This window comes from Ovis canadensis, chromosome 1 (genome assembly GCF_042477335.2).
Source record: "Ovis canadensis isolate MfBH-ARS-UI-01 breed Bighorn chromosome 1, ARS-UI_OviCan_v2, whole genome shotgun sequence".
Classification (NCBI taxonomy): Eukaryota; Metazoa; Chordata; class Mammalia; order Artiodactyla; family Bovidae; genus Ovis; species Ovis canadensis.
In genome coordinates this window covers 280,799,351-281,086,296 of record NC_091245.1, presented here as the reverse complement: position 1 = coordinate 281,086,296, position 286,946 = coordinate 280,799,351, and the positions used below count along the sequence as shown (strand labels likewise).

Sequence of the window (286,946 nt, the reverse complement as noted above, 5' to 3'; positions counted from 1 at the left end):
AACCGTATGCATGCAATATGTGTGGTAAAGCCTTCAATAGGAGTTATAACTTTAGACTGCATAAGAGAATTCACACTGGAGAGAAACCATATAAATGTTACCTATGTGGAAAAGCCTTCAGTAAATATTTTAACCTCAGACAACACGAGAGAACTCATGCTGTAAAGGTAATAAATGAAGATTCACCACCCATACCTTCAAAGTATAAACACTCTTGAGGACTCACACAATGAAGAAATACTGTGTTTATTTTCAATGTATAAGAGTCATTATGCATCCTTATTAATTAACTAAAGTTAATTCACAGTAGACAGAATCCATGTGCATGTCACCTGTGTAACAAAGCCTTTAGCAGTGGACTCATGGGAGAACAAACTGTGAATGGAATGAATGTGGAGGGAGCTTCATCCTCAGCTGTGACTGTGAAACAGATGAATCACATTTCAGAGAAATTCCAATAGTATACCTGTAATTAGTGTAGAAATACCTTCGGTTATAAGTTATCCTTCAAATAAGTAAACCACAGAGGAGAGAAACTAGACCTGTAACCACTGTGCACTTGTTTACCGTAGCACCACTCTTGGCACGCATCTGAAGATTCAGTGTCAGGTAACTGCTAGTGGAAACAAACTAGGACATGAAAAAGATGGAAGGCATTTGGAGTGTCCCCTTCTGGAATGCCTGACACACACTAATTCATGTGGTGACAAAAGGGCTGCCCTCCTAGTGATGCATGAAACACCCAGAAAGCAGGGAGAGCAGAAGCAGCCGTGGTCCCCGATCTTGCCCATACTGCCCTGTCAACAGCCATGAATCCACAGAGCCCCAGCTGGGAGTGGGACCCAGGAGTCCCAGCCCCTCCCATACACAAACAGAAGGCTCAGAGAGGGGAAGGTGGAGCTTCCTTCTGCCAGGGTAACAAGAAGACCTGGGCCTTGGTGCCCATTTGAACATGTCTAGTACCTGTGTTTCACAGGTGGCAAAACAACACAGATGTTTGTAATTAATTTATCCCATTTTTTCTGGGACACAGATATGGACTCGAAGGGATGGAAAACATACTCCACATAAATGGAAATCATAAGAACAGAGGTAGCCATGTTTACATCAGACAGGGACTAATTCAAAACTGAGTTCATCAAGAGGATATGTAACATTTGTAAATATGTCATACAATATAACACCCAGACTAAAGTGCAGGAAATGCCTTGTAATGATCAAATAGAGGAAGCATTCCAAAATAAAAGTAGATAGGATGAAGGAAAGATTTTATTTTATTGTATAAAAAATATAAGATGAATCAGAGTACATGTGTTCATGTATGTATGTGTGTACACAATAAAACTACAGAATATAAAGCAGTATGTGAAGTTACATGAAAATTGGTCAAGTAGGAAAGTTAGTTTACATGTCAAATAAAATGCATTAATAACTTTTATTCAGTCAGCAGTGACATGGAAACAGGAAAACCATATTCATCTTTTCACATGCATAAAAGGGAATGTAAAGTCCTGTTTAAAGCTGAGTGAAAAGCCCACCTCCTGGTTGTGGATGAGAATAGCTTTAGGCAGGGGGTAGCTAACCGATTCAATGGACGTAAACTTGGGCCAACTCCAGGAGATGGTGAGGGGACAGGGAAACCTGGCATGCTGCAGTCCATGGGATCCCAAAGAGTCTTGACACAACTTGGCAACTAACAACAAAGCTTGCCAAACTATCAAAATATGAATACACCCTAGTTTGAATCAGCAAATGAACTCCAGCTTGCCCAAAGCAGAGGAAAACTTGGACATCTGCAGATAAATCATTCTGCTCGTTAATGGCCACTAAGAATTCCTTATGAAAAGAGTGTACCTTGAGATGGAAGAGGGCTCAGGGGAGGCCATGAGTGACTGAGCAGAGATGTGAGGCAAGATACAGGAGAGAGACCAGCAGGCCTTGGGGAAAAAGGACACTTTAGGGAGAGAACACACCAACCAAAAGAGAAGATGCTTCCTAAGAAGCCCTCCTTACTCCTGCTTTTCTCATCTGAGCTCTCTAAGGCAAGATCAGTCTTAACTGGTCACTTTTGGGAATTGAAAATACATCTTTCAACATACCTCCTTCCTGTGACACAACCGTATACATAAGGACAAATTCGCCATGTGGATGTGATGGTCACCTGCTGTCCAGTGAAACACTGGGAACCCAAGGTCTCTAAGCATGGAACCCATAGATTGGTTTTTCTGTCCTTCAGAGTTTTCCTTTGCTAATGAAACCCACATGTTGCTTGGCAGCAGTGGGTATAAGGGAGGAACTGACCTACCCATGAAGTGAGACACTGAAGATGCTTCTAGTCCCTGATGAACAGCATATCCAGGAAAGGATGGTCAAAATTTTTCATTTGCCCTAATTCTCCCACCCAGTCCTAGCTCCTTAATTCTCTACAGTGTTCTTTTCATTCTCCAAGCCCAGTTCACATAGCCATGTGGCCCCTCCAAATGGGAAAGGTAGTTTTGTTCTATGCTTAGTTTTAAAAGTCTAGGTCCAGATGACACCCACACTGAGCACGTGCCTTGAAGCAGCTGAGGCATATTCTAGATAAAAGCAATTCATCCTCAAGCAGCACCCTTTAATAACCAAACGGTGTCTCCCTTTGCAGGCACGCTGTAAGTGAGGGTGCTCATTCACAAGTGAGGAGGAGGATAAGGGAGAACCCAGACCCCGGGTTCAGAACCCAGATCCACACCCTGGGCATCTCTCTCACAGAGTGAAATTTTGCTAATTTGGACTCTTCCTCTGAGGTCACATTTGCAGGACAGAGAAACGTTGGTACTTCACAGGAGGTTGTCGTGGGGAATTAGAGTTACTGTGCCGCCAGGCAATTGTTTGTTTCGTAAATACAGACCTTCCCTTCTGGACAGGCCAAGCTCTGCCTTCACCTCTGCAGTGGTGATGTCACCAAGCCTCCGCTGGGAGTGAGCTCCTGCCATGGATGCTCTGCCCACTCTCACTCTGACTGTCCTGGCCTCACTCTCCTCGGGCACACCGACCTCCCAGCTCCTCATTAGCTGTCTCCCTGACTTACTGGGCTCCTATTGTTGCCCCATAATTAAACTATGATTTCCCTTTCCGCTTTCATCTCTTCAAACTTGCTCCCCCACATCGCTGAGCTGTGGGTCAGAGCGAGCTTGGACTGGGAAACAGGGCTACTGGTTTAGTTCAAAGAGAACTAAATTCTTCGCCTGATTAGGCTTCGGGCCAGCGTAGTGGAACCTGTCTGGGGATGTGTTACCTGGAGCGCGTCAGTGCCTGGTCAGAGCAGTGCTGTGTGGCGGGGGTGACCCGGGGGGTTGGGTGGGCTCAGAGGTCTGATCCAGGCTCCAAGCCTGGAAGTGGCTTCTGGCTGCCTCTTTGTGCTCAGGTACTGTGCTCTATCTCCTCTCATCACGCAGAGATGGGCACCTGGGGGTGTCCCAGCTCCACACATTCTGAGGTGCTGGGTGGGAGAGAAAGGGCCTTGGCCTTCAACCCCTGCCAAGCGGTTTCCTTGGACAGTAGGGGGCCCTACAGCCAGAGGAGGCTGTTAACTGAAGACTGAATGGATGCAGTGGAGAAGGGGCTGTATGCGTTCCTGTGGCTGGCGAGGTGAAGGGGGTGGTCCTGACACTGTTAAAGAGCAGGCACCCTGGTTCTGTTTACACTGTGTTTCCTGGGGATGGGACACAACCAGGCTGCAAGCCCCTCCCCATCCTCCTCGTGGGGTCAGTACAAGGCCCTCTGGCCACTTCTCTGAGGGGCAGGGAAGACCGAGGAAGACAGCGGGTGTGGGGATGCTTGAACTCTAAGCAGTCCCCGACCCCCAAACCCTAGAGAGCTAAAGGCAGATGGAACAGCTTCTAGAAGGATTGGCGGGAGTGGGGAGGACTGCGTCTGGGGGTGGGGGAGGAGGGAGATGGGGGAGGAGACTGAGGGCCGCAGTGAGGGTGGGAACTTGATGGGCCCTGTGTGTGATTGATCGCCTGAGTGGACACAGGCCACGAGATCAGCAAGAGGACCCGACCCCCTGGTCCTCCACCCAGTGGCCTCAGCAGTCACCAGGGTCAGGGCAGCAGCCCTGGTACAGAGGGAGGCTCCCCCACTCCCACCCCTCCGGGTCGCCCCCGCCATACAGCACTGCTCTGACCAGGCACTGACGCGCTCCAGGTAACACATCCCTAGACAGGCTTCGCTACGCTGGCCTGAAGCCTAACCAGGCGAAGAATTTAGTTCTCTTTGAAAATATACTTTAGGCTAACACACTAATGTAATTTGTAGTTTAATAGCAGTTTATTTAGATTTTAAATACATCAAAAGTTAAAAACTACAACTTTTCCACCACTTTATACCCAGCACCCACAGAATGCTTAGCACTGTCTCATTCATGGTCGGTAACATCAGGAAAAAAAATATCACTTTGTCGGTTCTACTTTCCTCTTTCTCATCCATCCATTGCCTCCCTAATATTGTCTGTCATATGTTTCTTAAAATACAACACTACTCTGTTGAATTAATTCACAATTAATTACACTCATCTCACAAACCAGCAAAGTAATGCTCAAAATTCTCCAAGCGAGGCTTCAACAATACGTGAACAAAGAACTTCCAGATTTAGCTGGATTTAGAATTGAAGCTGGATTTAGAAAAAGCAGAGGAACCAAACGTCAAATTGCCAACATCTGTTGGATCATCAAAAGAGCAAGAGAGTTCCAGAAAAAACATCTACTTCTGCTTTATTGACTACACCAAAGCCTTTGGTGTAATCAAAGGCTGTATGGATCACAACAAACTGTGGAAAGTTCTTCAAGAGACGGGAATACCAGGCCACCTGAGCTGCCTCCTGAGAAACCTGTATGCAGGTCAGGAAGCAACAGTTAGAACTGGACATGTAACAACAGACTGGTTCCAAATTGGGAAAGGAGTACATCAAGGCTGTATATTGTCACCCTGCTTACTTAACTTATATGCAGAGTACATCATGCAAAATGCTGGGCTGGATGAAGCACAAGCTGGAATCAAGATTGCTGGGAGAAATATCAATAATCTCAGATATGCAGATGACACCACCCTTATGGAAGAAAGTGAAGAACTGAAGAGCCTCTTGATGAAAGTGAAAAGGAGTGAAAAAGCTGGCTTAAAACTCAACATTCAGAAAATGAAGATCACGGCACCTGGTCCCATCACTTCATGGCAAATAGATGGGGAAACAGTGGCTGAGTTTATTTTTCTGGGCTCCAAAATCACTGCAGATGGTGACTGCAGCCATGAAATTAAAAGACGCTTACTCCTTTGAAGAAAAGCTATGACCAACCTAGACAGCATAGTAAAAAGCAGAGACATTACTCTTCCAACAAAGGTTATATAGTCAAAGCTATGGTTTTTCCAGTGGTCATGTATGGATGTGAGATTTGGACTATAAAGAAAGCTGAGCACCAAAGAATTGATGTTTTTGAACTGTGGTGTTGGAAAAAAAACTCTTAAGAGTCCCTTGGACTGCAAGGAGATCAATCCCAAAGGAAATCAGTCCTGAATATTCACTGGGAGAACCGATGCTGAAGCTGAAACTCCAGTATTTGGCCACCTGCTGTGAAGAGCTGACTCATTTGAAAAGACCCTGATGCTGGGAGAGATTGAAGGCGGGAGGAGAAGGGGGCGACAGAGGATGAGATGATGAGATGGTTGGCTGGCATCACCGACTCAATGGATATGAGTTTGAGTAAGCTCAGGGAGTTGGTGATGGAAAGGGAAGCCTGGTGTGCTGCAGTCCATAAGGTTGCAAAGAGTCGGACACGACTGAGTGACTGAACTGAACTGAACTAATTCACTCCATTCCAAAGGGACAATCTCATTCACAAAACCAAATGCAGTTATATCATTAATTCACCCAGTGGTTTCCACGTGCCTTTGACAGAGACCCTTTGGACCCGTCGTGACTCTGGGGCCCAGAATCCGGTCCTGCTGCCCTCCCTAGGCCAGCACCCCCACCTCTGCCCCGCAGCCCCGCTCCCAGCCTGCCCTCAGCTCCCAGGCACAGCGGTTCTGTTCACCGCTGCCACTTTACCCAAGTTCTGACACCATGGAGGGGCGGGGCACTGTAAAACTTTAGTCCTATTTCCAACTGCTGAAATAAAATTTTACTAATTTTACTACTATGTGTTTATTATGTTATTTCCCGAGCTCCACAAATGTTTTCCTTCAGAATCATGTCTAGAGGGTATTTTTGTTTCCTTAAATTTTCTCTTTTAAACTAGCCTTTAAACTACAAAGTAATTGAAAATCTGTCCTTCCTATATTTCAGGCTAATTCTCCTTAAATGGCACGGGCCTTGTTCAGAGTCTTCTGGCTTATATATTAATTTCTGGAAAAAAAACATCATTTGCCTCATGAATGCTACAGCTTAAGTCAGGCTGTAAAGACACAGGAACGTAAAAGCAAACCATGTTTGTTGACCACAGATGACATGAAATGGTTGCTATGAATACAATACACCCTACAGGGTTTTATAAAATGATCTGCCTGGAATCAAATATCTGTATCTAAAATGAAAAGCGCTAGCAAGCTAGCAAACGCGGGCGCCCGTGATGGCACACAAGCATGGCCGAGAAGAGGTACCCCACGTCCAAGGTAAGGAGCAGCGGCTGCACTTTGCTGGAGCAGCCGTGAAGAGATACCCCACATCCAAGGTAAGAGAAATCCAAGTAAGATGTTAGGTGTTGCACGAGGGCATCAGAGGGCAGACACACTGAAACCACAATCACAGACAACTAGCCAATCTGATCACATGGACCACAGCCTTGTCTAACTCTATGAAGCTAAGCCATGCCATGTAGGGCCACCCAAGATGGACAGGTCTTGGTGGAAAGGTCTGACAGAATGTGGTCCACTGGAGAAGGGAATGGCAAACCACTTCAGTATTCTTGCCTTGAGAAACCCATGAACAGTAGGAAAAGGCAAAAAGATAGGACACTGAAAGATGAACTCCCCAGGTCAGTAGGTGCCCAATATGCTACTGGAGATCAGCGGAGAAATAACTCCAGAAAAAATGAAGGGATGGAGCCAAAGCAAAAACAATACCCAGTTGTGGATGTGATTGGTGATAGAAGCAAGGTCTGATGCTGTAAACAGCAATATTGCATAGGAACCTGGAATGTCAGGTCCATGAATCAAGGCAAATTGGAAGTGGTCAAACAAGAGATGGCAAGGGTGAATGTTGACATTCTAGGAATCAGTGAACTAAAATGGACTGGAATGGGTGAATTTAACTCAGATGATCATTATATCTACTACTGCGGGCAGGAATCCCTCAGAAGAAATGGAGTAGCCATCATGGTCAATAAGAGAGTCCGAAATGCAGTACTTGGATGCAATCTCAAAAGCGACAGAATGATCTCTGTTTGTCTCCAAGGCAAACCATTCAATATCACAGTAATCCAAGTCTATGCCCCAACCAGTAATGCTGAAGAACCTGAAGTTGAACAGATCTATGAAGACCTACAAGACCTTCTAGAACTAACACCCAAAAAAGATGTCCTTTTCATTATAGGGGACTGGAATGCAAAAGTAGGAAGTCAAGAAACACCTGGAGTAACAGGCAAATTTGGCCTTGGAATGCGGAATGAAGCAGGGCAAAGACTAATAGAGTTTTGCCAAGAAAATGCACTGGTCATAGCAAACACCCTCTTCCAACAACACAAGAGAAGACTCTACACATGGACATCACCAGATGGTCAACGCCGAAATCAGACTGATTATATTCTTTGCAGCCAAAGATGGAGAAGCTCTAGTCAGCAAAAACAAGACCAGGAGCTGACTGGCACAGATCATGAACTCCTTATTGCCAAATTCAGACTTAAATTGAATAAAGTAGGGAAAATCACTAGCCCATTCAGGTATGACCTAAATCAAATCCCTTACGACTATACAGTGGAAGTGAGAAATAGATTTAAGGGCCGAGATCTGATAGATAGAGTGCCTGATGAACTATGGACAGAGGTTCATGACATTGTAGAGGAGGCAGGGATCAAGACCATCCCCATGGAAAAGAAATGCAAAAAAGCAAAATGGCTGTCTGAGGAGGCCTTACAAATAGCTGTGAAAAGAAGGGAAGCGAAAAGCAAAGGAGAAAAGGAAAGATATAAGCATCTGAATGCAGAGTTCCAAAGAATAGCAAGGAGAGATATAAGAAAGCCTTCTTCAGCGATCAATGCAAAGAAATAGAGGAAAATAACAGAATGGGAAAGACTAGAGATCTCTTCAAGAAAATTAGAGATACCAAGGGAACATTTCATGCAAAGATGGGCTCAATCAAGGACAGAAATGGTATGAACCTAACAGAAGCAGAAGATATTAAGAAGAGGTGGCAAGAATACACAGAAGAACTATACAATAAAAGAGCTTCATGACCCAGATAATCATGATGGTGTGATCACTCACCTAGAGCCAGACATCCTGGAATGTGAAGTCAAGTGGGTCTTAGGAAGCATCACTATGAACAACGCTAGTGGAGGTGATGGCATTCCAGTTGAGCTATTTCAAATCCTGAAAGATGATGCTATGAAAGTGCTGCACTCAAGCTAGTAAATTAATGCTTCAAATTCTCCAAGCCAGGCTTCAGCAATATGTGAACCATGAACTTCCAGATGTTCAAGCTGGTTTTAGAAAAGGCAGAAGAACCAGAGATCAAATTGCCAACATCTGCTGGATCATCAAAAAAGCGGGAGAATTCCAGAGAAAACATCTATTTCTGCTTTATTGACTATGCCAAAGCCTTTGACTATGTGGATCACAATAATTTGTGGAAAATTCTGAAAGAGATGGGAATACTAGACCACCTGACCTGCCTCTTGAGAAACCTCAGGAAGAAACAGTTAGAACTGGATATGGAACAACAGACTGGTCCCAAATAGGAAAAGGAGTACGTCAAGGCTGTATATTGTCATCCTGCTTATTTAACTTCTATGCAGAGTACATCATGAGAAACACTGGGCTGGAAGAAGCACAAGCTGGAATCAAGACTGCCGGGAGAAATATCAATAACTTCAGATATGCAGATGACACCACCCTTATGGCAGAAAGTGAAGAGGACCTAAAGAGCCTTTTGATGAAAGTGAAAGAGGAGAGTGAAAAAGTTGGCTTAAAGCTCAACATTCAGAAAACGAAGATCATGGCATCTGGTCCCATCACTTCATGGGAAATAGATGGGGAAACAGTGGAAATAGTGTCAGCCTTTCTTTTTCTGGGCTGCAGATGGTGACTGCAGCCATGAAATTAAAAGACGCTTACTCCTTGGAAAGAAAGTTATGACCAAACTAGACAGCATGTTAAAAAGCAGACACATTACTTTGCCAACAAAGGTCCATCTAGTTAAGGCTATGGTCATGTATGGATGTGAGAGCTGGACTGTGAAGAAGGCTGAGCACCGAAGAATTGATGCTTTTGAACTGTGGTGTTGGAGAAGACTCTTGAGAGTCCCTCGGACTGCAAGGAGATCCAATTGGAAGGACAGATGTTAAAGCTGAAACTCCAATACTTTGGCCACGTGATGCAAAGAGCTGACTCATTGGAAAAGACCCTGATGCTGGAAAAGATTGAGGGCAGCAGAAGAAGGGGACGACAGAGGATGAGATGGTTGGATGGCATCACCGACTCAATGGACATGGGTTTGGGTGGACTCCGGGAGTTGGTGATGGACAGGGAAACCTGGTGTGCTTCGGTTCATGGGGTCGCAAAGAGTGAGGTCGGACACGACTGAGCAACTGAACTGAACTGAACATGAAAAGATCTAGCTTGATTTTTCTTCAAAGGTAATTTGATTTATTATTTAACCTGTGTCCTATGATTGCCAAATTTTTTAATATTATTGGAAAGTAAATGAGTTGAAAAATGACATTACAGGAAGATCAGTTATACAACTAGATAATTTATTCCAGGATTCTGCAGCGTTTTGAAGCTTGGAAAATATTCTGGTCCTTAGGGACAGCAGCTAAGTGTGTCCTGAAGAGACCCACCCCGGATGGTTTTCTCAGACTCAGAGTATGACATGGGGGGGCTCCAGAGCCAGAGGATGCTGGTAGCTTAGCTGTTGTCTTGGGAATGAGGAGTCGGACGGTTCTGCTGCTAAGAACTAGTAACAGTCTCTAGCTGCATCAGGACAACGCAACCTCACTAAGCAGCTAGGCCACTCTGTCTGGCAGGCTGAAGGAGCAGAATTCCAGGAAACGCCAGTTTCTCGTAATTGTATCATTGCCATGTTCCGTGCCTGGGGGAAATACGTTATTAAAGAGGTGGGGTCGATTAGATTTGTTCTGACTGATATCCAGGTGGGTACTCAGGTGGCTGCCCTGGATTACCTGTGTGATGAGATTATGTGACCCAACAGGTTCCATACCTGATGAGGTTATATCAATGATGGGGTTAAACTGCATATAAGGAGAGCTCACCATGTGAAAGGGGCTTAGTTTCTAGAGAGATACTCCGTGGTGACCGTGACCCCCAGCAGAGAACTGGCTTTGTCGTCTTCTCTATAGATTTGGATCCTGGTGAGCATTCAAGACTCCCTGGTGGCTCAGACGGTAAAGAATCCGCCCGCAATGCGGGAGACCGCGGTTCAGTCCCTGGGTGGGAAGATCCCCTGGAGGAGGGACAGGCTACCCGCTCCAGTATTCGCGGGCTTTCCTGGTGGCTCAGATGGTAAAGAATCTGCCCGCAATGCGGGAAACCTGGTTTGATCCCTGGGTGGGAAAGATCCCCTGGAAGAGGGCATGGCAGCCCACTCCAGTATTCTTGCCGGGAGAATTCCAAGGACAGAGGAGCCTGGGGGTTAAAGTTCATGGGGTCGCAAGGAGTCGGAAGACAGCCACTAAAACAGCAACAGAATGGAGCTGATAGCTCGTCAGCCCAGCTAGAGCCCAGACGACAGTTCTCTCCCTGTCAGCTTAGAGGCAGCGGTAGGAGAGACCGAAGTAACCTGAGTCCTTCTTCTCCAGACCTGGGAACCAGGAGGTGTCCTGCAGAGCCGGCTGTCAGCAGCGGACAGGGACCTCACCCCCAGGCCTGAAAGATGGGGAACTGCATCACCTCCGGCGCCCGGGACGACCGCCCTAACCCTCGGTTTCCGGCCCTCTTCCGCGAGCGGAGAGGCGGAGACGGCCCGGGGGCGCGGGGACCGCGGGGTCCGGAGCGGCGCCGGGCGGGGGCGGCCCGGCCGGGAGCGCCGCTGACCTTCAGTCGGAGGACCCGCCTCATCCAGAGCCTGCCTCGAGACGTGTACAGAAGCGAAGGGTGCGAAGCGGGGGCCGCCGAGTGCGCGGTCTGTCTGACGGACTTGGTGCCCGGGGACCCCATCCGGCCTCTGCCCTGCAAGCACGTCTATCACCTGGACTGCATCAACGAGTGGCTGGGCCGGTCCCTCACCTGCCCGCTCTGCCGGGGGCCCGCGGAGGCCGCGAAGCCTTTGTTCCAGGACGCTCTTGAGCCCGGACCCCTGGTGTGATTGCAAGGGACCCATCATGTTTACTGATTTCCATGTTTTGTACTGTGCCCAGATAGCACAAAGGTTTATTAAAAGTCCCTGGAATGTTGCAGATGTCCGGGAACAGTTTCTAGCGTTTCAGAAAGATAGGGAGAAAGGGCAGGTAAACCCTGACCAAGTGCTGAGAGGTGTAATGATGTCTTAGCCTTGTTCTCTTGCTGCGCACCCTGTTTCAGCAGCTCTACGTGTTGTATTGCATCTGTTGAACAACAGGGAAAGATAATGGTTACTCTTCCTAAATGAAATCAGACTCTTCTCCCCCCATCCAACTTTAAAGTTGGTGGCATTTAGGTCACAGTTTTATGAAAAGTTACAATTTATACAACTGAACTAAAATAAAATCAAAGTATGAGTGAATCCATGAAGAATGTTTTTCTCAAATGAGCCTTCTAAATGGTTTTATCTGTTTGTTCTCCATCATTTTGAGACACTTAACCCTTTCCTCTTATAAATCCAATCCAGTTGAACAAAGTGTTCCAGTGAAGAACAGTCCTGAGCAGGTTTATTATCTGTGTAATCAGGGCGTGTCCAGGCACTTTAGCTGTGTTTGAAAGTGAAAGTGAAGTCGCTCAGTTGTGTCCGACTCTTTGCAACCCCATGGACTGTAGCCTATCAGGTTCCTCTGTCCATGGGATTTTCCAGGCAAGAGTGCTGGAGTGGATTGCCGTTTCCTTCTCCAGGGGATCTTCCCGACCCAGGAATCGAATCCGGGTCTCCCACATTGCAGGCAGACGCTTTACTGTCTGAGCCGCCAGGTGAGCCCAAGGGAAGATAGTTTCCTGGAAGTCAGCCAGCTTCACTCTGGTTCCTCTTTACAAGCCTTACCAACTTATGTTTTCCTACCAAAGCAAGTACTTACAATTTGAACTTTCGTCATTTTCTACTTTTATTTGTCTTTAACTTTATCTCCTATGGTTGTGAAGAGCTGATTCATTGGAGAAAACCCTGATGCTGGGAAAAATTGAGAGCAAGAGGAGAAGGGGGTGACAGAGGATGAGATGGTTGGATGGCATCACTGACTCAATGGACATGAATTTGAGCAAACTCCAGGAGTTGGTGAAGGAGAGGGAGGCCTGGTGTGCTGCAGTCCATGGGGTCGCAAAGAGTCAGATATGACTTAGGGACTAAACAACTCATGGTTGTAGCATCCTCACTCACACCCACGTTACATTTTTGTGCAGGGGATTTTTTCTTTTCTATTTCGCTGAGCTGGGTCTTTGTTGCTGCTGAAGGGCTCTCTCTAGCTGCGGCAGGCGGGGGCTGCTCTCTTGTTCTGCTGCACAGGCTTCTCGGTGTGGTGGCTTCTCTTGTTACTGCTGGCTCATGGACTTAGTTGCCCCGAGGAATGTGGGATCTTAGTTCCCGGACCAGGGATCAAACCCATGTTCCCTGCATTGGCAGGCGGGTTCTTAACCGCTGGATAACCAGGGAAATCTCTGACGCAGTGGATTTTAAGAGGTAAATTTGCAGGTGGGTGCTGTTGTTCCCACTTAAGTCACTGAACATTAAATAAGTCATTGAAATAATTATATGTAATAGATTCTGGTGACATTTGGTTGCTAAGAGAATCTACCAAAAAAAAAAAAAACAAGCTAAAAGAGATCAGAGAGTGATACCGCTGGAGACCCCAGAGTGCAGGAGGGAGTCAAAACTATTCAAAATGACCCCTGCAGAGGTTAGACTTGGATTTGCAGTGATCATTTGGAACCATGGAGGAAACTGGAGCTTCTGATCACCGTGAGCTAGCGAACACATATACCTCCATATTTTCCTCATTTTTATCTCACATGAAGGTGTTCCTAAATCATTCATCAGCAGTAATAGTCTTGTTGAACAGTTTGCCCCGGAAACGAACAGAGATCATTGTGTTGTTTTTGAGACTGACCCAAGTACTGCATTTCAGACTCTTGTTGACTGAGGGTTACTCCATTTTTCCTAAGGGAGTCTTGCCCACAGTAGTAGATATAATGGTCATCTGAGTTAAATTCACTCATTCCAGTCTGTCTTAGTTCACTGATTCCTAAAATGTCAGTGTTCACTCTTGCCATCTCCTGTTTAAGCACTTCCAACTTACTTTGATTCAGGGACGTATCATTCCAGGTTCCTGTGCAACACTGTTCTTTACAGCATTGGATTCTACTCCCACACCAGACACATCCACAGCTGTTATTTCTCCTCACTAGGGTCTAACTCCTCTAGTCCTCACTGGGCCCTGATATAGGTCCTCACTACAGCCTGACTGTTGTCTTCCTATGTCCTGACACTCCTCTCCTCACTAAGGCCTGATTCTCATCCTCACTAGGGCCAAACACTCATCTTCTCTACATCCTGACACTCGTCTTCTCTAGATGCTGACTCTGGTCCTGTCTGTGCCTTGAGCCCTCTCCTCACTGGGCCCTGGCTCTGGTCCTCACTGGGGCCAGACCCTCATCCTCACTAGGTCCAGACTCTCATCACTGCAGACTGACTCCGGTCCTCTCTGTGGCCTCACTGATTCTCACTACAGTCTCACCCTGGTTCTCAGTAAGCCTGTCCCTGGCACTCACTACAGCCTGGCCCTCGTCCTCTCTATGGTCTAACTTTGGTCTGCTCTTTGAACTGGCCTTTTCTGATCAATGGCCTGACTCTTTGCCTCACAATTGCCTGAATCTTTGCCTCACTTTGGTCTGACTATTTACCTCACTGGGTCCTGACTCTTTCTTCACTGGGGACTGATAGAGATCCTCACAGGGCCCTGATTCTGGTCCTCAAAGGCCTGACTTTGGTCCTCACTATGTTATGACTCCTCACAAGCACCTGACCCTTGTGCTCACTATGGATCACTCTGTGCTCACTACGGATCACCCTGTGCACACTACAGATCACTCTGTGCTCACTATGGATCACTCTGTCCTCACTGTGGATCACTCTGTGCTCACTATGGATCACTGTGTGCTCAATTTGGATCACACTGTTCTCACTGTGGATCACTCTGTGCTCACTGTGGATCACTCTGTGCTCACTGTGGATCACTCTGTGCTCACTACAGCCTCACTCTTTTGCTGTCTGTTTCCTGACCCTGCTTCTCGATGTGCTCTCAGGGGCTTCTCACTGCGCACTGTCTGGTCTTCCCTGGGCCCTGAGTCTGGTCTGCACTGAGCTCTCACACGGGCTCTCTCTACGGCAACAGCGGTCGCCTCCTAGCGACTCTGCTCGTCACTGGGCCTGACTGCCTCACTGGGTCCCGATTCCGGTCCTCACTGTGTCCTGACTCTAGTCCTCTCTATGACCTGACCATGGTCCTCTCTATGACGTGACTCTGGACCCACTACTGCTTAACTCTTTGCCTCACTATGGCTTGACTCTTTGCCTCACTGGGCCCTGACTCTGGCCCTCACTGGGTCTCAAGCCTGGTCCTAACTGGGTCCTGATTCTAATTCTTTCTATGGCTGACTCTGGTCCACACTGTGCCCTGACGCTGGTCCACACTGTGCCCTGACGCTGGTCCTCACTGTGCCCTGACACTGGTCCTCACTGTGTCTGACACTGGTCCTCACTGTCTGACTCTGGTCCTCACTGTGTCTGACAGTGGTCCTCACTGGGCCCTGATGCTGGTCCTCTGTGTCTGACACTGGTCCTCACTGTGCCCTGACTCTGGTCCTCACTGGGCCCTGACTCTGGTCCTCGCTGTGTTGACGCTGGTCCTGAATGTGCCCTGACGCTGGTCCTCACTGTGTCTGACTCTGGTCCTCACTGTGCCCTGACCCTTGTCCTCACTGTGTCTGACTCTGGTCCTCACTGGGCCCTGACTCTGGTCCCCCCGTGTCTGACACTGGTCCTCACTGGGCCCTGACTCTGGTCCTCACTGTGACTTAACTATGGTCCTCACTGTGTCTGAGGCTGGTCCTCACTGTGCCCTCACTCTGGTCCTCCCCTTGACCTGACGCTGGTCCTCACTGTGTCTGACTCTGGTCCTCACTCGACCCTGACTCTTGTCCTCACTGTGCCCTGACTCCGGTCCTCACTGGGCCTTGAATCTGGTCCTCACTGTTTCTGACACTGGTCCTCACTGAGCCCTACTCTGGTCCTCACAGTGCCCTGATTCTGGTCCTCAATGTGTCTGACACTGGTCCTCACTGTGTCTGATGCTGGTCCTCACTGTGCCCTGACGCTGGTCCTCACTGCATCTGACACTGGTCCTCACTGTACCCTGACGCCGGTCCTCACTGTGTCTGACACTGGTCCTTACTGTGTCTGACGGTGGTCCTCACTGGGCCCTGATGCTGGTCCTCACTGTGTCTGACTCTGGTCCTCAATGGGCCCTGACTCTGGTCCTCACTGTGCCAACTCTGGTCCTCACTGTGCCCTGACCCCGGTCCTCGCTGTGCCCTGACCCCAGTGCTCAATGGGCCCTGACTCTGGTTCTCACTGTGCCGACTCTGGTCCTCACTGTGCCCTGACCTCGGTCCTCACTGTGCCCTGACCCCGGTCCTCACTGTGCCCTGACCCCAGTCCTCAATGGGCCCTGATGCTGGTCCTCACTGTGCCCTGACCCCAGTCCTCGATGGGCCCTAATGCTGGTCCTCACTGTGGCCCTGATGCCAGTCCTTGCTGTGCCCTAAGACTGCCTCTAATGTTCCCTGATGCCTTTCCTTTATGTTCGGACACTGCCACTCACTGCATCAAGATGTCATTCCTTCTCTATGCCCTGACAATGCCTCTCACTCAGCCCTTACGCCTTACCTCTCTCTATGCTCAGACACTTCTCACTATTCACTGATGCTTTAACTCTCTTTGGTCCCCAACATTCAGGTTTCTGAATACAGCATTCAGAGAACTAAGATCATGGCATCCAGTCCCATCACTTCCTGAGAAAGAGGTGTACTTCAGACGCAGGGCAGATGGTGACTGCAGCCGTCAGGTCAAACGACATTTGCTCCTTTGCCAGTTGTTTCATTTGCTATTCTTTTCTCCCATCCTGAGGCTGTCTTTTCGCCTTGTTTATAGTTTCCTTTGCTGTGCAAAAGCTTTTAAGGTTAATTGGGTCCCACTTGTTTATTTTATTTTCGTTACTCTAGGAGGTGGACAGTAGAGGATCTTGTAATTTATGCCATAGAGTGTTCTGCCTATGTTTTTCTCTAAGAGTTTCATAGTTTCTGGTCTTACACTGAAGTCTTTAACCCATTTTGAGTTTATCTTTGTGTATGGTGTTATGAAGTGTTCTAATTTCATTCCTTACACATAGCTGTCCAGTTTTCCCATCCGCACTTGTTGAAGAGACTATCTTTGCCCCATTGTATACTCTTGCCTCCTTTGTCAAGAATAAGGTGCCCACGGGTGTGTGGGTTAATCTCTGGCCTTTCAAGCTTGTCCCATTGGTCTCTATTTCTATTTTTGTGCCAGTACCATACTATATTGATGACTGTGGCTTTGTAGTATATTCTGAAATCAGGAGAGTTGATTCCTCCAGTTCCATTCTTCTTTCTTAAGACTGCTTTGGCCATTTGGGGTTTTTTGGGTTTCCATACAAATTGTGAAAATTTTTGTTCTAGTTCTGTGAAAAATGCCTTTGGTAATTTGATAGGGATTGTCTTGAATCTCTAGATTGCATTTGATAGTATACTCATTTTCACAATATTGATTCTTCCAACCCTGGAACATGGAATATCTCTCCATCTGTTTATGTTGTCTTTGATTTCTTTCATTGATGTCTTCTAGTTTCTGTACACAGCTTTTGCATCTCCTCATTATTTAAAGATATAATGTGAATTGTAATATCTATATGATTTGAGGGCCACCCTGGTGGCTCAGTGGTAAAGAATCTGTTTGCAAAGCCAGGAGGTGTGGGTTTGAACCCAAGATAGGAAGACCCCATAAAGAAGGAAATGGGCACCCACTCCAGTATTCTTGCCTGGGAAATCCCATGGACAGAGGAACCTGGTGGGCTACATTCCATGGGGTCACAGAGTCAGACATTGCTTAGTGAGTAAACCACCACCACATGTTGTGGGGGTTTTCCCCTGCTATACAGCAACTATGGGGTTTCCCAGGCTGTGATAGTGGTAAAGAACCCACCTGCCAATGCAGGAAACATAAGAGATGCAGGTTCGATCCCTGGGTTGGGAAGATCCCCTGGAAAAGGGCATGGCAACCCCCTCCAGCATTCTTGCCTAGAGAATCCCATGGACAGAGGAGCCTAGTGGGCTATAGTCCGTGGGGTCATAGTCAGTCAGAAACAGTTGAAGCGACTTGGCCAGCTAGATATACAGCAGTTATACTCACTTATACATTGACGTTTATGTTTTGGGGGTTCTATTCCTGTATAGGTTACACAGAGTGTTGAGTAAGGTGTCTCGTACCACACAGCGGGTCCTTGTGGGTTGTTTTATAAATGGTGGGGTATGCATGCTAACCTGAGCCAGCTAATTTCTCCCTGCTCCCCAGCTTCTTTTCTTGGTAACCATACGTTTTTTCCCTAAATCTGTGAGGCTGTTTCTCCCTGGAAAAGAAGTTGGTCTGTATCCATTTTCAGGTCCTTCCTAGAGGTGATGTCATGTGACCTCAGTCTTTCCTTGTCCTTCTTCTTCACTCAGCACGATCACCTCTGCTGTGCTCTCTGTGGCTGCCAACGGCGTCGTTGCGTCCTTCTCGACGGCTGAGCAATGTCTCACTGTGCCTGTGAACCCCTTGCCTCCACCCATTCGTCCGCCCTCCTACATTTAGGCTGCTTCCGTGTCTTCGCTATTGTGTCTAGTGTGGCTGTGGCTGTAGGGGTGCACGTGTCTTTTAAAATGTTGGTATTCTTCAGATCTACACCCAGGCATGAGATTGCAGGGTTCCATGGTTCTTGTGCTTGTGGACTGTGGTGTTGGGGAAGATTTTGAGAGTCCCTTGGACTGCAAGGAGATCAAACCAATCAATCCTAAAGGAAATCAACCCTGAATATTCATCAGAAGCACTGAATCTGAAGCTGAAACTCCAATACTTTGGCCACCTGATATGAAGAACTGACTCATTGGAAAAGACCCTGATGCTGGGAAAGATTGAAGGCAGGAGAAGGGGATGACAGAGGATGAGATGGTTGGACAGAATCAACTCAATGGACATGAGTTTGTGCAAACTCTGGGAGACGGTGAAGATCAGCAAAGCCTGGTGTGCTGCGGTCCACGGGGCGGCAGAGAGCAGGACGCTGAGCAGCTGAGCAGCAGCATGGTGCTAGTTTGCTTAGTTCTGTAAGGGACCTTCATGCAGTTCCCAGCAGCAATGGAGGAGAGTCCCCTTCTCTGCACAGCTGCTCCAGCATTCACCACTGGAGACTTTTTGAATGGCCCTCCGACTGGTGTGAGGCGACATTTTGTTGGCGGTTTTGCTTGTCTTTCTCTAATAACTGGTGGTGTTGAGCCTCTTCTCACGTTTAACGGCCTTTCTTGTTGTTGTATGTGCTCAGTCATATCGGACTCTTTGCGACCCTGTGGACTTTAGCCTACCAGTTTCCTCTGTCCTTGGAATTCTCCAGGCAAGAATACTGGAGTGGCTTGCCATTCCCTACTCCAGGAGATCTTCCCAACCCAGGGATTGAACCTGTGTCCCTTGCATCTCCTGCATTGGCAGGCAGACTCTTTAACAACTGAGCCACCTGGGAATTAACCTTAACGGCCACGTGTATGCCTTATTTAGAAAAATGTCCATCTAGGTCTTTGGTTCATTTTTTTAATTGAGTTGTTTGTGTTGTTTTATTATTTTGATATTGAGCTATTCGAGCTCTTTGTATGTTTTGGAGATGAAATCTTGATCTCCAAATGAAGATCCTTGTATTGAAGAGGAATACTTAAAACGGATAGCTAGGGGTAGCTTCATACTCATTCTGCTTCTGTGAGATATGCTTGCTGTGCCGAGAAAGGAACAAGCTGACATGGCGATCAGTTAGAACTGTAAACTGTTCTGAGAAGTCTGGAATGTTCTCTTTCTGCTTCTATAAGTTTCTGTTTAGAACCCCCCTGCATGTGAGCCATAGCAGCTCCCATGCTCTGCGACTGCCCGCAGCCCACAGTAACCGGGTAAACACTCAATCTGTGTGGAGAGTAACTGTGTCCACTGACCCTATGAGAGTGAAGCTCACCCTGAGCTCGGGCCCCAGAACTTCGGAGTGTTAGCTCATCTGGGACAGCCAGCTTACTAACCCTGAGCTCTCCATCCCTCCAAGTGTGGTGCTTGATTTCTCGACAGTCCAACTTCTGCAACAGTATCTTCATTTGCAAATAATTTTTCGCATTCTGGGGGTTGCCTTTTTCTTTTATTTAGGTTTTCCTTTGCTGTGCAAATGCTGTTAAGGTTAATTAGGTCTAATTTCATTTCTTTTTTCATTACTGTAAATGGTGGATGAAAAACACCTTGCTACGATTTATGTCAAAGCATGTTCAGCCTTAGGAATTTTATAGTATCTGTCCTTTAGTTCACATGTTTAAATTGGAGTTTATTTTTGTGTATGGAGTTAGGGATTATTCTAATTTCATAGTCATTTTCATCATTTAAGGAAGCTCCACACTGTCCTTGTGAGGGAAATTAAAGAAATAGCCCTGCTTAGGCTTCAGAGACAAAGCAGAGCAGGCCTCTGGCCTTACTTCCAACTGCCAGGACTCTGCCCTGACTGTGTGTGCCCTGATCACCTGCTGTGCAGCACCACAGATCAGTTCAGTTCAGTTCAGTCGCTCAGTTGTGTTCGACTCTTTGCGACCCCACGGACTGCAGCACGCCAGGCCTCCCTGTCCATCACCAACTCCCGGAGCTTACTCAAACTCATGGCCACTGAGTCGGTGATGCCATCCAACCCTCTCAGCCTCTGTCACCCCTTTCTCTTCCTGCCCTCAATCTTTCCCAGCAACAGGGTCTTTTCCAATGAGTCAGTTCTTCGCATCAGGTGGCCAAAGGATTGGTGTTTCAGCTACAGCACCAGTCCTTTCAATGAACATTCAGGACTGATTTCCTTGAGGTTTGACTGGTTTGATCTTGCAGTCCAAGGGACTCTTAAGACTCTTCTAAAACACCACAGTTCAAAAGCATCAATTCTTCTGCACTCAGCTTTCTTTATAGTCCAACTCTCACATCCATACATGACTACTGGAAAAAACCATAGCTTTGACTAGATGGACCTTTGTCAGCAAAGTAATGTCTCTGCTTTTTAATATACTATCTAGGTTGATCATAGCTTTTCTTCCAAGGAGCAAGCATCTTTTAAAATAGATAAAATAGGGAACAAATCTTGAGATTGTTGAGTCCTTGGAGGAGGGCTGGCTGACTAAGCCCCAGGCTTAACAACATTCCAAGTTTTACAAGACAAAACAAACAGCATTAGCATGAAGCCAGAGCTGAAATTTGCTCACAGATTGATGAAGATGTCCCAGTTTGTATCCCAGGATTAATAGCAGGAACCCTGAACTTTGGCCTTTGAACTCCCAACCAGAGAGTGGCCCTCCTGCCTGAGATCTTCTCCCAGCTGGGACTCCAGGTGCGCTGTGACCTGGGGCTCCTCTGCACTGTGTGAGTCTGGATGTTGGTCAAAATCCAGTTTGGTGATGTGTCCTCTGCTGTTTTTATTTCTCTTTTCTTTTAGTGTTGGTTTATTGAAAGTCAGCTAGATAATTATCTAATAAATATTGGTATTGTTTATTTGTATAGAACAGGTGGCTTATTTAGTTAACAAATTCTTTGAACCTAAAACGAAGGTGAAAACTTTCAGCAGAACAATAGCTCTTCACCTTCCTGCACCCACCGCCCCCCTCACCCCCACCATGGGGAGGTTGTTTCTATTTTTGATGGAGCCAGGAGCTGTTTGTGTGTATTGCAGACCAATTCATTGTGGGCATCTCTGCCAATATTCTTACTCTGAGGATTGTCTTTGTTTTCCCTTTAGGGTTTCCTTTGCTGTGAAAATGCTGTTGAGATGAATTAGGTCCTGTTTTCTCATTTCTGGTTTATTTTCTATTATTCTAAGAAGTGCTTGCAAAAAGTACTTGATGCCATTGATGGCAAAGTGAGTCCATCTGAAATATTCCTCATAATTTCCTAGGATCTGTGCTTACACTGCTGCTGCTAAGTCGCTTCAGTCGTGTCCAACTCTGTGCGACCCCATAGACAACAGCCCACCAGGCTCCCCTGTCCCTGGGATTCTCCAGGCAAGAGTACTGGAGTGGGCTGCCATTTCCTTCTCCAATGCCTGAAAGTGAAAAGTGAAAGTGAAGTCGCTCAGTTGTATCTGACCCTCAGCAACCCCATGGACTGCAGCCCTCCAGGCTCCTCCCATGGACTGCAGCCCTCCAGGCTCCTCCCATGGATGCAGCCCTCCAGGCTCCTCCGTCTAGGAACTGTATATTCCTTGGAGTCTCTTTCGGTGAATGCTGTTAGCAAGTCTCGCGTCTCATCCCAGTTTCCACGCAGGAGGAACCTCCGCACTGTCGTCCGTCCTGGCTCTTCCCAAGTTCCATCCTCAGCCTCGGTGGGGCCGGCTCCCTTTTGTCCACACCTCCTCCACAATTCCCTGTCTGTGCGGGTTTTGACAATGGCCTTTCTGGCTGGTGTGAGGTGACACCTCGTGGTGCCTTGGATTTCCATTTCTCGGACACTGAGTGATGCTGACAGCTTTTCATGGGACTTGTTTAGAACGGCGTGATCGAAACTTGCCTGTTGAAACTGGCCTCTTGGAGGTCTGCCCACGTTGCCTTGCTTCCCGCTGACCAGCCCCGGGCCGCGCTGTGAGGGGAGGCGTTTCCCAGGGCTGTCCTGCCAGCCTTGTGAACGGGGCGCGCACATCTCGCACCTGTGCAAGCGGTTCCAGGGCAGGAAGCCAGAAGGCGCCCGCGCGGCCCCAGGCCTCACGCCGATGCTCTTCTGCCGCAGCGTCGCTGCTGCTGCGTTTTGGACTCGGTTCCACCTACGCGCTCACCTGGTCTCTTTTGGGTCCTCTTCTCCTGTGAGGCGGTCACAGTGTGCTCTCCAGCCTTTCCTGCAGCATTCAGTAGGTCCTTTTGGCTTCTCCATTTGATATCTATTAAAGTGAAGAGGTTCGTTCCAACCTCTTAATTGCTTCCTCTGCCCCAGCGTTTTCTTTTTGAGAATCGTAAGTTGGTTTCATAAGTTTGTGAGACTGTTCCTCTTGTGTACATGAATTTGTTCGTATGATTTTTTAGATTCCACCGGTCAGGGTCATCTTATTTTAGCATAAACCTGATGGCTTATGCTTTTTTTCTCTCTGACACGCTCCCCTTAGTATTCCAGTCTCTGGGTCCATCCGTGCTGTGGCCGCTGGCACCGTTCTGTGCAGCTTTGTGACTGGTGGAGAGGGGTGCCTCTTAGACTTCAGTTTCTGTTTGTAGACAATTGGTTTGATTCCGATGGCTTGGCTCTGGTAAGTCATGCTGCCCTGAAAACAAAACAGGAGTTGCCTGTCATCTCAACCGACTTTCTCTGGATCTAAGCCCAAGAGTGGGAGAGTAGGATAGCCTGATCAGAAGTGTCGACTAAAATTTACAGTCACAACCTGGAAGGAGAGATTATTTTATTTGGTGAGAATGTTTCGGACTCCAAGCCCAGGAGGCAGCATCAGGATCTCTGAGAAAACTGCTGCAAGGAGGCAGGAGGGAAAGTCAGGCTACTTGCAAATCCGCAACGAAGGCAGCAGGCAGTCCGAATATCAAAGATCAGGCATCAAATTAAGGAGCTCGGCATCCTGTGGATGGGAAGATGCAAGCCTCTGGGCTCACCTACTGCATATGCACCTCAGCTGTCTGGGGTGAATCCTGTTTCCTTGCTCACCTTGCTTCTTGCATTCCCCAGCTCCTCAGCAATCACCCTGAGGGGTGCAGCAGTTTGGGGAGCCCTCATTCACAGTTGAAGGCTGGAAATTGCTGATGGCTGTGACATTTCTTCTTTATTAATATGGCCAGAGGTATTTTCATTTCACAGGAGGTTCTCCTATGCTTAGGTTTTTTGTTTGATTTTAAAGAAATTCCTTTGCTGCTTTGCATATTCCCTGTACCCAATTACATCCCAGCAAAGAGGGAAGGAGGATTCCCTTTTTCTCTAAGCTCTCTATGGGACTTGGATTCAGTAGATCTTTTTGATACTGGTGTTTCTGAGTAGTATGAGGCGATCCCTCATGGTGGGTTTGATTGGCCTTGTTTTACGAGGCAGTCATGTGGGCACAATGTACCTCTAGAAACTGGGCCCTGCTTTGACTTCCTCTTTGATGGTTTTCCCAGGGACGCTACTTGGGAGGGCAGGTGCCATTTACAGCCTCTCAGGCCTTTGGATCAAAGTCAGCCTTCCCTGGTGGCTTCGTCAGTAAAGATTCCGTCTGCAGTGCAGGAGACCTGGGTTCTACCCCTGGGTCGGGAAGATCCCCTGGGGAAGGAGATGACAACCCCCTCTAGGACTCTTGCCTGGAGAATCCCAGGGACAGAGGAGCCTGGCGGGCTACAGTCCACGGGGTCACAGCGAGCCTGACAGGACTGAGCTGCAGAACCACCGCAGGCTTCCGAGTAGAGAGACTCCTTGAGACCTGGCTTCAAAGTGGTTTTACTGGATGTAGCCACACGGTGGCAGCAGCCCCTAATGCGCAACTCTGGTTCCTTGGACAAGCAGAGCCTCGGGCAGAACCCTGTGCCGATTGTCAGTTAGAGCTGAACATTTGGCCACCTGAAGTGAAGAGCTGACTCATTGGAAAAACCCTGATGCTGGAAAAGACTGAAGATGGGAGGAGAAGGGGACGACAGAGGATGAAATGGTTGGATGGCATCAGCGACTCGATGGACATGGATCTGGGTGGACTCCGGGAGTTGGTGATGAACAGGGAGGCCTGGCATGCTGCAATCCATGGGGTCGCAAAGAATCGGACACGACTGAGCAACTGAACTGAACTGGGCCAGGAGAAACACCAAACGCCCAAAGGTTTGTATTTCATTACTTCTTCCCCCTTACCCTTGATCCACAGAACACGTCCTAAGTCCTGTTCCCTGAGTTGGGAAGATCCCCTGGAAAAGGAAATGGCAACCCACCCCAGCATTCTTGCCTGGAAATCCCACTGACAGAGCAGCCTGTCGGACCACAGTCCATGGGGGTCACAGAGAGGCTAACGTGAGCACACACGCGCTATGGGGAACGCAAACCTGCTTCGGTAACACATATTACTCAGAATCAAAAGTCGCAAAATCTGTGAATTCCTAATACCCAGCCTGCTGTGTGTTAAATGCAGAGAAAATACTCCTATTTCTCACTTAACTCGGGGAGCTCACTGAAAGGGTTTGCTGCCCACACCTAGGGGCCGTTCAGATGCTCACCTTGGGGTGTAAATAAATAAAGCTCAGATGAATCCATGGTAAATGTCACAGTGTAGAGGGAATAAGTTTTATTACTTACTTTGTGGTTCCAGTAACTATTTGCTCCAGGAAAAACATAACCAATTCTGAGTAATGAACACTGGGTTTCTGAGCAGCTATATCTTCTGAAGTTCAGTTTCTCTGATGGCTCCACGTGGCTTCCGAAGGGAGTAAATTGTGAGCACACAAAGAACAACTCCAACCCGCATCCTAGTAAACAGGCGAAGCCAGTGAGAGTGTAAAGGAGAAAACGGACCACTGCAGCTCCTGGAGATGGGCCAGTCCTTCTCCTGTCCCCAGCAGCATGTTAAAGGGCACAATTCAAGGGTGAGGTTAAGGGTTCCATCTCCCGTCTGTCTTCTTGGAAGCAGGAAATCAATCTCTCCTGTGAAAGGTACACTCTTGGAGCAGAGGCCTGAGGGTGGAGAGCTGCAGGCCCAAACATCAAAGTGATTAATCTAACCAAGTTAATGATTTTCAGCACTTGAGTTGGGTATTTCAAGTATGTCGTCTGTCTCCTATGCGGTATAAAGCTGATTGTTCTCTGTTAACGTCTCTATTTGATCATGGTCAACTTTGACAGGTCTCCCTGAATGAAGAGCATCTTACAGCGAGAAATCCCCAGCCTAAAACTTCACAAACCACTTTGGACACATTGAAACAGTGTTGGCTCCTGGGATGCCTGGAGCCAAAAAAACTGGAAGACGCAGGAAGGACCCTTGGCTGGAGCCTCTGGAGAGAGCTCGGTGCTGGGACACCCTGACCTCAGATGTCTGGTCTCCAAGACTGAGAGAGGACAGGCTTCTGTTGTTCGGAGCGTCCGTGTGGTCGTTTGTCGCTGCTGCCCAGGAAGCTCATGCAGCTGGTGGGCAGCTCCCTGCCCTGATCTAAAGCCTCCCGCCCATTATGGGCAGCCCCCTGCACCTATGCCGTCTGCACCAACCATGAGGTTCATGCTGAGCGCTGGCTCTCCTGCTCGGCACAGGCAGTTTGGAGGGTGCGGGCAGACAGCACCACGAGACCACCCCCCAGCCAGGTGCCAAGTCTCTAGTGCGCTCCGTGGGGGGACGGGTAAGGGCTCTGCCCTTGGTTGCTGGGGGAAGAGACACCCCAGACACCCTCGAGGGAGGAGGGGCAGGAAGGTGGTGAGTGACCGGCTCAGGGCCCCGCCCACCCGGGCAGCCCCACTGCGCCCTGAGGCACGTCTCGGCAGTGAGCACCCAGCCTGAGCTGAGCCAGGAGCCTCCCAGCAGGTCCCGAGGTGGCCCCTTCCTCCAGGCCTACTAGGGGGCCACCCCTTCCGCCTGTCACTCCAGGAGCCCTGAGGCCCCGCCCCTTCCTCCAGGGCTGGTAGGCAGTTCCGGAGCCGGCCTGGGAGTGGGCTGGAGGCCACCGGCGGGGCTCTGTCGCTGTGCTCCTCTCCGCACGCAGAGCTACGGGCCCTGCTGCCTGAGTAACGCCCCCGCCCCCGCCCCCGCATTCTCAGGACACGATCAGAGCACCTGTAGCAATATCTGAAACCTCCTTCAGTAGGGATGTCCTTGTTCACAACTCTCCAATCCCCACCTGTAGCAGGAGTTACCAGAGATCAAACTGCCAACATCCGCTGGATCATGGCAAAAGCAAGAGAGTTCCAGAAAAACATCTATTTCTGCTTTATTGACTATGCCAAAGCGTTTGACTGTGTGGATCACAATCAACTGTGGAAATTTCTTCAAGAGATGGGAATACCAGACCACCTGACCTGCCTCTTGAGGAATCTGTATGCAGGTCAGGAAGCAACAGTTAGAACTGGACATGGAACAACAGACTGGTTCCAAATAGGAAAAGGAGTACATCAAGGCTGGATATTGTCACCCTGCTTATTTAACTTCTATGCAGAGTACATCATGAGAGACGCTGGACTGGAAGAAACACAAGCTGGAATCAAGATTGCCGGGAGAAATATCAATAACCTCAGATATGCAGATGATACCACCCTTATGGCAGAAAGTGAAGAGGAACTAAAAAGCCTCTTGATGAAAGTGAAAGAGGAGAGTGAAAAAGTTGGCTTCAAGCTCAACATTCAGACAACTAAGATCATGGCATCTGGTCCCATCACTTCATGGGAAATAGATGGGGAAACAGTGGAAACAGTGTCAGACTTTATTTTGGGGGGCTCCAAAATCACTGCAGATGGTGACTGCAGCCATGAAATTAAAAGACGCTTACTCCTTGGAAGAAAAGTTATGACCAACCTAGATAGCATATTCAAAAGCAGAGACATTACTTTGCTGACTAAGGTCCGTCTAGTCAAGGCTATGGCTTTTCCAGTGGTCATGTATGGATGTGAGAGTTGGACTGTGAAAAAGGCTGAGCACCGAAGAATTGATGCGTTTGAACTGTGGTGTTGGAGAAGACTCCTGAGAGTCCCTTGGACTGCAAGGAGATCCAAGCAGTCCATTCTGAAGGAGATCAACCCTGGGATTGCTTTGGAAGAAATGATGCTAAAGCTGAAGCTCCAGTACTTTGGCCACCTCATGCAAAGAGCTGACTCATTGGAAAAGACTCTGATGCTGGGAGGGATTGGGGGCAGGAGCAGAAGGAGAAGACAGAGGAGGAGATGGCTGGATGGCATCACGGACTCGATGGACGTGAGTCTGAGTGAACTCCGGGAGTTGGTGATGGACAGGGAGTCCTGGCGTGCTGCGATTCATGGGGTCGCAAAGAGTCGGACACGACTGAGCGACTGAACTGGAACTGGAACAGAAGTCTTTAAGTTACAGGGTCCAGAGAGAAGACAGGAAGCTACAAACAAAACCAGATGGAACCAATTAGTGAAACGAGAATCAGGGTTCAGGCTGCGATGTCAACAAATGGTCTTCCACGGACATGCAGAGACACACGGGGCAGAGTTTCATCTCATCTCATAGAAGTACAGGGTGCCCAGCAGACACTGGAGGGGAAAAGAGTTCCCTAAAATGGTGAGAATCAAAACAGTTTCTATCTTTGCCAATACTGATACTGACCCACCTAATTGTTTTTGGTTGGCTTAGGGTCCTGATGTACGCAATCCTTGGCCAATCAGGTTAAGACTCATCATGTCGGTCTGTCAACTTTACGGCCCGTTTTCCCAGTTCTTGAATTTTCTTATGATATTGAGTCTGTGTCCCCTGATCTAAATCTCTTGTGACCTCAGGCCATTATCTCAGGACCAGATGTTTGTTCTGAACTTAATGAACCACCTGGTGGTTTTCTCCTTGGTCAGTTTCCGCTTGTCTTGTCATGGGTTTGGGTGTTTGATGGCCTTCACACCAAGGGGACATGGAGGCATTCTCTTTGAATGTCAAGAAACTGGAACAGCCAGTATGGTTATAGATTACTGGAATGAAATGCTTATGTGAAACATAAGTGGATATTGGAAATAGATTTTTAGAAGAAATTGAGGCTTTTTTTTTTCTTTTGACCCTATACTACACTGACTACCTAATATTTTTCTACCTCACTAGGACCAAGATGAATCTGACCTCCAGCAGACACCGAGTCTCACTGTGTGTTCATTTTAGTGTATTATTGATGTAGGAGACAGATGGGCTCCAGGCTAGACATTTATAACTGGCCTCCTGTTTGCATTTCATGGCGCATGAAAAAGTGGGCTTCAGGCTGGATGCTTACAACTGTTAGCGTTTCTGAGAGAAGGGAGAGGTGGGCTTCAGTCTCGGTATTTACTGTCAGCCTCCTCTTTGCCCTCTGAAATGGAAATAACAACAGAGAGTGAATAGCCAGTGCTCGTCTCTTGTCAACACCTAAGCTAATGGTCACAGCAAGGACAAAGAGAAGGCAGGCGCCTGTGTCAGTAAAGGGCTCCGGGATCTCCGCCCCAGACTTTTGGGACAAGGGAGGCACTGCGCATGCACAGACCGGCTTCTCGGGTCGGAACTCGAGGGAGAACGCCAGGCCATGTGAGTCTTGCTCCTCCCAGAAGCTTCACTTCGAGACCCATGTTGTTCAGGGGCAAGTGTGCACCCAGGGGAGGCTCCCAGGGTAGGTCAGGTGTGGGAAAAGAAACCAGGTAACTGGCCTGAAGGAAGACAAACACCCAGAAGAACTGCCCTAAGTGACTGCGCCTCGTCACTGCACTCCCCCTCACTGGGGGGAGTGCCCACAGCCTTTCCCTGCCTTGCTTCTGTCTTGACACACTATTTCTCCATGTGCTCTCCCACCTGTTGCTGTCTTGTGTCTCTAATGATGGATCTCACACCTGCATTTACAGTTTCTGCCTCCATGGAAAACCACTTTTCACTGGGGGCAAAGACCCTGGGAAGAGCAGCTTCCAGCCTCTAGCCCTCGCTGGTCTGGTGGCTAGGATCCCTGGCTCCCAGGTTCAGCTCCTGGGCAGGGAACTAACATCTCACTTCACACCACCACTCACTGCTTACACAATCATTATATTAAAAGTGACACGCCTGCCTGTGGCCATGACCAACAAGAACCAAAAACAGGTAAAAAGGAAGTTCGGTGGAGTTCAGTCACTCAGTCATGTCTGACTCTTTGCATCCCCGTGGACTGCAGCACGCCAGGCCTCCCTGTCCATCACCAACTCCCGGAGCCAACTCAAACTCATGTCCATTGAGTCTGTGATGCCTTCCAGCCAACTCATCCTGTTGTCCCCTCTCCTGCCGCCTTCAATCTTTCCTAGCATCTGGGTCTTTTCCAATGAGGCAGTTCTTCGCATCAGGTGGCCAAAGGATTGGAGTTTCAGCTTCAGCACTATGCCTTCCAGTGAGTATTCAGGACTGATTTCTTTTAGGATGGACTGGTTGGATCTCCTTGCAGTCCAAGGGACTCTCCAGAGTCTTCTCCAACAGCACAGTTCAAAAGCATCAATTCTTCAGCACTCAGCTTTCTTCACAGTTCAACTCTCACATCCATACATGACCACTGGAAAAGCCATAGCCTTGACTAGAGGGACCTTTGTTGGCAAAGTAATGTCCCTGCTTTTTAATATGCTGTCTAGGTTGGTCATGACTTTTCTTCCAAGGAGTAAGCATCTTTTAATTTCATGGCTGCAGTCAACATCTGCAGTGATTTTGGAGCCCAAGAAAATAAAGTCTGACACTGTTTCCACTGCTTCCCCGTCTATTTGCCATGAAGTGATGGGACCAGATGTCATGATCTTTGTTTTCTGTATGTTGAGCTTGAAGCCAACTTTTTCACTCTCCTCTTTCACTTTCATCAAGAGGCTTTTTAGTTCCTCTTCACTTTCTGCCATAAGGGTGGTATCATCTGCATATCTGAGGTTATTGATATTTCTCTTGGCAATCTTGATTCCAGCTTGTGCTTCTTCCAGGCCAGCATTTCTCATGATGTACTCTGCATAGAAGTTAAATAAGCAGGGTGACAATATCCAGCCTTGACGTACCCCTTTTCCTGTTTGGAACCAGTCTATTGTTCCATCTCCAGTTCTAACTGTTGCTTCTTGACCTGAATACAGATCAAGGAGGTGGCACCCCACTAACTTGGAAAAACCCTGCCCTTCCCCTAAACGTACCTGCCTCCCCAGCATTAGCCTCAGGCCTCCTCCCTTTGTCTTTACTTTTAAAATCACGCCACTCTCTCCAGGTGGGTGAGAAGCAGAGCTGTGAGCTTTGTTCCCACTTCACCTCTCTCTGGCCTCTGAACAAAGCCTGTGCTGTGTTGGGCTCAGCTTTGGTTTCATAATCGCCTACTTGAGCCCGAATGGAAGAAGTAAACCTTCCCTGTTGAGGCAGAAAGGTCCGGCCAGGCTAGGGCCCGAGCAGGGTCCCCAGGACTGACCTGGAGACAGTCTGTAGGGGGCGGTGGTCTCCGCCTGGGGGGCGGGTGGAGGGCGCACCTACAGCCGCAGCACCAGCGCGGTCAGCGCAGCCCCCCGCCCCCGGGCCTGGACTGCGCTCCCGTCCCCGCCCCAACGCCACCCGACGGCCTGACTCAGTGATACGGCCGCCGGGCACACGGTCAGAAGCAGCACCTGGAGCCCTGCCGGCCGGGCCTCCTCACGGGCGGCGGGTGGACTGGGTGTCAGGGCTTGGCGTGTAGGAAACAGAGCCGCTAGAAGCTCGTGTCTGCTGTGGGCTTGAGACCCACATGCAGGGCAAGCGCTCCGCCAGACCCTGGCTTGGAAGCGTCTGCACAGGTGAGGGTGCTTCCTCACCAAGTCCTCCAGGCCTCCCTGGTGGGCACGACGGGACCCACACCCCACAGGCTCCCCAACCCGGAGCCTGAAGAGCCACTGCGGGCAGGGCCTGGGGACAGCAGTGGTCACTGCACCCATGCTGCTCCGTGCCTCTTCCCCAGGGGCCAGGAGACGCAACGCCAGGGGCACAGGCCAAGCTCGGCGCGCTTCTCCACGGGACCCCCAGGCCCTGCCTCGCTTACACAGGCCCACCACTGCCCCAGCTGGTGCCCGAGTCCCAGAGATACGCGTTCCTGGTGTGGATTCCATGTACACAGGCTGCCCCGTGTCCCCTTCCACCCCCACTTCTCCCTAATGACGGCCTGGACCACGCTTGCTGCGGTCAGTCCTGTCTGCCTCCTAGGGGCCAGACACTGGACTCAGCGGGGTGCTGGGCCGGGCCTGGAGTGAGCCAGTCACAATCCTCTGGAGCCTGTTCCCTCCGAGACTCAGGAAACTGGAGGAGCCACCACCCAGGCCCGGCCAGGGCGCTGCTGCAGGTCTGCTCGTGTTTGCTCTCTGCATCTCGGACTGAGACCTGCGGAAAACAGGGGCTGTGAGCACCCCCCCGATGGTGTTCCGTGGACTCTCCTCGAGACCCCTTTCTGCCCTGTTCTGAGCAAATGACTCATCAGTCCACACTGCCATCACCCCACCAGCAGACTGGGGGGCCAAAGGCCCGAGAAGCCAAGTGACCCCCCCCAGAGGGACAGCCTTGGCCACGGAGGGGGTCCATGCCCGCCGCCCCCGGGATGACAGCCCGCCCTCAGCAGGCCCCACATCAGCCCCTCCACAGAGCCTCCTCTCAGGGGATTCGCTCATCTTTCACCGGGGCTCATCCCACATCCCGTCTCTGAGGGCATCTGTAAGGCTGGTCACCCTGAAGCAGGGTCAGTTCTGCCGAGTCCTGCCCCCGGTCCTGTGCAGGAGGCCTCACGCTGAGGCCACGGAACGGAGCCCAGAACCAATTGGCCCCTGACGCTGACTGAGCCCTCTCACAGCGCAGGACTGAGAGGAGATGGACTCCAGTCACTCTGCAGCGCCCTTGGGGGTGAACTGGTGACAGGCATGGTTCCCCCATTTTTCATAAAGAGGAAGTGAAGCCCAGAAAGTTTAAGGGGCAGACTTCCAGAAAGCTTTCCGAAGAATAAGCAGCAAACCTTCCAAAGCCAGACTCCTCTGTTTAGGTGAAAATTCCTGTATCAAGTGCGAGTCTTTCGTGTTGAAACTTCCTGAAAATTCTTTTGAGATTTGTTGATGAAACACTATTCAGGTCTCATGAGGGGAAAAACTACAATCTGTAACTGTGACGTTTTGCAAACGTTCCAACCTCTGCATAGCTGATTATGTCTAAAGCTACAATCTGTAACTGTGACCTTTTGTGAATGTTCCAGCCTCTGCATAGGTGATTACGTCTAAAGCTACAATCTATAACTAGGACGTTTTGCGAATGTTCCAGCCTCTGCATAGCTGATTATGTCTAAAGCTACAGTTTGTAACACTACAGTTTGTAACTGTGACGTTTTGCGAATGTTCCAGCCTCTGCATTTCAGCTGATTACGTCTCCTGGGACTTCCCCTAGATTTCTCTTGGCTCTTTGAATTAGTGATGAATTACTCAGAATATTTCTTCTGATTACATATAAAATTAAATCTTACTTCTACTGGATTCCCCCCCCGCCCACTTCTTTTTCTAATTATCTGGTCTACTCGGAAAGAATACTGATAATCTACTCTCATTTCACACAAATGTATTATATACTTTTCAATGCAAAAATGTCAGACTTACCAAATTCATCTTCCAACTCTAGAAAAGATAATCTCATAGTCTATTTCATGTTCAAGTTGTCTTTATATAGATGTGTGTGCTCAGCCGTGTCTGACTCTTTGCGACCCCATGACTGTAGCCCACCAGGCTCCTCTGACCATGGAATTTTCCAGACAAGAGTACTGGAGTGAGGGGCCATTTCCTACTCCAGGGGATCTTCCCAACCCTGGGATCGAAGCCACGTCTCTTGAGTCTCCTGCACTGGCAGGTGAATTACCACTAGCGCCACCTGGGAAGCCCTCACTGTTAGCACACATGCATCCTATCCATGATTTCTATTTCCCTGCCTCCCTGGGCTTTGTCTCTATTCTTTCCTCCTCATATGTATTTCTTAAAACAGAACTTCTCAGAAATTTAAGGCAGGCTGAAAGCTGTGATACAGTTTCCAAAGAATGATGACAAATACACAGCATAGAAAAGATAAAGGGGAAATGGGCGTGACAGGGACAACAGACGCCTCTCCAGTTACTTAAATCTGTAAGAAAGTCTCGCTACACTTTCATCTGGCCTCTCAACTGCAGTTCATTCAGCATGCAAGGCTTCTAGAAACTTATCCTCAATGTAGTAACCTGGATTAAGGAAAACGTACCTGCTGCTCTTTATGCTCTCAGTTCAGTTCAGTTCAGTCGCTCAGTCGTGTCTGACTCTCTGCGACCCCATGAATCTCAGCACGCCAGGCCTCCCTGTCCATCACCATCTCCCGGAGTTCACTCAGACTCGCGTCCATCGAGTCCGTGATGCCATCCAGCCATCTCATCCTCGGTCGTCCCCTTCTCCTCCTGCCCCCAATCCCTCCCAGCATCAGAGTCTTTTCCAATGAGTCAACTCTTCGTATGAGGTGGCCAAAGTACTGGAGTTTCAGCTTTAGCATCATTTCTTCCAAAGAAATCCCACGATTGATTTCCTTCAGAATGGACTGCTTGGATCTCCTTGCAGTCCAAGGAACTCTCAAGAGTCTTCAACACCACAGTTCAAACGCATCAATTCTTCGGCACTCAGCCTTTTTCACAGTCCAACTCTCACATCCATACATGACCACAGGAAAAACCATAGCCTTGACTAGACGGACTTTAGTCGGCAAAGTAATGTCTCTGCTTTTGAATATGCTATCTAGGTTGGTCATAACTTTTCTTCTAAGGAGTAAGCGTCTTTTAATGTCATGGCTGCAATCACCATCTACAGTGATTTTGGAGCCCAAAAAAATAAAGTCTGACACTATTTCCACTGTTTCCCCATCTATTTCCCATGAAGTAACGGGACCGGATGCCTTGATCTTCGTTTTCTGAATGTTGAGCTTTAAGCCATCTTTTTCACTCTCCTCTTTCACTTTCATCAAGAGGCTGTTTAGCTCCTCTTCACTTTCTGCCATAAGGGTGATGTCATCTGCATATCTGAGGTTATTGATATTTCTCCCGGCAATCTTGATTCCAGCTTGTGTTTCTTCAAGCCCAGCGTTTCTCATGATGTACTCTGCATAGAAGTTAAATAAGCAGGGTGACAATATACAGCCTTGATGTACTCCTTTTCCTATTTGGAACCAGTCTGTTGTTCCATGTCCAGTTCTAACTGTCGCTTCCTGACCTGCATACAGATTTCTCAAGAGGCAGGTTAGGTGTTCTGGTATTCCCATCTCCTTCAGAATTTTCCACAGTTGATTGTGATCCACACAGTCAAAGGCTTTGGCATAGTCAATAAAGCAGAAATAGATGTTTTTCTGGAACTCTCTTGCTTTCTCCATGATCCAGCGGATGTTGGCAATTTGATCTCTGGTTCCTCTGCCTTTTCTAACACCAGCTTGAACATCAGGAAGTTTACGGTTCACGTATTGCTAAAGCCTGGCTTGGAGAATTTTGAGTATTACTTTACTAGCATGTGAGATGAGTGCAATTGTGCGGTAGTTTGAGCATTCTTTGGCATTGCCTTTCTTTGAGATAGGAATGAAAACTGCCTTTTCCAGTCCTGTGGCCACTGCTGAGTATTCCAAATTTGCTGGCATACTGAGTGCAGCACTTTCACAGCATCATCTTTCAGGATTTGAAACAGCTCAACTGGAATACCATCACCTCCACTAGCTTTGTTCGTAGTGATGCTTTCTAAGGCCCACTTGACTTCACATTCCAGGATGTCTGGCTCTAGATTAGTGATCACATCATCATGATTATCTGGGTCATGAGTTATTCTGTGTATTCTTGCCACCTCTTCTTAATATCTTCTGCTTCTGTTAGGTCCATACCATTTCTGTCGTTGATCGAGCCCATCTTTGCATGAAATGTACCCTTGGTATCTCTAATTTTCTTGAAGATATCTCTAGTCTTTCCCATTCTGTTGTTTTCCTCTATTTCTTTGCATTGATCGCTGAAGAAGGCTTTCTTATCTCTTGTTGCTATTCTTTGGAACTCTGCATTCAGATGCTTATATCTTTCCTTTTTTCCTTTGCTTTTCACTTCTCTTCTTTTCACAGCTATTTGTAAGGCCTCCCCAGACAGCCATTTTGCTTCCTTGCATTTCTTTTCCATGGGGATGGTCTTGATCCCTGTCTCCTGTACAGTGTCACAAACCTCATTCCGTAGTTCATCAGGCACTCGTAAATAAATCCTCATTTTGCTTTCTTGAGCTTCCTGTCTCAGAATACTTTCTGCCTTGAGATGGGAACCTTCCATTGGGAACATCTTTGGTGGATCCAGCCAGGAGAATTCCGTGAGCCTGGCCTCCCTTGTGCAAGAGAGGAGCTCACCGCCTGACTCCCTACTTATGAAGGAGATGTTACAGCAGGATTTGAGCAGAGAAGGGGACAAGGGTCACATGGCAGGAAGCCACACATCTACCAACAGCGGGAGTCCTTGGGCAAAGAAAAGCGGGGACCTCCAGACTGACAGGAAACCACACGTTTTGGGGTTAAGTGTCCTGCTGCGGCTGCTAAGTCGCGTCAGTCGTGTCTGACTCTGTGCGACCCCATAGACAGCAGCCCACCAGGCTCCCCCGTCCCTGGGATTCTCCAGGCAAGAACACTGGAGTGGGTTGCCATTTCCTTCTCCAGTGCATGAAAATGAAGTCGCTCAGCCGTGTCCGACTCTTAGCGACCCCGTGGGCTGCAGCCTACCAGGCTCCTCCATCCGTGGGATTTTCCAGGCAAGAGTCCTGGAGCGGGGTGCCATTGCCTTCTCCTAAGTGTCCTAGAGGCAGACAAAGAAAAATGGAGAAAGGCAGGAATCTGCAATGTCTGAATATAACTTTTTGCTCATCCTGCCCTCATTAGAATAAAATCAGCCTTGCAGAAAAGTTCCCATCATGCACCACTGCTATGACACTTCAGAAATCTCTCTTGCCCTCAGAAGGTGGAGTGAGCCGAGGAGAAAATCAGGGAAGATAATCCCCAAACCGTTCTCTCCCCAGTGAATATTTCACACATTCATTTCTAACCCCACACAACCGGCTTGCGAAAGAAACTCAGCCAGCTACTCGCTCAACCCTTCCCCCTCCCCTTGAGAGCATCCTATCACTATCATCAATAAGAAGGCCCCATGGTGAGCTTTGGAAGCTTCCGACAATGTCACCGTTATAATAAGAAAGAGTGATTAAAAACAATGCAAATACCAAAGGACAATATGAAAGGCTAGCCATTTCCCCAATCTGAGTTACAGTTTCTTATGTCTCTGCTGGCATTTGGGGTGTGTGAACCACGCTGAAAAACAGATGAAAAGGCCATAGGGTGTCACACAATCACAACAGTCAGCAGCGTAGCAATGGAGAAGGGAGAAGCCCCAGCAGGGAACAAAGGGGGGCACCAGAAGCAACAGGGGCTCCTTCCACTGACCACAGGAGTCTTTGCTTCCTTCTTTCCTGTGACACACAATTTCCCCCCAAATCCGAAAATGATGCCGAAGACCAGAGGGTGCGTCCCAGTCTGCAGTCATGTGCCTGTCACCAGAGGCCCTCCACCCGTGGAGCCAGGGGCAGAGGCAGGAGGGGAGCTGCCGGTTCTGTGCAGAAGGCTCAGCGGGTGACAGGGACGCCTCCAGGGCCACTCTGAGGGCAGCGACCCCAACCAGAGCTAGAGAGGAGTCTCCACAGGGACGGGGAGAAAGAGTTAAGTCATATATGGCTTCTGCCTACAAGAATGTCATTTCAGTATACAACTTGAATTTTTATTCCCTCAGCCTCTCCACCACCATTTTTTCATAAGATATTACTAGCATATATATACATTTATATATATGTATATATACACACCACACACACGGGTAGGTATCAGAGGAGGCAATGGTTAGAAAGCATCACCAACTCAATGGGCATGAATCTGAGCAAACGCCAGGAGATAGTGAAGGACAGAAAAGCCTGGAATGCCGCAGTCCATGGAATCTCAAAGAGTCAGACACGACTTAGCGACTGAACAGCCACATAGGGACAAGGTGAGTGACATTTACTATAAACAATGTATCCGTTTTCTTACTGTTTTATAACTTCATTTTCAAAGAATTACATTAACATACAGTATGCCTCTCTCTTGTAATTGGAGAAACTGTATTATCAGCCCATCATAACAGGTAAGTGGTTTTTGTGGGCTTTTTTCAAATGTAACGATGTTTCAATATTATATTATGAATATGACTGTAGAACTGTGTGCCATAAAAGTTGTATAATGACTCTTTCACTAGTGTGCAGGTGAGGCCGCCATAAAAAGATGCGCAGATGACACCACCCTCATGGCGGAAAGCAAAGAAGAACCAAAGCCTCTTGATGAGAGTGAAAGAGGAGAGTGAAAAAGCTGGCTTAAAAGCTCAACATTCAAGAAACTAAGATCATGGCATCCGGTCCCATCACTTCATAGCAAGTAGATGGAGAAACAATGGAAACAGTGGCAGACTTTATTTTCTTGGGCTCCAAAATCTCTACAGATGGTGACTGCAGCCTTGAAATTAAAAGATGGTTGCCCCTTGGAAGAAAAGCTATGACCAACCTAAACAGCATATTAAAAAACAGAGACATTACTTTGCTGACAAAGGTCTATCTAGTCAAAGCTATGGTTTTTCCAGTAGTCATGTAGGGATGTGAGAGTTGGACCATAGAGAAAGCTGAGCACTGAAGAACTGATGCTTTTGAACTGTGGTGTTGGAGAAGACTCTTGAGAGTCCTTTGGACAACAAGGAGATATAACCAATAAATCCTAAAGGAAATCAGTCCTGAATATTCATTGGAAGGACTGATGCTGAAGCTGAAATTCCAATACTTTGGCCACCTGATGCAAAGAACTTACTCATTAGAAGAGATCCTGGTGGTGGGAAAGATTGAAGGCAGGAGGAGAAGGGGACAGCAGAGGATGAGATAGTTGGATGGCATCACCGACTCAATGGACATGAGTTTGAGCAAGCTCTGGGAATTGGTGATGGACAGGGAGGCCTGGTGTGCTGCAGTCCATGGGGTTGCAAAGAGTCAGATGTGACTGAGTGACGGAACTGAACTGATGATCTTCTTACTAACGTTTTCTTTTCTCTAGCTTTCCTTATTGTAAGAATACAGGATATAGTAAGCACAACATACAAAATATGTGCTTATCAACTGTTTATGTTATTGGTTCAGCTTCCGGTGAACAGTAGGCTACTAGTAAAATTTGTAAGGAGTCAAAGGTTACACTTGATTCTCCATGTGAGGAGGGTAGGTAGGCGCCCCTAGCCCTGCATTATTCAAAGGGTCAGCCATGCATCAGGCGGCACCGTCAAGCACAGTCGTCATGCTGCACGGGACTCCCCGGCGCTCACCTGCTTGTGACCGGAAGTGTGTGCTTTTTGACCCCCTTCCTCCAATTGTGCTTCTTTGTGTCCTGGCTTTACAGTTAGGAAAATAAACTCATCGTGGAAATAATTTTAATGAGATCATAGAAGAAACCCAAGCTATCCTCACTCCCCATTCTCTGCCATGTTACCAGGGAAGCCTACGAGGGAGACGCCTACAGAATTCAGATTCCTCCTCTAGCTTTGAGCACACACCTTGTGAGCCACAGTCTCCTTCGCCACAGCGAAGATAAAAGAAAATCAATAGCCTCATGCAGCCTGTGGTCAGAGCTCATCACATCAGGGGCTGCTGCTGTTAGAGCCAGAACCCTCAGGAGTCTGATCTCACAGACCTGGGCCCTCGCCATGTACACCTATGTGTCCCACCTGGCTGACATCCACCTTAGCCACTCAACTCAACAGGCACTGAGCAACTACTGTCAGCAATGTTGCCCCTCCCACTGTGGGTCCAAAATCAAGAAGACTGGGGGCTGAGCCAAAAATCACAGTAAGGGCATCCCTTGAAGACCAGCCTGAGTATGTAGGGGGAAGGATGAGGAAGGTTTCCAGGAGAGGGATACCTGAGGTCAATCAAGGAGGTGGGAATGAGCCAGCAGGATGGGGTGGGGGGGGTGCAGGCATGATGGAGAAGACAGCTTCGGCAGAGACAGACATGGTGCTGCCCAGACGTTACTGTGAGCATGAATCCCCGGAAGAGCTGGTTAAAACGTGGGATCTGATTCAAGAGGGCAAGGTGGCCGCCGAGATTTCCCTCTCCAACAAGCTCTCAGGTGACGCCAATGCTGCCGCTGGAAGGACCACGCTTGCCGGATGAGAGCTGCACTTAAAGCAGCCAGGCGCTTCAGCAGTCTGTTCCCAGATGTGCTGCACATTGGAGTCACATGGAGATTTAAAAAGTACTGAAGCCTGAAGGGACCAGACAACCTACAGAATCGGAAAAAATATTTGCAAACTCTATTATTTATGTGGTATGTATCAGATATACATCTGATGAGGGGTTGATATCCAAAATATATAAAGAAGACATACAGCTCACTAATAAAAAAGCAAATAACCGAATTAAAAGTGGGCAAAGGACCTAAATAAACAATCTTCCAAAGAATGTATATAAAAGGCCAATAGGTACATAAGAGAGATGTTCTACATCACTAGTCATTTGGGAAATGCAAATTAAGACCACAGTGAGATATCACCTCACTTCTATTAGAATAGCCATCACCAATAAGAGAGGAAATAACAAATGCTAGTATAGATGTGGAGAGCATGGAACACTTGTGCAGTGTTGGTGGGAATGTGAATTGGTACAGCAACTATGGAAAACAGTGTGGAGGAGCCCACGAGGTTCCTCAAAAACATAAAGTAGAACTGCAACAGATCTTGTAATTCCATTTCCAGGAATAAAGCCAAAGAAAATGAGAACACTAACTCAACAAGTTCTCTGCAACTCCATGCTCATAGCATAGCAGCATTCTTTAAAACAGGCAAAGCGTGGAAGCAAGCTTTGTGCCCATCAGTAGATGAATGGGTAAAGAAGTTGTGTGTGTATGTATATGCACATATCTATATGCAAAGATGCATATGAAATGGAGTATTGTTCAGCCGTTAAAAATAAGGAAATCCTACTATTTGTGACAACATGGATGAAACTTGAATGCATTACACAAAGGGAAATAAGTCAGACAGAGAAAGACAAACAGTGTACAATCTCACATGCAGACTCTGAAAATACACAACAAACCAAAAAAACTCACAGGAAAAAAGATCAGGCATGCGGTTACCTGAGGGAGAGGGCAAAACAAGAGAGAGTTGCAAGAAGGTGGCCGAAAGGGACAAATTACAAATTTCTAGGGACTTCCTGGTGGTCCAGTAGTTAAGAACCTGCCTGCCAATGCAGGGGATGAGTTCGATCCCCAGTCCAGGAAGGCCCCACGTGCCGAGCGCGGCCGGCGGTGCTCTGCACTCCAGAGCCCCGGCCCCGCCGCCGCCGCCAGTCCTGGGCACGCGGAGCCCGCGCGTCACCGCCGCTGCAACCGGGGCACTGGAGCCCGCGCTCTGCAGCCGCAGAAGCCCCGGGGAAGACGAGGCCCCACCCGCTTGTCGCAGCTAGAGGAAGCCCATGCCCAGCAACAAAGACCCAGGAGCAGCCGTGGAAATAAACCAATATGCACATTCCCCTGCCCGGTGGCTCAGAGGGTAAAGTGTCTGCCTGCAATGCCGGAGACCCGGGTTCGATCCCCCTGGCGGGAAGATCCCCCGGATAAGGAAATGGCAACCCACTCCAGTACTCTTACCTAGAAAAGTCCATGGATGGAGGAGCCTGGTAGGCTACAGTCCACGGGGTCGCAGAGTCGGACACGACTGAGCGACTTCACCTCACTTCACTTCACATATTTCTAGCTATATGCTAAGCAAGTACTGGAGCATGACGTACAACGTGATGTCCACGGCAAACATTGCTCTATGATAGGAAAGTCGTGAAGAGAGCACCTCCTAAGTGTTCTCCCCTCAGGGAGAAAATCACTTTCCTTTCTCTCCTTTCTTTTCACACTGTATCTGTGTGCGACGATGGACGTTAGCTGAGTGTGCTGTGATGAACACTTTACAAGAGCTGTAAATCAAACTATCATGTTCTAGGCCTTAAACTCATACAGCGTTGTGTGTCAATTATTTCTCAATAAAACTGGAGAAAAAAATGTTCAAGGTACTGATGCCTGGCTCCACCCCCAAACAGGCTGATATAACAGGATGCAACCCAGGCACCCAGGCATCAGTTCCGGAGGCAACAGTAGTCGAGAGTCCTTGGCATCCAAAGGGCCGGAAGGGGCCTTGTGCCTGCGCGGAGCTGGAGGGAACTGTAATGGGAGAAGTCAGCAGAGGCCCACCACAGGCCAAATGTCCATGCTCAGAAGTCTAGCTGTGTATACAGAGAGACACAGGAAAGAGAGATAGCTGATAGGTAATCGGACAGATGGATGGATGGATGGATGGATACATAGATAGACCCAGCTGCCTGTAAAGGTCTCATTTCTTAAATAGCTGGTAGATACTTCAAAATTATGATGTAAAAATCCAAACTCCTGCTTTCTGCCCCGCCCCCCCCCCCCCCCCCCCCCCCCCCGCAAAATGTTATTTTTCTGCTTTAGTCTTTCCCTTCTCAGTAAGTTTCAGCACCACCCTTCCGAAAGCTCTAGGGGTCACCCTTGAGTCTCACTGATTTTGACATCCATATTTAATTTTTACTCCTCAGTAGTTCTCTAATCTGAAGTTCTTGGGTGGATAACTGCAGCTCACTGAGGACACTGACTCAACCGGTGTTAAGTCTTTCCTCACGTGCTTTCTAACTCTGTACTGCCAGCTCTCCAGCACTCGCAGAACTCTAGGAGGGCACTCCTCCTGAGAGGCTTACATTTACTTCGCCAGAAGCCCAGGATTTTCAGAGGCTTGGATCTCTGTTAGTTTATTACCTTGGAGTTTTCTAGAACCATACTGACGGAAAGAGTTCAATCCCAACTCTGGGTGAAGATACTGACATAGTTATGGATTTTCAGGAATTTTTTTTTCTATCTAAAATCTAAATAAAGACATACAAATGTCCTTCAGACACTATTCTGCACCAGTGGGTAAGTTTTCTAGTGTGAATCTTCAAAGGCCCCAGGTTTCTGTGGGAGTCTCAAATGCAGCCCTTAAACTCATAGGAGTCCCAAGGCATTATCCCCTATTCTCGTGTAGGTCCTGAGGTCTAAACCTCTGTGCAACTGAGACAAAGACTTCCTGTAGCGCTCTTCTGATCCCACACCCCAGGCTGTCAAAGCACCTTCCAGTGTGGTTTTGGCTCTGGTTTTCAGTTCATACATTTTTAGTCCACTGGAAATGTTCTTACATGCTTTCTGCCTCAGTTACACATTTTTAAATGATACTTTTTTATATTTTCACTAATATGTGAGAGCATTTTATAACAGGAAGCTTTCTGGGTAATCTAGTTTACCATATTGCCAGAAACACACATAGCAAATGGTAGCATGATGCCACAAAGATGAATGGGATAGATTAAAATGAAGCATCTCAGACTTGAAGAAAAACCCTTACAGTTTTTCAGGGATTTCTACAGTGATGCGACACTACACATAGAATTCTACAGCGTCAGGAAATGTGGTGATATACGTATATATGTGTATATATATGTGTATATATGTGTATATATATGTGTATATATGTGTGTATATATATGTATATATATGTGTATATGTGTGTATATATGTGTATATGTGTGTATATATGTGTATATATGTGTATATATGTGTGTATATGTGTATATATATATGTATATGTGTGTATATATGTGTATATATGTGTGTATGTGTGTATATGTGTATATATGTGTATATGTGTGTATATATATGTATATATGTGTATATATGTGTATATGTGTATATATATGTGTATATGTGTGTATATATGTGTATATATGTGTATATATGTGTATATATATGTGTATATGTGTGTATATGTGTGTATATATGTGTATATATGTGTATATATATGTGTATATGTGTATATATGTGTATATGTGTGTGTATATGTGTATATATGTGTATATGTGTGTATATATGTGTATATGTGTGTATATATGTGTATATGTGTGTATATATGTGTATATATGTGTATATATATGTGTGTATATGTTTAGAAGCTTCTTTTGAGGTTTCTCATTTTACATCAAAGGTATTTTACAAAAGCACAGCCACATCCATTGAGGAAACACTTGTTCTGTCACAGTTGAAGTGGCTGAAATAATACCAAAAAAAGCATATGGTGAAACCCAAAATGTGTATCTTTGTTAGTCAAATATTGTTGCATGATATGTGGAAAGCATTATAGAAGAGTAAAGAAACAAATGTTGGAACAAATTACATAGTGTTGACCGTTTGCTATATATTTGGATGAAGCACTGATGTTTCTAACACTTTTCAGCTTATGGTATTTTCTGGATTCTGTTTCCAATAACAAAGTACATGAGGAACTATTTTTTATGAACCACACAAAAAGAGAACCAAATAATATTTTCCCTCAACTAAAGATAACATCTTTTAGAAAACCTATAATATATAGAAAAGTTCAGAAAACTACTTCAACTGAATTTTAGAAATTCCCAAGCAAAGGTACAAATGAAGTATTGATACCCCACATGGAATGTATTCCCTCCATCATCCGCAGGCAAGCTATTGGTAGCGAAGACAACGAATCCAAAAGACAGCAACGGATGCTGTAGGTGATGTCAGATTTATAGAAACAAGACATTCTGAAGCACAGGGGACTCTCTGCACTCTTTCCAGAGGGTAACTTTCTTAGACCAGGTTCCCTGGGAAGCAGATTCCGACAGGAACAGTCACATATAGAAATGCTACTGGGGAGCGCCCTTAAGGTCGACTGCAGGGACGTGACAGAGGCAAGAGGAGCGACTGATTGAGGCGCAGTTCCCACAAGGTCCCTGACCAACGCCCTGCACAGCTCAGGGCCTGCGGTGGCCACTCGGTGTGGTCTCAGCTCTCAGCAAGTCAGCCCGCCTTTAATCCAGTCGTTGACGGAGAGCTGCCCCCGGGAGGGGATGCACCTTGGGTGAGGTGTCCTTCTTCCACTGAGTGCTGTACCTAGAATGGCCTGCCAGCCACCAACATGGCGCAAAGGACTGGGAGACGTGTGCCAGCGTCCACAGAGGTAACCACGTAGAGGACTGCAGGAGAGACTGTGGAAAAGCGCCTGAAAGAACAGACTGACTGAAAAATGAAGTCTTCACTTTTCTCTTCCAAAGAAATTGAGTGATCCAAATGTGTTGACTTCGGCTATAGTAACAGTTGGTGGACAGTTCAGTCGCTCAGTCGTGTCCGACTCTTTGCGACCCCATGAATCGCAGCACGCCAGGCCTCCCTGTCCATCACCATCTCCCGGAGTTCACTCAGACTCATGTCCATCGAGTCCGTGATGCCATCCAGCCATCTCATCCTCGGTCGTCCCCTTCTCCTCCTGCCCCCAATCCCTCCCAGCATCAGAGTCTTTTCCAATGAGTCAACTCTTTGCATGAGGTGGCCAAAGTACTGGAGTTTCAGTTTTAGCATCATTCCTTCCAAAGAACACCCAGGGCTGATCTCCTTCAGAATGGACTGCTTGGATCTCCTTGCAGTCCAAGGGACTCTCAAGAGTCTTCTCCAACACCACAGTTCAAAAGCATCAATTCTTCGGTGCTCAGCTTTCTTCACAGTCCAACTCTCACATCCATACATGACCACAGGAAAAACCATAGCCTTGACTAGACGGACCTTTGTTGGCAAAGTAATGTCTCTGCTTTTCAGTATGCTATCTAGGTTGGTCATAACTTTTCTTCTAAGGAGTAAGCGTCTTTTAATTTCATGGCTGCAGTCACCATCTGCAGTGATTTTGCAGCCCTCAAAAAGAAAGTCTGATGCTATTTCCACTGTTTCCCCATCTGTTTCCCATGAAGTGATGGGACCAGATGCCATGACCTTCATTTTCTGAATGTTGAGCTTTTAAGCCAACTTTTTCACCCTCCTCTTTCACTCTCATCAAGAGGCTTTTTAGTTCCTCTTCACTTTGTGTCATGAGGGTGGTGTCATCTGCATATCTGAGGTTATTGATATTTCTCCCGGCAATCTTCATTCCAGTTTGTGCTTCTTTCAACCCAGCGTTTCTCATGATGTACTCTGCACATAAGTTAAATAAGCAGGGTGACGATATACAGCCTTGACGTACTCCTTTTCCTATTTGGAACCAGTCTGTTGTTCCATGTCCAGTTCTAACTGTTGCTTCCTGACCTGCATACACGTTTCTCAAGAGGCAGGTCAGGTGGGCTGGCATTCCCATCTCTTTCAGAATTTTCCACAGTTGATTCTGATCCACATAGTCAAAGGCTTTGGCATAGTCAATAAAGCAGAAATAGATGTTTTTCTGAAACTCTTTTGCTTTTTCGATGATCCAGCAGATGTTGGCAATTTGATCTCTGGCTCCTCCGCCTTTTCTAAAACCAGCTTGAACATCAGGGAGTTCATGGTTCACGTATTGCTGAAGCCTGGCTTGGAGAATTTTGAGCATCACTTTACTAGCGTGTGAGCTTACTTAACAAATGAAATTAACAAGGCTGCGCGTGGCCTTTCACTAGTCATGGTGCAGCGAGCGGGGGCCGCTCCTGGTGTGGTGCCCAGGCTTCAGAAGGTGGAGCTGAGGCTTCATGAGGCGCAGCGCGAGGGCTCAGCAGTTGCGGCTCCCAGGCTCTGAAGCACAGGCGCAACAGCCGTGGCGCATGGGCTTGGCTGTTCTGGGGCATGTGGGATCTTCCCAGACCAGGGACTGAGCCCATGCCCCCCGCACTGGCAGGCAGGTTCCTAACCACTGGGCAACCAGGCAAGTCCCTGAAATAAGGTTCTTGAATAGCACTGTGGCATGTCTCCCCACAGCAACAGCCCTCAGACACTGACAGCCATTCAATGAAATATCTATCAACAGTCAAACTGCCCCTAAACTCTGTCACAGATCTACTGTGTACAAGACCTTGCTGAGTAATCTGTTCTACACTTAGAATCTGAAGAAGAAGAAAGCCATGTGCAGGAAATTACACTTTGCCCACATACAGGGAATGAAGCACAAGCATCACCCGTGAATGCTGCTCTGCAGATGTGCAAGATCAAAGTTCCCAGACTCACAGACAAACTTATGGTGACCAAAGGGGGAGGGATAAGTTAAGAGTCTGGGACTGGTGAACAGAAGCACTTTGAGGTGCAAAGGGAGAAACCAAGCAATTGTGCTGCTGCAACTGAGAAAAACCTTTACCCAGAAGGATCTGAGAAATCTGATAGCCGCTCCCACACTCAAGGCAGATAAAGGGGAACAAGACAAACAGGTCTTGATCCAGGATGCTTGTGAACTGGCTGCAACTCTTCATACATGAGGATGGTGCCCTTCTCCTAACCGTGGATTCCAAGGCTGAAACAAGCCAGATCTGAGCACACTGGCAAATGAAGTAACCTCCTTTGTCAACTGAAGTGAATCCCTTATCAGTGGTGATGCTTCAGAAATACCCCAGGAGCATCAATAGGCAAGTGAGATTACTCTGGCATGTGATACTTTAGCTAAAACACTGAAAACCTCAGACAGCTCCTCACCTCCAAGCCTGGCAGGTGAGACAGATACCAGCAGAGGAGGGAACATCTATGTCATCATTAGAGACCAGTCCACACTCATCACTGGGTCCCAAGCCCTCCTTCTTTTCAGCATTCACATCCTGTGGCCAGCCCAATTCCAGAGCGCCTCGACATGCACTGCCTCTCAGGGCTACTTATGCCCATGTTTCCTCTCCATGCACTGAGCCAGGTTAAGCCTAGCCCTTCAGGCACTTGGGCAGGATTGCTGAACCAGCCTGGTGCAAGCCTGCTCAAATGAGCTCTCCAGCCTTGGCCTGGCCCAGAACATAAGTTTCCCACCACCCTGTGGCCATAGTCAATCAGCTGCAGAACAATATCCAGGAAGATAAACCTTCTGGCAAGTGGATAAAGTCAGTCATGGAGCACACCTGGAAGTTTCAGGAGTCGTGTAACAGAAGAGCAAAGCTGGGTATAGACAGCTATGAGTATGAGCATCCTAAAGCTATAGCTATCTTTAGTCCCCAGCATCCAGGCTTTTGAATCCAGCATTCAAAAATGAAGATCACGGCATCCGGTCCCATCACTTCATGGCAAACAGATGGGGAAACAATGGAAAGAGAGAGAGACTTTATTTTCTTGGGCTCCAAACACACTGCAGATGGTGACTTCAGCCATGAAATTAAAAGACGCTTGCTCCTTGGAAGAAAAGCTATAACCAAACCAGACAGCATATTAAAAATCAGAGACATTGCTTTATCAACAAAGGTCCGTCTAGTCAAAGCTATGGTTTTCCCAGTAGTCATGTACGGATGTGAGAGTCTGACTATAATTAAAGCTGAGCACTGAAGAGTTGATGCTTTCAAACTGTGGTGTTGGAGAAAACTCTTTTGAGTCCCTTGGACTGCAAGGAGATCAAACCAGTCAATCCTGAAGGAAATCACTCCTGAATATTCATTGAAAGAACTGATGCTGAAGCCTCAATACTTTGGCCACCTGATGCAAAGAACTGACTCACTGGAAAAGACCCTGATGCTGGGAAAGATTGAAGGTGGGAGAAGGGGACAACAGAGGATGAGATGGTTGGATGGCATCACTGACCCGATGGACATGCGTTTGAGTTGGCTCCGGGAGTTGGTGATGGACAGGGAGGCCCGGTGTGCTGCAGTCCAAGAGGTTGCAAAGAGTCAGATACAACTGAGTGACTGAACTAATCCAGATTTGGCCAGCACAAGCCAGATTTTAAGATTAGAAGAAAGGCGTAGATGGAGTTGGAGGATTGTGTTCAGAAAACCTACTTAGAAGACACCTACTGACTGGCCCAGATCCTCAAACCACCTGCAGGCACTCAGGCTGATGAACGCTAACATAACCAAAGAATGCTTTTTACTGCTGGTCACATGAGCAATGCTTCCATGGACAGCATAATCCCCCATATCCTTAAGCAGATGGCCGAGCATAACAGCCGGATCACTGATGCCAATGTACAGAGCACACCACACACCTGCTGAGGATGAGAAGCACAGGGGTCCTCCCGGGGCTGCTCAGATACAGAGAAAATAAAGTAGTGGTATTTTTGTACATGCAAATATTTCCAGTATGTTAGTCATTTTCCACCCGGTCTCTTCTTACCTGTTAGGGTTCATACGTTAGCAACTAAAAGACTACTAGGGTTCTTTCCTGCTGTAAGAAACGTTCCAATGCCTTCTGATGAAGCAGCAGATTTTTGTAACAATCTTTTAACTCAGTTTGTATTTAGAAATTGTCAAAGCACAAAACCCAAAAATTTTATAATGTCAGAGACTAGTATTAAAGAAAACTTTCAAGATAAGTCTCTTGAAAAACAAAGAAGCCTTCTTTGTTGTTATTGCTGTTTAGTTGCTAAGTTGTGTCTGACTCTTTTGGGACCCCAGGGACTGTAGCCCACCAGGCTCCTCTGTCCATGGGATTTCCCAGGCAAGAATACTGGAGTGGGTTGCCATTTCCTTCTCCAGGGAATCTTCCTGGCCCAGGGATAGAACCCGTGTCTTCTTTACCACTGAAGCACCAGTGAAGCCCAAAGAATCCTTATATTCCATGGTAAATTCCAATTCATTTTTTAAACACCTTAAGATGCTCAACTTGTCACCTAAGAAGTTTTATGAATAGTGTTAAGAACACAGTAAAGTACGTAGATGACAGAATTCAAGCCAGTATTCTCCTAACCTCTTCCAAAGAAGAATAAAGCCAAATGATTACAAGCCCTTTTTTGTCATACTTATTATAATAATTTGCATTAATAGTTTGTGATGGTTTTCTCATTATATTTAAGAAAGCAGTTATTGCTTATTAAGAATAGCTGTCTTTAGCAAAAATAAAATTTTTTAGACAAGATCTGATTTTAAAATGTCAAGCAGTTAGATAACCTATGCTCTTACTTACTATGTTAATTAGACTGTATTCAAACATGTAGATGCATTTTTTAAAGTACTGCCCCTAACATTATTCCTACTTTCCAAATTTCTTGCCATTATGATTGCGTATTTAGTGGAAATAAAAGTCAATACTACAAGTTGAAATAAGGAAAATACGTAAAATTACACTAAAACTCTGGCACGCTTCGGCTCACTCAGTCACGTCTGAATCTTTGTGACCCCATGGACTGCAGCACACAAGGCTTCCCTGTCCATCACCAACGTGCTCAAACTCGTGTCTATTGAGTCGGTGATGCCATCCAACCATCTCATCCTCTGTCATCCCCTTCTCCTCCTGCCTTTAATCTTTCCCACCATCAGGGTCTTTTCCAGTGAATCTGTTCTTCCCATCAGGTGGCCAAAGTATTGGAGTTTTAGCATCAGTCCTTCCAATGAATATTCAGGACTGAGTTCCTTTAGAATGGATCAGTTGAATCACCTTGCAGTCCAAAGGACTCTCAAGAGTCTTCTCCAACACCACAGCTCAAAAGCATCAATCCTTCGGTGCAGAGCTTTCTTTGTAGTCCAACACTCACATCCATACATGACCATAGGAAAAACCATCGCTTTGCCTAGATGGACCTTTGTTGGCAAAGTAATGTCTCTGCTTTTTAATATGCTATCTAGGTTGGTCATAGCTTTTCTTCCAAGGAGCAATCATCTTTTAATTTCATGGCTGCAGTCACCATCTGCAGTGCATTTGGAGCCCAAGAAAATAAAGTCTGACACTGTTTCCACATCTATTTCCCATGAAGTGATGGGACCGGAGGCCATGATCTTCATTTTCTGAATGTTGAGTTTTAAGCCAGGTTTTTCACTCTCCTCTTTCACTTTCATCAACAGGCTTTAGGTCCTCTTCACTTTCTGCCATAAGGGTGGTATCATCTTCATATCTGAGGTTATTGATATTTCTCCCGGCAATCTTGATTCTAGCTTGTGCTTCATCCAGCCCAGCGTTTCGCATGAGGTACTCTGCATATAAGCTAAATAAGCAAGGTGACAATATACAGTCTTAATATATTCCTTTCCCAATTTGGAACCAGTCTGTTGTTCCATGTCTGGTTCTGTTGTTTCTTGACCTGCATGCACATTTCTCAGGAGGCAGGTAAGATGGTCTGGCGTTCCCACCTCTTGAAGAATTTCCCAGTTTGTTGTGATCTACACAAAGGCTTTGGCATACTCAATAAAGCAGAAGTAGATACTCTTCTGGAATTCTGTGGCTTTTTAATGATTGAGCAGATATTGGCAATTTGATCTCTGGTTCTTCTGCCTTTTCTCAATCCAGCTTGAACATCTGGAAGTTCATGGTTCATGTACTGTTGAACCCTGGCTTGGAGAATTTTGAGTATTACTATGCTAGCATGTGAGATGAGTGCAATTGTGTGGTAGTTTGAGCATTCTTTGGCATTGCCCTTCTTTGTGAAATTGGAATGAAAACTGACCTTTTTGAGTCCTGTGGCCACTGCTGAGTTTTCCAAATTTGTTGGTATATTGAACGCAGCACTTTCACAGCATTAACTTTTACGATTTGAAACAGCTCAGCTGGAATCCTACCACTGCCGGGGGCCAGTGTGAGGAACTCCGCCCATGGCAACGGTCATGAGGAAGGAGGCTTGGCATACGCAAAGGCATGATCAAGCCTCGGAAAACCCCCTGTTCCTGAGCATCTACCCCCAAACCAGAGTCTATCTACTGTACTGTTCCGTGCTCTTGCCTACACCTCTGACTTTATGGGGGGCTGTTCCCCACCGGTTCTCTCAGAGAAGGAGTTAACGTGCAGCTCCAAGGCAATAACAATTCCTGGGCATGACAAGAGTGTTTCAGCTTACGGACTCCTCTGAAGGTTATCTAGCCCACCTGTATAGGTTCATCCGACCACATGTGATTGTTTACAGCCTCCCAACCTGAGAGGCACGAGATGTTTTAGACTTACTGAAGGCAAATTCTTCTGGGAAGTTAGAGATTATTAGTATAGTGGGTTGGTTAGAAATTATATTGGTGAAGGGTTTTTTCATTTGTTGTGCCAATAATTGCTGCTAATTCCCTGCCCTGAGTGTGACAAGGGTGTCTCAGGTCAAACCTCTCTGCTGGCAGACTAGCTTGTGTGACAGGATTATCCATACTCCTGCCACTACGCACATGATTGTTTACTACCTCTCAACCATAAACAGCACAGAGAATTTTGAGAGTCTTAATTAGCATAGGGCTTTTCTCATTGTTGAGTCAATGATTGCCACCAGGCCTCCATATCCTTAGGCACCTGGGAATATATTAATCAATGTATTTGGAATATAGAAAAGGAAATAGAGTAGTTTTTAAGGTTAGCAATACTAGACTTTTTGAGTTAATGAATTTTCCCTTTTGTAATAGATCACTGTACTTTGTTATAAATCACTGTCTTTGCTATGTAAAAATGTAACTACCTTAAGACTAAATAGATCTTAAGGGGAACATTGGTGAAAGGTTTTTCATTTGTTGGGCTGATGTTTGCTGGTAAATCTCCATGTTCCTGCCCTTATAATGAATATAACTAGCATATAGGAGAAATAAGTATTAACCTTTAAGATTAATCATGTTAACCTTGGGTTAAATAAATTCCTTTCTTGATTGTAACTCACTACACCCTCACCCTATAGGAATGCAACTTTATTTGGAGGGCGGTGCCTGGTTTAAGAAAAAACACCCTTGGAAAAAATAAGTTTTTTGATTATCAGAAAGAAAGGGTCGTAAAATGTCAGCAGGCCTCATGGCCAGAAGATGATGTAAAGCCCCTAAGATCTTTTTTTATGTAAGGCACCTGATTTTGATAAAGGTCAGGACTGCTGACCCCTGTGTGACTCTGTATTCATCCCTATGTGTTACAAAAGGTATATAAGCAAACTGAAAAATAAAGAAATCAGATCAGTTTCTGGAAAGACTGATTCCCCCATGTTGTTCCTTCTTGCTCCCCGTTTTTCTGGCTGAATTCCCATCTGGAGGGTGGGTACTCACCACGTCCACTGACTTGCCCTGGTTTTCAAGCCCACGCGAGAAGGAGCCCAAGGAGGGGCACCTTCCGATATTCAAGTGGCACCGGTGGCCCAACGTAGATGGTGCAAATTCCTTGTCTTGGAATTTTATTGGCATCCCACATAAACCAAGTTATTCAGCCTCTTTTTCTCTCCTACTATTTTCTGGCCGAATTCCGATCTGGTGCATGGGTACCCACCAAGCCTGCTAACTTTGCCTGGCCTTCTAAGATCGGACCAGGGGCGGGGGGTGCCTCAGTGCCTCCTCTCCTTCAGGAGAACAGGAAGACACCTGCGGCCTACGTAGGTGGTGATTGGTATTCCATGTAAACCAAGTCATTCAGCCTCTTTTTCTCTGCTAATTTTCTAATCCCTCTCTATCTGTAATTAAATAAGGTATTTCCAAGGACGCTGACTCTGTCCCCACCTTCGAATCACCCTGGATCCACCGGGGCTGGACCCCAGTATACCACCTCCACTAGCTTTGTTGGTAGAGAAGCTTCTTAAGGCCCCCCGACTCCACCTTCCAGGATGTCTGGCTCCAGGCGAGTGAGCACACGGTCGTGGTCACCTGGGTCGTGCAGCTCTTTTTGTGCAGCTCTCCTGTGTGTTCCTGCTGCCTTGCATGCTGACGGCTTGTTTTTCTTTATTTTGTCGTGTTGGGTCTTAGCTGTGGCACACAAGGTCTTCGCTGCATCACGTGTAATCTTTCACTGTTGCACACAGATTCTCTAGTGTGGCACACAGGCTGAGTAGTTGCAGCCCAGGCTCCAGAGCGCACAGGTTTAGCTGCCCTGCACCTGTGGGACCATAGTTTCCTAATATAGAGAGACAGAAAATCTATTAGTGTTTGCCTATGACCATGGGCAGGGTGGCTGGAAAGTAGGGAATGACTTTTAGTAGTTATCAGGGTTTATTTTTCAGAATGACAAAAATGTTCTAAAATTGATTGTGAGAATCATTGCAAATATTTGTGAATATCTTAAAAAACACTGATCTGTATACATTGTAAATGGGTGAATTTATGGTATGTGAATTATAACTTCATAAAGTTATTAATTTTTTAAGGAAAAAAAAAGGCAAATCAGAGGACCCTTCATGCTGTGCTTTTATAATCACACCTGCCTTCTTCCCACCCCTCCCAATCCTCTTTTCCATTTAGTGGCGATTGCTAGTTTGCCTTCTGTTTCAAAATTCTGCTATTTAAACAATGTTTCCTAAGTTAAAAATGACGCTAAAGCTGAAACTCCAGTACTTTGGCCACCTTATGTGAAGACCTGACTCATTGGAAAAGACTCTGATGCTGGGAGGGTTTGGGGGCAGGAGGAAAAGTGGACGACCGAGGATGAGATGGCTGGATGGCATCACGGACTCGATGGACGTGAGTCTGAGTGAACTCCGGGAGCTGGTGATGGACAGGGAGGCCTGGCGTGCTGCAATTCATGGGGTCGCAAAGAGCTGGACACGACTGAACGAGTGAACTGAACTGAACTGAAAGTTAAGGTCATACACGAGGTGACCTTTCGGGACTAACTCTTTTCGCGCACCATACTTTCTTGGTGATCCATCCAAGCGGTTTCCTGTGTCAGCAGTACGTGTAGCACGTGCAGGGCTACAGACGGCAGCGCGCTTCCGCCAGTCCCAGACTCCCAGTGCGTCCCTCCCCCTTTCCTCCTAGTAACCGCACATTTGTTGCCTTTATCTGTAACTCTATTTTGTAAATACATTTGTACCATTTTTTGCTTCAATTTGCATTTCCTTGATGGATAGTCTTGTTAAACACCCTTTTCTGTGCTTCTCTGCCATCTGTTTATCCTTGTCAGTGAAATGTCTGTATATGTTTTTGCTCATTCTTATCAGACTACATTTTACCGTTGCGTTTGTGATGCTCTTTCGTTGTTTAAAATACTAGTCCTTCTCCTGTACAACACAAGAACTCTACTCAATATTCTGCAATGACCTATATGGGAAAATAACGTGAAAAAGAGGGGATATACGTATAACTGATTCACTTTGTTATACACCTGAAACACAGCATTGTTAATCAACTAGAAGCCAATGAAAAATTTAAGAATTAAAAGATAAAACACTAGTCCTTTGTCAGATAGATGTTGTATCAGCTCCCCAAGGCTGCTGGAGCAAATCACCAGCCAAAGTGTGTCTTAAAACAATGGAAATGTACTCCCTGGCAGCTCTGGAGACGTGACGCTCAAAGGGGAAGCCGTCAGCAGGGCTGCTCACCCGCTGGAGAAAGGCCGTCTCCCGCGGCTGTGGGCCCGCCCGAGGTTGTGGCCCCTGCTCTCTCTGCCCGGCCCTCTCCTGCTCTTCTCCTCTGGGTGTTTCCCCGGTGGCTGCACCACTGCAGCCTCTGCCTCCATCTTCATGCCGGCGTCTCTTCTCTGTAAGCATCTGTCAAATTTCCCTCAGACTTTTTCTGACAAGGAAAATTGTGTTAGCATTTAGGGCCCACCTGGATAACCTAAATAATCTCATCTCAAAAGCCTTAGTTTAATTACATCAACAAAGACCCTTTTCCCAAATAAAATAACATTTACAAGTTCCAGGCATCAGGACTTGATATTTTTAAGTAACCATTATTCAGTCAATCATGAGTGGTTTGTAAACATATTTCTCCCAGTCAGTAGCTTTTAAAAATCCTTTTAGCAGGATCTTTCACAGGGCCAGAGTTTTCTATTTTGATGCAGTACAGTTTATCAGTATCTCCATTTATGGATCACGCTTTAGGCATCCAGCGCAACTGCTATTTGAGAAGCAAATAGGAGAGACCCACCCATTTTGGCGCCAACTGAAGAGTCCTGTATGCAAACTCAGTCATTACAGGAGGAAATGTTGGCTGGAACAGACGTGAAAGAAAATTTATTTGTGGCCTCTTTAATGTGTGAAGGCCTTGATAGCAAGTGGGCAAAATAACACAGATAAAGCTATATTTTCAAAGGCAAAAAACCCTACTAACTTTGTCTTTTGTCACTTTGGGAAGTGATGACAGCCATCTTGCTCTGGCTTTAAAATAGCAAAGGGATTAAAATCAAACTGAATCTTGAGGAACAAACTAACAGTACTTCTAGATGGATTATGAACTGGAGAAAATCTATATCTATAAAAAAATGTTAATGCAATAATTGATGAAATTTGCATACAGGTTGTAGATTAGGTAACAGTATTGTATCAGTGTAAAATTTTCTGATTTTGATCATTGTGCTAAAGCATGTAAGAGGTCATTTTTTTCCTAGAAAATACATAAGGTTTTTAAAAAATTTTGTTGACGTACAACTGTTTTCCAATGTTGTGTTAATTTCTGCTCTACCTGGTGGCTCAGATGGTAAAGAATCTGCCTGCAATGTGGGAGACCTGTGTTCGATCCCTGGGTTGGGAAGATCCTGTGGAGAAGAGAATGGCAACCCACTCCACTATTCTTGTCTGGAGAACACCATGCACAGAGGAGTCAGGTGGGCTACAGTTCATGGGTTTGCAAAGAGTTGGACACGACTGACCAACTTTCACTTTCAATTTACAATGTTGTGTTAATTTCTGCTGTACAGCAAAGTGACTCAGCTATACATTATATATATACACATCCTTTTTCATATCCTTTTCTATTAAGATTTATCACAGGATACTGAACATAGTTTCCTGTGCTATACAGTAGGACCTTGTTGTTGATCCATTTTCTATATAAAATAGTTGAGGGCTTCTCAGATGGTGTTAGGCCCACTCCAGTGTTCTTGCCTAGAGAACCCTAGAGACAGGGGAGCCTGGTGGGCTGCCGTCTATGGGGTCGCACAGAGTCAGACATGACTGAAGTGACTTAGCAGCAGCTGCAGCAGATGGTGCTAATGGTAAAGAACCTTCTTGCCAATGCAGGGACATAAGACACATGAGTTTGTTACCTGGGTTTGGAAGATCCCCTGGATGAGGGCAAGGCAACCCACTCCAGTACTCTTGCCTGGAGAATCCCATGGCCAGAGGAGCCTGGCAGCTACAGTCCATAGGGCTGCAAAGAGTCAGACATGACAGAGTGATTCAGCACAGCACACATATAATGGTTTGCATCTGCTAACCCCAAACTCCCACTCCAACCCTTCCCCACCACCCCTTCCCCTTCGAAAGCACAAGTCTGTTCTCCTCCTCTGTGGGCCTGCGTCTGCTTTGTGAATAAACTCCTTTGCACCCTATCTTGCTGGTCTGACCTGAGGCGACCCTGACCTGAGCCTACAGGCTCCACGGGAGGGCTGACGGCATCCGCCCGTGGAGTTCCCACGAGTGGGCAGCTCCCAGGTCTGCAGCTGCCAGCACCTACACTCGTGTGGCAAGCCACCGCCAACCCACGCCTCTTCAGGAGACTCTCCAACACCAGCAGGTATGTCGGGTTCAGTCTCCTGTGGGATTACTGCTCCTTTCCCCTTGGGTCCTGGAGAGCCCAAGCTTTTGTGTGTACCCTCCAAGGGTGGAGTCTCATTTCCTCCAGTCCTGTAATCCAACCCCACTGGCCTTCAACGTCAGATTTCTTGGGGGCTCCTAGGCCCTTTGCCTGTATGCCCAGGCTGGAAAACCTGACGTGGGTCCAGAACCTTCACAGCAGTGGACGGACATCTTTGCGGTCGTTGTTCTTCGGCTTGTGGGCTGCCACTTGTCGGGACAGGGGTTGGCCTTATGATGACTGTGCCCCTCCTACCGCCTGGAGGCAGCCTCTCCTTCGCCTCTGGACGGGCGGCATCCCAGCGTCCTCCTGTCCATGGTTGTTCAACAGCTAGTTGCAATTTGGGTGCTTTCTCAGGAAGAGATGAGCACGCGCCTTTCTACTCTGGCATTTTTAACCAATAAGCTCTCAGACACCTGTATTTGTATTTTAGATTCCACATATAAGGGATATCCTATGGTGTTTGCCTTTCTCTGCCTGACTTAGTACGATCATCTCTAGGTTCATCCATATTGCTGCAAAAATTTTCATTCTTTTTATGACTGAGTAATATTCCATTACTTTGCTGACTAAGGTCCATCTAGTCAAGGCTATGGTTTTTCCAGCAGTCATATATAGATGTGAAAGTTGGACTGTGAAGAAAGCTGGGTGCCAAAGAATTGATGCTTTTGAACTGTGGTGTTGGAGAAGACTCTTGAGAGTCCCTTGGACTGCAAGAAGATCCAACCAGTCCATTCTGAAGGAGATCAGCCCTGGGATTTCTATGGAAGGAATGATGCTAAAGCTGAAATTCCAGTACTTTGGCCACCTCATATGAAGAGTTGACTCATTGGAAAAGACTCTGATGCTGGGAGGGATTGGAGGCAGGAGGAGAAGGGGATGACAGAAGATGAGATGGCTGGATGGCATCACTGACTCAATGGATGTGAGTCTGAGTGAACCCCAGGAGTTGGTGATGGACAGGGAGGCCTGGCGTGCTGCAATTCATGGGGTCGCAAAGAATCAGACACGACTGAGCGACTGAACTGAATATTCCATTGTATGTATGTACCACATCTTGTTTAGCCAATCCTCTGTTGATGGACACTTTAGTCTCTTCCATGTCTTGGCTATTGTAAATAGGGTTGCTATGAACATTGAGGTACATGAGGTATCTTTTCTAATTATAGTTTTGTCTGGGTATATGCCCAGGAGTGGAATTTAAGTGGTAGGAGAACCATGCCTCTAATCTACTTTCAAATGGAGTAAACCTGTTTCCAGGTGGAGGTGGAAAGGTAGGTCACTCTCCAAAAAGGGTTTAGAACCCAAGTGGTCAAGAAGGTGAGCAGCCAAAGACACCAGGTGCCCTAGAATCGGTGGCTTATCTCAGTGGTTCTCAGATTTCGCTGAATCACTTGGAAGCTTTTAAAAATCCCTAGTGTCTCAGCATCACTGCGTCTCTCTACTCACCTAATCAAGATATGCGAGGATGGCCCTAGAAGGTAATTTTCACTCTCCCCAGGTGATCCCGATGCAGTGTTTGCCGATCAGTGTCTTAGACTTTTGCTCCTCAAAGTGTGCTGTGTAGATCAGCGACAAATAAGCAACACCTGAGAACTTGTTAAAAATACAGAATCTGGGGCCTCATCTCAAATATACTGAGCCAGAAGCTGCGTTTCAACAAGACCCGCGGGTGATTTACGTGCACTTGCTTCCCTGGTGGCTCAGCCATAAAAGAATTCGCCTGCAATTCAAGACGCCTGCAGAATTCCATCCCTGGGTGGGGAAGATCCCCTGAAAGACATGGCAACCCTCTCCAATATTCTTGCCTGGGCAATCTCACGGACAGAGGAACCTGGCAGGTCACTCCACGGGGTCACAAAGCGCTGGACTCAACTTAGCCACTAAACAACAAAGAATCTGATGAATATCAGAACTACCCAGAGAACTAATAAACACGAGAAAGAAGGCGAGTCGTGGGGGCACAGTAAGGTCCGTGCCTGTTTCTACCAAGTTCCCCGGTGAAAGAGTTTCAGTATCCGACAGTCTCAGTCAATATCCTAGGTTAGACAAAATTTACCTTCCCTCTGGGCACAGGTCCATTCTTCCAATCTGACAGGGTTTTCCAACCACTGTCAAAAGGCACACACGCGCAGTTATGATTATACGGCTGGAGGCCGGCGTCCTGCCCTGAGGCCGACTTCCGCTCTTTATGGGGCTGCTCTCGGGGTCACGTGACTATCACAGAGCGGAACCGGAAGGGCCTGCAGAGGTTGCCGGAGAAGAAGGCTGTTTTCGGTGAGCTGAAGAGATGAACAAATCTCCCAGACCCAGGGGTCCGTGCAAAGGCAGTTGTCTTGGCGTCATAACCTCAGCGTCCTCATCCACCTTCACACTCTTCCTAGGATTCCGACAAACGGACTTGCTGGGAGGGTTGGGATGTGAGGAAGAGCCAGAGGCTGGGGGAGGGTGCATAAGAAGCGCTTAGAGGAGATGGAGCCAATTTCAGGGCCTCTAATTACTGTGAAAAGTGAAAGTGTTGGTCGCTCAGTCTGTCCCACTCTGCAACCCGCCGGCTCGTCTGTCCCTGGAATTCTCTGGGCAAGAATACTGCAGTGGGCCATTCCCTTCTCAGGGGGCTTTTCCCAACCCACGTTCAAACCCAAGTTTCTAGAACATTACTATCCTCAAACTTTGGCGGTGGTTAACAGATTACGCTTGTGAAAGGACAAGGTGTGAGCATGAGGGATTAACACCTAGGGCCTTGAGAGTCAACTTTAGAATTTAAAAGAAGGCTGTAATACACCTCGGCGAAGAACTGAATTCCTAAATCTCTAGAGGGAAGAAAAAAATGGTTTTTACAGGTAACAGTTGTTACATAACTCAAATGGCATTGTAAGAAAAACTTGAGAGTTCAAAACGAGAATTGCTGTTAAATATTTAGCCCTCGAATCAATTTCTTAGATTTGGGGACACACTTACTTGCTTACTTCAGAGTTCCTCAGGTGAAGGTTGTGGACCAGGTACTACCTAACAACCCTTCCAGTTCACAGTTCCAGTTCTGTGACCCTTTATGGCTGGAATTCGATTTAGTATGCCCTAAGATGCCACCACGCTTCCCCAACGGCTCAGCGGTAAAGAATCTGCCTGCAGTGCAGGAAACATGGGTTCTATCTCTGGACCTAGAAGATCCCCTTGAAAAGGAAATGGCAACCCACTGCAGTATGTTTGCCTGGGAAACCCCATGGACAGAAAGTCTGGCGGGCTACAGTCCATAGGGTTGCAAATAGTTGGATACAACTGAACAAGTAAGCATGTGAGCACCTTAAAAGGAATAATATACTATTTAATGTCCTGCCACTGAGGCAATTTAATAGGATAATCTACAAGTGTCCTGAGTCAACTGTATTTTATTTTTATTTTATAACTTTATACTAAATCATGACCAAAGTCTGAAATTATTAAGAAACACTGCATTTCTCTTTGAGCAAAACAATATTTAAAACACAATGCTGGAAAATAATGTTAGCATTTTTTCCTGTTATTTCACATTGCACATGAGGCCAGTATACTTTATGGTATAGCTAGCCATGCTCATACAATAGCACTCCCATAGATAATCAAAAAAATTGTGTGGGGTTTCACAAGTGTGTGGGTATTGCTTGCCGATTCTAAACACCATGTTCTGGTTGTCATACCTGCTTTGCTGTTTGCCTCTTTCTCATTGTCAGTTCAGTTCAGTTCAGTCACTCAGTCATGTCCAACTCTTTGCGACCCCATGAATCACAGCACGCCAGGCCTCCCTGTCCATCACCAACTCCTGGAGTTCACTCAGACTCATGTCCATCGAGTCGGTGATGCCATCCAGCCATCTCATCCTCAGTCGTCCCCTTCTCCTCCTGCCCTCAATCCCTCCCAGCATCAGAGTCTTTTCCAATGAGTCAACTCTTCTCATGAGGTGGCCAAAGTACTGGAGTTTCAGCTTTAGCATCATTCCTTCCAAAGGAATCCCAGGGCGGATCTCCTTCAGAATGGACTGGTTGGATCCCCTTGCAGTCCAAGGGACTCTCAAGAGTCTTCTCCAACACCACAGTTCAAAAGTATCAATTCTTTGGCACTCAGCCTTTTTCACAGTCCAACTCTCACATCCATACATGACCACTGGAAAAACCATAGCCTTGACTAGACGGACCTTAGTCGGCAAAGTGATGTCTCTGCTTTTGAATGTGCTATCTAGGTTGGTCATAACTTTTCTTCCAAGGAGTAAGCATCTTTTAATTTCATGGCTGCAGTCACCATCTGCAGTGATTTTGGAGCCCAAAAAAATAAAGTCTGACACTATTTCCCCATCTATTTCCCATGAAGTGATGGGACCGGATGCCATGATCTTCGTTTTCTGAATGTTGAGCTTTAAGGCAACTTTTCACTCTTCTCTTTCACTTTCATCAAGAGGCTTTTTAGTTCCTCTTCACTTTCTGCCATAAGGGTGGTGTCATCTGCATATCTGAGGTTCTGACACATGGTACCATCTTAGTCAAAACTGACCTTTCCTTGGGGTGGGAATGGAGGGATAAATTAGCAGCTTGGGGTTAACATACACTCACTACTATACATATAATATAACCAACAGAACCTACTACTTTGTGATAACCTACAATGGAAAAGAATTTTTGAATATATATATGTATAACTGAATCAGTTTGCTGGACACCTGAAACGAACACATTGTCAATCAACTACACTTACTGCAATTTAAAGAAAGAACAAACTGACCTTTTCTCAGCCTGCATTTCTACAGTCTTTTAGTGGTGTGTAGGGCAAGAAAGACCATATTTATTGGATGAAACGTTTCCAAAAGAAATTATAAAGTAGCAACGTTAAATGAAATTAAAATTTCTAAGGATAAGCCAAAATGTAAACACTCTATAATATTTTGTGTAACAGAAACAAAAGTTGAATGACCATGCTTCTCATAAAAAATGGATAGAATTGAGTGTATGTGATTCAGAAAGTTTAAAAAGTGAAAAGGAAAACTTATCAATAGTGAGTTGTGCACTTACTATTAGTTTCGCTTTACAGAAATTGGAGTGAGTGGGTGTTGGAAAAGGAGAGGAACTGAAACTTCACAGTTTCAGAGTTTCAGGACTTCGCATGTAATTTCAAAATAATCTCTGACATTGTTTTCTCTCTCTCCCTTGTGCTGGAATAACTGCCATATGACTCTAACTGGTAGTTAAATTAGGGAGGTGATGGGATTAATAAGGTGAGGCAGCAACATGTTGGAGAAAAAAATACAAGCAATCACTTCAAGCAGCTCTGAGACTTTCAATAAAGCACTTAATTTCCCAGATCTACTATTTGAATGAGATTGAACGAAACAAACTAGTTTTATTCCAACTTTCATGTTTTTATTATTCCTTTAATGGTTATTACATTAACACATAACACAAAATCAAGCCTTGCAATAAAATAGCATAATGTTAGTGACTTGTGCTCACGACATAAACCCCTAATGAACTTGACACATGCCTCTGACAGTCCTGACAAATGGGTGACAACATTATTTCCCCTAAGTGAAAGAATAGCTCAGAATCCTTCTCAACACGAAATTCAGAGTCATCGCTTCATCCATTCGTTTGTTCATTAATTTGTTCATTCATTTATTCATGCAACAAATATTTGTCCTCTGCCTCTTCTGAGTTCCACTGTGAAACAAGACATAGTCAGCCCCTGGCCTCAGAGAGTGTACACATTTTAGAAAAGGCAGACATTGGTGCAAGTAATTACAGCAGGATGAAACGCGGCATGAGAGATGAAACCCTTTTTTCTCTACCTGGTTTAAAATTTAGACCCTCTTAAGACAGAAGTTTGGCCATTCCTGCACCATTGCGGCTGGATTTAGAAAAGGCAGAGGAACCAGAGATCAAACTGCCAACATCCACTGGATCATGGAAAAAGCAAGAGAGTTCCAGAAAAACATCTGTTTCTGCTTTATTGACTACGCCAAAGCCTTTGACTGTGTGGATCACAATAAACTGTGGAAAATTCTGAAAGAGATGGGAATAGCAGACCACCTGACCTGCCTCTTGAGAAACCTATACGCAGGTCAGGAAGCAACAGTTAGAACTGGACATGGAACAACAGACTGGTTCCAAATAGGAAAAGGAGTACATCAAGGCCGGATATTGTCACCCTGCTTATGTAACTTGTATACAGAGTACATCATGAAAAATGCTGGGCTGGAAGAAGCACAAGCTGGAATCAAGACTGCCGGGAGAAATATCAATAACTTCAGATATGCAGATGACACCACCCTCGTGGCAGAAAGTGAAGAGGAACTAAAAAGCCTCTTGATGAGAGTGAAAGAGGAGGGTGAAAAAGTTGGCTTAAAGCTCAACATTCAGAAAATGAAAATCATGGCATCTGGTCCCATCACTTCATGGGAAATAGATGGGGAAACAGTGTCAAATTTTATCTTTGGGGAGCTCCAAAATCACTGCAGATGGTGACTGCAGCCATGAAATTAAAAGACGCTTACTCCTTGGCAGGAAAGTTATGACCAACCTAGATAGCATATTGAAAAGCAGAGGCATTACTATGCCAACAAAGATCCATCTAGTCAAGGCTATGGTTTTTCCAGCAGTCATATATAGATGTGAAAGTTGGACTGTGAAGAAAGCTGGGTGCCAAAGAATTGATGCTTTTGAACTGTGGTGTTGGAGAAGACTCTTGAGAGTCCCTTGGACTGCAAGGGGATCCAACCAGTCCATTCTGAAGGAGATCCGCCCTGGGATTCCTTTGGAAGGAATGATGCTAAAGCTGAAACTCCAGTACTTTGGCCACCTCATGAGAAGAGTTGACTCATTGGAAAAGACTCTGATGCTGGGAGGGATTGGGGGCAGGAGGAGAAGGGGACGACAGAGGAGATGGCTGGATGGCATCACTGATTCAATGGATATGAGTTTGGGTGAACTCCGGGAGTTGGTGATGGACAGGGAGGCCTGCCGTGCTGTGATTCATGGGGTCTCAAAGAGTCGGCCACGACTGAGCGACTGAACTGAAGATAGAAGTTTAAGAAAATAGGTTACAGAATTTACATAGTTTCCCATATAAGGACTTCCACTCACATTAGGTATTTCTGTGACAGGGAGATTTTAAATGCTCCTTATAGCTGAGCACATTGTTATTTCAACAATGGAAAAGTTCAGTCGAGCTTCCCTGGTGGTTCAGATGGCAAAGAATCCGTCTGCAATGCAAGAGACCTGGGTTCAATCCTTGGGTTGGGAGCAGCGCATGGCAACCCACTCCACTATTCTTGCCTCGAAAATCCCCATGGACAGAGGAGCCTAGCAGGCTACAGTCCACGGGGTCGCAGAGTCTGACACAACTGAGCTACTAAGTATAGCACAGCACCAGGGTTCAGTCATTAAGAGAGAAGGAGTACCAGGTGGGCAAGAGCACGCTCTGCCTTTGTGTTTAACAGTTTCCTCGTGTTTACTAGTTTCCTCGACTAGTAACATTCATTTTCTAATTCTCACTTGGCAATATTCATTTCCATAGAATATAAATTTGTTAGATTTCTTAGTTATGAAATAACTGTTACCTAATTGTCTACAGCCCTATGTATACCTTTTTATCTTTATTTGTAGAATACTATCAGTGTACTATAAATTATTTCACTTAAATGTGTTAGTCCAATCAAACTGCTATAATGAAACAGTACATTCTTGGGGGGCTTATACACAACAGAAGCTTATTTTTCATAGTTCTGGAGGCTGGGAATCCAGGCTCATGGCAGAGACTACATTTAATGAGAGCTTCCAGGCTCATAGACAGGCTTCTTGCTATGTCCTCACATGGTGGCAAGGACCAGGGAGCCCTGGGGGTCTCTTTTGTGAGCACATTAATCCTACTCACAAGGGCTCTGTCTTCTCCCAGAGACCCCCGTTTCCCAATACCATCACATCAAGCATTAGGATTTCAGCTATGAATTGGGGAGAACACAAACATTCAAACCATAGCAATAAGTAATTCCTGATATTTGTAGGAATAACATACTTTACAAAAGAGATAAGGGGAATAACCACTTTCTATTATGATTAATTACTGCAGAACTCAAATTGTTTTGTGTATGTTCCTACTATGGATTTTTTAAAGTATCAGAACTGGAGAGGGTGTGGAGAAAAGGGAGCTTTCTTACACTGTTGGTGGCAATGTAAATTGATGCAGTCACTATGGAAAGCAGAATGGAGTTTCCTCAAAAAACTAAAAATAGAGTTGCCATATGATCCAGCAATCCCACTCCTGGGCATATACTCAGATAAAATTCTAATATGAAAAGACATAGGTGTCCCTATGTTCATAGCAGTACTATTTACAATAGTACTTCCATGCCAAGACATGGAAACAACCTAAATATCCATCAAGAGATGAATGGATAAAGAAAATGAGGTACATATATAAAATGGAATATTACTCAGCCATCAAAAAGAACGGAATAATGCCATTTGCAACCACATGGATGGGCCTAGAGGTTATAAAACTAAGTGAAGTAAATCGGACGGAGAAAAAAACAAATGTCATGATATTGCTTATATATGGAGTCTAAAATAGGGAACACATCAACCTATCTACAAAACAAAAACGAACTCACAGGCGTGGAGAGCAGACTTGTGGTTGCCAAGTGGGCAGGACGGCTTGGGAGTCTGGGATTAGCAGATACAAACCATTATTTATAGAATGGATGAACAAGGCCCTACTGTGCAGCACAGGGAGCTGGACTGGATGCCTTGCGACAGACCGTGATGGAGAAGAATGTGGAGAAGAAGATACGTACGTGTGTAACTGCGCTGCTTTGCTGAATAGGAGAAATGAATGCATTAGAAATCAACTATACTTCAATAAATTTTCTTAATTAGCATTTCATAGACATGTTAACCTAAAGGAAAGTGTATCAGCATTAGTGTAAAGAACCAGGAAGCTCTAGATAAGTCTAGCCAATCATAATTCCATTAAACATATTTTAAGAAGGTGAAATTTGAATACATGACAAATTAAAGGGGTGGAAAAAGATATTCCATGCAAATGAAAGCCACATGAAGGTTAGGATAGCTATACTTACATCAGACAAAATAAACTTTAAGCAAAAATTGCAAAAAGAGACAAAGAGGACTTTTTAATACCATATACAAAAATAAATGGAAACTGAATTGGAGACTTAAAATGTAAGATTTTGACACTCCTAGAAGAAAACATAGGCAGCACCCTGTTCGACATCAGTCTCGGTAAGGTTTCTTTAATGTATCTCCTTCAGGCAAGGAAAAGAAAAGCACAAATGAATAAATATGACTGCATCTGAAAACCTAAACTGAAAACTAAAAACTAAACTGAAAACCTCTGCACAGCAAAGGAAACTAAATGAAAATGCACTCTACTGAATGGGAGGACTGGTGCTGAAGCTCCAATACTTTGGCCACCTGCTGTGAAGAGCTGACTCATTGGAAAAGACCCTGATGCTGGGGAAAGAGTGAAGGCAGGAGGAGAAGGGGGCGACAGAGGATGAGATGGTTGGATGGCATCGTCAACTCAATGGACGTGAGTGTGAGCAAGCTCCAGGAGACACTGGAGGACGGGGAATCCTGGAGTGCTGCAGTCCATGAGGTAGCAAAGAGTCAGACACAACGTAGTGACTGAACAACAAATGAATGGGAGAAGATATTTGCAAAGGATTTATCTGATTAGGAGTAAATATCCAAAACATACAAAGAACCCAGACAACTCAATATTAAAAAAAATAATAACCCAATTAAAAAATGGGCAGAAGACCTGAATAGACACTTTCCCAAAGAAGACATACAGATGTCCAACAGACGTATTACAAGATGATCAACACTACTAATTATCAGGGAAATAATAGATCAAAACCACAGTGAGATGGCACCTTGCACCTGTCAGAACGGCTCTCATCAGAAAGAGAACAAATAACAAGTGCGAGCGAGAATGTGGAGGAAGTGGAACCCCTCCTACACCGTTGGTGGGAAAGTAAATTGGCGCAGACACTATGGGAAACAGTATGGAGATTGCTTAAAAAATTAAAAATAGAACTACCATATCATCATGCAACTCCACTTCTGGTACTTTCTTGAGGAAAAGACCACTAATTTAAAAAGATATATAAACCCCTATGTTCAGTGTGTGTGTGTGTGTGTGTGTGTGTGTGTGTGTGTGTACAGTCATGTCTGACTCTTTGCAACCCCGTGGACTGTAGCCTACCAGGCTTCTCCGTCCATGGGATTCTCCAGGCAAGAATACTGGAGTGGGTTACCATTTCTTTCTCCAGGGGATCTTCCCGACCCAGGGATCAAACCCCAGTCTCCTGCATTGGAGGCAGACGCTTTAACCTCTGTGCCACCAGGGAAGCCCATGTATATAAAGATTCTCCCTTTCTTCCACAGTATCTGCCCCGATTTGTCAATGCGTATTTTCATTTGACATGTAATATCATTTTAAGTAAAGGAAAATTTAAAATTTCAAGCATCAGCACGAATGTTACCATTCATCGTTGTACTGTACAATGCTGGTTTCAAATGCAGAGATAAGAGCATCTAACTTGCATCTGCAGAGTCACCAAAATCACACAATTCATACTGCACAGCTCTTACATGCATATGCATTCCACTCTTACCAGAAGAGTAGAGACGCCGCACGAGACTGACCAACTGTTTACATTTCTTTACATGTGCACATTCTAACCCACAGTTTCTTGCCTTCAGCTCGCTAATGAATAGAGAGGGGCTGAAAGAAAATTAGGAATTGTCCTGTCTTTCATTTTCCATCTAGGACATCATTTTTAGAGTGGCGAGAAAACAGTGAGAAAACAGTAAGGCTCCTCAGTTATTCGTATTTTATAGACCACCATTGCTCTTCTACGTCCACAGCAAGCTCTGTCCCAAAGGAACCAGAAAGGCCTCTCAGCACTGTAAGTACCCCTGGGGCCCCAGGCACAGAGGTACTGATATAGAATCTGCACACAGAAGTGTTCTCGAAGGAAAATTCAGACAGCATTACTTGATATGAATATTTCATTAAGAAACTAACTGGGAATTCACTTCAGTTCTGTCGCTCAGTCATGTCCAACTCTTTGCAACCCCGTGAACTGCCGCACACCAGGCCTCCCTGTCTATCACCAACTGCCAGAGTCTACTCAACCCCACATCCATTGAGTGGGTGATGCCATCCAACCATCTCATCCTCCATCATCCCCTTCTCCTCCTGCCCTCAATCTTTCCCAGCATCAGGGTCTCTTCAAATGAGTCAGTTCTTCACATCAGGTGGCCAAAGTACTGGAGCTTCAGCTTCAACATCAGTCCTTCCAATGAACACCCAGGACTGATCTCCTTTAGGATGGACTAGTTGGATTTTCTTGCAGTCCAAGGGACTCTCAAGAGTCGTCTCCAACACCACAGTCCAAAAGCATCAATTCTTCTGGTGAATTACGAGTCTTCAAACTAGAAGTAGTTAGAAACTTAGCTTTCAGTACTCAGCTCAGTTCATAAAGCACGAATGAATGAGTTCATTTTTGTGTGATTAGTTACTAACATTTCCACTTTTCTGGAGTAGTAGAATTATTAAACTTACTTGTTTGTAGCTGATTGGCTACAAAGCAGTCACTGACATTACCATGTGAGTAGTAAGGTCACACTAACATGAAGAAAGCTTAAATCTGTTAAAGGTCAGAGCCCGCCTTTTGGAGAAAACACCTTGACAACAGAATGGAGTTTGCAGTCAGAGCAGTTCGTAGAAAGAAATTAGGTAGTTGCTTGGATTAGGGGATGGAAAATAGGGTTTGGTTGCTAAAACCCTGGCTCCCTGTCCCCCGAAGCCAAACAGAAATACAATACAGAAAGACAGAGCTGCAAGGAAACAGGAAAGAGTGGCTTCAGTGTTTTTCCCAGGCAACAGGGAAACGCAGAAGGCTAGCGCCTCAAGAATTGCGCCCCCTCTCAAGAATGGGGCGAGGTTTTGATATTCTCATGGAGGCCCTGCCTTTTTTTTTGCAAAGTTTCAAAACGCCACAGTTAGCATCAGGCAACTCAGCAACTGCGACTGGTGTCCCTAAAGTTACAGGCCCATTACCTTCTTTCTGAAATACAGAATGCTACAAGAGAGTCAACCCACTCCAGTACTCTTGCCTGGAAAATCCCATAGACGGAGGAGCCTGGTGGGCTGCAGTCCATGGGGTCGCTAAGAGTCGGACAGGACTGAGCGACTTCACTTTCACTTTTCACTTTCATGCACTGGAGAAGGAAGTGGCAACCCACTCCAGTGTTCTTGCCTGGAGAGTCCCAGGGACAGCAGAGCCTGGTGGGCTGCCACCTATGGGGTCGCACAGAGTCAGACACGACTGAAGCGACTTAGCAGCAACAACAGCAGCAAGAGAGTCGGACACTACTGAGCGGGTGAACTGAACTGACAAGAGAGTACAGGGGAGAAGAAGGCCAGGTGCAGAGTATAATCTACACAGAGTCAAAGAGTAACCCACTTTGTCAAGGACGGGTCCAGCTACAAATGTTTGTTAGCAGTAACCGCTGAAGAAACAAGCAACATTGTTTAACTCTTGGCTGGTATGTGCCAGAGTCCCTTCACTCATTTCTGGTTTTGCTCTAACTGTGGACCTGAGAAATACTTAGAAAGTAGAATTGACAGGACTGGGTAACCAATAGGACACGGAAAGCTAAGGGATGATGAAAAATCAGGAAGATTTTCCCAGGCTTCTGGGCAGGTAACTCAATAGATGCTACTCTCATTTTCTGAGAGGCAAAGAGAAAGAACCTGGACCTGAATATTTCAGATGTCTGCAACCTCCCTAACAAAATCCGGCTACTCCAAAAGCTCCTGTTTCGGCTTGCATATCCCTTTAACTGAAGCTTCCCTGGTGGCTCAGTCAGAGTTAAGGAATCCGCCTGCAATGCGGTAGCCCTGGGTCCGATCCTTGGGTCGGGAAGACCCCTGGAGAAGGGAACGACCTACCCACTCCAGTACTCTGGCCTGCAGAACCCCACCCACCCCTTCAACGGCCTCCATGCAGTGGCCTGACTGCTTCAGCCGGCAAACCACGAAGAAGACTCTTCTCGCCAGAGGGAGCCCTTGCGCTCGACCTCGAAGATGGGCGGTGGGCCCAGTAAACCGGAAGCTTTTCACTCCCTAAAGTCCCCGCCCCTCAAGGTGTCATGGTGGCTCCGCCCCTAAACCCCACAGCGGGGGGCCGAAAAGCGCCCGACCGCAGACTCCGCCCCGCGGGAAACGGCCGCGGCCGCGCGAAGGCGCAGTCCCCGCGAGATCGCGTCAGGCGACACCGCCCGGGGGGCGGGGCTTCGCCTACGCCGGGGCGGGCTGCCGCGTCACGTGACCGCTGGCCAATGGGCGCGCGCCGCGGAGAGTTTGAACGCGGACGGCGGCGCGACCCGAGGTCCGAGGCTGGGGTCCCGGGGGTCCCGGCGCGCGCGGCTGGGCCTTCCCGCGGAGCGTGGTGTGAGCAGAGCGACAGCTGCGGCGGAAGCCGTGGCCCAGGTACCGTTCCCGGCGTCCCGCGAGAGGCGGGTCTGCGGGCCTCACGCCCGCCAGCCCCGGCTGCCTTCTCCGGGGAGGGGGCCGCGGCTTTCCGGCCCCAGGGTCGTCGTGCCGCGCCCCCCGCCGCGGGGTCTCCCGGTCCTTCTCGGTCGGCGGCCAGAAGCTCGGGCCTGGGGCCGGCCCGGCCGGCGCCCCTCTCCGAGTTCCTCCTCTGCTCAGTGGGGCCTGAACCTCCCGCCCCGCGGAGATCGGGAGGTGCAGCGTTCGCGGGATTTGAAGCCCAGGCTCGAGCGGAAGGGCCCGCAGGCCGGCAGCCTGAGCTAGTGGCGTCCTTCGCTTTGGCCGCTTCTCCCTCGGGAGAAGCCGCACTGGCCGGTCTTCCCGGCCGCCCAGCGGCAGGGGCGACGGGTGGAGAGCTCCCGCCCTGCTTCTCTGGAATCCAGACCCCTAAACCCCAGTCCAGGGCGGCCCTATCCTGACTTCTCCAGCCCTGCTGGCCGCCACACCCCCTCTTAAGACCGTCGGCCCAGGCGGGAAGGAAACTTCTGACGGGGCTCATCTCCTTTTTAGTTTTAAGTTGACTTAATGTACGAACGAAAATTTTTAAGATAGACTGTGCTTTTAAAATAACTAAGCCAACTTGCTTAGTTGCCTAATTTGTCTGGCTCGCAAACATCTCCAGGTTTGAACTAAAGAAACTTCCTTGTGGTAGGTAGGGTGTTTTATACATCCTACTTAATGTCAGCGCTTTAAAAATAGTAGTTGTCTTGGCTGTCCTGGAAACATCCCAGTATATATATCTGTATTGGCAGAAAAAATATTTAAAAGAAATCTACAGTATCCGTATTTAAGAGCCCAGAGGAAAATAAGGAACGCCTGGAGAAAATACTCAAGAAAATGTAAGGTTCAGGAAAACATTTGACAAACTCAGAGGAGATGAAGATGTGCTTTGTAGTGAAAACTTATGTATATAGATTGCCATAGGAAACTAGAATTTTTTTTTTTGTAATTTTAAGATCTGCAAAGTACAATGTAGGGCAAAAGGTGTTCATGCAAAGTAGTCTGTATTTAGTAGCAAAATACTGATGCCATCATAGTGCCTAGTATATAGTAAGCTCCCAGTATTTGTTACAGAATTAATAAGTGGCATATTACAGAGTCTTTAGGTTGGAAATCTTATTGATTAAACCTTTCCTATAGAGTACCTGAGGAGGATAAAATTGTGCCACAGATATTAATGTAATTTAAAAGCTGCAAAATGTAGGTTATTACCAGATTAGCTATCTATTTTGGGCTGATTCTGCAGTTACAAAGGCTCTAAGCATTTTTTATGGACAGCCTGTGTTTTCAATTTTGTTTTATATTTGATACCACCCCTTCAAAAATTAAATAATTTCTGTTATTTTTAAAGTCCTAGAGCAGAAGATGGCCAAGGAGAGATGCCTCAAAAAGTCTTTTCAAGATAGTCTTGAAGACATAAAGAAACAAATAAAAGAGAAAAGGAGTAAAAATTTGACAGAGATTAAACGAAAGTCTTTGATCATTGCGCCATGCCAAGCAATCAGTAAGAGACTTTCATGCTTCCTGTACATCACTTTTTAAGATTAGATTTAATTACCAATAAAAAAATTTTTGTTTTCTTTTAGCCAACACTTCCAAAGTGCTAAGCTATGAAGACAACAACAGAATGTTAGCCTTAGCTTTGGAAAATGAAAAGTCCAAATTGAAAGAAGCCCACGATGTCATCTTAAAGCTGAGGAGAGAATGTTACTTCCTCAGCTATCAGCTGTACACACTGAAAAATAAACTTATGTCACAACAGACAGAAGAACCTGCTCAGGTATTTTCATCGGGAAGGCTGGATTTCTTAGGAAGAAAATGTTAAAGCCTTAAATTAGCAATTTAGAGCAGTCGTATTTTTTACATTAATTGTACTGATAGCTCTGTTATTCGTGAGTTGGTCAGAACGTCTTTTCTCAGTGCCCTAGCCCCGTAGCTGTGTGTGGCCAGTTAAGAATGCTTCAAGCATACTGGTGATACTCCTATGACTTGCTTCCGAAAGGGTGCAGCAAGACAAGGCATAAAAGAAACAGTTTAGCCTCTTGCATGGCCAGGCCCTTCGAACGGTCAGCAAAGTGAGTCAGAGGGAGGGCAAGTGAGCTGAAGGTCTGGGAGTGGTGGTGGAAGCCGCGTGGCGCAAAAGTGTTAGTCAGTGCTGTCAGTCTTAGCTTTCCTATGTGGCTTCACTACACCAGCGGGGTTATTTAAGGACTGCCTTAATTGGGGAGATGAGAAGTAGGTAAGTACTTTATGGAGAATCGTTTTTACCTACTAGTTGGCTAAGTTAGGACAGATCAGTTCAGTCACTCAGTCGTGTCCGACTCTGCAACACCATGAACCGCAACACGCCAGGCCTCCCTGTCCATCACCAACTGCCGGAGTCTACCCAAACCCATGTCCATCGAGTCAGTGATGCCATCCAACCATCTTATCCTCTGTCATCCCCTTCTCCCACCTTCAATCTTTCCCAGCATCAGGGTCTTTTCCAGTGAGTCAATTCTTCACATCAGATGGCCAGAGTATGGGAGTTTCAGCTTCAGCATCAGTCCCTCCAGTGAATATTCAGGACTGAGTTCCTTCAGGACAACTATACATTAACTGCCAAGCAAGAAATATCTTGAACATTTTGCTCTCGGCTTTTAATCTGATTCTGTTTGTGTCCAGGGATGTTTAGAAAGGCCAGCTAAAAGGTTTCGGATCTTCTGTGGGTCAGTCTCTCCTCTCATTTTCCTAAAGGCCACTGCCGGGGAAACTCCATGGGGCAGAGAAGAAGCCACGTGGCAACACTTAGGTGTCCGTCTGTTTGCCACACCAGTGAAGACAGCTGTGCTGGCACCTATAGGGCAGCAGAAGCCGGAGCCTAGTGCTTGGGGGGGCGGGTGGGCTCAAGAGAAGAGTTAAGTCCTCTCCACCTAGAGGAGGGGTCAGTGAAAGGGGTCCTGCTTCCCTGCAGCTAAGGTGACTCCGTGTCTCTTCTGTGCATAATGCATAGAATGTATACACACACGCGATGTGTGCATTGTAGTGCGGTAGAGAGTCACCTGTAAAGGTTAGATTTTTTTTCTTTTTAGCCTTTGTGTAAGGGTTAGATTATTAAAAAAAATTTTTTTTCCCTCAAAATGTAATCTTTCCTAATATTTTTTCTTGTTTGGTTAACTAGTGAGGAAAAACATTTCTCCAGAGACATTTGAATCTTCCTCTTCCCTTTCCAGATTTTTGCTGAAATCACAGAGAATAGTGTGAAGTGAATATTCAATAAGATAATCACAAAAACTGGTGAAAAGTTCTTTTATTATAGACCTTTTGACATTGATCCATGGTTTTTTAGTAATAGAAAGCGCTGGTTGCTCGGTGAGAGCGTTCTTAGCATTTAAAGCATCAGTTTGTTTTCTGCCACCTTTGATGTGCCGCTCGCTCTCGGCCATCGCCTACTTGTGCGTGCTTGTTTATCAAGTCAGTTTGTAGTGACAGAGAAGCTTAAAGTGCTTTAGTAAGAATTTTTTATTTCTTGACTGCCAATAATTATCTTGCCTTTTAAGGATTAATCAGAAAGTACCAGTAGCGTTTCTTAGGTTTTATTATGGATCTTGTAAAATTTTATATCTGTAAATATCCTCCTTTATTTACCTTCAGTAATGCTAGCTTTAGAACATTAGCTGTATTGCTAATCACTCAAAACTTTTATTAACAGGATTAAATTTCCAGTTTTATTTCTGATGAACAGTTTCAACCTATTCATTATAATGTCTGTATATTGTCTGTCCAACAAATTTCATAGAACAACTGCACTGCATTGGAATGACTTTTAAGGAATCAGAGTGGGCCTCTTGTTTCCCTGACACACATCTATTTATACACATCTGCCTGGGTCTACACTGTCTCGCCTTTTCCTTTTGGTGCCGTTGGGCGAAGTGTCTGCTCCTATCCAAGGCCAGTCCCTCCCTGTGTGATCCGATTCTCTTCTTTTCTCCTCCTCTAGGACTTTGCTCCTGAAAGTTTGCACTCTCATCCAGCCTTTATCCCCCTCTACCCAGTTGTTCCAGTTATGTACAAATGTGCTTTAGTATCTCTCTCACCTTAAGAGGAAAAGAAAATAAATGGAACCTCTCCGGATCTCATTCTGCTCTCATCTCTCTGCTTCCATTTACAGGAGAACTTTTCCAAAGAGAACAGAGCCCTTTTTGTCTCCCTTTCCTCCCCTTCCGTTCACCTTTGAACTCTATGTCAGACTTTCACCCCACCATTCTGCGGTCACTGTATATCTGGGCCACCAAAACCTCTGTTACCAAAGTCAGTAACTGTGGCCACTCTGCTTTCTTGTTGGCCTTGAAGTGCTACTGTGGTACAGGGGTGACTCTGCTGGAAGCACTCTGACGTCAGCTTTCTTACCATCATATCTTGTTTACCTTTCTGACTGTTCCATGTGTGTCTCTCTTGCTGGCGGCTGCTTGACTCCTAAACATCAGCTGTCCTAGACCCACTGTATCCCGTCCCATAGCTTTAAATGCTGTCTGCCTGCTGGCGACTTCCAAGTCTGTAGCTGGAGATCTACACACACACAGTTATTACTTGATACATTCACTTAGGTATTCTAAAGAATCTCAAACATACTTTGTACAAAGTATAAACTCTGCTTTTTCCCCCTCCCAAAGATACTGTGGACTTCTGCCGCCCTCTGTAAGTCTCGCTCAGCTCAGTAAGGCAGCCCAGCTGCTTGCTCAAGTCAGAACTGCAAGAAGCTTCCCTCTTGCCCACTGTCCCTACCTCCACCCCTGTTCAGTGTGAGCACACTTTGTTACCCCAAAACCTTCTGGGCTGACGCGTCACACTGCAGGATTCAGCCCAGGTGGCCATGTCTTGCTTGACTGACTGATGCCTTCTCAGCTGCCTATGCCTTTGGCTCCTTTCAGTCCGTGTTTCACATAGCGGTCTGATTGATCTTTTTAAAACTTAGATCATTTTACTTCCCTGCTTAATATTTAAATGACTTCTCGGTGTGTGTCACGGGCACCCCCGAGCCCCAGCCAGAGCCAACCAGCTGGGGCCAGAAGAGCAGGCCTCCTTTTAGGTGGGCAGCTGCCTTGGGGTCCACGCCCAACCTGTGTCACCCACCCAGAGACTGATCTTTTTCTGGAAAAAAAAGAAAAAGACTTCTCATCACACTTAGACTAAATGCCAAACTCAGTCACCCACCCAGAGACTGATCTTTTTCTGGAAAAAAAAGAAAAAGGCTTCTCATCACACTTAGACTAAACGCCACACTCAGGGCCCCCAGGCCCTGCGTCTGGCCCCTGCATGCCCAGCTCCTCCTGGTCTTTCCCGTGACTGTTCCAGCCCCACTGGCCGCCTCCCCTAAACACAGCAGGGGTTTCCGGCGTCATGACTTGTACTTTCTGTCCCCAGTGCTGCTCCTTCAGGTGCCTGGCTCTTTGCATTTCTTCAGATTTCAGATGAAAGTCGTCCCATCTAAAAGCCCTCCAGACATCAGCCACTCTGCCATTTCACCCTGAGCAGACATTTCCTCCACTGCACTTAGGACCGCTAGCTTTTCTGCGTTTTCTCTCGCTGTGCTGGCCTGTAAGCTGTAAGAGGGTCGTACTCACTCTGCTTTCTAGTTACGGATTCAGTTCCTGGAACAGTCCCCGGGGCCATGGCAGGCTGTCAGTACGCATCTATTGTTGAATAAATGAATGCTTTGTTGTGAATATTTTGGTTGTACCAGTGTTTTCTTTGTTTTAATACATTAACAGAACCTAGAATTATGTCCCTCTGGAATGGACTCCAAAAGTGGCATGGACTCCAATAATGACAGCAACTCCAGAGATTTATTTGTGAAGCATTTACCGTGAGTATCAAACTCATTATTATTAACACCAGTAAATATTTAACTGTGATCCATTTGTGAAAGGAAATTAGCATCATACTGACCCATGTATTTGAAGTCTGATACTCTCTCAAGAATGTATTTAAGAAAATTTGATACGTTGAAATTCTGTCCTGTGTAGCCACACCAAAGCTTTCTTCTATTTAGTTACTTTTTGATGTCTAGGGATAAGAAGCTTCTCTTGAAGCTTCATTTGTATTTTTCTTGTATCGTGTTTTTATTCTAAGAATTGGATATTCGAATGTTGGTTATTTTGCCAGTAACACAAATAGTCTGGTTTAGAAAAGAAATCTAATAAACTACCATAGTTAATAAATCGTCACACTGACTTGCTTATCCAGTTTGTTCTGAAATACCATCAGACCTCGTATACTCCTTCTCTTGAATTAGGGTACTTTATTTGTTTGCTTATGAATTACTGAAATAAAATTAGATTAGTCAAATGCACAGATCTCACAGAGTGCAGTGAGCTGGACTGATACATACGCCTGTGAACTGAAGCCTGGATTAGAGTGCAGAGCATTGCCATTGCTCTGGCCAGGATTTCTCAGCTGAGCACTGCTGACTGTTTGGACTGGATCATTCTTTGTTGTGGGCATGGTCCTAAGCACTGTGGCATTTAGCAGCATCCTCAGCCTCTACCCACCAAATGCCAATAGCAACCCCCTCTAATAGTTGTAAGAACCAAACGTGGGTCTAGACATTGCCAGATATTCTGAGGACCCAGGGGAGAGTGGGCAGGTTAAGTGTCCCCAGGTGAGAGCTCCTGTCATAAACCATTCCTTCATGTCCCTTTTGAGTCTGTGCCTTTGTGCCCCTCTCCTTGTGGAAGTAATCACTAATTGATTTCTGTCCCCATGTTAATTTTAATCATGAGTAGTTTTTAAACTGTTGAATATTAAGATCTGATGCAGTATTTATGTGATGGCCAAAAAGTAAGATGAGGTAATTGAGTTTTTATAAGATTTCTAGAATTGTTATTGATTGGTTGCTATTACTCTGTTTCCACAACTTGTACTTAAGTTTTGACGTCTAGAGGGGTAAATTCTGTATAGAAAAAAAGAATAAAATTAGAATGAAATGGCCATATTAAAGCATAAAAATGGAAATTTCATATTCCATGAACCAAAGGGACAAAATTCTTTAAAGAAAGTGAACAGTGTGAATTCAGAGGAGCCAGTAGGTAAATACCACAAAAGAATGTTGGACCAAAGAAAATCACAGCTTGGCTAATGATACAGTAGGCTCCAGAAGAGCCATCTAACTGAGCTTCTTTCAATGTAGTCTATGCATCAATCTGATTGGCTGTTTCTCCAGTAAAATAAAATGGCGAGTTAGGGAAAGTGTTCAGGAGAAGCTGTTCGATTCGATGTGTTCCTCCTCGGGGGAGTTGAGTATCAGTCACAACAAACATGCTTCCATGTCATCATCATAAGTGTTTTTTGGTTTCCTTTGAGACAGAACAGATATACTGATATAGGATGGAATTATGAAATGTTACTAAAAGAAAAAAGACTTTGTAGAAAATCTTAAATTCTTTTATTGCATAACTGTTTTAAGTTTTTTGTTTTTTATTGGTACTTTCTAAGGCAAGTTCTTGAGGATGCTGACTGTCCAGGACAAAAAGAATCATTCCAAGTAGAAGGTAATTCAAATGAAATTCTAAAAATACTGTTAAGGCACAATGAGATCTTTGAGAACAAGTAGCAATTACATTTCTCTAATTTTTGTTTTTTTACCTTTTAAAATCTGCTCATCTGTTATTCTGCTCAAAGCAAATATCTATCTGTTTTACACAAAATAACAAAGGAGTTTTAAAATCCATCCGTTTTTATTTTTCCAGATCTGTAGTCAGAAACCTTGGTTACAACTGTGGCTGCAGTTTACTGAGCCTATGTGTTACACTCTGTTGGGCACTTAACATACATTTTCTTACTTAACCCTTGTAACAACCTTGGAATATATAGGTATAGACAGTCAAAAGGAAGTAAATAGTAAGCTCCCCAGATTTTTATTTATTTAGAGTAAATGGAAAACTACAGAAAGAATCTTCATTAGTTCCATTTTTAACTTTGAATTCTAACATTCTTAATTTAAATTTCCATAAAGTGAACGTGTTTTTCTCATTTATTTTTTTAATTCTCAGAGCCAGTACCTACTATTTCTCAAGACAGACCAGGATTTGATTTGGATTCAAGTGAAGATAAGTCAACTGATATTGTCTTACCTAGAACTATATCTCTCCGTCGTGGTTTAAAGAAATGCATTAACAGTCCATGTCAGACTAGTGCTGTGGACGATTTTGGAATCAGTCATTTGTCAGAGGACTCTTTGGAACTAGAAAGGATTAGATTTGTAGGCCCACCAGTAAACACACGGATACCTGAAAATGTAGAACAAAGTGTTTGTCGGTACAACAGGAGTCAGATTTACTTATCACCAAGGCTCATTCACCCAGGACGATCTGCCAAAACAAAGAAAGACGTTTATGACTGTAAATCGCAACAAACTAAAAGTAAGCACGGAGGTGCCAAAGAAAGAAAAGGAAAAGAGAAAGCTAACAAAAGGGGAAAATCAAAATCTGTATTAAAGTATAACAGGAGCAAAAGTGAAAATAAAACTGTTTCCCAAAAAAAGTTGAGTGAAGTTGTCACCTCCTGTGATGCTTACAATTTTAATTTGGAAGAGGGTGTTCACCTTACTCCTTTCCGGCAAAAAGTGTGCAATGATGCTGCAGGAGAAGAAACCAGCAATGACTCTGAAGTGAGCGTCTGTGAATCAAGCTGTTCAGGAGATGATTCTGATGACCTCTATGTTCCCACGTGCAAGTCCAGTGCAGATCTCAGCAGTGAATCAGCCAGGAGTCCGGTCCCCAGGCCTCGGCCTAAACGAGCACTGAGATGTAGGGGCTCTGAGACAACAGAGACGCCTCCTGGTAAGTGGTTTACGTGCTGGCCTGCACTCTTGATGTTTATGATAAAGGATCACTCCTGGTACTTACATACTAGCATTTGCCATCTGCTTCTCTGGAGGAGGTTATAGACTTACCATCTGTCTCTTTGGGGAAAATTAAATAGTGGGGGACTGGAGGTGCAAACCACAGTGTGTTGCTTTGACATACTTTAAGCTAATTTAAATCCTCTTAAAGAACGAACAGTACTTGTCATGGAGAAAGTGCTTTTACTTTGAGTAAATGAAACCTTCCAAAGCAGGGAAAGTTGTGGAGTTAGGTTGAATTAAAATGCCTGTTATGCACTCCCCCAAAACATGCCCCTGAAAATGAAATTGAAATTAAATCCAGCAACCTGTAATTTTAATGACTTTGCTCTATTGTCAACTTGACAGGATCCAGAATTTAAAATAATTTTCCATTTAGTGAAGGTGGCCCAATAAGACCAAGAAAACCTTTTCCTCAATTCTTTAGTAGTGTTTTATAAGACGTGTAACACATCTAAAAACTGTGGCTTAGAAAATCTTGCTTTTTTTGGTTAGATCAGAAAGTAGCCCAGCTATTGACAATACAGCCTGCTGCTGCCCACAGAGAGTCTCATCTGGGAACTGTATTAATAGTTACTGTGTGAACATAAACAGGCAAGTTTTATCATTCTCAAAATGCTGTTGTGCTAGCTCATTCGATCCCCATAACAGCACTGTTAGGATTGTTATGATGGTGTTAGTCAATTATATCTGACTCTTTGTGACCCTGTGAATTGTAGCCCACCAGACTCCTCTATCCATGGGATTCTCCAGGAAAGAATACTGAAGTGGGTTGCCATTCCCTTCTCCAAGGGGTCTTCCCTATGGAGGGATCCAACCCAGGTCTCCTACATTGCAGGCGGATTCTTTACTGTCTGGGCCACCAAGGAAGCCTCTAGTTAGGTGGTGAAAAGTCAAAGTCGCTCAGTCGTGTCTGACTCTTTGTGACCCCATGGACTCCATGGAGTTCTCCAGGCCAGAATACTGGAGTGGGTAGCTGTTCCCTTCTCCAGGGGATCTTCCCAACCCAGGGATTGAGCCCAGGTCTCCTGCACTGCAGGCAGATTCTTTACCAGCTCAGCCACCAGGGAAGCCCAGTTAGGTGCTTTAGTTCAGTTCAGTAGCTCAGTGGTATCCAACTCTTTGCGACCCCATGGACTGTAGCAAGCCAGGCCTCCCTGTTCATCACCAACTCCTGGAGTTCACTCAAACTCATATCTGTTGAGTCTGTGATGCCATCCAGCTATCTCATCCTCTGTTGTCTCCTTCTCCGCCTTCAATCTTTCCCAGCATCAGGGTCTTTTCCAGTGAGTCAGTTCTTCGCATCAGGTGGCCAAAGTATTGAAGCTTCAGTCTCAGCCTCAGTCCTTCCAATGAAGATTCAGGGTTGATCTCCTTTAGGATGGACTGGTTGGATGTCCTTGCAGTCCAAGGGACCCTCAACAATCTTCTCCAACACCACAGTTCAAAAGCATAATTCTCCAGCACTCAGCTTTCTTTATAGTCCAACTCATATCCATACGTGACCACTGGAAAAACCACAGCCTTGACGAGATGGACCTTTGTTGGCAAAGTAACGTCTCTGCTTTTTAATATGCTGTCTAGATTGTCATAACTTTCCTTCCAAGGAGTAAGCGTCTTTTAATTTCATGGCTGCAGTCACCATCTGCAGTGATTTTGGAGCCCCCCAAAATAAAGTCTGACACTGTTTCCACTGTTTCCCCATCTATTTCCCATGAAGTGATGGGACCAGATGCCATGATCTTCATTTTCTGAAGGTTGAGCTTTAAGCCAACTTTTTCACCCTCCTCTTTCACTTTCATCAAGAGGCTTTTTAGTTCCTCTTCTCGTTCTGCCATAAGGGTGGTGTCATCTGCATATCTGAGGTGATTGATATTTCTCCTGGCAATCTTGATTCCAGCTTGTGCTTCTTTCATCCCTGTGTTTCTCATGATGTACTCTGCATAGAAGTTAAATAAGCAGGGTGACAATATCCAGCCTTGACATACCCCCTTTCCTATTTGGAAACAGTCTGTTGTTCCATGTCCAGTTCTAACTGTTGCTTCCTGACCTGCATACAGGTTTCTCAAGAGGCAGGTCAGGTGGTCTGGTATTCCCATCTCTTTCAGAATTTTCTACAGTTGATTGTGATCCACACAGTCAAAGGCTTTGGCATAGCCAATAAAGCAGAAATAGATGTTTTTCTGGAACTCTCTTGCTTTTTCGATGATCCAGTGGATGTTGGCAATTTGATCTCTGGTTCCCCTGCCTTTTCTAAAACCAGCTTGAACATCAGGAAGTTCATGGTTCGGGTATTGCTGAAGCCTGGCTTGGAGAATTTTGAGCATTACTTTACCAGTGTGTGAGATGAGTGCAATTGTGCGGTAGTTTGAGCATTCTCTGGCATTACCTTTCTTTGGGATAGGAATGAAAACTGACCTCCTCCAGTCCTGTGGCCACGGCTGAGTTTTCCAAGTTTGCTGGCATACTGAGTGCAGCACCTTCCCAGCATCCTCTTGCACCACAGTTTCTGCGTCCATCCGTCTGTTGGTGAACATGTCGGCTGCTGCAGAAGGTGCTGCGGTGACGCTGGGGTGCACGCATCTCTTTCCCAGTCACGGTTTCCTCAGGGTGTAGCCCGCTAGTGGGACTGCTGGATCATGTGGTAGCTCTGTCCCCAGTTTTTAAAGCAGGCTCCATACTGCTCTTTGTATGTGGCTGTGTCAGGTTACATTCCCAACAGTGCAAGAGGGCTCCCTTTTCTCCACATCTCTGCAGAATGTATTGGTTGTAGATTTTTTTAATGATGGCCTTGCTGCCTGGTGTGCGGTGATACCGCACTCTGATCATGAGCATGTCGAGAATCTTCTCATGTGTTTGCTGGCCATCTGTTTATGTCGTCTTTAGAGGAAAGTCTGTTTAGGTCTTCTGTTTTTCTGGTATTGAGCTGTGTGAGCTGCTTGTATATTTTGCAGATTAATCCTTTGTCAGTTTTGTTTGCAATTATTTTTTCTCATTCTGAGGGTTGTCTTTTAATCTCGTTTATCGTGTCCATTGCTATGCCCTTCAGAGGGCTTCCCTGGTAGCTCAGCTGGTAAACAATCCTCCTGCAATGCAGGTGACCCTGGTTTGATTCCTGGGTCAGAAAGATCGCCTGGAGAAGGGATAGGCTACATCCTCCAGTATTCTTGGGCTTCCCTGGTGGCTCAGCTGGTAAAGAATCTGCCTGCAGCACAGGAGACCTGGGTTAGGAAGATCCCCTGGAGAAGGGAATGGTTACCCACTCCAGTATTCTGGCCTGGAGAACTCCATGGGGTCACAAAGAGTCGGACACAACTGAGTGACTCACTTTGCTGTGCAAAAGCTTTTAAGTTTTATTAAGTCCCATTTGTTTACTTTTGTTTTTATTTCCATTACTCTAGGAAGTGGGTCACAGAGGATCTTGCTGTGATGTATGTCAATGAGTGTACTGCCTATATTTTCCTCTAAGAGCTTTATACTTTGTGGCCTTATATTTAAATCTTTAATCTAGTTTGAGTGTATTTTATTTGTATGGTATTAGAAGGGCTTCCCTGGTGGCTCAGACAAAAGAATCTGCCGGCAAGCTGAGAAACCTGGATTTGATCCCTGTGTCAGGGAGATCCTCTGGAGAAGGAAACGGTGATCCACTCCAGTATGCTTGCCTGGAGAATCCCATGGACAGATGGTATTAGAAGGTGTTCTAGTTTCATTCTTTTACATGTCGCTGTCAGGTTTTCCCAGCACCACTTGTTGAAGAGGCTATCTTTTCTCTATTGTGTATTCTTGCCTCCTTTGTCAGAAAGAGGTACCCATGGGTGCGTAGGTTTGACTGAACTGAACTGACTGACCGTATTGGCTTGAATGGCTGTAGTTTTGTAGTATAGTCTGAAGTCAAGAAGGTTGATTCTTCCAGCTCCATTCTTCTTTCTCAAGATCGCTTTGGCTATTTGGGGACTTTTGTGTTTCCATATAAATTATGAAATTTTCTGTTCTGTGGAAAATAAAAATGGTAGTTCAGTTCAGTTCAGTTGCTCAGTCGTGTTCGACTCTGCGACCCCATGAATCGCAGCACGCCAGGCCTCCCTGTCCATCACAAACTCCTGGAGTTCACTCAGACTCACGTCCATCGAGTCCATGATGCCATCCAGCCATCTCATGCTGTCGTCCCCTTCTCCTCCCGCCCCCAATCCCTCCCAGCGTCACAGTCTTTTCCAATGAGTCAACTCTTTGCATGAGGTGGCCAAAGTACTGGAGCTTCAGCTTTAGCATCATTCCTTCCAAAGGAATCCCAGGGCCGATCTCCTTCAGAATGGACTGGTTGGATCTCCTTGCAGTCCAAGGGACTCTCAAGAGTCTTCTCCAACACCAGAGTTCAAAAGCATCAATTCTTTGGCGCTCAGCCTTCTTCACAGTCCAACTCTCACATCCATACATGACCACAGGAAAAACCATAGCCTTGACTAGACGGACCTCAGTCGGCAAAGTAATGTCTCTACTTTTGAATATGCTATCTAAGTTGGTCATAACTTTTCTTCCAAGGAGTAAGCGTCTTTTAATTTCATGGCTGCAGTCACCATCTGCAGTGATTTTGGAGCCCCCCAAAATAAAGTCTTGACACTGTTTCCACATCTATTTCCCATGAAGTGATGGGACCAGATGCCATCATCTTAGTTTTCTGAATGTTGAGCTTTAAGCCAACTTTTTCACCCTCCTCTTTCACTCTCATCAAGAGGCTTTTTAGTTCCTCTTCACTTTCTGCCATAAGGGTTGTGTCATCCGCATATCTGAAGTTATTGATATTTCTCCCAGCAGTCTTGATTCCAGCTTGTGTTTCTTCCAGTCCAGCATTTCTCCTGATGTACTCTGCATAGACGTTAAATAAGCAGGGTGACAATATCCAGCCTTGATGTACTCCTTTTCCTATTTGGAACCAGTCTGTTGTTCCATGTCCAGTTCTAACTGTTGCTTCCTGACCTGCATACAGATTTCTCAAGAGGCAGGTTAGGTGGGCTGGTATTCCCATCTCCTTCAGAATTTTCCACAGTTGATTGTGATCCACACAGTCAAAGGCTTTGGCATAGTCAATAAAGCAGAAATAGATGTTTTTCTGGAACTCTCTTGCTTTCTCCATGATCCAGCGGATGTTGGCAATTTGATCTCTGGTTCCTCTGCCTTTTCTAAAACCAGCTTGAACATCAGGAAGTTCACAGTTCACGTATTGCTGAAGAATTTTGAGCGTTACTTTACTAGCATGTGAGATGAGTGCAATTGTGCGGTAGTTTGAGGATTCTTTGGCATTGCCTTTCTTTGGAATTGGAATGAAAACTGACCTTTTCCAGTGCTGTGGCCACTGCTGAGTTTTACAAATTTGCTGGCATATTGAGTGCAGCACTTTCACAGCAGCATCTTTCAGGATTTGAAACAGCTCAACTGGAATTCCATCACCTCCACTAGCTTTGTTCGTAGTGATGCTTCCTAAGACCCACTTGACTTCACATTCCAGGATGTCTGGCTCTAGATGAGTGATCACACCATCATGATTATCCAGGTCGTGAAGATCTTTTTTATACAGTTCTTCTGTTTAGTCTTGCCACCTCTTCTTAATATCTTCTGCTTCTGTTAGGTCCAGACCATTTCTGTCCTTGATCGAGCCCATCTTTGCATGAAATGTTCCCTTGGTATCTCTAATTTTCTTGCAGAGATCTCTAGTCTTTCCCATTCTGTTGTTTTCCTGTATTTCTTTGCATTGATCGCTGAAGAAGGCTTTCTTATCTCTTGTTGCTATTCTTTGGAACTCTGCATTCAGATGCTTATATCTTTCCTTTTCTCCTTTGTTTTTTGCCTCTCTTCTTTTCACAGCTATTTGTAAGGCCTCCCCAGACAGCCATTTTGCTTTTTTGCATTTCTTTTCCATGGGGATGGTCTTGATCCCTGTCTCCTGTACAATGTCACGAACCTCATTCCATAGTTCATCAGGCACTCTTTCTATCAGATCTAGGCCCTTAAATCTATTTCTCACTTCCACTGTATAAGGGATTTGATTTAGGTCATACCTGAATGGTCTAGCGGTTTTCCCTACTTTCTTCAATTTAAGTCTGAATTTGGCAATAAGGAGTTCATGATCTGAGCCACAGTCAGCTCCCAGTCCTGTTTTTGTTGACTGTATAGGGCTTCTCCATCTTTGGCTGTAAGGAATACAATCAGTCTGATTTCAGTGTTGACCATCTGGTGATGTCCATGTGTAGAGTCTTCTCTTGTGTTGTTGGAAGAGGGTGTTTGCTATGACCAATGCCTTCTCTTGGCAATACTCATTTAGTCTTTGCCCTGCTTCATTCCGCATTCCAAGGCCAAATTTGCCCGTTACTCCAGGTGTTTCTTGACTTCCTACTTTTGCATTCCAGTCCCCTATGAAAAGGACATCTTTTTTGGGTGTTAGTTCTAAAAGGTCCTGTAGGTCTTCATAGAACTGTTCAACTTCAGCTTCTTCAGCGTTACTGGTTGGGGCGTAGGCTCGGATCACTGTGGGCAGTATAGTCGTCTCTCACATTGCTCTTCTGACCCAAGCGCAGGCTGTGTCTCCATCTGTGTGTGTCATCTCCGATTTCATTCGTCAGTGTTACAGTTTTTTGCAGGACAGGACTTTTGTTTCCTTAGGTAGGTTTATTCCTCGGTATTCTTTTCATTGCAGTGGTGAATGGAATTGTTTCCTTAATTTCTCTTTCTGATTTTTCATTGTTAGTGTGTATGAATTCAAGGGATTTCTGTGCTACTTTTTTATCCTACAACTTTCTATATTCATTGATTAGCTCTAGTAATTTTATGGTGGAATCTTTAGGGTTTTCCATGTATAGTATCATCTCCCTGCAAATAGAGTTTTACTGCTCTTCTCACTTGGGTTTATTTCTTTTTCCTCTCTGATTGCTGTGGCCAGAACTTCCACACGTATGTTGAACAGTCATGGCGAGAATGGGCAGCCTGTCTCGTTCCCGATATTAGAGGGAACGCTGTCAGTTTCTCACTGTTGAGAATGATGTTTGCTGTGGGTTTGTTGTATATGGCCTTTATTATGTTGAGGTGTGTTCCTTCTAAGCCTGCTTTCTGGAGAGTTTCTTATCGTAAATAGGTTGCCATTTCCTCCTCCAGGGGCTCTTCCCCACTCAGGGATTGAACCTGCGTCTCCTGCATTACAGGAGCCACCAGGAAGGCCTGATCCTTTCAAAGTATTGTTGGATTCTGTTTGCTAGAATTTTGTGGAGGATTTTTGCATCTGTGTTCATCAGTGATATTGGCCTGTGGTTTTCTTTTTCCATGGTATCTTTGTCTGATCTTGGTGTCAGGGTGAGGATGGCCTTGTAGAATGAGTCCTCTGCAGATTTTGGGTGCACTGAAGGTGTGTGATCACGTGGCTTTCGTCCCTGTGTCTGTCTGGGTTTTGGAACCGTCCTCAATAAAAGTTGTTTTTGTAGGTGCACTGCCTGAAACTCACCAGTCGCCTCCTTTTAGCCTGAAGGATATCACGAATGTCCCTTTGTATCCTGTGATGAAAACCAGAAAGCTCTCTCTTTCTCCAAAGAAGAACGTCGAAAGCCCACCAGTGTCTTTACGTAAACGCCGGTGCACCGCCGCCGTCGTGAGCTATAAGGAGCCCACGCTCGCTTCGTAAGTATTTGGCTTTTAATGACACACCTGGGAGAGTAAGGTTGCAGCGCTTCCTTAAAGGGTGAGCCTTGTTTGAAATACACCATTTTGATGAAGCCCTGAAGTGAGAGTATTAACAGTGGCATGATCTGCATACACTGAAGAGTGAGCTAGTCCTGGGATGCTTATCGCCATGCTTAAGAGTTCTCTTTGCTCTTACAGGAAGCTGAGGAGAGGGGACCCTTTCACAGATTTGTGTTTCTTGAATTCGCCTATTTTCAAGCAGAAAAAAGATTCCAGACACTGTTCTAAAAAAAAAAACGTGACGCAAGTACAATGAAGCCTGTGTTTGATGCCATTGAAATTCATCCTACACCCGATTCTGTGGCGCCAAGAGGGAATATGTAACAGTATTCAGATGGTTGAACTGTTGCTGTAGAATATTCTCTTGACAAGACTATAGATCATGACCATGTCTTCAAAACTGTGCTTCAGAAGTGATGTGTCTTCTTAGACCTTTGATACATTGGTTTATTTTTCTTCTAGCTATAAATAACTGGACTGAAGCACTGTCATAGTTTAGATTCTTTTATATTGCCTAAAGTTTACTTGATGTATCTTATACCAACATTGGGAAATTAGTCATGTTTCTTCAAATTAAGATGTTTTCATTATAAGGCATCTTTTTTGAATGAATTTTTGAAGACAGACTGAAGATCTTTTGAACCTCTTTGTACAGTGTTTGAATAAAATGAACCCTTGTCATTCATAGCGGAGTATGCACTAAGCTGTTTGTGGGTTCCTTATACCATCGCTGTATTTGATTTTTTCAGACAAAATGTGTATGAGATGGTGATTAGAGAACTGGAGGTTGCTTAGGCTCAGAGACTGGGCAAGCGACTGCCTCTATACCCACAGCGCTACATGCCTGTTGTTGAAAGCGATGCGTTAGCAAAGCCACAAATCATTGTGTCATGGCCTGTCAGAATAGTGCCTTGTTTAGTCAGAAATGCCAGATGCTGAATGTGTGAAAGGCAAGGCCATTTCTGTCCATCTGATAAAATTCCTAAGTCCACGGCTGAGGGACACTCCGGCGGCAGAAGTGACACGTGCTCAAACCCGAAGCCGTGAACTCACTCGGGTCAGGGCCTCAGGTGACGTGAAGCCAGTTTGCGACCCAGCCAACCTGGGACCCCGATGTGGAGAGTAGACGGCAGCCCGCGCTGGAGTGGGTCTGGCCTGGTTTAACTGCTCCAGCCTGCCCAGGGAGGATCGGCTAGCTTGGGGTCTCTGCCTCTGCCTGTAAATCCTGGTGTGACTTCATTTCCTCAAGGTTCCTAATTAAAGAATAGAATCTACCTTTCTAAGAAAAAAGTAAATTCAATGAGAGTTCACTTCTGAGAGTTTGAAGCTCACACTTTTATATATGTCTATAAATTTTGATTCGTGTCTAGAGAGCAATAAAGTTTGTATGAGACAGTGCGCTTGTTCTTTCCACTCTTTAAATACAGATGCATCCTGTCTCTGGTCGTCTCTGCCTCCAGCCGCCACTGCTCTCACCCTCCCTGGACGTTTTTCCCCCAAACCTTGGCTTTCCCGGGGTCGTCGCCCAGGTCACAGTGCCATCCTCACGAGTCTCTTCTCTTTCCTCTCCTCACGGGAGCCTCCCATGGCAGTGTCTGTCCCAGCTGCCTCTTCAGCCCTGACCTCGAGCTCTCTACTGCACCTCCACGCCCGCCTGCGCTCCGTGCAAGTCAGCCCAGACTTGCCTGCCCCTGATGGAGTCACAGGCTCACGTGCCCTACTCTGCCACCACAGTCTTCTTTTTCCACTTTGTTTATTCAGCTACTGCCCTTCCACTTGCTGTTTGAATTCATTCAAACTCTAGGATGGCTCTTAGGATTCAGTACAGTTTTTAAAGCTTAACTTCCCAGTCATAGCTGCTGCATTGCAAGTGCTCAGTAGCCACAGATGACTCGTTACCACACTGGGGACAACACAGAGATGGCCCATTCCTGTCGCTCCAGAAAGTCCTGCTGGACTGGAGGCTCTTCTACGCCAGCAGCATGCAGCCTGCAGGTCCAAATAAAACTTGTTTCTGTCTTAGTAATAAAAGTGCATTCAGTGAAAAAGAATGTTTTTTTATAAAGTATATTTTTCTTTAAATCAAAAATTACTGTTTTTAACACAGTCTGCTTTTGCATGGTCTGCAAGGTAAAGATGCTTTTTTTCTTTAAATCAAAACCTTGCTATTAATTTATTTTAATCCCTTAAGCTTGCAAAGTCTAAAATATTTACTCTCAACCCTTTACCCCCAAAGCTTGCCAACTCCTGCTCTTCGCCACTGACTGCCTTTCCTGTTAATTACTTCATGGATCTTTCTCTTCTGACATTTTTCGATCTACCTTTATCCTCGCCTTCCCTTCATCTCCAGACTCGATTATTCTGAATTTAATGGTTTCATTTACCTCTGGCCCTGCTGGGTCTCCGTTGCCACGTGGACTTTCTCTAGTTTCTCTGCTCTCTGCTGCGGTGCATGGGCGTTCCCTGCAGCGGCCCCTCTTGCTGCCGAGCGCTGGCTCTCGGTGTGCGAGCCTCGGCAGCAGCAGCGCGCCAGCCGTGTTTGTGGCTCGCTGGCTCCAGGGCCCGTGGGCTTCAGCGGTGGTACTAGTGGCTCCTCAGCATGTGGAACCTTCCTGGACCAGGGGTCGAACCTGTATCCCCTGGACCACCAGGGAAACCCTGTACTTCTATAGTTCCATATTTCACTGTTTCTTTATTCTTGTCGTAGTGCTTATCCACAGGCTATTAAAATTGCTTTGTATTTTAACATTTTTACATGAATGTTGTATACGTCTTTTAACAACTTTTTACTCAACACTGTTTTTAGATTTGTCCATGTTGGCAGATGTAGTTTATTTTGCTTGGTGTACAAAACTTTATTATATAACCTAGACTTCCTCTTCTTTTCAGAAACAGTTGGCTTCCACTTTGTCATTATTATAAATTAGTGCTTCACTGAATATTCTGTGTTCTTATATGAATAAATAAGTTTCCAGGGAGTTAGTACCTAAAAGTAGGGCTGCTCTTCTGATAAAACGAGTATGTCATTTTCTAAACAACAATTTTTTAAAACTTAAATATGTTTACTTTTTGTAGTATACTTGATTTACAATGCTATGTTAGCTTCTGGTAAATAAACAGCAAAGTCATTCACTTATGTATAACCTATAATGGAGATTCTTCTTAGAGGTTATTGTAAAATCCTGAATAGACTCCCTGTGCTATACAGGAGGTCCTTGTTCATCTGTTTTATATGTAGTGCGTATCTGGTAATCCTCCGTCCCTCACCTTTCCCTTTCAGTAACCATGAGTTTGTTTTCTTTGAGCCTATTTCTGTTTTATAAATAAGTTCATTTGTATTACTTTTTAAATATTTATTTATTTGGCTGTTCCAGGTCTTAGCTGCAGCATGCAGGACCTCCTGCTAACAAGCTTTAGTTACAGCACGTAAGACCCAGTTCCCTGACCAGGGATCAGACCCAGGCCACCTGCGTTGGGAGCATGGAGTCTTGGCCACTGGACCACAGGGAAGTCCCTGTATCATTTTTTGGATTCCACATACAAGTGATCTCACATGATATTTGTATGTCTGACTTCACTGAGTGTGATAATCTCTAGGTCCATCCGTGTTGCTACGAATGGCATTCTTTCATTCTCTTTAACAGCTGAGTAAAAACTATAAGATACTATCTTTGAAGTGCAAGTTGTTAGGTAGGTTTATTCCTAGGTATGTTCTTCTTTTTTATACAATTATAAATTAGATTGCCCCCTTAATTTCTCTGATAATTTGTTGTTTATAGAAATATAACAGATTTCTAACATGTTAATTTTTGTATCATGCAACTTTACCAAATTCATTGATGAGCTATAGTAGTTTTCTCATGGCATGTTAGGATTTCTCTGTAAAATATCATGTCGTCTGCAAACAGTGACAGTCTTCTTCCTTTTGCAGTTGGATTCTTTCTCTTTTTCCCTCTGGTTGCTTCGCCTCAGGCTTCCAAAACTATATTGAATACAAGTGGCAAGAGGACTTCCCTGCTGGTCCAGTGGTTAAGACTGTTTACAGCGTAGGGGACAAGTCCTGGTCAGTGAAGTTCACATGCCAGGTGGTGCAGCCCCCAAAATAGTGGCCAGAGTGGGCATCCTTGTTTCTGATACTGGAGAGAAGGCTTTCAACTCTTCACCATTTGAGTATGTAAGTAGCTGTGACTGTCATATATGGCCTCTGGTATGTTGAGGTAGGTTCCCTCTGTGCCCACTTTCTGGAGAGTTTCTATCGTAAACGAGTGTTGGATTTTGTCAGATGCTTTTTCTGTGTTTTTCGTTTGTGAGTGAAACAGCAGCTGGTCATGTTCTGGGGGATTCTTTCATAAGTAATTCATTGCTTTTCCCTTGCTGCATTTAGCACTTTATTTTTAATTCTTATCATTTTGATTACAGTGTGTCTTCGTGTTCTCCTCTTTGGTTTGTCCTGTATCAGACGCTGTACTCCTGGATTTGGTTCACTATTTCTTTTCCCAGGTTAGGAAAGTGTTCATTTTTCAGTTACTATCTTTTCAAATATTTTCTCGAACTTCTGACGAGAAATTTTTGATGTATCCTTTCCTGATTTGGAACCAGTCTGTCGTTCCATGTGCAGTTCTAACTGTTGCTTCCTGACCTGCATACAGATTTCACAGAAGGGCAGGTAAGTTAGCCCAGTATTCCCATCTTTTGAAGAATTTTCCATAGTTTGTTGTGATCTACACAGTCAGTGGCTTTGATGTAATAAATAAAGCAGATGTTTTTATGGAATTCTTTTGCTTTTTTGATGATGCAGTGGATGTTGACAATTTGATTTCTGGTTCCTCTGCCTTTTCTAAATCCAGCTTGAACATCCAGAAGTTGACAGTTCACACATTACTGAAGCCTGGCTTGGAGAATTTTGAGATTACTCTACTAGCATATGAGATGAGTGCAATTGTGCGGTAGTTTGAGCATTCTTTTACATTGTCTTTCTTTGGGATTGGAATGAAAATTGACCTTTTCTAGTCCTGTGGCCACTGCTGAGTTTTCCAAATTTGCTGGCATATTGAGTGCAGCACTTTCACAGCATCATCTTTTAGGATTTAAAATAGCTCAACTGGAATTCCATCACCTCCACTAGCTTTGTTTGTAGTGATGCTTCCTAAGGCATAGACAAAGATAAGTAAATTACAAAAGAAAAAAAAGATAAAAATCTCCTGTAAGCCCTCCCAAGAATAGAGTCTGTTTCCCCCAGCCTTGTGGAACTCTTGCAATCAAGTCCTGCTGCTCTTCAAAACCAAATACTCTGGGGGCTCGTCTTCCTAGTGCCAGCCCCCCAGACTGGGAACCTGACGTGGGGCTCAGAACTCTCAGTCCTGTGGGAGAGCTTCTATGATAGAATTATTCTCTAGCCTGTGGGTCACCCACCCAGGGCATGTCAGATTTGATTATCTCATGAGACAGGTACGCCTTGTTGTGGTTCCTTCTTTCTGTCTTTAGCTGTCGAAGCTGTCACCTTGAGGTTCCAGCCTTGTTCTTTGAGGCTATGCTGCAGGTACGTGTGATCTCGGCCTGCTTGTGACGGGTGAGCTTGTGGCCTTTCTCCTCCACCACCTTGGCCGCTGTCCCTAACAGCAGTTCACAAGTTCCAGGCTCCCCGCGTGTGATCACTTGTATTACTGAGCGTTTAAACTAGCCAAGCCTGTGAATGCGACACAATTTCTAATTACTTGTGAGATTTTCTCTCACTGAGTTCATCACTTGTGACAACTCAAGTGTCGAGGTCCTTCTCACTGCTTCCGTGCGCTGCTCGTGCAACTGAAAGCTGCCTCCTCCTCCACTGGAGTGTCTGTTCCTTGATACACAGTATGGGCTCTTCCATATGCTAGGTTCTGTTCCTTGTCTTTATTTACATGGGTTAGAACCTCTTTCCTCAGTCTTTATGTGTTTTTTTTAACTTGATAAAAAAGATGTTTAGGTTTTAATTTCTTCAGTTTTGCTACTTTGTGTAACACAAAGTATTCGTTTCATCTAAGTTATCAAATACATGGGAATGATGTTTATAATCTCCTCATCCTTTTAACGTCTTGCACGAAAGAGCTCTAATTTTGTCCTCTCTCATTCCTGACACTGGTGGGAATTAGTAGTTTTTCTTTTAAGCACTGCATTAGCTACATCTCACAAGTTTGAAATGTTGCATTTTCACTCCCATTTACTTCAAGATGTGCTCTAGTTTTGTTTGTGACGTTCGGTCACGTTTCCCTTTGTGCCTCATTCTGGGTGTCGTCTTCAAGTTTGCCTGTATTTTCTGCTGTGTCAAATCTCTTATTGACCCCATCCACTGAAGGGAACTGACTGATACTGCATGTTTTCACCTTTAGAAACTCCATGTGGGTCTTGTTTATATACGTTCTATTTCATTCCTCGGTATATTCATGGTTTCATATCCTTAAGCATATTTATGTTTAAAAAGACGTGTTAATATCCTTTTCTGGTAATTATCTCATTTCTGGATCAGTTTTATTGGCAAATTTCTCTTTTAGTTATGTACCACAGTTTCTGGCTTCATACATCTCAATTTTTTTATTGGATATTGTACATTGGGAATTTAACATCTGTATAAGCTATATTTTATTACAGGTCTTCAAACAGAGTTTTGAACTTTGTTGGGCAATTAAATTCCTTGGAGATCAGCTTGATCCTCCATGAGCTTGGTTTTAGGCTTTGTGGGCAGGTCTAGGACCCCTTTTCCTCTAGGCTCCCTTAGCCCCAGTAGTAAATGGGAAGCATCTAAGGTCTCCACTGCATGCCGCGTGGCATCTGTTAGGGATCAGGTTTGTCCCTTCTGGCTGCTGAGCACATGAAGGGCTCCTACCCCGTGTAAACCCTGACAGTGATTTGGCTCACATGATTGTTCTTTGCCTTACAGCTGTTCTTTCCCTGGCTTCATGAAGTTTCCTCCCACACACGGCAGATTAGTATTCAACTGAGATTCAGGGATCCCTGAGCAGAATTCTGGAACCTTTCCCCTGCATGGCTCCTTCCTCTCCAACACTTTGTTCGCAACTTCTTGCTTCCTGGAAACTTCCCGTCTCTGTCTCCTTAACCCAGTGATCACACTGAACTCTGGACTCCCTCTGCTTTCCTAGGGAAACTCCCTGGGGAAGAAATATGGGCTGAAAATAGGGTCCACTCTCCTCATTTCCTTCTGTCTAGGATCTTAAACCTGTAATATCTATTGCCCACTTTATAAAAGCGGTCATTATAGTCAGTCCAGTTTCCTCACTTACAGTGGGCCAAGAAGTCCTGCAGTTGGTATGCATTCATGGGGACACGTGGAGCATAATTCATCATGCTTGGCATTCAACTGATTATAAATATTCATGCTTTTCATTGTAAGAAAAATTCTTAGTTCATTAAAAATTACCTTTTCCTCATTCTCTCCTAACTTCTGATAATTATTGGGCTTTAACTAATACTCAGCATCAACTGTGCCAGCAGCATTAGGCACGGTTCTTAGCATTCAGAATAGTCCAGTGCACAGATGCTCGGCTCCGAGGCAGTCCACACTGTGGGTCTGTCCTGGCTCTTCCCTATTTCCGTCTCTTTCGTTCTTTCTGTAAAATTCCATCGGCTCTGTTTTCTAGTCCACTCTGTTCTTGGCTGTTTCACGGTCTGTTTAGCCAGCCCCTTGTTTCCTTCTCCTTAAATGTGTGTTTTCTTTGAGAGTATGGGGGTTTTCTCACATTAGGTGGCTAACCCTGATATTTGATCATCCGACTTTTTAATATGATTTGGTTGCCCATATTTCCCAGCTTTTTGTGAGCTCATCTTTCACTGGATTTTTTTTTTTTTTTGAGGAAAATTTATGGACTTAGGTTGTCCAAAATTTTGGTTGCCCACAGTGTACCATCCCTACAGACTGATTTTATCTTTCATCAGAAGCCCTGCAGGTATCATCTAAGAACCAGTTTTTACTTTGTGACACTGGGGGATTTGGTTTGCGGTTCCTGGACGAGGCAGGGAAAGTAAACTTGAAGACCAAGCCGGGGTGAAGCTCCCGGGCTTCAGCTTCTAGGAAGCCTGTCTGCCGTGCTCTCCCTAGTATGTATAGACCTTTATGGATTCTGGCTTTATATGTCAGAGGATGGAACGGGGTCACAGCCTGTTTTCATCAATTCACAGATATATTAAAACCTAAGCCCCTTAATTATGGAGATATCACCTTTCCCAGACTGAACAAGAACTAGTACCAGTGTTGGTGACGTTGTTTAAAATTTCCTTTTATGTCACTTCAAGGTTGCCTAATTCTTCCTTGTAAATCCAGATATATCCTTAAATTCAGTGCATTTTTATCCAGCATTTCCATGTATTTTTAGGGGGCAGGGTTGTCTTTTTTTTTTTTTAATTGAAGTGTAGTTGATTTCTCCCAGGAGAAAGAAACAGTGAACCCACAAGAAACTGACCCAGACTAGCCTGGGAGTGTCCAGGAGCCTCTGGCAGAGGCGTGGGTTGGCAGTGGCCTGCTGCAGGGTCAGGGGCACAGAAAACAACAGTTCATGGACAAGACCTTTTGAAGAAGGTCACCATTATCTTCCTTACCTCCACCATACTTTGGTCTCAGGGAAGGAACACAACCCCACCCATCAACAGAAAATTGGATTAAAGTTTACTGAGCATGGCCCCACCCATCAGGACAACACCTAGTTTTCCCCAGTCAGCCTCTCCCATCAGAAAGCTTCCATAAGCCTCTTATCCTTATCCATCAGAGGACCAACAGAATGAAAACCACAATCACAGAAGACTAATCAAATTGATCACATGGACCACAGCCTTGGCTAACTCAGTGAAACTATAAGCCAGGCCATGTAGGGCCACCCAAGATGGACAGGTCATAGTGGAGAGTTCTGACAAAATGTGGTCCACTGGAGAAGGGGACGGCAAACCAGTATACTTTCCTTGAGGACCCCATTAAAAGTATGAATAGGCAAAAAGATGTAACATGAAAGAGGAGCTCCCCAGGCCAATATGCTACTGGAGAAGAGAGGAGAAGTAACTCCAGAAAGAATGAAGAGAGAGAGTCAGAGAAAAAACAACGCCCAGCTGTGGCTGTGACTGGTGATAGAAGTAAAATCCAATGCTGTGAAACACAATACTGCAAAGGAACCTGGAATGTTAGGTTCATAAATCAAGGTGAATGGGAAGTGGTCAGACCAGAGATGGCAAGAATGAACATTGACATTTAAGGAATCGGTGAGCTAAAACGGACCAGAATGGGAAAATTTAATTCAGATGACCATTATATCTACTACTGCGGGCAAGAATCCCTTAGAAGAAATGGAATAGTCCTCATAGTCAACAAAAGAGTCTGAAATGCAGTACCTGGATGCAATCTCAAAACAGCAGAATGATCTCTGTTCAATTCCAAGGCAAACCATTCAATATCACAGTTATCCAAGTCTATGCCCCAACCAGTAATGCTGAAGAAGCTGAAGTTGAACAGTTCTATGAAGACCTACAAGACCATCTAGAACTAATACCTAAAAAAGATGTCCTTTTCATCATAGGGGACTGGAATGCAAAAGCAGAAAGTCAAGAGACACCTGGAGTAACAGGCAAGTTTAGCCTTTGAGTCCAGCATGAAGCAGGGCAGACACTAACGGAGTTCTGCCAAGAGAACACACTGGTCACAGCAAACACCCTCTTCCCACAACACAAGACTCTGCACACGGACATCACCAGGTGGCCAACACCGAAATCAGATTGATTATATTCTTTGCAGCCAAAGATGGAGAAGCTCTATACAGTCAGCAAAAACAAGACGAGAACCTGACTATGTCTCAGATCATGAACTCCTTATTGCAAAATTCAGACTAAAATTGAAGAAAGTAGGGGAAACCGCTAGACCATTCAGGTATAACCTAAATCAAATCCCTTTTGATTATAAAGTGGAAGTGAGAAATAGATTTAAGGGACTAGAGCTGATAGATAGAGTGCCTGATGAACTATGGATGGAGGTTCATGACATTATACAGGAGGCAGTGATCAAGTCCATCCCCAAGAGAAAGAAATGCAAAAAGGTAAAATGGTTGTCTGAGGAGGCCTTACAAATAGCTGAGAAAAGAGAAGTGAACGGCAAAGGAGAAAAGAAAAGATATACCCATTTGAATGCAGAGTTCCAAAGAATAGCAAGGAGAGAGAAGCCTTCTTCAGTCATCAGTGCAAAGAAATAGAGGAAAAGAACAGAATGGGAAAGACCAGAGATCTCTTCAAGAAAATTGGAGATACCAAGGGAACATTTCATGCAAAGATGGGCTCAATAAAGGACAGAAATGGTATGGACCTAGCAGAAGCAGAAGATATTAAGAAGAGGTGGCAAAAATACACAGAACTGTACAAAAAATATCACGACCCAGATAATCACGATGGTGTGATCACTCACCTAGAGCCAGACATCCTGGAATGTGAAGTCAAGTGGGCCTTAGAAAGCATCACTACAAACAAAGCTAATGGAGGTGATGGAATTCCAGTTGAGCTGTTTCAAATCCTGAAAGATGAAGCTGTGAAAGTGGTGCCCTCAATATGCCAGCAGATTTGGAAAACTCAGCAGTGGCCACAGGACTGGAAAAGGTCAGTTTTCATTCCAATGCAATGCCAAAGAATGCTCAAACTACTGCACAATTGCACTCATCTCACACGCTAGTAAAGTAATGCTCAAAACTCTCCAAGCCAGGCTTCAGCAATACGGGAACCGTGAACTTCCTGATGTTCAAGCTGGTTTTAGAAAAGGCAGAGGAACCAAAGATCAAATTGCCAACATCTACTGGATCACTGAAAAAGCAAGAGAGTTCCAGAAAAAACATCTACTTCTGCTTTATATACTACACCAAAGCCTTTGACTGTGAGAATCCCAACAAACTGTGGAAAATTCTTCAAGAGATGGGACTAGCAGACAGCTGGCCTGCTTCCTGAGAAATCTGTATGCAGGTCAAGAAATAACAGAACTGGACATGGAACAGCAGACTGGTTGCAAATCGGGAAAGGAGTACATCAAGACTGTATATTGTCACCTTGCTTACTTAACTTATATGCGGAGTACGTCATGTGAAATGTTGGGCAGGATGAAGCATAAGCTGGAATCAAGATTGCCTGGAGAAATACCAACCTCAGATATGTAGAGGACATCACCCTTTGGGCAGAAAGTGAAAAATAATTAAAGAGCCTCTTGATGAAAGTGAAAGACAAGCGAAAAAGTTGGCTTAAAGCTCAACATTCAGGAAACTAAGATCATGGCATCTGGTCCCATCACTTCATGGCAAATAGATGGGGAAGCAGTGGAAACAGTGAGACTTTATTTTCTTGGGCTCCGAAATCACTGCGTATGGTGACTGCAGCCATGAAATTAAAAGATGCTTACTCCTTGGAAGAAAAGCTATGATCAACCTAGAGAGCATATTAAAAAGCAGAGACATCATTTGCCAACAAAGGTCCATCTAGTCAAGGCTATGGCTTTTCCAGTGGTCATGTATGGATATGAGAGTTGGAATATAAAGAAAGCTGAGTGCCAAAGAATTGATGCTTTTGAACTGTGGTGTTGGAGAAGACTCTTGAGAGTCCCTTGGGCTGCAAGGAGATGCAACCAGCAGCCCATCCTAAAGGAGATCAACCCTGAATATTCACTGGAAGGACTGATGCTGAAACTCCAATACTTTGGCTACCTGTTGGGAAGAACTGCCTCATTGGAAAAGACCCTAATGGTGGAAAGATTGAAGGCGGGAGAAGGGGACGACAGGATGAGATGGCTGGATGGCATCATCAACTCGATGGGCATGTGTTTGAGCAAGCTTCGGGAGTTGGTGATGGACAGGGAAGCCTGGTGTGCTGCCGTCCATGCGGTCACGACTGAGCGACTGAACTGATCAGAGGAGACAGCACCAAAAAGATATTGCTGTGGTTTATGTCCATGATTATTCTATATTTTGCTCTAGGAGTTTTATAGTATCCAGTCTTACATTTAGGTCTTTAAACTATTTTAGTTTTCTGTGTGGTGTTAGAGAATGTTCTAATTTCTTTTTTTTTTCTTTTGCAAGTGGTAGTCCAGTTTTCACAGCACTACTGATCGAAGGCATCGTCTTTTCTCCAGTGTATATTCTTGCCACCCTGTTGTGGGTTGGTTGACGATAGAGAGGGCTCGTTTCTGGCTTTCTGTCCTGGTCCACGTCACTGTATCTCTGTCTTGTGCGAGTTCCCTACGGTTTTGATTTCTGTCGTCGTTACTCAGTCCTGTCTGACTCTTGTGCAGCCCCACGGGCTGTAGCCTGCCAGGCTCCTCTGTCCCCGGGATTTCCCAGGCAAGAGCTGGAGCGGGCGCCGTCTCCTCCTCCAGGGCACCTTCCCGACCCAGGGCTGAACCCACGTGTGCCGTGTCTCCTGCATTGCCAGGCAGGTTCTTTTCCACTGCACCACCTGTGGGGCTTCTGAGTGCGTGCGTCTGTGTGATTTTCAGATTTTCTTCCGTTATAGATTATCACGAGTGATTAAACACTGTCCTGTTATACACTAGGCCCGCCTTCATCTTACACGTGTTAGTGTGTGTCTGCTAATCCCAGACTCCTGATTTCTCTCTCCTCATCCTTAACCCTTTAGATCCATGTTTGTTTTCTGTACGTGTTTCTGTTTTGTAAATAAGATTCCACATATAAGCAATATCGTTACTTTTTTCTATCAACTTGTGTGTTGATTGAAGCCCCCCTTTGCGCCACCTCTTGCAAGCTGCATCTCTCACGGCAGCCGTGTGTGTCTGACCTCTGTGACGTGTGCCTCCAACTTTGGTCATCTGGTGCATACACACACACACACACATAAAAAATACACAAACAGTTTCAGCAGCTCTTGTGAGCCTATTAGTAAAGCCCAGGCTCCTTAGGGAGGTGGCTGATAACCCATTCAGAGCACATTATCAGCTTTCACCCCAGCCTCACAATCCCACCTCTGAATCCACGTCATACCCTGTCACATGGCTTACATTTCATCTCCAATAATAGATTTTAGTCTCAAAAGCTGGCAGCTCACCTTTGTATTGTCATTTTATGCATAAAAAATGTTTAATGTGGAATATAGTAAGAATTCATAGTATAAAAGGAATTGGAACTACAGTTAATATGTAGATACATAGTCTTTAGACACTTCGTGCAACGCACGAGACGGTCACTCTTTAGCTGTAGACGTGGCTGGTGCTGCTCTGAGTTTAATAATCCTGACTCTGGATCAAGAATCCCAGCTGTGACTTCTTTAGCAAACCTCCTCTGTATCTCAGTGTTTTTATTAAACTGTTGCCAGGATTCAGTGACTTAATATGCTTAAGTAAAATGCTAAGAAGAGTGCCTGACACCTAGTCAGTGCTTGGTAAGTGCTTCCCAGGAAAGAAAATTACTTGTATGAATCCAGGGGCAACTGAGGCCACGTGCTGCCACCACTGAGCCTGTGCACTCTGGACGCCACGGCGGTAACTTGAGAGAAGCCATCGGCTGCAACAAAGACCCAAACAGCGAAAAGTAAAAGTTTTAAAAATTAAAAGGACACAAAGAACACCTAAAATCTGTGTATAATCTGCATTGTTAATTATACTTGTTTTTTATGTTAGAAAGATATTGGGGTGGACAATCACGATGGCACGTAGAGCTCACATCCTTCCACAAATACATCAAAAACACATCCCACGTGGGACAGTGCTGACGGGAATCCCCCGGAGCCCCTAGCAGAGGACTTCAGGCTCCTGAAAGGGCGAGAAAAGTCTCCATGTAACTGGGTAGGGCGTGAGAAAAGTCTGGAAAGGCCCCACACTGGCAGGGAAGTCGGCCAGGACGGAGCGGTGCTTCAGTGCCCCTGGGCGGGAGAGCCGCTCTCGCAGGTGGACAGAGGCCCGCAACCCCCCAGCAACCGGGGGGCTCACCCGCCTCGGGGGCAGCCCCGCACCCCCAGCCGGAGTCGTGCGTCTGCGTGTCGGGGGAGGCTGAGGGCTGAGGCCCAGGCCTGGGGGGAGCACGGGAGGCGGTGCACACAACCCGCTGGGCCCCAGAAGCCGTGTTCTTCCTGCTGCTCTCAGCCACGGGCACCCTTCCAGGCACTGCAGGCATGCCCACCGGGCGCGGGCTCCGGGGCAGGCCCCAGCCGCCACGCCCACAGGCCAGCACCCACCGGGGGCAGAGCAGCAGGCGTCCACACTCACCGGCCCTCACCCCAGAAAACTTAACCCTACAAGGGGCAGTCCCACAAAAACAGCCGTTGAAGACACAGAAGGTGATTTTTTTCTCCTAAACTCACAAAGCAAGGGCGAAGGCAGTGGCACCCCACTCCAGTCCTCTTGCCTGGAAAATCCTGTGGCCGGAGGAGCCTGGTGGGCTACAGTCCATGGGGTCGCAAAGAGTCGGACACGACTGAGCGACTTCACTTTCACAGAGCAAGGGAACCATCCCGTTATAAGACCAAGAAAACTGAAAGGACAACAAAAAAGACGTCTTCAGTCTAGATATATAGAGTTCAAAAAGGAGATAATAAAAACACTAAAGAGATTAAGAAAAGCCATTGACAGAAACGGGGATGATGATAAGAACTAGAAACAGGAGCCATGAAAACTCAGGAAACATTCGCTAAGATAAAAAGCTGGGCTGCAGGTGCTGCAGGCAGGCTGAGTCCGCGCTCTGGAAGACGACAGTGGAGTCAGCCAGCCAGGCCAGCAGACAAAGTGAGATTAGGGAAAATAGGCTCACGGGATCATGTGCCACCCTACACACAATAGAGATTCGAGAGGGGGGAGAGGGGATCAAAAATGTATTGGGAGAAACTATGTATATATGCCCAGGGGAAAAAGACAGCCTGTGGAACAGGAGAAAATATTTGCAAACATTTGTGACCTCCAAAGCTTTAGTTTCCAAAATACACAAACAGATCATATAACTCAACAGCAAAACAACCCAATCAAAAAACTCCTGAAGACCTAAACAGACATTTCTCCAAAGGAGACAGGTAGCCAACAGGCACATGAAGAGCCATTCAACACTGCTCACTACTAGGGAGATGCAGATCGAGACTACGGTGCGGCACCATCCACAATGGCCACCATCCAAGCCTACAAATCACAAATGCGGCAGAGGGTACGGGAAAAGGGGGCCTCCCACACTGCTGGTGGCAATGCGAATCGGGGCAGCCGCTGTGGTGAGCAGTAGGGAGGGCCCTCTGAAAACTAAAACTAGAGCCACCTCCTGCAATCCTGCTCCTGGACATGCGTCCAGACAAAGCTGAGTTCAGAAAGGTAATCCAGCCCAATGTTCACCGCAGCATATTTACAACAGCCAAGACATGGCAGCAGCAATCAAGGCCCCTGATGGATGCATGGACAAGATGTAGTGTGTGTGTGTTATTGCCGACTCTCTGGCCACCCCGTCCATGGGATTTCCCAGGCAAGATACTGGAGTGGGTTGCCATTTCCTTCTCCATGCGTCTGTGTATATACAGATGGAATATTACTCAGCCATAAAAAGAATGAAATAATGCCGTTTGTAGCAACGAGGATGGAACTAGAGAAGCAACTCAGAGAGGGACAAACACCGCATGACACCATCTATATGAGGACATGACGCAGATGAACCTTCCCATGAAACAGAGCCACAGACGCGGAGAACAGCCTCGTGACGGCCCAGGGCGAGCGGAGGGATGGAGGAGCCGGAGGCGAGCGAGGCGAGCGCTTCCACACAGAATGGACGTGGGATGCCCCTGGCGGCTCAGCAGCCAAGACTCCACACGCCCAGTGCAGCGGGCCCAGGTTCAACCCCTGGCCAGGGAGCTAGACACCACAGGTGGCAACCAAGAGTCTGCAAGTCACAACTGAAGATCCCTCGGGCTGCAGCAGAAAGTGAAGACCCCACCTGCCCAAACGAAGACCCAGCACAGCCAAATAAATAGGTGTTTTTCTAAAAAGCAAGAACAGATAACAGAGTCCTGCTTAACAGAACAGGGAGCAGTATTCGCTGTCCCGTGAGAATCACAGTGGAAAAGAATATAAAGACAGAATGTGTGTGTGTGTGTGACTGGATCACTTTGCACAACACAGCACTGCACCTCAGCTGCCCACCAGCTGTACTTGGACCGAAAATGCATACAGGCTTCCCTGGTGGCTCAGATGGTAAAGAACCCACCTGCAACGTGGGAGACCTGGGTTAGATCCCTGGGTCGGGAAGATCCCCTGGAGGAGGGCAGGGCAACCCACTCCATATTCTTTCCTGGAGAACCCCATGGACAGAGGAGCCTGGTGGGCTACAGTCCACAGGGTAGCAAAGGGTGGACTGTGGCTGAGCGGCTGGACACGGCATCGGGGGTGTGTTGAGGAGAAACAGTGCTGCTGCAATGGCTGAACAGCGCTCTGAGGGGCAAAGACTCGATGGGAGCTTGATCACAGACTGCATGAACCAAGAGCGTGTTCTACTCAACTCTTCAAAATAGCCAGCATCAACCTAACGACTTTATCACCTTTCCCTGTGTCTATTGTTGGACAGCCCAATTGTACAAAAAGGCAGATTCTCTGTTCTTAGACATTTTAAAGTGCAAACTAGGTATCCATCTTTTACTGTCAAAAATGTGAGGTTCGCAGAGCAAAGCAGAGAGATCAGTGAACTTTAGGGAGCACCCAGGAGCCAAGGGGGCAGGCGTGCAGAATGTTGATGAGCACGTGCACCAAGAAGGCCCTTTAGCCCGACATTCTCCAGGGGATCGCTCAAGAAAACCCTCAAACTTAGACAAACAAAAACTAGTAACCTTCAGTTCAGCTCAGAAAATTACACAAAGAACCTGTGTTGCTTCTCTTGTTTTAAGCTAATTCTGCCCAGGTGGTGCCAGACTTCCCCGTAACAGGAGGGGGGAGGAAGGCTGGCTTGTGCTTTTCTGGCTTTTCTATGCTTTTTTGGAATTATATTGCTTTTTAAAATAAACCCAAAGAACATCTCCAGCTTTGACATCATTAGCTTCCTTATTCTTTTTAAGAAAAAAACAAAAAAGATTCTACCACAAAGAAACCAAGGCCTGAATACATGAATCACGTCTGAAAACTTATATTTACAGGTGTTCTCGCACCCCCAAAGTCCTGTTTACTTTGTTGAAACGTCTTAAGAGCCCCTGAAAGCCTTCTTCCACTTTGCTTTCTGTTTCTTGTTTTTCTAGCTTCATGTTTCTCTCTTTCCCAAACCGGACCATTACTGACCCTATTTTTCCCTTTCGGCCTCCATCTGCTACCAACAGCGCTGATGCACCCAGAGGGGAAAGCGTCACTAACAGCCTGGAGACTCAGGGAAAGGCACCGCTCTCCCTCCCTGCTGCCCTCCTCCCACCCCAGCTTCCACCTCTGCCAACACATCCCTCTTTTCCTGCCAGGGATAAACGAACAGTCAACAAATCTAAACATATATTTCATGATGATAAAGAAAAAAGTTACCTTAATTTGATGCTTTTGAACTGTGGTGTTGGAGAAGACTCTCGAGAGTCCGTTGGACTGCAATCCAACCAGTCCATCCTAAAGGAAATCAGTTCTGAATATTCATTGGAAGGACTGACGCTGAAGCTGAAACGCCAATACTTTGGCAAGCTGATGTTAACAGCTGACTCACTGGAAAAGACCCTGATGCTGGGAAAGATTGAGGGCAGGAGTTGAAGGGGACAACAGAGGATGAGATGTTTGGATGGCATCACCGACTCGATGGACATGAATTTGAGTAAACTCCAGGAGTTGGTGATGGACAAGGAGGCCTGGTGTGCTGCAGTTCATGGGGTCGCAGAGTCAAACATGACTGAGTGACTGAATTGCAAACGTGCGGCCATCATGCCCTTTGAGATTCCAGAGTGGCTTTGGTCTTCTCTGCGGGTTTTCTACTTTGTTAAGAAAAGTAAGGCCAGGGCCAGAGCAGAGCAGCTCAGAACACAGCACAGGCCGAGGGCTGCGGCCAGTAGCCCTCCCTTGTGCTGCTCTAGCGCCTCTTACACAAAACCGTGAGGGTTGGTCTGAGGAACGCCAGCTTAGGGGGGCGACACATGACTAAGCTGGCCACGGTACCTCAGTCTGACCCCGTTTCTACTTCTTAGGTTCCATAACTACAACTTTTACTTCCAGGTAACAAGAAAACCACAATGCTTTCTTTTATCACGACTACACTGGAGTTGGACCATCAAAACAACACTTACGAAGACTGCGGACTGCGGGCTGCAGTGCGAGGGAGGCAGTCACCTTGCACGTGCCCACTGCCCCCAGGAGGACGCCATCGGCTGCACATGCACCCCACGCCTTCCCCTCCAGGAGCAGCTCCCCTCAGACGCGCGTAGACGAGGGCCTGGCCTGGGCTGGCCGCTCCTTCCTCTCCTGTGCGTCCTCAGAGCGGGCCTGCTGTGGAGGGCATCGCTGCCTGGGCCAAGCACAGGGCTCAAGGGGAAAGGCCCTGCCCCGAGGGGGACAGGACGGGGAGCGGAGCCGCTGGTGAGTCAGCCACGGCCCGAGGTTCAGTATTAGCCCATCTCCTGCAGATGCGGAAGTCACCCTCTCCGATACGCGTTCTAGTTCTAATAAAGACATTCTGGCCGTTGCCTGCCTCATTCCTTCGACTGCTGAGCTGGCTCAGAATTCAGAAAGGAAGAATGATGCTCTGTGGTGGATACTCACACCCCAGGAGGATATAGTTTTTTCAGCACTGTGAATAACATTAGAAATGTATCGGAGATGTCTAAAAATCAGTTGTATTTTTTTGGGGGAAGGGGTGTCTCCTGATTCATCTATCTCACAGATGCAAAGCAGGAAAAACTGGGCCATGAGGTGGCTGCTTCTAAAACCAAGACCACTTCTTTAGCTGGATTTTTCTTTTTTGGTAAGTGACAACCAGCAAGATGCCGTGGATTACTCAAGAGACACAGTGTCTCTCCTCTTGAAAAGCTCCCAGTAATGGGCTGTGAATTTTTATGAAACTTCTACAAATGCAACAATTCTGAACGCCTCCCTCCAAATACTTACATCCTAAGCACGAAGGATGGCGTCAGTCATCAACCAGGTCATACATCTGCCCCGTTAAACACAAATCCATCAGAAGAAAACATACCAGCAGACAGAGCTTTTTAAAATATAATTTAAAACTATTTGGTACCAATACAATATATTAATTTTACAAATGTAAAATTTTATCCGCTGTTAAAGCATTTGCAAAAACCACACATCCTACTTCAGCTTTATTGCACAATATCTATAAGAAAATATTAATTTTTAAATTAGAAAACATAGAAATGCTTTCAATATAGAAGAGACAATCTGATTTTAAAGACAATACTCTATAAGAATGTCTACCCAGAAAATAACAAACGTTTCACAGGATACCAAGCTGGCCAGGTGCTTCAGCAGATCCAGGACAAAGCACTTGTTTAAAACCAGTCCGAGATACTTGATCCAAACTGTATCATTCTTCATTAGCAATCTAGACGCCACTCAAGGTGGTCTCTTTAAAAAGTTGAGGCATTTCTCAGCTGTGAGCATTCTGAGTGTCCCTTACACATTGAAACCGTCCTTCCAACTGCATGGCCATCTGCAGGCTTTCCCCTTCACGCAGATTCGCTGGCAACTGTGTCCAATGTCTATCAAATGATCATTCGATTAGTTTATGCTGATAGAAAACACTGAGTTAGAGACACCTTTAAAACCTAGTCCTTTTACAAAAATCAGTTTATAAATTTGTATCATAAAAGTTAGTGTCGAGACCATCAAGATGGCCACTGGTTGCTTTGTATGAGTTGGTTCCCCCAGAGCTGGGGTTGCGATGTCCCACTTCTCAGTGTAGTGCTGATTAGGAAATAGATCCCAGCATGAAGCCGGCATCCCAAGACAGGTTAACAAGGCTGTATGATGGATTTTAGTGGGATATTATTGCCCTGTACCAAAGCAGGCATTGAAATACTGACAGAAGGTCTTGGCGGTAACTGAATTCATCTCCAAAATGAATATAGTCTGGAGACGCCAAAGGACAAGTGTCCATAAATACATTATCAGTTGGGCTGAGTGTATTGTAGAAAAGGGGGGAAAAAAATCTTTATTTGTAAAAAAAAGTGAAGGATTCACTAAATTTGATCCATGATATAGATTATACATCTTTTTAAATTAAAGCATGTTAATTCAATCTCAAGTGTTTTCAAATGGGTGCCTTTGTGGCCCAAGAAATTGCCTTTTAGAACTTATGGCCTGCATAAGCAAAGTCAAATATAGTATTACAGACTCGTGTAGAGAAAATAATTATTAAGATAGTGGTCATGCACTCACAAGTTTGTTGCAGGTAGACAGAATTATCAAAAACCCAGATGCTTATAAAAAAGTCTGCATTATTTAGAATTTCTTCTTTAGAAACCAAAGGAGCTGCTTCTCTGGAACCGCATTTTCAGAACTGCTCAAAGCACCTCGTCTAGATGAGTGTTTAAAAATATGTATATAAAGTCCACCATGAGCCTTCACACATCACGCTTCACCTTCTATGGGCTTTTTATCACGTATCCCTTCCTTTAAAGTCCTTCAGAATAAAATAAAAGTAAACTCTCACATTCCATTAGCAAAAAAAGGAAACATTCACGGTCTCAAAATTTTCTGCATTCCCCCAGATCTTGGTACTGTGTGCAATGTCCTCATATACAAGTTGTGAGGAACCCCCTGATCGTCTAGCACTGAACACTCAGCTAATGGACATGCCGTAGGAAACTGACATTGATAGTAGTAAATAGACTAGAATCTATTCCGTAAAATAGAAATGCTCTATGACTTCAATTTAAATACATATCTGAAAAGCTAAGAGGTTTTTTGTTTTTCAAAAGTGCTAATTGTTACAAGTATCTTCAATACATTACGTCCAACTCTTTGTAAAACTAAACCATGCTTTAGGCACACTGTTTGGTGAGTTTCTAAGAAGCAGAGGAAAGAAGTGTCACTTGTCAATTAGCCCAGCTTCCTTGATCTTACTGAAGAAGAATTTCTCCAGGACATTGGCGCACCTGTAGTACTCGCTTTCAGGGGGGTTGTACTCCTTGCAATTAGTAAAGACTCGCTGCAAGTCTGCCATGAACAGCTTCTTAGACACGTAGTACCTATTCTTGAGGCGCTCACTCATGGTTTTCAGATCTACACAGGAAAAAAAATATCAGCAATTTTTGACTCCTTTCAAACACTCGCTGACAAGTGAGACTGGGAAAGAAATGTATCACCAGTCTGCCCACATCTCCACCACCTCAACGGTTTGTCTGAGAGAGATTCACGTGATCAAGGAAAACAGTTCTTGAGGCTTGTGTCCTTTCTTTTGTGAGAGTATCCTGTGCAAAATCAGTGTTTTAACACGGAAGGACCATTCGTAGTCATCTGGTGCGATCCCTATTCAGTGCAAGGAAGCTAAGTAGATTAGCAGTGACAAGTACGAGAAACTAAGTACTGCGAGCTACTCACTCAAAAGCACAGAGAAGAGGCCCTGCCTACATGCAGTGCAGCGGCTGGACACTCATCGCTTAAGCAGTCAGGGTGAGTCTGTTCCTCTAAGCTCCCGGCTGTTTTGGTGTTTCAGAGACAGAACTAAAGTCGGGAAGCATCACAGACGCGCCTGCAAGCGCGCCGGTGGCCTGCATGTAAAATGTCTCAGGTGCATTTCGCTTCATGCCCCACTGACAAGATAGGGGTGACAGAGTTTACTTCATCAAACATTTTCTGAAGCATGTGAACCTTGCAAGACAATTGTGAAAAGAATATTTATCCAATATATCTACTTGCTTTAAATAATATTACTTTACAAAAGAAAACAGTGCTTCATCTAAACTTGTAAGAATATAATGGGGCTTCTTTATTCTCACTCTCAGAACCAATCTGAAGAGTTCCATGCAGATTAGAAGACGCTGGCATTTGCCTGTTTACAGGTCCCTAGTTGTCTGTTAGCCTGTTTCTATCATTAAAATCACATCAACTATTAAACTGGATTAGCAGATATACACTACTGCATATAAAACAGATAAACAACAAGGCTCTTCTGTGTTGCACAGGGAATTATATTCAATATCTTGTAATAAACCAAAATGAAAAAGAATATGAGAAAAACTGCATAAACTAAGCATGAAAAAATATATGTATAAATTAAGCATGAGTCAAAACCACTCAAGAAATGCTTTTGACTACCAACGACCCAAATTCCCACTCTATTATCAAATTTTCCAGAGGGGAAGACAATTAAAATTAAATACACTGGGATCATCATTTAATAAGATAAATAAATTTATGTGCAACATCCCAAAGGGGCAGAAACTGGAAACTCGAAAGGAGACACTGGAAATACCTGCTCCCCCACCTCCTTTGATTAAAGCCTGTCTTTTTCTTTTGATGATCGAAGCCTACCTCGGTTAGAAATAAGTCATCACATGTGTGAGTTCAACTTTCCACTTTCTTCTCAAACAGTTTGGAGGGAGACAAAAATTGAAAAGTGTGTGAAGGCTCAGCAGACCCCCCCCCCAGGAACCGTCTCCCAAGTGCGAATGAGCAGGAGAGGAGTGAGTGAGCAGGAGAGGACGTGTTCTCGTTTAATGAAGAGCCACCACCTTCCTGGGGGAGACTGGAGGCTTACCCTTCCTTCCACCTAAATGCACGCTACTAGTGGCTGAGAACATGTTACAATGTTTAGAAGGAAGACAGGTGCTAGCAAAAACAAGTGGAGAGCGGGGGTGGGGAATGAAACTTGACACAAAGAAGCTTAGCCTAAACCTTTCAAACTGTTCTTTGGAAGAGGACGAAAGAACAGTTGGGGACGGCAGAAGGACAGTCGCGAAAGTGTCTGGACCTTTCTGAATAGGGACAGCCAACACGGCGTGCTTCCTTCTCCATTTTGTTTCTCCTCTAAACTGACAGAGAGCATCTTCCTTCCTCTGACCTTCTTAGAATCTTTCAGTTGACCAAATGGCCCGGGTCACAGAAGGTGATCGCACACCAGCGGTACCAATCAGTGGACAGGGCTGAGGACTGGGAGCAGGAACCTCCTGGGCCGGTTCTCAGGAGGGCCTGGGGCAGCCCCAGGGACAAGGCTACAAAGGCCACTGAGGTCTGGACACGGGCTTAGAGGGTTCCAGCATCTCTCTCACATCGTGCGTCCCACTCTCTGCGACCCCGTGGACTGCAGCTCCCAGGCTCCTCCGTCCATGGATTCTCCAGGCACACGCTGGAGCGGGTGGCTGGGCCCTCCTCCAGACGGTCTTCCAAGACCCAGGATCCACCCTGTCTCTTGTCTCCTGCACCGGCGGGTGGGTTCTTTACCACCAGCACCACCTGGCGGGTGGGTTCTCCACCACAAGTGCCAGCTGGGAAGCCCTTTCCACATCACGGGAATTACCAATGCCCCGGTCAGCCTTCCATCTAGAATTCACTCTCCCACCCTCACTCGGACTTTCAGACTGAAATCCACGGAAACAAGGCCAAGACAAAAGGGAAAGAGAACAGCAAGCATGTGTGTTCACTGCAAAGCCTTTAGACCACTGGAGCCCCCGCTGCACGATGGAGACACTCCTGAGGTGACTGAGGGCAGAGAAGCATCCGCAAAGGACTGCTACAGGGAGCCGAGGGGCCCCGCTCCCTCTCCTTTCACTTAACATCCTCTCAGCACCAGGAGACCGCAGGGAGAAGAGGGGCAGAAGATGCAGGCTCTCTCCCAAAAGATGGCCCCACAACTAACTGGAAAAACAGAAATCCAGCTAGTGGTCTTCAGTCTGCACAATGCCACACTCGTTTAATTTGGGGATTCTCAACTGGTTCCATTGATCGTTCATTTTAGGCTGGCGCAGACTCGGCAGGAATCCCACGGGTCTACACTTCTACAGGCATCTTCTGTTTGTTTCCGGTGTGGGACACAGGAGTCCAACTAGTGAGCCTCCCAGTCTCCATCGAGTGCCTGGGAGGGCCAACGCAGCGGGAACTGCCACGGCTGTCTACAAGGACAGCGGGCCAGCGGCTTCAGTGAGCTTCTCCTGTTTACCTTCCAAACCTCTCAGGCTCTCAAAGCTACAAGGGGACAAGCTGATCCTTTTCCACTTGCAGCCCATCAGGTTATAAGCAAGGTTGTGTTCTAACAGCAGTTTCTGGTGCCATCTGAGCTCACACTGACGGAGCAGCCTTGCCAGGACAGCAGAGTTGCCTCTAAGAACACAGCCACCCGGTGCCCGCTCCCTGCTCTGAGCCCCTGCCCACCCTGCTCCCCTCTCCCTGCTCTGAGCCCCTGCCCGCCCCGGTGCCCACTCCCTGCTCTGAGCCCCTGCCCGCCCTGCTCCCCTCTCCCTGCTCTGAGCCCCTGCCCGCCCTGCTCCCTGCTCTGAGCCCCTGCCCGCCCTGCTCCCCTCTCCCTGCTCTGAGCCCCTGCCCGCCCCGGTGCCCACTCCCTGCTCTGAGCCCCTGCCCACCCCGGTGCCTGCTCCCTGCTCTGAGCCCTTGCCCACCCCGGTGCCCGCTCCCTGCTCTGAGCCCCTGCCCACCCTGCTCCCCTCTCCCTGCTCTGAGCCCCTGCCCGCCCCGGTGCCCACTCCCTGCTCTGAGCCCCTGCCCGCCCTGCTCCCCTCTCCCTGCTCTGAGCCCCTGCCCGCCCCAGTGCCCGCTCCCTGCTCTGAGCCCCTGCCCGCCCCGGTGCCCGCTCCCTGCTCTGACCCCTGCCTGCCCTGCTCCCCGCTCCCTGCTCTGAGCCCCTGCCCGCCCCAGTGCCCGCTCCCTGCTCTGAGCCCCTGCCCACCCCGGTGCCCGCTCCCTGCTCTGACCCCTGCCCGCCCTGCTCCCCTCTCCCTGCTCTGAGCCCCTGCCCGCCCCGGTGCCATCTCCCTGCTCTGAGCCCCTGCCCACCCCGGTGCCCGCTCCCTGCTCTGACCCCTGCCCGCTCTGCTCCCCGCTCCCTGCTCTGAGCCCCTGCCCGCCCCGGTGCCCGCTCCCTGCTCTGACACTCCTAACCCTCCACTGCTGGGCACACGCACGCTGCCCTATGACAGAGAAGCACACCCTTGGCCGCCCGCTGTCCCCCACACCGCCGTCCAGAGCTTGAGTCTATACTTAGAAAATGTTAATGGCATTACCCATGGGGAACCTTATAACTTCATAATATCCCGGAGCTTCTGTTCTCTTCACGGGTTCCATGAAGGGCCAAGCGCTTTGATGGCTCTTGGGTAAAGAAAAAAGTAAGGTATCTAATACGGAAATTCCATGCGGGAAATCACTTCAAAATATGTGCGCGAAGTGGAGGAAAAGCGAACACGCACCTTCACCTGCTGCAGGATGCTCCTGAGCGTGCTGTACAGCTGGTCGGGGTCTCTGGCCTCTTTACTTGAAAGGAAAGGGCACACAGAAGCAGCAAGGGTTAGCACCCTGCCCCCTCGCCAGGCGACTCCTATCCAGCTCACCTGTGCAGAAACCTAAGGGTGGAGCTACTTCAGCATGTTTATGACAAGTGAAACCCAGCAAGTGCTGTGGTGACTACGACCAGCGTCCCTGTTTGCTCTAAGTTGCTGGGAGGGGAGATAGAAGCACTTCCGTCAGTATCCTCCGGCCCATCACACTTACCTTTTCTCTCTTCCACTCGGCTTCCAGCCTGTCTCTCCTACACATACCAACAAAATTAAACACTGAATGAGAACTGCTTTCAGTCAAGAGAATAACACAGTTAATACTTATCAAAAATGCAATAACTTACAGCCATGACTCAATAAAAGGCTACTTCTGAAAACAGACTGAAATTAACTGCGATTAATTCTTTACTTCCTTACACACTTGAATATATAAAACATTCCCAAGACTGGCCTTGCTCCATCTGCTAGTATTTTTTAAAGCAGGAACTCCAACCTTTCAGAGGAAAGCATAATAAACAAGCATGTCTGGTCCTGTGGGCACATATATTTTTAAAACTCTAAGTCACATTTTCTGCTAATCACCATGTGAAAGAGTTAAGCTGTTATTTTAGGTTGGAACAAACTCTGTCCTGCTCTCTGTTTTATTTGGCACAGAACCTGCTTGTAACCAAGATGGTCTCAGGCAGCAGAAAGAAGACACAGCCTGGAGTCCAACAGATTTGATTTCTTCCTCTCTCCTTAAGCTAAGCTACCCTCCATAAGTTAGTCAGCCTTTGCCTCTGTTTATCAATGTATAAGACAGAACTCCAGAACTGAGCTGATTCCTTTTGAGATTAGCTGATGTATGTGTAAAAAATTTAAAAAAAAAAAAAAAACCCCAAACAGAAGAATGTTTGGCACACGTACATATTCAGTGACAGGGTAGCTATTATGCCGTTAATAAGGATAATACACAGAAGTACAATTTCCAGGTCTAGCAAAGAAAGGAAGATCCGCAGTAGGGTATACTTCGTAGCGAAGACATCTATCTTGCTCAAATAATGTCTTACTTTCTTCTGCAGAATTTTAGTTTGGTTTATTAAATCTTCAATACACTAGCAGATCCTGGATTTGAACTGAATGAAAGTGCCAATATTTATAGCTTCTGATCGACAAAAACACCTATTTTAACCCAATATCCACTTCTAACATACTCACAGAGAAGAACCCTTAGAAAACCACTCTAAAACAGGGAACCGGAAACCAGCATTACGTGGTCCGGTACCCTGGTTTCAAAGTCGGGGGCGCCAAGCTCCGGCAGCGCCCTTCTCCGCGCCCCGGGCTGTCCCGGGCCGCGGAGAAGGACGTGGACGGGAAGCCGCCTGGAGGAGGCAGGGCCGCCGCTCCCTCGGTCACTGGCCACGAGCCGCTCGCGGCTACAGAGCTGAGCCAGCCTGAGACTCAACTTCCCACCCTATGAGCAGAATTCCCTGCCTCCAAGGTCACCTGTGGGAGTGGCCGACACTGTGCCACAAACAACAGGCTCCCAAAGAGATGCGCGTTAACAGCTAAAGCCGGAGATGGCGCCGGCTCTGCGAGGTCTGCCTGCCCGGGGAAAGCAGAGCAGACGCAAAGGAAAGCACTGCAACCGAAGCATCCCAACTAGAGCCGGCGGGCAAGCAGCCTCCCGAACCACTGCGCTCCGGCGGAGCTACTTCTGGGGTGTCGGGGCACGACCAAAAGCTTCTGCCTTTAGAAGATCAATACATACGAATTCCAGGAATGCTTTCTATCGGGATCTGCCGAACTCCATCTTTAAAACAGGAAAGTCCCGGGTAGACTTTCCGAATCTGGGCTTGTTTTCTTTCTATCAGCTTTTTAATGATCTGCAAAGCACAAGAAGAAACTACGTTTAGTGACCGAAGTTTGTGGCTCCAGCTTAAGTCAGTCGATCTAAAAAGTTGTTTCCCCAACGAAATTAAGGCTGCAGGAAACTGAAGGGTGGATGCTATCAAACGGTGAGACACGAGAACATTCTACGAGGCCATGCACACTTGGTGCCACTGACAGAGGCGTCTTTGAATGCTGTTCCTGCCACTGGAAAGAAAAGCCAGTATTAAGAGACCTCACTGCCCAAGAGCCCACTGCCCTCTTTAGCCTAAGGGCCAGTTATCTCGGCCCTCCCCTGCGAGCCTCGGCCACAGCGAGGAGATAAGCCCTGCAGCCCCGGCACCGGCAGCATCCCCGGACGTCTCGGGACCGGGTGCTGCCCCCTTGCAACCTGAGGGGCAGGCAGACTCACCAAGTCCTCAGAGCCCAGGAGGACAGACTTCCTGATGCTCACGTGTTTCAAGGTGTGAGCCCCAACCTACGATGCTCACATCCAAAAAGGCAAAGCAGTCAGGACAGGGGCTGCCAGAACTACTCAGGGAATTTTGAGAGGAGTCTGTTTGTCTTACAAAATAACTGCCTTCTCCAGGGGAGCTTCCCGACCCAGGAATCACACCCAGGTCTCCTGCACTGCAGCTGGATTCTGTACCATCTGAGACCCTAGGGAAGCCCAATGTTCTGATGTTACAGCTCTCCCTGCAAAGAAGGAAAGGGCCCAGTGGCCCAGTAGTTAGGACCCCATGCCCCCAATGCAGGGGCACAGGTTCGATCCCTGGTCAGAGAACTAAGACCCTGCACGCTACAGAGAGCAGCCAGAGAGCGAGCGAGCAACAGCAAACTCAGAACCACCACCTTGAGACTGCCTGTATCAGCGCTGAATTTGGAAAACACTGCGACAGTAGCAGTCATTAATCGCATTAGCGAAAAATCCAGTTTCCTAACTTCCTGATCTCGAATGGAAGACTGGTAAATACTACAGCAGGAATACACAATCTTAACAGTTAGACACTGGACGTCACAGAATGGACAGAAGCGGCAAGACAGACTGCTGGTGAATCTGCTCAGGGTTGTCCAGTATCATGTAAACCACTCACGTAATTTAAGTTTTCAGGAGCTACTTAAAAAAAAAAAGTAAAAAGAAATAGAAGAAATTGATTTTAACAATATATTTTTATTTAAGCTAATATAGCTAAAATACTATCACTGTAGCATATAATCAAGAGAAAAAAATATGAGATATTCTACATGCTTTTATTCACACTAGGTCCTCAAAATCCGAATGCGTCTACACTTGCAGAATGCCTCAGCTTCGACTGGCGTGCAGCTAGCACCCCGTGGCCACACACGGCTGCTGGCTGCCTCTGTGGACAGGCAGAGCTGAATGGACGCTCTGCGTGAGGTGTACTCCAGGTCTTTTTAAAAAGACTCCTCGGGCCTTCCCCGGTGGGCCAGTGGCTAAGACTCCACACTTCCAACTAAGATCCCACCAAAAAATAGAAGACTTTCTGGAAACGTGCATACGGTGGAATGTTACTCAGCCATGATAGAGAATGAAATAATGCTGCTGCAACAGCATGGAAGGGCCAGAGAGCGCCACACTGACCGGAGTTAAGGCAGAGAGAGAGACGCCACACGCGACCGTTCATGTGCGGAGCCTAAAAACGCCGACACGAGTGAGCTTATTTACAGAACAGAAACAGACTCACAGACAGAAAACAAACTTATGATTTCTGAAGGAGAGGAGGGGAGGAATAAACTGAGACTTTGGGATTAACAGATGCACACTGCTATAGAGAAAGCAGACAGGCAGCAAGGACCTACCGCATAGCAGAGGGAGCTCTACTCAGTATTTTCTAATACCTTATATGGGAAAAAACCTAAAACAAATACATGTATATGTCACTCACTTTGCTGTACACCTGAAACTAACACCAACATTGTCAATCAACTATAATTCAGTTAAAATTTTTTTCAAAGCACCACAACGGCAATTTCTTAAATGAAGGCCTTCAGAAAACTTAATTTCAAACACAGCTTGAAATGTTTTTTGCTCTTCACCAAGGGTGCTCGCAGATGTGATAGCGCACGGGGGCTTCCGCCACCTCACGAGCACCTTGAGGCGACTGGTAATGGGGGAGCGGGGCGCTACCCGACCTCTCTAACCCTGAGATCACTTTAGAGAAAACAGACCTTTCAACCCCATTCCAGCCTCTCGTCTTCGCCTCCCTAGAAACTCTCTTCAGCTCTCCATCACCATGCCTTCATCTCCCTCTCCTCAAATCCATCTTTCATCCCATTTCTGTCATTTTTCATCTTCCCAAACAGAGAACCAGGGGGCGCATCGCCCACTTTTATAGCTCACCGAGTCGCGGGATGTCTTCCTACAAAAGGCCCGCTGCTCTTCTTCACTCTGTGGCTCCTCCAAGCCCCGGGTCACAGCCTCACGCGTGAACCGAGCTTAAAGCCAACCCTCCCCCAGCCCCACACACGCGCCGCGCTCCGTCCTGCCGGCTTCCGCCCGGCCACCCTTTCTCAGAGGCTCTCATCACGCGCACGCCTCAGGCTCCAGGCGCTCCGGGCCGGGGGCCTCTTCCTGCAGGACTCCGGCTCACCCCCCAGCTGCAGTCCTGGTCCCCCTCTGCACCCCGCTCACTGCAACCATGCGGCCTCTGTGCCTGTGCCCCGGGGGGGAAGACCCATCTGCCCATCTGCTCCTGAGCACCGTCCATCCCTGCCTCCTCAGGGCCCTCCAGAGCTGGACTGAACACAAGTCACAGTCACCTGAATTCTGTAGAGGTTACCAGGTAAATCCAAGAACCTCACTGAAGAGACTTCCGAGCTCTTTTAAAAGGAGGTGGTGAACAGCTGCATTCGGGGGTGCCTGTTGGAGACACTGCAAGCCGAGGTGGGGGACCCAAGGGGACGGAGGGGAAGTGGGGCCCTGTCTTCTCCAACGCTGGGCTCCACGGGATTTGAAGCAGCCCAGACAGACGGCCCCTGCCCAGGGGTCTGGGACTCAGAGTCTGCGGACCCCATGGGGTCCCGTTCCGGCCTCCACAGTCGGGGCGCAGGGAGCCGGGCGCCAGCTCCCAGCAGCCTGCTGGGAACTCCGACTCACGCTGGAACCTCTGCCCAACAACAGAGGTTGCTTCTATTTTCTAGTTTAATAAAAAGCCTTTAGCTCACTTCCGTGGGACATGTACGGAAAAGTCTGAGCTACTTTAACTAAAAGGGAGGCATTCACTGAGCACCTGTTCTTAGGACACACCCTGAGAAAGCGGCTCTATCTCTGCGATGTCAGAGACATCGCCAAGGAACTAAGAACTGGGATGGAGGCACAGGAGCAGAAACCAGAAAACAAAGACAGGCTGAGGCCGATGTCTCTTCCTTACTCACTAGAGAAAAGCACCTTTGGCTGAATAACAGAAGCATAACGTGGGGCTGGGGCTTCCCAGGCGGCTGAGGGGTAAAGTGTCCACCCACACTGCGGGAGACACAGCAGGTGCGAGTCCCACCCCTGTGAGGTCTCCCCAGGAGATGCAAGCTGGGCAGATCCCCTGGAAGAGGGCCTGGCAGCCCACTCCAGGGCTCTTGCCTGGAGAACCCGCGGTCGGAGGAGCCTGGGGGCTGCAGTGCACATTGTCGCAGAGACTCGGACTCGACCGAAGCAAGCTGACAGGACAGGTACAAAGCGGGACTGACGTTGGGTCCGATGTCCCAGTTTCTGAACTCAAGAACTAGGGGACCAGGAGGGTGGCCCTGGGTTTAATATGTAAAGTTTATTCATTTAATGAATGGCCTGTGTTGCACTGCCCTAATTATGCTTTTTATGTTTCTTTTTCCTGTCTTACAGAAAGGTAAAACTTGCTACATAATAAAATCCATCAACCTTCCCCTTTACCCCTTCTCTTTTAGTTCATACGCACAAAAGACCTGACCCCAGTATCAGAGGCCAAATCACCTGGGGCTTCCCTGGGGTCCCGTGGTAAAGACTTGGTACATCCCCTGCAGGGGCCATGGGTTCATCCCCTGGTCAGGGAGCCAAGACTGCAAGCTGTGTGGTGTGGCCAAAAAAAAAATTCTCTCCAGATCACAAATCACTTAATATCTGGAAGCATACACTCTCAGAACTTGCAATGGAAAAGAGAGGTGAATACTCACTAAGATAAATATGGAAGAAGATGAGTAACTGAAGTTCAAATGAGTGTATCAAACTAGTGCTGGAGAAGTTCAAAGAGGAATGGGACACAGGCAGAAGTGTGAGTGTGTGTGCAGGTGTGACTGTGTGTGCACGTGTGAGTGTGTGTGCACGCGTGTGTGTACGCGTGAGTGTGTGTGCGCGTGTGACTGTGTGTGCACGTGTGAGTGTGTGCGCGTGTGAGTGTGTGTGCACGCGTGAGTGTGTGTGCGCGTGAACTGGGAGAGGAAGTGGGTGAAGGATGAAGACACCACGTAAAAGGGTCAGCGCGTCAGCGACAGCCTGCAGTTTAGAAAAGGGAATAAAGAGCCAAGTCTGGGAAGAAGGCGTGGGGCCAGCATGTAAGAGGCCTTGAAGGTAAAACCACTGTATTTTACAAGCTTTGCATTCTACACCAATTTGATAGGTATTGACCCCCGCTTCAAAGTGATAATTTAGACAGGAGGTAAAGGATACCTTCAAAGAAGAAACCCACACAAACCAGAGCGAACTGAGGCCCTGGTGTCCATCAGACGCGCCCACACAGAGCCCAGGGGTGCGCACTTCTCTCCAAGGCGCCCGACCTGCGCAGGAGGAGCCCGAGTTGGCCGCAGGCTCACCTCCTTCTGCTTCTTAATGATGACAGAGAACTCCGTGTACGGGATCCGTGGATTCAGCTCACATCCCATTAAAGTGGCGCCTTCATAATCCTTGATGTAGCCAACATATTTGCTTTTAGGGATTTTAATTTCTTTGGAGAAACCCTGCAAAACCAATAACTTCATTTAAAAAGGCCCTGAGCATCAAACACCCCGTCTGAGTGCGAACTACATGCAAAGCCTGGCTTGGTGCAGGCAGAGGTCCAAGCTCCTTCCCAACTATCCTAGAGGATTAGCATGAAACTCCTCTAAGAAGTTCCTCAAAAATCAAACTGTGCAAATAGGAAGCAATCCAACATAAAATAATAATAATCCTAGTAAAACACAATATTAAAAATTCATTAACATAAATGGCTATTAAGTAAAAATAAGATTTAATTTAGCATTAAACTGCACACTTTCTCCCAAAGAAGAGAGGGGGCCTCTAGGATATTCTGGAAATCAGCCAACAGTGAACCCTATTTTGAAAGCAAAATTTGTCCAAAAATATAGCAAGAACAACCTTGATTTGAAGAAATGAAACACTTAACAGGCAAAAGGCTTCCAGACCATCACAGACGTGGCTGCTTCAGGTCTGCAGTTAATGCTTCGCAACATATTCATTTCTATGCTTAACCTATAATAATACGGTGACACAGGGAACATAGTCATGTTATTTATAACAATTTTCCTTAAAGATGTTTCAAGTTTTTGCAGAAAATTAGTTGGGGCTGCAGTTTCCTGCCTCCTCTTTCAGTAAAAACTTATTTTCCCAGCACTCGTTGCCATCAGCCTGAGAGAGGACCACAGGTGCAGACAAGTCGCCGAGAAAAGAACGGAGAGAGACATACACCACCGCGTGTAGAATAATAACCAGCGAGGGTTTCCTGTGTGACTCCGGAACCCGGACCTCCCCAGAGCAGCGGGGAGGGGTGGGCGGTGGGAGGCAGGCGAGGAGGGAGGAGCCAACGCGAGCCTGCGCCGATCCATGCGATGTGGCGGAGGCCAGCACAGGGAGGCGAAGCAATCTTCCTTCATTAAAAATAAATTCTTTGGGGGCAGAAAAAGCAAGGCCGAGGGCTTCCCTGCTGGCTCAGCGGCACAGACACACAGGTTTGCGCCCTGGTCCAGGAAGGTCCCACTGCGCACGCGCTCCAGGACCGTGCGCTCCGGGGCCTGCGCCCCGCAAACAGCGCAGATGCCCCGGAGCCGGAGCCGGGGCCGCGGGCACCCGCTCGTGGCAGCTGAGAGAAGCCCGCGCAGCGACGGGCAGCACAGCCAGCGGCAAGTTAGTGAAAAATTCCTAATCTTTTTCTAAAAACCATCCTGACTGAGTTTACTATCCCTGCAATGTAGTCACAGCCTGGGAAAGCTGGCGCTCAAGCCCCAGTGTTTAAAGCCAGCGTCCCCTCTAGCGAGTTCCACTAGAAAAGCCACCAAGGCGTCCCAAAGAATGAGAACAAAGTAGAAAGGCTAATTATCTGACATTGGAGGGAAAGCGCTTCAGTCATATGTATAAGGACTTATATTTTTCAAAGAGGTTAACAAATTTTATGTAATAAAATCTAAAATTCTGTACATTGAAAAAAGGCCATAAGTAATGCTAAAACAGACAAGTAGGGGAGAAAAATCATAAAATAAAAGGTTACTACTCTCATATCCTTATATATGAATTCTCAGAAATCAACAGAAAAATAAATATTTTAATAGAAAAAAGAGGCAAAATACAATGAAGTGGCACTTGAAAAAAAGAAATACAAAGGGTCAATAAACAAGGAGAAACAGGCCACACCTCAGATAATCAAATGGATGCAGACAGGAGAAATCTGTGACCTAGGAAAGGGGTGAAGAAACTGTTCCAATCAACTCCTTTGCTGAGCCCCTTTACTTACTGCTGACAAGAGCAGAAACTGTCACCTTATTTGTTATTATTCGTTACAGTGCGCAACAAAACATTAGCTATGTCTGGAAGCCCACACTCACACGTGGACAGTTATTCACAAAAAACATAAATGTCCCCTAAATGTGGGGCTGCTTTGAGAAATTAGTTTCCATTTCTACAATTCAGAGGACCATCAAAAGTCATTATTTAAAAATCAGACTATATTAAGGAAAAAAGGCAATTAATTAAACTGTATATAGTATGAGCCAACTTTCTGTTTATATACATACAAACAGAGAAAAAACATCAGAAGGGTATCTGTCAAAACATTAACAGTAAATTTCTCTGGGTGGTGGAATCATATGCAGTTTTTCTTTTGCAGTTCTATTTCATTTTCCAATTTCATTTTCCAGTTATTATATTTCTATAATAACTATACATTACTTTTGTCATCAAAAAAGTAAACGGAGAACATTTAGGAATCTAGAATTATAAAGCACTACTAAAAAGCACGTAGCAGGGACTTCGCTGGTGGCCCAGGGGTTCAGACACCACTCTCCCACTGCAGGGCTTCACACCTGGTCAGGGAAGGAGGGTCCCACACACCAAGCCACAAGGGCAAACAAACAGAAGCATCAGAGAGCTGAGACGAAGCTTCTGGTGGAAAAGAACAAAGATGCGGCCAGGCGCCCGGCCGCCCACGTGCTGACTGAACAGGAGTGTCGGGAGCCCTCTGTAGCATCAGAACCTCCTCTCCGCCATCAGAAACGCACACTGCCTTCCAGAGATTAAATCTATTTCTCTCATTCAAGGCGAACTCCAGTCCCCCAACGTGACTCTCTCCTCAGCCTGGGGAGACCCCGTTTTAGACTGTTAGGGTGCAACAGTGCACTCCACTCACAGATGACACCCCTTCATTCACTCAGACATTCACTTCGTACTGACAGTGTGCTGGTCACACCCTCTAATCCAGGCTGAAGCTTACCTCTGGTTTACCTCTCCTTATAAGGAGAAGACACGGCTGGGGGGAGGACTTCTTTGCATGAAAGCTACTTGTGTGCACATCAGGAAAAGGAAGGACAGAGCAGGTTTACACAGCCAAAAAGCCCACCTGCTTCTTGAAATATCCAATTGCATATTCATCTGCGTAGGTGAGGAAGTTCAGGATGTCGTGTTTTATGTGGTATTCCTTCAAGTGGTTCATCAGGTGTGTTCCATAGCCCTAAGGGCAAGTCAGAATGCAGACAAATATATTAGGTTCTGGACAAAAGAAAGTCCCACATTTTCACCAAGAAATACTGGCAACTTTAGGAGTATGTATTAACAGTGTAATACCAACACCTTGGGTTAGGGTTCTTGAGTTTCTGAACTTTGAAAATGAGTCAAAAAATTCAAAATCCTTGGATCAAGATACAATCATCACTTGAAAACACAAGTTTCCGGCTCTTAGAAAAGAACATACCAAAGCTACAAGCTACTCATTCACACCTAGAGGTTACAAGCTGAATATTAATAAAGAGGTGTGTGGAGTAAATACTGATCATGAATTTCTGCTTATGCTTGGAGTATTTGAGAATCTGAGATCAGAAGAGCAATGTAAATGAGAAGGGCTAACCTTTTCTAGAATATAAACTAACCCAAGTGCTTCCTATATACAACAATCAGCAATCCTTCTAAACAGCTGGACCATCACGCACAAAGGACCTTCAGCTTGGGCTTTTCAGACCTTGCCCAGCAAAGTCTGAGGAGCCCGGAGCTCTGAGTGAGCCAGAGGCACTGTGAACCAACTAAGAACAGTGACAGAGGATGAGATGGTTGGACAGGATCACCGATTTGATGGACATGAATCTGGGCAGCTCTGGGAGATGGTGAGGGACAGGGAAGCCTGGCATGTGGCAGTCCATGGGGTCGTGAAGAGCTGGACGTGACTCAGCAACTGAACAACAGCGGCGAAAACAGTGAGCAATGTGGAGTAACTTAACGATTGAAACATGAAAAAAAAAGTAAGCATGTGTTTTGGTAATGGACAAAGCTTAAAGAAAATGTACAGATTTAAAGGGATGGTCTGAGAGTCTCACAGAAAAATGAAAGTGAGCCCAGACATGAATGCCGTTACATCAATATTTTAGAATTCGACGACATTTTCCTAAAGAGCTCAAAGAGGCTCACAGGTATGACATCATGGAAGTACAGCACCGCAGGGGAGAAGGGTCTCGGGAAGTCACTTGGTCTCATTCTTCCCCATGTGAAGCTAGGCTTCTGCCATCCACCTCGGGGAGGTCGGCTGCTGGAAAACCCCCAGCTTAGGGTGCTCGCTGAGTCCTTGGGCCAGTTCGTCTTCAGCCACTGTTGTGGTTGGGAAGTCCTTTCTAATTTCTAATCAGATCTGTGATCTGACCCCTTGTTCTTTCTACCTATTGACCTCAGTTCTGCTCCTAGAGTAACAGTGATTCTTCCCTGCTCTTAACAACTCCCCAAGCCCTTGAAAATCACCCACGTCCACCCTGCCTCCCAGGTCCCAGGTCCAGCCTCATCGAGGCTTCAGTCCTGCCTCGCATGCAGGACTGGGAGACCCTATCTCAAGCCACTCCTATCTTTCAAGGCTGGCTCCTGTGTAGCAACACACTTCTAAAGCACGGATCCCAAGACCAGGCATAATAATATCCAGGGGATGATCTGTCCAGTACGTAGGAAAAGAGTACAGCTGTCTCCCTATTCTGGAAATTATTCTTCCATTGGTATTAACCATAGAGATGGTAGCCTTTCCCAAAAATATCACAATACCGACATACTGCAAGTCTGAATATAACTCAGATTAAAGGATGAAGAAAGTCTCTCTTAAGGAGAAGAGAGTAAAATGGGGAAAATAAACATGCGAAACTCATAGCTACAATATACAACTAGCTGTTCAACACGGCAGCAGCCAGCCATGTGCAGCTATTGAGCAGTGGAAACAGGGCAGGTCCAGACTGAGGTGTGCAAGCGTAGAGTGCACGCCACGGAAAAGCCTCTCACTAACGGGGTCTATCACACACCGACATGACAGTGTTCTGGACAGATTCAGGCACACAGAAAATGTCTGCAAAACAGAAGCAGAGACTCGGACAGAGAGAACAAACGTACAGACAGACAGACAGACAGACAGAGAGAACAAACTCCCAGACAGAGAGAACGCAGCAGGGGGAAGGGCGATGGGACGGACTGGGAGATGTGGGGGAGGGGTTCCTGCTTTACACGAAAACGGACAAAAAACCTCTTGATGAAAGTGAGAGAGGAGAGTGAAAAAGTTGGCTTAAAGCTCAACATTCAGAAAACGAAGATCATGGCATCTGGTCCCATCACTTCACGGGAAACAGATGGGGAAACAGTGTCAGACTTTATTTTGGGGGCTCCAAATGCACTGCAGATGGTGACTGCAGCCATGAAATTTAAAGATGCTTACTTCTTGGAAGAATAGTTATGACCAACCTAGACAGCATATTGAAAAGCAGAGACATTACTTTGCCAACAAAGGTCCGTCTAAGTCAAGGCTATGGTTTTTCCCGTGGTCATGTATGGATGTGAGAGTTGGACTGTGAAGAAACTGAGCACCGAAAAATTGATGCTTTTGAACTGTGGTGTTGGAGAAGACTCTTGAGAGTCCCTTGGACTGCAAGGAGATCCAACCAGTCCATTCTAAAGGAGATCAGCGCTGGGATTTCTTTGGAAGGAATGATGCTAAAGCTGAAACTCCAGTACTTTGGCCACCTGATGCGAAGAGTTGACTCACTGGAAAAGACTCTGATGCTGGGAGGGATTGGGGGCAGGAGGAAAAGGGGACGACAGAGGATGAGATGGCTGGATGGCATCACTGACTCAATGGACGTGAGTCTAAGTGAACTCCGGGAGATGGTGATGGACAGGGAGGCCTGGCGTGCTGCAGTCCATGGGGCTACAAAAAGTTGGACATGACTGGGCGACTGAACTGAACAGAACTATACATTTTCTCCCCTTCACCCACAATCCAAGAATTTTCCTCAAAAGGAACAGTAACGATTCTGTTGTCAGTAGCGTCTCAAACTCTGCATGAGATAGTCTTCATCGCTGGCCACTGATCCGTCACCTCTCCAAAGAATTTCCAGATCCCAGCTACTTGTGAGGAGGGGCTGTCTTTCATCTTGATTCCTGTGTGCCTAGTACTGTGACCAGCAGTAGCAGAAGCGCAAGTATCTGCTTGTTTACAGAAGCAGTAACAGAGCTGAGCCGTTACATGCAGAAATGCTTGGATTTTCCCCCCAGCACCGTCTCGCTTCTCTGCATGCCTTTATTTTCAGCAGTCCTGGGCTTCCCTGATAGCTCAGTTGGTAAAGAATCTGCCTACAATGCAGGAGACCCCAGTTCGATTCCTGGGTCGGGAAGATCAGCTGGAGAAGGGATGGGCTACCTGCTCCAGTATTCTTGGTTCTCCCTTGTGGCTCAGCTGGTAAAGAGCCCTCCTGTAGTGTAGGAAACCTGGGTTCAATCCCTAGGTTGGGAAAATCCCCTGGAGAAGGGAAAGGCCACCCTCTCCAGGATTCCGGCCTGGAGAATTCCACTGACTGCATAGTCCATGGGGTTGTAGAGTCAGACACAACTGAGCAACTTTCACTTCACTTCACTTCACCTGTCACCAAAAGGGCTCCTTTCAAATCCACCTGGTAACTTCAGCGTTTCTTCAAATACTTATTACGGTTAAATAAGTATTAGCCCCATAACTTTAAAGTTGCATATAACGTCAAAACCAAATAGTTAGATAATCTATTTTAAAACCAAGTTAGGAGCTTAAAGTAAATTCTCATATGTTATCTTGTATGTGTTCTGAGCAAGATAAATTCACACAAAAATCTTACTTGAAGCATTAAAGGAATTCATATATAAGCTTAAATCTCCAAAATGAGTGGCTGCAAATTTTAAAGTACCATTTAGCCCAGATTTTTAATACCTCAAATCAAAACTGTAGACCCCCACTTACGACCGTGCTGTTTTCACGAATAAGTACTGGCAGCGTTGGCTTCCACCAGACTCATCCCTCTATTCAGCTTTCACAGATTAATCTTCATCTGCCAGGACCACTTTCAAGACTTCCCTGGTGGCTCAGATGGTGAAGCGTCTTGCTTATGACGCGGAAGACCTGGGTTTGATCCCTGAGTCGGGAAGATCCTCTGGAGAAGGAAATGGCACCCCACTCCAGTACTCCTGCCTGGAGAATCCCATGGACGGAGGAGCCTGGTGGCTCCAGTCCACGGGGTCGCAGAGTCGGACGCGCCTGAGCCACTCCACTTCACTTCACTTTCGAGTCACTCACACCAAGTGGCTTTCCTTTTCATTTTTCCTGCTCAGTTTCAGATATTTGGCCACCTTCCTTCAAGTCTTTAGAAAATTACACGGTTTTGGGGAAGAAAACATACATTGCCCTTCTGGGAAGTAGTAAGACAAAGCATCCAATTCATATTAAACACCTTTAGTTTCCCTCTGGAATCCTAAAAGTGTCCAAGGTAACCTTAGCCAACCTTTCCAAACAAGTTGCTTGGTGTAGCTTTCTGTGCAAACAAATATTATGCAATCTTCTGAAATTATAAACCAAGGGCATATTTTCAAGTTCCTCTCCCTACGAAAAGCCCAACCAAATTTTCTTTTTAAGCGAGTTCCTAAACTCTGGACCCCTGGAATTGTTTCTCAGTGTGGCTATGCGGAAATGAACCTGTGACAAGCATAGCGACTGCACCATCTGAAGACACATCGCCAAAGCGCCCTGACACGGGGCCGAGGTCGGGCTCATGCAGATGCATGCCCTCGCCTTCCCCAGTCAGGAGGACAGTGCGGCACTGGTGCATTCTAATGCCCTTGGACGCTTCGCGTTGTGAGCCAATGTCAAAAGCCCCATTGTGCTCTCTGAGAGGAGACTACAGCTGCTGTAATCGACATGGTGACTGTGACACAGAGCTGCTACTGAAGCAAAAGCACCCTCAGCGCTGGCTGCGCCCCCGGGCCACGCACGACTCCTTCCAGAGAGCATGCGTCTTTGGCTTTTGTATCTGGCACAGCTTCATGGTGACTGAAGAAGGCAACAGTGTCCTTAGGCCCCGCTGTCCAAGACCAGAGAGCCTAGTCCAGAGCGAGACAGGTGCAGTGGAAAACGCAGTGGGGTTCAGAGACTCAGTACAAACCAAAGATGCGAGCGGCCTCCGTAATTCCTGGACACCGAGTGCCGCTGCAGTGACAGCCCTTTGGATGTACTGAGAAAAATAAAGTATATATTTTTAGAGCTATTTCTGCATATCTTCAATGTAGCTAACAGAAAATTTAAGCTCACATACGTGGCTGACGTGGGCGCGTCATGCTATAGACCATTAGGCAGTAATTTATCTCAGTAGCTACTGAATCCTGACCTACTTATCTTTCCACCAATTGCCATAGTTTTGCCTGACTTCAGGACTCCCCAAGTACCAAATGAATAACACTCTGAAGACACATTTCTGGTTCCACTTTCATAAAAGCAACTGAGTAGGATACAGCATCATCTCGATCTTCCTGCCGACGAGGAGTCTGGTTACTCCAGGGAGATGGCAGAGACACGCGCACTGCCAGCGTGACACGCTGGTTCCTGGGGAGGGATGTGTGCCAGGGGCAGCCGGGAAGGCGAATCAGAGCCACACACACTCGCAGGGCAGAGCTCACACTCACACAGGGCCGAGCCACACACACTCACAGGGCAGACCTCACACTCACACAGGGCAGAGTCACACACACACACACAGGTCAGAGTCACACACACAGATCCGTCTCTCACACTCACACAGATCAGAATCACACACTCACAGATCAGACTCTCACATTCACACGGCAGAGTCACACACACTCACAGATCAGAATCACACACACTCACAGATCCATCTCACATTCACACAGATCAGAATCACACACACTCACAGATCAGAATCACACACACTCACACAGATCAGAATCACACACACTCACAGATCAGAACCACACACACTCACAGATCAGAATCACACACTCACAGATCAGACTCTCACATTCACACAAGGCAGACTCACACACACTCACAGATCAGACCTCACACTCACACAGGGCAGACTCACACTCACAGATCAGACTCTCACACTCACACAGGGCAGAGTCACACACACTCACAGATCAGAATCACACACACTCACAGATCCATCTCACATTCACACAGGGCAGACTCACACACACTCACAGATCAGACCTCACACTCACACAGGGCAGACTCACACTCACAGATCAGACTCTCACACTCACACAGGGCAGAGTCACACACACTCACAGATCAGAATCACACACACTCACAGATCCATCTCACATTCACACAGATCAGAATCACACACACTCACAGATCAGACCTCACACAGGGCAGACTCACACACACAGATCAGAGTCACACACACTCATAGATCAGAATCACACACACTCATAGATCAGGCCTCACACTCAGGGCAGAATCACACACACTCACAGGTCAGACCTCACACTCACACAGGCAGAATCACACACTCACACAGTTCAGATCTCATACACAGGGCAGACTCTCACACTCACACAGATCAGAACCACACACACTCAACAGATCAGACCTCACATTCACACAGGGCAGAGTCACACACATGCACAGATCAGACCTCACACTCACATAGGGCAGACTCTCACACTCACAGAGGTCAGAGTCACACACACTCACACAGATCAGAACCACACACACTCACAGATCAGACCTCACACTCACACAGATCAGACTCTCACACTCTCACAGATCACAATCTCACACACACACACAGATCAGTCGCTCACACACTCACACTCCCCAAAAGACCACGGTCCAAACCTTCCCTGAGTATTTCTGAAACTTAGTCATACATTTATTCAAATTTTTCATGAATTCCCCGACAGCATTTCTTTAGTCCTTGCCTCCCCACTTCTGGCACAAGGTCGTAAGGAACTGTCCTGAGGTCTGAGCCACCTCAGTTCTCTCCCTAACCTACACGGCACCCCACCCCTTCCGGTGGTGCTGCGTGACCAGGCATGTGTGGCCACGTCTACACGTGGAAATCACCAACGCCACCGAGAGGTTCAGACACCTCTTCACGTGCCACAGACTAAACCTGAGCTGCTCCTGGTGTGGCCTGGTGTCCCCAGTCCCAGCCCGGTGTCCCCAGCCTCAGCTCTGAGGTCCAACAAAGCCCAGTAGAGAATGACTGTGGGTGTGGAAGCGTGTGCCCCCCCCCCCCCACACACACACACACACACTTGCAATGAGAGGATGCTCCTCAGAGAGTCCAGGACTCTCTGGACGTGGAGACCCTGCCACGCTCTGCAGCTTCTGTGAAAAGCACCACATCCTGCATCTCTTCTGAGACCCTGGGTGAGCCTTACCTTGACTTGTTCATTAGAGGTTACAGCGCAGAAAACAATCTCTGTGAAGCCCTGGGACGGAAACATCCGGAAGCAGATACCGCCAATGACACGGCCATCTTTAATTAAAGCAAGGGTTTTGTGTTTCCTGGAAGAATAAGGTTGCATCACTGTTTTACCTCCTGTTTGGGGTGTTCCTCACTAACACATCAGGAAAACTGGAAGGGAGGGGGGGTTCTTTCTTGATTTTTCTGTGGAAACTGCCTCTGTCTGGCCACCATCTCACTAGAACATTCTGTAAGTGAATGTCTTAGAGTGAGCCTGCCTCCCAAGACATCCCCGGAGTGTTCATGAGGACAAGCGCCAGCCACCTGAAGGGGCCTGAGCCCCTAGACGAAGAACAGAGCCTGTGGACAGGCGCTGACAGGTGGTGAAACAGGGTCATGTCCGATGCCCACAAGCCCAGGGGGAGCAAAAGCCAGGGACATGGGCACACGTTTCTGAAGAGTTCACTCTCACTCAGAAATACCACAGAAGCTATAAGGAAATGAAAACACAATCCATCTGCACGACTTGCTAAAACCTGCCTTCCAGAATTCCATCAGGCCTTCTGCCTAAAACGTCACTCTGAACAGTCACGGGCATGGGCCACAGTCCACACGGGCAACTGGGCTCTATATGTTAGAATGCATTCAATTACGGAAGCTTCCTTTCCTGTCTTTCCCCTTTTTTTAATGCAATGGATGATCAAAGTGAACCTAACAGCACAGTAGTCTTGCCAGGGCTTACAGACTCAGGCAAGAACTGAACCTACTTAAGACGCCAAAATCAGAGCCTGACTGTGAGAAAACTGGGGCATCCTCTCAAGGTTTGTATGTCCCTCCACTGATGCAGTGACCGAAGCACAGGGCGCCGCCGGCAGCCTGAAGCAGGAGCCTCGGTAACAGAAGCTAGTCAGCTGCTGGGAAACTCGTCTGCATGCCTGGGGCCGCGGCCACGGCAGGGACGTCGCTCTGCCCGCGCAGCTGACAAGCAGCAGCAGGACGCGGTGGGTGACTGTGCCTGACTTTCACTACCCGAGCGGTTCCTCTCTCCTTTACAAAGGAGAGTGACGTCCCTGATGGCCCAGTGAAGACCTGACCTTTCAACACAGAGGGTGGGGTCAAACCCCCATTTGACTCCTGACCAGGGAGCTGAGATTCCACGTGCCTCAGGATGAAAAAAACCAAAACATAGGACAGAAACGATACTGCAAAAAACTCAAGAGACTTTGAAATGGCCCACGTCAAGAAAAAGCGCCTCAAGGCTGGCTCACGTCGATGCTCGGTAGAGACAGACACAATTCTGTGAAGCGATGACCCTTCCATTAAAAATAAGTAATTTTTTAAGTAAAAAAAAAAAAAATCTTAAAAAAAGGAATGCATTTTACAAAGCAAATCAGGAAAGTGGAAAGCAGAGCCGGGCACGACTCACGGGTCGAAGACGAGCCGGGTGATGTACTCCTTGGGCATACGCGGCAGCTGGTGCGAGAACACGTTCTGCAGCCCCACCAGCCACATGAGCACCTTCTTGTTGGGCTTCTGGCTCAGGGAGTTGCCCACCACGTGGAACTCGATCACACCCCTGCGCTCCTCCAGCCTGGCCGCCTCGTCCCTGGCCGAGTGTGCCGACAGAAAGCTGGTCTGGGAGGAGGAGACAAGGGGTCACACAGGGCGCCTCCCTAAGACGGAAGGGACAGCTCACAGCAGCGCCCCTCCTCCGTGTGCTAGTGAGATACGCATTCCTGGGTTTCGGGGTCCCAACCGGTAACACACAAGCCATGAAAAGGCAGCTAGGCAGAGCGTTTTGCCAGACCAGAGCCTCCCACGTGTCCATGGAGACGTGGTACAGACCAGGAGTCACCAGACTTTCTCTGAAGGGCCAAACAACTCATGTTTGGATCTGCAAGTCAGGAGGCCTCTGCGGCAGCTGCGGACTCCGCGGCGGGGTGAACACGGCTGGGACCATGCGGACTCCGCGGCGGGGAGAACACGGAGGGACCACGCAGACACCGCAGCGGGGAGAACGCGGCCGGGAGCACGCAGACACCACGGTGGGGAGAACGCGGAGGGACCACGCAGACACGTGTGGGCAGGGCAGAGCACCCGAGGACTTGATTTGATGGGGGAGGCAGCCTGCGTCTGTCCTGTGCGCTGCAGCCAGCCAGTCCTTGGTTTTGGGAATCCCGTCTGGCTGAGTACCCTTGGGATCCCAGACCCCAATTCTCCCTGCAGGCCCATGAGTGGTAGTCACGTCTATACTACCAGCACCTCTCTTTCGGAGGAAGAGAGGCTTCTTTGCAAAGGAGTCGTGTTGACCACTCTCAATCAAGCTGGCAGTACAACCTCCTACCAGCACCCTGCGCCCCATCCTATTTAACCCAGGCAGTGGGGTGCAGGTCAGTGTTCAACAAACAGACCCCCAAGGCAGAAGGGCCAGCTGCTGGCACTGCCCGCTTCACTGGTCTACGGCTGATGCTGGAGGCCCATCTGCCACTGTGGTCAACACGTTTACTGGCCATCTCCTAAAACTCCTGAGAATTTAACAGGTGCCTTGTGCATGCCAGTACAAGGCAACTTCAGGACACTACGCAATCCACCCAACAGGTCGTGGAATGTGTGACGACATCCACACTTCACAGCTGAAACAAACTGAGCAAAACTACTCTGTGGAGTCACTAAATCCCCGAAAGACATGTACACAGAAGGCCCCAAGGACTGGACACCCAAAAGGAAATGGAAAGGGCAACTTTACAAGGAGATCGCTCTCTTAACAGCATTCCAATCCCGTGAATTATCCTCAACTGCACAAAATAAATCTCTAAGGAAACACGACAAATTAAACATGGATACCTTCACCCAGCAGAGCCATTCTAAAAAAAATTGTTACAGATGTTTTGAAAAAATCATCTTATTTCTTCATTTCCTGGCAGCTGTCAGAAACATCTAGGACTGCTTTGCGCCTGGATAAGACAGGAGATGACAGCAGCCCTTTTGCCCCAAAGGCTTTACTTGAATCTAATCATCAGTGAACAGACACACATACAGGGCCCTTATGCCAAAGCAGGGCTCTGCAACAATGGCGCTGCCACAAAAGGCCAACAGAGGGCTGGGAAAGTGCTCTGGAATAAACTAAACAGATTAACAAGCTGAAGAGATCAGAATTGAATGCAACATGTGACCCCAGACTGGCCCTCCAGCAACAGGAATAGATACCATAAACAACAGAATTAGGGCAGATGGGCAATCTGGGTATGGGCTGTACATTAGGCCAAGAGTAGCATCACGGACTCGATGGACATGAGTCTGAGTGGACTCGGGGAGTTGGTGATGGACAGGGAGGCCTGGCGTGCTGCGATTCATGGGACCGCAAAGAGTCAGACGCGACTGAACTGAACTGAACTGAATATGACTCTAAGCAAACTTTTTGAGAAAGGGCCAGGTGACAAATATCTTAGGCTTTGTGGACGTACTTCGATAAAACTCTATTTATAAAACCAGAAGTGGACAGGATTTGGTGCCCAGGCTGTGGACTGCCTATCCACACATTAGCTAATACTGTAATCCAGCTGAAGTTTCTGGTAGTGATAAGTACACTGTGGGAATGCAAATGAGCAGTCTCAGTCTTCAGAGACATGTGCAAAAAACAGTAAGGGGTGAAGCGTTACAACATCTGTATCTACCTCTGAAATGGCTCCACACGGTCACAGCAAAGGGAGACAGAGGGATAGTGAGCGTGGCATGCAAGCCGTTTGTGAGTCTAAATAAAGAGCCTCTGGGTCTTTACCACGGAATGTTTGCAACATTCATGAGGGTTTAAATTTTTCAAGATAAAAAGTTGAAGCAGGAGGAATGCCTTCAATGGCGGAGATTATGTTTCCCCACGACACGGCCGTCATCAGCAGAATTAACCTCTCATCCGCCTGCCCGCCTCTCAGCCCTGAGCATCCAGCAACTCCGCCCCACCCCCGACAGCGCGAGCGGCTGCGGAGCCACGGGGCCCACCCGCGGGCGGCTCGCGCGCCCCCTGCTGACCTCCGGCGCCAGCGTCGCCGCGGGGTCTGTGATGGCGGACATGGCCTCGCGGATCAGCTCCGGTGGGATGTCGCCCAGCACCCGGGGCTTCTTGGTCTCCTCCAAAACATGGGAGTCGCTCATTTTCCTCTTTTCTCCTTGATGACCAAAACAAAAGGGCAAACGATGGGTTATTTCAAACACAAAGCACGTGCCGACTAATCCAACCGATTTTCTAATATCACTGAAAGGTGTGGACATCAACCCCCCCTGTACCAGGGAGAAGCGGCGCGGCAGAAGGCGGGAAAGAGGAGGTAACTCTTTTCGCAGGAACTGCCCACCATTCTTTTTTTTCCCACTTTCTTTCTTTATTGGCTGGGCAGCATGTGGGACTTCCTTGAGCAGGGAGTGAATCTCTGCCCCCTGCACTGGGACACAGAGTCTTAGCTGCTGGCCCACAGTCCCCCAAGTGCCCACCATTCTGAAGAGCAACTGCTCTCTACACTAAGGTTCCAACTTGACATGTGAGCTATTAAAGCGCAGCCTCTTCATGTGCACACTGAAGGCTGTCTAATTACCACTGGCTGTTAATCTCCATGTTGGAGACTAATTGTCCCTTTGTGGTCAGAAGAATACGGTCCTTATGATAACAAAGGCCAAAACTGCCTGAAACGCAAGTTATGACCTAAAACTTGACCAACTGTTTGTAAACTAAGCATCTTCTGATAGTGTTGTTTGTTTGATCTATGAATTAATCAGAGATGTTTCTTCAAGTGTTCAACTTCTGGTGGATCGTTTCTCCTTGTAGTTCCAGAAAGTCTTTCATATATGTGCATGGACGTGTATGTGTATGTTGTGCAGTGTATATGTGTTGTATGTACAGTGTATGTTGTATATGTGTGTGTGTCTACATATACTGGAAATACACCCATGAACTGTTTCACTTTGCTGGTGAATTTAATTTTTGTCATTACAAACTGACCCTCATGATCTCTCATAATCCTTTTTTGCCTTAAAATGATGCCTCACAAAGTGAGCAGGGCCCTGGCCTTGGAAGCAGGCACATTCATTCCCAGGATGTCACAATGTATCACAAGCTGGGAAAGGCCGGGCGAAAGCAGGGAGAAGGCTCTCCCACTCTACTCCTTAGATTACCTGGCTGCTTTCTGTCCTACTGGCATGATGTCTGGTTTTTCGTTTTCTTCCCGTTCTGTCATAATTTATTTATTTTTACAATTAAATTTTTAAATGCTCAAATCTAATTTATTCCTCAGGTGTGAATTCCAGTAAGCAGGCTCCATACAGCATTCGCTCCATCTTGAGCTAAACAGCAGCAGGGCAACGTCAAGCATCTTGTCCATACAAGTTGCTTTTCCAAATGAGGCTTCTTACTAAAACAACTTTTGTTGAGTTCGTGTTTTTATAACTTTTTAGTTGTTATTATTGGAGGTGAGTGAGAATATTTTCCTTCATTTGACCAACGCTTCAAATCCCACAATTCCACCAGAATAATGGTGTGAACTATTTATTTTGGAGCTGAGACTTATACCCAATATGCTCCAAACTTGATAGCTTGCTGAGTGCTGCAATAAGAAAGCACCCTGGGCTATATCCGAGTTCAACGGCAGAGTTTCTAGAATGATCAGCAGCGTCCCCCTTGGAAGTGGCCCCAGTGCTGCCCGCTTAGTCCTTCACAGAAAACCCTGTTCTCTCCCCATTTCATGACACCTCTCAGTGTCAAACTTTGCTTGTGCCAAGATGTGTCTCATGTCACGGCTATGGACACAAATGCAGCCTCTGGAACATTCTATAACTGCGAAACACCTCTAGCACTAAGAGATTTTTTTGCCCATGTGGCAGATTACATTCACGGCCAAATTCTTTCCCCTCCTGCCTCCAGCTTCTGCCATATGATTCTGTGGCTCTTCCTACAAAAGGCGTCAAGGCCGTCTCCCCACCCCTTGACTCTGAGTCTGACCACGTGATTCGCTTCCGATGACAAAATAAGGCAGGCGTCACGGAGCACCAGCTACAAGCTTAAGCTGCAGGAAACTGCATTTCTGCCTGCTTTCTGGTGCCTCTGCCATCATCATAAGGACGCATTCTGCCCCAAGGAAAGGAAAAGACACCCGGTGGTCCTCAAAGGAGGACGAGAACTATGCAAGCACAGCCTGTTGGAGTCGAGCCTTATCAGCCACCTCCTAGGCAGCACACAGAATGAGTGAGCTATGACGATAAAGGATCACAGTTTGAGACTCTGCATTTCAAGTTGGCTTGTTACACAGCAATAACTAACCAATGCAGCTCAGAGGGAGTTCCAGCCATTAAGATCCTTGACACGCACAGTACGCAGTTGACTTAAGGCTCCCTTTGGCACTCCTCAGATAACGGAGCTTCTTGGGAATCACAGCCCTCGCTGGTGCCCTCCGAGCTTACCTGGGTTTGCCTCAAGCCCGGACGCGCCTCGACAGGATGGGCTGGTGCTCCCTCCGTTCTGCTGCTCAAGGGAAGCGGAACTCGAATTGTAGGAAACTGTCCCGGCCACAGGAGGTGGACTGATAACTGCCCCCAGGAGAAGGAAGAGAAGGCATTAAATGCCGTCTTTCTTGGGTAGTAATGAACCAAGTGTACGCGAGAGCATTCCATTCCTGCCCAGCACCCGAAGACGTCATCTCTAAGACAGAAGCCATGTGGCCAGTGTGAGCTTGATGATAAAGACAAGGGTAGTTACAACCCACTGGATAAAATTAAGACATCTGAGTCCAAAGTGATAACATAAGAAATGAACAAATAAGTAATGGAGAGAAGGTAAAACTCTCCTTACAGGAGAATGGGAAGAAATAAGGGAGCAATGAGGGAAGGTGGGGAGAGGGGGACAGTTAGGGAACAGCCGGCACATAGTGACTGATTCAGGGAAGAGCCATCTGTACACGCCGAATCTTGTGACTGTAATTTTGATAAAAATAGAAAAGCCTCAAAGTGAAAAGTGAAAGTGAAAGTGAAGTCGCTCAGTCGTGTCCAACTCTTTGCAGCCCCATGGACTCCACAGTCCACGGGATTTTCCAGGCAAGAATACTGGAGTAGGCTGCCATTTCCTTCTCCAGGGGATCTTCCCAACCCAGGGATCAAACCCGGGTGTCCTGCATTGCAGACAGACACTTTACCGTCTGAGCCACTAGGGAAGCACCAAAGCATCTCCCCACAAAAGTACCTTTTTTTTTTTTTTAATTACCAAAGTGGAAAAGTTAACACTGCAATGGAGAAATCTCAAAAACCCCACCTTAATCCAGTGACAAACTTCACACCAGCGATAATGGGAGAGGCCAACATTCCATGCCTCCTGCTGTGACAGAAAATGGCTATGAACCCTGTGGCTGAGATGAGAGGCAAGATGGAAAACAGTACCCAGATTAAGGAATAATACTGCATCAAGGCTGAAATTCCTCACTGTGATAACTCTGCTGGGGTTAAATATGAAAGCACTCTTGCTCTTAGGAGATCCCCACTGAAGCCAGCAAAGGGGCATGACCTTTGTAACCATCAGGCTGTTCAGAAGACAGGTACGCACACACACGTTAGTACATGGAGAGAGACAGAGAGAAGCCGCAGAATGCCAGCACAACAGGGCCAGCGTTAGCAACGGTGAGTCTGGAACAGCAAACACACAGCAAGGGGCTGCTTGGTCCTGGTTTTGTTGCTCTTCCGTAAGTTCAAGAGTGTCTCCAAACAAAACCATTTTGTTTTGTCTTTAAAAAAAAAAAAGAAAAAGCCAAGGTAGGAAGTAGGCGTTGTTTGCCCGCGCGTGGCTGGCGGCAGCACGGGCGCCAGTGACGCGGCGCACAGACCTCGTCTGATGGCGCAGACGGAGGCCCCAGAGCACGCCATCTCGGTGTCAGGGCGACCACAGGGGATGCCCCCGCAGCCAAGAGCGGTGAAATAAGCGAAACGAGCTGCGGAGACACAGGCACACAGCTCCTAACTGAAGAGCAACTGGCATGTAAGGAGTCGGAATATACTGATCGCCAATGTGTGTTAACTTCAGGTACAGAGCGAGGTGGATCCGTTAGACATTTACATATATCCGCTCTTTATCTGCTTTTCTCATACAGGCCATCACAGTAAGTGTCAAAAATAGAAGTAGCCATATACAGGCGAGACCCCCTCAGATGCACACATGAAGGGATGAGAAGAGACTGAAGCGCCAGGCTGCAGGCCTTCCCTTCCAGCAAACAGGCCTCCTGGGCTTCAAAGGACACTGGAGTGCTTCCACACAGAGGCAGCTCTGGTGACTCACGAGACATCTGAGAGCCTTGCCCAAGTTCAGAGCCCTCACTGTGCCTGTCATTTCTCACAGGCGCCTGGATGCGCAGACATGCCAATTAAGGAGAAGATTACCCCTTCTTTCCCCCCAGAGCACACACTGCAATTACAGCAGAGCAGAAGTCAGCCGGCTTCCGATGGCGGCAGGGAACACTGACGAGTGCGACCCAGCTGAGCTAGGTGACGGCCAGAGCTCCTGGGGTGAGCCTGGCGTCCCCGGGCAGAGACACCGCCGTCTCCACGCTGTGCGGTGACGGGTGAGACGTGGGGAGCAGGGCAGGCCAGGAGGTGTCCTGAGCAGGAGGGCCAGGGAAGTCTCACCCCCACCATCCCTCCAGAAGGGAACTAACCGGACCCGCCTGGAGCCCCGGGTCCCCGCCTGATCATTCCTCTTTCCTTGTGCACGGGTCTGCCTGTGCGTCTGCCAGGCACACAGGTACGCGCAGGGCAGTGCAGTAGGAATCAGACGCGATGGGAAACCCAGTCCCGTCACTTGGGAGGCTCTGCTTTTGGGCCACTGTCTGCTCCTCTCTGAGCTCCCGTCTCTCATCCATATACAGGGGTTAACCACACCAACTTCTCCTGGTTCCAGCTAGAGCTTAAAGACCCGAAGCAAACCTCATCAGGCAGCACTCACTGGAAGTGCGAGCTATTCTCATGGATAAACTGGGTCTGACCAGGTAGGCCTCCCGCTCAAGAAAAAGGGGCTGGGCAGCGTGGTGCGTGCTGAGGACAGCTGATGCCATCAGACATTCCAGGAGCTCAATCATCCGAAAGCCACGCCCTTGGTCAATTATGCCACAGCCTCTTGGCAGGGGCCTCAGAATCAGCAGGCTTTTTTTCATTTTTTAAAAATATTTATGCATTTGGATTGTGGGGTTTTAGCTGCAGCCTGCAAACTCTTCGTGGTGGCATGTGCGATTTAGTTCACTGGCTGGGGAGGGAAGCCAGGCCTCTGGCAGGGAGTGAGGAGCATGAGCCGCTGGCCCTCAGGGAAGCCCCAACATCAGCGGCATTTAGATCCCATGGGTGGTGCTGCTGAGCAGCCAAGCTAAAGAACCGGGGACAGGATATTATCAAGGTTCCATGAATGTTTGGAAGAAAGGAGACTCAGCTCTTGCTGGAAGGCATGGTGAGAATTAGAAGAGGGTTGTGGGAGAGATGTCGTCCTAAAGTCAGGTGAGTTAAAAGACGGATAGGCGACCGGCATGGGGGCAGAGGCGGACACGGCGCCCCGGTGCGGGGGAGCTCGCGGGAAGGGCTGACGCGGGGCTGCAGCCCTGTCCACACGCAGAAAGGCGCCGGAGGGCCGCAGACTGCGGACCAGAGAAATGTGAGGTCATGTTTTACGGCCTAAGGTGAAAAAACAACACAAAAGATGTCTTTGACATGGTTTTGGGAACAAGAATCCAAACAAAGAAGGTTTGATCCAAACCAAAATACCTCATTCCCTAAGTATTTGAGTAGGATTTAATTATATTCCAATCCAAACTCAGGCTCCAGATGAAATGATGCTTTAATCACCTTCTCCAGCGCAGTATGCTCAGTGAAAGAAGCCAGAGTCAAAAGTTACATGCAGTGTGATCCCACTCGCGTGGCGCTCTAGAAAAGCACAGCTGCGCGGCCGCGGGGCGGACCAGAGGGAGCTGCCCGGGCCGAGCTCAGCGCGGGGCTCGCGGCCGCGGGGCGACACAGCGCCGGGGGTTCACCAGAAGCCACAGGACCACACACTAGGGGTGACTTTTGCTGGATATAAAAACAAACCGGAGGAGGTGTCGAGAATGAGGAGAAGAAATGCCCTTTGCTGGGGGCGGCGCTCACGGGCCCCTGGGACACACTGAACCAGATCTACTGCAAAGGCGACACCAAAATTCTGCGTTCTGCCTCTCCCCGAGGCCACACGGAAATGCCTGCCTGACAACCTTCTCCAAGGCCTCTGAGCATCAAGGCAGGAATTCAGACCCCGTCTCCAGAGTCAGTGTGACTTCAAGTCACACATCCTCACCAAAGGCCCACTGAGGCCCTGAGCCCACGGGGCACTGCACGTCCTGAGACTCAGGCCCACCGTTACCCGAGAACAGCCTGATGCTCAAAACAGGCGTCCAGACCCACAAGCCAGGCTGAGACATGACTGCAGGGCAGGCTGTGACCAAGACTGTGTCTCTGAACAGTCGACGTCTGTCTGCAGGCCTGCGCGCCGGGTGTGTCGCCCTCCGCGCAGCTGTGCAGGGCAGGCTGAGCAAATCTCGGGGCAGAGCAGCGCCTGCTGCAGTCTTAGCTGTTTGCCTTGCACCTGCTCTCCCCGGGAACAGAGATGTCGATGCCAGGTTTGCCAAGTGTTTACTTTTCTTTGCTGACTCTAGTCTTCAGCTTCTTGATGAAAGATGCAAACAAATGCAGAGTAAACGGCAACAAACACTTCTTGGTTGTGTTCTGATTTATGCAAAAAAGAGACAATTATTTTTTTCACCTGTTTGGATTCCAAGCTGGCTGGTTCTGGAAGAAGCTGAGAGAAAATCCTGATCCCAGATGGGAGAGTTCTGACTATAAACTTCTTCTTCTAACATGGACAGAAACCTAGGCGTAAGAATAAAGGCAAGAGTGAGATCACACGGGATGCATTACTAGGGGGACAAGTGCCGGGCACCCATGGCGACCACCCCAACGCCAGCATCTCACCCTCAGTTCAGAAACATGAAACAGTCAGTTATGACCCGCGTGAAGATTTAACTGGCAGCCTTGGTATATTCAAACAGAAATGCATTTCTACAAATGTACTCTCTTTGGGCTCCATGTAGGTATTAATAGATACAACCTGGACCACACAGAGGCTTACATCAGTGGAAGCGCACTTCACCAAGTCTCCCTGGGAGAATCCTGGAAGGAGAGCTCGTCTCCCCTCAGAGCCGTCGTCGTCATTTCCCTCACAAAAGCTGCTCGTGTTTACTGAGTCCTTGCCACACGCCTACACTGTTCTGAGAATGTTTTATTGAATCTTCTCATCAACACAGTGAGTTACAGATTTTATTTTTATTTATCACACACATGTACACATAGCTCTTACTACAGGATGGACACTGTTCTAAGCAATCAACGTGTATTAACTTGCTCGCTCTTCCGAATAACCCGATGAGACGGGATCCGCCACTGTGCTCGTTCCACAGATGAAAGTAACTTAGGGCACAGGCAGACTCGATAACTGGTTCAAATGCCCACAGCCAATAGCCTGCAGGGCCGAGACCAACTACCCCGTCACATCTCCTGTCGCATCATAAAGCAAGCAGGCCTCAAGTTCTGGGCCCACAGAGGCTGCCTGCACAGCCTGGTCAGAGCGCAGCCCCCGAGCCGCACCGAGGCTCACTGAACTGGAGGCCGCGAGAGAGGCCCAGCAACCAGACGCTGAGAAGCACCCTGGGCAGCTCTTGTGTTCCCTCCAAGATGCAAAGACTGTGATTAAAATACCAGCACAAATCTATACTTCTGGTATTGGAAAGTCTTCCTGCAAACGTCTTTTCAGGGCACATTCATTCTCATGGAGGAATATAGAATAACGGCTAAGAGCTTAGGGTCTAAACCCAGCTACCAAGCTCACCACTTATTATTTCCGTGACCTTGGGACAAATTCTTAGCTTTCCTCTTCCTCGGTTCCCCTTTTATAGAATGGAAACAGCAACAGCAACTTCTGCACGAGGTGGTGGCCAGGACCATGCTCAGCTGGTGCTGACTGCTGAGAAGCTGCTCCTCCGTTTGCTCAGCAGCACTGAATGCCCGCCACACGCAGGTGCCGGGCCAAGCCCTGGAGGACAGTGAGCACAACCTCGCCTTGCCTTCAAGAAGTTTATACTGCATCGAGGTAAAAGGTTAGCGATTAAACAGCTCTGAAATTTTGAAATCCAAAAACCCTTGAAAAAGTATTGTTCCTAATCCATTTAGCAAAAAAACTGACCTGAACATACGCAGAATTATTTACAGTCTTTATGAATGGATCTGCTCCGGGGACCTGCCCCCACCCCAAAGCTAAGCTACGTATTCTGTGTGTTCTGTTACCTTTATAAAGGGGTCAGGTTACCTTAACACTTGAATTGTGAATCCTACCAAGTTTGGATCACTGATTAAGGACTTAGAGTAAAATTAACATCATCATCATCACAATTAGGGAAAGTACCACTAATCTCCTCATTAATCAAACCCAGGAAGACTGCAGAAGGCAGGGGGAGGCTGGGTTTCGACAGTGAAGACAGGTGGGAAAGGTCCTGAGGGTCTTCTGACTTGCCTCTCACACTCAGAAGATTTAAGAATAAGGAAGCACCGCACGAGCGCCGTCCTGCACTCGGCCATGGGACACACGGTTTAAAGAAACAGCAGGAGCCACTTGTGCCAAGCCCGTCACCATTAACTGACGCCTCAGAACACTTTCGGATGTTTCTCACTTAACACAGAAAGGCTGACAGCAACAGGAAGCAGCATCCTTACTGAGATCACAGCTTGCCCTTGCTGACGACAGGGGAGGTTCCAGATGCATCTCCTCCGCTGGCCCAGCAGAGCCTGCCGTCACCTCGCCCAGCCCTCAAGACTTCCCGACAGCCCTTCATCACAGAAGCAAATTTCCTTTCCTTTCCCAGGCTCCTTCTTTACGAGCAATTACATAATAGGAACACTTCATGAAGCCCTACGGAGACTTACCAAAGAAGAATGCCATTAATAATTTAGGAAAATAGTCATGTGTGTGTTATACATATGTATAATTATTTCAATACAATAAAAGTCTCATCTAATGTCATGAGAAAGTGCTTATTATATACACAAAGGATACAAAATTGTAGAATAAAAGAACACCATACATGGAGAAAAAAACCAGAAATGTCCAAAAGCACAAAAAGTAGATCACAGCGGCAGGCTGCAGTGGCCCTTGGCCTCTCTGTTCTCTCTGAATCAAATCTCCACCAAAGGCCCATTCATCACTTTTGAAATGAAATGCAGAGACTGACGTTTTAAAGGACACCTGTGTGACTCGGTGCATGTAGGGGACGGCACACACGAAGGCCAAGCAGGAGGAAGGGCTGGAGCCGCTGCAGATGCACAGGGCGGGGCCGTGCTTCTCCTGCAGGGGTCTGGGCTCAACGCCCAGCTGGGGAACCAGGATCCAGCCTGCCGAGCAGCACAGCCAGAAAAAGAAGGAAGACAGGGTGCGTAGGAAGTGCAGGAAAGCAAGCCCTGAGGACACACCTGACAAACAGGGGGGCCCCACGGCATCTGCAGCCTGACTGAGCCGGGCCCTGGCTCCACACGGCACCTCTGGCTGCCGAGTCTGCAGCTATAAATCCCTAACAGCCTCCAATGTTGTCATATTCAATGGAAAGGGACTGAGGAGGAGAAGTGGGTGGAAGCTTCACCCTACCATTAGTAACAGAGAAGGAAAGAAAGCGGCCTTGGTCTTCTCAGCTGACCAGCATAAGCATGCCAGAGCTCCGGGCTGAAGGAAGAGAACACTGTAATCAGCAAATATCTGCAAGAAGGAAAATGAGCTTGCTACGGGAAAAACCTGCTCCTGTGCAAGATAATTAAAATTTCTCTTTAAGCACCAGAAAAGGTGTGATGAGGGAGGGGTCCTCTGTCCCTTGGCTTAGAGGCAGACGACAACTATAATCTGAACACACGAAACACGGCTTATGAGGCAGATGTAACAGAGAAACAAGGAAACTACTTTAACTGCTAAGGAAAGAACGCAGACCAGTTAAGAGGCAGCCACGGAAATACACGAGCATTCCAGAGTTCCTGACCTGTTCAGGGACAACGCCCGAAATACACGAGCATCCCAGAGTTCCTGACCTGTTCAGGGACCACGCCCGAAATACACGAGCATCCCAGAGTTCCTGACCTGTTCAGGGACCACGCCCGAAATACACGAGCATCCCAGAGTTCCTAACCTGTTCAGGGACAACGCCCGGGCTGCTGCTGAAGTCTTTCTGGACCTTCCTCCCTGCAGGACACCAAGTGTTCGGGCCCTGCCTCATCCTGGATGCTGGCTGTCCTCAGGAAATGCTGCAAATCAGGTCACTAGGACTCACGTGCAGCTAAAGCTCGTGAGAATTATCCTCTACCTAACACTGGAGATTCATGCTCAACTGCAAAAACAGACTGTTCTGTCCGTTTCCGTCAGAAAATCATCTTTGTTGTTGTTTTGGACCTAACTTATCTTTAAAAATTAAAATGATCATCTTTCCTGAGACACAAGCTGGGGAACCCAGAAACAGTAGCATCATAAAAATCTAGCTTTTCAGATAAAACAGGCTTCCATCCATCTTTGTTCCAGGAACATAACAGCACCTCTCCTAAACTGCTCTCCACCTCACAGCCGTCCGTGGCAGAACTCTCTCAGACCTAGAAAGCCTGTTCAAATGACAGCTTCCGCCCCCGCTGTCACAGCTCTGATGTGTCGTCACCTGCACCCTCAGCCCCCAGCCACTTAGGCTAAAGTCTGCATTCTTCACACTGCAAACCCATCTCCAAGCTCAGTGGTGTACACTGTACCTTCCTACCCCTCTGACCTATTTCCTACATTTGGAAAATATTTAAGTGAGTCTTTACACGCTGGACGTCTAGCAGGTTCAAGCAGCAAGGGGCCAAGGGCACGTGTGTGCCCGGGAAGCTGAGTACAGAGGCATGAAGATCCTCCTGCCAGAGACCTGTCTACCCCAGGCCGGCTCCCTCCCTCGGAGTCCAGTTCATTCCAGGTGAGACAGGGATGACCCGTCAGCCTCAGGAAGCGCTGGGGAACTGGGTGCCAGAAACAGCCCCGGGCTCTCCTGCCCCCCCTGGAGGCCACTTCTGCAGCGTCCGCACTGCCCTGGAGCACCCTGGAGCTGGAGCCCCACACACAGCCCCGGCCTGCGTCCTGAGACTCGGGAAGGGTGAGACACGCCAAGGCAGCGGTCAACCCAAAGTCAAGCTCATCTCAGGCGGGCTGGGAATGCCCACAAGGCTCCCGAGGGGCTGTGAGGATGGGGGTCCTGCCCCCAACCCAGCTCTGCCCCTGAGGCTCCGGTGTGCGTCCGTCCATCTCAAGCATGGCACAGAGCAGAGACCCGCAGGAGCACTCCCTTACTTCGGGAAGTGCATGAGGAGCAGAGGCCCGCAGGAGCACTCCCTTACTTCGGGAAGTGCGTGAGGAGCAGAGGCCCGCAGGAGCACTCCCTTACTTCGGGAAGTGCGTGAGGAGCAGAGGCCCGTAGGAGCACTCCCTTACTTCGGGAAGTGCGTGAGGATCAGAGTCCGCTTCTCCGGCGGCAGCTTGTCCTTCTCCTGCCTCGCCTGCTCCAGCAGCTGCCGCCGCATCACAGTGAAGACAGAGCGCAGCAGCGTCCTCCCGAACACCTGGGCCGTCTCGTACCGCGGCAGGCTGTCGCAGAACTGGGGGACGTTGCAGTAACACAGCCACCTGCACGGGGGAGACCACAGCATCAGCGCCTGTGAGCCCCGCCACGAGCAACACCTAGGACGCTGCTCGACACCGTCGCCCTCGGTGGGAGACCAGGCTGCGGACGCGCCATCAGTGGGTCAGATGCGGGCTCACCCGGCCAGAGCCCTAGGGCCCAGCTCTAGAGAACCACTCCAGTCTGCAGCACCCTTTCAACAGGAGGGTGGATTCGAGGGAACAGAGGATGCCCCGTTTGGAGGAGGAGAACTCCCCCAATGAACCCTCTGAATAAAACTTAAAAGCTTCTTTAAAATGCCTACACAGCACTCACACCCCAACAGCTTCAGTGGGAAGATAAAGATCTCCACAACTGCTCAAAACTCAGTCAAAACGCAGGAAGTGATAAGTTTCTACCATCTGTCGCCTAGGTGTTCAGTGACTCAAAGTCAAAACTGCTTCTCATTGTCACGTGGGGCTGGAGGGGTGCCGGGCCCCCAAAGTCCCAAGACCTTTCCTGACGCCTGAGCATAGAGCGGGGCACAGGGCTGATGCAGGGCAGATTCAGGACACCGCATCAGCCGAGAAGCTGGAAAGCGAACATTCATCCGCCACCACCTGCTCCAGGCCCTCCCAGAGATGCAAGGCCTGAAATTCCCAGCAGTCGGGGCAGGGGGGCCCAGCGGACACCGGAGACCAAGGAGGGACCGGGCTTCAGTGCCCAAGTCCTGCTCCTCGGAGGAAGACCCAGCTCCCCCTCTTCAGGGGGAGGACCCCTCTCCCCAGACAGAACCCTCTGCCCCACCAGGGGCCTCTCCCCCCAGACAGAACCCTCTGCCCCAACAGGGACCCCTTTCCCCAGATAGAACCCTCTGCCCTGCAGGGGACCCCTCTCCCCTGGATGGAACCCTCTGCCCCGCTGGGGACCTCTCCCCTGGATGGAACCCTCTGCCCCGCCAGGGACTCCTTTCCCCAGATAGGAGCCTCTGCCCTGCAGGGGACCCCTCTCCCCTGGATAGAACCCTCTGCCCTGCAGGGGACCCCTCTCCCCTGGATGGAACCCTCTGCCCCGCTGGGGACCTCTCCCCTGGATGGAACCCTCTGCCCCGCCAGGGACTCCTTTCCCCAGATAGGAGCCTCTGCCCCGCCGGGGACCCCTCTCCCTGGATAGAACCTTCTGCCCTGCCGGGGACCCCTCTCCCCTGGATGGAACCCTCTGCCCTGCTGGGGACCCCTCTCCCCTGGATGGAACCCTCTGCCCCGCTGGGGACCTCTCCCCTGGATGGAACCCTCTGCCCCAACAGGGACCCCTTTCCCCAGATAGGAGCCTCTGCCCCGCTGGGGACCCCTTTCTGGCGCCCTTTCAGGTGAGCAGCCGAGTCCCACACGCCCGGATGGCTGGAGGAGCCTCAATGACTGTCAGTCCTCAATAAAGAGTGGAGCAATGTTCACTTACTCAGGCTTTCTGACTTATTCTTTATGTTACTCTGAATTATTTCAGCTCCTCTGTGTATGGGCTGGGGCCGTTTCATCTTTGGGGAAGGAAGCCTTCGTCAGTGTTCATTTGTCTACCTAGATTCAAAATTAACCTTAAAACTCTGCGACTATCTCTGTTTCTCTCAACTCTCCTGCCCTAACAGTTCACACCCAAATGTCACCCTAAGCCACAGGACCCAGGCGGGCATCTTGAGTGCTGCCTTACATCCTGTCAAGTTGGAAACAGTGGACCTTGGTAGCAGAAAAAACTAAAAGGTGCGTTTATCTCGTGATTTATACGGCGCATCATGTAGAAACTCATCACCTGCAAAGCTAGTCTTTGCTGGAAGTCAGTCCACGGCCACTTAATGAAGTTAGAATACTTGGAGCTGAAGGCAGGCTAGCTCCCAGGGAGCGAATTATGAAAGTACAAACGTAATCACAAACCATAACCATCAGATCAATTCCATGAGACTTAGGCAATTGTAAGACTGTAAATCTTAATGAAAGTGTGTCCAATGTGGTACAGCGGGAGATATAAGGATTTAAGGATTTAGAAGTGCTGTCCGATGAAGGCTTCTGTGATGACAAGGCTGCTGTGCGCCTGTATTGACAGTGTACAACAATCGGAATAGCCGTATGGCCACCAGCCACGTGTAACTGCTGGGCACTCGGACAAGTGAACACACATCTTCCTTTTCTATTTTAACTGAAGTATAGCTGGTTTGCAAGGCTGTGCTAGTTTCAGGCACGCAGCAAAGTGATTCAGCATTCTGTGTGCGGGCAGAGGCCCTTTCCAGGCTCCCCTCCCTTGCAGGCCATTATCACGGAGCCTTGGATGTGCTCCCTGAGCTGCACAGTCAGTCCTTGCTTGTCCATTTCACGCTCGGCAGCTGCGCCTGCGAGCCCCGAACTCCAGTTCATCGCCCCCACCCCTTTCTCTCTGGTAACCACGTTCGTTTTCCTGAAGAGACGGATTCTGGGAAGGATTGAAGGCAGGAGAGGGGACAACAGAGAGCAAGGTGGCTGATGGAGTCACCAACTCCATGGACGCGAGTCTGAGCAAAAGGCAGATGGTGAAGGGCAGGGGAGCCTGGCGCGCTGCCGTCCACGGGGTCACAAAGAGTTAGGCGTGATGAGCGACTGAGCGACAGCTAGCTTTAATCAGTGTAAAATCTACTTTCCACCAACAAGGGCCTACTGTATGGCGCAGTGAACTACCCTATGACAAACCACAGTGCCAAAGACTCGAAAAAGAACAGACTTATATTCTGCTAATGTACATGCATCTGCTCCATCGTGCCCGACTCTTTGTGACCCCATGGACTGCAGCCTGCCAGGTTCTTCTATCCACAGGATTCCCCAGGCAAGAATACCAGAGTGGGTTGCCATTTCCTTCTCCAGGGGATCTTCTTGACCCAGGGATTGAACCCACATCTCTTTACGACACAGACACACATATGTCCGAATCATTCTGCTGTATGCCTAAAACTAACACCACTGTAAATCAATAACACTGAAATTTTAAAATAAAGAGAGGAAAAAATATTTTAAAATTTACTTTCAAATGGAAACCCTGAGAAATACATTTTCATTAAACACAACTTTACTGTTTTGGTAGAACTCCATTTAGCTTTAACCACTTAAAATGTGGCAAATGAATTAAAATATGCTGTAATTATAAACCCCCCACACTGGATATGAAAGATTTAGTACTAAAAAAAGTAAAAGACATCATTAATAATTGCTCATATTGATTCCATGTGAAGTGATAACATTTTTATACATTGGGTCAAATAAAACACTATTAATATTAATGTTCTGTTTTATCTTTTTAAATGTAGTTACTAGAAAATGTCAAATTACAGATGTGGCTCACATTTGTGGATCATGTTAAATTCTATTCGGCAGTGCTGATTTTGAGTCTGAAGAGCATTCCTATCGATGGAGGTCACAGATGTCTGACACTCTACTGAAGACCGATGCTATTTCTGTTACAACAATGATAGTGATAAATATTATAAAATCATAAAATGTTATCTGAAGTACTTAACAGGTCATTCACTCTCCGCAGGGCAGAGGAAGGCAATGTACATTAATATTATCTGGTCAAAATTGTCAAATAAAAGGTTTTCGTTTATTTCCTCTGAAAACCACTTTACAGTCCTCAAGTTTATACTTTTTAGTTTAGTTGTTTTTGCTTCCAAAACTAACCTTATAAATGTCTAAGGGCACTGTACGAACAGACAGGAGGCGAGTCACCACGTTCTGGGTGCCAGGCGTGCAGTGAGACAAAAGGAGACAGGAACGGCTGTGTGTCTTGCTGCTCAGTCGTTCCTCTAAAGACTAACCTGGAAAGCAGGCTGTACCTAAACCCCTGGTTTCAGGTCTTCTCAAAAGAAGTGAAAGGACGGTTCAGTCCCTTTCGTGTGCCTAACAGAGACGGCATGGTGTGCCAGTCACTGACTGTTCAAACGCTCAGATTTTCACAGCTCTGGGGTTACTCGCAGTGACCCTGCTTTCTTTAAAACATGAGTAGAGCTGGGAGACACAAGTGCAGAAGGCCGTGGTGCCTGCTCACTGCTGGACGGCAAGTCCTACAGCTCTCAGGGCTTACATGACCCCTCCTGGTGCTGCTGCACTGAAGACTAGTCACTTTCAGAGTCCAGACTGGAAGCTGGCTCTCTGAAGCCCCGTCACACTGCTCCTCCCACAATTCATGATAAACACCATCCTAGGATCACACACCTAATTATGAACGTTCAGGAAGCCTGGTGATGGTCTATACCTCACAGTGCAATAGTTACAGAAAACTTTCACCAGACTCAATTTAGTTATATCTAATTTGCTTGGATTCTTACAAACATCTCGCCAAGATAAGCATAACTTCTAACTGTGAGGTGGTCTGCACAGCTCAGAATCTAAGGCGAATAATCTGCCACATTCCCTCAGTGTGGGCTTCTCTGGGGGTTCCGATGGTGAAGAATCTGCCTGCAGTGCAGAAGACCCGGATTTGATCCCCGGGTTGGGAAGATCTCCAGGAGAAGGAAGTGGCAAACCACCCCAGTATTCTTGCCTGGGAAATCCCACGGACAGAGGAGCTTGGTGGGCTACAGTCCATGGGATCACAAGGAGTCAGACAGGACTGAGCAGCTCACACTTTCACTTCAGCATACTCTGTTGGTCAGATGTACTTTAAGAAGTCATATTTCTCCGACACTTTTCCAGCTATTTTCTCATGGAATTATATTGGCACACCATCAGAAAATTTCAAAATATTTGTCCAGGTCTGTCTCTAAAACCACAGTGACTTCTGGGGGACATATAAAGGTATATTTAATATATACTCATATAGATTATTAAGGTTAAGTATACGTTAACATTAATGTATCAGATTTTTCAACATATAAAATATTTATATTTTGCCTAACTTCAAAACAGACAGTATAAGTAATATAAGCATTTCTACTGTTCAGCAAGTATTTAATCTTTCATGGGTAAGTCCTCACGTGATAAGGAACACAATCACTTTCTGAGTCTATCCTGTTCCACGAGGATCCTGTCTCTCCCACCTCCGTGCTCAGCACGTGGACCGCACGGACAAGCTGAGCCTGCCCTCCAGGGCCCTGGCTCCCGCCATCCCCACGGGCCGTGTTGCCCGCAGGGGTAAGAGGGCCGCGTTAGAGAAGCGGCATCAGTGAGACGGGCGGTGTGAGCTTTCCTCTGTTCTCAAGCGATCAGGACCGTGAGGTCTGACTCTAAGAGAGCCGAGCATCTCACAGCATTCACAGGTTGGTCCTCTCCGCTCCCCCTCTTCACCAGCAGGCCGGGTGCCAAGGGAGCTTCCCTATTATCACCCACCGAGGCTGCGGGTCAACCGCCCAGGGGCCAGCCGGTCACCGCCTAGAGCGGGACGCACCCACCCACGAAGGACGCACCCTCCGCCCCAGGGGAGGCTGGCCCCGGACCCTGCTGGGCTCTGGGCCGTCACCGCCCTTCCTTCAGCGACTCCAGACCCCGCGCTCTCCTCCCCCGGCACACGCTCCAGCTCGAGTCCAGCTGAGTCCCACGTTGACGGTGACTGAGGCTCGGAGGAAAAGCACCACCAGCGTCTACGCATCTCCCCGGGGGCGGGGCCGGGACGGGGCGGCGGTTCAAGCCCATCACTCCTTCCGCAACTCTGCGTCACGTTCCGGACTCCTCGAGGGTCTGCAATGCTGCCCATTTCCTGGTAATCCCCACATGCTACAAACTATTTTTACTCTGTTTTCTAAAATACAGTATTAACTCCTGTGCCGCTTCACAATGAATTCTCCTCCTTGATTAAACAGTCTTTCCTCTCTTAGAGTGGCAAATATTTCAGGGGTTTCGCTTTCACAAATATTCAGTTTTCTCAACTGTTCACAGATGGAGTTAAAAGATACGGGCCTTCCCCAGTGGCTCAATGGTCAGGTCCCCTCACCCCCACTGCAGTGGGGCTCGGTCTGCTCCCTGGTCAGGAAATTAAGATGCCACATGCCTTATTGTGCAGACAAAAAATAAAGTAAAATAAAACTTGTTAAACTATATATATATATATATATATATAGAGAGAGAGAGAGAGAGAGAGAGAGAGAGAGAGAGTTCTACTATTTCAACTCATCACAGTTACAATATAGGAACTACTATTAACACAACACTCTTGTGAAAATGAAGGTATCATTTTAAAAATGGATTATGAAGCAATCTGCAAATCCTATTTATACCTAAGATAAAATATTTTGTAATTCAAATTGTATACATTGTAGAAGGCTGGATGAGAGGCGAAAACTTGGATGTTACTCATAAAATCTGGTCAGTAATTAGAGAGGAAAGTTCAGCTTTAACTCCACCCGTTTCTACTTGTCATCTGTGGTTAAATCTGAGTACAAGTGATCTTTACAGGTTGTCAAAAAACATTGCTTATTTTAACTCAAGGGGGGAAAAAATGCTAAAAACAAAAAACCCTGAAGCAAGCTTGATATGCCTATACAATGTAAATGGGAAAAGTTATAAAAAAGGTGAATAAAGTGGGTAATTCAAGCCACTCTCTTCCTTAAAGATGAATATGTCACACTATTTTGTATGGTCCACGTTATGACACTTAAGTCATAAACGCAATTCTATTATTCTGCAAATCATAAGTAATAAAATTAAATTCCCATTTTAGAAAAAATACATGTAATCCAAGAATATGTGCAGAGTTTGATGTCCACCAACAGAGAAAAGTTGCATCAACAGACAACAGTGTAACCAGTAAAATGTTTAAACGGGGCAGGGCGAAGAAGATGCAAGTGCTCTCTTTCCTTTCATTCTAACAAACGTGAAACATGTATTCAGAGAGACAGAGACGGTAAGACCATGTATGTAACACTGTGACACTCACACCAAGGCGCTGAGACTGTGGTGGTCTTTCCTTCTTTGGAGAAGACTCTGGAGAGTCCTTGGACTGCAAGGAGATTGAAACTGTCCATCCGTAAGGAAATCAACCCTGAATATTCACTGGAAGGACTGATGCTGAAGCTGAAACTCCAATACTTTGGCCACCTGATGTGAAGAACTGACTCAGTGGAAAAGACCCTGATGCTGGCAAAGACTGAAGGCAGGAGGAGAAGGGGATGACAGAGGATGAGAGGGTTGGATGGCATCACCCACTCAATGAAGATGAGTCTGAACAAGCTCTGGGAGTTTGCGTGATGGACAGTGAGGCCTGGCGTGCTGCGGTTCATGGGGTCGCAAAGAGTCAGACACGACTGAGCGACTGAACTGAACTGATATTCTTGGGCATTGCATTTTTTTTTAAAGAGTAAGGTCTCTATATAATAATCACAGAGTCATAACATAGTTATCTAGACCAGCAGTGCTCAATAGAAATAGAATGCAAGCCACATATGTAATTTTAAATTTCCCAGTAGTCACATTAAAAACGTAAATAGCAACAGGAGAAATTAACTTTAACATATTATTTAACTCAATATATGCAAAAGGCTACCATTTCAACATGCAGCCAACATAACCACGACGGGTGAGATGCTTCGCGCTCTCTCTCGTGCAGTCTCGGAGGCCTCGGTTCAGGCCAGCCACACTTCCGGGGCTCAGCGGCCGTGGGGGGCGGCCACCGCACCAAGCCCTTCAGCTCGGAATGGCCCGGACCCTTCAGGCTCAGACCTCAAGGCCAGAGGGGAGGAGCCAGCCCCGCTCACCTGGTGTAGTTCTCCTTGTAGCCAGAGATGTCGTCGTTGGGAGAGCGCAGTCTTCGCTGAGACGGTGCCTCCAGGTGCCAATAGTTGATGCGGTTCAGGAACATTTTTGCCAGCTCAACGATCGTTTGCCTTTCTTTGGGTGGCAGGTGACTGAATTTGTACTGTACAAAGTTATTCACACCCTTAAAAGGAGGGAAGGCGATTTATTTATGCAGCTCAGCAATCCTGAACGCCCACCCAGTCAGCACCAGTGGTGGTCATTAGCAAAAGAACAGACAGTTCTCTATTCACAAAAACCTTTTTTTCCATTAGAAAACAGGAATGCCCAGAGGGAAGCATGCCTGGGGTCACAGCCTATGAAAAGCGACACAGAGGCTGGGGGCTGCAGTTCCCTGCCTGCTGCAATTATGAGCCAGCAAAGAAAAAACCCGAACAGTGGGCTGAAAAGGTCAAAACCCCCAAACAATAAAACATGGCTATTTTGCAGAAGAACTCTTGCTGTACAGTCCATAACAGGAGCTCACATATAATGAGACTCGTGGATAAATATGTTTTTACATTCACAAAATTTTAATCCAAAGTCTGCTAGCAAGGCCTTGCAATGACCTAAACCACGAGCCTGTAAACTCTTCACTGCCATTCTTTCAGGTTTTAGTAAACTTACCCTCCAAATTCTTACATGTGGAGTAATTTTGATATGAGCTTTTGAAAAAAAATCTGTGGATTAATTTAATCTGTCTTCAGAACACTCTCACCTAATTTAACTTCAAATAAAGTAACAATGAAATCTTATTTTGTAGGATTTGAAGACAACGTTTCTTCTACTAAAAACTGACTGATAAAACACACTTATTTGTATCTCATAGCACGTCTTCTGTAACTGCTCTCATCAGGAAACTCAGTCCAGAGTGTCTGATATTTAAATACTGAGAAGCTAAAAAATTGATACTGATGACAGATCCTGACAACACCCAACAGGAAAGGTCTGTACATGTTAACAGAGGCCCCACGTGGATCTCAGCTTCTTTGCAGGAATCAGAATGTGGCAGGAAGCCAACTTCTGGATACAAAATCTCATTTCTTTTCTGTGCTTTTTGCTTGGCTTACAATGTTTTTCACATTGCTCCTGAATTCCCTCACCTCAATAGACTTCTCAACAGTGCCAAGCACAGGGACAAAGACTTAATTTTGAAACATCAACACCAAGAAAAAGCCCATTTCATGTGTCCTGACGAGCTACATGTTCTACTTAATTTGTTTTTCTTTCCCAAACACACAGTGAATTCTGAGCATTCAGCAGCCGAACAGACAAAAGCTAAATCACTCACTACATGGAATATTCACTTCTGATCCAGAGGGCTTGAGACGGTTCCTACAGACTTGAACATCTCTAAGCCAGCTATGAAGATGAAGATGAGGTTTGTTCAGTCTTAAAGCAATTTTAAAAAGGGGGCTTCTCTTATTTTTTTACCTGTTCAATACTAGGTTTTTCAAAAGGGGGCTTCTTCTCCAAAGAACCTTCAACCACAGGTTTTCCTCTTTGTAAAATAGACTTCCTCAAGAGCTGTAAGAAATCAAAAAGTCAGTGTCTCTCTCTCTCTCACACACACACACACACCTGGCGTCTCCAAGCTTACAATCTTGTTGGGGAGAAAAGGGCCACATAATGGAGCTGGGCCAGGTCATATCGTGCTGTTTCCCACATACAAAAGGAAGAAAAACAAACAATTCACGATGCCAGCAGAAACATTCCAAATAAGTCACAAAGGCAGTAAGTGCTGTCTAAGCTCAGCTGAGAGCTCAGAAATCTGGGACTGAGGGAAGGCATCACAGCCGAGAAAGGGTGTACTGAGTGTGGAAGGGAGGACAGGTGTGGAACACAGCCAGATGGAACGGCGTCTGAGGGGTGACGGCAGCCTTGAGGAGCTCGAGGGTCCCGGCCTGTGAGGCTGCCCCAGCAGGTGGTCAGAGGGCACCCAAGATCATGGAGTTCGTAAGGCGTTTCATCAACGAAGATGTGAATCAAGAGTAATATGTAAGAGAACCCAATTTACCCTTCATTTTAAAATCTTCCTCTGAGACACGTAAGCTTAGGCTTTTCTCTAAAACACTCCGTGTCACACTTAGAGAGCCTTTGGAAGGGAAGTCACCATATTCCATTTATCTTAATTACGTTGCTGTTGTCTCCAAGTCACGTCTGACTCTTTGCAACCCTACGGATGGCAGCACACCACGCTTGCCTGTCCTGAGATCTCCCAGAGTCTGCTCAAATTCATGTCCACTGAGTCAGTGACGCCATCCAGTTACAGGCCAGTGAATTCTCACATCAACAGACAGGAGACCACCAGGGAGCCCCACTCCCCGTCCTGACCTGAGCTGTGAGTGGCTGGCCTCACACTCCACTCCGCACGCCAGGAGGCCCCCGCGGCACCCCCGAACCTCTCCTGCTCACCCCCTCACCACCCCGCTGCTGGCTTCCGCTGACCCCGAGGCCTGGAGCACCCTCTGCACATGCCCCCAGGCCACGCAGGGGTGCTCACGTCCTGGGGCACCTGCTCTAAACCCTGAGAAGGCCGAGGCCTGCTCGTAGGCAGGAGCCGAGTGCAGCGGCCGCGTGTCACAGGCGCGGTCCCGCCCCGAGGGGCTGCCTCGGGCTCCTGCGGGCGCCGCACATGGTCGCGGGCTTGCTCCCACTCCCCCTCCATGTGCAGAGGGCAGGCCAAGGGTCCCGGCATCGCCGAGCCCACAGAACAAAACGCCGCTCTGAATCCCGGCCATGAGAATCCCAGCTCCTCAAAGAGCAAACGCCAGAGGGAGAAAGACCCCAGAGCCAGTCATCAAGGCCCAACCTGGAAACTCGCCTGGGGCGGGCCTTCGCCGCTTGGTGCTGAACTTCTTCACCTTCCACCTCCGAGTGAGCCTTCCAGAACCCTTCCCACAGGCCACACGTGCAATCACTCGGGTATTCACGCACCCACGTGCTACATATTTATTACGCATTTACTTACATCTTTCCCTCCTTTCTCTATTGATTGCTTTTTCAACAGAAACAAAACATGGCAAACCTTCTCCCAGGAGGAAACAGAGGATGGGGTCTGACGAAGACCTCAGCTCTTCTAGAGGTGCCGTATCAATTACTCACACTGAGCATTTGCTGATCCTTTCAGGGTATCATACATGCCATCTTCACAAAAATAAAGGTACCGTAATGATAAGTTGTTATATGTTTCTAAGGATATCTAAAGACTGATCATCACATTTAGATACAAATAATTTGGGCTGTCTACTTTTTTTTCCCCAGTTAAAATCATTTGGAAAACTGACCCATCGGGGGTTTCAATTTGGATGAATAGGGGAGATGCTGAGTCTTAGCTTCCTTGTCTTAAAACAGGACGGAGCTGGGATTAAACAGGCAAATACTGAACATAAGATGTCGGCAGCAGCAGCGACGCTGGGCCCCTTACTTGCCAAGCACCTCTGCAGCTCTGCCTGAGCCATCTCATGAACCCTCCTCACAGCCTTTGGAGGGAAGTGCTATCGTGTCATGGTCTACACTTTTAATCTTTTTTTAACACCAAAAACATTTTGTCCTGGGGTGCAGCTGATTAACAGTGTTGTGGTAGTTTCGGGTGACCAGCGAGGGAACTCAGCCACACACGCATCTCGATCTACACTTTACAGATAAGGAAACAGCACGACCTGGCCGAGGTCGTGTCACTAAGGGATGCAGCCAGGCCTGGAAGCAGCCAGCTGTGCTCCGGCACCACGCCGACGGGCTCCAGGGCGAAATCAGCTTCAGAAAGCAGCTTTTCAGAGTTCATTTTCAACATCTAGGGCAAAAGTTTCCAAAATGCACTAAAATGTGTACCTGCAGTTTAACTTAGAGAGGTAGGGGACACAGGAACTGCTTTTCCAAAGCTAAGAAGAAATGGATGATTTTTTACACACTTGCCCAACGAGTGACTCTGGGGGAGGGGAGGGGAGGATGCTTAATACTTTGGGTTTTGTTCTCAGGAGCAAATATACATGCACTGGAAAAGATGAGAGAGGGAAAAAAGGCAGAGCAGTATTTTCTGCCTCTTCGGTGGTTCTAAACAGAACTGAGCAGAGGTCAGCAGGACGGAAACCTTCCCCTCCAGCAGGGCTCTGGGGAGCCACCCACCAGGGAGCTGAGTTCCAAGACAAGTCATAGTCGCAGCCATGCGGACGTTGCTTTTCTCCAACTGAGAGCTTTTTCCAAAAACGCTCTAAACAGCATGAAGAAGGTGGGGTTCGGTCAAGACGACTCAGGCCCACGGTCATGTCAACAAGCAGTCACCTGGAGGAGTCTGGTGACTGCTAACAGCTGTGCTCTCTTCCACCCCTCCCCCCATTACTTACCTTTTTGGTGTTAAAATCCCCACAAGATTCCAATGTTTAAAAATATAATCGCCTTTCCCACTCTTGCCCCTATCGACCCCAAATATTCCCAGTACTACATTCAAAGACAAAAGTTACCAGAAGAAGCAAAGGAACAATTATGTGTCAGGTAAATTCAGGCACTCCCTGCCCCAGCCCAAAGCGACAGGACCTGGGTCGGAACCCTGCCCTGAGATTCCTGGCTGCCAGAGCAAACCAGGAGACTCCCGGTCACAGGAAATGGGGCCAGCCTGGCGAGGAGACACAAACGCCTCCTGGGTGTCAGCTCCCATGAAGGGCTCGGGTTTGTTTTTAAGGTCCTTGTAAGGGCTACACCATACAGCATAGTCTACAGAGCCCGAAATGGTCGGTTTGGGATTTTGAAATTATTCCTTCTGTCAGCCACCTTTGCGAATCTACTTCTTGGTGGCCTGAATTTCTTGTTTCCCAGCCCACATCTACGGAGACAAGACTGGGCCCCTCTGGAGCTGAGGCCACTCCCCGAGGAGGCAGGGGGCGGGGAGCAGGGAGCCACCGACCGTGGCCCTCGCTCCTGCACTTAGGACGCCGAGTCCAGCCACCATCCAGCCAGGCCTCCTGCCTCCCCGCCACTGGGACCCCCACACTGGGCTGGGGGCTTCACGCCCACCGTGGGTCTTGATGCTCTGTGAGCACACGCACCCCGCCCCCCGACGCTGGGCTGGCCTGGGGGCTTCACGTCCACGGTGGGGTCTCGATGCTGTGTGACCACACGCGACCCCCACGCTGGGCTGGGCTGGGGGCTTCACGCCCACCAGGGATCTGACACCATGTGACCGCGCCCCGCCCAGAAGGCGCCTCCGCAGCCCTTTTCAGGGGCGGCCCCTGGCCTCCGCTCGTCTCTGGCAGCTGGCAGCTCATCTTCCCTAGCTGACTTGGGAAGTCAGTGCCACGCCTCCCTGGCCCTGGTCCCCGCCCGCCCACGCGGCGCGCACTCACTCTGCGGGCTCGGGTCGCAGGCTCACCACACGCTCACCACCACAGGCCGCATATTGCCGACCTGCTGACTGTCCCTGCCTCTCCTACTGAAACCTAAACTCCACGAAGGCAAGGACTTCGCTGCCCAGGGACCCAGGCTTCACGCCCACAAGAGCACCCGATAGAGAAGGCCTTGTCAGATGGGCAGACAGACACTTGGACACATGCTTGGATGGACAAATGGACGGACGGAGGGATGAACAGAGGGGCGACAGGAAGAAATCCATGAGCATAAAGATACCCGACTTGGCCAACACGTAGGAGGCACTCAGGGAGAGGGGTGCGCTCCGAGCACGGTGCCCACAGCGGAGTCCCCCTGGGGAAACGCGCCTCCGCAGACCCAGGGCCAGCTGCCCGTGACCTGCTGCATCTGGACAGACAAAGGGAAAAGCAAGCCTTTCCAGATGTGGACGTCTCACCTTGAACAGGTAGAAATAAACCTGCTTGGTGTCGGCATCTTCTTCCCTGTGGACACAGGTGAAGAGGTACTCCACATCCAGCACGATCCCCAGCAGTCTGTTCATCTCCTCCTCGGACACGTTCTCCAGGTGCGACACGTGAGCAGCTGCAGACAGAAAGGAGCAGTGCGAGTGAGCACGGCGCGCCCCTCCTTACGGCCAGGCTTCTCCGCCTGTGGGGTCCAGTCCCCACCCAGGGCCAAACCCACGCCCCTGCACTGCGAGCATGGAATCTCAGCCACCGGCCTGGCAGGGAAGCCCCAGTCTGGAACATTCTCTCCCAGGAACCTTCTGGAATACCAATACATCAGATTGCACTGTAAATAGAGAAACTTTCTGAACTGCTATAAGACTGAAGTCTACTCACAAAACTGACTTACGTTAAATTCTGCCATGTCCCTCTAGAAGCCAACTCTCGTCAGGCCAAGAGGACCCTGTGGCCCTGGAGCCTGGATCCAGGATCTGAGGACAGTGGGTTCAGAGGGTGCAGAAACAAAACTCCTAAGGGTTTAGATCTAAATCCTGCGAACGGTTCTGGTGGCCAAGAACACCACATCTCAGGAAAGACGGGAAAAGTGTCAGTGAAATCTGAATGAAGCCCTGTCCCTCAGCCCCGAGAACACTGAGAGCTCCCTGTCTATACAGCGAGACCCTAAGGCCAATCTGCGCTCGAGTCAGCATCCTCCAAGGTCGCGCCCCAGACCGCCTTCCCTGCCTCTTTCTGTGGCCTCACTATCGTTACGTGAACTATCCACATCGTCCCCCCTCCCATGCCCCGGTCCTCTCTTCTACCCAAATCCAGTCCACTTCTCAAGGTGAACACATTTTATCCTCAAAATATCTCATGAGGTAGGTCTGAGTGACCCCGTGCTACGGCTGAGAAATCAGGCTGAAACGGAACGCTGTTTCCTCCAGTGTCAGCCCGCAAGGCAGAGACAGGGGCTGAAGGCAGAGACAGGGTCTGAAGGCAGAGCAGCTCTGACTCCAATCCTGAAGCACGCACACATGTGCTTTCTGGATAATCAGCTGATTCGCTTCAAGTCCTCATCACTCGTAAGGGTCTCTGGAGGTCTCTCAAGATCGCGAGGGTCTCTTGGGGTCATGAGGGTCACCGGGGGCCGCGAGGGTCACCAGGGGTTGCAAGGGTCTCTCGGGGTCGCGAGGGTCACCGGGGGCCACGAGGGTCACGGGGGGTCACGAGGGTCTCCGGGGGCTGTGAGGGTCTCTCGGGGCCGTGAGGGTCTCCGGGGGCCGCGAGGGTCTCTCGGGGTCATGAGGGTCTCCGGAGGTAAGCCAACTGAGAGCCCACCAGGGCTCTCAGTCTGTGTCTCCAGGAACCGTCGCTACACTGGCTGACAGACAGCAGCTCTGCAAGAGTGATCCTTTGAGGTGGAGCTCTTGGTGTGCTGGCTGAAAATCCTTGGACCTAGAAGTGCTTGAGATGACTTCTAAAGAAAGTCTCAACTATGGAGAGCAGAGGTAGGCCTTTCCTTGCCTTTTTCAAGGGCATGCTAAGTTGCGACCCTATGGACTGTAGCCCACTGGGCTCCTCAGCCCATGGATTCTCCAGGCAAGAACACGGAGTGGGGCTGCCCTGCCTTCCTCGGGGGCATCTTCCCAGCCCAGGGATCAAACCTGCACCCCAAGCTTCCTGTGTTGACAGGCAGCACCACCTCCTGCACATCGTGAAGCGCAGGCTAGATGGAACTTTAAATGCTTACGACAGGAGACCTGAGGAGGTCTGCCTGTTTCTGACTCTGCCCAGGAGGGAATCCGCAATCTCTCCTTCAGCTCTGTGTGACCCAGGGTGCAGAGAACCAGAGCTGGCGATGCAGGAACACGGAGACGAAACAGCAGGTTCCCAGAGGGCAGAGGGCGAGGCTCTGCTGGACAGGGGTGACTCTCACAGCCAAAGACGGAGATGGTTGGGATCCTCCTCCGGAAAGAAGGGAGGGGCAGCTCAGGGGTGGGGCTACGCGGAGGCAGAAAGAGGACGGTGCACGGAAAGGGTTAAACTTCTAGAATGAATAATGGGTAGAGGTGGAGGGGGGAGATCAGATGAAAACAGGGGGCGTAGACCACCCACCAGAGAAGAAACAAAGCTGCTCTGGACAAGCTGCCAAGAAAGAGAAGCTTCCCCACAGCGAGAAAGCGGACAGCCTACCACTGGCCTCAGTACTTAGTAGCCTGGAGGGTTAATTCTGACTCCAGGCTGACTTGAACTCCTGTCTTTTTGTTATAATCGTACATAATGGCCTGAGAACCCTGCCCCTCTGCCTCTCTTAAACTAAAGAGCTCCAGTTTCGCTCACAGGGAGGTACCGTGAGCCTGCCCACCTGGGAATGACCCCCTGCCCCTCTGCCTCTCTCAAACTAAAGAGCTCCAGTCTAGCTCACAGGGAGGTACCATGAACCTGCCCACCAGTGACTGACCCTAAAGAAAGGAACGCATCCTCCTGCCTGAGGCTTGCAAGAATTAAATGGTCTCTGTACTATGTTTCCTTACCCCTCCATCTCTGATCCATAAATTTATATGGATCCATATCCATCAAAATCCATAAATGGGTATTTTGAGACGCTAGTCTGCTCTCCTCCAGCTCAGCCAACTTCCCTAATAAAGAGTCCTCGCCTCAAGGCCTCATCTCTGGGGCTCATTGGCCGACTGTGCAGGGCGCAGGGCGCGTGTGGGCCCTGGTGACGCTCTCAGGCTCTCCAGCTATGGGCCCCTCTCACCAATGCCCCTTGCGGTCTCTGAGTACCCTACACTCAGCTTTCTCTCTCACCAAATCCACATCAGCAGCTAAACCCCATGCCAACCCAATCATCCCCGCACCCCTCATCACCTCCCCACCCCAACAACCAGGGCACCACCACCGTCCCCACACACTTGACCTCGGACTTAAGAGTCCTTGAGGTCACCCTCCGAATGGCGGCCCCTCCAGCCAAGGAGCCTGGCACTTACTGCCTCACTGCCCTTCCATGGCACAGTGCCCACACCAGACACAGCTGGGCACCCCCACACTCTTCCCCACTCCCACCTCTGATCACAGGGACCTCGAGCCTTCCCCCAGGGTGCTCTGTCACCATGGGAGGGAGGGAGACCGTCCCCATCAGACCCACGTCTACTGAGTCCAGGGATGGCCCCTTGGGGGCTGATGAGCAGGATTGGGGACTTCCCAGAATGACTGGTGAAGAGCTCACCCACCAGTGCAGGAGACGTTACATAGCATGATCCCTGTGCTCTTGCCTGGACAACCCCATGGACAGAGGAGCCTGGCGGGCCACAGCCCATGGGGTTGCAAAGAGTCGGACACGACTGAGCGACTGGGCCTGCACGCCTGCACAAGCAAACTGGACAGAGGCACCAGGGAGCCGAGAGTCAGCCGCACACCATGCAAAACCCGGAGGCACGTCACTCTAACTGAAAAGCCAGATACTTACTGAACTCATGTGTAACCAAAGACTCACTCACTGCTGAAGGAAAAAACACTCAGTCTTTTCCAAAGAAACCTTCTGACGCAAAGAAGTTCACTTTAAGGAGCCAGAAGTGTATTTTCTGAAGAGATGTGCCTCTATACTACACCGCACAAGTCTACAACAGGTAATTCGGCCACAGACCTCATAACAGAGTCAATGCTTTTAAAGTTTTGATAGACGCCCCCTAATTTATCCTCCCAGTAAGGTCCACCCCAGTCCACCACAGGAGCGCTGAGACAGAGCCCTTCCCCCACACTGGCCAACAGCGGAGCGTCTGCTCCCTCGGTCAGTCTTCTGAAAGCCAGCCCGAGCCCCCGCTGCGGTGATCTGCGCTCACTGGATGCCCAGGATGGTTTCCCCTGTCCCTGGACACTTGCGTTTGTTCTTTTGTGTGCTACATATTCAGGTCCTCTGCCTGCTTTTCTAGGATGTGGGTCTTTTTCTGTCTGTCCTCCCAGATTGGCTGGGGGTTTTATTTGTTGGCTTGTGGTTATGCAGGAATTTTACATTTTTCAGAAAAGTCTGGCCTTTCTTCAAGGTCTTGCTTGCAAAGGTCTTTCCCATAGAATCAAAAGATGACAAAAATGCATTTTCTCCCAGCTTTTAACAGGTTTAGTCTTAAAATTGAAAACATTCCTCCACCAAAACATCAATATCATAAAAGACAAAAAGCAGGAGGGTGGTGGGGAGGAGGAACTGTCCACGTCAGAGCAGACGGGAGAGGCGTGCAGCGACGCTGACCTGCGACATGTGGCCTTTGTCCCCTTTCTTAGCAAAGTGCTCCTAAACTCCTGGACTTGCACATGTGACGGCAACAACAGAGGTGAACGAGTGTCTGCTGTTATTCATAAAGACCGTTCCCGCAGCACCTGATTCTGTGAGTGGCTTTTGCACAGAAGCACAGAGAGGAGAGGGTTGGAACCCCCACCTCGGGAGGGGAGAGGCTCTGGAGGCTGAGCTAATCACCACCATGCTCCCCACCCTACTCCCCACCCTGCTCCGGCTTCTCCTCCGTCGCTGTTCCTGACTTGCATCCTTTTATGAAAACACCGGGAATCTAGTGCCTGCTTTCCTGGGCTCTATAAGCCACTCTGCAAAGTGATCAAAGCCCGGGAGTAGGAGCCTCCAGTTTACAGCTGGCCAGCGGGAAAGACGGGCGATACCTGAACTCGGGATCAGCATCTGAAGGGAGTGCAGACCGCGGACCTTTTGGGGCCTGCGCTGATCACAGGCAGGCAGAACTGGAATTAAGCCGCTAGACGCCCCGCTGGGCTTTGCGGGAGGGCTGAGCAGAAAATCCTGTGCGTCTGCTGTCAGAAGCTTCTGGAAGTGTTGAGGAGAGGAGACTCTGTCTGACCTTCACGTGACAACTAAATACGGATGTGATGCTAGCCTGCTGGGTGCTTAATGGAGAGGAAAAAAAGCTCTAAAAGACATTTTTGGGTCAACTCTAAAATTAGAAAACAAGTAAGCACTGGATTAAGTATTACATCAATGCTAATATTTACTGAAGCTGGTAACTAAACTGAGCTTATGTAAAAGAGTATACGGGAATCCCCTGGCAGTCCAGGGGGGGGGAGGGGGCTGGCAATGAGGATCCTGCAAGCAGCGCAGCACAGGCAAAAAGCAACAAAAAAACCTTTATATGAAAGACTGTCCTGATTTTTAGAAACCGTATACTTAAGTATTTCAAGAGGAAAAAGCCATGATGTAAATGCATCTTATTCTCACGTGATCCAGGAAAAGGTATGATGCATACAGACACACACACACAAACTCACGCGTGATACCTGAGTGTGGGCGTGTCCACACGCATATGAGACACGGGGCCAAGCAAGCAGGGCAGACTATGACCAACAGGCCCATCTGGGCAGAAGGCACGTAGGACACTCCTTGCTGCTATGCTCACCACTTTCCCGTAAGTTTGAAAACACTTCCAAATAAAAGTTTTTCTTAAAAAATCTTTCTTCCACGTGGAATTTGATAACCAAACATAAAGGACCCTGCCTTCATTTCAAACCATCGTCCAAGATCCTGGTACAAAGCATCCACATGATTACCCAAGAATGGGCACCCCAGCTTGGGGCGGGCTCACTCCCTGCAGTGGTGGGCCCGCAGCGCCGACCGCGCGCGGAGGGCGGAGGCGCATCCGGGACGGCAGGCTGACCGCCATGCATCTCCCGGCGGGGCCGCCACCGCGCAGTAGGTCAGACCACAGACGCCAGGGGGCCACAGCCACCAGCTAGGGACCCCAGCACCGCGCCTGGCCGGGACCCTGACCTTCGCGCCTCCAGCCGCGGCCCCCAGTCAGCCCCTCCTCTTCCTGGGGCAGCCCAGTCCCAGGCCCTGGGGCGGGGCCAGAGCACGGCTCGCTCCTCTGGACCGGAGAGAAAGCCAGCAGCACCGCATCTGGGGGATCCGCAAGGGGCTCAATTACGCATTCGGTTCGTGGAAATCTGAGGTCAAGGCTGGAAGAGATCAAATGAAGTCCTTCAATGACAGATTCCGACCACGCGCAAAAGGCTCGTAATTTAATAGTTTCCTGTAACGGAAAAGAATCCGCAATACTACAGAAACGGATGGATGGGTGGGTAGGCAGCTAGACGGACAACCGGATCACTCTACTGCACGCCAAAAACTAGCACGACGTGGTACGCCTTCATGGTGAGATGCCTCAGTAAAAAAAAATAAATCAAAGAGTCTGAAAGATAAACGTGGTCTCATCTTCAGTAACCTCACATCTGGAAGGGACAAAAAGGGTCATTTAAGAGTAAGAACCCTCTAGAGAGCTCAGGCAAAGGACCATGTGAGCCATGTCTGTGGATGGGTGTGTGTCTGTGTGTGTCAGGCGTTGCGAACCCACAGACTGTAGCCTGTCAGGCTCCTCTGCCCATGGAATTCTCCAGGGAAGAATACTGGAGTGGCTTGCTATTCCCTGCTCTAAGGGATTTTCCTGACCCAGGGTTCAAATTCTTTACCAGCTGAGCCGCCAGGGAAGCCCAAGAACCACATTTAACCACATATAAATATTCTAGCAACCACTTTAGCATTTTTTAACAACAGGTGTTCAAGAAACATTTTAATTTAAAAAAATCTGGCCGAACCACACAGTCTGCAGGACCTTTGCTCCCTAGCCAGGGGCTGAACTCCTGCCCCTGCGGTGGAAGCAGCAGTCCCGCCTCTGGACCACCAGGAGCCCCAGGAGCCACATCCGTGAGCGAGAAAATAAACAGGGGAGGCCAACACGCTGCACCTAACCTGCCGCTGCGGCTGCGTCGCTTCAGACCTGTGCGACCCTGTGACCCCACAGCGGGAGCCCGCCAGGCTCCCCCGCCCCTGGGACTCTCCAGGCAGGAACACTGGAGTGGGCTGCCACTTCCTTCTCCAGTGCAGGAAAGCGAGAAGTGAAAGGGAAGTCGCTCAGTCGTGTCCGACTCTTCGCGACCCCATGGACTGCAGCCTACCAGGCTCCTCCTTCCATGGGGATACCAAATTATTTCGATGCACACTCAACATTAAAATATCTCACATTCTGTCTTCAGGACTGGTCTGCATTTTCCACGGGCAGCACGTTTCAACTGGAACAGCCACGTTTCAAGTCCGGTCATCAGTCACACGTGGCTGGCAGCTACCGCTCTGCACAGAACAGGTACCGATCATGAACCATGAAAATCCCTCTGTGAATAAATGCCACCAACCATCTTTTTAGTGACCCCGAATGCAATGGATATTTCAGCAATGAAGAAACAAATCCAGTGATGCCCAAGGAACTAAACATACCAGGAACTAGGGAAAAACTCAATCCCCTTCATGTCAGTTCAGTTCAGTCGCTCAGTCATGTCCGACTCTTTGTAACCCCATGAACCACAGCATGCCAGGCCTCCCTGTCCATCACCAACTCCCGGAGTCCACCCAAACCCATGTCAATCGAGTCAGTGATGCCATCCAACCATCTCATCCTCTGTCATCCCCTTCTCCTCTTGCTCTCAATCTTTCCCAGCATCAGAGTCTTTTCAGATGAGTCAGCTCTTCACATCAGGTGGCCAAAGTATTGAAGTTTCAGCTTCAACATCAGTCCTTCCAATGAACACCCAGGACTAATCTCCTTTAGGATGGATCTCCTCCCAGTCCAAGGGACTCTCAAGAGTCTTCTCCAGCACCACAGTTCAAAGCCTCAATTCTTCGGCGCTCAGCTTTCTTTATAGTCCAATTCTCACATCCATACATGACCACAGGAAAAACCATAGCCTTGACTAGACGGACCTTTGTTGGCAAAGTAATGTCTCTGCTTTTTAATATGCTGTCTAGGTTGGTCGTAACTTTCCTTCCAAGGAGTAAGCGTCTTTTAATTTCATGGCTGCAATCACCATCTGCAGTGATTTTGGAGTCCAGAAATATAAAGTCAGCCACTGTTTCCCATCTATTTGCCATGAAGTGATGGGACAGGATGCCATGATCTTAGTTTTCTGAATGTTGAGCTTTAAGCCAACTTTTCCACTCTCCTCTTTCACTTTCATCAAGAGGCTCTTTAGTTCTTCTTCATTTTCTGCCATAAGGGTGGTGTCATCTGCATATATGAAGTTATTGTGATTTCTCCTGGCAATCTTGATTCCAGCTTGTGCTTCCTCCAGCCCAGCATTTCTCATGATGTACTCTGCATATAAGGTAAATAACCAGGGTGACAATATCCAGCCTTGACATACTCCTTTTCCTGTGTGGAACCAGTCCGTTGTTCCATGTCCAGTTCTAACTGTTGCTTCCTGACCTGCATACAGGCTTCTCAAGAGGCAGGTCAGGTGGTCTGGTATTCCCATCTCCTTCAGAATTTTCCACAGTTTATTGTGATCCACACAGTCAAAGGCTTTGGCATAGTCAATAAATCAGAAACTGATGTTTTTCTGGAACTCTCTTGCTTTTTCAATGATCCAGCAGATGTTGGCAATTTGATCTCTGGTTCCTCTGCCTTTTCCAAAATCAGCTTGAACATAAGGAAGTTCATGGTTCACATATTGCTGAAGCCTGGCTTGGAGAATTTTGAGCATTACTTCACTGGCATGTGAGATGAGTGCTTGTGTAGCAGTTCGAGCATTCTCTGGCATTGCCTTTCTTTGCGAGTGGAATGAAAACTGACCTTTTCCAGTCCTGTGGCCACTGCTGAGTTTTCCAAATTTGCTGGCATATTGAGTGCAGCACTTTCACAGCATCATCTTTCAGGATTTGAAACAGCTCAACTGGAATGCCATCACCTCCACTAGCTTTGTTCGTAGTGATGCTTTCTAAGGCCCACTTGAGTTCCCATTCCAGGATGTCTGGCTCTAGGTGAGTGATCACACCATCGTGATTATCGGGGTCATGAAGATCTTTTTTGTACAGTTCTGTGTATTCTTGCCACCTCCTCTTAATATCTTCTGCTTCTGTTAGGTCCATACCATTTCTGTCCTTTATCGAGCCCATCTTTGCATGAAATGTTCCCTTGGTATCTCTTATTTCCTTGAAGAGATCTCTAGTCTTTCCCAGTCTGTTGTTTTCCTCTATTTCTCTGCATTGATCGCTGAGGAAAGCTTTCTTATCTCTCCGTGCTATTCTTTGGAACTCTCCATTCAAATGGGAATATCTTTCCTTTTCTCCTTTGCCTTTAGCATCTCTTCTTTTCTCAGCTATTTGTAAGGCCTCCTCAGACAACCATTTTGCTTTTTTGCATTTCTTTTTCTTGGGGATGGTCTTGCTTCCTGTCTCCTGTACAGTGTCATGAACCTCCATCCATAGTTCATCAGGCACTCTGTTTATCAGCTCTAGTCCCTTAAATCTATTTCTCACTTCCACTGTATAATCATAAGGGATTTGATTTAGGTCATACCTGAATGGTCTAGTGGTTTTCTCCACTCTCTTCAATCTCAGTGTGAATTTGGCAATAAGAAGCTCATGATCTGAGCCACAGCAGCTCCTGGTCTTATTTTGCCTTCATGTCCATCCAGCATAGAAAAGCACCAAGGGTTAGAGAACCACAGTTAAACAAGGGGAGCGCTGCTGCAGTATAGCGACAGGGAGGCCTGGATTCTCTGTGCCAAGGGCTGGGTCAGCCAGGACGCAGAGGCGAGTCAGGCTCCCCCGCAGGGAAGGACGAAGGGCAAGGCCGGTGCTGTGTGCCTCCACGTGCAAGGCAGAGGGGAGGACGGGCCGGCAGGCACCTGACCCTCACACAGTCAGCCCAGGGGGCTCCGTCCTGAGAGGAAAAGGCGCCCAGAGGGCTGAAGCAGAAGAACATGCCCGGATTAGACTGCGAGGACATGACTGAGTTCGCACAGGCATGCCTGTGTGGGAAGCCAGGTGTGCAAGAGGAGACTCAGCTCCCGGTGCTGCAGCAGGTGTAGCATAGGACCAGCTGGTGCGAGGGGCGCTCAGAGCAATCCCCCAGGACTTCAGGACCCTGGGGGCTCAGAGACAGCCCCCAGGACTTCAGGACCCCAGGTGCTCAGAGCAATCCCAGGACTTCAGGACCCCAGGGGCTCAAAGCAATCCCAGGACTTCAGGACCCCAGGGCACTGGGAAAGTAATGATATACTAAGTGGGCACAAAATGCTGCCAGCTTTATCCCTGAATCCTGCCACAGACTCACAGCTCCCGACAACTCTGAGGCCATGGAGAAGGAGTACAGAAAACCTGGGGCCCCTCCCCGAGAGGCATTAGCAGACTTGGCCCAGGTGGCTGTGTCCGTGTCTGGCTGGGCCCGAGGGTCCGTCATGCGGCGTCTGCCAGGGACACATGTACACGGGGCCCGGGGGTGACCAGGAGATGGGGGGCTCGCGATGTGGTGGGAACACAGAGGAGGGCTGGAATCCCCTGTGATTCCAGGCAGGACCCTGTGAGGCTCCCGGGCAGGAGAGCCTTCCTGTGCCCCCATCTCTCGCTGGCAGGGAACAGGTTTCATTCCTCCTCCATGACCTTCCAGAAATTCCAAAGAGCAGGTTCAAACAGCTGCTAGGCAGGGAAGGGAGGGGACGCGAGACCAGGGAGGCGCAGTAAGAAAGAAGGCGGCCTTGAGGCAGGGTCCCGGGACCCCTCACACAGTACACAGCAGTGACTCTGAGCAGCTTTCAGCTATGAAACCCCCACCACGTGGGAGAAGTTAGCTGCTTGCTGCCCATAAGCACGCAAACCCCGGAGCAGCTGGAACCAGGCTTTTGATGCCGACTACCGATGACCTCGCCACCAACCAGTCGGAAGGAGGTCCTCCAGCTGATGCCCCCTCTGAACCATTACTGTGAAGCTCTGCGCTACCTGCCAGGTGGAAACACACAGGTTTTAGGGCATTAGCCTGCTGTGTCCCCTTTTGCCTGACAAACCAATAAAGCTATTCTCTGCTACTTCACCCAAAACTCTCCAAAATTTCCAAAATCCCCAAATCTCCACAAGTTTCCGAGATTTAATTTGATGTTGGGGTACAAAGGCCAGATTCAGCTTCAACGGTCCATCAGAAAAACGCTGGTGGTAAGATGCGTGCTGAGACACTTCATACTGTCCAAGAAACAAGCCTGGTAGTATTGTTAATGCTGGTCTTTACTTTGCTTGGAAAGTTTCTACCGTAAATAAGCAGGTAAGCAGAGATAACCACAGGTGGAAGTGAAAGTCACTCAGTTGTGTCCGACTCTTTGCAATTCCATGGACTACACAGTCCACGGAATTCTCCAGGCCAGAACACTGGAGTGGGCAGCCCTTCCCTTCTCCAGGGGATCTTCCCAGGGATCAAACCCAGGTCAAACCCAGGAAACACCAGTTTCCACTTTTTTGATGTTTAACTACACGTATGTATCAGGAAAATCTGATGACATTAAAAGAACAATCGGGCTTCCCTGATGGTGCCGTGGTCTTCAGTCCTGGTCTGGGAGGACCGCACATACTGCAAGGTGACTGAGCTCAGGAGCCCCAAAGACTGAGCCCTGCTCTAGGGATGGCGCTCGGCAACAGGAGACGCCACCCCAGTGCGAGGCCTGAGCATCACAGCTGGAGAGGGGCCCCTGCTCAGACACTGGAGGAAGGCCCACACAGCAAGGAAGACTCAGCTCAGCCAAAGATAAATAAATTAAAAAGCAAAACAATAAGAAATCTCCACGAAACTGCAAAACATTATCCCTACTCAAACTTAATAAGCAGTACGCCTCAGCACAGTTCATAACAACGGACTCCAAAAGACAACGGAAACCCCAGTTGTGTCGTGGCAACAACGGGTGTTTCCTCATGTCCTGGTCATAGAAGGAGGCTGCCACTGAAACAAGCAGTCCCAAAACAAGAAACTCTGATTAATACTAAGGTGAGGAGATGTGTTTGGGCCAACTGAAGTGCTCTGTTAGGACCCTCTGTCAAACTTTGTATATAATTATAACAGTCCCAGATATCAAATAATTTCAGAGAATGGAGTAGAATGTTCTAGGCCTATGCTATCCAACAGAAACATAATGCTAGACACATGTGATTTTAAGTTTTCAAGTAGCAATATTAAAGAAAAAATAAACAGGTGAGATTAATTTGAAGAATATTTATATATTTTATTAACCAAATATATCCAAAATATCATTTCACCATGTAATCAAAATTAATGAAGCATCTCACTTTTTCTCATTTGGTCTACAGCTCATCTCAATTTGGAGCAACTACAATTCAAGTGCTCATTAGACAAACGTAGCAAGTGGCGATAACATTAACAAAGACGGAGACATTTCCAGTCTGTGGTGAAGACTCTAAAGAGCAAAGCGGTTAGGGGGCGGGTAAACTGCCCAGCCAGGCCTAGAGTTGCTTCTAACTCCCGACCAAACGTCAGACCGTGGGCCCTGCGATTTACACCCAGGAGACACAGAGTATCAAATTAAGGCAGGCCACGGACGCCCGGGATGCGAGTCACTGTCAAGAGACCGTGTGAAACCAGAGCTCACTGTCGAAAGACTGTCTGGCTGAACCGAAGGACACCCAGCGGCAACTCAGCAGAGCAGACCCTTCAATCGGCGAGCCTGGATGCTGTTTTGACAGGTCTGAGAGCAATGCACATATTGTCGGGTCCAAATTCCCAGGCTCAGAATAGCGACTGTGAGAACAGTTCCGTGCACACAGATGGGAAGGCTGTTGAGGGTTCACGCCCACTTGACGCCCTGACCCCCTACACTGCTGTTAATACTTAAGAAGTAATCGGGGGCTTCCCTGGAGGGACAGGACAAAAACCCGCCTGCCAATGCAGGGGACCCGGGTTCCATGCCCGGCCCGGGAAGATCCTGCATGCGGCAGCAACTACTGCCGCCGTGAGCCTAGAGCCCACGCTCGGCAACGGAGAGGCTGCACAGTGGCAGCCCACACTCCGCAGGGCAACCCCGCTCAGCACAGCTGCAGAGACCCGCACACAGCGACGAAGACCCAGCGCCGCCAAAGACAGAGAAACCATAAAGAAAAAGAAGCAATCTGCAGGAAGAAAAGATGTCTTGCTTAAAAGAAAATGCTCTGGCCCGAAAAAGGGGGAGAGGGAAACTGTCATATGTTAATCATTGTTAAAGCTGGGTGACGGATACAAGGCTGTTTATTATATTAAATGATTCTTCCTTCCTTTATGTATACATGAAAGTTTCCACAATAAAAAGTTTTCTTTTAAAGTAGGGAGGAGGGAGGGGGGCATAGTCCTCCTTCTGAAAGAGGAAGCTTCCTGGTGTCAGAATCCTGACACCAGGACAAATAAACAAGCTCCAGCATTCTGGTGATGATCCCAAGAGTGCTTGAAAATGTGCAGACGTTTCAATTTTAAGGAAGCGACCGACTGGAGCGCAGAAGGAAGGAAGAGGGAAAATAGTTTTAAATGCCCACAACCCCAGCGCCCTGAGAAAACCACCTCAGCAGCAACTCGACATACATCCTCGGGACCATCCCCGTCTGTTGACTGAAACGTGTAGCACAGCCTCCAGCCTGATGAAGTCAGCTGATGCACGGGGCTGCTCTCCAGGCGGGGGCCCCCTTCAGGAAGGGCCGCCTTCCCGGTGGTTCTCAGTGGGAGGGTGAAACTCTGGGCTGGGCAAGTGGATACCTGTATGACGTAGCCCCTCCTCTGAAGACTTAAATTCCCAACAGGAGGGCGGGGAGGGGGGGTGGGGGGGGGGGTTGGGCAGTGGCTGCGGGTCAGCCCCTGAGTGCGTCCCGCTCTCTACAACCCCGGGGACTGCAGCACACCTAGCTCCTGTCCTTCACTACCCCCTGGAGTGCGCTCAGACTCCTGTCCACCGAGCCGGTGATGCCATCCAACCGTCTCACGCTCTGCTGCCCACTCCTTTGGCCTTCAATCTTTCCCAGTATCAGGGTCTTTCCCAATGAGTCAGCTCTTTGCCTAGGGTGGCCAAAGTACCGAAGCATCAGCATCAGTCCTTCCAATGAATATTTAGAGCTGATTTCCTTTAGACTTGACCGGTGTGATCTCCCTGCAGTTCAAAGGACTCTCAAGAGTCTTCTCAAGGTAGTGGACGGGAATCATACAGGGTCCTGGACAGAGAACCTTGAACTCCTGCAGCTGGGATCCCAAGACACGACTGACTCCGCATTCCTCTGTCCCCAGCTTGTGAAAGCAACCAGTACCCTTCTACAAACATGGTTTTCTCATTTAAACTGAACAGAGTTCCCATCCATTGTCTGAAGTAAAGAACTCCAGTAAGAGTAATAACGAATTTTCCGCCAGGTACTATGCTAAAATTTTGATTGGCGTTAATTCATTTACCCCTCAAACACTTCCATGAGGTAAATACTACCACTGACTCCATTTCAGAACTGAAAAACTGGAGATCCAAGCAAATTAAATAATACGTCCCAGTTTACAGCTACTGGTTGTTGAGCTGGCATTTGAACTTAGGCTGGTGGATCTTGCCATTTTGTCCAAAATCATAAAACCTTCAATTAAGCTGCTTTCTGGCCTGCTTTTTTCATTAACAATATGTTAAGAATGTCTTTGTATGTTGCAAAATACATCTTTTGTTAATAGCCACAGTCAGACTTTATTTTTTGGGGCCCTAAAATCACTGCAGATGGTGATTGCAGCCATGAAATTAAAAGACACTTACTCCTTGGAAGGAAAGTTACGACCAACCTAGACAGCATATTAAAAAGCAGAGATATTACTTTGCTGACTAAGGTCCGTCTAGTCAAGGCTATGGTTTTCCCTGTGGTCATGTATGGATGTGAGAGTTGGACTGTGAAGAAGGCGGAGCGCCGAAGAATTGATGCTTTTGAACTGTGGTGTTGGAGAAGACTCTTGAGAGTCCCTTGGACTGCAAGGAGATCTAACCAGTCCATTCTGAAGGAGATCAGCCCTGGGATTTCTTTGGAAGGAATGATGCTGAAGCTGAAACTCCAGTACTTTGGCCACCTCACGCGAAGAGTTGACTCATTGGAAAAGACTCTGATGCTAGGAGGGATTGGGGGCAGGAGGAGAAGGGGACGACCCAGGATGAGCTGGCTGGGTGGCATCACGGACTCGATGGACGTGAGTCTGAGTGAACTCCGGGAGATGGTGATGGACAGGGAGGCCTGGCGTGCCGCGATTCATGGGGTAGCAAAGAGTCGGACACGACTGAGCGGCTGAGCTGAACTGAACAATGAATCTCATAATTCGAGCAAGGACCTCTCCCACTGGGATATTCGGGCTGTTTTAGTTTTCCGTACCGTGAATATGGCTCTAATAGCTGCCCTTTTAATCTGAAGGCGTATCCAATTTACAGTTAGGTTAACTTTCCGGCATGAGTTTGTCAGGATAAAGGATGTGTACCCTTTTCCCCATTCTCAATTATGTATGGTACAGTAAGGGTATTTGTTTTCACAGCTTGTTAAGAAATATAAAAGGGAACAAGGTCAGCTTTTCTTCAAGAAAGGCTGTTTCTGCCTTTGGGCATTCCTGTGTGCCCAAAGGAGACAATCTGCTCAGCTAAATAAGAAAGAAGACTCTGTTTTTAAACGTTAATTGGTGAAGGATAATAGGATTTCCCAATCAATACCAAGTACAGTTCAAGTCCAGTGTTTGAGGAGCTCTATTGCGTCACATTCCCCAAGGCAATGCTCCAGGATGACGGTGGAAAAGGTGAGTTTCAAGCAAAGCCGTTCCTGTGACCCTTGGCCTTTTGCTTTGCACTGGCTGCTTCAAAAGCCAGAAGAGACACCAGTTAAACCAACACAGTGATGCGACTGTAGGCGCGTTTACGTCTCTCCTGAGACGGAGCTTCTCTAGTTCCTTTCCTCAGGTCACTCCGGTGTGGTAACTTCCTGAGATCGCACTATGTCCTATTTTGTTCTATACAGACTGAAACCCTCTCTAGCTGAGTACAAAATCACACTTCTACCTAGACCTACCTGCTGGCTACCGAAGGCTGATGCTCCATCTGAGATGAGCGGGAAGCTTGAGAGAAAGATGATGGCTAAAAGCACCCAGCCCTCACAAGGGGCAGGTGGAAAAGTAATTAAGATGTATTAGGATGCATGGCCGGGGCTGCACTGGTGTGGCAGGGGGCGGCAACCTGCACAATGACCGTTCTTTGGGAGACCGGATGACTGAAGACAGGAAAGTAAGAACAGCAGTCCCAGACCCCCTGTGACTTTGAATTTGAATTTCTAGGGGAAACTACGCAGTAACTTTCATCCACTTAGACAGAATATAATTTAAAAAGAAAATGTTTGTCCTAAAACTAGTATCAGGACTCAGACTGTATTAGCACAGTCCTGGTAACTAACTCGGGCAGAGTCTGGCTAGGCTGATAGTGATTAGCTTGCAGGGACAGATAAGAATGTTGAAAGGGAAAAGACAAGTAAATATTTACCAAACACAATTCCAAGGAAGAAAAGAGATAGCAGACCCAGGAAATTAAAGAATATGAAGATAAAATTAAGCACTCAGAAAGTTCAGGGAATCAGAAAAGAATAAAAAAAAAAATCAGAGTGAATCAGGACATGCTAAGTATTATTCTAACTAGTTCAGCGGCCACATTTCGTCCCATTTGGCAATCCCCTGCCCCGCCCCCATCAGCGGTCAGCCCAGCTCCTGGGGAAAGTGAGGGGACACAGAGAGGGATGAAAGGGGCAGTGGAGAATGCGAAGAATCCGCCCGCAGGACACACAGTGCGAGCCCTGATCCCAGAAGACGCCGCGCGCCAGACGGGCTAAGCCCGAGTGTCACAGGCTCCTGAGCCCCGCAGCTGAAGCCCCGTACAGAGGGGCCGCCAGATGGGAAGCCCTCACGAAGCGCGATCAGAGAGCAAGCTCTGCTTGCCCTAGCTCGAGAAAAGCCTGAGCCGCCGCGAAGACCCCGCACAGCCGACAACTCCAAGAAGAAGACCGAGTGCGCACAGGGCAGGACTCGCCTCCCGCGAGAAGCTCCCAGCAGAACCAGGAGGTTAAGGGGTCGTGCCTGCGGCCTCCTCAGAGGCAAGGTGGACAAGTCTGGCTAACCCGCCCAGCCCAGCAGGGCCGAGTCTCGGGGACGCCGCTGGCGGGCCCGAGGGGCGGGACTCACCGAGGGCGTGGCTGCAGCTCCGGCAGGACTCCGTGAGGCTGACGATGATCTGCTGCAGGTCGGCTCTGGGGGGCGTGGGCGAGGGATTGGGGTTTTTCCAGCCATTGCACTTACAAGATTCCTCTGCCTAAAAAACAAACAAAGGGAGAAACAAAATTATATACTAGACAGCAAGGAACTGAATGTTTTATACATAAGTAACACACACCAGTCACAGGACGGCAACCTTCCCACTCCTGACTTAATAATGTTCTCTGTATTAGCAGGAAACAAAAGCAGAAAAGAGGCAAAGAGGGTGTGTGACTCAGACATGTTGTTTTGTCGTTGCTTTTTGGGTTTTGGTTTCCTTTCCGGTGATCCTGCCTCAGAGAGAGAGGACTGTGCCCTCCGCTCTGGCACCACGCCCCCAGCGAGCATCCATGGAGTCCATCCATCAAGCTTCCCGAAGGGAAAAGCCAGACTCCTGAGGTCCCCACAACACGTGGGGCTCTGGCGACAGCTCTGCCCAAGGGACTGACGAGGTCAGCGACCCCGGAGCCACCAGAGGGACACAGCAGGTGAGGACGCCCTCGCCGGCTCCTCCCACTCCCTCCCCGGCTCCTCCCAGTCCGCCGTGGGCCCCCAGCTGTACACGTGGAGAGTTGTTCGTGGAGGCTGCGAGTTCTCCCTCCCAACAATCTCCCCGGTTTCCCACGCCAGAGCACTTTTTGGTAACGCCTGACAGCATCATTCTTAGCTTTTCCCACTTAGCACATTTCCCCACCTTCTTAGAAAACAGCAAAAATGCTCAAGTGTTTCTGTGATGACCTGGGTTATAAAGCAGGGGACAAGCGTGGAAAGGTATCAATTATTCCTGATTATTCTACCGAGTACCACTCTGGGTCTTCACTGGTCATAAGTGTGGAGGGAAACGTGGAAAGCTCGCACTGAGTGACTCTCTCCTTCGCCACACCAGCCCTCTCTTACTGAGAGCTTGAAATCTTCTATCGATGAGAAAGAAAAATATGAGTTGCTGAAACAACATGAAACCTGGGCTGATTCACTCCAGCTAACAGCCTTCTGTGTACACCGCCCAACACTTGTGGCCTCACAAGTCACAAGCGGCTACCAGGCCCCTGCAACGCGGCCTGTGCACACGGGCACACACTGGAGACGCAAGGCACACAGCAGACTTAGAAGACTGGCGCAGAAAGCAAGCATCTCGGCAGTTTCCACATTTGTCACATGCTGCAATGCCAATATTTTAGATACATGGAGTTAAGAGATATTAAAACCCACTTGGACGGTTTTCTTTTTTCTTTTTTAATGCGGCTATAGAACATTCATCTGTCTACAATGTGGGAGACCTGGGTTCGATCCCTGGGTCGGGAAGTTCCCTGGAGAAGGAAATGGCAACCCACTCCAGTACTCTTGCCTAGAAAAATCCCATGGACAGAGGAGCCTGGTGTCCATGGGGTCACAAAGAGTCAGACACGACTGAGTGACTTCACTTTCTCCTGGACAGTACTGGCCTTTAAATAAATTGCAATAGATTTTTGTGCTTGGGCTTGGACTTTGTGCTAGATCTTTCGTTCCCTCAGACATCTTTTCTCCCTGGTTTGGATGTCCCAGCAACCCCACCCACCCACCCCAGCCCCTGGTGTACCAGATGGCTGAAGTTAACAGAAGTCTGAAAATTTCAAAACGGCTGCTGCCTTGACCTCACACAGAAAATTCTCCAAGATAGGAATCGTTTCTGAAGTGTATGCAGGTAGAGGAGAGTACGAAAAGAATAAACTGGCAATGCAGGAAGGGTCAAGACGCAAGAAAAAGCTGCTTTTGATGGTAAGCCCTTCCCCGTGGGTGCGTGGAACCTGGCAAGCCCCACCTGACTGCTCCTCACAGTGAGGATGGGCCGAGGAAGGACCTTCCACCAGCAACGCCAGCAGAGCAGCCCCCGGTGCATAGCTCCAGGGACCCTCTTCGGTCTGGCCAGGCACATGCTCTGATGCTAAGCTAAACCCGGCCCTGAAATTCTCTGAGGCAAGCCATGTGCCTCTTAGAGACACGGTCTCCAAGGCCACGTTCCTGAGGTGATGTTCATGAGAGTCTGCTTCCCAGAAGGCACCCCACAATCTCGAGAGCTGGGGGAGACCCCCCCCCATCCACTCCTCATCTCCTCATGGTGGGCCAGCGGCCCCGCCTCCAGCTGTTCTGAGCAGTTGGTCTGATTCAGCTGCCCTTTCCAAAAAAGGCTTTTGGCTAGAGAAAAACAAGTGATGACAAAAGCAGCCAATGAGGAGGGCGCGCCAAACCCAGAAGGAGAGAACAGCGGCGGCCAGAAACCTGGAGTCGGGAGAACGACATCCGACATCCGAGGTCAAGGCTGCACGATGCGCGCCGAGGGCCTACTCCCCGCCGGCTACGCCTGCCGGGTATGGACGGAGCCGAGGAGACCCTGCCGGGCCCGGGGCCGCAGCCGCGGGGGCGCTGGGGGTGGCGGCCGGGCAGCACAGGCGGGCACAGCGCACAGGCTGTCAGAGCGGGCTGGTGCTGGGCGGGAAAGACGGACGGCGGGCCGCGAAGGTCTGGAACAGAGCCGTCAAACGCACGGTTCTAACCGGGACTTTTAGAGACGCGGGCAGGCAAGCAAAGGCTGACGATGAAGCTCGCTGGCAGAAGAGCATCCCAGGCAGGAGGAGCAACCTGCGCAGGGGCAGCCAGGCCTGGTTTGCTCCGCAGAGCGCGGCGGCCAGGGCGGGCGGAGCTCAGGGCGGAAAGCCGAGCTGCCGTGCGGGCCCCGCGGGGAAGGCCTCCCGAGAACGCTGCCGCGCCGGCCCGGCTCCGTGTCTCTTCTCTTCCGCTCCAGGAGGGTCCTCCGGGCTGCAGACGGGGGTGCAGGCAGAACACAAGGGCTTGAGGCAGGGGGTCTGCAAACATTCTCTTTCTCCTTCATTTTTTCCTTTAGTCATGAGAGCCAACCATCCCCATTGTTGTTTTCCTTAAACAGCAATCATGGCGGGGCAGGGATCCACCCACGTTCCTGTCACGTCCGTCTAGTCAAGGCTATGGTTTTTCCAGTGGTCACGTATGGATGTGAGAGCTGGACTGTGAAGAAGGCTGAGCGCCGAACAATTGATTGCTTGTGAACTGTGGTGTTGGAGAAGACTCTTGAGAGTCTCTTGGACTGCAAGGAGATCCAACCAGTCAGTCCTGAATATTCACTGGAAGGACTAATGCTGAAGCTGAAGCTCCAGTACTTTGGCCACCTCATGCGAAGCGTTGACTCACTGGAAAAGACTCTGATGCTGGGAGGGATTGGGGGCAGGAGGGGAAGGGGACGATAGAGGATGAGATGGCTGGATGGCATCACGGACTCGATGGACGTGAGTCTGAGTGAACTCCGGGAGCTGGTGATGGACAGGGAGGCCTGGCGCGCTGCGGTTCATGGGGTCGCAAAGGGTCAGACACGACTGAGCGACTGAACTGAACTGAACTGAACTGAACTGAATCTCTATCAATAAATCGTCTTACTTCCTTCTGCTTTTAACTTCCAGTCCAGGATAACAATGCTCTTACCACACGGGGAAGCACATTAACAAACACAACCCAGCACTTACAAATCTCCGTTACCTGGACAGAAAGAAAGGCCCACCACGAGACCGCGGGATGCTCCCTGAATTGTCATAAAGGTGCCAAGCTGCCAGTCAAGGGTTTCCTGACTTAGGAAGGCAGAGGGCTTATGTCGGGTGTGGGGTCAAGCGGATAATGACCGAAGTACACTCTGTCCTCAGTCTGTCTCATCGACCTCTGTAGCTTTTGACAGACATGATGGATTTTGCATCTGGTCACGTAAGTAACCAGAGCCGCAGTCTTCACAGGCAGGCCAACCCCGGGAAGGAAGTACCCGTGGCACGAGCTCCATGTGGACCAGAATGAACGCCACCAAAGGCCGCGCATCTGCCACTCCAGACGCTGAGAGACGCTGACCTAGTTAGGCATGAGGTTCCTCATTACGAGGACGCGGGGAGGCCGCCAGCAGGCCTGATCAACCCTGATCGCTCCACGGCTACGAGGAGAGCCATCACCCCGTGACAGCACTTCCTGTGGCAAAAGTCCGAGTCCACAGGTAAAAAGGCCCGCGGCAGTGCCTGGGGCGGGGCCTCCCCGCGGCTCTTCCGGCGGCACGCAGGCGGCACGCAGGCGGCACGCAGGCGGCACGCAGGCGGCACGCAGGCGGCACGCAGGCGGCACGCAGGCGGCACGCAGGCGGCACGCAGGCGGCACGCAGGCGGCACGCAGGCGGCACGCAGGCGGCACGCAGGCGGCACGCAGGCGGCACGCAGGCGGCACGCAGGCGGCACGCAGGCGGCACGCAGGCGGCACGCAGGCGGCACTTCCCTGCGTTTGGAGGGCGGGGGGTGACGTGCACCGGGAGGAGAGGGGAAAGGAGGCAAGCCCCAAGCCTCTCCTGCTCCTCGCGCCCCGTGTACTCTCGCTCCAAACCCTGGGCACCCTGTGCGTGTCCCTCACATCACAAGCCTGGATGCTGAGACACCAGAACCCTCTCTTCACAGGAGATGAAGACGCAGCCCAGCGGCGCTCGGCCGTAAGAGGCCCTGGAGTCCCTGGGGAGCTTCCTCAGAGAAGTGAAGCGGCGTTTGGGAGCGCGGGCAGCGCCAGAGGCAGGCAGGCCTGCATCTTCTCTAAGCGAGTGATTACATTCTCCCAGACTGGGTCTTCCCGCAGCAAAGTCCCAGGCCCGGGATCTTCCTTCAGGATATGCTTCCTCCGAGCCTGGGGGCGCGCAGAAGGCAGGGATGGAGCCAGCGGGAGCGCAGGGGGAAGGCAGGACCGCGCTCCGCCGCAGAGGCTGGCGGGAACCTGGGGAAGGCGGAGCGCGTCCGGGAGGACTCGGCCGCGGCCCCCGGCACCTGCCCCCGACCAACCCACAGCAGCGACGGGGCAAGGAATGTGTTTGCCAGCCAAGTGTTTCAGCCTGGGCTGAGGTTGGCAGACAGGCGGCCGGGGACAGCACGCAGTATCAGAGCTCTGTTCAGGAGGGTGGGCCTGGAGTGATGTAGAGGCAATTTCAAATCTTAACTTCAACATCTGCTAACCGTATGAACCTGGGGCAAATCCCTTAACCTTACGCTTCCTAATCTATGAAAGGAGCACAAAATATCCATCCCACAAGACTGTTAGAGGCACCAAGGAATGAAGGTGGGTAGGCGCAGAATGGATGGAAGTGGTAATGAAGATGCTGGTAACATGGTAGGAGAGCCCTGTTAGGTGAAAGATTAGCTGAGACCAGAGCTCTATACGTCATGATCAACTATGACAGTACTTTAAAGCAAGAACCTGAAGAGGATGCAGCCAACGAAAGGAGCTTGAAGATGCTGGTTCCGATCACTGTGGAATCACATCACTTACTGAACAAAAGATTGGTCAGCTTACAAACGAAAAGTGACGCTCCTCACGTAAATGACCCAGCAATCCCATTCCTGGGCATGGAATCTGGAGAAAACTAATTTAAAAGACACATGCAAACTAACACAGCACTGTAAAGCAGTTATCCTCTAATTAAAAAGTTATTCCTAACTTGGAGTCACTTGCTCACAATAGTAAACAACAAAAAAGATATATGCATCCCAACATTCACTGCAACACTATTTACAATAGCCAAGACATGGAAGCAATTGAAATGTCCATCGACAGAGGAATGGATTAAAAAAGATGTGATATATACGCACAGCATAAACTGGAAGGGCTGGAGCTGGAGCTCCGATACTTGGGCCACCTGATGCTAAGAGCCGACTCACTGGAAAAGACCCTGGTGCTGGGAAAGATTGAGGGCAGGAGGAGAAGGGGACGGCTGAAGATGAGATGGTTAGATGGCGTCACTGACTCGATGGACATGAGTTTGAGTAAACTCTGGGAGATAGTGAATAACAGGGAGGCCTGGCATGCTGCAGTCCATGGGGTCGCAAAGAGTCAGACAACTGACCAACAGGACAAAAACAAGCATACACGATGGAATATTACTCAATAAAAAAGAAAGAAATACCACCATTTGTAACAACACTGATAGAGCTAGAGAGTGTCAGACTGAGTGAAGTAAGTCAGAGACAGATAAATATCATATGATACCACTTATATGTGGAATCTAAAAAAAAAGGTACAAATGAACTTATTTACAAAACAGAAAGAGAGTTGCAGTGTAGACAACAAACTCACTGTTACCGGCAGGGGAAGGGGAGAGGGATCAACTGGGAGATGGGGATTGATATCTACACACACCACACATAAAACAGTGACTACCGAGCGCCTCCTGCACAGCACAGCGATCTCTACGCAACACCCTCTAATGACCATATGGGGAAAGAATCTTTTCAATGTGTGAAGATATATATATGTAACTTTGCTTACACCTAAAACATTTTAAAAAATAAGGCTAAATATTTGTGCTGACAAGGAACCTCTCTAGGTCCTAGTGAGTGGCAGCAAAGACAAACCCACAGAATAATATGGAGCATAATTTGATGTATGTTTGTTAAATGCATAAGCAATTTCAAATGTAGGAATGCGGATATGCAGAGGAACTAGAAAGATACACACTTTGGCGGTGGGGGGGGTGAAAGCTGGGGAGGGGAAGGGATATTCCCTTTGTATTCTGTATTCTTCTCTGGAGTTCATATTCATGGGTTGATTGCTAATTTTCTTTGACATTGATTCCTCTGAATGAAAAGTAATTCCAGAGAGATTCCAACAACAGTAACAGAGGCTCAGTACGCACAGAGAGGGTGGAAACCACATCCTCACCATAAACCACATGTAAGAATTCCAGAATCCAACACCCTTGTCCCTGTCCCTGCTTATAAGCCCCCTCCCCTCACTGAGGTTCAAGCCAAGACAGGAACAAGCTTCCAGTTCTTGGAGAAAGGATATGGGTTTTCAGAGATAAAAATCTTAACCTCATGATTGCAACAGACTTAAGAGTCCAGAAGTTAAAAGTTGATGCCTCTTCTTGTCTTAATATGACAGAAGACTGCCGTATTCTTGGGGGCCTGAGAAGTGGGTAGGTCAGGAACCTCACAGGAGGGAGAGTCCTCCCGAGACCCTTGCATTCCCCCTACTCAGTAAAAGAAGGCTACACCCCCACACTGAAGCCACTTGTGACAGAAGAGCTTAGTAAATTGCACAAGAAACTCCAATGATTTAGAAAGTAACTGAATAAAAGACTTCTTTCAAAATCGGCTAAGCTTGCTTCCTCGCTGAGTCTTGGGAACCCGGTAGCTTTTACAAAGTAGGGTTTTGTTTCTTTTGTTCAGAAGGACTGAGACTTTTCCCAAATAAAAAGAAAAATTCCATGAAAACTAAGAGGAGGGTGGAGGGAGGGTGAGAAGGGAGGACAGAGAAACCCTGAAGTGGGAAAGCTGTGTCGGCCACGTGCAGGGCTCCAGACCATTCTGACACCCGAGGGCAAGGCCAAGGTGAGCCACGTTGTCAGATCCGCACTGAGGTCAGAGACTGAGCGTCAGAGGTGGGGAAATAATGCTGAACTATCTACCTAGGAACTCTTTTCTACTAATTCCATGCTATAATGATATTCGGGAATATTAGGGAAAACATTAAAACTAGTGAAAGTGTTTCCTTTCCATTTTTTATATGGTGAATACTTGTCCCCAAAGCTTATGGCCACCCAGAACGTCACAAAGGGACCTTGTCTGGACACAGAGTTACTTAAGGGTCTTGAGACAAAATCAGCCTAGTTTAGACTGGGCCTTAAACCCAGTAAGCGGTGTTCGTGTAAGAGAAAGGAGAGAGATGACACCGAGTCACTCATACGCATGGAAGACGCCCTGTGGAGACAGAGGCAGAGACTGGAGAGGAGAATCTATAAAGCCAAGAGGGAGCTCCCCCAGTGGTTCAGGGGTTAACAACCCAGCCTGCAATGCAGGGAGCACGGGTCGATCCCTGGTCCTAGCCGAGGCTACCAGGAGCCAGCAGATGCTAGGAAGACCCAGGAAGGATTCTTCCCAGACCCTTCAGAGCCCTGCCCTGCTGACACCTTGATTTCAGACCTCTGGCCTCCAAAACTGAATTAAAGGAACTAATAATGTTTATGATCATTTTTTTATGGCATTCTGAGAAAATTAACGCAAGTGGCATAAAACAGATAAGAACCTGCTGTGTAACACAGGGAACTCCACTCAACACTCTGTAATGACCTACGTGGGAAAAGAATCTGAAACAGAGTGGATATATGCACACGCATAACTGATTCACTCCGCTGTACACCCGATGCTGACGCAACACTGTAAGCCAACTCTAAGACAAAGTTTAAGAGCACAAGTGGCTATTAGGGAATGCCAAGCTACAGACAGGTGCCCACGTTCTACTCCTATCGACGCTGCTGCACGAGAGTGTAAAGGGAACTCGCCCTCCAAACCCGTCTTCACTACGGAGCCTAACTGCTTAGGTACAGAAGAGTCCCCATATTTCTTAAATGCTTCCAAGTGATGAAAGTTATACCCAATTGAAATATCTGGAAGTCTCTGGATTTTGCTCACTTGTTTCTGGATATTTCATGTTGGTGGGATAAGAACAGTACTTCCTACATGTGTACAAATATCACAGGACATGCTGAGCCCTAAGTGCACCGTATTTTCAAAGTGTGCAGGCCCTACGGCCCACTTTACGAGAGAGGATGTACTAAGTTCTGAGAAAACACTCAGCATCACCCCTGATGCCAGCAGAGCATTTTCTGCCAAGTGCACCAAGCTGCTGCTACCTGCCCTCCGCCTTGGCCTCCCTATCTCCCTTCCAGATGTTCCAGCCGCCACTGTTCTCTGAGATAAGAGGGCTCCCTTCAAAACACCTTAATTAGACCAGATGGCTGCTGGCTCGGGGAACTCCCAAGGGGGTTGGCCTTGCAGCTTCAACAAAGTATCAGCTGCAGGACAACCTTGCAGGGAGTGACTGCCAAGCCAATTACTGTGGCAGCTACTACCCGGGCATGGGGGTGGGGAGCTCTTTCCCCAGGAGCCCGTCTCTGCAGAGCAGCAGCGCAGAGAGAGAAAAGGCCGCCTCAGTGCTGCCGACAAGCCAACGGCACAAAAATGGTCTTTGCCCCAGCAGGATCCAGGGTGAGAGGTCAGAGGATGCAGAAGCCAGGACAGAAGGAAGCAAAACTGGATAAACAAGTAACCATGACCCAGATGGCAGGCAGACAGGGAGGGGGGTGCTCTGGGCCTAAAGAATCCTGGTTGGCACCCAGAGGAGCTGCAGCAGGAGCGCCAGGCCCTCAGCAGGACGCCGTCAGGCTTAAAATGCCAGAGTCGTGCTTGCTGGAGAAGTCAAGCCAGTGACAGGGAATGTCCCACAGCGGAAACATACAGACGGGATTAGGGAGTGAAGCTGTGACTCCAACACCACGGCATGGGCTAAAACAGGCACCTGCATACACATTCCCGTCTCACCCTGTGTGAGAAAGGGATTTACTGCTCCCGCTACTCAGAAGAGAAAGCAGCAGCTCTGGACATTAAGACAGCTCCCTGCATTTGCTCAGCCTGCCCTGCAGAAGCACCGAGTGTGTTCAGGCCCTGTGGTTGTGCGCGTGTGTCTGTCTGTTCTGCTACCTCTCTGTTCCAGGCTGGACAAAAGCAAAACTTTCAAAGGTTAAGAACGAAAACCACAGTGGGATACAACTTCTCCCCCAAGGATGACTGCAATCAAAAGAGCAGGTAATACATCCAGTCATGAAGACACAGGAGTCCTTGGACACTGTTGAAGAGGCCGTGGAAAACAACTCAGCAGTTTCATAAAAAGTTAAACTAACAGAAAGCCCCCAAATAAACCCTCACATAGGTGGTCAAATGATTCTCGACCAGGAGGCCAAGACCATTCAATGGGAAAAAGGCAACCTTTTCGACAAATGGAAAAACTGAATATTCACATGCAAAAGAATGAGGTGGTTGGACTCTCACATCATACAGAAAAACTGACCTCAAATGGATTAAAGACCTAAAACAATGAAACCCTTGACAGAAAACATAAGGGAAAAGCTTAACATTAGACTTGTCCACGATGGCTTGGACAGGACACCAAAAGCACAGACAGCAACAACAGAAACACAACTTAATCAAGATGTAAAATTTCTGTGCATCGAAAGAACACAGAGTGAAAGGCAGTCAAGTCATAGAGACAAGGGGAGGTTGCCAGGAATTGAGTAAGTGAAGCCGTAGGGAGCTGTTGAACAGAGTTTCCTTTTGCAGGATGAAATACACTAGAGAGACGATGATGGTTGTACAACAGCGTGAATTTATCAACACTGCTGAATTTAAAAATGGTTAAGATGATAAATTTTACGTGATACGTATTCTACCACAACTTAAAAAAAATCATTTTCAGTAACATTATTCATATTAGCCAAAAAGTGAAAAGAACCCAAAGTCCATCAACCGGTGAATTCATAAAATGCGGCATACCTCCTGGAATATGACAGGGCAGAAACTAGCGACAGGATGATACGAGCTACCACAAGGAAGAGCTGCAAAGCATTATGCAAGGAGCCAGTCACCAAAACATCACGTAGTATACATTTCAGTTATATAAATCTCCAGAAAAGGCAAATGTACAGAGGTGGAAAGTAGACTGGGCTTCCCTGGTGGCTCAGTGGTAAAGCAACTGCCTGCAATGCAGGAGACCCAGGTTCGATCCCTGGGTTGGCAAGATCCGCCGGAGGAGGGATGGCAACCCACCCCAGTCCTCTCGCCTGGAACATCCCACGGACAGAGGAGCCCGGGGGGCTGCAGTCCACGGGGTCGCACAGTCGGACACAGCTGAGCAGCAGCAGCAGAAAGTCGACGGTAGTCTGGGCTGGAAGTGCACACGGGGTTGACTTCAAAAGGACACAAGGCCCTTTCTGGGGCAATGGAAACCTGGATTTCGGTGATGAGTATACTACTCAGACAGTTTCCTAAAATTATTGAACTGCACACTTAAAGCTAGAGAAATTTATGCCATGCAAATTATACTTCAATAAAGCTGTGGTTTAAAAGGGCAAGAACTTGCTATTAAACTCTATCTATTCAAATATGAGTTTTCTACAGTGTGTCCCAAAATTGAGGCTTATTTTCTCAAATACAAATGGAAGAACCTTAATGCTGCTGCTAAGTCACTTCAGTCGTGTCTGACTCTGTGTGACCCCATAGACGGCAGCCCACCAGGCTTCCCCGTCCCTGGGATTCTCCAGGCAAGAACATTGGAGTGGGTTGCCATTTCCTTCTCCAACGCATGAAAGTGAAAAGTGAAAGTGAAGTCACTCAGTCGTGTCCGACCCTCAACAACCTCATGGACTGCAGCCTACCAGGCTCCTCTGTCCATGGGATTTTCCAGGCAGGAGTACTGGAGTGGGCTGCCACCTTAATAAGTTACATTAAAAACCATCATCATCATAAAAAACCAGCCCCTGGGGGGTGGGTCTCCATCACTGTCCTTTCTGATCAGGGAAAAAGCAAAAGAAGTCACAACATCCAGGTGGCCACGCCTGTCAGAATCTACCCCAGCAAAGGAGAAATAACAAGTGACAGAAATAAGTCGTTAAGTAGGCTGCCCTGTTTTCACAATTAGTGGAGAGGCTGAAACAATTAAGACGCGCTAATAATAAAGCCCTCTTGCTGGCATTCCTCACTCACTGACACCTTTGACCTGCTGCCCTGCAGCTTTCTGGCGTGTTTGCAAATTCATTCTATTGGAATCAGAAATGGGTTTCTGTACAATGACTCCAGTTCCCCTCCTTAAACTACAGTAGAAAACGGAAGATGCAGCCTCAGGAGGGCAGGAGAAGAGGGGAGACTGACAATTTCTGAAAATGATTCCAAGAGAAGGAAGAGTGAGCTGGGGTTGGGAGGACTGGCGTGGGAGTGTCTAAGACTTGACTTGCCACCACTGTGAGCCATCTGAATTCTGCTCTTAACTGTGAGCATGTCTTTTTTTTTTTTAATCATGTATTTCTTTGGGGAAAAAAAAAAAAGTCTTTCCTCCTATTTTAAAACAGCAGCAACACCTGGAGTCTGCTGTATGAGCTGTGATTCCAATAAATGTTGTCTCTGGAAGTGAAACGCTTTGGAAGCAGTTTGAATGATACTCGTGGGATTTGCAGCCGTGTTTCTCAAACTTTAATCTGCCCCCGAATTACCTCAGCAATCTTGTTAAAATGCAGATTCAGAATCAGGAGGGCCAGGGTGAGGCCCCAGAATCTCATTTCTAAGAAGTGAGGTGAGGACCACACTTTGAGCAGCAAAATGTGAAGGTGGCCTCAGGGATGCAACTGTTAAAACCTCTCTTCTCCCTGATTAACAGGAGCTTTCCACACACGCTGTGAATTTAAGCAGCTAAGCCATCCTTTCTGGGACGCGAACTTTTTTCTTTCCTCACTCGGTGACAATCCCTCTGGCTTACACAACTGCCCGTGGACGGCCCGCAGACAGCATAAAGCTGTGACTAGAAACCGGGATCTTTAAGATTTGGCGGCTTTGAGCCCAGGTAAAAGGAAGTGGGAGTGGGGAGACAGTCTTCCCTCAGGAGATGGAATTTGCCCGGGACTGAAGGTGAAAACTGGGGATCCCCTGGTGGTCAGCGGTTAAGACTCCGCGCTTCCCCTGCAGGGCGAGGGTCTGAGCCCCAGTTTGGGAACTAAGACCCCACGTAGAGCAGGGTACAGCCAAAAAAAGAAAAAAAGTGGAAACAGAATTGGAAGGAGAGAACAGACAACCAGTGAGGCACTCGGAAACACAGGCTCTCTGGAGACCTGGAGGAAGGGTGCCGTTCCGGTCTGGAAGCCACGTGGAACCAGGGAAGAAAGGGCTGAGAGCGGTCAGGGGTACAGGGGAGAAGAGAACTCAGCCCTGAGAAATGACCCCGGGGAGGAGCGCCGGGGACAGTCAGGAGGCACGCGGCGCCCTTGCGGACCCTCCCAGGCGCGCCAGGATCAGACCAGCGGGGAAGCTCTGGGACGGGGCCCGGGGCCTGGAAGACGTCCCTGCATCCGGGCCGGAGTCAAGTCAAGCCCTGAGTCTTCACGGCGACTCATCAGATCCGGGCGAATCCAAGGCCCAGGACCCCCGTGACCCCCAGACACTGTCAGAACAACTCCAGGGCCGCGGCCGGCCCAGGAGGGGCCGCCTCCCCCTGGAGGCCGAGTCAGCCCTCCAGGCCCAGAGCCGGCGGCGTCTCCCGGAGGGGCTCCGGAGGCTGCGGCCACGGAGCGCAGAGCCGTTCCCGGGGCCTCGTCCTGCGCGTCCCCACCGTGGGCTTCGCCGGAGACCCCCGAGGCGGCCGGCGCGGCCTCCAGCGCGGGCAGGGGCCCCTCGGGCTGCGGGCGATGGGCCCCCTCGGTCCCGCCTGCTGTCTCGGCACCGAGCCGACCAGACGAGCGGCACAGGCGGCGCCGGGGCCCGCGTGGGGTCAGCCTCGCAGCCCCACCGGCCGCAGGGCAGGCCCCCACCCCGCTCCCCACCCGGCTCCGCGGCCGGGTTCTCAGGCCGCCCTCAGCCCCGGGAGCCTGCCCACCGCCCTTCCCTACATCCATGCCCCCAGCTCCCAGGGCGACCACCTGCCTGCGAGGCCCCACGCCAGGCCGCCTGGCTCTCCTTCCGAAGCCTCTCCCGGCTCACTCTTCTCTCTCGCCAGGCCCCGCAGCCCCCCAGCAGCGGCTGGAAGGAACGGCCCCTCCGCAACCTGAGCACACGCCCGCCCCGCCCCGCACGGAACAGGGCTCCGCTCAAAAACGCCACCAGCAAAATTAAGCACTTCTGTCTGCCGCTCCCAAGGCCACTGTCGCCTGCATCGTCCTATCTCCCCACCCCAAGGCCCGCAGGACCCGCGAGTCCGCGCTCAGAGAAGCCTGCTCGCTACGTTCACCCGGCTGGCCAAGGAGCGAGCACCCCACGCCAAATCCTCGATCTCGACCTCGATCTCCTGGCTCTAAAATATCCTGTGTGTCTTCCTTCCTGGTGCAAAGACTCACTGTTAGCACGCGGATTCAGTGTGAAGTTTTCTACCTGAAACTCAAGACCTTCCATCAGCTGCTCTCCTCTTTGCCCAGGGGACCCTATTTCCCACTATTTCTGTTTACTCACTCTTCCTTTGCCTCCAGCTGGGCAAGTCACTGTATTAAGATCAAGAATCACCACTCAGCACTGGTGTTTTTTTCAAGTGTAGCTGACTTACAATACTGTGTTCTTTTCAGGTGTGCTGCTGCTGCTGCTAAGTCGCTTCAGTCGTGTCCGACTCTGTGCGACCCCATAGACGGCAGCGCACCAGGCTCCTCCGTCCCTGGGATTCTCCAGGCAAGAACGCTGGAGTGGGCTGCCATCGCCTTCTCCGCCGCTTCAGGTGTACAGCAAAGTAATTCAGTTATCCTGTGTGTGCGTATATGTATTCCCTTCCATAACAGGCCGTCACAAGACACTGAATCCAGTCCCCTGTGCTCCACAGCGGGGCCTTGCTGGTCACCTGTTTTGTGCACAGCAGTGTGTATACGTTAAACCCAGACTCCTAAGGCACCCACCCCCACTCTGGGGACCATGAGCTTGTTTTCTGTGCGTCTGTTTCCGTTTTGTAAGTTCACTTGTGCTATTTTAGCGAACACGTGTAAGTGACACCATATGGTATTCGTCTTACTTCACTTACTAGGACAATCCCTAGACCCGCCCGTGCTGCAGCAAGCGACATTATTTCATCCATTTTAGGGCTAAGTAACAGCCCAATGGCAGAAAGTGAGGAGGAGCTAAAAAGCCTCTTGATGAAAGTGAAAGAGGAGAGCGAAAAAGTTGGCTTAAAGCTCAACATTCAGAAAACGAAGATCATGGCATCTGGTCCCATCACTTCATGGGAAAGAGATGGGGAAACAGTGGAAACAGTGTCAGACTTTATTTTTAGGGGGCTCCAAAATCACTGCAGATGGTGACTGCAGCCATGAAATTAAAAGACGCTTACTCCTTGGAAGGAAAGTTATGACCAACCTAGATAGCATATTCAAAAGCAGAGACATTACTTTGCCAACAAAGGTCCATCTAGTCAAGGCTATGGTTTTTCCTGTGGTCACGTATGGATGTGAGAATTGGACTGTGAAGAAAGCTGAGCGCCAAAGAACTGACGCTTTTGAACTGTGGTGTTGGAGAAGACTCTTGAGAGTCCCTTGGACTGCAAGGAGAGCCAACCAGTCCATTCTAAAGGAGATCAGTCCTGGGTGTTCTTTGGAAAGACTGATGTTGAAGCTGAAAGTCCAGTACTTTGGCCACCTCATGCAAAGAGTTGACTCATTGGAAAAGGCTCTGATGCTGGGAGAAATTGGGGGCAGGAGGAGAAGGGGACGACCGAGGATGAGATGGCTGGATGGCATCACTGACTAGATGGACGTGAGTCTGAGTGAACTCCAGGAGTTGGTGATGGACAGGGAGGCCTGGCGTGCTGCGATTCATGGGGTCGCAAAGAGTCAGACACGACTGAGCGGCTGAACTGAACAGCCCAATGTGTAAACACACCACACCTCTCTATCCATTCATCTTCGCGGACACTTAGGTTTAATTAGCGCTGCCTGTAACTGGAATAGTAGCTGCTGCTGCTGCAAGTCACTTCAGTCGTGTCCAACTCTGTGCGACCCCATAGACGGCAGCCCACCAGGCTCCACCATCCCTGGGATTCTCCAGGCAAGAACACTGGAGTGGGTTGCCATTCCCTTCCCCAATGCACGAAAGTGAAAAGTGAAAGTGAAGTCACTTAGTCATGTTCAACTCCTCGCAACTCCATGGACTGCAGCCAACCAGGCTCCTCCGTCCATGGGATTTTCCAGGCAAGAGGACTGGAGTGGGTTGCCATTGCCTTCTCCAGGAATAGTAGCTACCATTTGCTAACTATTTAGAATGCTCCAGATACTACACACAACTGCTAAATGAATCATATCACTTTAACATCACCTTAACTCAGAATCACACCGTAACACGTCCGTAAGAGAGTTCTCAACTCTCACCCATCTCAATGTTTCTCCCGAGGTCTCACCATCTTGATAAATGGATCCCTCCTCTCAGCTGCTCAGGGCGACAACCTACACATCACACACATTCACCTGTCCTTTGTTCACACGCCAGCACGCCCCCCAATAACTCAAATCCTGTTGCTTCTAAACTCATGATCCAGCCTCAAGCTGTCTCCTCACCTGTCCTCTGCCTTCATCCAAGCCACCATCCGCTTAGACCCAGACTGTAATAACTTCAAATGGCCTCTTTTCTGCTCTTTCTCTCACACACTCTATCCTTCTGAGAGCAGCCGAAGAGGATGCTTACAACAAGCAGGTCTTCTCTGGAGATACTGCAAACAGGTAGACAGATGGACCATGGCACGTCCATACAGTGGAGTATTTCTCAACAATAAAAAGAAATAAACTACTGATGCATGCAGCAACATGAACGAACCCCAGAGCCGAAGCGGAGTGGAAAAAGAACAGTGCGCACCACGTGGGGTCATTTACAAGAGATACAGGAATATCAAAGCCTTAGGGACACAAACGACCCGCGGCTGCTTCTGAGGGCACTTTCCAAGGGGACAAACACGTTCTGGGTCTGGCTACGCATTTGCTGAAACTGCTCGGAAGTAGATCGGATCATTTCACCCTGTGAGGACGGTCCAATGGGGCCCCGCCCCCCAGCCCAGCAGTCCTGGCTGCCTGTGACCCCGCCAAGCCCCCTGGGTTGGAGTCTCTGCGGCAGCCTCTCCCCGGGTCCCGGGGCCCGGGGCCCCATGCAGAGGTGGCTCCCTGCCGTCATTCGGGCCCAGGACGGTCCCCTCTTAGGAGAGGGCTTTCCAGGCACACGTCGGGCCGAGCCGCCCAGGAAGCCTCGTCCACGGCCCTGTTTTCCGTTTTCACTGTGCGCGCGGCACTGAGCACTCTCTGCTGTTTTCTTGTTTACTGTCTGCTTCTGCTACCAGAAAGCAAGCTCTCCCAGAGCGGGCGCCCCTCTGTCGCTGGGCCCCGGTGTCTATGCCAGCGCCCGGCGCATTCCAGGAGGTCTTGCCGGATGAACGGGGATGCTGGCAGGACCCCTCTCTCCACTCAACAGCCCTGAGATCCAAGGCTTGTAGAGGGGGCGGGACCCTCACTGACCCGAAGACTCACAGCATGAAAGCAGAACGCTGGGGAGCCCCCCAGCCCGTGTCCTGCCTGCGCTGGTGGACACGTCCCCAGGAGGTGGCCGGGCAGGTGGTCCTGCGGGGACGCGCGAGGCCTGGCTGCCAGGACTCAGGTCGCTGTTTCCAAGCGCGCTGACCTTGGCCTCCCTGGCCTCCTGCCAGCCAGCTTGAACACCCGCTTGTTAGAGCTGACGCAGACGAGCAACGGCCAGCAGTCACTAGGATGTTAGGGGTCACCCTGCGCTCCTGGACTCTCCCGCGGTCACAGAGGCCTCCCCCAGGAGGCTGCCCAGGCCCAGCACGGGTGGGGGCGGGCTCCACGATGTGGTCTCCATGGAAACACCCCTCACACCTTGCCCTGAGGTCACTGAAGAGACTACAGGAAACCCCCTCCTAAGATGAGGTGGTGCGTCACTCCAAGGGAATCGTTAGAAACATCATTCACACTTTTCTTTCCAAAATAAATGCATTTGACTTCTGATTAAAAACATAGTAAGTCCTGTGTCTGGGCCTCTGGGTACAAACAGAAGAACAGATTAAAGAAAGCCTACCGTGCGAGGAGGAACAGACTGGGAGGCTGGAGTGGATGTAAACACACTGCCTCGAGCCACAGGGATGACTGGCGAGGCCACACTGCGGGCCTCCCCGCGGCGCAGCTGGCGGAGCACCGCCTGCAGTGCGGGAGACCTGGGTTCCATCCCTGGGTCAGGAAGATCCCCTGGAGGAGGGAAAGGCTGCCCACTCCAGTACTCCGGCCTGGAGAATTCCAGGGAGTGTATAGTCCATGGGGTCCCAACTAAGCGACTCTCACCTTCACTCAAGGACATGCCTCGCAGCACAAACGCTCCCCAGCGCGCAGTGGTGACCTGAGCGGGCGAGAATCGAAACAGGGTGCTTGTCTGTGTGACGGATTCGCTCTGCTGGACACGCGAAGCTGACACAGCGCTGCTCCGCAACTGCCCTCCAGTGAGAAGTTTTAAAAAGGAAAGCCTACCTGAGCGGCAACCTTCCCAAGTTGCCCATGGAAACAAATGTTGAGTGAATATATAAATGGCACGGGGATGACACCCCCGTGTTACATATGCGCACATGCAAGACAAAAAGATGAAAACCCCAGGGTGTTAACCCTGTCAACTACAGAAAAGGTTACTGTACGGTCCATATGATTCCATTAAATAGTAAGTTCATCTTCAATATTTAACACGGGTTTCCAAGGATGAGCTGTTTGGGAAAACCAGAGGCTGTACAGTAATCGAGCCGCCCCACTGCTGCTCCTGGGGAGGACGGGGCCCTTAGCAGCCTCAGCAGACAGTTCTGGAGATCGGGTGGGTGTGAACCAGGAGGAACCATCTCTGTGCTGCGTGTCCACCCCCTGGGCCAGTAACAGGGAGGTGTCAGCGTCCACTGGAGCCTTCTGGACCAGACTCCAGCCAGCCTTCTAGGAACCCAGCGACTGCACGCAATATGCACGGCTCTGTGTGGCCGGCTCGGTCACCTTCCAGAGCCAAGGGGGGGTGACGGCAGGACTTGGCGTGACAGTCACCAGCAAGGGCTCCCCAGGGCTGCAGGGAGGAGGAGGCCACCGGCTGCAGGGTCCTCCTCTCACCCAGCCCCTCTCTCCATCAGCGCAGCCGGCACACCTCCCAGATTTCCCGCCACATTCTTACCCTCGTGGGTTCTTCCAGTACATCTGAAGATCAAATTCCGATCTTTTCTTTCAGAAGCCTAACCAGGGGACTTCCCCAGCAGTCCAGGGGTTAGGAAGCCGTGGTTTCACTGCGGGCAGCCTGGGTTCAATCCCTGGTCAGGGAACTGAGACCCCATAAGCCACGCAGAGCGGTGCAGCCACAAAAAAATAAAATAAATGTTTCACAAGCCTAATTAAAATTCATCCTAGTAAGCTGTCCACATCCAATGGCTTCCATTCTGTAAATGGTTAACCAATTTTAACTTGTTTTCTAGCTTAAAAACATGGGCTTTTATGAACTAGGGCTACAGCTGAGAACACACAGGCAGCCTAGGCTGCCACGTGGAGGGCCAGGGCCAGAGGCAAGGAGGCCACGACGCGCTGTGACTCCACTGATGTGACCTCCAAGGGAGGCAAAGCTAGTCTCTGGCAAGGAGCATCACAGAAAAGGGCACCGGCGGTGAGGGCGCACACGAGGCCTCTGGGGGGCTGGGAACGCTCCACAGCGATATCTGCGTGACAGCAGCATGGACGTGCAAATACGCGGAAGCGCACCCCCAGACCCTCACACACGCTGAAGACCTGAGCACCGCACCGGCCGCGCAGCACAAGTGCAGAGAGACTGCTTCGTCTGGATCGTGCTGGAATTCTGCCGCGTGTGCAGTCTTATCTGCAGCTATTCGGGGACTCCTGAGTTCCCAGGACCCGTGAGTCCTCACCTCTCCAGCCCACCTGGCACCTAGGACGGCCCGAGTTGATACCCCTTTCATCTCCCTTCCACAGGGAACTCTCTGGGGCCAGCGCGGTGGCGCTCTCGATTGTCAGCTTTAAAGCAATCTAGGGCAAGCATCTGTCTGCCCCGGGCCAGTCATAAAGAACAGCTACTCTGCTCGCTTTACGGCCTGGACGTCTCAATGAACTAGAGAAAGCCTTTGAACATCCCTCTCAATAGGAGCACAATAAACATCAAATAGGAGGCGCGCGAGAAGGCCTGCCAGGAACGCAGGCCGCCGGTGGCCCATCTGCAGGAAGGCGCCCTGCCCTGGGACGCGGAGGACGCGGGCGGGGGCGGCTCCCTCCTCCGCGCCCGGCCCCGCCGGTGGCTGAGACGGCCTCCCAGCCTCTCTGTCCCCCAGGTGGGAGCATCAGATGACAAGCAGCAAAACGCACGCTAGCGACAGAGCCGCCGACAGCGACGGAAACGGCCAGAAAGTGAAGCGGACGTCAGTGGAGTGCCTGTGTTCTGAGAAGGCTCGGAGAAGCTCCACGATCTCGTCTTCCCGGTAAGCCGACGGGGCGGCCCCTGCCTCCGCGCCTCCCGCGCCTCCCGTGGGAGACGGAAAGGCTGGCAGGCGAGGCCTGCCTGGGGGCGCCGGGCTGGGGGGCAGGCGACCCTCCAGGAGGTCGGGTGGCCTGCAGTCCCACACAGGCACTGCGGCAGTTTCAAAGCGTGGAGTCGGGTTCGAATTAGGAGACTGTCCAGAGCCAGAAACCTCTGACAACTCTTCCCAAACCTTCCTCTCAGGGTGGAACAGACAACTCGGTCAGAAGCCCCTGAGCCCAGGCTTTACTGGCACTGAGCTGAGTATCCAGCTGAGAAGATGTTCTGACTGTTCCACGGCACCTGGAATGAGACCATGTTTCACCTTCTACGATCCCTACAACTGGTCAGACCCGTGCATTTACAGAATTAAATGGACGCGGGATTAAATCCTGCCAGTGTGGACGGGTAAGATTTAGACCTACTGAATGGTAAACACAAACACACACAAGACCCACCAGCACGGCCTCAGAAAACACTGCTTTTGCAAGCACAGGCTTCCTAAAACAAAACAGTCCTCAGCAGATTTTTGTGCTGTTTTGCCCTATAAACTACTTTTCTCAGTTACATAAAACAGCAAATTGTAATCTGAAGGCTTTGCAGGCTGGCATTTCAATCTTCTCTGAGAGTTTAGGAGGAAATAATTCAACTTGCTCATCTTTCTCACTTTCTGTATGGTGCCTGCCAGATGAAACATTCTGCCCCAGTGCTTGGTTCCACGTCACCCCCTTTTAGAGCAATGTGGCTAGAGGCTGAGTAGGGTTTTTTGTTTTAAACGTTTTATCTACCCACCTGGGTGTGCTGTGCTTTGCTGTAACAATACTGCTGATCTGAAAATGTCGCCCAAAAGATACTTGTTTCTGTTTGGAAACCAACAATCACCTGACATAAAACATCACCTTTTAAAAGGGTGCCCTCAGTGGGAGGTGGGGGGGTGGTGACCAGACTTTCAGGGGGTGGGAGGGATGGCAGAGTGGTAACGCTGGACTGCGGTCACGTAAGCACTGCTGGGCACGTTCACGAAAAAGCATCTGACTACACACAGTTGGTGAGTTTTATGGTCTATAAATTATACAAAATAAAGCTGTTTAAAAATATGCCCAGGATTCACAAACGAGATTTTTTTCAGATTTTGAGTGCTATTCAAATTAACATGAAAAGTATTCATTTTTTCCCCGGCTACAAAGTTATGGTATTTGGGGGCAAATCAACGTTCTCCTGAAGCAGTTTCTCGGCTTCTGCACCGTTGTCTCGGGGGCTGGGCCCCCGCGGCAGATGCAGAGGGGCGGCCCGCACCATGGGACGTCACCAACACCCTGGGCCTGTTCACCAGCTGCCCACAGGGCTGCCTCCCCCCATTACAATTGCCAAAAATGTCCCCAGACTTTGCCAAACATCCCGCGGGGGGCACAAGAGCTCCTGGGTAAGAGCCGCTGCTCCAGATGCTGGAACAGCAATCTGCTCCCAGGAGGATGGACAAACGCAAACAAAGGCTTCCCATGCTCCCCTCAACTTCAAGGCTGGTTCTCGTCCCCCCTCGAGTGCCAGCAGCCCCAACACCCCCAACACAGGGAGCTTTCACTCTCACAGCGGCACCGGTGCCTGTGCCCACAGTGGTTCACACCCAGGGCCCCTTCCAGACGATAAGCCATTATTCTTTAAATGAGTAATTTTCTAGCCCTGTGCCCACGTCTCTGTCTCAAGCATGGCTCTCAGCCCGGAGTCCCATCAACTGCGTGCTCTGGAACTGCCTGGCGGCCCCTGACTGGAACCCTGAGCACAGTGCCACGCAACTTCTTTTCTTGTTTCTAGTAATTTTTAGTGGAGTACTGTGGATTTACAGCGTTGCGTTAGCTTCAGGTGTACACCAACGTGAATCAGCTACACAGACACATACACCCACTCTTCCTTAGAGTCTTTTCCCGTGGAGGGAACCACAGGTTGTTGAGGACTATTTCCTTGCTTATCTGATACACAGCAGCGCGCACACGTCGACCCCAATCTCCCAATTTATCCCCCCCCACGGCTTTCTCTCCTGGTAACTATAAGCTTGTTTTCTACATCAGAAACTATTTCTGTTTCAGCACCAGGCAGATTCATTTTGCCAGTGCGGACCCAACAACAGTCTAAGGTTCCAGGAACATTCTGGGACCTTCTGTCTTTGAACTTCAAGGCTGAAGTCATGGTCTCCGTCTTAGAGATGAAGCAAGCCAGGTTCAGAGGGAAACTCCGTGGCTGGTGCCCAAGGCCACACATGCGGCAGAGCTGAGACCCGAGACCAAGCCCCGCGTTCCTTCTCGACTCCCACGCCTCCAGGGTACCCTCCTCTGAGCTGCTGAGAGGATGCACCAGGGACCACGCGCCTGCTGGTGCTCAGACACAGTAGCCCATCTGAAGTCCGCAGTGTCACCCTGCGAGGTGGCGGCTCCGAGCCCCGCGCTGTAGGCAAGGAGACGGAGAGTGAGGTAAAGTCCGCATCCAAGGTCACGCACCGGGGCCTGAAGTGTGAACGCACGGGGCTCTCGCCCACCACCCCCTCCAGCCTCCTCTCCTCGAGAAATGGCCTATTTCACTAGGAAGAATCAGGTAATGGTTTTGGCTTTCCGGTACATAAATTACACTCTCATTCAAACAGATATGGATTTGGGCTCCTTGTAACTTACTCGGCGCTCCTATAACACTAAAAATCTAGTCCTATGCACATCTGTGAGAGCCCTGGAAAGGCCCTAGGTGAAAAATCACCAATTCCCTCCACCCAGCTGTCAAAGAGTGATCAGGCTACAATTTCACTACTGGTCTTCTAGCAGTGAATCATCTCGGTTTTTTCTAGTTCACTCAGCCAGTCAATAACCACATCACTTAGGATCTATCCAGAGTGACAAACATATTATCAAATAATCACACAATTAAAAGTCAAGACAAAAGCACCAGGAAGAAGACATGAGTACAGAGAGGGGTTCTGAAAATTTAGAATGGGAAGGCTGAATAGGGTTCTGAATGTGATGCAAGGAATCAGGTTTGCAGGAAGAGCTGGGAGTTCGCTTGAAGGTGAGGGAAGAGGAACTTTCGGTCCTGGTGAACAGTATGTGCAAAGGCCCTGAGGCAGAAGGGAACCTTGCAATGCACGGCCCTCAAAAGGGGCCGGAGAGACAGCAGTGGCCAGCCCATGCAGGGTCTTGCGGTAAAGAGAAATTAAGGGTCAGTAGGGACAGAATGTGCTCAGACCTACATTTTTAACGAGCACTCTGCCTGGGTCACCTGAGCGACCTGGGCCAGGACACAGTTCCAAGAGCTCTACTCCGGATCCTGCAAAACAAGTCTGTTTCTTTTTTTTTTCTCTCCGGGGTGTGGTGCCCCTCCCTGGCTAGGAACTAGCTCCCTTCTTTTTCTGCTTGTTTGTGAAGTTTAAAGGCCAGACTTTTATCAGGTCTGAGGCCTATTTTCTTTCAATAACTCCAACACCCACCCACCCCCACCCCCAGGAAAGTACTCCTCTTTCCAGAGAGATGCCACTTTTGCCAAGTGGCCGATCAGTGACAGAAGGTAGGGGAATCTGTCCTTTGGGGCTTTCTTATATAAAAGGTACAGGCAAGCTCAGAAAGGAACACAGATGCTGGTCTCCTGCACCTCCTCACACTCAAGAGCAGGTAAAACACGGACAGAAACCTGAGACAACGTTAAGACCCCTGTCCTCCCTCTTGACCACACGTACACCTCCCCACCAGCCCTCCAGGCCCTGCTGGCCCAGCTCCAAGCTGTCAGAACTGCTCTCAGTCTCTTCACTACTAGAGGCTGCAGCTCACCCCACCCTGCGCCGCCAAGAGTTCTTAGCGCCCACTGACGCTTCCTCCAGGAAGCTACTCCTACCCAACCCGCGCTTTTCAGTCCGTGAAGGGCCTGGTCTGAGTGCCAACAGCATTCTAAAAAGGCAAGTTTTCTGAGATTCGCTGTAACTGGCTCACCCACCACTGGCACGAAAGGCCGCGCACACGTCCGGCCAGTAGCCCCAGAAGGACACATTCTGGGTGCCACTGTCCCAGCTAGCACGACGCCTGGCACCCTGATGGGAATCCCTCTAACACTGCATGAACTAACGAGCACCTGGATATGGAGCCTCAGCCTCCCAGGAGCAAGAAGAGAGACCTTCGATGACAAGGCGTTCCGTTCCAATAGGTTTGGTTGTTAACGTGCACGTAAAACAGTCAAGTTATAAACTTTAGAAAAGGCGCTAATTTCACTCACGGACATTTGAAAGGATTAAAAATATGAATGCAGGGCAGATACTCAAGGGTTTTAGACAGAACCAAAACTTCAGGCAAGTTAGGGGAGCAGCAGGGTGAGAAGGAACCCGATTAAAAGACCACACTAGAAACTCGGAGCGGACAAGCGCCGCCGGGCCGAGCCCCTCTGGTTCCGAACCCGCGGCCGCCGGGTACCTGGGCCCGTTCCCGGCCCGGCGCAGACCTGCCTTGCGCCCGCGGCTCCCCCGCCTCGTTCTCTCATCTACGGCGCCTGCCAGGCACCCCCCGGGCCCTTCTAAGAAGCACTCTCCTCCTCGGTCACTTTTGCTCCTTCAGAAACACCAGCCTCGGGGCACCGCTGTCGCCCAGTTTCAGTAATCCGACACCGTCCCGGGTGGCACTGGGGTTTGCCCGCGGGATGGGGCCTGTGAGCCGCCCAGCATCGCACCCCCAGAGAGCAGCCTCTCAGCCTCGTCCCAGCCCTTCGGACATCGCGTGAAAATGGAAGCGGCGCCCGGGAGATGCCCGTGAGCACTCAAGCGTGAGTGCATGCTACCCCAGGCGACAAGCCTGCACGGAACCGGGCAGGGTCCACACAGGGCGTGAGCGGCGCGGAGGGGAGCGCGCCCAGGAGCCGAGAATCCCCTGCAGACGCTGAAGCCCCCGGGCCGGGGGACGCGCGCGCGGGGTTACTGACCCCGAGCGCCCGGCCTGGCCCCCTCTGCGGGGGGCGCAGGGCCGGGACGCCCGTCCCCGCCCCGCCGTCACCCGGTCCAGGCCGAGCTGACAGCGGCCCCCAGGCGGCGCCGCGTCCGGACGGGCAGAAGAGCCGGGAGTGCTGTTTACAGCCGAGAGCCGGGGCAGCGTCCCGGCTGCAAAGCAAAGCACGGGGCGCCCGGCCGCCCGCACGCGCAGCGCCCCGGGACCCCGCGGCCGCTCCCCCCGCCCCGCGCGCCCCGAGTCCGGGGTCGCGCCCCCACTTCCACCCAGCTCCGCCCAGAGGGGACGAGGACCCAGGGGGGGCGCGCAGGCCCCCGAGAGGGGCTCCCTGGGACCCGCTCCGCTCCCGGAAGGCGCCTGCGGCGAGCTCCTACAGAGCAGCAGCGCCCCAGGGCAGCGCGGACGCGGAGCAACGCCTGGGGGGGGGAGGGGTCCTCTCGGGTCGGCGCCCCGCGACGGGGCTCGGCCCGGGGCGGCTCTTCGGCCCGGGGGCGGGCGGGGGCCGGGCGGCGCGCCTACCTTGCAGGCGGAGTACACCCCGAGTTTCTCCAGCTTCTTGGCCCGCGGGGCGGAGCGCAGCTGCGCCTTCTTCACGGCGATCCGGGCCGAGCAGCCGCCGCCCGGGCCCTCGGCCGCGCCCGCCGCCGCCCCCGCCGCGGCCGGCCCGCAGGAGCCCGCGCCCCCGGCCGTCGCGCCCGGGGGGCCCTGCGGGGGCGCGGGGGGCAGCGGGGGCGCCCCGGGCGCGGGCCCGCCCGCCTCCGACATGCCGGCCCGGAGCGCAGCAGGCGCCGCGAGTCGGGGCCGCGGCCGCCGCCAGGGTCTCCGCCTGGCTCTGGGCGCCGGAGCGCGGGACCCCCACCCGCCGCCCGCCGCCGCCCGCCGCCCGCCGCGCGCCGAGGCCGCAGCTGCTCGCGGAGGGAGGGGCCGGCGCTGCCCGCCGCGCGCCGGGCCTCCTCCCCGCGGGCCTCCCCGCCCGCCCGGGCGCTCCTCCCCCGGCCGCGCGCTCCGCCCCGCCCCCCGGGCGCTCCTCCCCGGCCCCGCCCCGCCCCCCGCGGCCTGCCCGCCCCCGCGCCCCAGGCCCGCGCCCGCCAGGGGGGAGGCCCGCCCGCCAGGGGCGAGGCCCTCCGCGGGCTGGAGGGGTGGAGAGGGAGGGGGACGCGGGCACCTGCCGGCCGCCCCCCCTCCAGGCCGTCCCCGCGGGGGCGCAGGCGGGAGGGACGCGCCCCGTCCGTCTCTCTACTCCAGTCCACCCGCCCTCGGAGCCGGGCAACTTCCTCCACCCTAGCGGGAGCCCGAGGGAAAAAAACATTTTTGAAAAGTACCCGTCCACGCTAATCCTTTTCTTTGTTGCTAATTCACCAAAATAAAGGCGTGATGTTTTGCGTGTCTCTTTGCAGTTCCTTTGTCTTCCAAGGTCTCTCTTTTAATCCAGAACGCTTCCAGCCTATAAGCGATCTCTGGATCCCATCCGGCAGAGAAAGGGAAAGACGTTAGTGGATATTTTCTGACGTTTTTGTTCGAAAGGGCTGGTTGTGGAAAGAACGGTCGTCCAAGAAACGCCGTGTGAAAACTAAACGCAGGGGGAGAAGTTGGCTGCTCGCGCTCATCTCTGCAGGTGGGGGTTAGAACCGTACTCCTTTCTATATCCTTCTTCCCTGTAATGTTTCACAGTTTTCAAAACTGATATCACCAGCGTGCATATTAAACATGAAAACAATTAGGCAGCATCCAAAAGAATGTGTTGATTCTGGCCTCAAACTTAAAAAAAAAAAAAAAAAGCTCAACTCAGCGTTTTCAACTTTGTTGAGACTGTCGCAGACTACCGTTCCCATGGTTGATGACAAGGAGAGTGGTGGTTAGTAATTCGCAGAATGTTTCAGTTTTCTTCATTTGAAGGTTGTGCACTTTTGGTCGGCCTTTCCGAAGCAGCTTTTGAAAGCCCAATGCTATATTTCAAGACCCTCCACAAGTGTCCTGCTTTTGTACCGGCCATAATTTTTACATAATACGGGCCATTAATGTGCGTGTTATCAAATTCTTTGCATACTTTATAGCCTTGCCCAACTCCAGCCAGAATGCTTGCAGGAATGTGCTTTTCCCTGAAATTATTCCCTCTCCCATCCCATTTTTTTCCAGTTAATTTTCTCTAGCCTTTTTCTAGGTTCTCTGTGTTCTTTCTACTTTTAATACAGAGTGATATATAAAAATGAACTCTATTTTTTCTAAGTTTGTAAATCCAGGGACATTAGACAGCACAAAAGGAAAGGGCCCCTCCCAACTCGAGCCCCATCGGAAGGTCTGAAATGGTAGACTTTAGTTCCATCAGGACAGTCTCAGCAGGATGTCTTAAAGGCTGCAATCCCTTGAGCAAAGGCCAACATCATGATGTCAGCAGATATTGTAAGGAGCTTAGTGGCGGCATTTGTCAAACTGATGGTCCCCTTGAGATCTGTGCATTTCACTGGATAAAAATATCCTTCCTATATTTAAAAAATTATATTTTTTAAAGAAATCAAAAATCGTAAATATTAAAGTCTAGTTGGTGGTTCTCCTGCTGAAAGTTTAGGGACACAGTGTCCTGATATATACCGTGTGCTTTAAGAATCATTAAAAAGAAGGTGGATTGATCTGTCTGTGAGGGCACAAGCAGGATCAGATAGTTATATAAGATCAGACCAGTAGAGTGGATGTTGAATCTAGACAGTAGGCATAGGAGTGTTCACTGCAATTTTTAAATCTGCTCTGTACGTTTGAAATTTTCATCATAAAATAGTGGGGGGAACCCAGCATCAATATTAACTTGCCCATCACCTCTCCCTCCTGAGCTGTCCCCAGAATTCAGGAGGCAGGCTATTTCCAGGATGTTTTGGAGCAGAAGAAAATAACCTCATTTCGGCCTACGCTGAAAACCATCACTGTCCGAGTGGTGAATCGCTTGTGACATCCGCTGAACATTATTTTTCATTGTTTCCATGCTCAGAGCGCCCAGATGACGTTCTGCCTCAGGCTGAAGGCCCACAGTGTCAAGGCCTGCTTCAAAATGTGTTGTAAGCACCAGGCTGGTACAGTTCAAGGGCACAGGATCCAGGAGGCTTGCTGCGTCTACATAATCAGGCGCTGTGAGCATTTGGGAAGCACCCGGGTGCCGTCCTTGAATGAAGAGAGCACCAAGAAACTAAAAGGCAAGGTTTTCAGTTAGAAAGAATTCACAGCTGTGAAAGCACAACGATCTAAAACGCAGATCTCACGCCCTGGGGCCCTGAAAAGAAAGAAATGTTGAACTTAAGAACTGAGCCAGGATTCGCCGAAAGGCTGGTCCTGCTGACGGCCCCCTTGCTTCCTGACCAGTAACAGCCAGAGTCTCGGCGGTGCTCGAGCTGATGACCCTGCTTGACCGCGCCCCGCTCGCCGCCCCCCACCCCACCCCACCCCGGCCCCTCTACAGCCCCTGCGCCTAACTGGCTCGCCTGTAGCCTCCTGGGATCTGCATTTCGTCAAACTGCAATTCCTATTCTATTCCCAAGTAATCTCACTTTCTGGTAGTTCCAGCTTGCCTCAGTTTACCTCTTTATTTAGTCTGACACGACTTGCTGAAGGAAGAAAACCACAATTAGGAAAGAAAGGCTTGGAAAAAAGGATTTAAGGGAGCAGGTCACCGCCCGGAAATTGCTTCTGGCTTACAAACACTGTTGAACAGTGTGCAGCTGTCCCAGGGCCTTTGCACAAGGACGAATGCGTGAAGGCGAAGCGGAGTCTCGGGTCTGTCCGGCTCTGCAGCCCCGTGGACTGTCCGGCAATGCAGCCCCGTGGACTGTCCGGCTCTGCAGCCCCGTGGACTGTAGCCCACCAGGCTCCTTCATCCATGGAAGTTTCCAGGCACGAGTACTGCAGTGGGTTGCCATTTCCTTCTCATACAAGGGTAATAGGATAGGTAAATGTCCAGAAATACTGCTGAATGAACCCTCTACAGGATGATACCGTCTGTGTTAAAACCAAACTCACACTGAAGCTCCCTGACTGTCCAGTGGTGAAGACTCCATGCGTCCACTGCAGGGGCACAGGTTCCATCCCAGGTTGAGGAACTAAGATTTCACATGCCTCGACGCACAGCCAGAAGCAAAACCAACTCATGCTGGCATACAAGCACAATTCTGTCTGTGTCCAATCAGTGCATTTAAAAACGCAAAAGCAAAACAAAGACCTAGAAACATTTGCAGCCAGCTTCTAAATGGAGTTGCCGTTCACTGGACTCCTTTGAGAGTAAAGCTTCTTTTTCTCATTAAAAAAAAGATTTGCTTTTAATCAAGGGATAATCGCTTTGCAATATTGCGCTGGTTTCTGCCATATGCCGTCTTTTCCTCGTCTTCCTTTTCCTGTAAACTCAGCCTCCAGTCTGCTCACCTCCGTCTCCACGCTGCTGTTGTTTCGCCACCAGGTTGTGTCCACCTCTTCTGTGACCCCTTGGACTGGCGCCCGCCGCGCCTCTCTGCCCGTGTGGGCTTTCCGGCAAGGACGCTGGAGCGGGCTGCCATTTCCTTCCCCACCCTGTCTCCAAGGCTATCACCTATTGCTCAGGCCATGGGCAACTTCCCTTCTGGTCTGTCTGCTTTTGCCCCTGTTCTACCACAATCCCCTCTTCACAGCTGAGCTTTCAAACTGTAAATGCAAGCCTGATCCCACAACCCCCTGCTTGAAACCCCCCCCCCCCATAGTTTCTCATAACATTGCAAATACACTCTCAACCCCATAACAGGATTGGCAAGGGCCACCTCTCTGGGCCCTTCTCCCAAACGAGTGGTTTAACTCAGAAAGCTTTTTCTGCCTCAGGGCCTTTGCATTTTCTGTCTGGCCTGACACCCTCCCCCAAACAGCATGGCTGGCCCCTGTTCATCCAGGATCCTTTGGCTGGAGACACCTTTCCATCCAAGAAAGGCAGGTTCGGGACCATCAGTCGCTGCTCCAACATCTAGTACCTTTGGGCCATACTTCTTCCTACTCAGCTTCTGTAAAACACCAACCCTGAAGGCCACAAGCGGATCGATGCTGTTCCCACCAAGGGCGCGTCTCCTCTCCAAGGGCTGGGTCTGCACCAGGTCGCAGAGCAGGTGCCCAGTGATTGGCATCGTCCCTCCCAGCACAGCCACCTGCTCTGGAGACAGAGGCTCGACAGGAGTGTAAGATGAAGACCGGGCGGGCAGAGGCCTTAGCGTGGAGATGCTTGGGCCAGCTTCCCACTGGAGAAAGTGACTGTGATCACTGGACTTTTATTTTAATAACCAATAAAATAAAGAAGAAAGAGAAGGAAATGGCAACTCACACCAGTATTCTTGCCTGGAAAATTCCATGAACAGAGGAGCCTGGCGGGCTACAGTCCGTGGGGTCACAAAGAGTCAGACACGACTGAGCACATGTATAATAAAATAAAATTTATCCTTCTAAGGAAAAATCATTGAAAAATAATCACCAAATGAGTCCTAGGATGGGGAGACGTAAAATCTCCTTCCTTGGTTCTCAAGCATTTTTGCAATTAAATCATGATTTCCAGTGTGAGCCTTAACTATGCCCTAAATACCATCAGTGCTAAATTTTATTCATGTTTTATGTGTTCTTAATAGAAATTTTCATATCTAATGTTGGGGAAGTAGTTCAGCCGTGTCTGACTCTTAGCAACCCCATGGACTGCAGCCTACCAGGTTCTGCCGTCCATGGGATTTTCTGTGTTTGGCTGAGCATGGCCTTTGAAAAGAGAGAGGGTTTTTCTCTTTTGTTTTTTGTTTATAATTACTAATACATACACCTGTTTTACCAACCTACCTATCATGTACAATAAAGGGGCAAAGTAAGTAAAAGAAATAAAGTTTCCTTTTTCTGAACTCCAGCTAAATGACTGACTGCTTATGTAAAGCAATATGTGAATATTTATCTCTTTGAGCAACTTCAACATTATATGATAAAATCAAATTTCCAAAGAACCAAACTTTGGTGTGACCTACATTTTCTGTAAAAAGTCTGAATGTCATGAATTTTACTAATGTTAGTGCTAGATCATTGTAAGAGGGAGTCTAATTCTCAAACTATAAAAATGTTCATACACATAATTTCACAAATTAAGAAAAAGATTGTATTAGGACAGGTTTCCCAGTTTCAGTTCAGTTCAGCTCAGTCGCTCAGTCGTGTCCGACTCTTTGCGACCCCATGAATCGCAGCATGCCAGGCCTCCCTGTCCATCACCAACTCCCAGAGTTCACTCAAAGTCATGTCCATCAAGTCGGTGACGACATCCAGCCATCTCATCTTCTGTCGTCCCCTTCTCCTCCTGCCCCCAATTTCTCCTAGCATCAGAGTCTTTCCAATGAGTCAACTCTTCACATGAGGTGGCCAAAGTACTGGAGTTTCAGCTTCAGCATTAGTCCTTCCAAAGAATACCCAGGACTGATCTCTTTTAGGATGGACTCGTTGGTTCTCCTTGCAGTCCAAGGGACTCTCAAGAGTCTTCTCCAACACCACAGTTCAAAAGCATCAATTCTTCAGCACTCAGCTTTCCTCACAGTCCAACTTTCACATGCATTAAGAAAGAGCTTGTATTAGGACAGGTTTCCCAGTTTAGGGTCTCCTTATCAAGGGACCTTATCGGAGAAGGCAATGGCACCCCACTCCAGTACTCTTGCCTGGAAAATCCCATGGACGAAGGAGCCTGGTGGGCTGCAGTCCATGGGGTCTCGAAGAGTCGGACACAACTGAGCGACTTCCCTTTCACTTTTCACTTTCACGCATTGGAGTAGGAAATGGCAACCCACTCCAGTGTTCTTGCCTGGAGAATCCCAGGGACAGGAAAGCCTGGTGGGCTGCCGTCTATGGGGTTACACAGAGTTGGACACGACTGAAGTGACTTAGCATATCAAGGGAAAGTCTGTGTCTTCAGTTCCATAATCTTAAATCCTGGCTGGCTGACCCTCTGGGGCTAAAATTAAAATCCAGAGGGGAGTGTTTCAAAATTCATAAAAGAAGTGCTGTATCTCAGCGAACACTTTGGCTGAAGAAAACAAGCAAACACTACATGAGGCTGGCCACATGATCCCCCAAAAGCAGAAAGCTGCGCACGTCATTATAGGAAAACATGGGGAGTGACTGAATATCTGCATGTTCACCAACCACATTTTCTTAATGTGTTCATTTGCCAGAGAGATGTGTATTATTAGTTTAAGAAATCAGGGGCCTCAGTGGCGGGCCAGTGGTTAAGACTCTGCGCTTCCACGGCAGGGGGCCTGGCCCCAGCCCCTGGTCCAAGAGCAGGTCCCCCAAAGCCGCATGGCCGAGAAGAGAAAAAGAAAGACGTCCTCCTTCCTCACTGCTTTCATCTCATTCCCCAAGTGCCCGCCTCCCCAGAGTTAAACACTCTAAGCACGGCCGCGTCCTTCTCGTTCACGTGTTTCAGCATTTACAGACTGAAGCCTGTAGGCGAGGGTTAGAGGCACCTTCACTCTGCGGGCCTAGATCCAGGTACTTGAGGCTTTGAGGGTCAGTCTCTAGCAGAAGCGCTCGATTCTGCCAACAGTGTTCTGGGAAGGAACTAAGCAGGATGCACGTTTTCACTCCTGGCCAAACAGTCACGCCTTTCTTCTTGTCTAGAATACTTGATCCACATTCTCCATGACAAAAAGCGACTTTCCACTTCTCACCACAGTATGCTTGTTTGCTTGTATTTCTTTTTCTTTGGGATGGTTTTAGTCTTCACCTCCCGTACAGTGTTACGAACCTCCATCCATAGTTCCCAGGCCGTCTGCCTACCAGACCAAGTCCCTTGAATCTATTGCTCCCCTCTACTGTATAATCGTGAGGGATTTGATTTAGGTCATACATGAATGGCCTAGTGGTTTTCCCTACTTTCTTTAACTTGAGCCTGAATTTTGCAATAAGAAGCTGATGACCTGAGCCACAGTCAACTCCAGGTCTTGTTTTTGCTGACTGTATAGAGTTTCTTCATCTTTGGCTACTAAGAATATAAGCAATCTGATTTCGGCACTGACCATCTGGTGACGTCCACATGTAGCGTTGTCTCTTATGTTGTTGGAAGAGGGTGTTTGCTATGACCAGTGCGTTCTCTTGGCAAAACTCTGCCGGGCTTTGCCCTGCTTCATTGTGTTCTTCAAAGCAAAAGAAGAGAAGAGAAACAAAAAGAAGAGAAAAGAAAAAGAGAGAATCGAAAGACAAAGGAGAAAGGGAAGGCTATGCCTAACGGAATGCAGAGTTCCAGAAAATAGCAAGGAGAGAGAAGAAAGCCTCCTTAAGCGACCAATGCCAAGACTAGAGATCTCTTTAAGAAAACTGGAGATACCAGGGAACATGTCAGACAAAGATAGGTACAATAAAGGACAAAAACAGGGAGGACCTATCAGAAGCAGAACAGATTAAGAAAAGAAAAGGTGGCAAGAATACACGGAACTGTACAAAAAAGTTCTTAAGGACCCAAATGACCATGAGCCAGATATCCTGGAGTGTGAAGTCAAGTGGGCCTTAGGGAACTTCACTACAAGCAAAGCCAGTGGAGATGATGAAATTCCAGCTGAGCTATTTCAGATCTTAGAAGATGATGCTGTGAGAGTGCGGCACTCAATATGCCAGCAAATTGGGAAAACTCAGCGGTGGCCACAGGACTGGAAAAGTTCAGTTTTCATTCCAATCCCAAAGAAAGGCAATGCCAAAGAATGTTCAAATTACCATACAATTGCACTCATTTCGCATGCCTGCAAAATTATGCTCAAAATCCTTCAAGCCAGGTTCATCAATATGTGAGCCTTTAACTTCCAGAGGTTGCAACTGGATTTAGAAAAGGCAGAGGAACCAGAGATCAAATTGCCAACATCCACTGGATCATAAAAAAGGTAAGGGAATTCCAAAATAACATCTACTTATGCTTCATTGACTGTGCTAAAACATTTCACAGTGTGGATCACAACAAGCTGTCGAGTATTCTTAATGAGATGGGAATACCAGACCACCTGACCTGCCTCCTGAGAAATCTGTATGCAGGACAAAAAGCAACAGTTAGAACCGAACAGGGAACAACAGACTGGTTCCAAATTGGGAAAGGAGTATGTCAAGGCTGTGTATTGCCACTCTGCTTATTTAACTTATGTGCAGAGTACATCGTGAGAAACACTGGGCTGGAAGAAGCACAAGCTGGAATCAAGATTTCCAGGAGAAATATCAGCAACCTCAGATATGCAGATGATACCACTTTAATGGCAGAAAGTGAAGAGGAACTAAAAAGCCTCTTGATGAAGATGAAAGAGGAGAGTGAGAAAGCTGGCTTAAAAATCAACATTCAAAATACTAAGATCGTGGCCTCTGGTCTTATCACTTCATGGCAAATAGATGGGGAAAATGAGGAAACAGTGTCAGATTTCATTTTCTTGGGCTCCAAAATCAATGTGGACGGTGACTTTAGCTACAAAATTAAAAGACACTTGCTCCTTTGAAGAATAACTATGACCAACCTAGACAGCATATTAAAAAGCAGAGACATCACTTTGCCAACAAAGGTCCGTCTCATCAAGGCTATGGTTTTTCCAGTAGTCATGTATGGATGTGAGATTTGGACTATAAAGAAGGCTGAGTGCAGAAGAATTGATGCTTTTGAACTGTGGTGTTGGGGAAGACTCTTGAGAGTCCCGTGTACTGCAAGATCAAACCAGTCAATCCTGAAGGAAATCAGTCCTTAATATTCACTGGAAGGACTGATGGTGAAGTTGAAGCTCCAATACTTTGGCCACCTGATGTGAAGAACTGACTCATCAGAAAAGGCCCTGATGCTGGGAAAGACTGAAGGCTGGAGGAGAAGGGGACGACAGAGGGTGAGAGGGTTGGACGGCATCACCGACTCAGTGGACATGAGCCTGAACAAGCTCTGAGAGACAGTGAAGGATAGAGAAGTCTCGTGTGCTGCAGTCCATGGGGTCGCGAAGAGTCGGACACGACTGAGCGACTGGACAACACATTTGTTTGCTAGGGCTGCTGTAACAAAGTGCCTCAGGCTGCGGCTCAGCCAGCAGGCCTCTCTCCTCACAGGGCTGAAGCCGGAAGTCCAAGGTCAAGGTTCCGACAGGGCTGCTTTCTCCTGAGGCCCCTCCTTGGTGCATAGGCAGTGCGTTCCGCCCGTGTCCTCACACACTCCTCCAGCTGTGTGTCCATGTCCTAATCTCCTCTTCCTATAAGGGTCCAGCCGTGGTGGCTGAAGGCCCAGCCCAGTGACCTCATTTAGCCTTGTCTCTTACAAGATCCTGTCTCAGAGGATAATCTCATCGGGGGTACTAGGGTTTAGGACTTTAAGGGGGGCCCACAGTTCAGTCCATAACAGGCAGGACAAAGTTAATTAACATATTTATCAATTTATGCCAACTGTTTAAAAACTTTTTCTTTTGTATGGCGGTATAGCTGATGCACAATGCTGTGAGAGCACCAGGTGGACAGCAGAGAGATTCAGCCATACATACACGTCTCCCTTCTCCCCTGAAACCCCCTCCCCCCAGGCTGCCAGAGAACCTCGAGCAGCGCGCCCTCTGCTGTCTGCACAGCGGGTCCTTGTTGGTCCATTTCAAGCACGGCAGCGTGTACACATCCATCCCCAGCTCCCTAGCTACCTCTTCCCTCTATCCTTCCCGGTACGCCAACACGTTCCAACAAAGCCCACGCTCCCCGTTTCTTGCACAATACGCCTTCAGTCTAGATTTGTCTTTTCTTTTCTTGCTGAACCTATTGTTTAGCAGATCTCTCAGTCTTCTATTGAAGGAAGGCCTTAAGTCTAAAGGAGGTGAAACATTTCCATCCGTGTTGCTGCAAATGGCATTTTTTCATTCTTTTATTTTAATGAGTCATCCTTCATTTTATAAATATATGCATATTCTTGGACAGAGAAAGACAAACATCATATGGGAACACATATGTCTGGAGAAGGAAATGGCAGTCCACTCCAGTGCTCTTGCCTGGAGAATCCCAGGGACGGTAGGCTTCCCTAGTTGCCAGATGGTAAAGAATCTGCCTGTGATGCAGGAGACCCGGGGTTTGATCCCTGGGTCGGGAAGATCCCCTGGAGAAGAGAATGGCACCCACTCCAGGATTCTTGCCTGGAGAATCCCATGGATAGAGGAACCTGGCGGGCTACAGTCCATGGGGCCACAAAGAGTCAGACGTGGCTGAACAACTAACAGACATCACATATGCAGAATCTGAAAACCTGATGCAAATGAGCTTATTTACAAAACAGAAGCAGGTGATGGACGTCAGTGTGATAACCTCTAGGTCCTGCCACGATGCAGCAGAAGGCATTGTCTCCTTCTTTCTTTATAGTTAATAGCTCATTCTGTATTTACGTATATATATCAGAGAAGGCAGTGGCACCCCACTGCAGTACTCTTGCCTGGAAAATCCCATGGATGGAAGAGCCTGGTGGGCTGCAGTCCATGGGATCGTGAAGAGTCGGACACAACTGAGTGACTTCACTTTCACTTTTCACTTTCATGCATTGGAGAAGGAAATGGCAGCCCACTCCAGTGCTCTTGCCTGGAGAATGCCAGGGACGGGAGAGCCTGGCGGGCTGCCGTCTACGCGGCCGCACAGAGTCGGGCACGACCGCATCTTCTTCATCCGCTCATTTGCCAGTGGACGTTCAGGCTGCTTCCACATCTCGGCGAATAATCGAAAATATTGCTCCTGTGAGCACCGGGGCACGCACGCTGACACTAGCTGTCCAGCTTAATGGATTTTCATAAACACACTTCCTTGGCCTCTCCAGACTGATACAAAGAATTTTCCTAACACCCAAGGAGACTTCTTTCTGCTCCCTTCTAGTCAGGACCCTAAGGCAATCTTTATTCTGGCTTCATCATCATCGATTAGTTTTGTAGGTTTTGAGCTTCATGTAAATATGGCCATAGCGCATGGGATCTCATTGTCAGGCGTTTTTTGGAATACTACTATTATGATACCTGTCACGTTGTTCCATGTACCCGTATATTACTTTTTATTGTTGTTTAGTATTCCATTACATGACCGTACCGCGTGTTTACTCCTTCTTTTATTGGTGAACAGTTCCAATATATTTTTTTGATTACTACGAATAAAATTTCTAAGACTATTTTTATAATGTCTGTCTGTAGTCATATTGTTCCAGGAAGGGAGACCTGGAAAGTGGGCTCTCCTCTAAGCTCAGAAATGAGTTATCCGAGGAGACACGTGCTGACAAAGCAGGAGACGTTGCTGGGCAGGGGCCCCGGGCGAGAGCAGCGGGGTGAGGGCCCCCGGGAGGACGGCTCTGCACCCGGCTCGCGGTCCCGGGTTTATGGTGAGAGGATTTGTTTTGGATTGTCTGTGGCCGATCGTTCTGACCCAGGGCCCCTCCTGGGGGGGCCCTCACCGCTCAGCCAACATGGATTCCAGCAAGGAGGGTTCTGGGAGGACACGTGGACTGGCGAGTCCTCTCTTTTGACCTTTCCTGATTCTTCTGGTTGGTAGTGACTTGTGAGTGCCGTGTTCCTTACCGGGACCTCCTGTTGTAAAATGACTCATGCAGATGGTCACGGTGGTGCCTGGCCAGGGTGGGAGGTTTCAGTCACTGTTTTCCCTAACAGAATATGCTCATTTCTCCAGGGTAGGTACCTAGGGTAGCAGTTAGTTGCTAGCTCATAGGGAAAGCGCACGTCAAACTTTAAGAGGTCCTGCCAGTTCCCCAAAACGACTGTACAACTTACCCGCCCTCCTCACTGGGCTCTGGTGCCATCAGTCTGCTTAACTTTCACTGCCAGGGTGGCTCTGCTTTCTCGAGATTTTCATTAGCGTTTACAACATGCGTAATAGCATTGAGCACATTGTCTTTTGTGAATTGGCATTTAGGATATCCTCTTTGGTCAAATAAATGTCTGCCCTAGTCTTTTACCCATTTTAAAATCAGTTTGTCTTTTTTATTATTTGTGGTGGACTTTTAGTGGCTCAGACAATAAAGCGTCTGCCTGCAGTGTGGGAGACCTGGGTTCGATCCCTGGGTTGGGAAGGTCCTCTGGAGAAGAAAATGGCACCCCACTCCAGTACTCTTGCCTGGGAAATCCCATGGACAGAGGGGCCTGGTAGGCTACAGTCCATGGGGTCACAAGAGCCGGACACGACCAAGCGACTTCGCTTTTTTTTCCAATGTGCAGCCTAGGTTTGAATCCTTCAAAGGCTATGTTGTTTAGTCCCTGAGTCGTGTCTGACTCTTTTGTGACCCCACTGGACTTTGCCCGCCAGGCTTCTCGTCCATGAGATTTCCTGGGCAAGAACACTGCAGTGGGTTGCCATTTCCTTCTCCAGAGGACCTTCTCGACCCAGGGGTCGAGCCTGCGTCTCTGTCTCCTGCTATGGCAGGCCAGTTCTTTGCCACTGAGCCCCCGGGGAAGCTCTCTGATGGCCACATATGTTGTGACCCTCTCCTCTTGGTCTGTGACTTACCTTTGACTCTTAGTCATGTCCTTTAATGATCGGAAGCTTTTCCTGTTAAGATGTAATTTGTCGGTGTTTTAGGTTCATTGCTTCTGTGTGTCCCGTTTAAAAGCTCCTTGCCTAGCCGTGCTCCTAAAGGTGCTCTGCTACACGCTCTGTGAGCTTTGCCGACCTTACCTGTCACACGCACATCTGTTTCGTGTCTCAATAAGTTACTGAGTATAGTGTGAGGTGGCCCTGATCACGGTCATCATCATACTAAACTTTCTCTTTGAATTTTATTTCTAAACCATCGTGTGAGATGTTCGGAGCAAAAGGAGGGCCTTATTGCATGGCCTTCTAGCTCAGTCTTCACTGAGAGTTCACTGTAGTATTGCCTTTTAAGAATAGTCTTTACGCCCCTATGGAAGATGCGAGCTGCTCAACTCCTTTCTAAAGCAGGACCACCCTTAGCCTCAGGCAAGAGGAGTCCTGTGCTGGGACCCACAGCTCGGAGAATCAGAGTCGCCAACACTCACCTTTTCGTTTGTCCGACTTCCCTGGTGGCTCAGACGGTAAGGCGTCTGCCTACAATGCGGGAGGCCTGGATTCCGTCCCTGGGTCAGGAAGATCCGCTGGAGAAGGAAATGGCACCCCACTCCAGTACTATTGCCTGGAAAATCCCATGGACAGAGGAGCCTGGTAGGCTACAGTCCACGGGGTCGCAGAGTCGGACACGACTGAGCAACTTCGTTTCACTTTCATTTGTCACTTGGTGTGAGCTCCAGACGGTGCAGTCCCAGGGAGCCGAGCGCGCACCTTCTGCCCGCAGCAGCAAGCCCGCACTTGAGACCTGTTCCCCGCGTCTCTCGTCCTGGAGCCTGGAAACAGAAGTCGCCCGCATCACAATACTGAGAAGTTTTGCATCCGAACGAGGCACCGTTTGGGAGTTCAGGAAAGTTTTGAGTGGCAGGAATGCTTAGGTAAGAGAAAAGACAAATTAATTAACTTGTCAAATCCTCCTCCTGAGCAGGAATGCAGAAGACTCTTGCGTAACAAAGTGCTGTTTCCCAGAGCGCCGGGCGCCGCTTCCGGTTTCCCTTTGCCTTCAGTTCGCGGTTCTGAAGCTTCTCCTCCAGGAGACCCGCATTCGCTAATGCCTCACAGTGCCTGGACATTTTGTAACGGTAAAGAATTCATGTTGCCCTTAAATGTATGTGCTTATACATCTAAACCTTACATCTGGGAAGCATGAAGTAGATTTTCTTTTCCATTAATAGATGAACTTTTGAGTGCAAAGAATGTGAACAATTTTATAAAATTATTTAAGAAGACATTGAATTTTCTAAAAAGCTAATAAAACAGCTTATTTTAGTATCTTTGACTAAAAATCTGACAGTGATTATGACTTCACTTTGTTTTTTAGTTTTGAAAGGTCACTTTGCCTATGGTAGAAGAAAAATAGCATTTTTTAAATGTAAAAAATAGTTTTAATTAAAACAATTTTATATTCATGTAAATTACCTTTTTAATATAAACATGCATGTAAATTTTATAGACTTTAAATATAATTACATTTTGACCATATGGTTAAGTATTCTTTTGAATTAAAAAAAAATAAGATAAAAGAAAGTCCACAAGAAAAAGTACTCAGAACATCGTCTGGCAAATGGTGGGTGTTCAAGGAGCATTAGGGCTCCCTTTCTGCCGCCCACACCTTTCCCTCTCTCGTCTTAAACTTGACATCAGATTAAACATCCTCTCCCTCCCTCTCTTTTTCCCACTCTCACGTATCCTATTCGGAACTTGGTTGCCTTATGGAAACAAGCCTAAAATTTGGAAGAAAACAGAGCCAGCAGGATTGACGGGAGACCTTAGCGGAGTCTCGCTATGGCTTAATTAAAAGCTCAGTTGTTAGAGATTACCAGTTCTTTTTGCAGAATTCTGACCTACAGCATAAGTCGGGCGCGCTCCCTAGCCTGGTGAGCCGTCTTGGGCATCCCAGAGATATGGGCCCGATTAAAGGAATCTAACGGATTCTTACTAACCATTGGGTTTACAAGTTGGGCTGTGAGTCCTCAGCAAACCAAAGGAAAGCTTCAGGAAGTTAGCCCTGCCAGCCACATCCTCGCGGCTTCAGGCACACCCGTGGAATGTTTTCACAGCTGGAATCCAATTTCTGAGTTGATGTATGAGAAAATCAAATTTGTGGTAGTGCTCAACAATAATAAAGGAAGAAAAACGAACAGTTTGGGGCTTCCCTGGTGGCTCAGTGGGTAAAGAATCCGCCTGCAGTGTGTGACACCTGGGTTTAATCCCTGGGTTGGGAAGATCCCCTAGAGAAGGGACCGGCTACCCACTCCAGTACTGTGGCCTGGAGAATCCCAGGGACAGTCCATGGGGTCGAAAAGGGTCGGACACAACTGAGCAACTTTCACTTTCGCTTTCAACTAACAGCTTAGGTACGCTTACCACCTGATAGGCGCTGCATGAGCCCATTTCTGCAGTGTCCCATCTAATCCTTACCTGGACGTGCAAGCTACTACAGTATCCCCAGCTTAGGGATGCGGAACTTGGGGTTCAGAGAAGGTGAGTAACTTGGACCAGTCTCTCTCTTGTTCTCAATCACTTTACCTTTCAGATGATGACGATGGTGGCCACCGCTTTGCTTTTAACTTTTATCAGAGTATAGCTGATTCACAATGTTGTGCAAATCGCAAGTGTGCAGCAGAGCAAATCAGTTATCCACTACACATACCCGCTCTTTCTAAGATTCTTTTCCATGTAGGTGATTGCAGAGCGTTGAGTAGAGTTCCCATGCGCTGTGCAGTAGTTTCCTGCTGGCTAGCCTCTGTATATCATGTACAGTAGTGTTAATATTATCACAAATAGTGTAATATATGGTAGTGTTCATAGGTCAGTCTCAGTCTCCAAGTTTACCCCTCACCCCCCTAACCCCTCGGGAGCTATAAGTCCATTTTCTCCATCTGTGACTTTACTAAGTTCATTTTCTCCATCTGCGACTTTACTTCTGGTTTGTAAATAAGTTCCTTTGTACCCTTTTTAAGATTCCAGATGCAAGTGATATCATGCATCTGTCTTCCTGTGTCTGACTCGCTTCACTTGGGATGACAGTCTCTGGGTCCGTCCGTGATGCACATGGCATTGTCTCACTCTTTTCACGGCTGAGTGATATTCCAGCACGTCTGTGACACATCTTTATTCATTTCTCTATGCGTGAACATTTAGGGTACTTCCATGCCCTGGCTCTGATAAACAGTGCTGCAGTGAACATTGGGGGTGCGTGTATTTTTTGGAATTATGGTTTCCTCTGGATATATCCCCACTCCAGTACTCTTGCCTGGAAAATCCCATGGACAAAGGAGCCTGATGGGCTGCAGTCCATGGGGTCGCTAGGAGTCGGGCACGACTGAGCGACTTAACTTTCAGTTTTCACTCTCATGCATTGGAGAAGGAAATAGCAACCCACTCCGGTGTTCTTGCCTGGAGAATCTCAGGGACGGGGGAGCCTGGTGGGCTGCCGTCTATGGGGTCGCACAGAGTCGGACACGACTGAAGCGACTTAGCAGCAGCAGCTGGATATATGCTTAGGAGTGGGATTGCCCAGTCGTATGGTATTTCTATTTTTAATTTTTCAAAGAGCCTTCATATTGTTCTCCATAGAGGCTGCACCAGTTCACACTCCCAACAACAGTGTAGGACTGCTCCCTAATAGTGGCTACTATTTCCTGAGGGCTGACTAGGGGCCTAAACATGTGTTATAACAAATTTAATGCTTTACTAACCCCACTGGAAGCACTTAGGAGTCCCGTCTATAGGTGGAGATTCTTCAGCGGTGGCCCTCGGCGTCAGGCGGAACACAGTGGCAGTAACCAGGGCAGGCTCCGCCCCGGCCCTCTTTCCTGCGCAGAAAAGGCTGTTTTTCACCCTAGGTAGCACTAGTCAGTGTAACTTTCTGTGACAATGAAAATGTTCTATGTTAGCACGGTCCAACCTGGCAGCTGTTGACCAGGTGTGGCCACTGAGCGTGTAAAACATGGCCAACGACACTGAGGAACTAAAGTGCTAACTTGCTGTTACTAGTTAGGTTTAAAGAGCATACCCGGCTGGTGGCTGCCACAGCGGACGGCACAGAGGGTAAGTGCCCGGGGCTCAGGTTCCCGACAGAATCAAAGAGACCCTCACGCGCTCCTTTCTCTTAGTTCTGCCGTGGCTCAGCCTCTGGGGCCGGGCTCGTCAGACCAGGAACTCAGGGACAGGGAGAAGCGTCAGGGTCTTTCTCACTCCCTTTATTCAAAGCTAATTACCTACAGGGAATTCCCTGGTGGCCCAGTGCTTAGGCTCTGCACTTTTTGCTGCCGAGGGCTCGGGTTCAATTCCTGGTCCGGGAACTGAGCTCCCGAAAGCCATGCTCCTGGCCCAAAACAAGCAAAACCATTTAAGTGCTCGAACACTGCCTTCACATGTGCGCTTATTTATTTATTATCTAATACATGCTTGTGGAACTCCCCTCTCAGGCCAGGCGTATCTGCTTATTCTAAGTCTATGCACTGGCTCCGGTTAAAATGGCAGGCAGGCAGGACTGGAGAGACAGACGCTAATTAAATCATCACACAAATGCATCCGTAGAAACTCAAATAAAGGCAAAGTGCCAGGAGTCGTGAACGCCTCTGACAAGGTCAGTGGAATCGTGCGAGGCATCAGAAACGCTCTTCTGCTGGTGCTCAAGTTCAGCTTGTGAAAGCGGTGCTTTGGCTGAGAAGCTAGGAATGAGTTGGGACTAACTGAGTGGCAGGGAGAGAGTCATTCAGAGCGGAGGGGATGCATGCATAGTCCTGCGGTGTGCAGAGCACGGCCGTGCTTAAGGGACTTTCAAGAAAGGGGCAGTACGCCTTTTTCTGCTTTTAAAAAATAAGGGATATGGATTTGTAAAAAAAAGAAAAGATACTCTGTGTGTGTGTGTGTCAACAGAGAAACATCCCCTGACGACCACTTTTTACTGACGGAGTCGTAGAAGGGGTGGACACTTGCTACAACTGCAGATTGTATAAATGTGCGATAAGAGCATTTGTTTCTTTAAAAACAATCATACAAAATAAGGACAGGGACCTCAGGGGATTCCCTGGCCGTCCAGTGTTAGGACTTGGTCACTACCAGCTGCCGGGATTCCACCTGTGGTTAGGGAACCAAGATCCCACAAGCTGTGTGTGATGCAGGAAAAAAAAAAAAAAAAAAAAACACCTGTTATTTGTTTGTTTTTTAATCAAAAATAAAAGAAAAGGAGGGCCGGGCGAGGAGGAAGGCTAAAGCTTTCCAGGCCCTTCATCTCCCACATGGGGGCTTCTGACCTTTATCCTGAGAGCAAGGGCTGCGTCCTGGGACGGTTCAAGTAGAGAAGTGATGTGATTGGGAAATAAAACCCAAGCCAACCAGAAGCAGCTTGGCTTTTCACGAGGGCCACCTGTCCCATCCTCCCCTCCTTCCCTCCCGGACATGGAGAGCTGGGCCGCCCCGGCGGGCGAGGGGCGCCGAGCGGCTCTGCCCTCTCGCTCTGAGTGTTCTCTCTGAGTGTTTCTGCTATTCAGTAAATACTGGGCTTTTATAGAAACTGTCAGCAAACTGCACACTACATTTTCCCTGCCTGGGGCCCAGGAGGCCTCGCACACTAGCAGGCTGTGCCGGAGCTGCGATGCCCAGAGGCTGCTCCTGGAGGACCGCTGGTCTCAGGACCACAGAGGCCAGGCTGCGGCCTCGCTCTTACGTCCAGGAACCTGAGCTGGACAGGCGCTGGTGCCAAGGCGGGGGGTGGGCGGGCTGGCTTTCGGCATTCCCTCCTCTGGCCGCCTGTCCACTGAGCTGTGCGTCACTGTGCAGCCCTCATGAGGACGAGGGGCAAGCAGAGACTTCACTCTGGTGGGGGAGAAAGGCAAGAAGAAGGAAAGGGGGAGAACAGGGCTTCACCACGATGAGACTCGGACCGACTCCACAAAACGAATCCCTTATGGTCCTCTTCTTCCAAAACGAACTGATGCTATACCTCCATCCCTGGCGCTGTGGACAAGTTACCCATGCTTCTGGCTAACACTCTTGACCTTGATGCTCAGCTCTGCCACTCACTGTGGGCGAGGTCAGTCAGCGCACAGAGATCCCGAGTCCTCGCCCGTGAGACCGGCTCACGGTGCCTGTCGCAGGGCTGCGGGGCTGTGACCCAGTGTGCGCAGTTTGCTGGGAAACAGGCGCCAGCAGGGACTTTCCCCGGAGGCCTGTGGTCAGCACTCTGCACAACCGCCGCAGTCAGGGCCGCTTCCATCTCTGGTCTGGGAGCAAAGATCCCACAGGCAAAAAAGAAGAAGACGGAGAGAGAGAAGCCCCAGCTTGGTTATTGTCTGGTAACACATCTGTGTGACTCTCCCCCCGCGACCCCGAGCTCCTCACGTGCAGAGAACCGCCACTGGCCTCTCTCTCCAGCCCCTACTCCTGCAGGTGCTCAGCACACAAGGTGAGTACTTGCTGCAGACAGCAAAGACTGAAGGAGTCCTTCTCTTCCCTCCCAGATCGTCAGTCTTCTAATTTCCTACAACCTTTACTGTTTATTTATTTTTTACTTCCCTGGTGGCTCAGACGGCAAAGCGTCTGCCTACAATGCAGGAGACCTGGGTTCGACCACTGGGTCGGGAAGATCCCCTGGAGAAGGAAATGGCAACCCACTCCAGTGTTCTGGCCTGGAAAATCCCGTGGATGTAGGAGCCTGGCAGGCTAGTCCACGGGGTCGCGGAGAGTCGGACACGACTGAGCGCCTTCACTTTCACTTTTCACTTTACTGTTGATTTAGACATGCCTTCGGAAAATTGAACTATCGGATATACTGCCAGAGAGATATTTTCCTACATTTCTACCTACACATACACATACATATATGCGTTTTAAATTACCTTTATTTTTAAAGCAGTTTCAGGGTTACAGGAAAATTGAGCAGAAAGCACAGAGGCTTCCCACATGCCCCTCACTCTCTCCCGTGACTTATTAACATCTGCCATTAGCGCAGTGCCTTTGTTACCCTGATGAGCAACTATTGTATTATACGCGATTATTGACAAAGCCCAGTTTAAAGTTTACTGTGTTGTGTAGTATGAGTTGTTTTTTTTAATTAACTAATTAATCTTACTAATTCACTTATTTATTTTGGCGGCACGGTGTCTTGGCTGCTCTCCGCGGCATCTCTAGTTGCAGCGAGCGCAGTGCCCTGTCTGGGCTTCTCATCGCAATGGCTTCTCAGGACTCAGAGCGCAGGCGCTTAGGCTCAGCAGTTGCAGCTCCCAGACTCCAGAGCACAGCGTTCATACCGTTTATATTGATACATATTCTGAGTTTATCACTTCAGTTCAGTCACTCAGTCGAGTCCGACTATTTGTGACCCCATGGACTGCAGCACTCGAGCCTCCCTGTCCATCACCAACTCCCAGGGTTTACTCAAACTCATAGCCATCAAGTCCTTGATGCCATCCAACCATCTCATCCTCCATCGTCCTTTTCTCCTCCTGCCTTCAATCTTTCCCAGCATCAGGGTCTTTTCCAATGAGTCAGTTCTTCAAATCGGGTGGCCAAGTATTGCAATTTCAGCTTCAGCATCAGTCCTTCCAATGAATATTCAGGACTGATCTCCTTTAGGATGGAATGGTTGGATCTCCTTGCAGTCCAAGGGACTCTCAGGAGTCTTCTCCAGCACCACAGTTCAAAAGCATCAATTCTTCAGCACTCAGCTTTTTTACAGTCCAACTCTCACATCCATACATGACTAGTGGAAAAATCATAGCTTTGACTAGAAGGACCTTTGTTGACAAATTAATGTCTGCTCTTTAATATGCTGTCTAGGTTGGTCATAGCTTTTCTTCCAAGTAGCAAGCATCTTTTAATTTCATGGCTGCAGTCACCACCTGCAGTGATTGTGGAGCTAAAAAAAATAAAGTCTGACACTGCTTCTACTGTTTCCCCATCTATTTCCCATGAAGTGATGGGACCAGATGCCATGATCTTCGTTTTCTGAATGTTGAGCTTTAAGCCAACTTTTTCACTCTCCTCCTTCACTTTCATCAAGAGGCTTTTTAGCTCCTCTTCACTTTCTGCCATAAGGGTGGTGTCATCTGCATATCTGAGGTTATTGATATTTCTCCCAGCAATCTTGATTTCAGCTTGTGCTTCTTCCAGCCCAGCGTTTCTCATGATGTACTCTGCATAGAAGTTAAATAAGAAGGGTGACAATATACAGCCTTGGTGTACTCCTTTTCCTATTTGGAACCAGTCTGTTGTTCCATGTCCAGTTCTAACTGTTGCTTCCTGACCTGCATATAGGTTTCTCAAGAGGCAGGTCAGGTGGTCTGGTATTCCCATCTCTTTCAGAATTTTCCACAGTTTATTGTGATCCACATAGTCAAAGGCTTTGGCATAGTCAATAAATTAGAAATAGATGTTTCTCTGGAACTCTCTTGCTTTTTCGATGATCCAGCGGATGTTGGCAATTTGATCTCTGGTTCCTCTGCCTTTTCTAAAACCAGCTTGAACATCAGGAAGTTCATGGTTCACGTATTGCTGAAGCCTGGCTTGGAGAATTTTGAGCATTACTTTACTAGCATGTGAGATGAGTGCAATTGTGTAGTACTTTGAGCATTCTTTGGCATTGCCTTTCTTTGGGATTGGAATGAAAACTGACTTTTTCCAGTCCTGTGGCCACTGCTGAGTTTTCCAAATTTGCTGGCATATTGAGTGCAGCACTTTCACAGCTTCATCTTTTAGGATCTGAAATAGTTCAACTGGAATGCCATCACCTCCACTAGCTTTGTTCGTAGTGATGCTTCCTAAGGCCCACTTAACTTCGCATTACAGGATGTCTGGCTCTAGGTGAGTGATCACACCTTTGTGATTATCTGGGTTATGAAGATGTTTTTTATACATTCTTCCGTGTATTCTTGCCACCTCTTCTTAATGTCTTCTGCTTCTGTCAGGTCCCTACCATTCTGTCCTTTGTTGAGCCCGTCTTTGCATGAGATGTTCCCTTTTAGTCTCTAATTTTCTTGAGGAGCTCTCCAGTCTTCCCCGTTCTGCTGTTTGTCTCTGTTTGTCTGTGCTGGTCGCTGAGGAAGGTCTTCTTCTGTCTCCTTGGACTCTGCACTCACATGGGCATGTTTCCCTTTCCCCTTTGCTTCCACGCCTCTCCGTTTCACAGCTGTCTGTAAGGCCTCTCGGCAGCCACTTTGCTTTTTTTGCATTTCATTTGGTGCAGTCAGTAAAGCAGAAGTAGATTTTTTTTCTGGAACTCTCTTGCTTTTTCTATGATCCAATGGATGTCGTCAATTTGATCTCTGGTTCCTCTGCCTTTCTAAATCCAGCTTGAACATCTGGAAGCTTTTGAGTCACGTACTGTTGAAGCCTGGCTTGGAGAATTTTGAGCATTATTTTGCTAGCGTGTGAGATGAGTACAGTTGTGTGTTCATCTGAATTTATACATCTTGTCAATTATACATGTTGCACATATTTTCCCCCCTTTTATGGTGAGATCTATATAATATTGTTTTCCAGTCCAAAACATGGAGGAGCCTCTGCCTTTATTCATGTTTCCTTTCATGTTCTTTTATTTTTTATAGTTTTTTATACAAATTTGTTCAAATTAGTTTTTTTGCATTAACCATGTAATTCTGTACTGTTACCTTATGTTTTTGTTTATATTTGGGTAAATAGTACATGTCATTTTAGAAGACACGTGACAGTCTCAGGGATATTGACGCTTCAGACTCTGAATTGCTCTGCAGGTTCGCTGCCTACTTCCTCTCTGCCTTTAGAACATCTGTTCACTGGTTTGGCTGTGCTGGGCCTTGGCTGCACGCGTGGGATCTGGTTCCCTGACCAGGGGTCGCACCCCGGCCGCTGCGCTGGGAGCGCGGGCTCAGCCACTGGAGGCCGGGGAAGCCCTCTACTCTTTCCTTTAAGTTGCTTTTTAAACGTGTGTGTCTGTGTGCGTTCGTGTGTACACATCTACATGGGTGTGCAGGGAAAGCTGACATGGAGTTGCTGATGGAAGCAAGCTCAGGAGGGCCGGAAGGCAGCAGAGAGAAACCGGCGGAAGCGCGTCTCGGGAGCGGATTCAGCGGCCGCGCGCGCGCGGAGGAGCGCGGGGCTGCAGAGTCGGCCTCTCGGTGGAGGCGGGCGCGCTGCGGCGCTCAGTGCTGGGCAGGTGTCGCTCATTTCACATCAGTCAGCAAGGTTCCGAGAAGTACCTGTCTCGCCGCTGACAAAACCGGGATCCGGAATAGCGAGAGGACCTCAGAGACCAGGCAGCCAGCAGCAAGCTGGGCCTTGAGTACTGCCCCGAGCCCTTGCCCCTTCCGCTCCGCGTGTCGACTCTCCGTGGCTGGACATCCAGCCAGCCAGCACCCATGAAAGAGGCCTAGCCACGCATGTTCATGTTCATTGTGACGTTATTACTCCGAGCAAAACAGAAATAGCCACTTCCCTCGTTAGAGGTAAGTGGTTAAATAACCTAGGTAGCATCTTTATATTTGATGTGGAATATAACACACGTTAAAAAGAATGGGGCTTCCCTTGTGACTCAGCTGGTGAAAAATTGCATGCAATGCGGGAGACCTGGGTTCAATCCCTGGGTGGGGAAGATCCCCTGGAGAAGGGAAAGGCCACCCACCCCAGTGTTCTGGCCTGGAGAATCCCACGGACTGTGTACTCCTGTGGAGGGAATTCCTTGATGGTCCAGTGACTAGGGCTCTGCGCTCTCACTGTTGCTTCCACACACAAACAAACAAAAAAAAAGAAATGGGGAAGGTGGACAGGTACTGAGCTAAAACAGCATCACTGCCCACTAGTGACAGCGAACATTTTTAGTTTAATACTATGATCATGTTGCAACCTTATGTTTAAAAATATGCAAAGCAAGACCTCATGGAGTCTCCAAGTGTATTCCTATACAATTCAGCAGGCTGTACCTTTAGAATCTCTGCAACTGACTGTATAGAAATTAAACCTAAATTTCAAAATAGATCATGTCTATGTTTTTAGGTATACATATATGAAAATACATAGAACCCAGCCTGGAACAAGTCACACCTAATTTTTTAGGTGTGCAAACTCCAGGAGACAGTGAAGAACAGGGAGGCCTGGTGTGCTGCAGTTCATGGGGCTGTAAAGAGCTGGACAGGACTTCAGTTCAGTTCACTCAGTCGTGTCCAACTCTTTGAGACCCCATGAACCACAGCACGCCAGGCCTCCCTGTCCATCCCCAACTCCTGGAGTTTACCCAAACCCATGTCCATCAAGTCAGTGATGCCATCCAACCATCTCATCCTCTGTCGTCCCCTTCAACTCCTGCCCTCAATCTTTCCCAGCATCAGGGGCTTTTCGAATGAGTCAGCTCTTTGCATCAGGTGGCCAAAGTATTGGAGTTTCAGCTTCAACATCAGTCTTTCCAATGAACACCAGGACTGATCTCCTTTAGGATGGACTGGTTGGATCTCCTTGCAGTCCAAGGGACTCTCAAGAGTCTTCTCCAACACCACAGTTCAAAAGCATCAATTCTTCGGTGCTCAGCTTTCTTCAGAGTTCAACTCTCACATCCATACATGACCACTGGAAAAACCATAGCCTTGACTAGATGGACCTTTGTTGGCAAAGTAATGTCTCTGCTTTTGAATATGCTGTCTAGGTTGGTCATAGCTTTCTTTCCAGGGAGTAAGCGTCTTTTAATTTCACGGCTGCATCGCCGTCTGCAGGGATCTTGGACTCAGTGAACAACACAGACAGAACTAACAGACAACAAACATGCTTCAGAAGAAAAGCGGCTCCGAGTATCCGCGTGGATGCAGACCTGTCTTTCCCTTGCAGAGTGTTTCAGGAATATGTTTCCTCTAGTTTTGCCTCTGGAAATAAGCTGCTCTTGAGTCACTTTTGTAAGGAGGTTTTCCTACAACCCTAATCACCAGCAGGCTTGAGGGCTGCATGTCGAGATATGGGGAGATACCCGACCCCGCCCAGGGGCTGGAGCCCAGGGGGGTCAGGACTTGCTTGAAGGCACCGCCCCAGAAACCTTCCCACCTGGACGTGGCCTGGGGAGATGTGGCTGCTGGGAGTGAGTGTGCAGCACGCCTGCACACGAGGTGCGGATTAAAGAGGAACTGAAGGCCCAGCTGAAAACAAGTTAAAAAAAAAATCCCCCCCCTCAAAACAATTGAAGGGACTTCCCTGGCAGTCCAGGGGTTAGGATTTCTCCTCCCAGTGCAGGGGGCACAGCTCTATCCCGGCTGGGGAGCCAAAGCCCCACGTGCCTTGCAGCCAAAAAACCGAGACGGAAACAGTGTTGGAACAAATGCAGTAAAGACTTTAAAAACGTCCACATCCAAAAAAGGGAAAGCCTAAAGCAGCCTGAGCAGCAAGAGATTCAGATTACAATGACCAAATACCATTTCTTTCCAAACTGGGAAAGAGTTAAGGAGGGGGCTGAGGGCAGCAGTGATGCCGAGGAAGCTGCACGAGTTACCGGAAGCAAAACCTGGACAGCGTGTTAAACAGAAGAGACGCCGCTTTGTCAACAAAGGTCCGTCTAGTCAAGGCTATGGTTTTTCCTGCGGTCATGTATGGATGTGAGAGTTGGACTGTAAAGAAAGCTAAGCACCGAAGAATTGATGCTTTTGAACTGCAGTGTTGGAGAAGACTCTTGAGAGCCCCTTGGACTGCAAGGAGATCCAAACAGTCCATCCTAAAGGAGATCAATCCTGGATGTTCACTGGAAGGACAGATGCTGAACCTGAAACTCCAGCACTTTGGCCACCTGACGTGAAGAGCTGACTCACTTGAAAAGAGCTTGATGCTGGGGAAGATTGAAGGCGGGAATTGAAGGGGACGACAGAGGATGAGATGGTTGGATGGTATCACTGACTCAATGGACATGAGTTTGAGTGAACTCCAGGAGTTGGTGATGGACAGGGAGGCCTGGCGTGCTACAGTCCATGGGGTTGCAAAGAGTCAGACACGACTGAGCGACTGAACTGAACTGAACAGAGGTGGAGCTTGAAGGATTTTATCCCAAGCACAAGGGCAAATCTGTCACAAGGCTCCGGCAGCAGGGTCAGCTCTGCGTGCTCCGAGGGGGTCGCGCTGAGGGGCACCCAGACTGGAGCGGGGAAGAGCAGTCCCCGCCCAGGGGGCTCCTGCAGGCCGCGTGCCTTGGTGCGAGAGGGGTGATCGTGGCGGGGAGGGGCCACGAGGGGAGTCAGGCGTGTGATCGCGGTCCTGAAGGGGAGGACAGGTGAGATGGTGGCGCCTGTGTCAGCGCGGGTTCAGTCAGTAACGCTGAAGCCCGCGAGTGACCGAGTGAAGGTTTTACTGTTGAAATCTGACCTTACACAGTTTGTGGAAGGAGCCGGGCACATGGACCTCCGGGACAGGCAAGGGACAGGGGAGTCCCTGACAAGCCTGAGAAGCCGAGAAGGCCCAGCTGCGGAACGGGACGCCGCAGACGAGTCTGCAGGGAGTGTCTGCCTTCGGGGCTCCAGAGGCAGGAGCTGCTGCGGATTCATCAGTGCTGAGAGAACCGGACGCAGAGGAAGCTGCCAGGCGCCTGTGCACCTGCGGCCACTCGCTGAGCCACGATGGCGCTCAGGGGTGCTGCCCCCAGGCTCCCTTCTCAGCCAGCCCTGATCTGGAACTGCAGGGAAAGGGACCCAGGCCACCACTGTCTCCAGCCTCAGCAAGTTAACAGTGGAAGGCGATTCTGGAGGAAAGCGTGTGAGAGCTCAGTGGCGGCTGTCTCTTTGCGACCCCGTGGCCTGCAGCCCGCCAGGCTCCTCTGTCCATGGGATTCTCCAGGCAAGGATTCTGGAGTGGGTCGCCACACCCTCCTCCAGGCAATATTCCCAACCCAGGGATTGAACACAAGTTTCCTGCATCTCCTGAAATGGCAGGTGGATTCTTTTTTTTTTTTTTCCCTGTTTTATTTTATTTATTTATTTTATTTTACTTTACAATACTGTATTGGTTTTGCCGTATATCACCATGAATCCGCCACAGGTGTACATGTGTTCCCAATCCTGAACCCCCCTCCCATCTCCCTCCCCATACCATCCCTCTGGGTCATCCCAGTGCACCAGCCCCAAGCATCCTGTATCCTGCATCAAACCTAGACTGGCGATTCATTTCTTATATGATATTACACATGTTTCAACGCCATTCTCCCAAATCATCCGGCCCTCCCCACCACACCACCTGGGAAGCCCAGAGGAAAGGTAGTGAGCTCCATTTGGATGCATAACTTCGGGTTGACTAGGGTATGTGCCCGTAGTGACGTCAAGTATGTAGCCAGGCTTGTCCAATCTTCAGTATGCAAACAAGCTACTCTTGGACTCCAGCTCTAATCCAGCCCAGGGTGAGAAAGTGGAATACAGCTGTGGATTGAGAATCTAGGAACCAGGCTTCCCTGGTGACCCAGTGGCTAAGACTCTGTGCTTCCATTGCAGCGAGGCAGCTTCAAAGATCCCGAAAGCTGCAGGCATTGGCCAGGAAGAGGTCAGCCTCAGGAACCAAGTCCAGGAAAAGGCGGGCGGGTACAACTTTGAAGCGAAGATTTGCAGCAGCAAGATGGAGCGGACAGGCTCTCCAGGACAAGGAGGAAGGCATGTCCTGGAGAGATGGCCCAAGATACCTTTCCCCTGAGTGGGAACACAACCTGGTTGACAGTCAATTAGCGGACATGAATTGATAGGCACTCCTTTCATTTTTTGGATCTGATCATGCAGGTGTAAGGCGGCATATTCAATGCATGATCCGGCTTTCAGAAATTTCAAAGACAAGTTTGTTACTTAGCACAATCTGTGCCCTTATTGCTTCATAGTCCTTCAGAATCAGAGTCAGTTCTGACTGAGGTTCCAGAAGACGCAGCAAACATTCCACACGAGGAGGTCCGTGACCAAGCCAGGGGGCCCTCCCCCTGCCATCAACACCTCCCCATCACCCCGCTCCCACTGCCACCATTGCCAGGCAGCGGAGGGACAGGGGCCGCGGAGCGCTGCTGAAGAGCGGGCGAAGGAAGGTGGCCATCCCAAAGCAGCATGGAGGCGAACAGTGCTTTCAGGTAGTTTTTCTTTCCATTTGTATCGGATAACAAATGTAGTTAGTAAACAATTGTATCTGCAGTTTCCTTTTCCCTCCAGTTTCTCAGTCGTCAGATGAAAGCGTGACTTCCTGGTAGACTATGTTCATGGAAGAGGGATGTACTGAGAGCACTTCTGTCTCTCTTGAAGCGAAGTCGCTCAGTCGTGTCCGACTCTTTGCGACCCCATGGACTGTAGCCTATCAGGCTCCTCCGTCCATGGGATTTTCCAGGCAAGAGTGCTGGAGTGGATTGCCATTTCTACCGTTTCCTTTTGGGCCATGCCGCACAGCAGGGATAGGATCTCCTCGCAGCGGTGACTGAGCTGGTGCTCCTGCACTGGGAGCTCAGAGTCTGAACCACTGCACCGCCCGGGAGGCCCTCTTTGTTTACTCTTATTCTTTTCCTTGAAAGAGTTTTTATTTATTTTTCTTTTTGGCTGCACTGGGTCTCATTTCTGCCTGTGGGCTTTCCCTGCTGCAGTGAGTGGGAGCTCCTCTCCAGCCGCGAGCAGAGGCTTCTCGCTGAGGCGGCTTCTCTCACCGCACAGCGCAGGCTCCAGGCGCTCCTAGCTGTGGTTCACGGGCCCCGCTGCCCAGTGGCAGGGGTGTCTTCCCGGCCGGGGATTCTTAGGCCCTGGTCAGGCAGATTCTTGGGCCCTGGGCCTCTGGGGATGGCCTCTGCGCTCTCATTCTGCTCTTTCCTGCCAGCAGTTCTGATGGTACCAGTTTCCACGCTTCCTTCAGTTATTGTCTGTTTCCATATGAGGCTATAAGCTCAATCGCAGACGAGGCCTTTGTTCACCTCTCTGTCCCGAGCAAATAAAGCAGTCCCTGGCAAATGGCAGGCCCCTAGTGCTTGTTGAATGCACGAATGGGCGTGTTGCTTTCCCAGGACGGCTCCGTGTGGGAGGGAGTTGTGTGACGGCTGTCCTCTACGGATGGGAGCATACGTGCTGGCACAGCTTGCTGTTTATTCGGAGACTCTAGGTCTCACTACAGAGTTAGTGTGCCTTATATACGGTCCAAACAGCGCAACAAGCCTCAGAAAAACTGCATTCTTTACATGAAAGTGAAAGTGAAGTCGCTCAGTCGTGCCCGACTCTTAGCGACCCCATGGACTGGAGCCTACCAGGCTCCTCCGTCCATGGGATTTTCCAGGCAAGAGCACTGGAGTGGGGGCCATATTATGCAATAACAGCAGTTAAAAGATATTTGATATACACTTTGGTCAGAAGAGCTGAAAAGTTTTGCCATTCCCGGTACTTCTCTGCTTGCCTGTCCAGCTCCCTGGCTGGGTCCTCTTCCCCCTCCTGCCTGTTAACTTGTCGCCCCGTGGGTTTGCCTTGGAGCCTTTGCTGCTTTTTCTCAACTGTTTCTCGAGTCAGCTCAGCTGTCAGAGTGCCCCTTTCCTGTGCAGATGAAGGGCTGGGCCCTCGGTTGGGCATCGTCACGGGGCTCTGCGCCGGCTCCAGCGGACCTGTCTGGTTCTTCGTATAAGCGTGTGGATGAGGCCAGAGACTCCTCCCCTCATCGCGTCAAGGCCAGGATACCAACTTGATTCCTAAGCTGCACTGTAGCTGGCCTGTAGCTGGCCTGCGGTCGACACTGAAGAAGTGATGTGTGCTAAGCACCGAAGTGATGAGTGAGATTGATGAAATTGGAGGACGTGCTTAAAAATACTCCAGTAAAGAAACGAGTAAAGTAAAATAAAATGTGGTTGAGGACACAGAAGCAAGAGTGAAAAAATGTTAATAATGGTTGAAGCTGGCAATGGGGGCTCATTGCGTATTTCCATTCTTGTGTGTTGTTTAAATTTTCCATTAAAAAAGAGAACCAAAAATTGGTTGGTGAGGCAAAACCAGGAAAGTTTGCTAATAGGGTAATAGATCAACGAGCATTTATGAAGTAGAAACTGGTGACTGAAATGTTACCTTAGGGATGTGGCTGCGTCCGACAGAGCTGTGCGCAGGGATTTAAATACACATCAGGAGAGGAGCGCATTAGATGCTCCCGCATCAGACACATCTCCCACCCGTTTTCTTGAGAGTGCTTTAATTAGGACAAAAGTGTCTTAAAAAATTATTATATCTCTTTATAGTATATATATTATATAATATAATTACTTTATTATTAGGAAAAAATTAAGTACAAAAATAATTATGCTTATACTTGAAATCACATTACTAAGGCTCAAGCATACGCCTTCACTTGCCCGGATAAAGTATTATGCTGATTTCTTTATTTGTTCTTAGAGGTCTATCTGGCGTCCTAGAGATTTTGTGTAATTTCACTCGGGCCTACACAGGCCAGTGACCAATTCCTTGGGTTGATACTCTGTGTTTCGGAGGAGGAATCACAGAAAGAGCAATCAGAATATTTTAGAACAATATTAAATTTCGAGGAGTCAAAGCAAACTGCAAATTGCCTCATTTCAGGCATGTAAATATCTTTCATCCTGTTTGCAGAGTGTTTTGGAAAGCAAGGCAATTGTGCACGAGAAAACCAACAGCTGATTCAGAGTATGAAGTCCCAGTGACATGGAAAAGAAAGCATTTTAAAAGGAAGAAGAAGAGGCCACCAAAAGAAGTCTCTGAGCAACACTCTCTAGTGCAGGACTACAGCGAGACGCTCACATTGCCCTGCTCCATTTGCAAGCATGAGGTTGACCTGCCTGGAGTTTTCTTCCACAAGAAGGAGCACGTGGCTCTGAGCACACTGGGCTTGCAGTGGACGGGCGGCAAGAAACCAGGGCTCTCAGCGATCATAGGCCTGAGACAGTCTGCCATTACTAAGCTGCTGTCATCTTTTGCATTCAACGAGAAAGCCTTGCAGAGCATTAATAATGCTTTTGAGCTACTGTGGAAGAGACAGATACCAGCATACTACAAGATTATGCAGAACATTTGTGAGAGCTCCATATATCCTCAGAAAATCGATCACCTATTAGTTAAAGGAGCAGCTGTTTGCGAAGACAGGAATTCTACATGGAGAGTTGACATGAATGATAAATTCATTGTCGTGAATAATTTTGGCAGGAAACCCAATGTGTGTTTTTTTGGTTTGTTTGATGGACATCACGGGGCCTCAGCGGCCGACTTGACCTCAATGGAACTCCCGGTTTTACTTCTCCATCAACTTTCCAGACTTGATCCTTCCTACCAAATGACCTCAGAAGAGCAGAAAGTAATCAGCTCTTTCAACACAGTGTTTAGTGACGACTACAGAGCTGTGGAAGACGCCTTCTCCTCCAAAAAGAAAAGGACAAAAGGGATGAAGAGCGTGCATGAGAACACACACAAAGCCTTTGCCAAGGCGTTCTGGAGAATGGACAGGCTTTTACGTCTCGGAAGGAGGGAAGTGTCCAGGGCCCGATGGAGCGGCTGTTCCGCGGTCACTGGCGTTCTGGAAAGCAGTGTTGAGAGTCCCGAGGCCAGGAGGTCTCGGGGAAGAACCAGCGACGTTGGTGCTTCGGCAGAGGCGCACCTTTTCCCGGGGATGCCCAAAACCTCCACCGGGGCGCTGCACATTGCAAATGCTGGTATGTATATCGAACGGCAGCAGCCTACATCTTAACATGTTTTATTCCTGGCAGCAAAACCTCTCATGCTTCCGGAATTATCGACTGACCTATTATTTAGTGACTTACTCATGCCTAGATATTTCATTGACCAGTTTAAGAAATCAACAACCACAGTTTAGATTCAGATTGCAGGCACAAAATGAATTCTAATTATTTCTCAAAGAGGCACGTATATGAAACAATGTGATCCAAATATGAAGTTTTCTAAATGGGGTAGTCACACAGCAGTTGATAAAGGCAAAGCAAATCTATTACACTTGCTTAGATCTGAATGGAACCAAAACCTTTCCCACACTTCCCTCTTTTGGGAGAGAGGAAAGTTCTCTGAGTGGTGTTAATATAGCTGCTCAAAGTGGTTAGTTACTCCGGTAACTAACATGTTTGCAAAGGTCATTCTTGTGCTCAAGGGCCAAGCCGCCTCAGTTTCGTCTTAGAGGAAACAGTCGTTCACGACTCTGCGTTATAGGTGTGGGTTTTTTCTCTTCTCATCTTTTTTGCTACACCACTTGGCATATGGGGATCTCAGTCGCTCAACCAGGGATCGAACCTGTGTCCCCTGCATTGGAAGGGGGAGGCCTAGCCACTGGGACACTAGGCCAGCCCCTAGGCATATATATGCTTCTCCAAAAACATGGCTGGAGTCTTTCATTTCAAGAAGCAATTCTTTCAAATTTTATTTTAATTTGTATTTATTCATGCGTTTTTTTGTGGCTGTGCTGGGTCTTCTCGGTGCAGAGAGCAGGGCTGCCAGGCCATCTCACGGCGTTGGTTTCCCTCATTGCTGAGCTCATGCTCAGCAGTTGTGGCGATCGGCCTAGCTGCCTCACAGCACGTAGAATTCTCCCAGACCAGGGATCGAACCTGTGTCCCCTGCACTGGCAGGCAGATTCCCAACCGCGAGGGACGTCCAAGAAGCAATTCTTTCGACCTGCAGTCTAAAGTTCTAGCTAAGGAGCTTGCCAAAATGGAAAGCCTGGAGTTCAAAAAGTTTCAGCCAAGTTAACCTGAGTTCCACGAGATGCTTAACCAGGGTTCCACCACCCTTTCCTGGGCAGAATTATTATTAACGACAATGTCCACTTATTGACTATTGAATATAGAGTGATTTTTCACGTGGTCTTCCAAGAATTCTCATATCTAAGGATATCTAAGTACCACTTTTAAAAAATACATATTTGACATGTGACATTCTGTCAGTTTAAGAGGTACATGTAATTTGATGCAGTTTTATATTGTAACATGACTGCCACAGTAGCAGTAATTACCACTTCTATCACATTACACAATTATCATTTCTCTCCAGCGGCTGGAAGTTCTAGTCTCTTTGCAAGTTTGACGATTAAAATATATATGTTCTCTCTCTTCCCGATACTGCGCATTCCATCTCTAGGACTGATTTACTGATCATTGGAAGTCTGGATCCTTCAACAACATCTGTTCTATCTCTTTCTCAACGCCTGCCACCATTTCTAAGTGGTGTTGACTTGATTTTCCAGATGAGAGAATGGAAACTTGAGAGGTGAAATTATCTGTTTAAGGTGTCAGAGGTAATAGGAGCTGGAGACGGAAATCAAGCTGCCTCTGAAGGGGCCTGTTCTAGAGTCTGAAGAGTCTGGGCCTCAGGGAGGAGGACCTGGACTCCAAAGCAGGGCTAGATAGACCCACCGAGGCCATTACAATGTCAAGGTTCCTGGAAGCTGGCCTGCTTCTGGCCTAGCTCTGGCTGTGAGCCCAAAGTGAAGACTCCAAATTAAGCAAAACCAAGGGGGCAAGCGCAATGCCAGTCTCCTCAGGGTCTTTGCCGTTCCTCAGGTTCTATCCTGAGGTTCCAAAGTGCTTCAGAGCAGGCTTCTTCAAGGGTGGAGGATTTTCAGCTTTCAGACTAACCTGGGAACTGACCCATATCCTTGGACTTGGGACCTCTGTTAGAAGGTATCATTTGACATCAGGGTTCCTGGAAAATGAAAGGAAAGTTTATGAGATATTCAGTAGGAGATGCCATCATTAAATGTTGAGTTTACCCTGATTCATTATTTCCAAGCTCACTGACTGCTGTCTGGCCGGTCCTAGTCTTCAGGTCAAACATTTGTTGGCTCTAACTTACAGGAATTGTGTTAAATAATTGTGTTGAAATGTGTTAATTGTGTTAAAATGGTTTCATTTGAGCATCCTTCATTTTAACAGAAACAAATAAGTAGAGGAAAAAAATTCAACCAGTGAAAGAGAGGTCACGATTTATAATATAAAAGTGCTCCTAAAAGAAAGTAATTTGAGTGAGTTACAAAAACATAAATTTGGACACAAATTTATCAGGAGCATATTTTGTATTTTATAAAATATGACCTATATAGCTAGCAAGGAAATTCATTTTTCTTTGTTTGAAATTTATCAAGTACCAGTATTACCATTAACTCTGAAATTAAAACAAAAAGCAGACAAAAAGACAAACCCACCTCCCTTCATAACGACACGCAAACGCGGTGGTGAAGCATTGAATGAATGTTGGATTTGTGCATGTGGGAAAAGCTGCTTCAGAGCAGACATTCTTGGCTTTTGTTCTTAGCCCTTCTCATTTGTATTGCATTTTATAATTTCTCTTGGGACTCTTTTACTTCAACTAATCCTCACAGGATTAGAACACTAAAAAACGTATTGATATGGAAACATACACTTTTTCATAATAGCAAATAAACCACAAACTTTGTTTTTAATAACCACACTAGTCCTTATAAACATAAGGGATTTTCATTTGATCTTAGACCCTTTTCCCCAGCACTTTCATTTTTAACAGTTCTGCTGACATAAAACTCACAGAGCACAGAAGTCACCCAGGTGGAGGGCACGTCTCCGTGGCCTTCAGTCCCTTCACTGGTCCGGTCCTTTCTCCCCGGCCTGTACTTTGAGTTTATTTGTCTTCGAATCAAGCGTCTTCTTAGACAGCTATAGCTGGGTATTGCTTCTCTTTGTTCCCTGTGGTTGCTATTACAAATTTATCATAAACTTGGTGGCTTAAACTACAGAAATTTATTCTCTCACGGTTCAGAACCTTCTGCCTCAGCGTAGCTGGCCCAACATCTCCACGGCAGCGCCCGCTCCCGCGGGGGTGGGAGCGATCTGTTTCCGCTTCTAGCTTCTGCTGGCTGCCAGCATTCCCTGGCTTGTGGCCACACGGGTCAAGCGTGCCTCCACGGGCACACTTCCCTCTTGTGTGTCTACAGCAAAACCCCCCGCCTGTGATGGCATTTAGGGCCCACCCAGACAATCCCGTGTAAGCATCTCAGGGTCAAAGTCATGTCTTCAAAGTCTTTGCCCTTGAAGATAACACTTCCAGGCTCCAGAAGTTAGGTCCCGACACCTCTGGGGACTTTATTCAGCCTGTCAGTGGGCAGGTTAGCTTGTTGTTCCATTTTGCTAATCTTTCCCTTTTGATTCAAGTTAGTAATTCATTTACGTTTAGTGTAATTAATTATAGGGTAGGATACGTGTCAGATACTTTGCTGTTAGCGTTCTCTTTTTTCTACCATTACTGCTTTCTTTTGTATTAGATATTGTCTAGTTTTCTATTTTGATTTTCTATATTAAAAAAATTTAGTGGCAATCCTGAAGATTATAATAAAATCTTAAAAACAATTTGGCTTGGATTCACGCCAATTTAGTTTAAAAAAGACGCACCCAACATCTTTGCTCCAGTATAGCTCTGTTTCCTCCACCCTTCTTTGTACTTTATAGAATTGCATCTTTACACAGTACAAGCCTAAAAACGCTTTATAATTTTTGTCTCATGAGGGCAGGAGACGAAGAGTGCTAAAAAGTAGTTTTACTGTCTTATGTTTGCCTGTATACAGTTATGCCTTCAACAACATTACTTGAACTGTGTGGGTTTATTTCTATGCAGAACTTTTTCAACAGTAAATACCTGTTACACAATCCACGGTTGGCTGGATCTGGGAATGTGCAGATGTGGGGGCGGGGCTGGCTGTGGGACTTGAATAGCCGCAGATTTTGGTGGGTCTTGGATTCCCACAGATGCATCTTCAGCGAGTCCTGGAACCTAGCGCTCCCTGGTACTGAAAGACGGCATCAGTAGCCTTCCTCCTCTGTGGGTGGGTCCAACTTACAGCCTAGTGCTTCCATGTTAATCTGGAAGACTCCGCTCTTATGTCTTGTCCGGCAGATCTGCTGGTGATGGGTTCTCTTAGTCTTTGTTTACTTGGGAACATGTTAATTTCTTCGCTGTTAAAAGGATAGTTCACCGTTTGACTCTGTCATGCCGCTGCCGTCTAGCCTCCGTGGTTTCTGATAAGACTGTTGATCTTCCTGAGCGTCCCTTGGCTGTAGGTGATGAGTCACTTTTCTCATGCCGTTTCCAGTATTCTTTTTTCCTTTGTTTCTGGGCAGTTTGATAAGGACTGGCCTCTAACTTATACTGTTGCGAGGCTTTTGAGCTTCTTGGACCTTTCTACTCGGGTTCGGGACACTTCCGGCCGTCACGCCTCCCGCCCGCGCCCCTCTCTCTCCTCTCACTGTGTGTCTGTCGGTGTCCTTGGTGGTGACTCACGAGCCTCTGAGACTCTGTTCCCGTTACGTCAGTCTTTTTCTTCTCTTCTTCAGACTGGATAGCCTCAATGTATCAGTCAAATTTGCTGATTCTTCTGCCAGTTCAAATCTGATTCTGAGTTCATTTTATTGCGTTTTTCATTTAAGAAACTGCTTTTCAAGTCCAGAGTTTTGGTTTGCTTGCTACAGTTGCCACCTCTTTATCGGCAGTTTCTAATCTGGGGGAATCGGCGTTCCCGCGCTTTCCCTTTGAGCCATATTTCCCTGTAAACGTGTTTATGACTTCTGAGACATTTGTTTTCTGGGGACTGTAATTCTAGTGCCCAGAATTCCTCAGGGACAGTTTCTGCTGATTCCCCTCCTGCGCATGCCCTGTGCTTTGATGTTTCGTTGCCTGTCTCACTATTCTTTTTTGTTGTTGTTGAAAAGTGGACATTTAAAACAGTACAGACGCCCTTCCTTTCCAGGGTTTGTTGTTGCTGCTGTTTTGTGACTTTTAAGAACGAATTTTCTGGAGTCTGTATGCTGTGTCATGAGTAGACACAGAGTCTCTGCTTGGTTGGTTATGTGGCGTTCAGCTAGGAACTAGACGGTCTCCTTAAACACCGAGCACTCATGCATATGCTCCCAGGCTTTCTGAGGGGTACCCTTGTCTTGTAAACAATAATGGGGGTTTACAAGGCTGCCTAAGCTTTTACTTCCTATTTAGGTCCATCCTGAAGACCATCCACAGGTGAGTCATCAGGGGCTGCTCGCGTGCCGGGCCGGCCCACAGCCTGCTCCGTGTGCGCCCTTTTCTATTTTCCCGGGAATATATTCGAGCTTTTCAAAACCTTCTGCAGAGTCTCACCATTCAGCTGTTGCTTACACAGTTTACTGGGTGCTGGGATCTCGCCATTGCTGCTTCAGGCAGCTGGGCTCTGAAACCATTGCTGCTGATTCTTCTCAGCATACTCACTGCTAAGTCGCTCAGTTGTGTCTGACTCTTTGACTGTAAGCCACCAGGCTCCTCTGTCTGTGGGATTCTCCAGGCAAGAATGCTGGAGTGGGTTGCCATGCCCTCCTCCAGGGGATCTTCCCGACCCGGGGATCGGACTTGCATCTCATATCTCCTGCATCGGCAGACAGATTTTTTACCACTAACGTCATTTGGGAAGCCTGGCAAACACACCGAGAGTCAGTTATTTGCACAGAGTAAGCTCTGAGTCGGATCAAATGACGACAATATTGAGAATGGAGCTTTCTTCAGGTAACTGCAATATAGTCCAAATAGTGACGTTTCTCTGAGGGTAGATTTTTAGGGAGGTCCAAAGCCGTTCTTTCCCCTGCAGAGGCTTCTAGACTGGACTGTTGATTTTCATGATAAAACTTTTGGTTTTCAAGGCTACTGCAGAGCTGAAGAGAAAAGGTTTGGAGTAGGTCAAGTTACAAGGTCATAAACACTTCTACTTTTATTAATACCTACTTTAAGCTGTCTCTTTTCAATAATGCTCAGCTTTTTGCAAGCCTTTCGTCAACTTCCAGCATTCTAGAAAAGCTGACTTTAACAGCCTTTCAAAGCGCTCTCCGTCCTTTTACTGAGGAGCAGATTTTCGGAGATCCTTGCTCTGCGATGGGCTTCCCTGGGGGCAGAGCGGGAAAGAATCCACGCGCCATTGCAGGCGACGCAGGAGACTCAGGTTTGGTCCCTGGGTTGGGAGGATCCCCTGGACCAGGAAATGACAACCTGCTCGAGTACGCTTGCCTGGAAAACCTCATGCACAGAGGGGCCTGGTGGGTTATCGGCCTCGGGTTTGCAGAGAGTTGGACGTGACGAGCGCACAGTCGCTCACGTTGCTCTGCAACAATCTAACCTTTTCTTCCGGGATGCCGAGTCTGCGCTAACCACATCGGCGCGTCTTCCGCGCTGGCTCTCTGTTTCCGGCTGCGCTGGGTCTTCAGCGCCGGCGCTGCTCGGCGGGGCTGCCTGGCTCCTCACGCGCTGGCGTCGCTGGTGGAGCCTGGGCTCTAGGCACGCAGGTGTCAGCAGCTGCGCTCGGCTCTAGCTCGGGAGTTGTGGCGCGCGGGCTTAGTTGCTCCACGGCCTGTGGGATCTTCTGGGACCAGGGGTTAAACTCATGTCTCCTGCCTTGACAGGCAGATTCTTTACCACTGAGGCACCAGGGAAACCCACATTTCATTTTATATTTTGTATTTTTTATCTTCAGAAGTTTGATTTTTAAAGTTGTCTTCCATGCCTATGGGCGTCCCTGGTGGCTCAGACAGTAGAGCTTGCCTGCAAAGCTGGAGGCCTGGGTTGGAGGTCGGGAGGATCCCCGCGAGAAGGGAATGGCAACCCGCTCCAGTATTCTCGCCTGGAAATTCCCATGGACAGAGGAGCCTGGCGAAGGACAGCTCACGGGGTCACAAAGAGCCGGACATGACCGCGCGCCTTCCCTTTCGCTTTCTCCCACTTCCCACGCTGTTTAGCTTCCTGAACACTTAGAGGGAGTCAAATGCACTCCACTCACAACTTTGAGAGTTCTCTACTGGTTCCAATGTCCTGTCAGCTCTGCGCTGGTTTCAGTGGATTTCCCCTTTGTTACGGGTAGTATTTCCCGACCTGTTTGCTCGCTTTGTGTTCTAGTTCTCAGGGCTGCCATAACAAGTTGTTTTGAACTTGGCAGCTTAACACAACAAAAATCCCTTCTCTTACGGTTCTGGAGCCTAGATGCTCCCGATCTAAGTGTTTCCAGGGCCAGGCTCCCCTGAATGCTCCAGGGAAGAATCCTTCCTTGCCTCTTTCAGCTTCCAGTGGATCCAGGCACTTCTTGGCCTGTAGTTGCAAAAGTGAAAGTTAGTCACAGTTGTGTCCTACTCTGGGACCCCATGGACTGTAGCCTGCCCGGCTTCTCATCCATGGGATTCTCCAGGCAAGAATACTAGAGTGGGTTGCCATTCCCTTCTCCAGGATCTTCCTGACCCAGGGATCGAACCTGGGTCTCCTGCATTGTAGGCAGATTCCTTACTAACAGCCAGTAGGGAAGTCCCATACTCCCAGTATCTGGGCCAAAAACCACTATCCCAGCCAAAACCTCTCCCAATATCTTCATTTTTCTGCGGGGGTGGGGAGGGGGCAGGCACTTGGCATGTGGGATGGGATCTTCGCTCCCCACCCAGGGAATGAGCCTGCACCCCCCACATTTGGAAGCACAGTCTTAACCATTGGGCTCCCGGGGAGATCCTTCTGTCTTCACTGACTTTCTGCTCTTCTTTCCGTGTATCTCCTCTATGATGATACTTTTTGGGTTTAGGATCAACTTGGATAATCCATCTCAAAACCCTAAATTACACTTGTAAAGATTTGTTTCCAAATAAGATCATATTCACAGGTCTTATAAGGGGGGGTAGTATGTGGATGTTTTTTTAACTTCCTGAGCTTTGTTCTAAGGTGGAGTTACTTGGAAACATTTGACCCCTTCAGACTCTACTTTTACAATCTGTCAGATAAATTCAGAGCAGTGTCTAATTCAGGCTGAGGCAAGCCCTTCCTCAGTACCCTACTCAGTGACCCACGGGAGTGTTGTTCTAGCCTGACTGCTGTGTCCTCAGCCACGTTCTGCTGAAGGGTCCGATCGCTCTTTGCCAGTGGTGAGGCCGGGGCTTCCTCATACACATGGATCAGGACCTTGCTGACACCGGGGAGGCATCTCTGCAGACCTCTGGGGCCGGGGCTTCCTAACACACATGGATCAGGACCTTGCTGACACCCCGGGACGCTCTCTGCAGACCCCTGGCGGTCCCCGAGCACCCTTCCCCCTGGTTCTTTCCCCAGTGAAGTCTGACTGCCCTGGTCTCCCTGAACTCTCAGTTCTGTCTCAACACAGATCAGAGGCTGAGTCGAGTCAGTGTTACCGTATTCTGGCCAGAAGCAGGGAAATTCCCTGTATTAATACTTGGGAGGATTTAACTGAGGCCTCTGTCATCTCAGCTACAGTGGCCACCGCCTGATCCCTGCCTGTTAACACTATCAATCTGACTCAAAATGATCAATTTGCGCTTTTCCAGACTACAAGTGCACAGAGGCTGTGCCTCCCAGTGCTTTGTGGTTCCCTTTCTTTCCTCCACGGTTCAGCATCGATTTTGAACTAGTTCATTTTGCTGGCACTCTGGGAGGGCGGATGAGGGGCACGTATTTTTGCTCAGTGTTTCAGTGAGGGCACGGCCGTCTGTGGCCCTAGCTTTGCTGGGGAGAACCACTAGTCTCCCCAAGCCAGCCAAGTCCTAGGCTTCGCTTCCTGTCCCATAATCCTGTGAACAGCCAAGGTCCCTCATTTAGCTCAACAAGCGCTCTCAGCTCAAGGCTGAGTTGTGCTCTGGGCATGCTCTGGGGCTCAGCAGTTACAGGTTCTGCTCCCCGGTGAGAGCGAAGCGTTTCAGTGTGTCTGCGATACCCGTTTCTTTACGTCTGGGTGACACGTTCCTGCTCGTCGCTCCCTTTAACGAGGCCTCAGAAAGGGCTCCTCTCCTCCGGGTGCCCTCGCCCGACACTCCCCCTTTGCTCGGCTCCTTTGCCTGCAGCGTCCTGTGTCCGGGGTGCCCCTTCACTCCCAGGTCCTCTCCTTTCTCACTTCATGACTGACACTGTGTGTGCAGATCTTTTCATGTGTTGCGATTCTATCTAGAAATGATTGTTCTTAAAGATGGCTTAGTCAGTTTCTTTTAAAATTATTTCCAGCTCCATCTTTTCCCCTAAAACACAATTCAACTCCAGAGTCAACTTAAGCAGGAAAAAAAAGAAACAACAAACCTGCATTCTTAAAAACATTCACCTTTTGTGGACATTGTCTTCCCCACCTTCCTTATAAGGGGTGGGCTGGTGGTGGACTCATATACACAACAAATAGCTGACAGACAGTCGAGGATGAAGGGGTAAGTACTCTCTAGATGCCAGACGGAAAATGGTGAAGATGTTTCGTGCTTACACATCTTTCGAAAGCCAAGGAGTCTTTCTGGATGTGCAGTGAAGACTGTCTACTTAATTGTCCCTCAGAGAAATAAAGACTTAATGAAAGACACACGGACAAAACTGGGACTGATGTCCCACACGTCAGGTTCTGGTCCCACGCCCTGCTTCTGAGCCAAGCCGTCCTTTTATCCGGGGGCCCTCAGGCTAGCAGGGGCGCTTCCTTCTCATAAACTGGAGACACCCCGGCAGCTGCAGGAGGCAGCTACCTCACGGCCTTTTGTGTAACAAACACGCACACTGTCTTTAAACGGCTCCCGTGTCCTCTCAAAGCGGTGAGTTCCCACTAGACCAATGTCCCTGCACACGTGGCCTTCTCATCCCCCTGCTCCATCTTGCTCTGAAGAGCGCTGGCTCTCCAGCTATTGAAAGCTGGTAGGTTCATCTCTAGGGATTTGAACTCTCTGTGTTGCTGGTTCACCAATCGTTGGGTGAGGGTCATCACAGTTCACCGTGTTAACCATTGGACTCCCGGGGTGTCCATTTCCTCCAGGCTTCACAGGGGCCCTTTCTGAAAGGCAATCATGTGCTCAAACTGCCAAATCTCGCTCTTCTCTTTTGCCTCAATTCTCCAAGAAACGTGGACATTGAGGGTTATTTTTAAATCTCCCTCCAATCTCCTATTTTCCTTGAAGCTCTTTGTTCATTGTTCCACTCTAGCTCTCAGCAATGTAGTCGATGGCTTTCAGCAACTCCGTTTGCAGCTGACAGCTTAGCAGCCCAACATTCAGGAGATGCAAGTACCAGCTGTCCATCCACTTCCCATTCTGCATGCCAGGAATACTCTCCCAGGGCCTGAGTAATCTTCTTTATCATCCCGTATTTCCTGAGTTACACATAACAGTTGAGAAACAGTGGGTACCCCTCCCTCCTTCAAGCAAAGTCACACAGGTGAGGCTGTGAGGTCTTCAGAAGGCAGCGCTGAATTAAAGGAGTAACTGTCGAGGGACTAATAACTCACTCATGCAAGTCAGTGGCGGGACACAGCCTGAAGCTATCACTTAGCTAGCGTCCTCAGCTTCTGAAAGTTCACTTGTGCTGAGCTCAGGGATGTTCACAAAAACAAAATCAACCAAAACGGCACTTCCCTCTCTGCAGCACAACAATAGGTAGGAGAGACCCTTCCCAAGCCCTCTGCACAGGCAACTAAAGTCAAAACACCAGTTTAGTCCCTTCCGCTGTAACCAGATAATTGTATTAAGATCTTTTCAAACCACACAGAGGAGACAGTGCTTTTTGCTGAGTGAGCTCTGGCGTGCCACATGCAAATAAAACACTCGGGAAGTCGGTGGATTTCACTGTTGTGAGCCCCGGTTTTCAGAGCTCCGGTCGCACTATCTACACGTGCAGGTACGCACAAAGAAATTCCCTGACTTAAAAGAGGAACTGAGCCATGTGTCCCGCTAACAGCAGTTCAGCTTACGCTGTCGGCACAATAACAACTTACAACTAGCAAAAGCCAAGAATCATTTCACTGACTTATCTTCTGCAGAGTGTGAACAGAATGACCAGCAGAAAAGTTAATAGAAACCGTTAATAACTAAACCACAATTAAATAAAAGAGGTCATGCAGTTTTGAAGATTATCATTTACACAGTTATCAAGTTTCCAAAATTGTCCACGTAATCATCTTCTGGTCCCATTCAGTAGCTATTATTTAGATACTATTATCTAATGCCTAGTAGATATTAGCAGTTTCCATTATGTAAATAAGCCAACAGGCTCCCTCTATGCCAGAGCTAATGCTCTGTCCAGATTAGGGGTGTGAAACTTACCCTCTGACACCTAAGTCCCTTTACCTAAAGTATGAGGGGATTCGAAACTAGGGGCTGCAACAACAAAATTCTGACTCCAGGTACAGTACCATGCTTGAAATCAGAATATTGTAATGCAAATTTTGCCTATGATTCCAGGAATATTAATTCTCATAGGTATTATAAACACATAATTATGTTCCTAAAAACTTTGGGAAGATCAGTTTTTCCTAACAAATGAAAAAAAAAATGTTCTTTTTTTTGTATACCAAAGAAAAGTTTGGTAATAAAACCATCCTCCAAACTGTCTCAAAGGATGACATTTAAATTTTCTTGGGATTTCAATAAAACACACATCACAGGTTTGTCTGAACCATGAGCAAACTCTTAACACCTCAGTTTTCAATCAAAGGGTTTAATGTTGGCTAAATATTATCCACTTCACACACTAACACCACGTTATTTTCTCTTCCCAGGGCTGGCTGAGTGAATTGTAACACACATAACAAACCCAGTAAGATGGATACTAACAGTGGCATTATAATTTTTAATAATTATCCATACCTATAATATATTCAGGTTTAAACTGTAACCAGTTAAAAAACTATCAAACTCCACTCTTAGAAAAAAATCAGCTTTTTAGTTGAAAAGGCATTTATCAAAACATTAAAAAAAGTCTGTTCTATGGAATATAGATTAGAAAAAAGTTTAATTCTTGATCCTATATATAATACTCAGAAGCTGCTTCATAAAAAGATTATTTTTCATTATCTGTAGTTTGTTGTTTCAATACTAAATATATTTTAAACACTAAGTTTGCTAAGAGGAATAAACGAGCCTTCCAGTTTGAAATCTGAATTACTATAAATCTAATAATGATGTGAATATTACATATATTAAATTTTTTTAATGGTCTGCTTTCTGTGCTCTGAACCAAATTAGTGAAGTTAACAGCACGTTTGATACAACTGGTTATAAATCTCCAGGACCGACTTTTAAAAATCTTTTAGGTAATGTGCAAGCGGTCTTATGCAGAAACGGGAAAGGCTTCTGCTTAACCAAAGAGCACACCACCCGGAACGTGGAGGAGAGAAGGCGGGTGCTCCGGCAGGGAGCGGTCATCAGCGCCAACGTGCCGCACGGCCTCCTCCAGGGGCAGACGGCCACCACACGAGGACTCGGCTTCCATGGGAATCTCAAGCTGAAAAGATTCATCATCCCAGCGCCTCAGACGATTTCTGTGCCCATAGATGACTTGTGCCAGTTCCTTATCCTGGGCACCAATGGGCTCTGGGGAGTTCTGGACACGAAGGAGGTCACTGCGCTCGCCATGTCGGCTTTCCAAGCACACAGAGAAACATGGGGTCCCGCCGCGGGGAACCAACCGTCACCACCCAGAGGGTCTCTGCGTTGCCCCATCGGTGAACAAACCACAGCGAGATCCGGTAACATCCACACAGCGTTCCAGCGCAGATCTGGAGAACGGGCGCCAACTGGGGATTCAAAAGAAAACCTGCCAGTTTCAGAACATTCTATCTGTGACCCCGAAAGTTCAGGACCATCTCCACCAAAAAAGACCACTCGTGATCCCTGCAGCGAGGAAGGGCCTGGCGGACTGACCAGCGTGGACAGACAGCCGAAAGCCTCGAGAGAGACACAGGGAGGACCCGGTAGTCAGAGCTTCTACGACGGCGCTGCCGCATACGTCAGCCACGAGCTCGTCAACGCTGCTCTAGAGGCTGGCTCCAGGGACAACATCACGGTCATGGTGATACTTCTCAACGGAACCGAGCGTCAGCTGCTGACATAAAAGCGCTGGCTATCCAGAGGAGAGAAACATGGAAACAGCTCTTCAATGAGCCAGGTACCAGAACAAGCATCCATTTTTAAGAATGCAGTGAAGAGAATATAGCAGCAGATTTCAGGTAACACAATGCCATTTATATATGTTCATGTGAAAAAAGAGGGGAACCAGTACTTGCTTTTTAATACCACTTTATTCCAACCTGAGCACCTCAATATGAAACTAAGCACTGGTGAACTGTTCTCCTTACTAATTCGGAATCACTGTAGATGTACATGTCTGCTAGCAGTTCAACACTTAAATAGATTAAATCATCTCTGACACATGGTAGATTTCATATAATGAAAATGCCTAAAACAGTTAGTGCAATATACTGATCAAAATAAAATGAACTTTGGAAAACAAGGCTGCAAAGTTGTTACTAACATATCCAATACTTATGTTACAAATTACTGGTACATTTTTTATCATGGTTCTAGCCAGGTAGGAACAATTGAAGCCCCTTCCTTTCAAAGGGGGAGAAAAGGAAAAAATTAGCTGTTTTAGTAACTGTACATTTTGTATACTTTTAAGCAACTCTTAAATATTACCGAAAAGTAATAAACATACTTGGAGACGACAAAGCAGGCCCCTATTTACAGTGCAGCTGAAGAGCGGATTTAAAATGATCAAGCTTGACTGTCCATAATTGTTAGTGCACTGACTATACTTATGTCCAAAGGGCACAAAGGCCCCCTCCCTACACCCAAACAAAACCTATGCAATGGCCAGCAGTGATTACACAGAAATCACAGACACCTGGTTTGTTTCATTTTGTTGAAGAACTCACGTTTGAAGGGAACACTATCCTTTAAGATGCATTTTACCCCATTTTAAAAAGCAACAGGATTAGCTGTAATTTAGATGCCACTAATGTTCATCTCTTCCCACTGAAGATGTGGGACTGTTTCCTTGTGGCAAATTTGTTAAAATGTGGAATGTATACTTTAAATAAGGACACTAAGAGAAATTACAGGTTGCCTGGATATGGCAGCTAAGCATAAATATCTTTAGAACCTCCTTCCAAAGCAAGAAGTTTTTTCTGAAAAGCCCAAATGAGTAAGTTCCAAATTTTTTTCACAGAACTGGCTGGTTCACTGTGGCTTCAGAGTCATTTGTCTACATCCCTGGAGAGGAGCAGTGAACCCCGCTAACCTTCCAAGGAGACAGCCGTGCGCACGGCTCCCCGGCCCTCACTGCCGAGACACGGTCAGAGGGCCGCACGCAGGCCACTAACGATTAGGGTCGAAACACTGAAAATAATTCTGTATTAGAAACTTGACTACTGGTAAGCCTCTTCTTTTTGGAAGTCACACTGGGCTGGTTAGATGCTCCAATTCCACTGTTATTAACAATTAGGAAGCAGAAGAACATTCCGGGAGTTTACACTGGAGGGTCAGTTGCTGCAGCACTGACTCCTGGTGGGCTGTGTGGGCTCAGTGAGGTCGACTCCTCTTCCTCGGGGGGAATTTGCTCCTGGATTCTGTGGTTCGTTCTTCGGCAACTTTTTAGCTGAGGGATAAATTATCAAAACAAACACAATCAGAACAGCTGTATTTAACTGTTTCTAAAGATTCAGTTCACAATACCAGAAAAGGTTATGCTTTATTTCCTAATTGCTGCTGCTGCTAAGTCGCTTCACTTGTGTCTGACTCTGTGCGACCCCATGGAGGGCAGTCCACCAGGCTTCCCCTTCTCCAGGCAAGAACACTGGAGTGGGTTGCCATTCCCTTCTCCTCGCAGTCACCAGTACTCCTGTTAGTTAAAGGAAATGGGAAGTTATAAAGGTAACAGCAGCCATGTTTATATCCAAGAAGCTCGGCTCCAGGGCTTTTTTGGGGTCCAGTGGTTAAGGCTGCGAGCTCCCAGAGCAGGGGCACGGATTCGATTCCTGGCTGCAGAACCAAGAGCCCACAAGCCGCCTGACGCAGCCAAAAACCAAAACAGACAAGCTCAGCTCTGCCCGCCGGCACTCTCCGGACGGCCGCACGCTTTCCAGAGCAAGTCAGGACAGAGAGCACTATCCCCTCAGGAAAATGTGTCCTCTACTGAGCAGCTTATTACCCTGCATCGTAACAGACTGAATCTCCTATTTCCTTCCTCGATTATACACCTCTACCGTCTGTATCCTCTCTTGTGGCTGATAAAGAATCCTAATCTGATTCAACAGCACTGCCTGATATAAATGGACTTGATCCTGAAGGCGCTATCTCAAAAAACCGGTTTCCAATGTTGAGCCAGATAAGCATGGCTGCCCACATTTGGACAGAACCCACAACTGCAGCTACAGTGTCAGCTTTGCTAATGCTCCGCAGTGTGGGCCCCACTGATGAGAACACTACCTGCAGTCCGCCTGGGTCTCAAGGACCCTTGCCTGCTGGGATTTATGAAGCATCTCTACGAGCACTGACCATTCCTGTCGCCTCAGGGATGGCCCTCCCTTGGCAGGAATCCAGCCTGGCCTGAGCCATGGCTTGGGTTACACAAAAGCCAAACAGGCTCTGTTGGGAAATGGAACTGCCTAGGTGTGTCCTGGACCTTCTACCCTTTGTTGTAACATTCCACAACGGCACTGATCATCTTTAGAATCCCAGATGCTGGGCTGGACGCTGGATCTGGGAGCCAGGAGCACCAAGGTTTGGGAAGCAAAGCCTCACCGTGGGCCACTTCTCTAGCAACGGCTCCAGGAGAGGCAGGGTGAACGGTAACAAAAGGCTGCATTTCCAGTCAAATATATTTACGAACAAAGCCCCGTGAGGACAAAGAGTAGGCTAATGTTACAAACTTTATTATAATCAACATGTTGTTTTAGACCGAGTGATCATTTCTCCCTTTAGCATACTTCCGCAAGGGCTTTTTGTAATTAGATCTAAGTGAATAAGGGGCTGAAAGACGTAAGCTGGAATGAGGAACCTTTAACTTATACTGGTCAGTCTTTACTGTGTTAAGACAATCTAAATTTGGGAACACATGTAAGAATTAAAGATTTTAAAATTAAAAAAAAAAAAAGAAAATCCATACCGAAAAAAAAATAAAATAAAACAAAACATATCTTTAGGGAGTCTCAAAAGAAGTCGTCTCCTATCTTACTGAGTGCTGCAGCCTACCAATCTGACCCTGAACTGATTAGGATTGTAAGAAGCTAAAAATCATGAATCAAGAAAGATGTGTAATGGAAAAAGCCACTGAAGACCTTATCAAATTAAAAGCAGATGATAAATTTATTGTACACTCTCCCACTAAACAAGTTTACTCTACTTGGGAAGTCATCAAAAGCGCAAATATAAGTTCACTGTGTGATTTATTTAAGGTACTAATGGAGAGGTCACAATTCAATTTACACTTGGAGTTTCTTTCAAGGGAAAAAAATTCTAATTTCAGAAGTGTAAACAAAAGATCTAATACACAGACTACTTTCTGACTGAAAAAAAAAAAAAAAAAAAACCTTATCAGCGAGCCTGAATAAAAGGGACAAATTAAATAAGCCATCTGGTGGAGTTTTAACAGCGTCGGAAAGAAAGGGTTAAAGTTCAGCCTGACTGGAAGGGCGCATCATCTCTTAATTTCCTGTTATTAACTTTTCAGATGTGGTTTTGGGTGTGATTTGTTCCATTTATTAAAAAAAGAAAAAAGTATATACTGTCGCATAATCCCTCTTAACTATGCTAGTATTTCCCCAATAACCTGCAAGCCTGAGTTTCTCAGGAAAATATTTCACACAGCAAACCAGGCAAGGTTTTACTAAACGAAGCCACAATTAAACTCCTTATCTAGGAAGAGGACGACCGCGCTGGCCGCTCTTAGTGGGTTTTCTTTAGCCTCTCAATCAGCTGTTAACTGGTTAATTTATGACTTCAATATCAGAGGAAATTTATCAGGGATCCAGGCTGTAGACATCCCAGGCGGTAATCACTGCTGTGTGCAGGGCCGCCATAGGATGCTCGGCATGTGAACGGTGCGGGGCAGCAGCCTGTGGGTGCCCTTCCCAGAGAGCCTGCCCCTTCAGACCACCAGCAGGCAGGGTGGCGTCAGTCACCCAGGCGTGTCCAGCTCTCTCTGACCCCACAACTGCAGTCCACCAGGCTCCTCTGTCCATGGGATTCTCCAGGCAAGACTGGAGTAGGTTGTCATTCCCTTCTCCAGAGGATCTTCCTTACCCAGGGGTCGAACCTGGGTCTCCTGCACCGCAGGCAGACTCTTTACCAGGTGAGCTACCAGGGAAGCCCCACGCCAGGAGAAGGCAAGGGTCAATAAAAATATTTTAATTGTTGTTACAAAAAAGGGAGGCTTCCTTACTCCCACTAAACTTCATCACCTATAGTCAACGACTGCACGAGAGCGCTCATTGTTACTGACGGTTCTCAGAGGAAAGGTGAGAGCGTCCCGCAGGGTCAAACGCCGCCAAGGCGACAGAGACCGGAGGCGCTGACTTGGCTTTCCTTCCTGTCCTCCGTGCCTCAAAGCTGTGAAATGTTCTCTGTTAAAAGTATCCGCATTAAAGCAATTTGTCAATCTGCATGTACAATGTACTTATCAGTGTTATACCTGTGAGTCATCAATGATTTAAAAAGAACTTGAAAAATAAAAACAGTGCTCTGTTTAGGGCAAAGGAGAGATGAGTGAATGATCAGTGAGAAAAATCTCATTAAGACTTTATGTTGCACTGAAAAACATTACTGAGCTTATCCCTCTTTTATATAAAAGCTATAATACAACCTAATACAAAAATGTATTTATCCAAAATTTTCAGTGAAATCTTCAGAAAATCTACCCGCTTGAACTATTAGCTCCAAGTTCAGGCCTTCAACTCACCTAGAAGAAACTTAACTAAACTGAAAGCACTGTAACCTAATGAGTAATAATTTTTCAAATTTAACAATATGCCTAACAAAGTAATGTTTCATGGGTATGATTAGTTAAAAAAGAAAAAAAAACAAGAATTTTTTTTTTTTTTTTACAAAAAGACTGTCAAACCAAATATGCCCCCAGTATAACTTGTTTTAACTATATTTACTGTGTGCAAAAAAGCTAATCTTACCTATTGCCATGAATATTTCATTTACATTCATTGATGTTTTAGCTGATGTCTCCATAAATAATAAACTGTTATCATCCGCATAGGACTGTGCCTCCTGTTTGCGTAACAAAAAATGAGATAAATGAGACACTTTTACACACACTATTACTATACCTCCCTTATTTTTGTTATTTAAAACAGAGGCTTCCTTAGTACTATTCCAACTTGATCCCCTGTAACCAACAACTGTATAATAAGCAATTACTTACAGCTATAACAAAGGTAAGGGTACTGCAGTTATAATTTCCTTTTCCTGCCTTAACGTCTCGCACCATCCCAGCCTGCTTCTTCTGGTCTCCCATGAAACCTGCTCTCAGATGACGGGTCTGAGGGAGGCGGTGGTGTCGTCACTAAGCGGCATCTGACTCTCTGTGGCCCTCTGGACTGTAGCCCCGCCAGGCTCCTCCATCCATGGGACTTTCCAGGCAAAAACACTGGAGTGGGGTGCCATTTCCTTCTCTGGGAGAAGGGGGAGGCCATTCTGTTCTAAGTACCATGAAGCTCTCTCTGATCTCTATGGCGGTTGAATTTTACTGGTGCTCTTTCTATGCAATGATGATGAAGGGAAACCGAACTCTGGACCCTGGCCTGCACCGCGGGATGCCGCCGTGTGTCCCTCGGGCCCTGGACGGCTTCCGCAGCCCCACGCTGAGGGTCGCGCGTCATCTTCGAGGTTTTATTGCTACTTCACTGTGTCTTGCTTTACAGTCTGGTTGTATTATTGTTCTTGAGCCTCACAGCTGTTGTGAAGAACCATCAGTCATCTTCCCAATGTGAAAAAGAAAACAAAGCGACGCTCCTTTGAAATGCTCTGTGACAGGCCCGCTTTTGACTCTAATGCGCCTGCTCTGCCTCTGTGCTGAGGAGGTACCGATCTCAGAAAGAGGAGCAGAGACACCATCCCTCCCGGGGCTGTTGCAGAACTGAAGGAAACCACACGTGCGCATGCTCAGCTCACTACCTAACGCAGCAAGACCCAGTGCTCCTCCTCCCGTGTGAATCACTCCAGCACCGGAGGAGGAGCCCATCCCATCACTGACCGTACACTTAGCGACCACAAGCAAACTCCTCTGGTAGAGAAGCTGAAGAGCGAGAGGATGGGAGATTCTAAAAACGTCTAACTAGAGACAGCTGCTTCATTTAAAATGACTTTTGCAGCAAGAACATTCTTACTTAGCTGTTTTTAAAAGTTAGGAAGGATGCTGAAGTGTATGCGAGGGTTGGAGGGGTTAGGGTAGGAGGCAATCACTTTTTCCTTTATATACTCCCATACTGTTTGTGAACAAATAACTTCTTTTGTAACTGTTTAGGTCAACAAAAATCTTTGAATCAGCTTGTATATTACAATTAAATTAAGATATCTTAAAATTCTTTATTGTGAGTTTCTTTACACATATGTGAGATTCTCAGATGGATATACATTTTTTTTCTTAAAAAAGTTTTTATACTGGAATACAGTTGATGACAAACGCGGTGTCAGTCTCAGGCAGACAGCAAAGTGACTCAGTCCATGCACACACGCACCTGTTCTCTTTCAGACTCTTTTCCCATTCAAGCCGTTACACTGAGCAGTGTTTGCCACACAGTAGGTCCTTGTTGCTTATCCATTTTTAGACACAGCAGTGTGTACCTGTCCATCCCAAACTCACTGTCCCTCCCCCTACTGCCCCGTAGCCATTAGGTTCATTCTTTAAGTCAGTCTGTGAGTCTGAGATCTTATTATCATGAGATTTAATTACATAGTATACCACGTCTAATTACAAAGCATACCACATACCATTTGTCTAAAAATTTTTTATCACTTGTATAGTTTTAAAATTCAAGTGTGGACACAGAAGAAAAACATGCACCCACAAGTTAGGTTCAGCATACCTGGAAGTCGACAGCTCTTTTATTTGCCAGGTCGGCCTTGTTTCCTGATAAAGCTATTACAATGTTAGGACTGGCTTGCCTCTGAAGCTCTTTAACCCAGTTTTTGGCTCTGGCAAAGGACTCCTGGGAACAAAGAAACAGCTATTTGGCACAGGCTCAAAGAATAAGGAGAGTCTTTGTGAGATGAGGCTTTAAAGACTGTCCAATGTGACTCTTGGAAAGAAATTCTTAGGACTATTGTATTATTTGAGACACTTTCATGTTTTTAAAAATCAGCTTTTCTATTTCATAAAAGCTATTTCTATTTCTGCTTTGGCAGAAATGTCATACTTGGCTAACAAAGATTTTAAAAAATCTCTTCTGTAACCGAAATTCTGAATACTAGAAACGGATATTCAAGCAAGTTTCAGTGTAGAATGCATCTCTACTTACCTCGTTTGTGATATCGTACACGACTATGGCGGCCTGGGCTCCTCTGTAATACATGGGCGCCAGGCTGTGGTACCGTTCTTGGCCAGCCGTGTCCCATATTTCAAACTTTACCGTCGTGTCATCAAGACACACTGTCTGAGTTAGAAAAGCAGCTGAAAGAAGAAAATGTCTGCAGTAAGTTTATCATTTTTCTCCTAATATTTTAAATTCATAGAAAACGCCTGGAAACCTTATTTACTGCATACTCACAGTTAACAGTGACTTTAAATACCTACAAGATCTATGCTTCAAAGCTAGATTAATAAATGTTTGCATATAAAACCTTTGTAATAAAATCACAGATTCAAAGTGCCTCTTACATTCTTAAAAAGTATATCATCAAATAACTTTAATACAGCTTGTAAGCTGTTTTTACAAACTGTGAATTTAAAAGCTTTAAATTGTAAAATGCTTTAAGAAACACACATGTTGTATTGTTGACCAGTGGGGGTGGTGGACGAGCAGGCCTGTGACTCCCGTCCACACTGACAGCAGCCGTTCAGGGCCAGCTCGTCACCACCAAACCAGTGTATTTCCTGTATTATTCCTTCCAAGCATTATGGGACTTTAATTTCTGTAATCATTATTACCTCAACCTAGACTTTTATTAACAGAGATTCAGAATCAACTCCTGGCTTTCATCCTTTGCTCTATGGATTTTTTGATTTGTACTTTTTCATCTGTTCTTTTCTCAGATTTTAATAAGAAAGTAACATTTTACAATGATATTTCTGCTCTTAAAAAGATGGCTGACATATCTCACAAATAATTACTGTATCACGGATTTTCTCACTTGTTTTCTGAGAATAATATGAAGTAAAATGTCTTTTATAAACAAGATTCTCCTGGCTCTAGAAATAAGCATCAGGAAAGACCACATGTATATTTATGAAGAATAAGAAACTGGTTTGTAAGAGGTAAGTTATAAACAACTGAACTGTACCTTAAGGTATGGCTAACCCTAACCCTAACCTTTCAGGAGTAGTTAGCGGCACGAGAGGTCAACAAGACCGACACCCAGCCGCTTCCCAGCGTGGGGGCCACACAGCAGCACCCCCAGGCCCCTCCTTCCTAACCTCGGTCACCACGCCCTGCATCGTCCACACCAGTCGGTGTGCTTCTCCCTTCTTCCTTTAGCTCAAGGTGTGTTCCAGTCCTTCTCTGAAACTGGCGCAGACTTAAGTTGTAAAGTTTCCAAATACTCTGTCCTCCCATGTAAGAGAATTACTATTCACTCCTGTAAATTGTAGCAGTTTATCTGGTGATGTCAATCTTAAGGGATTTACTAGTTAATATCACTATGCTGGGTAAGTCAAGTTTAGTTTGATTTACATCGCTTATATGGAACGCAACATTTTTCATGCCATTTTTATTAGGTCAACTGACTGCTGTGATGGCTTTAGTATCAACAACTATAATCTCACTTTTGTTAACCATCGTAATAGAAATGTCTATTTTCAGCTAAGTTCTATTAATAGTTCTGTGAATTCTCACAAGTGGCTAGTCATATTTAAAATATACACCAATGAAAACTTCTTTTACCGTACAAAATCAGCAATAATATTAAAAAAAATTCCGTATCTGGTATGTAGAATAAAGGATACCAAAAAAAGTACTATGCCACTTTTTCACAGAGATGAAAAGTTCTCATGCAGAATCAGTATTTTTAAAACACTTAAAAAAATTAAGTACTCCTTTTTAAATGAGAGGGAAAAAAAGGTCAGGAATGGATCACAAAATACAATCCCTTTCTCAAGTACAGTTTGATGCAACTTGAAAGAACTGGGTTATGATTTGCATTCAGACTTTTGTTTTCTCTGCTCCATACCCACAAAGCACAGCGACAGCAAACAGACTCATTCACACTTCCGTAATCAACGCTAGGCTCAGGTAAAGAATTATTCATTATGCTGCCTTAAAGGAAATATAATCTGATTCTCCAACCAGTTAAAGATACCACAAAAGGCTACCAATCTTTTTTTATAAATGCATGTACAAAATGACAAAACACAGGAAAAAGAAATTTCAGCCAATACATTAAAAGAGTAACAACCCCATGACCAAGTAGTTTCTTTCAGAAATACAAAGCTATTACACCAGCAGGCTAAAAAAGAAAAATCATATATTATTTAAATAAACTATAAAAGGGCATGAGTCAGTATTCCTAATATATACACAGAATTCTTCTGTAAAACAGATCAAGTGTCAATTTCACCCTTAAGCCAGAAACCAGCAGTTTACACAAAACTCTTAGGCAATCTCTCTGAATCTAGAAGCCAGATATGAAAGTCAAGATCACAATCACATAATATCACTTCAGATATTCTTAAACACGGTAATATTTAATATTAATTAATAATGTTTATTAATCATGATTAAATCTCTTAATAAATAAGTAACAAATTATTAGAAAGAGACATTATTTGAACGAAGGAAGAAGACTGAAATGAAAATCCAAAGACACCAGCTAAAACAAAGCAGACAGTAAGTTCTTTCAACCGGCTGGAAAAGATCCAGGTAACTGCCTTAAATACACAAGCAGCAACCAGGTTTTCAGTGGAATGTGGGAGAAGACTTGGTCCCTATCAAATTAGCAAATGACAAGGACAGTCAGCTCGCTCCTCGACTCTCTGGGAAGCCTTCCTCATCACACCCTTCCACCAGCAGGTCCCGTCTTTGCACTCGCAGAGCTCCCTGGGCGAGGAAATGTTTCACACTTTCTATAATTACTGGTGCACAGCATCTTTTTTTTCTCCTAGACTGAGAGTTCCTAAGTCACTTCAGTCGTGTCCGACTCTGTGCGACCCCACAGATGGCAGCCCACCAGGCTCCCCTGTCTCTGGGATTCTCCAGGCAAGAACACTGGAGTGGGTTGCCATTTCCTTCTCCAGAAACAATCTATTCTTGTCCATAACCAGTATCTAATATAAATCTCAGCTCATATAAGTATTCAAAAAGCTTGCTGAAGTTCGTAACAGATATGTACAATTATTCTGGACTATTTTGATTAATTAGTTTCCAAATAGGAAAAAACAGGTATTTCAAAAGGCCTCTCTCAAGTTATTATGTAACTAACACAACCTCAAACTACCAACAAGAGCTTTCTAACTTAGTAACACCACATTGTTAACACTGTATGTTAGAGCGTGATTTGGGGGGAGGAGAGAAAGGCCAGTATCAGAGGCCAGTGGACCGATGTGAGCACAGCCGCAAGTGAGAACCACCTAACAGTGCTGCAGTGCCACGAGAGCAGAGACGCGGGGCTAACACAGCCCAGGGTTATAAACGTCATACTGCACGGCCATCAGGATGGCCCCAAATCCTCAAGTTTCCAAGGACTAATGAAGGACTTAACTTCTCCCATGAGTCAGTCAAGTATAGATGATATCTTCAAATCCTCAGTGCTTCGAAAAGGACATTACTAGTCATTGATAAAGTTGTAAACATAAATTCTAGCATTCAAAACATCAACTACTACATCAATACTGAAGCAGCATTAACCGACCACCAACTCACCTGAATCTGCAAAACCACGTTAAATTTATCCAAAACGTCTATTTTCTCACTAAGAACCATCACTTTCTTAGGCCCCTTCAATTTCCTCTTCACTTCCATCACCAGCAATAGCTGCTGGTTTTCTTTTCAGGCCCATATGTCACAAAGAAACAGCTTTTATCACTTCAAGAGTTACTGTGTTCGCAGACGACAGGTAGAGAAAAACAAAGCTGCGTTGAGATACGGGTGCCGGCCTGTCTAACAGGCGCCCCCTGAGCTGACGCCATCAGTTCCTATGGCAAGCTTGGCAGCGGCTGACCCTGCAGTCTCCGCCACACTGCAGGTTCCTGAGTGGCAGAGCCTGGGGTCAGCTGAGAGCAGCTGAAACAGTGATGGGAAACCTGCAAAACCCCACAGCGTGTAATGTGTAAGACCCCGATAAACAGTGAGCAAGGAGGGGACACTGCGATATACTAGGTGAGGGAAGACCGTCCCCATCAGCAACATTAACCAAAGGTTAACAACGAATAAGAATTCAAACAAGTAAAATGAGTCCACACGAACTAAACAGAAAGCAAAAGAGAAAAAGCACAGGACCAGTTATCATCCCAATCCTCAACTTACTATTTTACCAAATTGATAGGAAAGAATTACTTTATTAGAACTGACCCCAAATCCTTAGATCAGTTTTGATTATATAAAAATTAAGGTCTTTAGGTTTGTAATTAAAACGTGTCACACATTCAAAACACAGGGACAAACACATCTAGAAAAACTTCTACAGCGGATGCTATGAGCTTGATTTTTAATATATAGAAACCTCATGTAAATCTTAAGAAAACATACATCAAAGATAAATATGTAACAAAATTCACAAAAGCCATATAACACAGAAAGAAATCAAGACCACTAGTAATCAACGAAATCATTCTCAGAGCAAAAACAGTTAAATTCTATCCCTTAACTAAGCAAGACTGAAAAATGAAACTGAAGCAGAGCACAGCCAAACTCACGCTCTGGTGGAGACACTGTGTGACTGTCCTGGAAACACTTCTGCCAGCACGTGGCAGAGCCACAAACACGCTCTTATTTGTTACTGTAGCATCTCGAGGAATCTCTAAAGATGGTATGGGAGCAAGGAGGGTAGGGAAACACACCTTTTAAGTTTGAAGTAGTTTTGTATTTAACAGTGAGAAATAACCTACTGTAATAAGATGGATAGCAAACACATGCAAAGATGCTCGACAGCACTCATTATCAGAGAAATGCAAATCAAAACCACAATGAGGTACTATCTCACACCAGTCAGAATGGCTGCGATCCGAAAGTCTACAAGCAATAAATGCTGGAGAGGGTGTGGAGAAAAGGGAACCCTCTTACACTGTTGGTGGGAATGCAAACCGGTAGTCACTATGGAGAACAGTGTGGAGATTCCTTAAAAAACTGGAAACAGAACTGCCTTATGACCCAGCAATCCCACAGCTGGGCATACACACCGAGGAAACCAGAACTGAAAGAGACACGTGTACCCCAGTGTTCATCGCAGCGCTGTTTATAATAGCCAGGACATGGAAGCAACCTAGATGTCCATCAGCAGACGAATGGATAAGGAAGCTGTGGTACATATACACAATGGAGTATTACTCAGCCATTAAAAAGAATACATCTGAATCAGTTCTAATGAGGTGGATAAAACTGGGGCCCATTATACAGAGTGAAGAAAGTCAGAAAGAGAAACACCAATACAGTATATTAACGCATATTTATGGAATTTAGAAAGATGGTAACGATGACCCTGTATGCGAGACAGCAGAAGAGACACAGATGTGAAGCACAGGCTTTAGGGCTCTGGGCGAGGGCGGGGTGAGGGCACGGCAGTGGCACGTGCACTTCGCCGTGTGAAAGAGGCGACAAGGCCGGGTGTGACGCGTGAGACGGCACCCGCAGAGCTGGTGCACCGGGGGACCCAGAGGGACGGGAGGGGAGGGGAGAGGGTGGGGCTCAGGATGGGGGGCAGGTGCACCCGTGGCGGATTCCTGTCAATGTATGGCCAAAACCACCACAATACTGTAAGGTGATTCTTCCAATTAAAATAAGTAAATTAATTAAAAACAATAATGTATAAATGAAAGGCACTGATGGCCTGGTAAGTACTAAGACGGAACTAAATTTAAAATTTACAAAATGACCTCTTAATTGTCAAAAAGCAAAATTATATAAAATTTTTTATATATAAATATAAATACATATATACATATGTAAATGTCCTCCCTTAAATAAAACTTTCACAAAAGTGGTGGATTTGATGCCCTATTAAAACTAAAAGGCTATAGTAGTTAGAGACGGGAAGAGCTTTGTTCAGGATCTCAGATGTAGGTCAGGGACTTGGGATCATAAAATCCAAGTTTAAGGTTGTTTGGGAGTGATGTGCAGGGGAAGCCCCAAAGGTTTTAGAGCCAAGTAAGTCAACGGTTGAGTCTGATGGATCTGGATCCAACTTCAGGAAGAAAGATGGCGAAACTGACCGAGAACGAGGCAGCAAAGCCCTCTGTGGAGGCAGACGCTGGTTTCCTGAGAAACAGGGAATCAATGGCCGCTAGTATCATGATATTAATAAAATGAATTTTATCAGACAGGTCAGCACTGACTTCAGATGATAAAACTGCACACAGACAGGAGTGTATGGATGGTTTAATGCCAACAACAGAAAAATTAAAAGCTGAGGCCATTTTTATTTTCCACTAAAACTGCATGTGTGTATAGGAGATTAGACTACAGAGCACTAGGTTACAGAGCAAAGATGGAGACAAAGCGTTCCCAGAAGAGTTACAGGTCAACGAAAGCAGGGAAGAGCTTAAGAAGGGATAAAAATAGACTGGGACAAAGGGGAAAGCACACACAGCAATTAAACTCAGACAGCAAACACTCCAGAAGAGCGCAAGGTAAAAACCTTACTATATAGATCGTGTATTAGAAACAAGGCAGGGGGTCCCTGGTGGTCCAGCGGTTAAGACTCCGCCTCCCAGTGCAGGGGACACGAGCTGGACCCCTGGTCAGGGAAGCGGGACTCCATACGCTATGGGGCAACTGAGCCTGCAAGGCACAACACAGACCCAGCGCAGAGTTGGCCTAACACTCATCATGTTGAGCTCCTTCTGAAACATCTGGTAAGAGCCTGAGAAGAGCCTGGGGCTCCCTGGGGGCTCAGATGTAAAGAATCTGCCTGTGAGGCAGGAGACCCGGGTTTGATCCCTGGGTCGGGAAGATCCCCTGGAGGAGGGCATGGCAACCACTCCAGTATTCTTGCCTGGAGAGTCCCATGGACAGAGGAGCCTGGCGGTGATAGTCCACGGTCACCAAGAGTTGGACACGACTGAGCGACTAACACTCACTTTCAAGGGGTTGGTATCCAGAATACACATGGAACTCCTATGACTTAGCAACACAAAAAAAAATCCAAACCACCCAGTTAGAAAAAATGGACAAACAACTTTAATAAACATTTCTCCAGAGATATACAAATGGCCAAGGATTTCCTGGCAGTCCAGTGGTTAGAACTCAGGGCGTTCACTGCTGGGGCCCAGATTGGATGCCAGGTCAGGGAACTAAGATTCCACAAGCCATGTGGCATGGCCAAAGGCGGGGAAATACACACACAAATGGCCAAGAAGCACATGAAAAGATGCTCAACATCATTGCTAGAAAAATGCAAGTCAATACTACAAGATACCACCTCATACCGTTAGAATAGCTACTATCAAAACAGCAAAAAACAAAGAGTTCATAAAGATGTAGAGGAAACTGAAAGCTTATGCGCTCAAAGTGGGAATGTAAGATAGTGCAGCCACTGTGGAAAATGGCACAGAAATTCTTCAAAAATACTAAACACAGAGCTACCATACGACCCAGCAATTCCACTTCCAGGGATATGCTCAGAAGATATGAAAGGTATTTGTACACCAATACTCACAGCAGTGTTACTCACAATAGGCAAAAGGTGGAAGAGACCAAAGAGTCCATCGAAGGGTGGACGAGAAAGCAAAATGTGGCCGATGGGATATCAGCTTCCCTATAAAAATAAGGGTAAATTGGCACCTTCACAAGATGGATGAGCCTTGATCACATACTAAGTGAACTAAGCCAGTCATAACAGGACACCATCATATAATTTCTCACATATGAGTGAGGTTCCTAGAGCAGTCAAATTCACACATAGGACGGCACCTGGCAGGAATGGAGGTGGGACGCAGGGCGTCACTGCTCAACGAGCAGGGCTGGGCAGGACGCCTGCACCACAGTGCGGACGTGCCTGATGCCAAACGCGCCTTTAAAACGGTTAGAATTGTAAGAACTCATTATGCACATCTTAACACAACAGAGATCGCCCAAGCAACACCTGAAAACAATCGCTGCCAAGTGAACCCAATCTTGGAGCGCTTGATGACACACAGGGAAGAGTCTGCAGGAAGTCATGCAAAATGAGGTGAAAACGTGATCATCACTTTTTCTCTAACACTGTCCAGGAGGAAGAGACACTTTTTAAAAGACTAATTCATGTAATCTTTTTCAGAAATAACAAAAGAGTAAAAAAAGCCAGTGTGTTTTTTTTATTTCACAATCAATCACAGCTTGACAGTTATTCTTAAAGGACACTGCTCTTCTAAGGGAATCTACTAGCAGGACTAAGCTAGTCGACGTCCAGCTGAACAGGATCACATGAGGACGTCTAACAGTGCACTAACGCACGCTGTTCTAAAGTCAGTCGCAGGAGTTTGAACTTGGTTAGTATTAAGCTAGTGCACCAAGCCTGGTCACCCGAGAAAAAAACAGTGTTTGAACCCTCAAGGCTGACAGACTGTGGTCACCACACCAAGGGGACTCACCAGACTGCGTGTATAGAACAGCGATGTAGCAAATACTAGACCAGGGAGCAGAACGGAGGCACAGAACACAGAGCAACGGGGCAGAAATGGGAGAGATGTCGGCGGGGGGGGGCGGGGGGGAGGCTGTCCCAGGCTCGCCACCAGTGTCAGACAAACGCTCCCCAACAAACAGCGAAAGAAAAGGCGATAAAGCTAACTTAGCTTGAAGGGATACACGTCTATGAAAGACATACGGGGAAGAAATGGAACAGACACGAGAGAAGGGAGGAAAGGGGAGAGGCTGTTATAAGCTAGTAACCAGTGTCAGACAAATGCTCCCCAACAAACAGCGAAAGAAAAAGGCGATAAAGCTAACTTAGCTTGAAGGGATATACGTCTGTGCAAGACATTTTATTTTTTTTCACTTGTTGGCCGCATCGCATGGCTGCGGGGTCTCAGTCTTCAACCAGGGATGGAGCCCACACTTCTTGCAGTGGTAGCGTGGGGTCTTAACTGCTGGACAGGCAGGCAAGCCCCTATGAAGGACAGTTTATTTACGGACAACAGATAAGGTGCTGAATAGTTTAAACAGTACTTTAAAAAAGTCCCTGCAGGGACTTCCGTGGCAATTCAGTGGTTAAGACTACATGTCCCCAATGCAGGGGGCACAGGTTCAATCCCCGGTCGGGGAACTGAGATCCCACACACTGCATAAAGCGGCCTGGTTCTGCACCTCAGGAACTCAGAGTTCAAAGGGGAAACTACAAAAGCTGAAAAATCAATAATTGTTCTTTGATCTGAAAAAGTGAGGTTACAAGGTTTCTACCACCCCCAAACTGGAGAAATAAGACAGGCTGGTACAAAAAAGCACCGTGTCTGAGCAAAGTCACCTGAGGAGACCCGCGCCGCTGCAGGACTACCTGGTGAAACTGCTGGGGACCAGCTACAGACCAGCCTGAGTCACAACTCCAGCAGGACATCCCCCGGTGGCCCCCCAGCTGGGAACACACTGCTGAGGCTCGGCACACGGGTTCGGCCCCTGGTCGGGGAAGATCCCATGAGCCGCGGAGCAACTAAGCCTGTGTGTCTGGGGCTCGTGCTCTGCAACAAGAGGGGCCACTGTGGTGAGAAGCCCAGCACCGTGGTGAGGAGCAGCCCCCGATCACTGAACCTGGAAAAAGCCCGCAAGAAGCAAGAGACCCGGAGCAACCATCAACAGACAAACTCCAGGAGAAGCCGGCAGGAAGGGAGGCACCACACTCCTGTGGGTTTGACAACCAGGAACTAGGTTAGGCTCTCACAGCAAACATCAGAGAGAAATCCTCTCCTGCTTCTGGCAAGGTGAGGGGAAAGGAGCCATTCTGAAATAAACGAGATCTTCATGTTCTTAACAAAGCCACGTAAGAAACTAACTGATCTGAGCATAACCTGTTGGGAGTATTATCAGACTCTTAACGGACCCGGAGAAGGAAATGGCAGCCCACTGCAGTATCCCTGCCTGGAAAATTCCATGGACGAATGAGCCTGGCAGGCTACAGTCAATGGGGTTGCAAAGAATTGGACACAACTGAGCAACTTCACTTTAATGGACCTGGAGAAAGAAATATCCAACTTAAGCCAGTTCTATCCTTCCACGGGGGAGAAAGGAAATTCCTAATTCCAGACCATTCTAGCCATCCTGTCTTGTCTAAGGCAGGGGAGAAAAAACACGATGACCATTTGCTCAACAACTCTACCACGCTACTTAAAGTGTACTCAGAGCTGTTGCTTTTAGCTACTGTATCATCTCCAAACAGCAAGAAAAATTACAAGGCATGCTAAAAGGCAAAAAACAGTTTGAAGAGACAGAAAAAGTATCAGCAGCAGAAATGTTGGAATCAAAAGACTGGGAATTGGAAACGACTAGGATTAACGAGCTAAGAGCCCTAATGTGGAGACAGAATGCTGAGAACAGACGGGCAGTGCCGGCAGAGAGCCGGGAGATATGAAGGGCCCCAAAGTGCCGAGATCAAAACACTATGACAGAAATGAAGAACGCCTCTGAGGGACTTCTCGGATGACTGGACGCAGCTGAGCCAAGAACCTCAGACCTTGAGGTCTATTAACAGAATCCTCCAAAGCTGAAATATAGAGAGAATCAAGACTGGAAAACATAGGACAACATATCCACGAACTTTGGGACAACTACAAAAGGTGTAGTATACTCACAGTGGGACTATCGCAAGAAGAAAGGAACAGAATATGTGAGGCAAAAAAGACAGAATTTCCCCCAAATAATGTCAAACTACATATCCAGGGAGCTCAGAGAACACTAAGATAAATGCTGAAAATTCCACACCCAGACATATCATTTTCAAATGGCAGAAAATCAAAGGTAACGTGCAGGACAGAGCCCAGGCTATTTTGCAAAGGAGGCTCCTTCCCCCTTTCTCTTTAGTGATATTGCTACTCCATCTGGTTCAAGAATCTAGCACTTAACAGTTCCCAGGCCTGATAGTAATCTTCCAGACTTTTAAAACATTACTGGCCTTGAAAGTGACCTTTAATGCTTAGCAATAATCCTACCTAAGTGAGTTTAAAATAAAAGTGCTAGTATCTGAGAATTTTATAATAGAAGACTGGAAAAGGGCAAGCTGAAGAAAGCAAGAAGAGACAGACACGACTAAGCTCCACAGTAAGAGCTCAGGACCTATCAGTTCAGTTCGGTCACTCAGAATCGCAGCACGCCAGGCCTCCCTGTCCATCACCAACTATAGACCCAGATATAATCATCTATGCTAAGCAAGGCCCATGGAAGCTGGGACTATCTATCCCTAAGGGAAGGAAAAAGTGATGAAGACTGAAATTTCTTTGATACCATAATCATTAAATAAAATTACTTTGATTCAGTAACCCCATCTAGACATTGATCTTACAGAAATAAGTCCAGAGGGGAAAAATTTCCAAGAACATATTCAATATTAGATGATTACCCAAAACAGCAAACAAAATGTAAACACTAAATGTCTAACAATAATGGTATGGTCAAAAGCTAGATTACCAGTTACTAAAATAAATATGAATACAGAAGTATCCTTCCTAATAAAGGGACAGAGCACAGCAGTGTGACATTGCAAGTGATTCCACATAAAAAGCCCCTGCAGTCACACTTTACAGAAAATGGAAACGAATGGACTCGAAAGCACGAAAAGATGCTTGGCCTCATCCCTATTACGGGGAAATGCACACTGAAGACTGCAGAGACCAATGTGGGCAAGAATGGCAAAGACCTACCAGCGTGCCACCTCCTCGAGTTAGTGCAACAGGGCACAGGCATTCTGTGCACTGCTGGGGAGCCCAGTGGGGAAAAATGTATCAGAATTACAAAAGTATGTAACTTTTGACACAGCAATCGACTTCAAGAAATTTGTTACAAAAATACTTGGAATACATAAGAAATGACTATGACAGTATTCACTGCAACACTGCTTATACCCCAAAGTATAAAACTACCGTGCGGATCTGAGACTAGAACTGATAAGCAATCCTGACGGGACCCATTCCATGGTCATAGCCAAGAAAAATGAGGACACCCTTCATAAGCCGATGCAAACGATCAGTGTATCTTCCCAGATGGCCACAAGATCTCACGCATATTCCTGCTGAAACACGACACTGGCTTTCTTTCCTCAGATCTGCACAAGCCTGTGATTTGAGCATCACTGATGCGATCTCTGAACTTCTGGGGGTAGGTCATAAAAAGCCACCCAGCCTCTGCCTGGTGTCTTGGGGACATTCATGCAACCCAGCGACATGCTGTTGAGGAACCCAAACTAGGAGGGAGGCCACAGGCAGGTACTCTGGCTGACAGCCCCAGCTGAGCTCCCGGACACGCTGAGGTGACGCAAGCCCCAGGACTGACCCCCCGCCATGACAGCAGAAAATCACCTAAGCCCACTCAACCCCCAGAACCAAGAGACAGTAATTGTTTTAAATGACTAAGCTTTGGAGTCATTTGTTTCTGAACAACAGATAACTGGGACAGTAATAAAGAGAAAAATAAAAAGCATATTGCAGAAAGTCTTATATGTTTTAGATTGCATAAAGTGGAGAAAACATATAGATGTTAATGTAACAGTAACTTTTCAAGGACAGAGTAGCACGGGGCTGCCCTGTGTGTGGTCGCTCAGGCTGTCTGGCTCTCTGACCCTCTGGACTGCGGTCCACCAGGCTACCGTGTCCGTGAGACGCTCCAGGCGAGGATACTGGAGCAGTCTGCCACTTGACTCCTCGAGGGGGTTGTCCCAAACCAAGGACTGAGCCCACTTCTCCCATGTCTCCTGCACCACAGGCGGGTTCCTCACCCGCTGAGCAAACAGGGAATCTCTGGGAAAAAAGAACTGAGTAGGCAGAAGATAGGAAGGAAACCATTTGAATTTTGAGTCACAAGAACAAAAAATGTGGCACATGAGGATGGCATCAAGCTGAACCCTGCGGCACTAACTCTGGAACATGAGTGATCCAAATGTTTATTTAAGATACTTTCACATCATTTTCCTTATAAATCGATACATAAGGGCGGTCTGTATCTGTCAAGTACCACACATTTAATTATAACAGAGTGCTTACATCATGTATATCCTGACCCTAAACTTCATGAATTCCAGAATACAGACTGCATGGAAGAAAAAGAAAGATCTGTCTTTAATCCCAGCTGTCACTTAGTTGCAAAATCTCCGCCGCATCACTTTTGTTGCCTTAGTTTCCCCGTCTATAAAAGTAGCATTTCCTCATAGAGCCACAGTAAGGTCCAGGTGACACTGCGGGAACGCCAATCCTATGAGTGCGTCATATAACACGCAACCAGCTTTAAAATCACCTCACACGTGATCCTAAAATCACCCTGTATCTCACAGAAGTCACATTTTCCTAAAATTTACAAATACTTATGAATACAATAGATTAAAAAGTTAGGATTCTCCAGGTTCTAACATACAAGGATAAATAACTCAAAAGTATTTTTTAAACCTTCCTGGCCATACCACATGGGACATGGGATCTCAGTTCCCTGACCAGGGACTGAACCTGTGACCCTATAGTCGAGGCATGAAATCTTAACCACTGAACCGCCAGGAAGTCCCTGAATAGCTATTTTATTTGACTGAGAAATGCTGATGATGTCTGATAATTACAGAGTGACTGAAGTCCCATATCATCACACAACTCTTTTTTTTGAATCCAAAGAGTGCCTGCTAGTAATACCTTCAACTTTGCAAACAGGATAAAGAACCATGAATGACTGATTCCCCACTCTGTTGTTACTGTTCCTCATCTGTATTACCAATAAAAAAAAGGTCAACATTTATCTCAAAGATTGTTTTGCAACCCTTGTAAAACATTAAGGATTATTTATTTTCAAAATCCAGTATGTGACTTCATTCTCATCCTGAGAGGTTTAGTAACTTGGTAGCCAGAGTTCATGTTTCAATCAAAACAGCCAATGCTAATCCCAAAAGCCCTGGAAGGACTCTGCCCTTTTCTCACTTTAATAAGCGTCCCTATTTGCCACTAAGAGGCCTGTTAACAAAAGGGTCTTGTGACGACTCCACATGATGCTGTCGTACAGTGAACTGGCTCAGCATGCATCATAAGGGGGAGTACGCAGAAGGAACACTGGATGACTACACCAAAGACCCAAAAGGGGGGAAGGTTAACTTCGATTCCTAGCATTTCCCACAGTACTAGGAACTTGGTAAGTTTGTTGAATAAATGAATTTTTGAGAAGCTTGACAATCTTATTTCCCTGTATGTAACAGAATAAAAGCAATAAATTAGTGAATCAACAGAGGTGGTTCATCATCAGTTCAGTTCAGTCGCTCAGTAGTGTCCGACTCTTTGCAACCCCATGAATCGCAGCACACCAGGCCTCCCTGTCCATCACCAACTCCCGGAGTTCACTCAGACTCACGTCCATTGAGTCCGTGATGCCATCCAGCCATCTCATCCTCGGTCGTCCCCTTCTCCTCCTGCCCCCAATCCCTCCCAGCATCAGTCTTTTCCAGTGAGTCAACTCTTCGCATGAGGTGGCCAAAATACTGGAGTTTCAGCTTTAGCATCAGTCCTTCCAAAGAAATTCCAGGGCTGATCTCCTTCAGAATGGACTGGTTGGATCTCCTTGCAGTCCAAGGGACTCTCAAGAGTCTTCTCCAACACCACAGTTCAAAAGCATCAATTCTTCAGCGCTCTGCCTTCTTCACAGTCCAACTCTCACATCCATACATGACCACTGGAAAAACCATAGCCTTGACTAGTTAGAGCTAATTGGTGAAATCATTCTGCCAAACAGCTCTGAACATTTCAGCAGCACCAAACGGAATTAATGAATGAAGTGAGACAGGGCAAAAACAGATATTCATGATCGCAAAACGTGAAACAAACTTTAAGAGGAAGAAAAAGTTTACCTGTATTGCTTGCTGCACTTAATGTGGAGAAAGCACACTCTTTAAAAAAAAGAGTCTGCTCTAGAAGACTCCTTATCTAGCTCAATTCTCATTTTATAGTGTGTAAACAGCACTGTTCTAAAACAATGCCAGGACTGAAGCTAAGCTTATTGGTTCCTAATTCACAGCAATGTTTAAGTAGCCACATACGGTAACATCTAAAACCAGGACACTGGAGAATAACTGAAGTTAAGACTATTAGAATATTTTTGGTCAGAACCGGTACAAACATATAAAATATCAAATCTTTACTAACTTCTTCACTAACCTATCTCAAATGCTGAATATGTACTTTTTATAAGGAAACATTATTACACATAAAGACAATATTCTTACACTTGAAGCCAAAAGATTAACTTCAAAAAATTTCAACTCTCACTGTAACAGAAAGAATAATGTCTATTTCAAAAATCATTTTTCTCGTGAATTGAAAACGAGACACTGGTGGTTTGTTCCCAGGTCTTCTATCCTTTCTCAAAAGCAGTTTTAACTGAAAACAATATGCAGGTGCCTTTGCTTGGATAACCATGAATGATGCGGTCACTTAAAAAGAGCCACATCCTGAAGTGGGAAGTCAAGTGGATCTTAGGAAGCTTTACTGTGAACGAAGCTAGTAGAGCTGACGGAATTTTAGTAGAGCAGTTTTAAGTCCTAAAAGATGATGCTGGTAAAGTGCTGCACTCAATAGGTCAGCAAATCTGGAAAACTCAGCCGGGGCCACAGGACTGGAAAAGGTCAGTTTTCATTCCAATCCCAAAGAAAGGCAATGCAAAGAATGTTCAAACTACTGCACAATTGCACTCATCTCACCCACTAGCAAAGTAGTGCTCAAAATTCTCCAAGCTAGGCTTCAACAGTACATGAACTGAGAACTTCCAGATGTGAAAGCTGGATTTAGAAAAGGCAGAGGAACCAGAGATCAAATTGCCAACATCCACTGGATCATAGAACAAGCAAGAGAACTCCAGAAAAACATCTACTTCTGCTTCAATGACTACGCTAAATTTAGCCTCTGAATGTGTGGATCACAACAAACTGGAACATTCTTAAAGAGATGAGAATACCAGACCACCTTACCTGCCTCCTGAGAAACCTTTATGCAGGTCAAGAAGCAACAGTTAGAACTGGACATGGAACAACAGACTGGTTCCAAATAGGAAAAGGAAGACATCAAGGCTGTGTATTGTCACCCTGCTTATGTAACTTATATGCAGAGTGTATCATGAGAAATGCTGGGCTGGAGGAAGCACAAGCTGGAATCAAGACTGCTGGGAGAAATATCAGTAACCTCAGATATGCAGATGATACCACACTAATGGCAGAAAGTGAAGAGGAACTAAAGAGCCTCTTGATGAGGGTGAAAGAGGAGAGTGAAAAGGCTGGCTAAAAACTCAACATTCAGAAAACTAAGATCATGGCATCTTGTCCCATCACTTCACGGCAAATAAATAGGTAAAAAGTAGAAACTGTGACAGATTTTATTTTCTTGTGGAAAAATCACTGTGGACAGTGATTGCAGCCACAAAATTAAAAGATATTTGTTCCTTGGAAGAAAAGTTATAACAAACCTAGACAGCGTACTAAAAAGCAGACATCATTTTGCTGACAAAGGTCCATCTGGTCAAGGCTATGGTTTTTCCAGTCATCACGTACGGATGTGAAAGTTGGACTATAAAGAAAGCTGACTGCTAAAAACTGATGCTTTCGAACTGTGGTGCTGGAGAAGACTCTTGAGAGTCCCTTGGACTCCAGGGAGATCAAACCAGTCAATCTTAAAGGAAATCAACCCTGAATATTCATTGAAAGGAATGATGCTGAAGCCCCAATACTCTGGCCACCTGATGTGGAGAGAAAGACCCTGATGCTGGGAAAGACTGAGGGCAGAAGAAGGGGATGACGGGATGAGAGGGTTGGATGGCATCACCGACTCAATGACATTAGTTTAAGCAAACTCTAGGAGACCGTAAAGGACAGGGAAGCCTGGCGTGCTGCAGTCCACGGAGTCAGACACGACTTGGCGACCGAATATAATACAGATGCAAAAAGATCAAGAAGGAAACAAATGTACAGGTTACAATTACACAAACAAGTCCTTCTTAAGGCTCACAAGGGAAGGGCAACAGTGGAGAGCTTACTACAGGAAAAACACAGGAGTTATTCTGATTCACATTTTCTGGCTGTTCTATTTCTCAGCTTAGGAAGCAATTTTAGCATCTACATACATGTAGTGTTCTATTTAACTGTGTAATTTCTCCCTCTAAGAAAATGTCCGTAAGTAACTTAGTCGACATGGGGAGCAGGCGCAAATGCTGGGGTAGTTAAGCGAGACTTTACCATGTAGAGTTTAAAGAAACATAGCTGTATTAATAAATGCTATCTACTTAAAGTCCATTTTTAGGAAGGCTCAAATTGAGGAAGCAGTTGCTCATAAAGGTTTTTACATCTTATTTGCTCTTAAAATCTTTAATAAGAAATTTCCAAGGGAAGACAATCTGGACATAAAATTCTTTGACACCGTCAAACCCTAAAATGCTGCGCCCTTGGCAGAGCAGCCACAACTGTAACATAATGCCGTGTCCTGACAATTTCAGAAAAATACCAACAGTAGTAAGAATGACTCAGCAAAAAGCAATGGTGGTGACAGCAGAGGTAACAGCTAACATTTCGTAAGCACTTCACCCTGCGCTAGGCCCTGTGCCAAGAAATGTATATGCACTTTCATTTAATTAAAAAATACCCCAAAACCTGTCAAATTTAGGTACTGTTATTTTCATTCCATATTAAGAGTAAATAAAGCTGGGTATGACTTGTGTAAGACAATGTAGCTGGTATGTGCCGGAGCTAGAATTTTAAATCAAACAATGCAGATACAGTCTGTCCCCAGGCTACACCCCTTTCTTAACCACAATGCTTCACTCTTAAAGTCCTGGCCATAAACTGGTAAGGTAAGGTAAAACCAATAACAGTATCTTTGAAACTAACTTTGTTTTTCTTAATTTTTAATAATAACTTTAGACCCATTAGATATTTTGAATCTGAAAAGAAAAACAAGTCCCCGTAGCCTGGTAGAGGAAACTGGACAGATGTTAAATAAAGTATAAACTTGGTCCTTCTAGTAAAAAAAAAGTCCTGAAATAATTATGTAAACATTCTCTTTAGGGTTAGTAACTGCTGCAAACAGCTTTAGACAGAGGGCACTTATTTCGAGTGTTCCGCGCATTGCCAGTCCTTGACTGCCAACGGCCACAAAGGGGAGCAGCCTCAGTGCAGATGACTGGAAACGCTGGCTGTTCAGCTCCTTTAAGTGAAGACGAGGCAGAGTCCTCGATGGAACAGAGAAGGACTACGGTTGTGAAAGAGGCCTAGCAGATTACCGAGACCACCGTACAACCTCGATCGACCACCGCGATCCTCAAACTGGAGTAGCTGACGAACAGCATGCTTTTTTAAAATCCTACAAAAATCACAGTTAAAAAAAAAAAAAAGCAATTATCCCATTTACTGACTGTGATATCAAACATTTCTCTCTGAAAGAGCAGAAAGACGGCATGCTTTTTCACTGCACATTATAAACTTGCTCCGATTTACCCTGAGGATCCACTTGCTTATAGACAGCATGCGAAAGTCTTTTTAAAAACAAGTGTATTTTTGACACAAGGAATTCCCCAGAAATCTTTGAGTCTTTAGGTGTTCAAGTTGTAAAGTGGAAAATGGCCAGCCCTATCATCCAACAAGTATTTACTGAATAGCTTCTGAGCCTCCAGATGAGATAACAAGAAGGGAGGCAACCACCTGAGCCTAAAGCTCCCCGCAAACCTTATGGGCTAGTCTCAGACAAACAGCAGGAACACAAATGTCACGTGGCCTTTAACTCCTGCCATAAGCTAGAACTCCCCAAAGCCCTACACCCAGCCCCTAACTACCCATCTCATTATGAGAGCTACAGAATCAAGGGGCAGGCGTGGGCGACACAGGGAGACAACATGGATTCTTGTTTTCTTAAATCAAGCCACCATGTTTAAGAACCACCACAAAAACTGACGACATCTGAATGTTCTTGACCACTCTAAGGTTCCAGAATACACAAATTCAAAAGTGCAGTATATCATTTCCACCTTACAACGCAACCAGAGAAGGAAAGTTTAAGTGAGCTCTTAAATGTTACTCAACATAAATAGTTAAATCTAAAATAAAGAACAGACGAAACATAAAACATCCGGCCAGGTTCATTTTTAGATAATTCCCCCTACACATCAGCCAGACAAAAACACACACTACCTACGAGTTACAGATCTTAAACAACTCAAACCTTGAAATCCTTAGATGCTTACAATCTACTCTAGTCCTTAAGAGTAAAGAGCTGCTTAGCAAAGAGCATAAAACAGTGCTCACTCTGTAAACAAGGTAATACATCTTACGCCTTAAACACGTTAATTATCTTTCAAAAACAAAAAACCAGGACTAAAATGTGGTCAACACACTGAAAAGGTATTCAACAACCATTAAGACAGAAACTTGGATGTAAATTCCTTCTAAAGGTGGTTAAAAATGCCAGATTCAATCTCTACAAGTACAAAGTATTACAAGTTTTACATGTTAGAATGAAAACTTTTTGACAATTTCATTAATGAAATGCAAACAATCTAATTGGTATTAAATGGAAACAGGGATTATATACACACACTCATACACACGTATCAGAAGATATGTACATTTATGATGTATGACATGGGGTTAAACTTTTCTTTTAAATGTCCTTCAGATGCCATTAGGAAAAAGTACTCTTAGAAGGTTATTGGGAGTGTCCGTAACAAAAACAAAACTCCTCTCGGCCTACATTTCCCAGGAATTAAGTTCTTTACTACAGTGTTTCACTGCTTCTTCTATTTTAACACGTGCTATGAAGGCAGGGAGGGTAAGAATACAGCAAGTCCGAAACTCATTTTGACCCAGGTGTTTAGCCTACAATGCACGTGTATTTTGGGAAATGCTGCAAGCAACAATCACTTGCCAAAAAAGTAGTTATAATAATTAACCTTTTGCACCAGGTTAAGGTGGGTGGGCACAGTCTCCAAAGTCTTTAAAATTTTTCCTACCATATGGGCTAGGCATCCCTGGTGGCTCAGTTGGTAAAGATTCTGCCTGCAATTCAGGAGACCCTGGGTTCAATGCCTGGGTCGGCAAGACTCCCTGAAGAAAGGAATGGCCACCCACTCTTTATTCTTGCCTGGAGAATTCCACTGATAGAGGAGCCTGGTGGGCTACAGTCCATGGGAACGCAAAGAGCCAGACACAACTGAGTGACTCATATACTGTGTGGACTAGTTTCCTTTGGTCCAGTTTGTTTTCTGGAGGAGGCTAAAGCTTGAGAAGTAATACTTCATTACTAAACCACATATGCACACATATATTAACAAGGAAACAACAAAGCATGTGCGATATATTGTTCATCACAATTTTTAAAGATACCAAGATTTCTAAATCAAAATAAAAAACTCATGTGAAGGACTGTATTTCTGATGCTCACTCATTATAAACAAACATGAAGTATTAACAATAAAATGGGATCGCACTGTAACATGCTCCGCAAACACTGGGGGCTGGCTGGCCCTTGTTATACTGCTAGTCTGTTAAGTAGGAAATATCCGTTACCTACTGCATTTCCTATAGAAAAGTCAGGAGACAGCCGAGTTCCGTGATTTACATTAAAGGGAGAGTCTAACATCATAACCGTAGCTCTCAGTGCACTTGCCTGAGGTCATATGCCCAGTGCACAGCGTAAGCTACGCTTCTAAAGATGGGCTCCAAAGAAGTTCCCATATGCCAAAGGGCATCTACCTTACATACTTCAGAAGTAAAGTATTTGACTTTTTAAAACATGGGGTTAAAAATATATTCGTGAACACCTGAAAAAATATGGTCCTGCTTAATTACACACCTCTTGCAAAGTAGCGTGAATCTTATAGCTGTGTGGTTCCTCTGACATTACCTAATTCAAAAGCTCATTTGACACATTAAGCAAAACCAAAACGGGCTTTGCCCCACTGCTACACAGCTGCAGACCTAAGTTCAGGGATCTCACTTCTCATCTCTTCCCAGTACGGCACTGTTGGCTGTCTCCTCTTGGTCCCACACCTTCCTTCCCTCCAGTCTGAACACCGTCCCTGTGTCCCTGTGAGCAGTCTTGACGCCACCTCTTTCCCCTTTTCTTTCACTTTCTCTCCAGGTCTCATTTCCCTTTCACGTCCCTCTTCATTAATCACTGGCTTCTTCTCTTCCCTCACCCTAGGACCATTCTTAAACATGTTTGATAAAATGTAACTAGTTTTGCAAATCAGTGTAATTTGTAAATAGTCCAGTTATTTAGAATTTAAATGGTAACTCTTTTACTCTTTACTTTTACTATTTTCGCCATTCATTCTAAAGCCAACACAATTCAGCAGACGAGTGATAATTTGAAAATGCTTTTAAACATTATCAAGAAAGATACCAATCAAATCTGAGACTTGGGACACTGATTCTACTCATGTTTGCATCTGTATTTTATGATCTTGGAGATAACCAGGAAATCAAAATATTAAAACACATTATGAAAAAAAAATAAAACACATTATCTTATCAAAAATCAAGCTATAAAGCTTGAGTCTGCAGCTCAGCTCTTTTATTCATGCTGTGACCTATTTAGTTACCCATCATCATACAATCAGAACTGCAAAATCTTATTTGTCAACGTACGAGTCAATTAAATGAAGAAAGGTAAAAGAAAATCTCACCCCCGATGGTACTCTCCTGAAATTCATGAAACTGGCCCTTTACGAAACGAAGCACAAGGCTCGACTTGCCAACAGCAGACTCCCCCAGAAGCACCAGTTTAAACTGGCAGATCTTATTCCCAGTGTTTGGCCCGTTGGGTCTTGCTGCTCCTCGATTAGCCATGTCCAAATTTGAAAGAAGTCCCTAATATCAGTTTCTTAAATGAACTTCCAGGATGCAAGGAGTCAATTCTTTTCTTTCTGGAGGTAAAGAAACCTGTAAAAAAACAAATATGAAGTAATTAAAAATACAAATCAGCAAAACAAAGCAAACCTCATATCATCACTTTAAAATTTTGCCTGTAACACAGTAATACATGACAACTAGAACCTCTATTGGACACTGACTGTCATTTACTTTAATTCACTGCCTTGATTAATAAGTAAAGGTATGAGCTTTGAGCCTAAAGTCATGCTGTAATTTTTAAGCCTCTGTAAACATTCTAAGTCTAACCTTTACTAAAGACTCAATTTCGTGCCAGATGGTTTTAAATACTTGACATAGCCACTCAGCAACCCTATAAAGTCGCCTATTCCAATCCTTAAAAAATGAGGAAACAAGCATAGGAAGGTGAGGTGACTTGGCTGAGGCCACACAGTTACTGTGGCAGAGCTTCAACAGGGCTGATTTTCAACCCACGCAACCTGAAAGGTGACTGGTTCTGGTTCTGGAGCTAGATTACTTAGGTTAGAATGGTTTTGAGTAAAATTAAGTCAATTAAGGAAAAAACCTTAGAGCTTAAAACAGTTAAGCTCAATAAAAGTCAGCCATTATTCTTTGAAGGCTCCTTGTAAATGGCACATGCTTTTTATTTAATGGTAACTTTGGAGCAACAAATATTTTAAACAGATCTATGTCTGGTGGCTAAAGGATTTAACACTGTATTCTCATGTCCTCAAATACATCATCCATGGAAGTGTTAACAGCGGTTCTCCGGATGGTGAGTGAGTGAGTGTCCTACTTACTTATACTCTTCTGCAGTTTTGGGGCTCACAATTAAACGTGTCATTATTTCCTATTTAACACACTTACAAAAAACTAGCCTAAAATGCAACTTCTAAGTCTTCTTTTATCATTTAATAATGATAATTCTCAAAGATACTAGCAAACTTTAAAAAAATTATTTTCCAAGCTACTCACAAATCATTAGCTCAGTCAGTAAAGACTTTGCCTGCAGTGCAGAAGACCCTGGAAAAGGAAATGGCAACCCACTCCAGTATCCTTGCCTGGAAAATCTCATGGACAGAGGAGCCTGGTGGGCTGTAGTCCATGAGGTCTCAAAGAGTTGGGCACGACTGAGTGACTAACACTAAATAACTCACAAATCAATCATAATAGCTTTCTTCTACTTTTAATCAAAATCTGACCCTGTGCTTAATAACATTAAATATGATGATTCTCCTTCTCAAGTCACTGTTGGATTTCATTTAGGTACCTCGTAAGAAATTTGTCTTGCCCATGAAACGAGTTTATACAAGAATCTCTCTTAACAATCAACTCATTAATAAACATATCTATGAGACCATACATCTAAGACAATAAAATCTCCTCTACTTTATCTAAACAGCAGCACTGAAGACCTCTTATCTTTCAGTAATACATACTGTACCTAAAATATTTACAAATGAAATAATAGATCTGAGTTGCTCCCAAACAATGGGGGTATAAATAAAACAAGATAACTGAAGCTAGTTGATGGGTTCATTATACTATTCTTCCTGCTTCTGCATGAAGAATTTTCTGTGATTAAAAAAATGCTCCAATCTCACATCTATCCTCCCACCACTCCCAAACATACATCTGGGGATCTAATTCGATATAACTATACTAATTTCTGTTGGAGCAAGTGCCTTCATTTCAAACTCTCTACTCCGGAATATCCAATTTTCACAACTGCTGTGAGAAATTAAGAGAATATATACCTAAAATATTTCTGATACAGTGGTCAACACATAGCAGCGATTGAAAATAGGCAATTAAAGTGCCCCTTTGATGAAATAACGACCAAATATCAATAGAATGTCATGTAAACTGAAAATGTACCAACAAATCTTCATATATCACACACAACAGCAACTGAAACACTTCCCAGCTATTACCTACAGAACAGCAAACTGAATTACTCATCAAGGACAACGTGCTCTGAATTCCTATAGTCCTCCCGAAATTTCAGGGAAAGCATCAGATGCTCATTAAAGGAAAAAAAAAAAAAGATTTAACTTTGGTTATAGTTCCCTCCAAGGACCTCAAACAAAAATATTAACTAAATCTAATTATGAATATAGTTAGCATTACATTAAGGTTAAAAGCTATATTTTGTAATATTCATTTGTACTCATTACAAACTTTTGTTTTCCAAAACCAAAGATTTTGCAGAAAATGCATTTTAAATCTTTTGAAAATAACTGCTATTCTGTAGTTAAAGTCCTTCTAGGTGCTCTTTGATCAAAATTGAATTCATAACAGCAGCTAACATTTACTAGGCATTTATTTTATGCCAATCACCATTCCACGAATTAGGCTTACAGCAACCCTAAGAAGGTCTTATGATCCCCATTTTAAATTAAGAATCAAGTTTCTTGAACTGCCCGGAATTATCGCAGTGGTGTCCATGTGGTTTTTTTCCCCCACTAGTTATGTGAAAGGCAACTGATTGGACACTTAGGCTCCACTTCAGCAAAAGACAAAAACCAAGTATGCGAATTATGACGTTCAGAGCTTAAAAAGTCTGAAAGTCTCCAGAGAGTAGCCAGTTTGCAGGGAGGCGAACAGCAGAGCACGTTCAAACGGCTCCACCGTCTGAGGGCCTCGGCGGCCTACCTGGGTCGGGTTGCTTTCAGGCCGCGGTTCACCACCTTCCAGAGCTGAGACAAGAGGCCCTGGACAGCCGGGCTCCCCGGGCCACCGCCTCCCTCCATTACCCGGCTCGGGGAGCCGGGGTGGGCGGAGCTCCCCGAATTCACACCTGCCGGAGGCCCAGGTTCCTCCTCGGGGAACACCTGAGCCACCGGCAGCAGCTCCGACCGGCCAGCAGGCAGGCCCGCCGGCCCGCGCGCACCCCTCCCGCCTCCTCCCCGAACCCGGCCCGACTCCGGCCGCGGACCCCCTACCCGGCTGCCGGGACGGGGCAGCGGCGCCGCGGCCTCCGGGCCGCTCTCGCGGCGCCATCTTGAGAAGGGAACAGGGTGATACCCGCCGCTCCCTCGGCCGGCCCCCAAACCCTGGCCTCCGGGGCCCCTTCAGGGGGCCACCGCGGCCGCCGGGCCGAGACGCCGCGTCCGGCGGCTCTCCGGTCCCGGGCCCCGGCGCGAGCAGGAAGGCTGGGGGGCCCTGTGACGGCGGGGCCCGCGGACCACCGGGGCTCTGACCCGCTTCGCGGGCGGAAGGCCGGCGGGGCTACCTGGGCTCGCCGCGCGTGGAGCTGCGGCGCTGAGGCTCCGGCTGCAGGTTCCAGGCGCAGCCCAGGCAGGGCCTAAAGAGCGGCGGCGGCGGCGTGTCCTCCAGTCGCGCCGCTCCCCTCAGACTGGACGGTGCGGGGATCGCGCCGCGGTGCCGCCCCCGTCGGGCTCCGTCCCCGCCTCTCTCCGCTCCGCCTTCCTCTTTCCTTTCTCTCCTCCTCCGCCGCCGCCGCCGCCCGGCGCTCGAGCTCCCGCTGATTCCTCCTCCTCCTCCCTCCTCCCCTGAGGCCCGCCGCCGGCTCCTCCGCGAACCAAAACACAAACACTCCAGCCCCAGCGCGAGAGCCACTTCCGCCGCCGGGCGCCGGCCTCGCCGCCACGTCGCCGCACGTAGCGAGGCGCGCCCCTCCGTCACTTCCGCCGCCGCCCGCCCGCCCGCCCGCTCTGTCCGCGCCCCCGCCCGCTCTCAGAGCCCTCCCTGGCGGGGCGGGGCCGCTGGGTCACGTGACCCCCACCGCGGGGCGGGTCCAGCCGCAGGCCACCTCCCACCCCCGGCGGCCCTTGCGCGCGCAGCCCCGCCCTCGCGCGCGCCATTGTTGTCTGCTTGGGGCTCTCTCGGGCTGTGGGCCGGGAACGGCGGGGAGGGCTGTTTAGCTGCCCCGCTTTCGGCGGCACCCTGGAGAGCTCGGGCCGACGTAGGGCTGTGACTGTTGGCGCGGTGTCCCCCGTTCCTTACCCTGCAGCACCGACTCTGCTAGGTCGGCAGACTTTTCTGGCAGAGAGAGCCTCCTGACGCGCGTCCTTGGGGGTGGATGGGTGGGTGAAGGCTGGTGAGGGGCACTGACTCCGGGGAGGAGGGTGTGACCCGGAGGTGTCCTTTTAGGCAGGGAGGTCTTCCGTAATAACCTGCTCTCCCGAGAGTTTTACGCGTTTTTGGTGGAGAAGGGCACGTTATGACATAATAGGTAGCTTTTACAGGGAACTTCCTGTCATGGGTTACTGTTTGTACTAAATTCTTCACAGGAATTAATCCATTTTTCTTCCTACGCTAGGAGGCTTCAGCTCTGAGACTAGCATGGTTGTCCGACTTCCTCTGGTGGAGTATGACCTCCACAGAGTGGTCTCGCTGCTGTCTAGCACGATGACTTGACAGCCTGGAAGTCTTCAGTCATGTTTGTGGAATTCATGCCTGTTTAACTGGTAAAGAATTCGAGGCACGGAGATTGTGTAACTTGTCCAGAATCACGGCGGAGTAGGTGCTGAAATCGTCTTTAAATTGCAGACTGGCTCAGAACCTGAGTTCTTAAGCACAGTTCCATTAAAGAACCCAAGACATTCATTAGCTTCCTCTGCAGGAAGTTAGTTAGGGAACTAACATGTTTGCCAGGAAGGAAGGGATAGGGAGTTTGGAATGGGCATGTACACGCTGCTATATTTTAAACGCATAAGCAGCAAGCACCTACTGTGTAGTGCAGAGAGCTCTGCTCAATGTTAGAGGGCAGCCCCGCTGGGAGGGGAGTTTGGAGGAGAATGCGTGTTTACCATTGAGTCCTGTCAGGCTTTTGGAAACGCCAGGGACTGTAACCTGCCAGGCTTCTTTGTCCATGGAATGTTCCAGGCAAGGAGACTGGAGTAGGTTGCCATTTCCTACTCGAGGGCCTCTTTCGGACCCAGGGTTTCTTGCATCTCCTTCATTGGCAGGTGGAGTCTTCTCCACCGTGACGCCTGAGAAGCCACTCTGGGGAGAACGGATACACATATATGTATGGCTGAGTCCCACTTGAACCTATCACAAACATTGTTAATTGGCTGTACTCCAGTACAAAATAAAAAGTTAAAAAAAAAACAAACAAACTTGTTTCTGGGCATCTGAAACCAAACCAACCAAAAATCCTTTTGGAATTTAGTAGAGTGTTAAGTCGATTTTTCCTCAGGATGAGGGTTTGTTTTTTTCCCCCCCCCAATTTGCTGTTTATTATTTATAGCTCTGTTGTGAGGACATCAGTATTGACTGTCTGACAGGTGGAATTAAGGACAAATCTTTCTTCAGTGCCACCTGTATCCTGGAATTGGTAGTTTAGGTTCAGGATATGCATGATGTAAGCATTCTATTATAAAATGTGTTGTGCTTGACAGATACAGAACACCCTTCTGTATTGATTTATGAGGAAAATAAGATAAAGTATTTTAAAATAAATGTTCAAGTCACTCATGTTCCAAAGTCAGCACCGCTGTATTCATTTTTATGCCGTCCACACGTATCACATTTTTATTTTGTCATTAGTTTGTTCTTGTGAATCAAAATTCAAATGATTTATGTTGAAAAGCCTCACTCCTATCTTCTGACTACTTAGTTCTTTTTCCAGTTCTTTTTCCCAGAGGTAGTGTTAACTGGTTTTGCAAAGTTACTGTTATATTCAACTCTATATATTTTCTCCATTTTATGCAATCTAAAACATAGCAGACTCTGCAATATGCTTTTTATTTTTCTCTTTATTACTGTCCCAGTTATCTATTGTTCAGAAACAAATGACTCCAAAGTTTAGTCATTTAAAACAATTACTGTCTCTTGGGGTAGAGTGGGGGCTTAGGAGATTTTCTGATGTCATAGAGGGGGGTCAGTCCTGGGGCTTGCGTCATCTCAGCATGTCTGGGATCTCAGCTGGGGCTGTCAGCCAGAATACCTGCACATGGCTTGCCTCCTGGTTTTGGTTTCCTCACAGCATGTCGCTGGGTTCAAGCATGAATGTCCCCAAGATACCAGGCAGAGGCTGGGTGGCTTTTTATGACCTACCTCCAGAATTTCACAGAGATAGTATCAGTGATGCTCAAGTCACAGACTTGTGCAGATTTGAGGAAAGAAAGGCAGTGTCGTGTTTTAACAAGAATATGCATGAAATCTTGTGGCCATCTTGGAAAATACGCTGATTTTTTAAATCATTTTATGAAAAGTGTCCTCATTTTTCTTGGCTATATCAGCAGTCTATTGAATGAAACATATCAATAGTTTTACCAGTTCTCGTTTCGGATTTGCACAGTTTCATATTTTGGGGTGTTAGTGCTGCAGTGCTGGATAAAGCACAAATTGGAACCAAGATTGCCGGGAGAAGTATCAGTAACCCAGATAAGCAGGTGACATACCTGTACAGCAGACAGCGAAGAGGAACTGAAGAGCCTCTTGATGAAAATCAAAGAGGAGAGTGAAAAAGTTGGCTTAAAGCTCAACATTTAGAAAACTAAGATCATGGCATGTGGTCCCATCACTTCATGGCAAATAGATGGGGAAACAATGGAAACAGTGACGGACTTTATTTTCTTGGCTCCAAAGTCACTGAGCATGGTGACAGCAGCCATGGAAACAAAAGACACTTGCTTCTTGGAAGCTCCTTGGAAGAAAATCTAACACCTAGGCAGTGCATTAAAACGCAGACATCGCTTTGCTGACAAGTCTGTATAGTCAAAGCTATGGCTTTTCCAGCAGTCATGTACAGATGTGAGAGTTGGACCATAAAGAAAGCTGAGTGCCAAAGAATTGATGCTTTTGAACTGTGGGACTCTTGAGAGTCCCTTGGACAGCAAGGAGATCAAAACTGTCCATCCTAAAGGAAATCAACCCTGAACATTCATTGGAAGGACTGATGCTGAAGCTGAAGCTCCAATACTCTGGCCACCTGATGTGAAGAGCTGACTCATTAGGAAAGACCCTGATGCTGGGAAAGATTGAAGGCAGGAGGAGAAGGGACAGCAGAGGATGAGATGGTTGGGTGGCATCACCGACTCGGTGGACATGGGCTTGAGCAAGCTCTGGGAAGTCATGAAGGACAGAGTAGCCTGCGTGCTGCAGTGCATGGGGTCACAAAGAGCCAGACACGACTGAATAACAAGAGCAACAAAGTGCTGCAGTGGATAATTTCATTGATAAGTCACTTCTCATGTATTTCTGTAACAAATTTCTCCCAGTTGATTGCTGTTAAAATTACATACTTTGTAATTCTGACGCATTTTTCCACACTGCCCTCCAACCAGCAATGCACAAAATGTCTGTTACCCTGTTTCACCAACTCGAGGTAGTGTCACGCTTGTGGATCTTTGCCATTCTTACATACACTGATCTCTGCACTTTTTGGTGTGCGTTTTTTCACATAATAGGGGTGAGGTCAATCATTGTTTCCGTTTTCTGTGAACTATAACTTCATGGTATTTTTATATAGAATCATTTGCAGTAATCATACTATTGTATTTGTGTCATTTATTAATGATAATATCTCTGTATTGTATTCATATTTATTTTAGAGATCCCCTGGAGTAGCAAATGGTAACTCACCCCAATATTCTTGCCTAGAAAGTTCCATGGACAGAGGAGCCTGGTGGGCTACAGTCCATGAGGCTGCAGAGCTGGAAAAGACTGCAAGACTAAGCCTGCACACACGCATGCATGCATCTGGGCTAAGACGCCCTGTGGGTTCTGAACTGCGGTGTGGAGAAGACTCCTGAGAGTCCCTTGGACTGCAAGGAGATCCAACCAGTCCATTCTAAAGGAGATCCAACCAGTCCATCCTAAAGGAGATCCAACCAGTCCATTCTAAAGGAGATCAGCCCTGGGTGTTCTTTGGAAGGAATGATGCTAAAGCTGAAACTCCAGTACTTTGGCCACCTCATGCGAAGAGCTGACTCATTGGAAAAGACTGATGCTGGAAGGGACTGAGGGCAGGAGGAAAAGGGGATGACAGAGGATGAGATGGCTGGATGGCATCATGGACTCGATGGACGTGAGTCTGAGTGAACTCTGGGAGTTGGTGAATGGACAGGGAGGCCTGGTGTGCTGTGATTCATGGGGTCACAAAGAGTCGGACATGACTGAGCGACTGAACTGAACTGAACCCTGTGGGTGCTCAGGCAACATTTTGCAATGAAGGTAATTTGAATCCTTGAGCAGCCAGTCTTTCAGATCAGCTCCCCAGTTACTAAGCCGAGAGCATCGTGTGTCATGTGTAAATGGTGTCTGTGGCACTTTATCCCCAGGGGCGGTTCCAACATGGTGTGTTAGTCACGGTGATACCTGTTGAACAGTCCCGGGAAGAATCAGGAAATGGGATATGTCATATTAATTTTGGCAAGTCAACAGTATGTCCAAAACGAGAGCTATGCATCCCAAACCCGATTCTGCTTGATGACTGGCATTCACAGCCTCTCAGTCACCTCGACCTGAAAAAGCAGAATCATTTTCAGCTCTTCATGTCCATTCTATCTCCCCAAATTCTCTAATCGCCAAATCTGAGCTATATTCCCAAAGCCTGGGCCATGATAGTATTCATAGAAACCGGAGTTAATGCATACGCCTGCTTTTCCAATCCTTTCTTTACCCCTTCGCCAGTCACTCCTACTCAGAAACATTCAGCTGCTAAACAGAGTTTAGCAAAGTTCTTCAACTCTGGTCCCAGCCCATGTTTCTTTCATTGTAAGTGCCCCCTCCTCCCAGTACTTGCCTTGTGCCCTAATCATACCAATCTTCTCTGTGATCCACAGTGCCGCCATCTTCCGTTCTGGCGTCTTTGACCACTTTCTTCTCTGCGCCTGGAACGTCATGCCCTCTCCTCACTCAGGTCTCGCCTTGGCCAGGTTGCAGGCTCCTTTGGGTGGCATCTGAGGGTTCTTCTCCTGGAGTGATTTTATTCCTGTAATTTCATGGTACTTTACTGTCTATAATAGTTCTGATATCTGTCTGCCTTATTTTATAGTTAGAAAGTGTCTGCCTAGACTTTCCTCCTTAGGCTCTCATTCCCATTAGGATTTTAAGGTTCTTAAAGGCCAGGACCATAATTTATTCATGATTTCAATTCCTCCCAGAGGAACTTTGATTGATATAATAGGGACCACCAAAATATTTGTGAATTTAATTACTTTTTTTTGCCAGTGCCATGTGGCTTGTGGAATCTTAGTTCCCCAACCAGAAATCAAACCCGGCCCTTGGCAGTGAAAGCACCAAGTCCTAACCACTGGACCGCCAAGGAACTCCTGAGTTTAATTACATTTGGAATGCTGAACATCTGACTTAAGACCTCGCAGGTAATACATGGATTCCGAAATTTATTCATTTTAAGGAACTCCCCATCATTGTTCTAGGCTATTGCTTCCTTATTCATTTCTTTTTACCAATTTTTGTCTATTAACTCACCTCCTTCATGAGGGAATTTCCTGGCAGTCTAGTCATTAGAAGTCCTTATTTTCACTACTGAGGCCCACGTTCAATGTTCTGAGAACTAAGACCAGCAAGCCACAGGCCATGGCCAAAAAAACACACCTCACGTCATTCATGAATGCATTCCATAGTATTTTGTAGTTTAGCCATAATGTTTGCCTGGGGAAGTGCTGCTCAGTGGCTGGTCTTCTACGATGCAGTGGTAACTTTGGAGAGCTGGAAATGCCACAGTGAAGCTTAGCCCTTGTACTACCACTCACATGTGCTGTGTTTTTTTCCCCTAACCCAGGATACCTGAGGAGGACAGATAACTTGATACATTTTTGTATCAAATGTAAGATCCTACCAGTTGATAAAATTTCTTAAGGATAGAGCCTAAATACAGTCATACAGAACTCAGCGCAGCATTCAAAGGCTCCCTTTGCCCCTGAATCTCTAAACACGAACTGGGGAATTCCCAGTACCTTGCATCTCTCAACCACCCGCAACACTCCATGTCTTCTTCCTTCTCCTCCAGGAAATCTGTCTTCCCTTGACTGTGTAGCTGAAGAATGACTCTTTGCACAGATAGTGATAAATGGTAACGTTTGCTTTGAACTGGGACAGTCTGGAGAAAAAACGAAAGGTAGTTCTGACAGAAGGAATTGCAGCCCTGGGGGCAAGGCAGTGAGAAAAAGCGGGAACCTGAGCCGGCCAGGTTTCAAAAGCTCGAGTGTCTGTAGGGCATCCTGCAGCCTCAGCTCAGTGCTGCCCGCCAAAGGGACTGCTGAGCCTGCTGATTCTAGAGGGGCTTCCCTCCATATCACAGTGTTCCATTTTCTTCATAACACTCTTCACTCATCTTGTGAAATGACTTTATTCACTGGTTTACTCGATGGTTATCTATCCCTTATTGTGGTTGTTTAGTTGAAAAGTCGTGTTCGACTCCTTTGGGACCCCGTGGACTGTAGCACACCGGGCTCCTCTGTCCCTGGGATTTCCTAGGCAAGAATACTGACCCAAGGATCGAACCCAGGACTCTTGAATTGTGGGCAGATTCTTACCAGCAGAGCTACCAGTATATGTAGTGATGTATATGTAGAAGCCCCTAGTATCTGTAGAACATGACAAATATTCAAATACATATTCATCAAAACTTAAAAGAATTTAAAGAAAATCCCGTATGTAAGTTTGAGTTTGCCACATTATTTTAAAATCCAATATTCCCGGCTTCTCTGGTGGTCCAGTGGCTGGGAGCCCATCTGCCATCGCAGATGACACCAGGTTTCACGCCTGGTCCGGGAAGGTCCTACATGCCTCTGGGAGGCTAAGCCTGAGCCACAGCTACTGAGCCCTGGAGCCCGCGCTCTGCGACAAGAGAAGCGCTTCCGGTGAGAAGCCCTCGCATCGCCACGGGAGAGTAGACCCCGCTCACGGCACCTGGAGACGCGCTGCGCACAACGGAGCCGTGCAGCCAACGATCCTAAATAAATCAAAACTTCATCATGCATTATTGCAGAACTCAGTCCAAGCTTCAATATATTTACTTGAAATGCTCTTTAAAGTATAGTTATTGAAGTGTGCTGCTGCTAAGTCACTTCAGTCGTGTCCGACTCTGTGCGACCCCATAGACGGCAGCCCACCGGGCTCCCCCGTCCCTGGGATTCTCCAGGCAAGAACACTGGAGTGGGCTGCCATTTCCTTCTCCAGTGCGTGAAAGTGAAAAGTGAAAGGGAAGTCGCTCAGTCGTGTCCGACACTTAGCACAGACTGCAGCCTACCAGGCTTCTCCATCCATGGGATTTTCCAGGCAAGAGTACTGGAGTGGGGTGCCACTGCCTTCTCCGTATTGAAGTGTAAGTCACACTTTTAAGATGGTCCTTACCACAGCTGCCAAACACAACTTCACGGATTTTTTTTTAAAGGAGTTCTTAAGCACTGAGAGAACTACATGCAGTTTGCAGGTGCTTTCACAAGCCAGGACGAGAAACTGGTGCTCACCACCAGAGAGGGCTATTAATTCCTTGAACACCAGTGAAGTCAACAGGCCCGCAGCGGGGAGGAGACCCCTGGCTGAACCCACCCTGAGGGGACCGCCTTGTGAGATGTTGGGCATCATCTGCTCTAGAGCCCAGA

At 47.7% G+C, this 286,946-nt stretch overlaps 5 protein-coding genes, 4 long non-coding RNA genes and 1 pseudogene across 39 annotated transcripts in view; 5 read left to right on the top strand and 5 right to left on the bottom strand.

The window, feature by feature from the left end:
* Positions 1-1,358, top strand: part of LOC138436698 (zinc finger protein 596-like) — a 14,123-nt gene extending 12,765 nt beyond the window's left edge. For all 20 annotated transcript variants that reach the window (XM_069582696.1, XM_069582809.1, XM_069582757.1 and 17 more), the window contains one exon: positions 1-1,358. This exon is cut by the window's left edge. In XM_069582696.1, the coding sequence (XP_069438797.1) occupies positions 1-218 (218 nt within the window). In that variant the 3' untranslated portion in view covers positions 219-1,358.
* Positions 1,359-39,328: 37,970 nt separating this feature from the next.
* On the top strand, positions 39,329-48,364 carry LOC138445056 (nuclear receptor subfamily 2 group C member 2-like; annotated as a pseudogene).
* A 21,613-nt stretch (positions 48,365-69,977) lies between these two features.
* On the top strand, positions 69,978-88,361 carry SGO1 (shugoshin 1). Of its 2 annotated transcripts, XM_069582573.1 has the most exons (8): positions 69,978-70,300; positions 71,712-71,864; positions 71,947-72,140; positions 76,111-76,205; positions 77,834-77,889; positions 78,391-79,179; positions 86,708-86,900; positions 87,102-88,361. In XM_069582573.1, the coding sequence occupies exons 1-8, from the start codon at positions 70,150-70,152 to the stop codon at positions 87,217-87,219; spliced, it is 1,749 nt and encodes a 582-aa protein (XP_069438674.1). In that variant the 5' UTR covers positions 69,978-70,149; the 3' UTR covers positions 87,220-88,361. The 2 variants fall into 2 exon arrangements, with proteins under 2 accessions (XP_069438674.1, XP_069438683.1); XM_069582582.1 differs by lacking the exons at positions 86,708-86,900; positions 87,102-88,361 and adding an exon at positions 79,737-79,845.
* Positions 73,635-77,314, bottom strand: LOC138436680 (uncharacterized). Its single transcript, XR_011255524.1, has 2 exons — positions 75,168-77,314; positions 73,635-75,124 (listed from the first exon to the last, which is right to left on the bottom strand). It is a non-coding gene; the product is annotated as an uncharacterized lncRNA (long non-coding RNA).
* Positions 88,362-100,544: 12,183 nt separating the features above from the next.
* On the bottom strand, positions 100,545-102,442 carry LOC138436675 (uncharacterized). The gene is made up of 2 exons (XR_011255522.1): positions 101,271-102,442; positions 100,545-100,722 (listed from the first exon to the last, which is right to left on the bottom strand). It is a non-coding gene; the product is annotated as an uncharacterized lncRNA (long non-coding RNA).
* A 3,642-nt stretch (positions 102,443-106,084) lies between these two features.
* On the bottom strand, positions 106,085-215,334 carry KAT2B (lysine acetyltransferase 2B). 10 transcript variants are annotated; one of them, XR_011255502.1, is made up of 19 exons: positions 201,333-201,661; positions 175,673-175,799; positions 158,642-158,787; positions 154,279-154,371; positions 152,808-152,989; positions 144,943-145,134; positions 140,167-140,273; positions 135,813-135,938; positions 133,398-133,534; positions 130,798-131,006; positions 129,346-129,472; positions 122,027-122,137; positions 119,016-119,159; positions 114,100-114,214; positions 112,564-112,600; positions 112,263-112,326; positions 112,080-112,164; positions 108,000-110,954; positions 106,085-107,524 (listed from the first exon to the last, which is right to left on the bottom strand). XR_011255502.1 is itself a non-coding variant. In XM_069582553.1 (19 exons), exons 3-19 carry the CDS (start codon positions 158,744-158,746, stop codon positions 106,490-106,492), a joined length of 2,073 nt encoding a protein of 690 aa, XP_069438654.1. In that variant the 5' UTR covers positions 158,747-158,787; positions 175,673-175,799; positions 214,802-215,334; the 3' UTR covers positions 106,085-106,489. The 10 variants fall into 10 exon arrangements, 5 of the variants coding, with proteins under 5 accessions (XP_069438654.1, XP_069438661.1, XP_069438619.1 ...); XM_069582553.1 differs by lacking the exon at positions 201,333-201,661 and adding an exon at positions 214,802-215,334 and having other exon boundaries at positions 106,085-106,601; positions 108,000-108,126; XM_069582560.1 differs by having other exon boundaries at positions 106,085-106,601; positions 108,000-108,126; positions 201,333-201,680.
* Positions 194,818-199,275, top strand: LOC138436621 (uncharacterized). Of its 2 annotated transcripts, XR_011255501.1 has the most exons (3): positions 194,828-195,814; positions 196,057-196,260; positions 197,937-199,275. It is a non-coding gene; the product is annotated as an uncharacterized lncRNA (long non-coding RNA). The 2 variants fall into 2 exon arrangements; XR_011255500.1 differs by lacking the exon at positions 197,937-199,275 and having other exon boundaries at positions 194,818-195,814; positions 196,057-196,947.
* An 8,979-nt stretch (positions 215,335-224,313) lies between the features above and the next one.
* PP2D1 (protein phosphatase 2C like domain containing 1) lies at positions 224,314-246,215 on the top strand. The gene is made up of 4 exons (XM_069582606.1): positions 224,314-224,797; positions 228,794-229,407; positions 231,893-232,965; positions 245,334-246,215. The coding sequence occupies exons 2-4, from the start codon at positions 229,385-229,387 to the stop codon at positions 246,131-246,133; spliced, it is 1,896 nt and encodes a 631-aa protein (XP_069438707.1). The 5' UTR covers positions 224,314-224,797; positions 228,794-229,384; the 3' UTR covers positions 246,134-246,215.
* LOC138436679 (uncharacterized) lies at positions 233,131-236,366 on the bottom strand. The gene is made up of 2 exons (XR_011255523.1): positions 235,820-236,366; positions 233,131-234,961 (listed from the first exon to the last, which is right to left on the bottom strand). It is a non-coding gene; the product is annotated as an uncharacterized lncRNA (long non-coding RNA).
* An 86-nt stretch (positions 246,216-246,301) lies between the features above and the next one.
* RAB5A (RAB5A, member RAS oncogene family) lies at positions 246,302-279,101 on the bottom strand. Its single transcript, XM_069582594.1, has 6 exons — positions 278,636-279,101; positions 275,196-275,451; positions 253,548-253,699; positions 253,116-253,238; positions 251,205-251,298; positions 246,302-247,678 (listed from the first exon to the last, which is right to left on the bottom strand). The coding sequence occupies exons 2-6, from the start codon at positions 275,356-275,358 to the stop codon at positions 247,563-247,565; spliced, it is 648 nt and encodes a 215-aa protein (XP_069438695.1). The 5' UTR covers positions 275,359-275,451; positions 278,636-279,101; the 3' UTR covers positions 246,302-247,562.
* Between the last annotated feature and the right edge of the window lie 7,845 nt (positions 279,102-286,946).

Bases quoted from the DNA above. Each gene is read 5' to 3' on its own strand.
- SGO1 (XM_069582573.1), top strand. From the start codon at position 70,150: ATGGGCGCGCGCCGCGGAGAGTTTGAACGCGGACGGCGGCGCGACCCG. The intron at 71,865-71,946 runs GTAAGAGACTTT...GTTTTCTTTTAG, and splicing joins TGCGCCATGCCAAGCAATCA to CCAACACTTCCAAAGTGCTA. The intron at 77,890-78,390 runs GTAATTCAAATG...TTTAATTCTCAG, and splicing joins AGAATCATTCCAAGTAGAAG to AGCCAGTACCTACTATTTCT.
- KAT2B (XM_069582560.1), bottom strand. From the start codon at position 201,578: ATGTCGGAGGCGGGCGGGCCCGCGCCCGGGGCGCCCCCGCTGCCCCCC. The intron at 175,800-201,332 runs GTAGGCGCGCCG...TTTGTTTTTTAG, and splicing joins GGGTGTACTCCGCCTGCAAG to GCAGAGGAATCTTGTAAGTG. The intron at 131,007-133,397 runs GTCAGCAGGGGG...TCCTCCTCCCAG, and splicing joins CGGCGACGCTGGCGCCGGAG to ACCAGCTTTCTGTCGGCACA.
- PP2D1 (XM_069582606.1), top strand. From the start codon at position 229,385: ATGGAGGCGAACAGTGCTTTCAG. The intron at 229,408-231,892 runs GTAGTTTTTCTT...TCCTGTTTGCAG, and splicing joins GAGGCGAACAGTGCTTTCAG to AGTGTTTTGGAAAGCAAGGC. The intron at 232,966-245,333 runs GTATGTATATCG...AAAATCTTTTAG, and splicing joins GCTGCACATTGCAAATGCTG to GTAATGTGCAAGCGGTCTTA.
- RAB5A (XM_069582594.1), bottom strand. From the start codon at position 275,358: ATGGCTAATCGAGGAGCAGCAAGACCCAACGGGCCAAACACTGGGAAT. The intron at 253,239-253,547 runs GTAAGTAGAGAT...CTTTGTTCCCAG, and splicing joins TGTACGATATCACAAACGAG to GAGTCCTTTGCCAGAGCCAA. The intron at 251,299-253,115 runs GTATGCTGAACC...TTACGCAAACAG, and splicing joins AAAGAGCTGTCGACTTCCAG to GAGGCACAGTCCTATGCGGA.